At 42.0% G+C, this 263,750-nt stretch overlaps 1 protein-coding gene and 3 long non-coding RNA genes across 19 annotated transcripts; 1 reads left to right on the top strand and 3 right to left on the bottom strand.

Moving 5' to 3' along the window:
* The first annotated feature begins 30,448 nt into the window (after window positions 1-30,448).
* On the top strand, window positions 30,449-36,010 carry LOC111923742 (uncharacterized). Of its 2 annotated transcripts, XR_002861251.2 has the most exons (5): window positions 30,449-30,572; window positions 30,800-30,895; window positions 32,364-32,482; window positions 35,270-35,389; window positions 35,829-36,010. It is a non-coding gene; the product is annotated as an uncharacterized LOC111923742 (long non-coding RNA). The 2 variants fall into 2 exon arrangements; XR_002861250.2 differs by lacking the exon at window positions 30,449-30,572 and having other exon boundaries at window positions 30,590-30,895.
* A 29,670-nt stretch (window positions 36,011-65,680) lies between these two features.
* LOC111923744 (uncharacterized) lies at window positions 65,681-77,158 on the bottom strand. Its single transcript, XR_002861252.2, has 3 exons — window positions 76,874-77,158; window positions 72,539-72,607; window positions 65,681-67,811 (listed from the first exon to the last, which is right to left on the bottom strand). It is a non-coding gene; the product is annotated as an uncharacterized LOC111923744 (long non-coding RNA).
* A 128-nt stretch (window positions 77,159-77,286) lies between these two features.
* On the bottom strand, window positions 77,287-83,935 carry LOC147655738 (uncharacterized). 2 transcript variants are annotated; one of them, XM_086842148.1, is made up of 4 exons: window positions 83,763-83,935; window positions 80,695-80,780; window positions 77,592-77,656; window positions 77,287-77,462 (listed from the first exon to the last, which is right to left on the bottom strand). In XM_086842148.1, exons 1-4 carry the CDS (start codon window positions 83,817-83,819, stop codon window positions 77,368-77,370), a joined length of 303 nt encoding a protein of 100 aa, XP_086698274.1. In that variant the 5' UTR covers window positions 83,820-83,935; the 3' UTR covers window positions 77,287-77,367. The 2 variants fall into 2 exon arrangements, with proteins under 2 accessions (XP_086698274.1, XP_086698265.1); XM_086842139.1 differs by having other exon boundaries at window positions 77,287-77,656.
* A 42,389-nt stretch (window positions 83,936-126,324) lies between these two features.
* On the bottom strand, window positions 126,325-241,229 carry LOC111923745 (uncharacterized). 14 transcript variants are annotated; one of them, XR_015273872.1, is made up of 17 exons: window positions 241,094-241,229; window positions 240,393-240,490; window positions 236,194-236,319; window positions 227,003-227,090; window positions 224,578-224,778; window positions 223,107-223,232; window positions 217,657-220,422; window positions 193,729-193,800; window positions 190,048-190,154; window positions 185,238-185,477; window positions 173,541-173,627; window positions 159,996-160,127; window positions 134,053-134,127; window positions 133,021-133,081; window positions 131,107-131,311; window positions 126,996-127,050; window positions 126,325-126,735 (listed from the first exon to the last, which is right to left on the bottom strand). It is a non-coding gene; the product is annotated as an uncharacterized LOC111923745 (long non-coding RNA). The 14 variants fall into 14 exon arrangements; XR_002861253.2 differs by lacking the exons at window positions 217,657-220,422; window positions 223,107-223,232; window positions 224,578-224,778; window positions 236,194-236,319; XR_015273878.1 differs by lacking the exons at window positions 223,107-223,232; window positions 224,578-224,778; window positions 227,003-227,090; window positions 236,194-236,319.
* Between the last annotated feature and the right edge of the window lie 22,521 nt (window positions 241,230-263,750).

Below are 263,750 nucleotides of genomic sequence, written 5' to 3'. Positions count from 1 at the left end.
GCAGAATGGAAATTTAATGGAGAAACAAGTCCCACCCCCAGATATATGAAGCAGCCAAACTCTTTTGTTATCATTCTCGTTGGTTTAGGATGTTCCTGTCCTGGGCAGAGAAGCATGTGTGTGTGTGTGTGTGTGTGTGTGTGTGTGTACTACAGGAAGCACATTCATGCCTTGCTCTGTTAATTCCATGGACACATTTAATGCTCAGCCTTAATCTGCAGCCCTTAAAAGACCCCTTCCCCTATTTCCTTTTTTTTTTTTTTTAATTTTCTTTTTCTGTTTTAAGTTAGTTCACATTGGTTAATCGTTTTAGAAATGTTTAGAGCTGGGATTGTGAAACCTTTGCTGGCAAGAGTTTTTCCCCTGGAGTCAAGGAGACTACTCATTAGCATGACTACTTGCCAGCATGAAGGAGGGATTCACAATCTGGAGGTTTGTAGTTTTTAAAATATGTCTCTATTTAGCTGATTTGAGCAGCTGAACAGGGCTAGTTATGGAAATCAGGCTGTCATACTCTGGTGTTTTGCTTCAGAATGCATCTTTGGAGAAGAAATGTGTTTTTGCATAACACACACACACGCATTTAAACAGTATTTTAGTTATCTGATTGGTGCCTTCCCTCTCACATACAGGTATTGTGTGATGCCCAGCATAAACTAAGTCTTGCAGGACACCTGTTTTTGAGCCCAGTGGGTGGAGAGGGTAGAGGGTGAGGAGTTGGGTATGGTTGAATCTGCAGGACGTGAAGGTGGCTGTACCTCTTGTAGGTACTTTGCTCGCAAGAAGCAAAAGGAAGGAGAGAAGGAAGAGGAAGGAAGTCTGGCTCTGTGACAGAAAACCCTGCACTTTATATTACACCGGTTCCCTACTGTGAGTCAGTCACTCCCCCTTTTTTTTTTTCTGAGGAGAGTGAAACAATTCTGCCTCTGCTCTGCATGGCTAACAGCAGCAGTGACCTTCAGGCTTGCCACTTAAAGCTGGTGTGGGATTATCCCAGGGAAATTTCAAAACAACAGTATCTTTCCCTGCTGCTCCTCCACCCCACTCTGCTACGTGCCTCCTCTGCAGCCATCAAATCTGGCTGCTGGAGCACAAGAGTTCCCTCTTCTGTCTGCCTCTCCCTCCGCCTTCCACAAAGCTGACAGGGGGATTTTTCACCTCCTCACTTTCCTTTTTCCTCTTTGATTAACTTTGGACCAGATGGCCAGTCCCCAATCTCTCAGCATGCATTTGACTGACAGGAGCCTTTGATAAACCTCATAAGAATGAAGTCATCTTCAGGTCACCTCCTCTGCCTGGCCTTTAGCATCCCACACATACCACCATTATCTGCTGAATAGGAGACAAAGGAAATTAGCTCCAATTCCCTATCATCCCCATTATTTTCACACTGATTTAAACAATGAGGCAATGAGATGCCCTTCACTTTCCTTCGAAAGGTACAAATGTCAGCTGTTAAGAAATGCAAACAAGAGGGTTCCCATGTTAATGGATGGGCTTCTTTGTAAAGCCATGAAGTGGTAAAGTGGATTTATTCACCGCCTGCCTGGAAAATGCTTAACACACTCCTAAAAAAATTCTTTAATGACTTTTATTTTATACACAGTGTGGAGTGCTTGAGAAGTCTCATTGTTTTGGTCTGGATATATACAGTGAGGTGATATACTACTTTGTTGTTTTTCCATATGCAGTTATCAACCAAAATCTTGGAATGTGAATTCCCTGATATACAGAAAGGTTTAGCTGTGTATGAATCTGAGTACTGTGATGTAGGAAACTACCTCTAATTTCAAGTGAGGAAAGAAATTAGTATACTCCAGACAGAGGACCAAAGTGCATGAAACAAAACATCAACTCTCCAGAGTCTCTCATATCCACTTGGCTATAAACATTTTATATAAGAAAAATAACGGTACATCTCAGGAATTATTGCCTATGGGCCATTTCAGGGCAGACATTCTAGAAAATATCTGCAAAAATATTAATTTTTATGCAAGTTCTTTCCCAAGATTGTGGTCTTCCACTTGAATTGATTTGACTCTCAGTTAATTCTGGTTTTTTGGCGACTGAAAGTGGATGATTGGGCACTTGCATGAAAACATTCTCCAGATCACTGGCACACTCAAATACATTGCAGGAGATTAAATCATCAATAGTCTCAAAATTAACACTTGGAAAACTGGAAACTTGGACAACATTAAGTGGTCCAACAATTAATGTGCTTTACATTAAAATGTAACTTGTTTGTTCTTCTTTGCTTACTCTCTCTAGTAAAGCAGTCAGCACCTTGTCTCCAAAATGGGGGTTCCTGCAAAGTCATCTCCTGATGTACAGTTCAAAAGCACCACACAAGAATATATTTATACATTCCATACAGCAGCAATGATGCTGGGAGCTGGAAACTGGGAGCTGTATTCCTGTTGACCAGTATGAAACAGGAGCAAGGACAGTGTGTCAGGTTGAGAGACTGGTGAACAATTCTGCACACCTTGGCAAATTGCTAGATCTTGGCTTCCTGTGCAGTCAGTGGAAAGAAAAGTCATCTTGGTACCAAAGTCAGGCATGCAGAGTAGTCAGTCCTGCCTGCTTTGATGCATCGTGGCTCCTGCTCACTAGAAGTCTGAATCACTCTTTGCTCATTGAGCTTAGATGCCCCTGCAGTGGGGCTTTCTACATTAGACTCTTACATTGAGCAGCCTGAATGTGGGGGCACTGAGAGTAATGGTCTGTGAAGGCCCTTCTGTTGTTTTAAAGTCCTGGATGGTGTTTGCCATGTACCTTTGGCCACTGATGAAGTCTGGTCTTTTTCTTCACAGTGTGATCACAAGCACCTTACCTCACCAGTGGCAAAGGGAATTCAGATGATGAATTGTCTAAGCTGATTTATGCTTCTGGGCACCCCTGGCTACCCTTCACCATGAACTCTGTGTCTAGAGAATGGTTTCAGAACTGGAGCATGAGAGGACATCTAGCTTTTAAATAAAGAAATTTTTTGATGTGAATTCAAACATACTCTTGCTGCTGAAGGAGGATGTTAATATGGAAGTCAGGCAGAACCTATATTTTCTTTGCTTTGTGAGAATCTTTTTTCTATGACTTCTGTTACTGGTGTAAGAAGATTCATTCTGTGGTACTGCACTAAATGATTCCCATTCAAAGCTGGGCATATGAACCCAACAGAATTCACTGGTTGAGAAAAGTCTTGAGAAAAATGAGTTAAGCCTAATTAAAGTATAATTCTTCAATCATTCCTGCAAAAAAATCAACAGAAATGTTTGCTTCTTTCTTCCTTCCAGCTAAAAAGCTTCCAGTGTGGCCTGTACCATCAAAGTATTTCAACTGCTTAGCAATTATGCCTTGCTCCTCTTTCCTCTATATTCCACCTTATGGGGTGAACCTTAAATCACCATAATATTATGGGTGCTGACAATAAAAAGGACAGTCTTCTGCCAGCTCTCAAGAACCTGTCATTCATCTTACTTTTTGAAGCATTTGAATAGCTAAAACAGAAGGCCAGATGCTTGCTTCCATTTATCAAGTGTCACCTTCTTCATGTTGTGGTGTTTTCACCTTGATCAGGGATGACTTTTCACCAAATTGCCTTTTTTCTGACCCTTTGGCAGTCAATCCCCAGCCAGCCAACTGGATGGAGATGGGCACTAGGCTTTGCTAGCTAGAACACGGTGCAGGAACAGATGGCTTCTGCCCCAGCAGCCCTGGTAGTATTTTAGCACTTCTGAAGGCACCTTTGCACTGGTAAGGGTGGGAAGCTCGACACATTTCCATGCATCCTGCTGCACGCTTTCTGATTGGAATCTGGAGGAGGAATCAAACTTCTGGCAGCAGTTATGAACTTGGCAGACAATCAGTTTCTTTAAAGGACCCTGCTGTGTCAGGGTGCAGATCAAGGTGCAAAATTAACCCTCTGAAAAGCTTATTTTCCTTAGATAGGGAAGAAGGAGTTGCATGCAGCTAACCTGTGGCAGGGATTGAAAATTGTCTGCAGTACTAAATATGTTTATTTAAGCACCATTCTCTCCCCCAATTTGCTTTTCTCATACAGCCTGTCACAACTTGGTGTATTTGTCTGTCCACCTCTGCACATGAATGGACACTCCAAGAAGATGGACTGATATACTAACACCAACAGAGTGACTTAGGTTGCATTTCAGTAGAAACTCAAATCAATCTGAAGAAGCAAGGACATGGCAAAGCTTCTAATCTCAAGGTTTTGACTTTTGGGGATTTTTTAAGCAGAAGTATTAGCTATCTGCAATTCAAAGTGAGGGGTTGAGGGTGGGGGGCTTATGCTTCCCATTTTGTTTTTAAGAAGGTCACAGTGAAAGCTTGTGATTGAATATTTTGCATGGAACTGCCTATGACAAAGAGAAAGATGAGGGGTTTGTCAGAGTACTATGAAAAGAGAGAAAGATCTGTGTTAGATTTTTAAGGTATATTTGAAAGAATGAAATAAAAAAAATGCTTTCAAATCCTCAGGGACTTTCCAATTTATCAAGAAAGACACATTCTTCCTAATGAAAGGTTACTGACCTTCATGAATGTGACAGTTCAATTACAGCCCATTCATATGCAGAGCAGTCGTTGATAAAGGATTTAGGAAATGTGACTAGCATAGCAAAAAAAAGGGGGGGGGAAATGTCTGGAAAATTATTTTTTATTGTGGAGCAAGAAATATAAATAAGATTCAGTCAGGTAGTAGAACCTTTTCTTCTCTGGCCCAGCAACCCATTAGATTTGCTTCAGTGAATACATTGACTTTTCCCTCTTCTTTTTCTACTAATATTTCTGTCTTTTTAATCCTCTGAACTACTAAACCTAACAAATCATAAAGCCCTTGGGGTGCTGAGATGCGGGGTTTCAAACATTTTTTCCCTCTGACTGGCAGAGAAAGCTGGAATGTGTCCTAATGTTTTTTTAAGTGCTTGACTAGTATTTAAACTCTTAAATGGATGGAAAGTTAAAGCAACAGCAAATGCACATGCACATACATGTAACCCCCCCTTCCTTTTCCTTCCACCTTTTCCTCCCCCTGCTTCCCCACACACAGGGAGCTTGGCCTCTCCAAGGCTGTTAATAGCCAAAGCAGATATTGGCTAGACTCTCTGGAGCCAGCCTTCAGCCAACGGAGGGTGACACCTGTGAGCTGATGTTTGTTGAACTCCTCCAGGTGTAGGAAAGATGCTTAAATTGACTTAAGGCAGGAGCTGTGAAAACAGGCAAGTGTGTCACTCATATATACACACAGCTCCCTGGAAGATCCCAAGGCCAAGCTGTTGCAAAATGACAGGGAAGGGAAGGGAAGGGAAGGGAAGGGAAGGGAAGGGAAGGGAAGGGAAGGGAAGGGAAGGGAAGGGAAGGGAAGGGAAGGGAAGGGAAGGGAAGGGAAGGGAAGGGAAGGGAAGGGAAGGGAAGGGAAGGGAAGGGAAGGGAAGGGAAGGGAAGGGAAGGGAAGGGAAGGGAAGGGAAGGGAAGGGAAGGGAGATTAGTTTCCCCTGTTTTGAAACAATTCCAGATTATCTGTTTATCTACCTGCATGCACACACACTCATGGATCTGGGCTGATGCACACATGAAGTGTGCACAGAAACAACATGAGGTACCCACGTACAAATCCATCTTGTGTCTTAAAGTGAAAGCAGGCTGAGCACTCGTGGAGTTAGATGAAGACAACCCTTTGAGTAAACTCTCCTCACAGGTGGTCCTGGATGGAGCAGCTGTGGTGCAGATTGAATGCTTGGTACCTTATATCTACACTGGGTCAGGGTTATATATGGAAGGCATTGTCTTCCAGAGAGCAACAATAGATTCCCTACTTCGACCAAGTGCTTGAATTCAAGAACAGTCAGGTGGGTGTGAAGAAGTGGCTAACCTGCCTTTGGAAGTAAGAGCCAAAAGATGTTTCCTCAGCCCTTTACTCAGGTATCTGTGAAATGGCACTGCCCAGGCACAAGGCTGACATTTTCTGCATTGCCCAGGCAGGGAAGAGCTGCAGGGATGGAGACTGTGAGATCTCTGTTATTCTCAGAGGAGCAACTGCAGGGAGAAGAAGTCAATGCAGGATACCTTCTACTTCTGTTATGACCGATGATGTTTTTTTGGGAAACCAAAACCACTCTGAGTCCTTCACAGGACTTCACAGACTGGCTGCTACAGTCTGTCTCCTCTGCCTAGTTACCTTCTCTGGGTAAAATTCAAGCCCTATCCCTAGAGAATATTTTTAGCATTTTGCAGACTGGGTGCTGAAATTTGTATATGTTCTCAAGAAAGTTCCAAGGGGTCTGTTTGGTGGTCCTGTGGTTTTCCATCAGCAAATACCCATTGGTACTGACTGCTTTATGGTCCCTCAGCCTCTGTTGGCTCATTTGGGTTTAGGTGATCATTGTAGAGGAAAGAACACTTCCTTGTCCTTACTCTAATTTTAGATCAAGGGCTGGCATGGAACTGGCTTTGGCAGCATTGAATGATAATGTCTCATAGCAATGTATACAAATAAACTAATCAATCTGTCTTTATTGGTACTTTCAGATGACTTTGAAATGCATAATTGTAAGGTATTGAATTATGGAAATCATGGTAGAAATTACAAGCATCCCCTTTGGAATGGTCATATTCTTACCTCTCTTTTAAGATGATGTTTATCTGATCTTTTTTGAAGGGCTTTTTAAAGCAGAATTCTTTGTTCTCCCTTTTGTTTAGCACCTACCTGAGGCCCTCATGAGGGTGTTAGGGGGCCCCAAGAGAAATGAATCCAATATATTCCCACAAGGTCTGTTTGCAAGAAATCCATTGATGCAGTGCAGCAGGCAACCAAGCATTTGTCTGGGACATTCTGAATTTTTTTTTATATCCTTCTTGCTTTTCCTGATTCCCAGACTGCACTAGAAGCTCTGAGCAAGTTCTGACAATCAGATGACCATCTCCCCTGCCATAGCTTTTAGCTGTCTCATAAGGTAGCAAGATTAAAATCAACACCCTTCGAGCACTGGAGAGGGGTTTTCTGGTTGTCTGAACACCACTTGCTTCTAATGTTGGAAAGAAAAAGAAGATAAAGGGATTGAAAATGTTGTCATTTTTAAGTTAAGACCTCTTTGGAGTCTGTCTGTGCTGTTAGATTCATTGTAGGCAGGGTCACAATCCAGCAGAACAGTTAAACATTGAAATTGGAACATTATTGTATCTGAACTGAGGACTGAAACAATTATATTTAAATTAAGAAAGTACAATAACTAATCTAAGTATATTCTATTAAATTCTGTATGTCATTCCTCAAATATGTTTTCTGCAAGCTGCTCTAGTCCATTTGGACTTTGAAATGATATAAAAGGTTTACTGGAATTCATCTGTGCTAACCTTTCTGCAATGTTTTGTCTTTGCCTGTTGTAGATAACGCATGCCATCTAAGTTTTTTGTTGGTTTTTTTTTCCGGTAAGATCCCCAAAACAAGGCTGTAAAACATTTGTCACTGAAGGGCACACTTTTCACCAGTAGTAAAATGTATTCAGTCTATTTACCAATGACAATCTGATCAACTTTCATTTTTAGATATTTTTCATTTTCATGACAGAATTTATTATTCAAATTGAGTTAAAAGCCATCGTTACTGAATGCAAAATAATAATTATCAGTAGCAGCAGCATGAGAACATTTCTGACCACACTGGCTTTGCTGAAAAATAAAGACTTTGTTTTCTGCTTACATTTAATTGGCAGGGTTCCTTCAAAGTTTACTCTTGGCCCTGAGACTTGAGAGTGCAGTCAGGCATGTGGCTGAGAGCAGTCCTAATAGGCAAGGCTGCATAACCTCACCAGCTAAAGCTCAGGGGCTGAGAGGGGGTTGCTCACCAGGGGAAAAACACAGTGCGCTGCCGCTCAAGCTAGCATGAACTTTACATACTGCATGCCTTGCTGATTGATTAAAAATGTAGTCATCCTTAAAGGCAAACCTCCTAAGGACTTACAGTAAGTCACAAATACAAAGATGGTTTTATGTTGTGCACTTTTATATAACAGACTCTTTTGGGACGAGGACTTTGTTTGCAGTCAGTGTGAGTTGGTTGGTGGCTCCTATTAGCTCGCTGGTTGAGGCAGGTTCTCCTCAGTCAGTCCACCTGGAAACCAAACTGCACCTGAGCAAACATTGGAAGGTGGAGAAAGAATTGCTTTCAGTTCACAGCCACAAAAGTTGGAGTGACTTATACATGTTCCAGTAGGGGAAACTTTCTCTCATGGGCGATTTTTTGATAAGATATGGCAGGAATTAATTTTACTGGGGCTAGTAATCATGAATTATTGTACGGCTGCCCCCCTTCTAGCTGGATTTCAAGGTGTATCTGGAGGAAAATTATTGATCAGAATTTGTCTTTCAGTTGCTCTGGTGCCCTCAGTCAACTGGTATGAGATAACACACAGGGAAGCATTTGCATACATACTCTCTAGGTAGCACAAAAGAGGGGTGCATGTAATAGGCCATGAGCATCTTAGGGTAGGGTTAATGTCTTGCAGCCACAGTTTCAACTCAGCCTGGAAAGCACTGGGAACCAAACAGCAGGTCAATGTGCAAAAGCACATTGTGGTCAGGGTAGGAAAATGGCCTCTGAGGGAATACTCATACCATTGATAGTCATTGGATCAAACTATGGATAGATTTCCTTGTGTGAAGTAAGGCTGAGGGGAAGAAAAGGTTCCTTTTCCAAGCAGATGTGATGTGCCACCACTGTGTCCTAGAACTCCAGTTTCAAAATGGGCATAAATTCTTTCAGGTGCTGTTCATTAAAACAGCTGTGGTGAAGAAGGTAAAGGCACAGGAAGTTGAGTGTTTTACTGTTATTTGTCTGGCCTAGTGCATACTCTGCATGTTAGGGTAGACACCGCTCTGTCTAGTGTCTTACAACACATTGATAGGAAGGACTGGATCCAGAGAAGGCAATGTTGGCTCACATTCACAGAATTATATGTTATAACTACATGTGTATATATGTCAGATTTGAAGTATTTAAACAGACCCAAATTCTGGTGTATCAAAGTGTCTAGAAAACACATTTCTTCAAAAGAACCTTTTCTACTTTGGAAGAAGCAAGAAAAACAGGCAAGATATATTACAAAATCTGGGCCTCAGTCCAGGAAAATCACAAGTTTCCAAGATCCTCACATTTCTACATTTTGGCCTATATTGAGGTCAAACCTTTTTAAGGTACATATTTTTCTTCTGGGTACTTCAAGAGGAAACAATGTGGGTTCATTTCCGTTTGGGTTTTTTTTTCCTTATGGTGAGTAATGGGTCCTGGGATCTTCATTTTTTAAAACATTGTGACTTTTTTATTTCTGGGTTCTATTCTTGTCTTCTGGTTTACAATGAGTCTTGTGACAGTGCTCTTAAGGGTTAAGAATTGTGGATTCCCCTTGAAGAGGAAGGATACTGAAACTTTAACAGATTTTCTCCAACATGCTTTTTTAGCAATCAAAGAAAACCTATGAAAGTTGGAAACTTCTGAGTGTTTGCTCATGTAAACCACGTTTTTCATTCGTTGTAGCCCACAATCCTACCAGTTTTCCGACAGTCTCAATATGCCAATGAAATAATTAAAGCATGAATTGCTATTTTCAGGCAAGATGACACTGGAAAAATATCTCTAAAATAATTTTAATGAAAATAAAAAAGTTGATAAAAATACCCTATCATTTTGTCTATGACAGGGATGGCCCTTAAAGATTTTTGTAGGATAAAGAAAAACCTCCTCAGCGACTTCAGCAGTTCATCTCTGCTGATCACTGGAAGGGAGTGTGTAGCTGAAAGATTGCTCTGCTCTACCATCCCCTTAAAAGAGAAAACTGGCACCAGCATAGGGTGGTACACAAAGTTACTTTCCAGTATGTCTCCTGATCTGATCTCCTTGAGGGCAGAGCTGGAGTGACTCCAGATCAGGCCTGTGTTCAGTCTGCCAGGGCAGTCAGTCCTGCCCCACTGGTTTTTTACCAGGTAAGAGCAAGTGTATAATCTACCCTTGTCTGCCCTTGACCTTGCAGTGCAGATAGCACAAAAATCCTTTCCACTCATCCCCCTGTCTGCCACAGTTAATCCTCTGCATTCACTTCTTTTAACACTGCATGTGGATTCATGTAAATGTCATTACTGAGGTGCCTTATTGCCCCTGGGCGTAAAGGAGCCCAAGGAACTTCATACAGGGGCATGTAGTGACCATTCAGTGGTGCTATTAAAAAAGGAGAGATAAGATATAAGGGAGGTGGGTGTCTTTTCAGCCAGCCACATACACAGTCTAACACTGGTGATACTTTCATGTCTTGTATGAATTGCTGACTAGGAGTTTCATGTGGCTGCTCTACTAGACATTAGTAACATATACATTCCATGCAAAAGCAGCCTTTGTCTCTGCCCAGATATTGTTTGAACATTTACAGCTCTTGCCAGCCTGTGGGACAGCCAGCAATCCTTATTTTCAGCCAGATATCTGGACAGATGAAAGAGAACATGTTTGGTGAAACTGGCCCCTAGAGCAGCCTCAGTAATCTCACCTCAGGTCAGTTCTTGGCCTCCTGTCTCCCATTTTAAGGACAAGAGGTCAAGACTCCACTGTGTCCTGGTGTCTTCTCGGATGCAGTTTTGGCGTGCCCCAGAACCGGTCTGCCTTTGTTCCAAGCATCTCCTCTCCTGCAAGGAAGGCTGACAGAAGGAAAAATGTTAACAGGAAATTGGTTGTCTCGATCCTCAGTGACTGGAGGAGCCCTGAAACCTTGCTAGGGACACTGATTTATAGTGAAAGTTGAAGTGGTGCGGAAGATTCAGTCTTCAGGTTTTCATCATGGGCTCTTTCCAGAGTGAGCCTTGTGCATTTCCACAGAGATCTTGTAGTTCCCATCATTTTTTTTCTGGCCTTTTCTAGAATTGACAGCAACTACTCTCAGTGTCTCATACTGAATAAACTGGGAAGTCCACACCTTTTATTTCTGCTTCATATCAAAGTCTGTTACCCATAGAATGAGAGATAAGGGGGCTTGGTTTGGTTTGTTGTTTTTGTTTTTGTTCTTTTTTTTTTTCCTGCCAGAGAATGTGTGGGTAGGAAAACATCTAATCTGTCAAACTCTTCATGACTAATAAATATTAACTGCTTCAAGTATTCCAATTATCTCAATTTTTAAAAATCTGTGGCCAACTATTTAAATATTTAACCATCTGCCAAAAAGCACTCTTGGAGGTTTATTCTACAACATAAAGGCACTGTTGTTGAAAAAGGAAACTTTTAATATAGTGTTTAGATTAATATGATGATGATTTTTTTTTTCTGATGAAGATAGTGTTTTAAATTTTTTTAGGATCTCCATATAATGACACTCCCCGTCTCCTCTAAACATTCCTCCATTTGAACGTGCCTGAAGATCAAATTGGCAGAGGAAGGTTTAAAAACTCCCTCTCTTGGGACATTGGACAGTGGGTTAACCCATGTTGAAGGCAATGGAGCTGGCCACAGGATATGCCCATTGCCTCTTCTGTGTGTTGCAATAACCAAACACAGTAGGATGCTGCAGAACAATAATTATACTCATTTTCAATTCAAGCTTAGCAAAGCAGATGTATGCCAGCTGGGCTTCCACCTCCTGGTCTTCTCACTTTCAGTTTCTTCTGCATTCTTTGCTTCTCTTGATCTGAAAATGTCTGTAAGACATTGGGGGAAAAAAGGGGGGAGAGAGAGAGAGAGAGAGAGAGAGAGAGAGAGAGAGAGAGAGAGAGAGAGAAAGAGAGAGAGAGAGAGAGAGAGAGAGAGAGAGACTTTGAAACCCTAGGCAGCAAGTAGGAACAATCCAGACAGCAGGTGATATTTCAAAGCTTCAGGTCAAGAAGAGTCATCAAGCCCCGAGGCCTTATATCACTTCAGATCCCCAGAAATCTTCTGAATTCCAGAAGCTTCCTGACCTCTTCAAAGGTAATAATGAATAATCAATATTATATTTGATCCCTTGCATAAAGGCACTACAACAAATGGCACTAGGTCTTTTGAAAGAAAGAATAACATTTTGATCTTACATTGTAAAATTGCCATGCTCAAGACTACCTCCTGGCTCACAGGCTTAATTATGTAATGACATCCAGCTGGACTACAAAGGGCTCTTGCAGAAAGCCAGGCTCCTCTGGGAATAAAGTGTCTGAAAGGAAATATTTAGGCTCAGAGATCCTCTGGCACAAAATGATGTTTCTGAGGAGGATTCTATGTGGTATCACTTTTATGGTGCTCTACTTAGGATAGGTCAATCAATGCAAGTCTATTTTCAGTGCGAGAGACACTGATTTTTGGGGAGACATTTGCACCAACACATGGATAAAGCACTGTTTTGTTCAGATTCTCTGAAGTGTTACAGAAGTGATGAATGTAAACTTACTTCCCTTCTTTCCCACCGGTTATATGTTGCCTCCATTGTTATATTAGAATTGTCTAATGATGGATAAAGATTAATTACACCACCTTGAACTGTCCCTTCACTAGTCAGGGAAAGTCTTTTGGCTGTGGCATAAATGGCGTTGTGTTACAGATGTCTGAGCACACATGGACTTATGAATGTGCATTTGTTATCCAACCAAGGCAAGGAACCTTGCCTAACTGATGAAAAAAACTCTGGAGAGGCGACTCCCTCCTTTCAAGATGTTGAGATAGAACTTATTTTCCTTTTGTTGTTTTTTGTTTCCTGGTGAAAGCTCTGAAAATGTTCATTTTATGAGTTAGGACACTGGGACACCTGCCACATTGGGTGGTTTTTAAATCTGAGTTGCACATGGGACTTGCATGTCTTCCTTGTTTTCTGGGTTGAGATATGTACATCTTTACTGGTTTATATAACAGTTCTCTCTTGCACATCAAGTACAAGACACAGGTGCTAAGTGTGAACAGCCTCGGGTCTGGAGCTTGAGATTATAGTATTCCCACTAACAGTGCACCTCCAGTGTCCTACAGCCCTGTATTTGATGCAGACATGGACTTCACGCCATTCCTGCCAGTAGCAAAGTCCATTTGGTGCAGTGCTGACTCTGGCTGTGTGTTGTGTTAATGGCTGAAAGCTCTGAATTCAGTGAAGAGGTAGAGCACAGCATCATTTCTGGCTGAGGATAAGGACTAAATGAAATTTCACAAGCAGTGATTTCACAGGTCATCTTCATTCTCAGATGAAGAGTCCTGCTTTTATCACCTTTAATAAGACTCACAATTCTTAATAAGACTCACAATTCTGTGCTCTGCTTGTCAGGTACAAGTTGGAACTCCCTGGGTGAAAATTAGACTGTATTGTTACAACTCTTACAGATATTTCTAAATTCTAAAAAAGACAGAGCAGTTTTCTAAGATGCTCAGAAACCTAATTTTTCTAAGTCTTAAGGCCAGAAGAGCTGACACCAAGTCTGGTAGAGTCCTGCTAAACCTCATTTCAAGCATTCTCTGCTCTCCTAGTCCTATGTCTCTGTTGAGTGAAGACCACACCCATATTGCTACTAGAAACAAATATTTATGGAGGCAAGTATTGCATGGGAAGGAAGTACAGCACAGGAACAAGTCCTAATGTTGGACCAAAGCTCTTTGTAGTTGGTGGGGACATGTACAATGACTTCTCTGAGCTGCCAGTCTGGCACTGCTAACTTGAATCTATTTGTGCTTTCCAGCTCCTGCTCAAAGACAAAGGTCCATGGTTGTTACTGACTGTCCACTGACTGTGCTGTATTCTTAGCATGTTCTTTTCACTCTCTTGACTCCAGTTTTGTCCTTTCCCTCTAAGCAAACTAGTCATATCGTTCTCTGTTCAATGGGATCTTCTAGAGGGGTTATCTTCCTGAAAGATAGGTATGCAAGAATAAAATGTCATAATCATAGAAACAAAATAATGACAGAAGAACAAAACGTAAAATATGCCTAATATCTAAGCTGTACTATTTGTAATTCAGTGTTAATTTTCTCGTGTTTCTTGCCTTTCAATAAATCCTGCTATTCATTGTCAGGTTTTATGTTTATGTATGTGCATGTTTGTGTGGGGGTCATATATATACATGGATTGGGGGAATATATAGAGAAAGATATCCCACAATCTGCTTTAAGGTAAATTTATTGTGTTGCTGATAGCTGAAGCAATAAATGGAGGGAAATTAATATATAAAGAAATTGAGTTATTAATGGTTCCATGACACCAAAATAAAGGAGCTTGTACTGTCTTTCTGTTTCAAAGAAAATTCCATGACTGTGCATTTAATGAACTCTTGAAAGTCGAGACACCAATGTGGTGGAATGCATTGACAAGGAATGTAACTCTCTTTCAACTGGTGACAGATTTTCTGTAGATGGTATCAGTAGGCACAGCAGAAATGAGATGCAATGTATTTTTTCCCTGTAAGAGATTTGCAGCTTTTGACTTCTATGACTGAAATTTTTCACTCGTTTTCTCTTGCTTTGCTTGTCTGGTTATGCTACCAACTTCATGAGAGCTTTTTACTTAGGGTTGATTTACCCCCTCTCTCCATTTTCCCTCCATCCCCCAAGACCCCAGTATTTCCTTTCATACTTTGGCTGATTGTAACTTTCTGACTGTCAAGCATAGCCAAAACAAAACTTCATCTAAATGTTAAACAGAAATCCAAGAGGGCTCAGTCATGCCCTCTAAGTACAGATTCAAGGGTTTGATCTGGATTGTTCTACCTGTCTTGAAGGAATCTTTCCCAAGAAATAGCCTTTCCCTTCTCATAGTGATCAACTATGAAAAAACATACCAGGCTTTTCTCTCACACTGCCTAGTCATCTCTCTAAAATCTATAGACTAAAAAAAATTGCAAACAATGTACTGAAGACAAGCATTTTCAGTAAATAGAAAATGTATCTTATAAGAATAGGGATAAAAGAGTTAAAAAAAGTAAAACATCATCCATTCCAAGCCTTTGCATTTTGAAAACATTGATGAAATTAGTTTTTCACAGTTTTACCAGCACTACTTTTAAGCTTGCTTCCCACGCTGTTGTGCAAGTTACTTGCTGACTGCTCAGGGATACAAATCCTCACCAAGCCTGACTCCTAGTGCCTCTGACAAATGCTCATGCTGTGAAAGAAGAGGCATTCAGCTGCCCTGGATTGAACAGGCTGTCAGACATCCTTGGAGAAGTTACCATGAAAAGAAACTCCAAAACTTTGTTTAAAGTGAGGGCTGTTAATCAAGGCTTTGGTGCTCTCATTAGAGAGGGGAGGAACCATTTAAAGTCAGGAAGCTGCAGTATATGAAAGTCATGAAATCGAAATGAACGCATCTTTTGCCAGCTGGTTTCACACCCCCAGTTGGCAATACACAAAGGTTTAGAGGGGGAATTAAACCCATTTTTCAACAGATATAGCTATTTTTGTGATTATCATATAGATTCCATGAGCTGCACTTTGGTCCTATCAAGACAGGAAGGCAGCTGCATGAGAGGTGGAGAGAGAGAAAATGATTGTGATGAAATCAGCACCAACAGCTATCATGGGCAGGGAAAGCAGCGTTGGATCCCAGCCACAATACCTTTGCAACCTGGTTTGAATGGGCCTGATGGGATGCCATAATGTAGCCTACGCTGAACAAGGTACGTGGAAAGCTGTCTGACATGGGGTTCTATTTCAAAGAAAAAATACAGATTCCTTCCAGGCTCTAATTGTTTTTATTTAGCTTGTTTTGCTCTTGGGGCTAACATTGCCTTCAATAAAACGAGATTAAAAAAGTAGAGTGAAATAACACTCTGAGCCAGATTCAAGTGAGAAGAACTTGAAGGAGAAAGAGATTTCCTCAGCATCAGTCTTTAAATCAGCTGAAAGGCCAGAAATAAATGGTGACTGAAGTTTCTCATCAGTCTATGAGGTACAGTTCTGTTCTAATTTGTTGTTTTGTTATTTCTTGGTTTGTTTAGTTGGTTTTTTTCCCCCCAAAATCACTGGCCACCTTAGTCCATGAAGTATTAGAATTGGAGGCAATTTTGGTCAGGAGACTGCTGCCTCATTCTGAACTGAGGACTCAGCTCCCACCTTTATCAGCTCTGGGCACAATCTTACCCTCCAAGCGCAACCGAGTTTCCAACTGAAGAACAAATTTGTTTCATCTATCAAAAGTCAGGACCAAGTCCTCAGCTGTGAACTGCAGGAGTATAAATACTTTCTGGCAATTGGACTTTTGTTGTCTGGTATGTCTTCCTAGCCAAAAGTTGTGACTCCTGCTGTTTGTGACAGCAATTTCCACAACCCCTTTTGCATTACCAGAAATTCATCCCTGTGCAAAGAGCACATGTATCTCTTGTAGTCCCAATTAAAGTCCTGTTGTGATTATTTAAAAAGTGTCTGGGAGCCTTGTAGGGACACAGGCATGGGATGAGCTAAAGTAGTTTCTATTTACTGCAAAGGACTAGAAAGTGTCATAGTAAAACACCCATGTCAGGAAAGCAGGGAACAACCAACTGCAGCACTACAGCTGCCTCCCCGTTCGTCTGACCTGAGTACTCACAATGGCTCTGGCTGCACAAACAGGTGGAAGATCAGTGTTTTTTCATGTTAAAACAGGGAGAAGGGAGGTTGAGAAGGAAAGAATAAAATAAATTACCTATTCAAGCTCTCCTAAAAAGTGTACTGATTTAGTCAACAAAAAGTGAAGAGTCAGTCATAAACTCCAGGCATTGGAGTTACTAAATATTAAGGTTACTAAAGGTTACTAAATATTAATGAGAAAAAAAAGTCTTTCTGCCTCATAAATGGCATGTCAGATCTTGAAACTTACTGGGCTCCCTTGTACTATGCAATTTTTCAAAAGATCCAACATGTATTTGTTCTATTGAAAAACAAATAAAAATAGCAGGTTGTGGTTTTAGAGATGGCTTTTAGAGACTTCTTTTTAATTCTAGCTAGTCTCTAGAAAAGTCCTTGTTAGGCTAGTCAGACTCTAGAAGACTCCATTGATTTATCCAGCAAAAGTGAAGACAAATATCCACAGTCTCTTGTTGCTGGCTTGCCAGTTATTGAATACTATACAAAAACTGCAGATCAGTAGTACACAACCTCTTCAGAACCCATGTGTCATTCTGACAACTTTCCAGGACCAAGGGGGGCAGACCTAATCTGCATACACATTAACATAAATTTACATAGGAATTGAATCGGAGATGAATGTGCACAGTTGTTATTATTGTGTATTTACAATAAACTTCACTGTAAGTGTTGACAGCACTTCACAAAACAGAGAGGAAGACAAAACATTCTTTGAGAGTCAAAGAGTAAATGAAGCACCATTTTCCTGATAATGGTTCTTCGTGGCTTCCCAAAAAATTTCATATGGCCACAGGCATTGAGGAATGAAGCTTTGAGGCTCTCAGATGGCAACTGCACTTGCATGAATGGCAAAATAAATCTGATTTTCCACAGATAGGAACTTGCTGTGGTCTGTGGCTGGAGAGACTGATTTTTTCAGGGACAGAGATAAGGATTATGGAATTTCTGCATATTCCTCCAACACTGTATTTAACACCTACTTTTTTTCTTGTCTACATGAGTTCCACCTCCCTCTGCACTGCAAGAGGAAAGGTTTCACTTATCTCATGTTTTTGTCCACTTACTGTTTATACACTGGAACTGGCATTTATGAGTCAGAGGTGTATTCTGAGCCTGTGCTGGAAGAGGGGTTGCAACTGCAGATTCCAAGACAAGACAGGGAAAATTGTCTATCTCCCAATATGGAAGAGTCAGTGCTGCACAGTAGGATTCCAAGTACGACCCTTTCATTCCAAAAGAAAGGACCTTCTCTGAAAAGACTTTTAAATTGATGAGTTTTTGATGTGAAGCAGAAGAAAAACATCCTAAGGTTGATTCTTCCCTCAAAAATTAATCTGCAATGGGCATTGACATTTAATAAGGTGGCCTGTAGCATCCGTGGCCATAGAAGATCCTGGGAAAAACTCCAAACTGCCAACACAATGGCTGGATAAGCCAGCCTAACAGACCCAGAGGGCACTGCCAGAAGAAATATCCCCTTTAACTTTCAGCCACGGTGATGCTGTGCATTCATTACCAAGGAGGTGGAAGGACAGCATGATGTGCTTGAATAAATTGTTCAGTGTACTTGTTTTAGATCATGGAGTTAGCTGTTGTTTAAGGTTATTACACTCAGTGCCTTTTCTCTTTAGAAAGTGCAGAATAACAAGGAAAAGGATGTCCATGTCCAGCACAGGTCTCTCTATATTATGTTTTTTTGGGGTTAAGTTGTTCAGGATAGGGAGAGAAATTAATTAAACCTCAAAAGCAAAAACCTCATCTGTCAGTGCAGATAAATTTGATTTAGACCCAGAGTTGAATGTGGCACCTCAGGAAACATTTTTATTAGAACTAAGTGGATCCCAGCAAAGGTTTGAGGGTCAGATGTGACAGAGGTATAAAACAGAGTAAGGCCTTGCAACCTTTATGGGAAATGTACCACTATGGGTACCTGGTGTTGTTCAGAACATCTTTTGGCATGACCTTTTTTTTTTTTTTTTTTTAGTGCCTTGGGAATGAGAAAAAAAGTGTCTGTGAGTTGAGGCTCACAGTCCCAAGCATTTGCCATGGAAGATAAAAGAGTTTACCCTGCATCAGCTGCTGTGCATGTGAGCTCTTAGCCTGTGGTGAGTCTAAAGTACTGCAATTTATCCTCAACTTTTTTGACTCCAGGTTATCTCTGTGAGCCGAGGTCTGAAGACAGGAACAACGGCCTTTTTAAATATTTCTCCAGAAAGTGAAACTTTCAGCTGTAACTGGACCTAGAGAAAAAGGACACTGATATGGTGTCCTGTTTTTTCAAGTTTTTTGGGCTGTTTGATTTGTTTGACTGGCACATGTCTCTTTGACAAGTTTTTCTGAGCTGATTCAAAAGCTCATCTTTTATACTGTATGATTCACTGTTCTATCTGTACTCTAAAAAAGGGGAATGAAAACCATCCTCTTGCAAATCTTGCTACAATTATTTGCCATCCTAAAACATGTTCAGGCCTGAACAAGAAATCATAAATAATATCCCTGTGAATAAGTGTCCCAACTCAGGACTTTTGCTTACAAATCTTCTCATAAATTATTCAGCCAGTTCCAATTTTGGTGACTTGCTGAAGAGAATCTAGGTCATAAATTGATATATCCTAAATTGGGTCAGTGACAGGGGAGATTATAAAAGGACTTTTACTGCAGATCCCCAGGTCCTACACCCTGCTGCAATAAATACTTAATTTTTTGGGGGGAGTGTGAGAGAAATCCAAGAGTCTGGGAAAGCTTTGGTTTGAAATACAGTATAGACTAGTGGTAGAATTTCCTGGGAGAGACAGGCACAATTCTCTGGTTCTAAGCCAGACAGGAGAAGGAGCTGAAACTAATCTCCAGGCTCCCCAGGGACAGATCCAACCACAAACAGACAGGAAGGTGGTGAGATTTCCTCCAGGTGCTTTCTGTGAGGCACCCACCTAGGAGACGATTTCTGGGAACATGAATGTGGGGCAGAGGAGTGCTTAGTTTGAAAGTGCAGATACAAGCATCAAGCTCCTTAGAGCCAGTGTATCACATGTCTCCAGCAACTGAAACGTAAGGTAATTCCATCGCATAATGTTAAGCATCTGTAAGCTTAGTTGACCAAATGGGAGGGGTCTGGAAGACCTAAATTTTAATTCAAATTCCTGACATGGCAGCCTGTTACTTTAGACTATTTGGGAGTTAAATATCATGTGCTTTTATGCTTACTATCATCTTTTCAGCTCTTTCCCCAGATTGCTATTTTGAGCCAACCTCAGTACCCACAGAGGGCTCCATGACCCATCCACCGACTGCTGAGTTTGCTATGAGACTAACTGCAACTCTGAGCCTGGTTTTCCCTCCCATCTGGCAGCAGAAATGAACTGCTGCTGACTGAATGACCACTGATTCTCTTGGAAGCAGAGCTGTACAAACAGCAACAGCCAACTCTGTCACCATTTGTGAGGATTTGTAGCTTGGGCCCTGAGACATCTGGCTGAGATATTTACGCAGTCCCGTATTGCACTCACTGAGGCTCTGCGTTCACATCTGGAGTCTAGACTGAGTGACTCTATGGGCTGGCCTTCGAGCCTCTGAACAGCTCATGTCCCCCTTGTTCTCCAGCTTGGTCTTTTTAGTGCTTTATTCATTTATTTATTTGCTGTAGGTGCTTCTATCTCATCTCCTTAGACACTCCTGTCACAGCCACTCGAGAGCTTTAGGGAGGAATGGCAGTGACTGACAGAGAGCAGGTAAAAACAGGCAGGATGGGAAGGGGGAAAAGGCTGTGTTGTGGCAAGGCACCACTTCTCATGGGTGCAGTGATGGGGGATGACTGGAGCTTGATTACGCTGTTTCTTCAGAGCTCTACAGCTGTGCTGTGGGAAATGACAGTGCTCAGCTACACAGTTTGCATTCAGCACATGCAGAAGGGAGCAGGGGTCCCTGTAAGCTTTTAGAAGTGGCAAAGTGGCTGAGCCAGGCCCACTACCCTGGGTTAGATCATCAGGAAACTGCAGTTACCACCTGGGCCATGAGAGCTGTTCTATCTCAGTTTGGTTGACGCTGTTCCCCATTCATTTTCTCAAGCCTAAAAATGACATGGTGGTTAGCATTCAGTAGGTTAAATGTAATGATCTATCTGAGACATTGGCACAGGGACAGCAGATGCATCACTGGTCCCCTGGGAGAGGCTTAGGAATTGAAAAGAGACATCTAGGTTTAGAAAATTAATCCCTTCAGTTAGTCATATGTTCTGTCTCTGCCCTTAGTTTTGTATTGTTTTGAACACGGCATGCTAATAGCTTTACCTGTGCTGGTGCTGAACAGGTGAATTCCTGGCTGATCTGACTGACACTGTCACTGGCAGAATTAGTGGTTGCTGTTGATGCCTGCCCTGGGAGCAAATCCTCTGAAATTTTGCTGCCCTTATCCCAGCCTCAACCTAATTTCTTTCCCTTGGGCCTTTATTCTGTTAGTTCCACTTGCTCCTCTGTCTGTCCCATATTCCCCTTGTAAGAGTTTTTCTTTGTTTTGGATTTCCTGGTTGCCTAAGAGCCCTGTCTGCCACTACTGAAGAAATACTGCTAGGGTGTCAAGGGCTAAGTAATGCTGACAACAGTGGGGTTATGACCTGGAAATGCAGTGGAGAAAAGGAATTGGCTAATAGTGAAAATATTTGTAGCGCTTGTAAAGATGGGTACTACGGATGTACCTGTTTGTGTATCTTATATAGATAAGCCAGAATCTACATTAAGAGAAAGTCACAAACTGTAGAATTATAGGCACTGAAATACAGTTCAGTCAGTTCTTTAAAAGAGGGTGAAAAGGGATTTCAGATATTCTCAGTGCGCCCAAAGCAGTCAGCAACAGCATGATGGCAGTTCTAAGTAAAGGGCCTTAATCAGAGTATATAAAAAGACTGGAATGATGTTTGAACAACATGTCCAGCTCCCAAGCATTGTCTCTTTCCTGCTATCAATGACACCCATTGTGCAATAACAACATTTGCACGGAGATATGTCCCCTTTTGTGCAGGGAGAATATATTGAAGCAGCCATAGGGCTGCACTAGCCGCAGCTAGAAAAGTCCCCAAGGGCCTGTCTGCCAGCTGCTGACTGATGTAGAGCTGCTGCTGCTGATAATAGGGTACATGTGCTGGCGTGGAGCTGAACTAGGCAATCTGGGGCACAGTCAGATGTGCTCAACAAGGATCAAGTTCAAACCTGTTTAAGAAGTTAGTTCCCGTCAGTGGTGATTTAAGCTAAGTAGCTTTGTTGTGTATTGGAAAGGACAAGGAATGCTCACATAGTCAGCTACTTCATCTTGGCTGTCACTGTGGTGATTTCAACACAGCCAGGGGAGTCAGAAAGACAGCAAACAGCTGAGATCTGTGACATCCTAAATCACGCAGACACAAGGGGCTAAAGGTGTATTTCCATCAGATGTTTGCCTGCTTGTATGTAGCAGAATTATGCTACATACTTCACTTTCCCTTTCTGAGCAGTAGAAATCAAGAGGTGTGAAAACTTCTTTTAAGATGTAGATCACTGTTTCACACTGGAAATGGCTGTTGTTAGTGGAATGTTGCTGATCCATTCAGGAGCAGGCAAAATGTCAGTGGAGGTGAGACTAGAAAAAGCAAATTTTTTTGCCTTAGCGATTAATGTTCCATCATTGGAGAGCAAACATAAATTCCCCCACTCTACTAAATGCTCTCACCGGAGAGCAAATTAAAAAATGATCACTGCAGTGTTCAAGAAACATAAATACACTATTAATTAGGCAAATGAGCACTGTAAATGACATTTGTGTTAATGTCATGTAAATATATCATCAGCCATGTTCCTCCTAGAGATATCTCACATGTGCTAAGCAGGATATATCATTGTGTGAATAGTTCACACCATCTAGTATCACACATTTGCTATATTGTTTTCCAGGCTTAGAAACCAGAGTTGGCCTTGTATCAGAACAGTCATATTGTGAAGTTGCTGAACATAGCTCCTCTGTGTTTCCCAAAATTATTCAGTTCCTTCATCCGAAAAGCATGTTGCACAGCAGGAAACACAACTAAAGACCTTCCTAGTGATTACTGCCTCCTGGAAGAACTAATGTCATACTCATTCTGATGGAGAAACTGTGTTCCAGAGCAGCAGTTTAGCTGCTATTCAGCCTTTTTTCTGAGAGATGCCCAGTGAGGGCACTTCAAGCAGACCTACAAAAGTCTTTAAACTCTAGGTAGACCCTTAAATTACAAGTAAAATCCAATTTCAAGATTACAGCTGGTTGTGGCAACGGGAGTTTGGATATTGATAATAATAGTAATAGTAATATTTATTTTTAAAAGGCAGAGTAACTAAGTACCTTTCTGGCCAGGACAAGCTATGATTGAAGCACAGATGACTTCTTCCTGAAGTAATTTGTTTTGTCTGCTAAACAATCACTTTATTATTATTTACTTTACCATTGCTACATTACCACTGAAGTGGCAGTTGAATCAACACAAGGAAAATGGTTTCAATCTCATTACCCTGGCAAGGATCCCACTGACCACAATAGTACTTTACCTTTGCATGGGTTAAGAGAACAGCAGGATCTGAACAGCTGGCCACTTAGTTGGGTTGTTGGTATTTCTAAACCTATAATAAGGCAGTGCTGAACTCAAGTATCTTGTAATCTGAATACAGAGATCCTATAGCATCACTCAAGGCCTCTTCAGGGCAAAGCATAAAACATATGAAAGGAAGCTGTAATCTATAATGCCACAAATCTTTTATGAGGATTATCTCTCTTATCTCATCTGGCATCAGAGAATTACATGTAATATAGACTCATAAATGGCTTAGTCACAGAAAGATCCTTTAGAAAAAAGTAGCAGAGAGGAAGTTTTGTTTGTTTCTAAGCCAGAGAGAAGAGGCAAAGCTCTGCAGATGACAAGCGTATCAGAGCTAAAACTGTGTTTGGATTCAATTGGGAGAATTTGCCGAGAGAACTGAGTCCTCACAGCCTTGCTTTGCACATAGTCATTTACAGCCATGCAAAGGGAGGTTGCGCCTCTATTTCCCCAAAGTCAGCCAGTCTGCCTGAATGTCAGGGGCTATGGGAGGTATAAGACAGTGATTAAACCCTGTAGCTCCACCTTGGCCAAACAAGAGCCATAGATTTGAATAATTTGAACTCCAGATAGGATTGCTTGATTTATCAGGCTCAGTTGCCTACCTAAACAGATTTACTCATTGCAGAGCCAGCCCAGATTAATCTTTGGTAGTTCTCTCCTACTAACCTCACTTATTTTTCTTTATAGGACCCTGGTGGTTTCTCCAAAGTCAGAACTTAGTGTGATGCAGTTTCCCTGCTTGTAACTTTTTTCCTTGCAACTCCTACCAATCTTGTCTCTTTTTCCATGTGTGAAATTTTAACCTAGCCTTGTTCACTTCCTCTAGTTACCTTATTCCTCTCTTCTTCACACCTGCCTATAATTGTTTTTTCTTCTTAACATCTTACTCTGGCTTTTTTTTTTTTTAATAAACAATAAAGAAGATTTGGGCTTTCCCTTCTAAGAAATACTTAATCAACATCCTTTCTCTCTACACTTACCAGCTGATTACCAGCCCTTTCCATCCTTCCATGTCTAATTTCATCTCTAACAGTACTGGATCTGTTGTTTATTGTCTATAAGCCAATGTCAGGGGCTGTCTTAGACCCTCTCCAGTCCAATCTCTACACTTCTCATTTATCCTGAACCACTCTCGCCAGGCTCTCTAATGATGGTAGAAAAAAAGAGAAAGGATATGTTGGCATACCTTGATGTGACAAACACCTATGTTTATATTCTCCTGTTTTGGGAACTGATTAAAATCACACTAAAATTAATGAAGACTTTCCATTGATGTAATGATCCTTTGATAAGGACCAGCAAAATCTTACACTATGTGAGTCAGAGTTCAAGAAGGAATTCCAGTATTTTCATTCATAGATGGCTCATTTCCTGTAGCTTTCACACTGTCCTTTCCACTTGACTGACCTCTGTCTGATCGTATACAATCTCCTTTATATTCCCTCTTACAGGATAAGTAGTTGGATATGCATAGAAGAATGTTGTTCCATTTTCTGAAAGAATTTCTTGGATTCCCTGAAGAGATTAGTTCAAAATTTTAATTAGGGGCATTGGCAGAGTTCCCAAATGCTGGTATATTAGGCTGTGGTTTTAATTTTCATCACCCATTTTGGTTCCTATACAATGCTGAGGATTTCTGATGAGTAGTTTACTTGAAATGATGCACGTTTTGTCCCTCCAGTTTTTGTTCATCCCGTTAATACAGATGAGTCATGATTGGCAGCAATGTCTTGTTTTTTTTCCCCTTCCAAAGACTGGGGAGGTTGCCCAATATTCTGAGGACAATTGTCCAAAAGATGTCAAAGTTTGAAGTGACCAGTAAAAGTTCCACTAAAACTCTGGAAGGCATACAGGATGCAAGTGTCATTAATTAAGCTCTAAAAACCTACAGTGCTGTGGGAACCTGGCATAAAATACACAAGCTGAACTTTGTTTGCAACTTCCTTCTATTTAGGAATTCATTAAAGAGCTGAAGCATTTGCAGAGATTTCAGGACCCAGTGGTAGAATGGCTAATTGCTGGCTCAGTCTTTTGTATACAGTGCAGCACATAAAAGGACTGTGATCAAAGAATGCAGGTGCTGCTGAGGGCAATGAGAATGCAAGTACAGTGATTGCTTGCCGGATACAATATATAACGTTTAATTTAGCTGTGCTTTGCTTTGGTCCATGATAGGATTTTGTAGGGATTGCTGAATGATTTTGACTGGAGTGATTTAGCAAACGTGTTGCTTAAGCACAGCTAAAAATTTATACTTCTTTTTTAATCTTCCTCCTGTTTTTTCCTCTGCTAGCACCTGAGGGAAACATAACCACTACTGCAGATCTTACTTAGATAAAGGCTTTAGTAAATTTCAGTTGGTTTCATATTCTTCAGTATTTTAGACATGGTTATCACGGTTTATTTTTGCTGGATCCATGATCTTGTAGTGGGGGAGAGTGAAGTTGCACAGTACATCTTAACTTACATATCTTCACAGTGAGAGCAGAAGAACTCACAAATAATTGTATGGCTATATTTACCATACCTAGATTTTGTTCAGTTCCCACTCTGTTCTTATCCTGCCAATCTTTTCATTTATTGTTCTCACCAAATAGCAAAGAGAAGTCTATTGTGAAGCTTTCTCCTTTTTTAACAACCATCCTATTTGATCACCCCCCAAAAATAGCACAAGCCATATGAAACAAGTGGAGCTGTGGACCCTGTCTTGGAGAGCATGCATGAGTAATTAAATAACATGTCCTTCTGTCACCATTTTTGCAGGGAAGGGGATTAAAATCTGTGTTCACAGGCTGAGAGCAGGTGTCTGTGATGAGACCCCATGCTGTGACATGGATGCAGCACATTCTTACATGAAAAGCCCTGGCTGATGAAATGACCACAGGAAGACAACATGGAACCCTCCCAGCACAATCAGAAGAAGCTTAATTAAGCTCTGTGGTTAATTTTAAAGTGAGTGTGTGCCTGTTTTAGAAGAGCATTAAGAAAACTGAAAACATGGCATTTAAAAAAATTATATTCTGGTCTTCCTGACATTCTTCAAGCAAACTGTCTTGTTTCTTTCATGGTCAAATGATACGGTGACTCAGAAATGAACACACACGTGTTTACGTAGATGGGATTTAGTAACTTGTCCAATGTGGTTTTGGAGGTTTTTTTTCCTTACTTGTGGACTTTTTTTTTTCCTTTGGCAGAAGGCAGCACTGAACCCACAGTTTCTGCAGTTATTCTCAACACACTTGTTTTAGTTGTAATTATATGACTGAAAGCGTACAGAGACTACAAATTCCCTATTATATTGTTAGAACTTTCATTAGAGAAGGTAAAAAAATAATTGGCAAACTCGGAGAAAAGATTAATGCTTGCTTTAGAATTATTAAAAAAAAAGACAGTACTACTGATGGCAACAGTACTTTGCCTTATATTACAAGTACTTTTCCACTAGGGAACTTAAAAGGCTTTCCTGATTTCTGTGAAACAACTCGAGAAATTCTTTGCATGTACACGTGAATGATTATGGCTGTTTTAACTGTGGTAAAGCAGAGGTTTGAAACAAGAACCAATTGCTCTGACAATGTAGGGAGTCAGTGTTGAAACTGGAAAGTCAAGACTAAAGTACTCATACTCACCTTAATGCAGAATATGGGGTGAAAAACTGTGACCTAGCTATATATGGATTGATGGAGTGACAAAGAACAGTTTAAATCTTCATAGACACCTTTGCTTTTCTCAGTAGAAGAATTTGCTCTTTCTTTCTGGTCCTTTTTTTTTTTGCCCTCAGTGTGGTTTGGCTTTTTTTTTTCTTTAGCCTCAATACAGGCAAGGTCCTTCTCAAACATGAAAGAAGGCTCTGTCTGAGAAATTCATTAGCCAAATTAGAGATAAAATAATGAGGGGGTGAGAAGGAGGCAGCAAGGGACGGGGGTGGGAGGGATAATATGGGCAAGGAGAGCTAGAGACAGTTCCCTGCTAGGGTAGCTGATTAAAACAATGGTACAGTACCTTGACTAATGTAGAGCTAATTAAAACTGTATAGGACAAAGCACTTCTAAATATACTATAGGGATCAATCTTGCTATGGTAAATCCATCCCCAGTGAAATTTCATTGACTTCAATGGGTTTTCTTCTGGGATGAATTTGGACTGATAACCTAATAATTCTTTTCTGTCTTTAATTTCTAAGGACTTTTTGTCAGAAGCATGGCAAGGAACTTCAGTCTGGCTTTCAAAAGTGCTGAACACCCAAAACTCCTACCAAGGCCTCCTGGAATTACAGGTACTTGATACCACTGCTAATTTAAGCTGAATTAACTGCTTCATGTTTGCTGTGAGTTTACTTTGTGTACCATGCCAACACATCTGCAAAACCACCCTAAGCTAATCTCCTAAATCTTCTGAGGAAGAAACTTCCTGTGCATAGGTGCAACTCCTCACACAATGCAATACAGAGCTTAGCAAAGGCTTCTAGGAAATAATATAGTAAAATTAGTAAAAATCAGTAAAAACAACAGTAAATTATAAATTCACAACATCTGTATTTGCAGGGCAATGGAGAATATGTACTTGGGCTGCTTATGGCATACTTTTGTTACTCAGTTTCTAACTAACTGCCCGTGGTCTGACTTGCCAGCTAAATTGTGTTCAATGTGTTCATAGTTTCTGTGAACTTAAAAAATGTGTCTTTTTATCCCCCTTGCAAAAAACATATTGAGGAACAGGACAAAGTAAATGAAGGCATCTTACAGTGGAAGTTACAGCTGTCATGTCTGAGGTGTCCTGGACCATTATGTAAAACCACATCAGACTTTTTTTGAAACTTCAAGTGAAAGAGAGAACATACTTTTTGGAACATTTTTCCTTTTACTGCACTGCATTTGTAAAGCCCCCTCTGCTTTGGCTTCCACTCCATGGAAGATGTACATCATATAGATAATGATAGTGTTTCAATGGCACACTTCCTTCTCTAATTTAACTTTTGGTTGTAACTGAGAAAAAAACCCCATCAACAGAAACCCTCACCATTCAGTGAATCGTTCGGGTTTTATTCTGAAGGCTGGCTCTGAGAGGAGGATTACTAGTTTATCTCTGTTACTTCAAAAAACAGATCTGTTTGATTACCCAAATGTTTGGTTTTTAAAGGGGCAGCTCCTGGGGATCTTAAAGAAATCCACAGTGCAACAGGGAAGGAATATAATAGACTGTTTTGGAAAAAAATACAATGAGGGGAAAACATAACATACAATACATTTGGTGTGAACTTTTCCCAGAAGATTGCTTGAGCCTCATAGTTCACTTACAACCAAAGTACAGCGATGCTGGGCAGCCTGCCAGCTCTTGTTATTGTAGTACTGTGTGAGCCAGTTCCCTGGTGAAGAAAAGGAGAGAGAGAGACAGACTTTTCTTTGCCTTTCATAAGTGTCCCATACTTTCCTCTCTGCTCTCTCTGAACACCCAAATGCTCTTTACATCAAGGTGCTCTGGTGCATGCTACACTGTGCAGATGTCATGCTCCTGGTGTCACATGTGGTACTGTCACAGTTCAAGAGGGCTGGCACAGGGCTGCATCACCTCACTGCACTGGGGCTTTCAGATGACAGCTCTGCCTGACAGTCTAACAGTAAGGCACCCTGTGATATGCGTAGTGAGGATGAGTAACACCTTGTCCTCACAACAGAAGTATCTGGGAAGAGAAGCATTCCTAGGAGTGGGTGCCAGGCTAAGTTGCATGTCTACACTGAATTTTGCAGTCAGATGTGAGCCAGGATAGCTTGGGCTTAATAACATGCTACAGATGCCAGTGAGGCATCTCTGAGTTGCTCAGAGCACTGGCAGACCTCCTTCATGTCAGCCTAAAAAGCAGCACGCAGACACAGATGAGTTAAAGGCTCACAGTCTGGCCCTGAATGTATAGAAAAACTGAGTATGGATGAAAGAGGCCTCCCACGTTCTTGCATCTATATTCTACCTGGAAATTCATCCAAGAACATTTCAAAATCAGCAAACATGGCATGGGGTTGTTTTTATTCCACCCCTCCACATCCACACACCTCCTCTTCATGCTGATATGCTGCCTTGAACCCTGAAACTGCAGCACTCTCTGGGAAGCACTTACACAGCCTCTATCAGAAGCATGCTGGGCTCCCAAATGTGATAAGAAGCTGATAAAAATTATCTGGGCGTTAAAACAGCCTTGGTGGAAGAATGTTTAGCTAAATAGATACCATCTGTCCCTTACAGAGAGCACGTCCTTGTTCTGCCCTGGCCTGACCACTGTGAGCCATTGCTTTTGTGGTGCAGTCCATGTGTGAACGGGCTGCTGTTCCCAGGACCTGGGGCAACTGTTTATGCAATGTGGACTTTATGAGAAACAGTTACAGTTGCAGGGATTATTTTTTCAAATTTTTTTTTAAGAGTTAAAGACTGGTAATGAAAACAACATTTTTGCCTAATACAGAGAAGTACTGGACCGGATCAGCTCAGCTGAATGCTCATATTGGCCCATACAGCACATTTCTCTGGGGCAGCCAAAGAGGGAAGGAATCCTGAAGAACTATAAGCAGCACTCCAGTTACCAAGAGAACTTTCATGTCAGTAACAAACAGCACAAATATTTTCCAAGGGACACTAGCAGCTGGCACACAGCACTGACTACAGCTTTTTAATGTGTTTTCTTTACCTCCTCATGACACAGTAGAACAGAGCATGGATAGACTGGCACTACAGATGGCTCATTGAGCCACTATGCAAATACATAGGAAAAAGGTTAAAGACAAGAACCAGAGGGTAATTTGCTCTGAGAATGACTGAGGAAAACTTTGGAATTTGTGGAACTAAAGAGAGCATGCAGTATACCTAGAGGAAAATCCAGCAGAGCATGAGTCACAAGTACAGAACTGTTATCATACTTCCCCAGGGAGAGACAGGTAGTAAGATCTACAGTGGGACAGTTACACCACCCAGCTAATCTAAGCAAATTCCAACTAAATTGTAAAAGTGAATCTGCCATGGGTGATCTTGAGAGGTCAGGCTGGTTGCACTACCTCACTGGGTTACCTAAAAGCAGACAGACCAATGCCCTGTGATGGATGCCAGAGACCTGAGGTCACTAATGGCCCTTAATGCTCATGACTAGCCTAACTTGTGGCATCCATTCACCCTTTTCCCATGGACCCAAGAGGTCCATCTCAGCTCAGGCCTGGGCCCCCCTCTTTGTTTGAGCTGTGTTGTTGGTAGAGCGGAATGGAAGAGTAGCGTTGGAAGGGACATACAACGATCACTGATTCCAACTGCCTGACCACTGCAGGGCTGACCAAGAGTCAAAACATTCTATTAGGGGCATTGTCCAAATGCCTCTTAAACATTGACAGGCTCAGGGCATCAACCTCTCTAGGAAGGCTGTTCCAGGGTTTGACCATCCTCTTGGTAAATAACCTCTTCATAATGTCAAGTCCAAACTTGTCCTGATGCAGCTTTACAACATTCCCACATGTCCTGTCCCTAGATCCCAGGGAGGAGAGCTCAGAACCTCAGTCTACACTTCCTCTCCTTAGGAAGCTGTAGGGAGCAGTGAGGTTGCCCCTCAAACTCCTTCTCTCAAATTTAGACAAGCACAGAGTCCTCAGCCACTCCTCACAGGATATGCCTCTCAGTCCCCTCTCCAGCTTTGGTGCCCTCCATTGTACACATTCAAGGACCTTCACGTCTGTCTTAAATCGTGGTGCTCAGAACTGCACACAGTGCTCAAGGTGAGGCCACACCAGTACTAAATACAGTAAGAAACAAACAGGTGTGCCTGTGTCTAATGCTGACCCTGGGGCTTTCTCCTTAGTGGACCTCAGGCCTATGCTGCAGGTGGTTTATTTTCTGGGGGGCTCCCTCATACCATGAAAGATGATTTGGGGTTTTTTTGTACTCCTGTCTTTGGTCCTGTCTACTTTGAACTTGTCAGGGCATTACAGCCAAAGTGCTGGACATGGCATTCTCCTTCTTGAACCTCATAAAATTGGCCTTGGCCTGTTGATCCAGCTTGGCCAGATCCCTGCTTAGCGTTGAAATCTCACACAGCACCTCACCATCACACCTGCTGTGAGGGTCACTGGTGGTATTTCTCAGAGCAGAAGTTTTGCTAAAAGGGCAGGCAGGCTCCAGGGAACTGGTTGTTCCAGGTCATCAGCAATGGGTTTTGAGCTTTAATTGCCTGAAGACGCTGAGAAGCAGGGTGGCTGCTATAAGAAATTGAGATCTCAGGAGAAGGGACAAATTCATTCCATGCCTTAACATCTGCAGAGGAAAGAAGATTCCATAGAGTCTCGAGAAGAAGATTTGGCATTGGCTCTGGAGAGGATTAGGAAGGCTTTTGATGATTTACTTGAAGAGCCTTATTGCTGGTGTTGTTTGATAGTGAGGCCACTCTGCAGGCCTGTGCTCCTTTTTCTCTTAATTACTTTTGATTCTAAAGTGAATCTATCACCCCGGAGGTGTGTGGCCTCGAGTAGGTTCCTCAGGCATGAGCTGTCTCAGCAGTGCTTTTAAGGCCTGGAGCAGGAGAATTGCAGAGGCATCTCTTCAAGGGAAAAGCAGTCAGAAAGAGGATCTTCACACACAAGCCATTCTGTGACCCTGGATTTAGAAACACTTCAAAAGTCAGACACAGTTCCAGCAGCTTTGGGAATGTGTGAGATTCCTATTCAGACCAATTACACTGACAAAAAAGACCAAAGAGTATATGCAAAAAATTACAGAGTTTCTAAATGTGTAGAACTCACATATTTTGGAAGAATGTTACAAGGTGGGAAGGATATTCTATAGCTCTGAATCAGGTATTTTTGATGGAAGGGATGCAAGAAGAAAATTCAGAATTCCACTTCTTGGAATATTGTGTTTGAATATTTTGTTTGAGTATTTTTCATTTTGATTTTTCCTTTCCAACTTCACAACAGAAGATGACCTGTGCAAATTGCCTCCAAAGTGCCCAGTGATTGGCCTGCAAAGGGGCGCAATGGTTAGAAAAGTGGATCCTTGAAAGCTGCATCATTTCTGTGCCTACTTAAGTAAAAAGTCCAGAAGGGCTCTGCTGAGGACAGATGCTTGTCGAAGTGACATTGCCTTTTGGGACTGCAGCACAACACTAACAGCTTGTGCTTTACAAAGAGCATGTATAGCCATGATATTATTGAGAGCAGTACTTTGATCAAAGTGCTCTTCTGCTTAAAGCTCAGAAATCCAGGTATTGGGATGAAGTTCAGAAGCTGAAGCCTACTAGCCAGTTGACTGTTCATACAAGATACTCTTCGAATGTTCATAGCTATAGTCAGAGGACAGCCAGATAAGAGGTAAAATTCAGTTCTGTTATTTGACATTTTCAGTATCAGACACTAGTGAGCACATTTCTTTCTGTTATGGAGGGTAAAATGGAACCTCTCTTTGATGGGTGTCTCAGCTCACCCTTTATGAGCTGGTTAGAAAGGCTGATCGTAGGACCTGATCTATTTCCATTGCATGTGTTACGCAGATTTCCTTAAAAAGGAATCTTCTGCCTTAGCTAGGAAGATAAATAATGAGAAAACATCTGCTCTTTAAGCTCTGGACTGACCTATAAATCTTAATGATGTATGCAATCCCAGAAGCAGAAATCATCTACAGATTGCAAAATTCTTTCACTCTCTCATTTTGGTTATTTTATTCTGGGTTTTTATTTTGGGGGTTTTTTTAGGTTTTTTTTTTCGTTGTTGTTGTTGTTGTTGTTGTTGTTGGGGGAGGGGGTTGGTTGTTTTTAAAAAAAAAAATTAAAGCAAATTTATTGTTGTTACTCTAATTCCTGGTAATTTGGAAGCCTGACTGTGGGTTTTTTCCCCTCACTGTGTCATTATAACTGATAGGAGCTGGTGAGAGGAGGGCATGGCAACCACAATAACACAAGAGGGGTGGAACAGGCAGCCCTTACAAGGAGCTGACAGGCAGAGAATAATGACAGAGTAGAGCATGGATAATAGTTTGGATGATTTACTCTTGAGAAACTCCGGAGGGTGGGATGCTTCTTTGCCTGTTTATTTCAACCTCACATACTGAAGAAATGAGTTTGCTTAGCTACTTTAATATTTTGCTGTGTATTCTCCTGCCAGGGAATGGGAATTTGCTTTTTTCTTCAGTACTTCCCTGTGGCCTGCCTCACAAAGGCAACATTGCTGTTAATAATGACAAGAGGCTCCCATCTCCTTTTGCCTCTAGAGCTGCGACAGCAGCAAACATTTAAAACAATGGTATCAGTGATGACCATAAAATTAAAGAGGCTAGAATTCAAACTGCTGTGGAGAATGTTATGTTCAGTATTCAGAGAAGGACATTAATGTTGGGTATAGCTCACTGGAAACATGAGCTAAGATAAGGAAACTCCCAACTCAATGATCCTTGTGGGTCTCTTCCAACTCAGAAAATTCCATGATCCTGATCTTGAATTTCCCTGAGACACTCCAAAGAAGTGAACAGCCTCTCATGTAGCAAGTCATTCTGATACCTCCTTGCTTACTGCAAGGTCAAGCTAATTTTATTCTCCATTTCATGTTGCTTTAATCTAAACATTGGAAGAGGTGATGTTAGGGTAAAAGTCTCAGGAGACTGTGAGCAGCATATGGACCATTTCTCTTGATAAATCATAGAACCATCTGCATGCAAGTGGGCAGGGATGGAGTAATTCTTCTCCTGAAGCTGTTAATATATCCTTACTTCTCATGAGTCACTATCCTTGGTCTGTAATTTCACAGATAGGTTTGAGGGTAAGATGCCTACGGAAATCATTCACTTACTTGTCCCAGACTGGGACAGGTGGGACAAGTAAGGTGGGCTGGAAACTCAACCATCTTCTGGGAGTGGTGCTCCCAGGGCAGAAATCACCCTATTCTGAATTACACTAGAGAGGCACAACTTCAATTCTGGAATGGCAAGGCACACAAGCACACTAAAAGTAAGATAGTGTTTTATAGCTCAAACGACAATTCAGGGAGCAAGAGCTAAAATTAAACACATGGCGATGCTCTGTTTTGTTGTTTCCTGTGCCCTGAATACCATCTGCTTGAAAATCAGGTGAATCAAAGTGTTATTCTGAAGGGCTGCTCTTATTAGATTGATATTTTCTTTAGGTAAAGCAAAGAATCTTGCCTAAAAAAGGATATATTTAGGAGCCTAATCAGTAAATGCAGAAGAGACTGCAAACTGATCAGTGATCAGAGGAGAGTGAATGGTTTTGACTGACATCTGGAGTAAAGCAGTGCTGTGCTCTTTCAATTACAGGTTTAAGACTGCCACAATTGACAGATTAAAGGTGTTCACCCTAATCCAAAATTATACTTTTTTCAGTCAAATTGACCATTGTGTCAGCTTCAATTTGTTCAGATACGTCACCCACAGTGAGTGATTGGACTGATTCACTTGCACACTCTTTGACAAGGTCCCTGTTTTGTGTTCACTCCTTACTCTTGCTATTTCCCTTGTCAGACAGATACTCCAGAGGCATTTCCATTATCTCCCATGTAGCTGTACCTCAGAAATGTACTGGACTGGAAAGAAAAATCCTCAGGCCAATTATTCTGACATAAACTCTACTTATCAGAAAGCACTAGAATATGAAGCATAAGTTAAAATAGCTCAAAAATAGGACACATCCATACACACATATACACCCCAGGCAGACACCTAAGTAATGCTGTGCTCAGTCCCTGCCATGACTGAGTACGGATGAGCACTTTTAAATAAGAAACAACAAAAACGTTGCCTAAACATCCAGATCGAAACAATCTCTCTGAGAATGGAAGTGCTTTAATTAAAAAAAAAAAAAAAAAGAAAAAAAAAAAAGAACTGTTTACAGAAAGCTGCTCTGGAAAAAAAGAAGCAGAAGTGGCCTAATGCTTGGAGAACAGTTACCCTGTAATCTTCCTGACTCTTTGAAACAGGAAGGAAAACAATGTGTACAAATTTCTGAGAATCTTGCTGATGCTGATTCTCCTTGGATGAGGAGACAGGTAAGAAAAGATGAGTTGCATTTCTGTCACACAAGCTGGAGGAAAAAGAGGTACTCAGCTCATAAGCCCAGAGATGTGAAGATACTCAATTTGTGAGTTCTACAGGTGGGCTCTCCCTTCTGAGCCAGACTGAAAGCTTCCACATCTTCCTGCAGAAGTTTCACATGGGGAGGTTTTGGAGAGCTCTTAGTGGTGCAACTCACTGCAGTGCCATTTTGAGGTGAGGTAGGTGCTCATATAAATAATGCCATTTTCATCTCATATTCTTTTGCATCTCTGCTAGTGTTTTGCTTTTGTTGGTTGGGGTCAGGGTCTTGTGGGTTTGAGGAGTTTTTTGGGGGGGTTGTTTGGGCGGGGGGAGTTGGGGAGGAGGCTGCTGTTATTTTACTTCTCAAAGAATACATGGATATAAAAATGAAATATTTTTGATCAGGTTACAAGTACATAAAAATGTCCAGTGTAATCAATCTCTATAATCCATCTGTCACAGTTTCTCTCTCTCTCACACACACACACACAGCCATTAAGTAGAGTTTCCAGGCACAGCAATATGTAACCTTTAAAAGGGATACTACAGCCAGAATAAATATTACTTGCCTATCCACCAAGGAAGTCTTTGCACTAAAGCTGAAGGAAGTTTTTTTCCCCCCTCTCCTTGCCACAGCAATGCTGAGAGGGATGCATGCACAAGTTTTGTGTAGCTCACGGGACAGTGGCACACCACAGAGTCTTGTGAAGCAGGATAATAGGGACTAACTACAGTACCACTTGTTACCACTGCTAGAGAATCCTCTGCTTTCCATTCTGGAGATTCCCATAATTAAAATACTTTAATTTTACAAGGCATTTGCAGAATGTTCATAATTCTGTTGACATTTTGTCCAAATTATTACATATTCCTTGAAGGACCCAGGATGAAGTTGCTGAATTTTGTTTTGTAATTAAGGTTTAAATTTAGAAAATGGGGCAGGGGACAAAACTGCACACTTTCTGTTATGTTTCTTAGGCAGTTTTAACACCTTAGAGAATTGATGTAGCTCTTTGAACTTTGGCACATACATTATCCCCAACCACAGCCATGGCTTTGGGTTTTCAGCGTAGTTAGTTATCAAGAGAGATATTAAATGTGAAATATAAGAGCACAGCAGTACCCAGTACTATTTATCCAATAGTTTCATCTATCTCTGAAATCCTAATCACATACCCTCATATATAACCCTCAGTATTTGTGCAAAAGCAGAATTTCTTTAAAATTACTGATTTTCCAGCTTACCATAGCCATGGCTCACACTGCATGGGGGGTAAGGAAGGTGGGAATCATTCCTTCTGTCTCTTTGGATGTGCTTTCAGCCCTCATGCATAAGCAGGCTGAGCAGATACTTTTCATAAAGAGATACGTCTGCATGGGATTCAAACCATGAGGGGAAGCCTTGGAGGAGATATGGGCCCTTGAACGTTTGTTGACCATGAAAACAAACGGTACCACTGGAACCATTTATGTGACTCAGGGTTCAGTTTTACCAGAGATGAGCTGTTGCTGTCACTCTCATTTTAAGATGGAGGTGAGAGATTTTAATAGGCAAGAAGGCAGAAACAAAGAGGGACCACAGAGGTGAGCTTGTTAGGTCAGTAGAGGTACTGGTTGGAAGCAGAGTAAAAAAATCATCAGATTCAGCAGGGGAAAAAAAAGCAAAGAAAACCATCACTGACTTGTCAAGATCTAAAAACCTTATGAGATAAGGCAGAGAAGAGGCAGGCAGTGCATCAACAGGACTGAGCATCTGCATGTTCTAAGGAGAAACAAAGGTTGACACTTCTCTGCTTGATTGACAGCACTTTGGCCAGCAGAGACTCGCAAGGTGGCTGCCCCATGGATACTGAGCATATGAATGCTTAGCCTAATGATGTTAGTCCTGGCCCATTGCTGTGTGTGTTAGCAATAAATAAGACTATTTTTATATATGGACAGTCCTTCTTTTGGGCCTCTATTCCAATAAAAGATGCTCAAAACATCAAGGGTTACATTTAATGTGATCAGCTTTATTGTGCAGACTGCAGAACTGGCCTCAATTAATTCCTCCTTGAATTAGAGCATATCTGTTTGGAAAACAAAAATCCAGCCTCATTCTCTTTTGATTGAAAAGTTTTCCAGTGATGTATACTCCATTGTAGCCCTTGGGAAATAATTCCAGTTTCATTATCCTGAATGTTAAAAATATGCATGTCAGTTTTATTCTGATTTTGACTGGTTTCAACTTCCAGCCACAGAACATTGTTACATATCTGCTAAATTGAAAAGACCACATATTATCAGATTTCTGCACCCTGTTTGAATGGTGAATAAGTCTTTCCCCTTCTCCTTGACATGCTAACCACAATGTGCCCTTCAGGCTGTACCCTAATGCCATGCACCCCAAGCCCATCTTTACCCTGAATGGATAATTTCTGGATGCTCATCAGTGCTTCAACACCCAGAAACACAGTATTGCAGAGATCACACCACTACAAAACACAGGGAAGATGCATGAGTGGCAGGAGAAACAGTGTTCCTGTCCTAGAGTCATAGAATCATTAAGGTTGGAAAAGACCTGTAAGGTCATCAAGTATAACTGTTAACCCAGCATCAACACCATGTTCACTATTAAACCGTGTCCTCAAATGTCCTATATGTTTGCTTTTTTAAACTTTCAGGCATGGTGACTACAACCACTTCCCTGGGTAGCCTGTTCCAATGCTTGACAACTTTTTACACCAAAAAAAGAAATCCTAATGTCTAAACTGAACCTCTCTCGGCACAGCTTAAAGCCATTTCACCCTGTAACTTTTGACCTCTGAGAAGAGACTGACCCCCATCTGGCTACACCCTCCTTTCAGGCAGTTGTAGAGAGGGATAAGGTCCCCCCTGAGCCTCCTTTTCTCCAGGATAAACACCCCCAGCTCCCTCAGCTGCTCCTCATCAGACTTGTGCCCCAGACCCTTCCTCACCTCCACTGCCCTGCTCTGGACCCGCTCCAGCCCCTCAAAGTCTTCCTTGTGGTGAGGGGCCCAGAACTGAACACAGCACTCGAGGTGTGGCCTCACCAGTGCTGAGTACAGAGGACAATCACAGCCCTGCTCCTGCTGCCCACACTGCTCCTGATACAGGCCAGGATGCCTTTGGCCTTTAGGCCACTGGGGCACTGCTGGCTCATGTTCAGCCACTGTTGACCAGCACCTCCAGGTCCTTTTTCCAGACACTCTGCCCCCAGGTCTGTATCATTTGATCATCATAAAGTCCTCTTCCAAGTGTAATGACTCTGTGATTCTGAAAGCCTGTAATGCAGGTATGACTTCATTCATGTTGTTGACAAAAGTGTTTGATAGCAAAGTGACAAAAAGTAATTTTTAGGGTAGCTCAACCCAAGTCTCACCTCCTTGACAGGTGTCACTCTGCTTTAACTTTTCTGAACTGACTCTCATAGCAGGCAGAGCTCTGCTTACCTTGACACCAGTTGAAGCAAACCTGGAGCCGTGACACACAGGCAGTGCAATCACTGCACTGCAAGCCAGGTGATGTCCTGCCCACCCCTCAGACCAGCCCAGCCCATATGGATCTGGTTCCTCTTACCTTTTTGATGTTGCTGAACATCAGACTGAAATAGGGCCAAGAACTGATCCTTGGTGACTGGCACTCAAAGCTAAGAGACTCCTGCTGCTCTCATGCTTGCTGGTGCCAACAGGCTCACTTGAAGGTTGTTAGCTTATGTTCATGGGCAAATGGTGACTTTAATGTTTCCTGACTTTCTACTGCTTGTTCTTGCAACCTCTGTGTTGTTCTGGCAGCTGTCATAAAATCCAAATGATAGATAAATATGAAAATGTAAATAAAAGTCCTGCAAAGCAGCAAGCAGTGTAGAAGACAATGAAGTACAGGGGATTACATGCAGCTCATATGGGGAATATGTTGCATTAACTAAATACAAACATACATTTTCCTCTGATTTGTCTTTTGGAATGAGAACGAGGAGGACAAAACAACAGAACAGGGATACCCTGGTGAAACTTCACTGAAGTCAGTACAGTTGCACACCAGGGATGCATTTGGCTGATTCTTTTGCTAAAGGCTGTATGAAAACCTTAATATAGAGTTTCTGCATGTGTGAAGTGTATGCCAAGACAAACTCAATGTGCTAAATGGAACCTCTTGATTTATTTAAATAAAAAATATGTTACCAAAAAACAGTGGATAATTGTAGTGGAATGGATCCAGACTGGAATCATCTGTCTCGTGTCTCCAGAGTGTCTGAGGGAGGGGCTGTAAGGAATATCTTGCTTGTATACCTAAGCAATGTAGGATATGCAGATAGCAGGTAATTTCTTGAAACTGCTAAGATCCACCAAGGGACTCTGAGCTCTCTAGAAAACAAAGGTTATAATCAGATGTAAACCAGCTCTTTTGGCTGCAGCTGATATAAACGAAGAGATTATCAAACACAGACCATTTTCATCAGTTATCTTCTTTATAGGCACTTATCTCCTTCACCCCTTGAGTTCAGATCTGTTGCCAGTATGATCATCACTCCCCGCCTGGCCAGAATGATCAAATTATAAAAAAAACCCCAAAACTTACTATCAAAAGTGTTAAGGATGAACAAGTACAGTTTGCCTTAACTGGGTCAGACTACAATCCTGGAGATGTGCTGTGGGCATGGTAGCCAACATTGAAGCCTCAGGCTGGGCTAGAAGAGGCAGTGTCTTTGTGTGGATCAGCAGCAGCCAAAACAACATCCCCGAGTAGAGTCTTACTTCAGTGTTGGAACACCATGGACCTTCTCCTTACAATACCTGATTGCCTTCTGACTGTGGAGGTAGCTACAGCCCTGCACTGGCCTCCCTTCTGCTTGTGCTGACCTACAAAACCCTTTAAACCAGGGAGCTGTTGAACTGTTCATCAGAAACCCACCTCACATCAGAGGTTTGAGTGGGTTTCTCAAGCTCTGTGTTTCCCCTATGTTTAATACCTGGTATTAAAGCCCAGCCAACCAGGGGCTCCCAGAGAACACCTAAATTCCACTTGAGGGCTAGTGCTGGGAAGAGGGAAGGGGAGAAGAGACTGTGAACCCAATATCTTCAGATATGAGAGACCTGGTTTTGAAGGAATGCCAGAAGCTAGTGCTCCCACGTGCACCGTTGGAAGTGGTGCAACGAAGCCTCCTCGAGACATGAAGCTGCTCTACTTAGCATGAAATAATTATGCAAATGTCTCTAGGAAGAGGTCAGGGTAATCATAAAAGCTAATGCCCGTATTAACAGCGCATCAGGTACACGGAGTGAGTGCAGCTCCCATGAAGGAGCACAACAGAACAGAAACCCTCAGCAAAGCTCCCAGCCAAGATGGGTCACTGTTAGGGATAATAAGGCAACTTCATGTCTACATATGCACTCACAGCTGGTGGCAGACTATTTTAGCTTTAAGGGACTGTCTGTGATAGGAGGCAACCAGCAAGAGGAGAGTGGGAAACTAGATAGGAGCTAAAGCACTCCAGGAAATTCCATCGAATCCCTGGATAGACGTTGTCTCACATGTTGAGAAGTGTGATGCTGCAGTACTGAAGAAGTTATCTTGGTTGCATGAGTATTTCAGTATTGCTGTCTTTGGTGGAAATACCTGTTAGAAGAGCAAGATGGAGTGACAGTGCTTGCATAAATGTATTGGGATGGAAAAATACTAAAATATGGTTCGGAGAAAGAATTAAAGGTGAGATTTTCAAAACTAGTTTTAGAAAGTTGGCACTCAAATCTCTCTCATTTCTAGTGGGAAAAGGGTATCCTAATTGGACACCTTTGAAAATGCCTCCTTTTTTTTTTTCAAAGGGACATAAATTCATTTTAATTAGTTTGTATTCTTCAGCTGTTTAAGCACCTCAGAAAATGTCACCATGAGTCAACAAAGATGTGCTAATCAATTACATCAGTGAGGTTAACATTAGCATCCCAGAATTAAATTATTCTTCAAGATTTATTATATGATTTCTAAAAGAAGTTGTCTCCTATAAGACTGGATTATATGAAGAATAGTGCTACCAAATCCAATGCCTAGGCCAGTATAAATATCCTAACATTGACATCCTGAAGTTTGAATACTGACACGTGAAATCACAATGTTCTTTCACAGCCTCATCCAGGGTCCACTGAAGTCAGACAGAAAATTTCTGATGACTCATGCAGGTTTTGTCTCGGGCTTTTAATACAGATTTTTCCACCCTATTTAATGCCTGACCTCATACAGCTTTGTTCCTGTAACAAAAATCCTAGGGAATCTCATTCTGTCTGGTATCTGATTTTTGCCTGATTTCTTAGAAATGTCAAGGCAGTTTTCCAGCATGGTTGAACTCAGAACAAAGCCTAAAGGATGGTGAATACTGAGATTCTTTTAAAAAATACACTTTTAAATTATAAAGTTTTGCAGATTATGCTATAAATTAGGTTTTGGTTAATACTTAGCAACTCTGGTGATAGAGTACAAGCTTTCTGTTACATTTAATGTTTGTAAGATATAAGAGTCGTGCACATCTTAAAACACTAAGTAAGCGTGGTGGAGAATGGGGCCTGTAATAACTTCTGACGTTGGGAGCCCATCCTGCAACAGGAGGGGAAACCACTGCAGTTCAGCAGTCAAAGTGCTGGACTGGGCCCTTGGAGCTGCATACTTCACTCCTGGCCTACAAACCACATTGTATGAATTACTACAACTCTGCCAGCCTGAATTTCCCTCTGTTTAAAGGCAGTGAATGCTAATTTTTTTCCCAAAGCTCTACGGTAGGTGATTGTTTTGTTTGATTAGGACCAACTCAGACAGCAAGAAAAATGCAAAGAAGAAAGAATTTTTTAGACAGTGCCATTAATTTTGTTTATGGCATGTTTTGCATTGGTAGTGTAACAAACTGAAAAATATATCTCTCTTTGAACCTCACTTTCTTCCTTCACACAGAGTTTTTCAATTTCACAGCGCACAACTGATTCTGGAGGAGGGGGGGCAGAGGGGAGAAGAGAAGTGATGATTTTGGCAGCGACACCGTTATGATTTGCTAAAATAGCAGCTTGGCAAATCTGGTTTCTCAAATAGCTCATGTTTTGTTAATTACTGACAGCTTTGTTTTTAACTGAACGTGAAACAATGTAGAGAAATGGGCAAGCATGGCCCCTGACTCACCACTGCCCGGCTAAACTCGGCAGGTGGGAGCAAGCTGTCTCCAAGAAGGGGCCCGAGCAGTAATTGCTGCCCCAGTTCATGAGGTTCAGCTGATAGACACAAGGGGAGAATTCCTGGAACCCAGCTATGAGGTGCCCAAAAAGAATTCTTCCCACCCCAAGCTCACTGGGCCAGTAAGAGATTAGAAATCTTGCCAAAAAGGAATGTGAAGCAGGCTGGAGAGGTACCCCTTTCCCCAGACACGCTTTGATCCAGGTAACAATGAGGCATGGGATGACTTGGGGGAACTGTTGGCCTCGGTTCTGTCCCATGTGGAGAACTGGGAGGGATCTAGCTGCTCCAGACCACCCTGGGCTGGAAGCATCCCTGTGGGAGACAGGGGTTTACCTGCATCTTCAGGGGTAGGTGGAGCCCGCTCACTTTACCCATGTTTGCTTCAGACCAGGGACCACGTCCCATGAAAAGCAGCAAAGTGTGAGACTTCAGGATGTCTGAACTAAGTATGGGCAAAATGGGCCAGAGTAGACACTCCTCTTGCAGTTCATCTCTCAGCATGTCCTGGCCACCTGGACGTTCCCATGGAGCATGTCTCCACATACATTCATCTCCACAAAATCTGAATGATACTCAGTCTTCCTGGGTCAACCAACACAGGGCATGCACAGAGCATGGACTCACTGGGCAAGCTTGAGAGATGCACTTTGCACTGGGATCTCTAGGGAAGAAATATGGGAGCTTTGTATGAGCAGGAGCTTGTCCTGCAGGTCCTGCCCTCCCTGCTTCTATCCCAGTGAACATGATGTACTCTGGTGCCAGAAGATGGGGAAATTCAAAGATGTAGAAAACTGAAAATTCAAATCTAATGAAAGATTATTTCTTCTGCCTGCATGCATGTAATTAATCTCTTCTCTGCTCCAGGAAATCTCAGGGGCCAAGAACATTACAGATTTTTTTTTCAAGGACCTGAAACCTAATGATATAATAAAAATATCCAGCCAGGTTAATAAATTTTACAAAAGCAGATTTACAAATTCAAGGTTTATACCCATTTCTGATGAGTAGAGACCAGAACTAAAATATTACAGGGAACGAGGATTCCTAAAGATGCTTGTGTGGTGACAAGATGCTGGAGCAGCAAGACTGCTGGCCATGTAAAGCTATTCATGCATAACTGTGCTCCTAATGATCCTGTGGCAATTTATTTTTTGACCTATGTTTATTGTATTGGGTAAATGTCACATCCACTTTTTGTTTCTTTATTAGCACAGCTCATCAGGCGCTCTGTGAGTGTGTGTGTGTGTTTGTATATGCACAACACATAGACATAATTACACATAAGTCCTTCGGTGTCACTTTTCCCAGAGCAGAGTAACACTTTGCATATGAAATGAATTTTTATGGAAATAATGCTACAGAGATAATTTTTTCCGACCATTTTTTCCTCTTTACTAATACATAAGAGAAATGGAAATAGTGAGTCAGAATATATCTGTAGTCACATGGCATGAAGAGAAATTCAATTTCCAAAGTACTGAGCTTTGTGTCTCGGTGCAGAAGGGAGTCTGTAAACTTGGGCTGTACAATGCACATCACAGATCTGGCATTCGTGACTGATAAACTGTTTTGAGAGGCAGCAGCATCTCAGCAGTGTGTAGACAAAGACATTGTGCAACTGTCCTCTCGCTGAATTTAACTGGAGCTCAGGAAGTGGTCTGGGAAATTGAATTTATACAGTGAAAGCAGAGTGCTGGGAATACAGACTGAAAACTTTGGCTCTTTCACAAACTTGTTGCTTGACCTTCAGCACAACAGAAGAAGGATGGGAGTCCAAGATTGACCTTGGGCTGCGTTCCCGTCATTGGGCTGCCCTTCTTTCACTAGCACTTGTTTTTCTTGCTATGGATCAGGATTTCCTCATCCAAAAATAAAAAGGCAGGGGGGAAAAACTGACCTATAAAAGGATCCTGAATTATGAAGCCCCAGACCCAGAAGACCTCACTGACAGGTTTCTCCCTTTTTATACAGTGCAGAGGAGGAAATATTACTCAGTGAACTAAGATTTCACTGCTTGAAGCACGGATTATGTTTCAGTCCAGCTTCTCATCCTGCACAATCCTTCATGCCCCACTGATGTTGTCTAGAGAAGAAAGGCAACCTACAAATAGGTCCCACCACCCAGTGCTCCTCCAGGATGCTGCCACGGCTGTCCCCAGCTCCTCCACAGCATCACAGGCAGAGGCGCCTGCCACGCTTCCCTCTGGCAGGTCATTGCCTTGACCTCTAAACAATGGAACTTTATGCAAAGAATGGAGAGACAAAAAAAGAAAAGAAAAAAAAAAAAGAAGATGAAAAATAAAAGAAAAAACTACATGATGGCTTGGATTGAAGCAAAGAAAAAAAAATGCAGGAGTGCAAAGTACAAAGGGGTTAAAAAAAGGAAAGAGAAAAAGAGATGGGAGACTTGAATAGCATTGAATATTTGAATTTCTTTTGTTTGAGAGAGGGTTTTTTTAAGGTTGCTTGGAAATGTAAAGGGCTTTCTTTTTTTTCATTACAGGTGTTCTCTATACATTTTTCCAATTAGAAGAATCTCCTTTATATATTTAGCACTATTTAGAGGGGACTGGGAAGATAAGGCTGCTGAGGAATGCTGCAGGCTAAAGCTAGGCTCTCCAAACTGGCTTTTGTTGCGCCAATGTGAATCACTTAATAATTCATATTTCAGAATACATTAATGCAAATGATAATTTTAGCTTGCTATTGAATTTTTAAATATGCACTACAAGCAATTTATATTTCTGTTCATTTTGCCAGGTAAAACTGTTTAGACGTTTTTAACATATGCTTGGTTTCATTCATCATATATCATTCCATTGTTTTAATTCGGGGTAATTAAAAATTAGGAACATCACAAATAATACATGGAGCCCTGTGTTCACAGAAAAATAACATGGAAATTATGCTCAATCTTGCAATTTGAATGAAAGACATTTTTCAGTGATGCTGCAGTAACAAAATAGCAGTGTCCTGTGTTTCTGAAGATAATCTATATCTAAATAATAATTACTGTGACTAATTGGTATCTCTTTTTCTTTAAATAATTAGTGGGATTTTTCTGGATTTTTTTTGTTGTTGTTTAGATTTACAAGGAATACTTGGTGTAGGAAGGACAAACATGTTGTTCCTCTCCTACTGAGTTGGATAGATAATTAGAAGATTCAAAATCAGAGGTTATTGAAGATTCACTTTCTCTTTTTTGTTTCTGGAAACTAATTGTCAGCTTTGACCCCACATTTCAGAGGCACAGTGGGAGATCAAGTGGCACACAAGCTGTGAGACCCAGAGTGCCCAAGCAGGGCTTTGCCCAGGGAAAGAAAGGTAAACAGTTCTGGGACTTGCATTTGTCCCATGTCCCTCCAAGGTCCCTAGGGAAGCCAGTCCTGCTGGCCCAAGTGACCATGGCCTAGCAACATGCCACTTGGCAGGGATATATTTAAAGCAGCAGCTGGGGACAGGGGATGCAGAATTCTGCAGCATCTTGCTTTGCCTCTGTGACTTGTAGCAGAGAAATAAAATATCTATAGAGAGGGCCAAGGAGCGAGGAGGACATCCTGAGGCCCAGCTGTGCCTTCTCTCTTCCTCACATTTCTGATTGTGGCTCTCCAGCTCCAGCATGCCTGGGAGGGTGTTAACTTTGCTCTCGCCACGTTCAAGGGGTTGTGTAACTTCTCTCCCATTCAAACATGCCTGTAACAAAGAACAAGAAAGAGACTTCTGCACCCCCTTCTACACCTCTGGGGAAGATGCACCACCACCTCACCTTCCCACTCCATCCTGCTGGGCAAAGGAAATAAAAAATTGCTGCCCTCCATCCCTTTTCAGGACAGCAAAGCCATCTTTTACCACCAATTGTGCCAGACTGCATTCCACAAACACCTACTCATCCCCGGCTTTCCTCTGGCCACCACAAGTGCTCAGCTATGATAAGGTGGTAGCATTTCCTAGAAAAGAGATCTACAGACAGATATGACCCACCTAACTGTGGGACATATCCCAGAGCTCCCATATGCAAATCTCATCCTGTACTTAATCAAATATCATCCATCCAGGGAGGCGAGGAATAGAAAAAAAATGGAAGTGCTATTAGAAAAGAAATGGTAATGAGAAGAAAAGAGATATCAAGGAACGAAAACAATTTGTTATAAATTAATATTACAACCTGGGGATATAAATATGTCTGGTTATTGGAACACACATTCTCCCCCTTAAACCATTGCTTGAAGCATAAAACTTCCCACGACATGCTGTATTGGTCAATGTATCTCTGTAAGAAGGTGCTTTGTATCTCAGAGGTAGCATAAGAGCCATTAGATGTGGGTGTTGCTATGGTAACTGCTCTTTTTTTTAATTGAATAGCATAGTAAGTAGTCTTGTAAAACCCACCAACCCGTAACTTGCTGGTGCCCTGAGGCAGCATTAATGCAAGCACCTTTTCTTTGTCTTATTTCCTTCCTAGAGAGTCACAGGTACCTCGGCATAAGCTGCATCCTTACAAGGGTAGTAACTGCACCAGGAGAATATGTTCCGATGCCTTTTATTAAGGGGATGGTAAACAGAAGGTCGGGTAAGATATACCACTTTTATTCCAGGTTGCTTTCTACATGATGGGGTATGGTAGATGGAAGACTCTCCCCTTATTTTCCAGCAGAGATGGAAAAGCCAAAATCTTTTGCTAATGCGTCATCATTCACTTCTTTCACACACCCCCGCTCCCACCCCAAGCCAAGGTGCTGTATTGAAGCCAGTCAGTGAAGCATCCAGATGAAGCCTTCCAGTGCACCAGCCATTTGGATAAGAGGAATTTTGTTTGGTGTAAGGTTTACTGGTTTTCTCTTTCTGTTGACACATGTCAAGTGGTTATGTGTCAGGCATGACTCTTTCGAAATCTCTGAGACCTTCTTCTTTTATCGTAGTTTTCAGAAGACCAGTGATCTATTTGTCTCTTTAGCTGGGTCACCTGCCTGGATTTTGGATCTTCCTGTTCTTGCCTCTGTTCATGTTTTCAGTAAGTAGCAGAGTATTTCTCTATGCACCAATCCTTTTCCAAGCAGGAGAGCTGTCTCTCTGGTTGAATACCTGTTTAAAAATTTGGTCAAACAGACCAGTTTTTTTCAGCTTCAGCTCCAGAAATCCCTTTGCCACTGCTGACAAGCATGCCTTGTCACAGTTTTGCTGTGGGATTCTCTGCATGGGGCTGTATCTCCAGTTTCAATGTCTGTCATGTGAAGTGTGCTCATATACCCTCACCCTTTCCCTCCCAGCCCAGCCCCTCGGCCTCAGTACAGTTGTGACATTGTAGATGGTCTGCAAGCAGGTTCTGCCCCTGTCTGACCAGAAGAGCTCTCACAAGAACCTGGGATTGCTGCCATTTCTTTCTTCTCTGTGTTTTCATGTTTATAATTCCCCATGACCAATCATCCCAATGCTATTCCATGCAAGCCCACTGAAAGGAGCACTTCATCAGGATGGAAAGGAGATCACTGTCTTTAATGCCAAAAGAATAACTAACCTTAAGGCTTCTTTTGTTTGGGATTTTCATTTATATGTTGTCTGAGGCAAAGTCCACAGCTGAGATTTTGGTAATCCCCATTCAGGTGCTGCCAAACAAGGGTGGCACTGACGCAGATACTTGAGATAAGCATTTTTTTTTATCCTAAAGGTTTCCCAGTCATCTAAATGTCCTGCTTTGATTGTTGCACGGTTTCAGCTTTGGCAGGGCTCAAGCTGATCAGATCCAGAACTATGGGTTATTGTACTTAAGTCTTCTGAGAAGCTCTTAAAACACCTGACACATGTCCTCATAATCTGCTTTCTTTAAAGTGTTGTTGAAGGAGTGGGCACTCTCCCACATCCAGGCTGTATCCCAGGTGGGGCACAGCAACCCCCTAGCTCTCCAAACACCGTTGTTCCACAGTGGGAAAAACAATATGGGATTTACTGGGTTAGAGTTTTCTCCAAGGCTATGTAGTTTTTCAATGACATTTTGATGTCAAATAAAAAAAAAGATAGCCAGAAAAGCTGCCAAATACAAATCTCAGCTTCAGACAGCTGTAAACCTTGGGTACATTAGAGATTGGAGCTGAGCAGTATTGTCAGAGCCCGTGATGTATTTATTAACCAGAAGTGAGAAAATTTATCCCGCTTCAGAGAACTGAAGTGAACTTTGGGTGTCACATAAGCCTGATGTTGCTCTGCCATTTGGGAAGTTAATTTCCCCCTAGAAGGAAGTTACGGCCTTTAATCAAAGGCTTGTGAAAAGTGACTCATTTTGCTAGGTCGGCAAAGGTTTCTAATTTGTTTTGATATTTTTGGTCCTATCCAGAGAATGTCTCTTATTGGAAAAGACAGATTAAAGAAATAGATAAAAAAGGAGGAGGAAATACTTGATGTGCACTTGAGGTGCCTGGATTTGTTGAAATACGAGCTTGGAAAGTCTGAGTGATCTTCACATTCAGATCACAACTTCACTGTAAAAGAAAGGTCACTTTTGCTTGTATTCTGGGGCAGCTTTTTCTCTTTTGTCCCCTTGGTAAGATCTCTCCTTTTGTATTATTATGGATGTACCTTGGTTTTGAACTTTTCTTTTTTTCTCCTTTTTTCCTTATTTTTTTTTTTCTTTTTTCTTCTTTTTGGGCAGAGGACTGATATTTCATCTTTTAAAAGATTTACAAGAAAAGGAAATAATATATGCACCACTGTGGAAAAGCATGTCTCTGTTCATACCTTTGCATTTTACAGGAAAATATGTCATTCCTTTCAGATCCATGAATTAAGATGCACTATTTTTTGCTGAAGGCTATTTTAAATTAGGCTAATAAATTGCTGCTCTCTGCCTTGCGTGATAATGCATTACATTATCTACTGATGTACACGTATTGTTTGACTCTAATGGTGTGGAAATTAAATGTTAGACATGGGCCAGATGTTCCTATAGATGAATATGAAGTATGACTCTGTCATAGCTGAGTCTCTATGGGACAGAAGGTAGACGGTGAGGTTTTTTGAACAGCAACAAAAAATCTTAAGTGGGTCACTTGCATCCACACCCAAGATCCAGCCCTAACCCTGAGCTGTTGAGCAGCATTATCAACCTGAGCTCCACTATTATTCCTCAGCCAGAGTCAGTGCCTTTCTTACTTCTAACGCCTCGATGCTTGCAAAGCCACAAAGAATGGCTCATAGAGATGGCAAAGGTTTGCTGTCCTTGTCAGACTGACAGACACAGCTCAGGGTGCATCCCTGCCTCCTGACTTAGCTACAAACATTTCGAAGCTCTCCCTCTGCTCTTCCCCCTCTCCTTGTGTATTTTCTTGCAGTGGCTGAGGGGGCTAACAGATGTATGTTACAGTGAATATTAATGAAGGTCCCCCACTGGCATCTCCTCTTGGAAAAGGCAGGGGGAGAACAGTTTACAATCTCACTCGCAGGGCTAAATTACCCAGTGACTCATAATCTAAGTACCAGCAGAATGCTGCTGAACATGGGTATTTAGGATATTTGATAATGATGGACAGAGGCATTTTCAAAATTGGTAATAAAGCAGCTTTGCTTTGGGAATGCTCTGACTCACTACAGGTCACTAGCACCTACAAAAACAATAATCCTAACCATGAAATTAACCAAATGTTTGTGTGTAAGGTGGGAAGAAAAGACAATTTTTGGCCTTATCAGTAGAGGTCTGTAAGCAAACCAGAAGGATTTTTGGGAGCACTGAATTGGTAATGAATGGATTCCTTATCACTAAAAAGGAGAGATTAACTTTTTTTTTTTTTTTTTTTTTGCCAGCCCTGCTTGCAGGACTGGCCCCGCTTGACCACTGAGCTCAGTGCAACACCGTACTGAGGATTTCTTAACACTGCCCCAGCGTACAGATGGCCCCACACTGGCATAGCTGGGAGGGTGGTGAACCGTAGGATGACCATGGAAATGAACAGTGGCACGTAGGAGCAGGAAACAGCTTTGCAGACAGGGAAAAGTCCCGTACAACTGCTTCTGGAAAAAGATGCCACGGGGTAGATAGACTGAAGTGAGATGATGGAGAGCTGGCCATGGCCACAGCACCACATTGCTGCTGAATGGGCAGTGATCCTCAGCTCATCCCATGAGGGGATGCAGTGGTCAGGCATTTCCAAGGCAGAGGGTACAATTCTGAGCTGCTGCTGTGTCATACCCTAGTTTTCTGTCAGGCTAATATTTCTTCAAAATTTTGGGTATAAGCTTATTTTTTGGTGCCTGAGCTCACCAGAGGCCAGGAATTGTAAAGAGTTTTGTTATTTTCCCTGCTGAATGTGTCAGTCACCCCCAAGAGCATCAAGCCCAGACAGCAAGCTCCTTGCACATTCATGTCCACCACAGTTCTGTGAGCAATGCGGCATGGTGAAGATGAGTACACAGTGTACCCCACTTGTGTCCACAAGCATCAGTACGTGTGTCCTGTCTGTCAGAACATGAACAAGCCCAAATCCTCACCAGGGATGATGCCACAGCACTGGCCCCAGGTGAAAGGCAGTGTCAGGTCTTCGGTGTGTCGTTTGTAGAAAGCTAGGATCATTCCCTATCGAGCTGGAGTATTTCTTGGGCCTTTTCAGTGGCAGGCACTGTCAGATATACTGGAGAATGTTTTCATCACAGCTAACAGAGGGCTATCCAGATTGCTCGTAACTGTTTTTAGCACAGTAAACATGCAAACCAAGTGCCTGGGGAAAGAAAAAAAAAAATAAATAAAAAAAAGAAAGAAAAAGCCCGTCCTTGCAGTAGCTGATCATTTTTAATTAAATCTCAATCTATCAATCTAGTTACTGTGTGAGAGGGAGAGAATCAGCCTCGAATGGTTTTGGATGTGGGTGATCTGAGATGCTCGGTGACCCTGTGCAGAAGCCAAGATGGCCAAAGCACTCCTCCTGCCAGCATGAGGACAAGGCACATGGCCAGAATGGTCCCGCTAGCCTGGCCTCTGCCTTGCAGCTCACAGGTGAGAGAATCTGTCAGAGCCTGGAGTAGGTTTTTCAGGAGGTGATGTGGTTCCTTGCCTTACTGAGCTTCCATGGAAAACAGGGTTTGTGGCATTTGGGTGTCCCAGATGGCACTGTGAGAAGCATGAGCACTTCTGCCCAAGCTGCTGCAATTACAGCTTCCTCCCCAGTCGAAAGGAGCTGAGCATGGCCCAGGAGAGCTGGCTACCATGGCAGGTGGGCACCATTTGGGATGGGACAGAGCTTGGGGGGCTCCTTCTGGGCACACTGCACTCTTAGCACCTGCAGTACCTCTCTTCAGTGGATTGGGATAGAGTGACTGGGGAATGAGTTACCTTTTGGTCTCTGGGCTCAAGGATTAACCCCTTCTAATGAAACTGGTCCAGAATACTTTAAAATGCAAAGGTAGAGAGGGTTTATCTGATGAAATGTAATATTTACTGCCTTCACATCTTTTCTCTCTCACTGTTAGCTGTGTTGTTCATGAATGAAGAACAAAAAAAAGATGTAAAACAGTTGCCAGTTTTGATACCAGTTTTGGGTCTAAGAGGAGGCGGGAGGGGGAGGGAATGGCATGTGTTCATCTGCATTTCAAGAACAATGAGCCTTAAACCTGAAATTATTTCCTATTTGAAAACAGTGATTAGCTAGAGCAAATTTAGCTTACTGTATAGCATCAGCATTTGAGCATCTGAGCTGTGGCCCTCTTCGAGCAAGGTGTTCTCCAAAGGTCCTTGCCAATCTCCATCTTTCAGTGATTCTGCGATCTCAGAGATGTTATAAAAGGTGAATAAACGAAGCCTCTGATGCCCTGTTGCAAGAGGGAATTAAGTCACAGAGTAATGTACCTGCGTATACAGTGGTCTGGTTGGGTGGTGAAAAGCACTAACACCACAACTTAACATGCAGCCTGTTCCCTCAAACATGCAGCCACAGCTGGCCTTTGTTTGGCACTTGTGGCTCAAAATAAGAGTAGAGGCAGCCCTATCTGATCTATGAGAGTGCCTGCAGCGGCTTTGATTTCCTATTGAGACACCACAGTCCAACAGAATAAGTTTCTTATCCATCTCCTAACACCTTCCTTGTTTTTCACATGGAATGTGCCTTATGTGTTAATGCATTTTCTTGTAACTTACATTTCAAAAGTCTGTAGCTCCTTGATACACCTTAAGGAACCATCAGGTTTTCCATACTCACAAAGTAGCAGGTATTTTGGAAACAGCACCTTCCATTTACTGCAGTGGAAAAAACATCATCAATCCTTAATTCAGTGGAAACTACTAAATTAAAAATCCTTAAATTACCAAGGAAATTCAGGGCTTGATTCTGGATGGGAATATTCATCTGTGGAACCAAGACTACCCCCTAATTAAAGGAGCTTTATGCTAAACACAAATAGTGTTTACTGATGGGGGCAGGAGGAGGGAGGAACCAGCCACCTAAATATTACCTTTTTCTTATAAAGGTGAGCTATTATTATTCTGGAAATCTTATTTTGCTATAGGTCTCTATGTGTAACTTTCCCTGAGGGAGGTGGGTGGGGTTTTTCTACAGATTTGCCTCATAATTCTATATCCTTACTGGTTGCATAAATTAAAATGATATGATCACTGTGCTCTGTTATCATGATTTCTTACAGCTCAAAAGAACTCCCATGGCAGTCAGGCAGAAATTAAAGTCAGGCATTTTCTATCTCTTCACCAGAAGGTTCCCAATGATCTTGGACAGGAAGTTCTCTCCTAACTGTGACGGGTTTGTAAAGGGCTTGCCTTCTTCTGAATGGCACATTGTCCACTTTGAATGATTTTCTCTTTCATGTCTGTACTTTCATGGTCTCTGCAGAAACTTCCATCTTCCATGGAAATTCTTAAATGAGAGCTTGTCCTTCCTTCCTTCCTTCCTTTCTATGATAAGGATCTGTGGCCAAGGAAAACTGAGCCAAGATCTCCCAACTCAGACACCACAGCAAGTTACATCCAATCAGAACTGCTACTGTACAAGGCTGAGCACATTTCAGCTGATGGCCTGACTGACTGACCACTGCTCACTGCTCACCAGCCAGCCCTCTCATTGCTAAACAGCTTCTGGTGGAACCACTACTTAATTTAAAATGCCTTGACCAGTCCATCAATGTGGGAACCCAACAACACAAAGACTTTATAAGAAAAGTCACTGTGACTCCAAATGAAAAACCTTCTCTTGCTTTTCCCTTTGCTCTCTAATTTCCATTGCAGATTCACGTTCTGGTGAGCCATGACACATTTGTATATTAAATAACTAGCCTTTTCTGCTCTTCCCCCTGCTACAGCTGCTTCCTCACCACCACAACTCATTCTTGTTCCTGGACCTTGTTCACCAAAAACTTTCTAATAGAAAAAGAAAGATAAAAAGTAAAGAATTTTCCAGTGGCATTAGGCTGTTATAATAGTTCAAGGGTTTTGCGTGGATTTGACTTTCAGCTTCAGCCCAGGACTGTGAGCACAAGTTGTGACTGATGTGCGAGCAATCTCTCTGCCACAGTAAGCTAATCACAGCAAGCCAGCTTGAAGTGTCAGTGTATGATGGACAAATGCTAAAAGGCAAAACAGATGGGAAATAAGTCTTTATTTTTTGTTGTGAACCTACCAAGTACAGTTTGCTGGTGACGAAACCTGCAACTGCATCCCCACAGATAGGCTGAATATGAGCTCAGTTCAGAGCTGCTAAGTGAAATACTGAACAATGGAATCCTCTTTGCAAACACATTTTTGATTGGACTCTTGGCCCTAGGTGTTGAAATTTTGTCCCACTGAAAATGACTTTGGCAAAATGCTTCCAATCACCCTCCTCCTGCTCCACAGGGAGGACAGCATGCCGACACAAATAAATAATGGTTGCATCTGAAGGAGAAAGTTCAGTGAGCTGGCATAAGTGATGCTACCAGAGAGAGCTTTGCTTGTTCTATAAAGCATGAACTTTTGGCCAAGGAAATAAACAGAATTTGTCTGCAAATTTATCCTCCTACAGTGCTAAAATATTTCCATCTTGTACTTGTGAGTCTCTATATTTTTTACTAAACTCCCTGCTTCTGCTGCCTGCTGTTCTCTTCTCCCTTCTCCAACAGTTCTGTTTTCTTCCAACTTCTCATCTTTACTATTGCCTCTTCTCATGTCTTTTCCTTTTGTGCAGTATCCCATCACATACCATCAATGTTTTATCCTCCCTCTCCTTTATAGACACAGTTAGTACTTGTCAGTCCCCTGGTAGCTGTCCTGCAGCAGTGTTTCCATACCAGCCCTTCCTTCACCCTTTGTCCCAAGCCAACAATGGACACTTGTTTGCATAAGGTACAGGCACATACTCTTTTAAAGATCTTATCCTACAGCTATGTCAAGTTCCTAACACCACTTCATCATCTAAAATGCTCCGTTCTTCACAGCTGAAGCGAGAGCCTGCTGCCTACTTACAGTGACTGATGAAATGGTAACCACAAGAAGTCTAAAATATAAAATTAATCTGTGTGGGCTGGATCATGACCCTGAAAAAAACATCCATCCATGCAATAATCCTTGTCTTTGGTCTACTACTGATCTAGCCATAATGAAATTGACAGATTTTTGTTACCTAACAGCACCCTTTTCCGGGAGATATATAAGGAAACTTAAATAACAGGTCTCTCTGGGAAGCATATGGTACAGCAGCAGAAAATTGTGACTCTAGCAGTGGGACTCTGCCATGGTAACCTCACTCAACATGGGGAATACTGTGTCTTCTCCTAGCTGGTCTGTGTTTTCAGCTTCTTTTAAAGAGACAATAAATTGTTTCAGTGGACAAATCCTCACTGGAAAACAAAGTTGCTTTCCCATGGCAGGACTGAATTGCATTATACCTACTGAGGTTCAGCTTAGGCTTCACTTCTCCAGGAGTGTGGATGGTTCTCTAGTTCATCTCAGAAAAAAACATGTGCTCACTTTTATTTATTTATTTTTCCTGGTTTTGGTCTGATCCTGTTGCTGAAACACAAACTTGGACAGTTGGCTGGTTTTGCTCATACAGCAGCAGCCAGCAGCTTCTCCTGCACCCTCTGACATCTTGAATGGAAGTATTGGCACTTCCATTCTTACAACGAGGGGAACTGGCAGCAGGAAGCTCAAGGCAGGCAGAGACGAGAAGAAAGAGGAATTCCTGCCAAACACTGCAGCAATGTTGAATTGTCTCTTTGGGTCTACGTCTGCTCACTGTACACATGTCAATCTATGGAGAAGAGCTTACAAACCAACTCAGGTGCTTTGAGCCAGCTCTTAAATTTCAGGAAAAGCCACACTTGGATAAGCAACGTAAGATGATGCACCAAGCCACACACATGGGAGTGCCAGGCAAACTGTTCAGTATGGAATGCTGTGAGTGACAGGAGACAGATGCACATTGTGGACAAATGTTTATTTCCCTCTGTGCTTTAGAGAACACACAGGTCCCCTTTTGTCCCCTGAACATCTTCCCATTGCAATACTCCGCTCCTACATTCTCAGAATTTTGCCAGGTTAAATTGTTTAAACATTTAATTGTTAAATCATTGAACTGAATATTTTTCTTTCCCTGTTGACCATCCAAAGCTAATGATTTGGGAGAAACTCAATCAAAATATTTCAATTTTTTGGGTTTTCTATGAAGCTGAGATTGAAATCAAGGAAAGTTATTTGTCTGGAAAAACAAAAAGCATAAAGCCTTCATTCAGATGCCCTAACACTGTGCTGCTTGAAACTGAGTATGTGCTTTCAGGATGCCACTGTGCATATGCTTGTTTGCCATTTTAGTGGACATTTTTCTCAAATGTGGCAAATTGTATACATAAATATACATATATAAAATGAAAATCACCATATGTTTGTGTCTGGAGAAGACTTTTTGAGGCTTGGCAACTGAAGTATCTGAAGAATCCCACTTTCAGAACCTTCCAATGAGGATGTTTCATCCTCTCATGCCTAGAGACCAAATTACATGGTCTTGCTATGAGGTGACTTGGCATGCTCCAGACAGCGATACAACCTAGTCCTTCCTTACAGTGGATGAAGGATAGTGTGCTACTTTAATGGAGCACAAAACTAGGGAATTTTCTTTTTCAGTTACAATTTCTAGAACTGTTCATGCCCAGAAAAAAAAGGCATGAATGGGACGAAGTAGAGTTTTGGGCAAAGGTTGAGCAAGGGGGATAATATTAACCTTAATTTCAATATTTTCTTGGTTTTAACCTGTTTTGTTCTGGCATCTTTGTATCCTTTTCTTATGATGCAATTATGTGCATTTAAAATATCATTATTATTTACAGGCAACCATAATAGTAAAATATATACATTGTTTTCTTTGCAGTGTAGGTTTAAAACCTGCATAAAAGGTTTATGAAATTTTCTGTGACAGTTTCTTGACAGGAAACACCAGAGATATTACTATAGTAACATTCAAAGGTGATTGCAACAAAAATAAATTAATTCAAACCAAGGCAATATTTGCTCACATAACGTGAGTCATTTGGATTGTGAATTCCTGACAATGGTGAAGAAGGAAAAAATCATCAAGGAAGAATGACAATGTGTCCTCACTCCATACTGCAGAATCCAAAGGCTCTCACTGTCAGCCAAGGAGAAAACAATAACACAAAAGTGGAACATATATTCCTGTTTAGCAGATTTAAGTTATGCTCTAAAAGTGGGTTGAGTTCACTTTCACATATGCTTTGGGTTGTCTCTTGATTTCCGTGCAAGCGCCTGTTTATAGCAGGAATGTATCTGTGCAGAGAGGGACCCAGCACCCCTTGGATCAGGCTGTGAATATGAAAGACACTACAGAGATCTTTATCACAGATCAGAAATATACAGAAAGAATTTGAAAGCAGATTTTGCCCTGCACAAGAGCCTGGCATCAAATGTGGGCATTCCTGTTCTGCTCCCAGAAAAGTATACATAATAATAAAAATAAATGTAAAGCCTCTGTTCTCCTGCAGACCTCTGAGTTCTTAAATAGATAAAACCAAGTGCCAAATTCTGCTCTTCCTGTGCAGCTCCATTGATGTGCCAGGGATACAGAGTCTGACATTAGGAGATTAGCACAGTGCAGGTGGGATGCAGAACACCACAAAAGGACAAGGTTTTGATTTTTCCATACAGAGAGACTGAGGAGGAGTTCCTGCTCTGAGTGATTTCACTTCAGATGACAGGTAAAGAAAAAAGTTAATAGAAGACTGTGCATTTCTCTCTAACATGCTGTAGCACTTTGGCTTGATACAATGGCAGCTGTGAGTTTTGGGAGATGCTCCTTGAAACTGTGAAGGCACAGAGAAAATGCACCCATATCAGACACAGATTTCCCTGCCTCTCTGTCCCTAATATATGCTACATTTACACAAGAATGGGAAAAACACACTTCAGATGCCATTAACACACCAAAATAAATTGTACCTTAGAATAAGTGCCTTGTAAATCAAGGAATGGCACTCATATAGAGTGATTTTCCCAACTGGCCATTCTCAGCCTACCTGAGAGTCTGAATCCAGGAGAGGCAATTCCACAGGCAGTTAGCTGCCTTGGTAGCGGGGAATGCCATGCATCCAAGGGCATGGGGTGGGGAGGTGGAGGAGAAGGACAGGACAGAGGCAAGGGAAAGAATTTAGGTTTACCCTCGAAAATCCAACCCTCTCCATTAAGAAAAAATGTTTTTTAATCACCTTGACCGCCAGTGTAGCCAGCTCTGAAGTAGAAAAGTTCAAAGAAATTGTGCTTCTATTGCCTAAATTTTAATTAGTCTGGGGGTAAACGGGAGCTTTGAAGTTGTCTACACAGCAATTTCCATGTACCCTGTTGACTTGAAGAGACCAAAGACTCCAGCAATATTCTAAGCTGCCCTCTGCAGATGTGTAAGCAATTCCACAAAGTGCAAATGTAGGAATTTAGGTCTTAGCCTGAAATATCTTTTTAAGGATGTGCATACTAATTCCAAAAGGAGACCTTCCACACAGACCTATAGGTCTCCAAAGAATAGCTGCAAAGTCAGGTTCCCAAAAGTGCCGAGACCTGCAGACCCAGCGCAGACCACTGTGTTGTAGCTTAGGCCAAAAATCTCTGAGCAGTAAATTTGTGTAAGTGACAAAATCCTCCATATTGTAAAAAAATCAAATGGTGTTCATTTCCATAATAATTTGTGCTTTGGTTGAGCTACTTTTGACTTAACAGTGAGAGATGAATTTGACCTGCTCTCTCTTTCTCATCTGCTGGGCTGCAGCTGTGCCCTCTAGCACTGTATATGTATTCCAAGCTCATCTAGATGTTGAAACAAAAGAGCAAATTAGATGACAATCTTCCATTCTTTCTGTGTGCTGCCAATACCTGTTTGTCACCATAATGGCATTAATCATCTTTTATTTATAGCAGAGCATTGGAAGCTTCCATTTTTCCCTTTTGATTTATTTGTAGGACAACAGGTGCACAACTTAAGCAGGTGTATGGATGTGTGCATATGTTGTGAGTTTGCTGATAGCCACAAAACATCTTTAGTAAATTATTACTTGTATCAAAGCTGCCATTCTTTTTATTTCACGCCTCAACTTAATTCCACAGCTGTTAGCTCCCACACTCCATTAGCTGTTTTGTGTCACAACTGCAGCAATGCAGCTCAGGGGTGCAAGACCTCTTCTCTCACCCTCCAAAAACCCACACAAACAAAACATCTCTAAACCATACACTGCTTCCAGTTTCTTCTAAAACTTGGGAGAGGCACTGAAAATGTATCAACAGTTTCCATTGGCAACTGCTGCAGAATAGCATGTTACTGGTTCAACAGCTGACATGAAATGCCTTTCCATATGTAAAGCTCTGCCTTAAACACACAAGGGACACGAAGAAAAAAAACTTTGTACTTTCTTTTTCTTTTGTCTAACAGTAAATGGGTAGTGTTGAAGTGCTGGATGCTTAAAAAAATGCAGTTATAATTTTGGATCCAAGCTGTGAGAACACTCATTGGAGACAACTGTTCTCCCATGGGCTAGCCTTGAATAAACAATCACAGCTCTGTGTGATATTAGTTCTTAACCAGATTCTAGCATTGAGCTGTTGCCTCGCCATGGTTACTTGCCTTTTAAACCAATGTTTCTTTTCCTTCTTTTTTGCCAAGATTCTTGCTTGCTTGGCAGTGGCTCGTTCTCATTTGAACTTTTGCCCTATTTTAATCTCCACCAATTTTTTACTCTAAAAGAACCTTTTCACTGATATCTCTTTGTTGCCCTGAATTTCTTTTCTGTGTGTGAGAACTTACTCGGGGACATGGCTTACGGGAAAGAGCCCAAGTGACTGTCTTCTTCTGAGTATCCAGCAGCTGGCAGACATATGTGGGATTAGAAAACAAAGCCACAAGAGCACAAGACAGTAGCCACTCCCAAAACAAAATTAAATAGGAAATAAGGAGACACACAAACTACCAGGTCATTCATTTGGAGATTAATTTGTGCTTGTCAGCTCATGAGCTTGCCTCACTCCTATTCATCTGAGGATAACGTTGTTAAAACCCATGTAAGAGCATCATTCTGACACACGGGGTTCCAACCCAGAATCCCTCAGTTGTCCTGCACTGCTGGAGCTGGCAGAGCACTGGGATCCCAAGGATCATATTAAAGCCCTAAGGAAGAGGAGCATACCTCTGGTTGCTTTGAGGAAATTCTCCAGGCAACTCAGAAGAAACAAACCAACAGCTTCTATTAAAAAAAGCTAAAATTCCTCCTTTACAAGAAAAACATGTTATCTCGAAATATCTTGACTATTTTTTTTGTTGTCTTTTGTGGAGATTCTTAAATGAGAAAACCAATCGGAACTTGTTGAAGGTCCTCTCCAAAATTTTCTAGCCACATGGTTGATTAACATTATTTTCACTGCTGAAAAACACTGCTTTGTCTTAGTTGCTCATTCAGCTTCTTATTCCTCCAAAATGTTACTGTGCAGTTGCCTAGAGGAAAGGCAAGTACATGTGTATAATACACTTGCACTTATGCAGATGCATACATACAGATGTACAAAACCACAACAAAAGTATTTCTTACTAATAGTTGATTTCAGTAAAATCCATTTTCTTACCAGAAGCATAACTTCCAATTTTCCAGGGTTAATAAAAGCACTGTTATTACAGTTTATTAATCTCTCAGCCTTGGTTGTATCATTTGGGCTGAATTTTTGGCATAAAGTAAAACAGTTTAAGCCTCTAGGACAACATACCCCTTTGGTGTGCTGCATGTAAAATGAACCAGAGTAACATCCTGCTGGTATGTGCATTCTGACAGACAAACCAGAGGCCAAGGATTCAGTCACTCACAGATTAATAAGGAGTAGTGTTCACAGACTTACCTAAGACCAACTTTTCACCATTTGAAATTTTCTAACTGACATTTAAATGTAGGAATACCAGCAAGCTACATATTTCCTTTAAAATATAATGTTACCAACACTGTACGTGATAGAAGATTTTAAATTAAAGCAATTAAAAGTATATTCTTGTTTGCTTTTATTAACTTTTAAAGAGAAATTTTTTTCACAGTAGCAAAATCAATACTCTGAGATAAAATTTCTAACAAGAATTTCCTTTCTCATAAAATTTTACTGGCAATTTAATTTTCCATCTCTATTGAAACATTAAAATGTAAAAAACAATGCTCCTTTCTTTTTTTCTTGCAAAAGGTCTTTATTTACTTTAGAACCCAAGCAGGAGGTACATGTTCAGCTGAGTTCAATCAATTTCTGCATCTTTGATATCTCTTCATTTGCACAGAATCCTGGCTGACAGAAAAATCACTAACTAATTGACTAGAGTATGCTTTATATGTGAGCGTTGGTTACAGTCCTCTTCACAGCCCCATTGTATCTGAGCTGGAAATGGGCAAAAGGGGGGCCCTCCAAACACAGTACTCTGCTGCACAGAATCCAGCTGTCACCTTGGGCAATCCACCCCTTAATGCCTAATACACAAATTCCTAGCTGGATCCAGGTGAATTATTGTGCTTTCGTGTTGCATATGTACAGCAGCAAATCACTGCACTACTTTGGGCACTGAGGGGAAATTAAAGGGCTCACTGTGTCACTCAGTCTGAGACAGGAACACAGACATGAGAAAAACAAGGGTCCTTTCCAGTCCTTTGCCATAACAAGGGACAGAGAAGGAGGGCTGTTCAAAGCCTTGCATAGGTAGTAATGCCTTGCTTCATTCTAGGCTCTCCCATCTGATGATTCCAAAACTATTTGTATAGCTTGAGTCACTGGAAGATGCCAAGACAGACACAAATATTATGCAAACGTCATGGCAGGGAATTGGGGATGCAGCCAAACTAGGTAACTTCAGTCCAAGACTCATACTGAGATCTACACCTAATACAGCTTCTGCTGTTTCTTATGCTAGAACGGGTCTTTCTAGTGAATGGAAGCCTCCTTTTATAGGACCAACACCAGAACAAAACTGTGCCTTGCAGAAACGTGGATGGAGCACATACACAGCCACACTCTGTCACCAGCTGTGTGGCTCCCACCAGGTAGCAATTAGCACAGAATATGTGCACCACAATATGTAGGCACAATAATCCTTTACTGCTGGCAAGCCCCCTCATCCAGCATCTCCTGCTTTTCTGGTTTTCAGTCAGACTCGTACAGCCAGCACTGCCCAGCCTTTGGGAAGGAGGCTTCTCGTACAATGATGATTTTTGTCCCAGTGCAATGTCACTTTCCCACACAGAGCAGTCCCTTGATCTGGGAGTAGTGCCCATGACTTCTTCAGGAACCACTTGCAAAGGACATTGCAGCTCAGCAGGCCCTTTGTAAATGTGGGGCCGTGACACATTCATCAGTAACAATAACCTCTGTAATCATTTACAATGTCTTTGGGCCTCTGTGTGTAAAAAAATGCTGCTACGCCAAGCCAATGGGAGAAAAAATTGTGCCGTGGTTGTGGCTTTAAAACAGGGACTGTGAAGCATTATTTGTATCAAGGGATGAAATAACAAGTTGGAAGGGTGAGAAAACTTGAAAGGAAATAGGCTTAGGGAAACAGAAGCTGGAAGTAATCAATAAATCATAGAATAAAGTAAAGAGAAAGAACCTTTAAAGTGCCCAGCTTAAATGTCAAGAGTATTAGAACAAAAGAGCTCAAAGCAGGAGAATGTGTGACAGGAAAATATGCTGAAAGTCTGACAGAAAGTATATTCACTCCTGAGCATGGAAAAAAGTACAGACAACGAAGGGCAGCAGAGAAAAACAAAGAAATTTGGCAACTGTGTAAATTCCTTTTCCTCATATAGTCTGAACACACAGGGTCAGTGTTATTGTTTCTAGAAGACTCTGGGAAGTAAAACTGGGTAAAAAAACCCCAAACATCCCAGTAGTGGAAAAGATCAATTTTAAATTTTATAGTATGCTGGAAATGTGTTATCACCTATGCGTGAAGGTATGCCATCAATATTGCAGAGTGGTAGGATCTTGCTTACATTATACTACACCAGAAAAGAATCAGAGCCAGGGTGGAGTTGGTCTTATATTTATCTCTGGGCAAATTAATTCAGCTAAAATTTAGGGTTTTTTTCTAATGACACTCTTTCAGTGATGCATTTAACCTTATATAGCTCCAGAGTCACTCAGGTCTAGGCATATGTATTTGTCCTACTGAAATCAATGTATATATCCACATACTTAAAGTTAAGCGGGTACTCAAATATTTTTCCAAGCTGGAGCCTAAGTGCTGATGGATTACCTAGCTAGCTATAAATTGCATGTTTGCTTCTGTTTTTGGCTCCTTGCTCGAAAACGGATACTTATTCTGTCTGAAGCAAGCTTACAACAACTGTTATTCATGTAATATAATAGATTATTCTGGTACCACACACGTTGGACTTTGTGAAACAAAACTTTCTGCTCAAATGGGGTTTCCAGACAACTGAGCAAAGGCTGCTTATGCACTACTTAGCTGAAACCTGTATGGAAAGAAATGACCCCTTCTGCTATACCTTGAAGAACAGTATTTGGGAAGCTGTCATAGAGGCTGCTGGGACATGTGTCCCAGTGAAAGGCAGACAGACCAACTTCTGGCCCTGAGGTTTGGGTGATAGGCTTCCTCAAGCATGGAAGATTTTAGGGATTGTGCAGCTATTGTGCCACAGATCTGGGCCACAGCTATTCTTAAGTGCCCTGGTGGCCCCAGCCGCTGCACAGGGCTTTTGTTGGGGCCAAGGGCCAAATGGAAACCCTTTGCAATATGTGTGCAGCCAAGACACGGTTACAGTAAAAAGACATTAAAACCACACACATTTCTCATAGTGTGACTAAAGCATCACCTTAAAACCATGTGGACCATTCAGACAATGGCAGGGGAGAAAAAGTACATTGAATTGGTTGTGAAATACTGTCAGTTTAAATCAGGTAGTGGTATTTGATAGGGAAACAGAGAAGCTTAGTGCATTTTAGAGTCTTCATTAAACTATCCTGCCCTCCTGCTGCATGCACATAAATGACAGTACTGATGTGCAACAGTAATGTCAGCAGGTAAATTGAGTGTTAATGCTTGTGTTAATGTTTCTGAGCATGCCCCCTATAAAAAGGAGATGTGTCCAAAAACCTGATGGGTCTGACATAAGCAGACTGCTGAGTCAGGGAAAAAAACCAACTTACTGCAAGTGCTCATTTGACAGCAAAGGATTTTGTGGTATGCCTCAATGAGACATTTAAAATTTCACTCATAATTTTATGAAATGTCTCTCATTTAAATTGTCAAAGCCTGACAGGCTTGTTAACAGCATCAAGGGGTGAATGGTCCTTCATCTTCTGCTCTTGCTCAACTGAATGATCGATGAACAAACTAAAGCTGACAGCTGCTGCAAAGATATCAAGAATCAAAGGAGATGCAAAAGATGTTCCTACTCCTCCTTGCCTAATTCAGCCTAAAGAATTTGATAGTCTGTTCAAGAAAAGGTTGGAAAATCAAGAACAGCAATAGTTTAAAATCTGTCCTTAAGCCCAGCTTTTCTGCCCACTCCAGCAAGGCCCACTACACTGGCACAAGGTAAGGCAGCTCATGAGACTGGAATCCACTAGTAATTTTCTGTTTCCAGGGGTCTTCTTCCACCAGGAACTCAGGAGCTGAGAACCCAGTAAAGGAATAAACACAACAGGCTATCAGAGTGTCCCCAGGATTTAAACGCTATCTTGACAAATTTGACTAAGAACAGTAAAACAAGTATTTTTCTTAAGTAACTGTCGTCCATTAAAATGCCAGTATTTTTTTGGGTGACACCAGCTCTCACTTTATGTCGTCAGTCCATGTCTAAGTTTCCCCAGATTTTCCTGTAAAAAAAGCAGTGACGCACATGAAATACAATGATTTTTCACAGCATATCAATACTTGCTGAAAGCCAAATTCGACTTTCAAGATGTACTTGAAATCTCATTCTAAGAATTAATGAGGGAACCAAAGCATGTTACATGAATAAATGGCCTATCAGATTGGCTAGGTTTTGAACATTAGGTCAAGATTATAATAAACTAGGTGAATGACATGCAGACCAGGAGTGACTACAATCTCAGGATGTGTAACACACTGAGGGGACACACAAAGGAACATGGGGAAACTCTGCATAGCCTGCTCAGGGACATTTTGTGATCAGGAAGTCAGACATCATTAAATAAATGATTCCTTAGATGTTATTCAGCTCTCTGCTATCAAGCCAGCATGGTCTACACTGCAGTTACTGCATGCTTGGCCAAACTGATAAACTTCAATGATGAGGTGACAGGCCTGGCATATTAGGGGAGAACAATGGATGTGATTTCTCTCAACTTTGGCAGGACCTTCAACATTGTCTCCTGTAACACCACTTGCATAACCTTCAGCAAACTGATGAACTACATAGTAAGTAAATAGACAGTGGACTGTCAATTTGCAGGTGGACTGTAAACTGGCAGAACTACTGGGCTCAAAGGCTTGTGATGGGGACAAGATGTCCAGCTGGAGGTCAGTCACATTTTTACTCTGAAGGTAATTGAACAGTTAAATAATCTGCCCAGAGAGAATGTGAAGTTTCCCTCCTTGGAGACATTGCAAGCCTCAGTGGACACAGCCCAGAGGCCTGAGTTCTAGTTTACACCACTTTGAGAAGGGGAGTTGGACTAGATGATCTCCACAGGTCCTTTCCCACTTCAGCCATTCTATGATTCTCTGACAGCCCCATCATTTTTTATACCTTGAGGGTATTGGCATAATGAATATTTGTTGCTTTTATTCTAGGAATGGCACTATCAGTCAGTGTTTTTTACAGAAAGCGTATCAGTTTATTGTAATTTCCTTGACATACAAGCTGAATTTACCACTCTATTCCCATCCTTATTTTTCCCATTTCTTACTTCAACTTTGCAGAGTGCTCTCTAATGAATAAAGTCTATAGAGTATCTCACACAATGAGAAAAAGGAAGAACTGATTACCCTTTATTGAGAAAAAGTCATTTTTAAAGCTGCATTTGTTACCTAGTTCTGTTGAGTCAGCACAAAGTCTTTCTTTGTTGCAGAGTAGTTTGTCTGCAGTGTGTGTACCATAGTGTCCTTTGTAAGCATGCCATATATAAGGTCTGGTATTCCTATCCCAGGGTTTGCAACTCTGCATGGTGCCACAGTCCCAAGAAAAACTCAGACAAGGAAAGCCAGTTTCAGGAGCTCCATTTTCATCCCATTTCTAATGCAGTGGTCCTCCACTGAGGTGGCAGTGAGCTCAAAAATAATTTTAGGCCAATATTTAGGCAGAGCTGTGTGTTAAAACGAACACAGTGTGTGTTTGTATATGAGGCTCATCCTGCCCTGCACTGCTGCCCAGCTGCTAAGAGAATCCCCAGCGGTAACCCCAGAGTGAAGCAGGATGTTGGGGAACATGGAGACAGGGTGTTCTTCAGCACCCCATGAGATGCATCTAACAACAAGCAAGCTGTGCTGTTTGCCAGTGCCTGATGCTGATTATAAGCATCTATGTTGGGAAAGATGTGGCTACATAGGAAAAGTTGGAGCTAAGCCCCTCTGAGCAGGGATGCCCCATCTGTTCCTGAGAAGATCCAGAAGAACCCTGCTCCATCCAAGGCTTCAGAGCGACACAGGGCTGAAACACTCCTGGGAATATCAGTGGTGGGCAGGGAATCAAACAGGTCACAGAGTCCTCTTCAACCCACCCAGTGCATGTGCTGAAGTTAGTCACTACCAGTAGCTGCTATATTTATAGAGGGATGTCGTAAGTTTGACGTAAGACACGATTTGTTTTTTCTGTACAGCAGGGCAAAGGTGCCTTTCTCCTCCCCTTCTTCAGTTTTTGGATAAACCCTTACTTGTTTTCACAGGAACATTAGCTCAAATCTGCTGCTACTGTGCACAGCCGATAAAACTATTGCTTGGAAAGACCATATGTCACATGGAACTACTCAAGAGGCATAAAGCCCCGCTTTTTGCCAATCCTTTAAAGATACGATTTTATGCTCAGTTAAAATGGAAAAGAGCATTATGTTTAAAGATAAACCCATTTACTGTGCAGCCGCTTTGCTAAATTCTGTCACCAAATTACTTGTTAGTAAGACATTTGGGCTGCCTTTAAAAAAAAAAAAAGTTTGTTGCACATCGCTTTCTCCTTGTTTATCAGTTGCTATGACAATGCTAATGACAATATCACCAAGACAAGGACTAAAACCTTTTACTAGAGACAAGAAAAAGAAAAATCAATTCTAAGGAGAAAGTTCCCCTTATTAAAATACTTCTTGTTACCCTTTTTGACCCAGCTAGTTGACCAATATTCAGGGTCCCTACAAGTTACTTGTGTTTGGAGAACAAACGGCTGAGGGAGTGAATTGAGCTTTTTAACGTGTTTGTTTAGAAAGAATGTACACAATGTCCTGTTACTCTGGGCACAGCAGGAGTCAAAACAATAGTCAGTGTTTTCTCTTTTCACACTTTCAAGCTTCTTTTGAGCCACAACTCAAGTTACCTCTCTTAGGTTTCTCTCAAGGTTAGGCTACAAGGGTTTTCCTTGCTGGCTCTGGCGTGTCCTTGCTACTTGCTATGTCTGCTTCTCTGATGTTTCTGCTGTCACTTTCTGAGTTGCTCCATTTCATCATATGCCACCTTGTCCCCAGCCTTTGCAGTTGGATCCTGGAGAAGTGCCTCAGCCCCCTCAGTTCAGCACTGTAGGCATGTGTGCCGTGGTACGTAGGGTGTGGAATGTTATGGTGCAGCTCCTGGAGTCTCAATGAGGATGTCCCAAAAAGAAGGCAGTTCTTTTCCTAGGGAAAGGAAGCTTTCTCACCCACCATCTTCCACGAGGTTTCATGGCTGACTTTCAGCATAACACCGAATTTATTTCCAACAGTGTATTTTTGCTCCCTGTCAGATCAGTTTCTCTACAGTAGTGCTATAAGGTGGGGGAGCAGAAAATATGTTACTATTTCCTAACAAAACAGCCTCTGATGCAACTATAATAAAGTTGTGAAAAAGTCCTACAGGAGTTAAACAGATTTGACAGCATTTAATTTCCATAAATTTAGGGCCTGATCCTGCTTTTCTTTTGCTAATGAGTACTAGAGGGAGATAAAGTATGATTTTTTTCAGACAAACTAAAGACAGAAATAATGCCCCAACTCAGCAACAAAAGACAGGGATTAAGCTGCTGGGACATTTTTATGGCCAACAGAGGTAATTTCAGCATTCCTGCTCTGGGTTAGACCCATCTTTGATGTGACCAACAGGTCTCCTGTCTAGCCCTGACTGTGATACACAGACACTGCCTCTGGCAGTAGTTCTGCTGCTGGCCCTTGGGGCTCTCTGATTGGAACAAAGGTTGCATATAGTATAATCTCCACTCAGACAGGGAAAGGTCTTTGATTATGAATAGCATAAACTCATTATAGTTGCATTTTCTTTTGCTTTTAAGGAAACAGACACCAGCAGTTCTAATTTACCTCGTGTTTATACCAGGGCTATTAACATGGCCCATTCAACACATTAAGGAGACTGCTTCTAGTTGTTTTCAAGCATGACACATCTCTAGTTTTCATATACTTCCTTTTTATCATTTCTTCCATAAACCCATGTCCTACAATTTCCCACCTTCATACTTAGGTAGGTGATGGTCTGTGGTGGGTTTCAGTGTAGACTCTAAATGAGAAAGATGCTCATAGATGAAAATGACCTCATAGACCTATAACTTTGGAAACAACTCCTTCACTACCGCTGATGAACCAGGTATAATTTTCTGAAGGTCCCAGCAACACAAATTATGTCTTTGGCCACATCCACAACAGCAATGTAATACTTTGGCACTAATGAGACAGTCAAAAGTTTTCTTTCTAGACTGTGTTTCCACCCATTAAACTGGGGTGGGCATAGTCCTGTCAGCACTGGTGAACTTCCTGCCATGAAAAACCTCTGAATTCAATAGTACCTCATTTAAATGGAATTTCATATACCAGAACAGAGGGAGCTTGCACCTTTAATTAAAAATCTCAGGCTATCCACTCATGCAGCCAGTTCTTAATCCCTAGGAAATGCCCTTTGCTGAGACCATTATTTCTTAATTAATAGACAGTGAACAGTATATATTTGGTTTAGCCTTTGAAACATATATTTGGTTTAGCCTTTGAGAAAGGGGATGACTTTTCTCCAAGCATTGTAGAGGGATAAACATCTCTCTGCATGAAGCATCCTGTTATGGGTATATTGTAAGTAAACTAAAGTGAATGATTCTGCTGAGCTCTCTGCAGAAGATGGAGTTTGGAATAGTCATGTCTTCTGAACATGGGTATTCTGTACAGTGGGAAAATGGATTGGAGGGCAGCGGGGAGGGGGAGTAATTAATTCTCACTTTAAAAGTTTGAAGGAAACAGTACGAAAAGCTCTAGCAAAATTATCACGGTAAGATTGCCAAAAGTGACATTAGGTATTTTCATGTTTACAGATTATTAATTTCTTACATTTTCAATAAATTGATAGTTGCTAGGTCAGAGTCTTAGGAAAATATCTCCCCTCTCAAGCAAGTATCTTTAACAGTCCACTCAACAAAAATTATTCTCTTCCGTCATACTATCAGAACAAGGATTTGAGAACTCATCACTCAGACCTGAACTGTGGATCAATCCTACATTTGCAGAAATTGGTACATGTCCCAGTTCGATCCGGGCCAGAGAGGAGCACTCAAGCTTATTTCTCTTGAACTGCCATGTGACTGGGCTTTATGCTGCCTGTATCCTTACACTGACCTTTTGCTGGCTACAAGACAACAGTCAGCTTCAGTCAGCATAAAGCTGGGTGTTGAAGATAACCCAGCAACATTTTTGGAACCAGTGTGAACCCAGTGTCAGCACTTGCAGTACAAGTCTAGCTGAAATATATTTTATGGCATAGAGAGAGCACTGGAACTGGACTTGAAGCACTGAGCCACAGCCTTAGAAGCATGCTCTAATGTAAGATTACCTTATGAGGATATTTTGCCTCAATCTCTCCTTCTGGATGTGTTCCACTTTGCTCACAATGCTTTCACATTTACTGAGTCAGAGAGCCTTAGACTAACTCTTCAGTGAAGGGTTCAGGGCACTTGCTGGAGAGGGCAAATGCATGGGCTTCAGCACAGACTGAGGCACCTCAATAAAGTAGAACAGTGTCAACAGGAGCAACAAGCCACCTCCAGCCCCACAGCATTCACTGGCCTGCTTAGACACACATTTTTGGAGGAGGACAGAGCATTTGAGGTAACTGATATCCCCACTCCCTTGCTCTACCTGAGACCACTGGCCATGAGGGAGGAGATTCAGTCCCATTCTGTCCTTTCATACCCAGCCACTATGCCAGTGCAAGCTGTAAGAGCTCTACGGCTCTGGGCTAGTGCAGCAACCGTACAGAGAGGTTTCAAACATCTCAGTTCACCCCGCTGCCTGTCTCCTGTATCCTGCCTGCATCCTTACTCTGTAATTGTTTTGTTCTGCTTATGGCACTTGGCTTAAGGCTGCCAGGTACCTTGGCAGGCAATTTCCCCCTATCCTAACCTGACTGGTAGCACTTGACCGACAAAATTCATGTTATCAGGTCAGGATCTCCTCTGTGCCACCAGCAAACAAGCTGCCAGGATTAGTTTAAAGCTCCACCATGTTCAAAGAGACCAGATAGGTGGTTTATTTCTTCCTTCATCCTTACACCTTCCTCCCTTTCTATCAGGAACACCATTTGCTGCTAAACTAATGTTTGCAGCAGTTATTATCAGCACACTGACCTGGGACTTGCCATCATTCCACAAAAGCAATCCTACCCTCAGCTTTGTTAGGAGTGATCTAGCTCCAGGTTTTTATTCAGTGCCATATTCTCAGCTTTGCTCTTGCTGATCATAAGCAGTTTTTTGGTGAAAATCAGTACTCCTGACACTTAGTTAAAGCCACCTCTTGTTTAACTCCTCAGGCCAAAAGTCTCCTCAAAAGCCGTGACCCCTGAATATTAGGTTAGACTGAATAGATTGCCTGTGGTCGCTAGCTATAGCAATGTCTATCTTTGGGAGTAAAAGATTAACATACCCCTGTGGGAAAAGAAAATTCTGACTTGATGATAGCATTTCACACTTCCTAAACAAAAAGAGAGGTAGAACAAAATCAGGGCCTTGTCCTTTTGCTTTAGCTATTATTCCTGACTAAAAGTGTTTGCTCAAAAAGTCACTGTGAGGTCTTTTTCCAGTCCCACATGCTTAAAATTATTATTGTTTTGAAAAACTGGTATCAACTGCTTGTGCCCTGCTTTGCTACAATCATCCAAAGGCCATTAAGCAAAAGTCCTGGAAAACCCCAGTCTTGTGGCACAGGTTTTCTTTCCTCTTTCAGAGCAGTTCCATTATGCCACTTTTGAAGGGTTTGATATTTTGTTCCCAATACTGATTTAGAAGCAGCTGCTAATAAATTGACAGGTTGTGACACCTTCCCATAATTTCAGAGCTTTTTCACCTTAGCTCCTCAGTGCTGCTTTTATGGTTTCAGAAGGCTTTTTGTTCACACAGCTTCCATCTTGAGTAGCTCGTTGAATGGGGTTGTCAAGACAGCTATGCTTCGTGTACATTTTTCCTGGAACCAAATTCAGTGCTGCCTATAAAATTACAGCTCCTCTGTCTGCAGCAGGTTTCATTCTGCAATGGCTAGCTTTTCATTTCTGTGATTTCTCATCTTGCTAGAATCAAATCTATTTAAAATACTTTCATAAGGAGATTGTTTTTATTGGTTACACTTGAAATTCATTCTCTTCAGCGTGTTACCCTCTTTCATTACACACCTAACAAATATAGGCTCATCATTTGCTCTGTGTTGTGCCCAGTGTGTTCACTGGGAATATAATGTCTGAATATCTGTATCCAGCAAATGGGAAACCAGTTGTTATTAGAGCCATGTTACTACTCTTCAACATTTGCATCGTGGCACTACTCGGAGGCCCTGGCAAATGAAGCTCTGTTTAGCTTGGATCTGTGCGTATCTATATGAAAAGTGAGCATGTACTCTAAATAATCATTGGCAGATGAAATAAGTCTTTGCTAAATGTAGCTTGCCAGCAATATAGTTTTTCTTCATCTAAGACGTGAACCCCTGCGTATCTTCTGTCTCCAGTAATGTGTCATTACAGAGAGGCTTTTTTTTCCACTTTTGCTTGGCAGATTCCTGCTCTATGGCTTACTTCTGAGGAAGGTCAATGAAAAGTAACCAGACAAGCCTAATGTCAGCCTGTGGGTGTAAACTGGCCACACAAAGATATGCTTTGCTTCAGTCACAATTAAAAAATAAAGATTTGCTTCAATCACAACGAAAATTAAAAAATAAATTTAAAAAAAGATTTAAAAAAAATTAAAAGGGTGTAATTTAAAGACTGAACATAGTTGTCTTTGTGGAAATTGTTTTAAACTTTGAAATATTTTTTGTTTTCCCTGTCAAATAACCACAGACAGAAAGTGTTTGAGAGCACTGAACAAGGATCCAGAGCAAAAACATCGAGAAAAATGGTAGGCAATGGTAGGGTCTGATTTTCTGGTTCTGCATGACAGTGTTTGAACTTGGACATACAGAAGAGGCAATCAATTAAGAGCAATCCATTGATTCTTTCCTAGGGCTCACTGAGACCTACCTGATGTCCAGAAGTCTGAAATCTGTGCTAGGCATATGTCTTTTCCTCAGCCTTCCTCCTTAGGTGCACCTACAAGTATGGAAATGGAAGCCTGTTGCTGGGACAACAGATGAGACACAGCACCTGTTCAGCCACTTTTCACCTGGGGGCTGTTTATAGGGGAAGTTGGAAAAGTCAGGCAGAACACCCAATCCTTTTGAAAACCAGGCATGACAAGAAATGGGATCTCTTTTTATCAAAGATTGCTGGCAGTATAGCTCAGGACAGGGAGGGGAGAAATAGTTAAATTTTCACAAAATTTCCTATTTCTATTTGCAAATACTAGAAACATTTTAAAAATCTGAATGTTATTTTGAAGGCTAGTTTAAAATGTTATATTAATGGCTAAGTTTTACACAGATCTTTTCACACTATGGCTTCACATATTCATAACTAGTTGGTGCTGTGTGCAGTATTATTACTTATGTGATAATAGGGCAGCTGAAAAATAGTTTAATTTTACTGGCATATCACTAAGCACTCCTGCTATCTGGTACCACAACAACTGCAATACTCATAAATCTCCTGTATGTTTTGTAATGAAATAATATTGACAGCCTGAGCATTACAGCACAAAGAGGAAGTACTAAGAAAGAAGACAGTTATACTAAATAGATATCATTATCTGCCACTAATTTATCTGTTACTAATTACGCTTAACCATTTTTTAAAAGAACACTTTTTAAAAAAGTAAATAAAAAAGTGAAATTAGAAAAAAATCCTTCTCATCTCTGAATTAGACTTTCAAAATGGCTATAATTTCTGCTTTTCCCTAAATTGAAAAAAAAAACCAAATTAAAAAAACTAAAAAGCAAAGACCACCTTAACTATTTCCAGTGAAATACAAAATCTGAACTTCCCCCAGCTACAAAGAAAACAAAGAACTTCAGTAGCATGTTGCTGATCTTGTTACCAAACAATTTTGTGTTTGGAGGTTTTATTGGTAGTACCACAAATAGCTTACATTCTAAATACTTCCTTTTTGAATTACATGCCAGGTCAAATTCTTCTTTTCTTATGCATTAAGCACTTATGCTAGCTCACAGGTATTTTGGGAATACTATCCATCATAAAACTGGGACAGATTTTGCAGTCTCCTATCTATTTTGTTCTACCCTCCCTTTTCTTAATGACTTACATTGAAAGTATCACCTTAGAAACACCGCAATATGGTGAACTCTCACTTGTTTTTTTTACTTTTTTCACAGCTAAATTACAGGACAAAGAGTTTAACAATAGAATTCCTTTCCAAAGCACCAATATGGATCCATTCTATCATACTCCATGCCAGACAATTTGGGTAAGTTTTAGAAGAAGCTGAGAAGCTGTTTCTTGTTTTGGTTTCTATTACACTTCTATATAGTATATAAGTTACTAATGTTATATATCCTGTTGCTTTATTAAATCATTGCACCTTCATGGCTTTTCTTGGTCATTTGACCTTGTATGATACCACTCAAGAGTGGTGTGAGAAGGGATATTTGTATCTTACTCTGTATTTAGAAGGGGGAATTCTGTTTTGGCTCTGTTGTGACTGTTAGCAAACCCTGACAAGGGCAGTCCTGGCCAGTTAACCTTTTGGAAAGTTATGCCAAACAAATTGCAGAAGACAGATATAAAGCACTCATCTTCAGCTTCCCACTTGCCAAGTAGTTTGTTTCCCCATGGTATTTTCCTAAGCAAGCACACCAGTCAGGTACAAGACAACTCACTTGTGTATCTTGATATTTTGCACAACTTTTCTGCTAATATTTCCTTCTCTCACCACCTACAGCTGTTTCCCCAATGCCAACACATTTTTTGTCAGATCTGTGGTTGATGGCTGAAAACCCCCCCAACCTCCAATTGCTATTTGTGATGTGATTAGACAGGTCAAGTTTAATTTCAGCACCGTGCATGAATCTGTTATCCAATCATCCTAATGATACACTACTCAAACCAGCAGTGGGGCTGAGGACAGAAAGAAAACCTTGATTGTAAGTTGTCTGCCAATGATTGGAGTTTGTTATGAAAGAACACTAACGCAATCATCCTTGGCTCCCTTTGCCAAAGGTAGGGAATGTTCATATTTCTTCATTGTCACTGTACCTGGAGCTGTGTGACAGAGATGAGTAAAGGTATGCCAGAAAGAATACAGCATTGTGGGAGGGGCTGCATTTCCTCAGGGTTAAGGCAAGGGTATACGCTTAATCAAATCAGCACCTTTAAGAAAATACTATCTTTCAGCCTCTCCTCGGCTGAATATTGCTCTCCAGGTTACATAATCCAGCCTGCTGAATCAAGAAACCACCAGTGGCAGTCCCAGATAACTTGTTTTGGTTTGCCATTTCATTAGTAGCTGCACAGGTTTGAGGCACTCTCATCTTCAGTGAAAGATGCTTCCTTGCAGGGGCACAGCTTCCTGGATGACATACACGCCTTGCTGCACACCCTGCTAGGGCCTGAGCATCTCCCAGAAAACAGCCCTCCAGCTAGCGAGTTGTACTCCTTGATAAGGGAGGAATCACTGCCAGATCAAGAAAGCAACGGTGAGATGCAGGAACAGGCTGAATCAGCACAGGCAGATCAAAACGTCAACATAGCCATCACATCTGCATGCTAATGTTTCTTGCAGAGAAGTGAAATAGCTAGAGGAGGGAACTCTTTGCCTCTAGTTTTCATAATGCCACTCCAGAGCCACTCTGTATGCACGCTTTGCCTCTTTGAGATGCTTTGGGATGTCTATCATCCATGGGAAAAAACCCTTTCTGAAAACAGACTATGAGCAGAGGCACCAGAGTCAAGCAGGAGCATCAAACTCTCACTTGAGCACTCACTTGTGCTACAGTGAACTAGAGCCTTTATTTGTATCTGTCCTGTGACTGTACCTCCCATCCCCATTTCCAAAATACCTCCCTGTCCTTGAATGTGCCAAATACAAGATTTGGCACTAGGAGCTGACTTCTGTGAAAACATAAATTGACAGATTACCTTCTTTTTTAAGAAGCCCCACTTATTCCATTCTCCCCAGAGCCAAGAACTGGTGTGCAGTCATGTATAAGAATAAAATACCCTCTCTTTTAAATCACTTTTCATTTCTGTGCTGGGGTTGTCCTGGCTATATGACCTCTGAGCTACTGGCAGCATGGTTTTTGCCCATCCAGGCTCTACCCACAACAAGCCACACAGGCAATACATTTAGGAGAAAAGCTCAACCCTCAAACACAGAGGAAAGGGATTAGACAACTGCTGGCTCTAGGCAAGGGCTTGCCAGGGCTCCCTCCATGACCTTGAGCAAATCTGAGAATTACAGAATTGTAAAGGTTGGAAAAGACCACTAAGATCACTGAACTCATCTGTTATCATGCCAGCTTCCTCACTGGTAAACCAGGCCCCAATACCCTATATCAGACACCTGAGCCTAATCATCTCATAATACTTATTCTGTAGTTTTATTTCTTATTTCATAGAATCATAGAAGTTTGGTTTGGAAGGGACATTAAAGATCATCTCGTTCCAACCCCTCTGCCATGGGCACCTTGCACTAGACCAGATTGCTCAGAGCCCCATCCAACCTAGCCTTGAACACTTCCAGGGATGGGGCATCCACAGCTTCTCTGGACAACATGGTCGAGTGCCCCACCACCCACACATTATACATTTTCTTCGTAATAGCCAATCTAAACCCACCGTCCCTCAGTTTAAAGCCATTCCCATTCCCCCTTGTTCTATCTCTACATGCTGCTGTCAAAAGTTCCTATCCAACTTTCTTGCAGGCCCCCTTTAGGTACTAAAGATACTATAAAGGTATTATAAAGCAAGTTGCTGCTAAGTCTCCTTGAAGCTTTCTCTTTCCCAGGCTGAACAACCCCAATTCTCTCAGCCTTTCCTCACAGGATAAGTGCTCCAGCCCTCTGATCATCTTGCTGCCCCTCCTTTGAACAGGTCCATGGCCTTCCTCAGCACATTCTCAGCACTCCCAGCTACTAATACTTAACAAATTATTCTCCCTAAAATATTAACCCATAATGATGTGGCAAAAACTGACTGGAAAAATTAAAAATAAAAATAAAAATAAATAAAAAAAACCACACACACAAACACAACCAAAAATAAGCTATCAAATGTCTGAGCCTGTCACCTCTTTTTGGTGATGGTGTGCGGGGAAGGATAACCCACACCACCACCTCAGAGGGATGGAGAAATGTCCCACCCATTCTCCAGCCTCACCCTTTCTCCTCCTGACAACAAACACCTCCTCAACACGCCAAGATTCCCGCAAAAACCACCCCGAGTGAGAACTGCTCTGGCGCGTACTTGAAATCGCTGGCAACGAAGGCGTGTTGGGTGCAAGAGGGACGTTCGGGGCAATGAGGGGTCCCTGGGGCGAGGATGGATGCTTGGGGCAAGGAAGCTGAAGCGGAGCTTTCTCCTCCGGCCTTAAGGAAAGGAAAGAGCGTTTGTTTGTTGTTTGTTTTTTTTAACAGGGAAGGAGGTATTTTTTTAAAAAGGCAAGGGAGGGATACTGCCCGCCCGCCTCGGCGCGGCCCCCGCCGCCCCCAGGCCCCTCAGGCGGCGGAGGCGCGGCCGCCGGGCTCCCCCTGGAGGCGGCGGGGGGCGGCAGCGCCGGGAGAGCGCCGGGGCTGGGGCGGCCGGGCTGCGGCCTTCCCTGTTCCGGCAGCTGCGTAGTAGTGATAATAATAAAAATTGAAACAAAAAAGCCTTTACTGCTGTTGTTGTTGTTGTTTTTATTATTAGTATTATTTTAGGAGTTTGCCAGTAATCGTTGCATGGACATCCCCGTTTAAAAGTCAGAAGGCTCTGGTACAGCGGTAGCTGCCAGCCAGACGGGGCCCGCTGTCTCCCAGCACGACTTTCCTCCGGAAAGCTGATCTACACCGTCCTCCTGCAGGAAAAATGGGGTCTGCGTGAGCTTTGCGCGCCTGCCAAGTGCAGGGCTGCAGGATCTGGGCTCTGCGGCCTCGCTGGTGTCCAAGATCACGGACGGGAAAGGCCAGAATTCTGGTGTGCGTACCCTGGTGACTCGTCCAGCACTGGAAGCGTTGCCGCTGCCCCTCCAGGCTCACCTCAGCCAGCACCCTGCAAAGGACACAGGTGCAGCCACGGAAAAAAACATCTGCAGTCCCTTGTTTGTGAGTTAAATGGCATCATGGAGTGGCTGACCACTGGAGTAGGTCACAGCTAGACACATTGGTGGGGGGTTAAAAAGTTAAAAAAAGAAGCCTAGGCTCCATCTTAGAATGTATCTACATTATAAATAAATAAGGAGTAAAACTTCAGTTGTCTGGCACAGGCTGATGGTGAGGGTTTAGCCTGTCATAAGCCTCTGCAGTTTGCTCCAGTCCCACAGAAGTGGGACCTCCAAATGTATCTCATATTCATTGATGAATTTCTGGTTATTAGTGAAGCCTTGGCTACTCAAGCTTTGAAGAGTGGGCTCTAGGTCTGGAATTAACATGTGGAGGGAGTCTGAGAGCAGTGAAACCTGTACCCCCTGCTTTTTCTCATGCTTTGGAGATGTGCTACCAAATCCTGCGCAGAGCGTCTGTGTTGTCTGAGTCTTCAAATCCCATTACAGGTGATTAAAATAATCTAGAGTTAACAAATTCCCAAATCACCCTACCCAAGTCCTTGTATGAAAGAAAGGGCATCATTTCCGACAGACTGGATGTGGAAAAATTAATTTCCTGGCATCCAAACATGGGAACAGCCATGCTGGTTGAGACAAGTCCATCCAGCCCAATAGCCTGTCTCAAACATAAACAACAGCTGATGCCTGGGGAACGGCATAAGAGAGGGGTAAGCACACAATGATAGTTCCCTGGCATGCTGTCCCAAACTCCAGCAAGCTGTGGCTCAGGGACTTCCCTGAGACAGATGTGGTATCTTTAAATTTAATAGCCCTTGATGGATTTTTGCTTCCATGAATTTGTGTAATTGCTTTTTGAACCCATATCAATTTTTGACATTGCAGCATCCTGTGACAATTAGTGGCACACTCCAACAAAGCAGGGTTTAAAGAAGAGCCCTTATTTTGTTTGTTTTGAACAGGCCACCTAATAATTTCATCTGATGCTCCTAGTTCTTGTGGTATAAGAGTCAATTACAATCATTCCCTATTTGCCTTCTCGGTGCCATTCATGATTTTACAGATTTCTCTCATGTTCTCCCTCACATTTTGATTTTTTCAGATATATGCTCTTAATCTATTTTGAAATCCCAGGACAGAAGCCATGTCACAGCCTGGACCTTCCTCTGGCCCTAGTGTTACCATTTTGGAGCTAGCAGGCTTGAACAACACCATTTTCAGGGTGTAGGCACATCAGATATATTTATATCAGGATGCAGCAGTGTTTTTAGCTTTGTTTCTTCCATACTAAATTCTAAAATTTGATTTACTTTTTTGAACACTGCTGAGAATGGATCTGGCATTTTCATAAATATGTCTTGATTTCACAGCTCTTCAAGGATTTCTTCTTTGAGAGCTAACAGTGACTCCAGCACCCTCAGCTCTGTATGTAAAGTCTGCTTTGCCCACCGGCATTACAATACACATGTTGCTTTTCCTGTTTTATCACCCGATTACTCAGTATCATGAGATGATGTTTTTGTCATGTGCCATGTTTTTGCTACCATAAATAACATTGTGTCACCCACAAGTTTGCCACCTTGCTGTTCAACCCCTTTCTAGTGTATGAGTTTGGCAGATGGGTTTTGATACGTACTTAAGATCCTGGTGAAATTAGATGGGTGTTGGAGGAAGAAGTAGTGGGCAACTATTTCTCCTCTTTCCATCAGCACAGCTTTCATCTCACCTAGATTTGGACTGAGCCAGCTGCTCCTCAGGGAGATGCTGGCAGGCTCTTTTTGACCCTGCAGCACATTTGGAGGGATGCTGGTGCAGGCTGTCCATCGTGCGCAAGGCCAGCTGTTCAGCTGACACAACTGATTTGCGCTATCCGAGGATCTGGCTGGAGATGGGGAGCCAGCCATCACGGGCATGGGGACAGCTGACATGGAGGTGGATGGCCTCAGCTGGACACGGCACTGGGGACAGCTGGGGTGGCCTGAGCAGGGTCCACTGAGCAGTGCTGGGTTGAGGATGAAGCTGTGGGGGCAGCGCCCATTCTTTGCCCACCTTGTGGTGGTCTCATCCTAGTTCCCTCCACACAACCTGACAGGTATGTTTGTTGCTAATAACAAGAGTTTTGGAGGCAGGCCCCTGCTTCCTCGCTGCTTGTCAGTGCTGAGCACGGCCGGTCAGAGCCTGCTGTGAGTGCTGCTCGCACAGCCAGAGCTGTCCCCGGTGCGTCCCCATTCTAGCGTGTCAGCCAAGCGTTTAAGACACCTGCTTCTTTTCGCTCCTGCGCTGGCCACAGACTAATAGGGACAAACGGGAAGAGGACCTAGCAGAATGCAGAAAATAATCGTCCTGTGCCAAAAGGGAATGTATGATCAAAACTACAATGGGCAGGCAAGCAGTGAGGCAGTGACCCGCGGCAGCGCAATGTGTCAGGAAGAGAGAGCAGCAGCCCAGGGACAGCAACAGCCCAGAGCCTCAATTTGTAATGACTGTGTGGACCACATGCCAAAAAGTCTCTCCCCACCTCCTTGCTCCAGAGAGCTCTCCTAATGTTCTTAGCTACTTGGACATCACAAGGAAAAGAGCCTGCACGTTTCCAGCACACAACCAAAGGCATTTGCTTAAGCAAAGCACTGCCGTGCTTCGGCACTGCCGAACCTGCTTCTGACTCGGAGTGCTCCAAACACCTGTGAGTCAGACGATGGGAAATTCTCCCTGTCTTCACAAGCACAGATGAGTTTGAACCTTCTGGGCATTTTAGCAGTTTACCATCTGCACATATAACCTTTTTTCTGAGCACACTGAAGTCTTGTAGGAGGATGTTAAATCCAGGAACCAAAATAAGGAAACATGTTTACACCTGCTACATCTGTTCAAGAATTTCCAGCCTCTATTACACTTTTGACTTTCACATTCCCCCTCCTCCTCCCTCCTGTTTGGTCAAATGCCACCACATTAAAAACAATCCTCTATTTCCCCCCCGCCCCCCCCCCCAAGTCTCACAGACATTTTATCGAATCTTGTGAAAACTTACGGCATATGAAAGAAACTGTGAAATGGTCTAGCGACAGAAGCAAGTGCTGGCTGCAGTCTCTCTTCCTTATCCAGGATTTTCAGATACTGGGATTCATTGTGAAGAAAAATTACATTAACTACATGAAATATGATGATTTTAGCTTTTTAAGCTAGAATGAAAAGTGAAGAGTCAAACTGTTTCTGATACAGATTAAATCTTCCAGAAAACCAGGTACAAAAGAAAAAAAAAAAATTAAAAGAATAGATTATGAAAAGTATTATAGCACAACAAAAAGGCAGCACAGAGAAGATCTCTGTTAGCAGATGCCCCTGTCAGTTTTAACTGGTTTGCTGTAGGGGACAAAACATAGTAGTATCTTCTGTCAGAGGTGATCTGTTTCACTGAAAGATTTACCTGTATGATTGTGCCTATTGCCAAGTCAGATCCATAGATATAAAATATTTATGAAAAAGAAAAAGATTTCTCACTTGTTGGGGGATGATAGGAAAATAGTTCTACTGATCAGAATTCAAAGAATATTTCTTTTCATAATTTTCACCAAATTTTATGTTAAGGCTTTTTTACTGGAAATATTACAAAATATTTTTCAGTGAAGCAAGTACTTTGAATAAAACTAATTCAAGAGTGTCCAGTAGCATTTTTATAACAATTCAAATTAAGGTATTAATAAAGAGGTTGAAAAATAGAGCGAAAGATACAAAAATTTGATAAATTCAGACATTTTTCTCTGAGTAATCTGTTTTTTCTAATTACTTTTCTCTTGGAAGATATACATTGGATTTGTGAATATGTGAGCGAGCTGGATTATTAATAATATGGGCAAGGTGGTGGTACTGGGAAAAATCCTCTTCTCCCTGTCATTTCCTAATAAAGCCCAGTTAATGGAAGAGAAATGTTTTCACGGGTCAACAGGTAACTAAGCAGAGTGCCATTTAGTGATTGTGGCATTTGGTGTTATGATAGGGGCCTCTGTTTCTTTGAATTGCTGCTGGATGCTTGTGTGAAGCATGCTTCCTACAACAGTAAGAGAAATTAACAATATTGAGGTCAATATGGGACGTATTTGTGAAGGTTTGAGGCAAGTCCTGTGGTCCTAACTCAGGCAAATTCTCACTGACAGGTCTTGGCCAATACAATCTGCAGGTGTCCACTTTCTTTCAGCATTTAGCCCAGTATTCAACCAGAAGAAAGCAGTTCAGTAATTCATTAGGATATGATCATGCCGGGCTGGTTACTAATTGTTCAAAATACCATTGGAGGCACTCCAGGATGCTGCACAGCACTCCACAGCTGGCAGCCATGGTACACAGGCGGGTATGCCACCCAAATAGAGCTGAATTGCATGAGAGCCACAGGAGGAAAGCAAAAACCCCTTGCTTCCAAGCCCATGGGAACCTTCCTGTGTTGTGAGGAGGGAGCTGCAGGTGCAGGGAGCTGCAGGCAGGATGAGTGCAATGCGCAACCCCACTGCCTCATGCCAAAGAGAAATGTTAGCGGCAAAATAATTTTACTCCTGGCTGTCAAATGGGAGCTGCGGGGTTCCTCTCCTAACAATGAAAGGCAGACTACTGTGCATTAACAGCCCTGCCGGTGCACAAAGTGGCCTAGCCTGTTATTAAACTGTACAGCTAAAGCTGTTGTTCTCCACTTAGCTGAAAGTGAGTTACCATATTGCAGGTCCCCCAAGACGTTCCCTACCCTTGACATATCCTCTCCCTCGCATGAGTGGTAATGACTGGGATCAGATCCCTTAGGCTCCTGCGTGCACTGTTTTACCTTGCTTTAGAGCAGCTTTTTTGAATAACAAAGATTTGGTCTGTCCCCTCTCCTCTTCTCTTCCCCCTCAACTCCCCTATTTTCCCCAGTCTTTATTCCTGAGACTCTTCAGTGGCCATAAGGATCTTTCTCTAAAACAAATACAGCCAAGATAACTCAGCTGTCCTCTAAGAAGGTTGCAGGTGGGATTTCCCTGCACAGCATAGATTGGATTTTAAATGTATGCAAATAAGCATTTGTGTGCTCGACCCATGAAACAGAAGCGTCAGGATTTACTAACTGACAGTTTTTTGTTGCAGTTTTGAGTTCACATTTGCAAATTTGGCTCTGAAATTAGCAGAACTGCAGTAATAATGTAATTCTGACTTTCTGGGGATTTCACAGCCATACTAAATAAGGACTTGAGCCTAAAAAGCTGTACAAAGGATACATAGATTTACTTTGTTATACACACATATGTTTTTAAAGGAAAATATTTGCTTAGTATTAATCTTATTTCCTCAGGATAGACTGGATGGCCTTCACATACACCGCCATAACAGATAAAATCAGTCCTTTCCCTAGCAGCCTTTTTGTGTCACCGCCTGGCTTTGCTTGTTGTGCATACGCAGTCTTGATCTGTCGCTTTCTTCAAGGCCAGCAAAGTAAACTCATGCTCCTGACTCATAGTTCCAGATGGATTCAAGCTCAAGCACACCGTCCCCGTGGAATTTGGCATATGTAGGTTTATATGCCCTAATCAATCAGGCTGATTTCAGTTAATCCTAATCGTCCTATTAGGGTTCCCAGATAGCAACAACAGCAGCTAGAAATCCCCAAGCAGCCTAATTGACTTCATCTAATTACATTCCTTCTTGAGATTTCCATTAAACTACCCCCTGAATTCATTACAGTGGTTTGCTGTAGGTTTTTAGGGCTTCTTAAAAAACATATTCAGCTATTGGGATAGCTCAGTTCTAAGGAGCTGAAGTAGTTACTATATATAAGGGCTTGCCACCTCCACACAGCTATCTGTCAGTTGTCCTGCTCTAGCATATATCAAATGTGCCATCTAATCACTGTGGGGGATACCAGTTTTGACTCCTGGCACTCAGGCACATTTCTGTCGACGTGCCGACCATGGTTCTTCCCTTGTAGCACTGAATGAACCGCACGAGTCAAGAGACTGCCAGCTCCTATTAACCTCTCACATAAAGGATTTATAGATATGTCTCATTACAAAGTAAGGAGCTGACATTCATCTCAAAAGCAGTTAGCTTTGAAAAGAATGCTCTTTTGTCAGTATTCACCTTCCTCTGCGCTCCTTCTGTGGTAGTAAATTGTAAACTGCTCAGTCGAGATGGCATCTGTCATAGTTAGGTTTCTTCGGCTAATTTGATCACTTCTTCCATTAAAGTAATGCTTTGGCTTCCCAAATGTAGCTAAGCTCTGAATTCCTGCCTTTTGCAAAATACTACAATGCACTTCTGGGGGGAAAAAAATTAATTAATTAATAAATTTAAAAAAAAAAAAGACCGCTTCTGCCCTCACCATTTAAAAAGTGGAAATTTCTGGGGTAAGGATGAAGTTGTTTGATCCCAGCCTGGTTTCCTCTGTACATGCAACTGAGATCAGCTTCCATGAAACCCAGGGAGGCTGGAGGCAAAGTATTCTTTTCATAGGCAGTTTTGTATACAGTATGCATGCATATCAGTGCTTTGACTGGAGTTCACTTAAAAATGAAAACAAAGCTCACACTAGACACTGGGAGATAGGCACTTTGACAAGTGTCATGTTGGAAAATGCCTTATAAGTGAGACAAGCCTTTGTCTTCAGTCTGTTTGGAAACTGATGCCACTGATCACTTTTATGGACAGTTCCTCTAGGTGGGAATGACACTGATATCATTCACACGGAAGCTGTCAGAGTGATGTCAGTAAGACAGCAGAGTGTTCAGGCTCATTGTCAGGAATACAATACTTTTGATAAAATAAAATCCTTGACTGGGCACAGAGGGAGCAGGTCTAGAAGGAATATACCCCTGCCGAATGTTTACTCTTGCATCTCTGCCTCATGGAGTGTGTGTTCTCTTTCGAGGCAGAGCCAAGGACAGCCAAGAAGTTCTGTGGGAATAACACCTGATTGTTGCAGGAAAATAAGTCTGTAATTATGCCATAAACAATGTTGTGATTTTAACTAAGCTTAGGCCTTTGCAAGTCACAGAATCTTTTTTTTTTTTTTTTTTGAGGGGAGATAATATTTTACAAAAATATTGATGTTTACACTAGATTAATGGCTGCTTAACTGAGACCACTGGTGAACAGAGTATCTGTCCAAGGTCAGAACTGCAGACACAATAAGTCACTAAGCAAGTTTTGTGCAGAAGGATTTGTCCTAAACAGATATTTCTAAGAGCTGGCTAAGGTTGCTAATTACTCCTCAGAATAACTTTGAACTGAAATTTTTTGAATAATTTTCATTCCAGAGGGATTAGTAAATCTTTTTAGTAGAAGGAACACACACCAAAACTCATAAAATGCTTTTACTAAAAAAAATCTGAAACAATTAAATGCCAGTTTGGAGCCATTTTTCTCCCTTTTCTTGTTCTGTTTTGGCACTAACATGCAAAAGGAAGTTTGGGAGGGGAAGTGTGGGAGTAAAACAAAAACAAAAGAGAATACAAACTAGAACTGAAGAGACTTTAAGGGCTTTCTTAGACTTGAAGACATTGGTGACTTTATAAGAGATGCAGAAACTCAGTACTTTGTAGGCACTGGGAGAAGCAAAGGCCTAATTCTTCCACACTTAGCAGAGGCACTGGCTGAAAATCCCTCTGTTGTTTCGGCAAACAGAGACAGTATTTCTACCAGTGCAGCACGTGCTCCAGTGCAATTTAAACTTATGTAAACAGCTTGACTCCTTGCATTAAATATTATGCTCTCTAGATTATTTATGTGACACACATAGAGGAAGATCTCAGTAATTCTCGGGGTGTAAGTTTTAGACTCTTTGTGAAAGCACACCTTTTTTGTGCAGCTCACTTTAAAATTGTAAACGTCTGTGCTTCAGTCCAGAAAAATCTGAGCTGACATGTTTCTCCCACTGATACACAGTGTTCCACATCCCAAACTTCTTCTTAGTCATCAAATGGTAGGATCTAACCAATTCTTTTATCCCTCCTGCTCAAATACAGAACTATACAGGGGCATGGAAAACTAGGCAAATTTTAAAAAAGGCTCTTGAAATTTTGAGGAGTAGAAATGCACTATGTTCAGCTAACACTTCTTTTGAATCAGGCAGACAATGATGCATTCATACAGTGATTATTTCCACCTCTCTTTGTGGGCATGGACAGGTGTGTGTACAGGCCAAGTATGCTTCTACAGTAAGATTGTCTTAAATAGTGGTGCTAGAGGCACAGGAAGAACCATAAACAGGAAAGTTTCTACTTGCCTTTTCTTCGGAAGACATTTCTGAAAAAGTAGGACTCAAAGTTTATCACTGTTTCTGGCAGTTTTTTAAGAGTATGTGTTATTTGGTGTCTGCTGGCATAGCTTTGGGGGCCCAAAGCCACATAAGGCAGAAGTGCCTAGATGCTTCAGAAAGCCTCCAGCTTACATGTCATCCATAGTACCTCCTGCTGGCACTAGGACAAGTTCTTCACCTGTTTCTGGTTCACTCGCAGCTGTGCCTACGCTCACAAACACCACATAGCTGCGTGTGGGAACAGCTGGCTCCCCAGGAAGCCCACAGAAGTCAAGGGGAGGACAACATTAGTGAATGACAGACTATGGGGAGGTCCCCAAAGTGCACTTTTGTTCGTCTAGTCAGTCATCAATTTCACCAGCTCAGCGTGTTGGCTGGCAGCTCCTTGAGGTTTGCAGAAAACAGGAGGGTACATTGATGTTTTCTGCAGCACCAAATGGAACAAGAACTGGAAAGCGGAATATTTCTGGTTTCATGGACACATTGGAGCCTTCCTTCCCTTCCAAACACAGGGGCTGCATTATTTGCTCAGAGTAACATCACAGTCTGAGGGGGCTAAGGGATAGGGGAGAGGCCAGTCCATTGTGGCAGAGGAGTGGTAAGCATGCATCTGACGGTGGATGCTCAGTGTGATCTTGACATCAAGTATGGTTCTGTTGAGGGGCCCACATCTGAGGGGACAGACATCCTCAGTGCTGTTAGATAATGATGCTTTGACCAGCTGACCAAACACCCTCAAGTAAAAATTAATCTTAGCATTTGTTTCCCTGCACTGGGACTGCCTGGTGCAGCAGATACCCTGTGTGGGTGATAAAGGTGGATCCTACACTATCACTTCCTTTGCCTGTCATATATTTTCTTTAGTGAGACAAGCAGGATGAGAGAAAAATCTGTTCCTGCAACGTGAGCTCAGGCAAAACTGATCTCACTGTGAGAAAGTATTAGCTTCTTAATTTGTGCTATTGAAACTGTTCTGCGGACTTCCATTTGGTTGGGAAAGGAACTCTAAAGTACAACAACTGCCGTGCAGGGGAGGCTGCAGATGGCTCAGTAGTAACACACATACTGTACACCTGCACATGTTTGGCACAGAAGGGTTTGACTGCAGATTTGTGAGCTAGCCAAGAGAAGACAGATTTATTTTTTTGAGGAGGCAGGAAGATCAGATCACCTCCAGGTGCTACCCTGATAAACACTGTGAATAACTCACCCGTCCGCTACAGTTCTTCCATGATCAACTTCATCCTTGAGATAGGAATTAGAGGAATAGATACATTATCTGGGAAGTTGTCCAGATTCATTTCTGAGGGAGTTAAATTCCCAGCACAGGCCTGCTACAAGGATGGTTATTTGGATATTGTTGGGATTTTTTCCACTTGATTTGTTTAGGGGGTGGGGGCTGTTGATTGTATCAGTGTTGTAGGCAATTGGGATATTAGACACAGTTCAAGCTCCCCCAGTTATTCCATGGCTGAAAGTTTTTGGGGACCTTTTGAGAAGAGAGGCAAGCCTCTCTTGCATTTTACTTTTTAGATTTGCTCTTCAAATTAAAATTCAAAGGCATTTTGTAAAATAACCATATACTGACTCCCCTCTATAGCATCCAGAAGAGAAAGAGACCTCCTCCAGAAATCCTTCTCAGTTAGGGAAGAGTCTCTGAGGGGATTTTCCACTTGCTCCAGAAGGCTTTGAGTTCAGCCTGTGCTACAGGGAATGGCAGCAAGCAACCTGCAGTTCCTATCCAGACCCCAGCAGTCAGTAGCAGAAAATAGGAAGAGAGGAAGAACGGGGTTAAATGCTCATTCACATTTCCTCATGCCATGTACCTCTGGGATGCCACACAGCCCACAGTCCTACCTAGCTGCGCCTTTTGAGTCAGGTATAACCTGGCTTCCTTAGGTTGGATATATCCCTGCAGGAGGCATCACATGTAATACAGTCCCTGAGCTACTTCGCTTGAAGCAAGTGCTTTCTACACAGGGCTGTGTTGTACCACCTGTATGTGCCCTTTTTAAAACATCCTGGGGTCTCTACCCTATAAAATAGAAATATCTTGAAACAAATGCACGCAGAAAGAGAAAGCTAAGGAGTGTTCATTGTTGGTCCTGTTGTTTCAGTTAAAGCTCACAGGGGTAAAGCAAAGTCCTTTCTTTACAGTGCAGTCACAGCACAAGTGACCACAATCAAGTTCATTTTAAAACCAGTGATTAAACTGATGTAAAGCACAATGTGTTCACTCTCAGTTCGGTTTAATATTGGCTGACATTGATGACATCTTGCATTGATTCTTGTCTGTCTAATCTAAATTGATATAAGCGTGATTTCAAATGAACTAAGCTGTGAGTGTTATCCACTCCTTAAGTTCATGAATTTGAAAGAAAAACCTTTGACCAGGAGGCTGCAGTCTTCTCACAACAGCAAAACTCACAACTCAATACTGATTTTGACTGTTCTCTCATTAACCTTCACTACAAACAGCTGAGGATAGCTATTTGGGGAGCAGAATGGTTAATACTTTGCCTAAGTAAATATAGAGTACAAACAACCTAGAAAGACATACTTATTTTGTGTGGCAGCAGTAAGAATGAGAAATAATGGACCAGACAATTCATCTAGATTACCTTCATCATTCTAAGTAAGCTTCTCTATAGAGAAAATTAACACCGGAGTAAACCTAATGCTACATGAAAAGGCAAAGATGTTACTTCTGTCCACATTTTTTCATGTTCTTAAATTCTTCAGTTCTGGCCCTCACCAGAAGCAAAGTGCTGAGCAGGATGGACTCTTGATCTCACCCAGCATTGCCACATGTCTGGGGCTGGGAGGACTTTACAGTGTTGAACTGCACAAGCAGAACTAGAGGAGAGAAGGAGAAATTAAGCAAAGAGGAAATAGAAACAGAGGATCAAGAGAGAGAGCTGCGGAGAAAGTCTTCTCAAGGGTTTGATTGGTGGCTGATGTGCTTTGCCTTGGGAGAAAAGAAGCTGGGGAATGACAAGGACCAAAAGCTGTGGTGTGGAGGTTCACGTTCTGTGCAGTGCCTGACACAGACCTCTCTGGACAGACGCTGTCATGTGTTCACTCCTCCCAAGTTTTGGGACTTGGCCCGAAGCAAGTATCTCTGGCCCAAAAGGAATGTATCCAATTCAGCTTGGGTCTAGTTCTCAACTTGCTGAGGTGACTGTGAAGTCCTGCAGGGGCAACACCCACTATGGGATGCAACATTTGCAATTGCAGGCACTGGCCTTCAGCAAAAAAAAAATAAAAGTCAACTGTTTCATTTTGTTCTGAAGAGCAGGACTGCTATGTGCGTGTGCCTGTGCAGATAGGAGAACCAGCCAATTCAAAGTCATGTGTGTATGTTTTTTAGAGGAAAATAACAAAGTTCCCTTCTCTTTACAATTGTTTTTAATATCTCCCTTTCCACATGCTCATCACATGTGTTGGCTCAAGATCACATAATGCAAAAATTGCAAATTCTTTGCAGTGCTCAGCCTTCCATGAACATTTATCAAGCACAGCCTGGTAAAATCCAACAACAAGCAAGAAAGAAATCTCAGAAAAAAGGTGTTTTCAGACCTTTAAATTCCACTGTGGAGAAGGAAAAAAACCCTGAAAAGTATAAACAGCAAACCATCACACTCACCACAGCTGCATTCCAGCAGGCTGATAGGTTCTACAGCTTCAAGAAGGGTATCTTAACCTGATAGAGAAAATGGCTACCATTTTCAGGTGCCAAATTACAACCGTCCTTGAGGTTTGAAAGCTAGAAGCACAGTGCTTAGTTAAAGCAGACAACTCTGTTCCAGTCTGGCAGAAGTGATAAAATACATAGTGAAACTTGAGAGCGTGAGATCCTCTCTTTCTCTCCTACTCCCCTTTTTTTCTATATTTTTCCTCTGGTGGGTTGAGGTACCCAGTTGGAGCTCCCAAAATAGAGGAAATCCAGGCAGAAGAGCCTATCCAAGTCTATCAGCAGCCTGCTGTGTTTCACTCCATCAGCCAAACTTTGCCACTGGGCTGACACGTAAAAGTTCTTGGGGTTCTCACTCCTTCCCCCTAGTCTTGGCCTGGTTTGTACTTTTCAGAATAAATATGGAATAAAGAGCCTGTCCCTTTAATGCAGATGAAGTGAGAAGGGCAAAACTGTTCCCAAGAAGTCAGTAAAAGTGGTAATGCCTATTAATGATTGCAGCAGAGTGCTTTTCAGTTGCCCTATTAAAGGAGCTCTTTGTCCTAATAAATACCAACGAAAAAGCTTTGTCTCAGAGCACCTTCCCTGTACTTTATTTATAATGAGTCTTCTAATGAGTACATAGTGTTTATGCTTCCTTGAGAGACTCATCACTCCCTCTCTCAGTCTGTTATTTAACATACAGTACTCCATGAAGGTGTCCCACTCATCCCAAATGCTTCCCCACCCCCTCCCACACAAACGTCCACATTCTGCTTGTTTCAAGGGCGTCGTGCATCTGTGAAGGAAAAGTGAGGACTGGAAGAGAAGCAGAAATCCCAAATCTTGTTCATGACATGTCAGGAAAAGGAGCTGGTGGCCCAAATTGTCAGTATGACAACATGGTCCCATCAAGGGCATCTCTAAAGCAGTTCCTATGCATGTGTTTCAGTCAGGGGTGTGCTTGCACCACGATTTAAACAGGTTATATAATGGTCTGTTATACCTGGTAAGATACTGAGTAAACCACAGTAGTTTGACAGTGTTGGCTGTGTGTCCCAGCCCTCAGTAGCTGCTACTGACTCACAAGGCCAAGAGGCACTCAGTCACTGAGATTTGTAGGTATCCTCCTGGTGGTAATACCAAAAGAATGCAAGTCTGTTCTTCTTCAATGGGTAGTTTTAAGGAAATTGTTGGGACAAAGAGCTCAGTTGTCAAGCAGCATTTTTGCCAAAGCTCCTCATGGCTGTAATTTGCCGCAGCACATTCTGTATCTGGCTGTTTCTGGGCATTACATGAGCTGAATTAATAACTCAGTGAGGCACTATGTGGTTTTCCATTGCCGTTCAGAGTTATGCCTTGAGATTGTGGTATCATACAGGACACATCCCTAATGTGATCTTGAGACAGAACAGAAGTAATTTATGTTACCAGGGTGCCTGAGAAAAAAAAAAAAAAAAAGCCTATTATAGGGTTGTTCCATTGCCTTAGGCCAGAAGATAGACTCTGAAGACTCTCTTTTATTCTCTGTGTTTTTCCTTTAAGCTTTGAAGCAAGGAGTAAAAGAGTTTCCCATCCTTAAGCATATCAATTCCTATCCTTTTTCTGAGCCTCTACAATGACTGTTTCCGAAAGAGACCAAAATTAAGCACAAGAAGCTTACATAAGGAGGCTTGGTATCAGTGTTCAGTCTTACATTTTCTGCCTGTCATCAACAGACCCCCATCAGCATAAAATCACAACAGCAGCAGTCTTTGCGGTATCTAGCACTTTGGCATTTAGAAAGTCAAAATTGTGTTTGGGGTTGAAGAATTCATGGGAATAAAAAGACTTTCTGATCTGCAGGCATAAAAGAAATCTGCTCCTCAAAGCTGTTTTTCCAGTGCTTCATGCAGCCAGGCAGATTCATGAGTCACTTGATCTCTCTGGAGGGTGTCCTGCTACTCGGCTGGGGCACAATGGCAAGGAGTGAAGGACTCCCAGGTCTCTCATTCCTCACCTTGGGCTTTGAAATCTGGTGATCAGGAGAAGGAGAGCTCCTAAAACAAAGTAGTGTGTCCTATGTATCAATGGCTTGAACCTTTTGTTCTTCTGGAAGCTCTCTGGGAATCAGTAAGGGAGAGATGAGAGCACAGGCTTGAACTCTTTAGCAAGTGCACAGCCAACTTCTATAACAGCCAAAATTTGCATGTTATGTTCACATTCAGCTTCAGACGTGACACAACTCAATAATCCATCCTGGAGCTGACAAAAACCATCTGATCCTTGTCTGGACCATGTTTCCAAGCAAGCTGAAGAGAAAATAAAGTACTTTGAAGAACAGATGATACCTTGCTGAGAAAAGAAAAAAAAAAAATAAGTCTGTGAAGCCTCTGCTCTTCCCTGTGTCTGTTCACCCACTCTCTTTCTTCACTTTTCTCTGGATGAGAAACAGGTTTCCAAAGGAAAATGAACAGCAGAGATCTCACCTGAAGAGAAGATAACCGGATTTATTCACTGCTTGTCACATAATTGGCCAGCATACCACCAAAAATGTGACATCATCTTTCAGGAAGGACCGATAGGGAACATCCACAAGGTTCAACAAAATGTGAGGGAGCAGTCACAACTATAAAGCTCAAAGCACAACCACCCAGAGAGCTCCTGTGGATTTTTCAAATTTGAAACTGTGCCTCATTCTCATAACTGACAATTACTGCTGACTGATTGATCATGAGGATGAAATTAGAAGTGAGATTCACCTTCAGTCTTCATGTGGTACCTGTCTTTTCCACTGGAGCATAATACATACACAGAATCTATGTTTTAATCATAAATCATACAAATTATTTATGAGACCAAAAAAAAAGGTGGGTTTTTTCCTCAAGAGCAAGAAAGGCACATTCATGGCTAAGGTTTGGTTTGGCCTTTATAGATGACATTTGGTGGTAGGCATATGCATACACACCTAAATGTTTTTGTGTGTGATGATGCATTCTGGATCACTGAAATCACATGGACATGTCTCCTACCTCCCAGTTTTTCCACACAGTTCCCTGAAACTTGCCAAGTCCTACGATACTTTCATATTAGTTATTCTTTCATTACAATACTCTGCTTATGGTTATTGAACCTGTATCTCACTCCCAGAATAGCAAGAAAAAGTAATTTTGGTGGGCTGCTTCAGTCTGACAACATTTACAGTGTGTACCCAGGAAGATCTAAAGCATTAGTAAAACTAAATGCCAGAAAGAAGGGAATTTGGATTATCTGCATAGAGCAGATCATGGATTCACAACAGCAGAAGGGGCTGCTTTCTTACAGCAGTTTCACCAAATGTCCAGTGAATTTTCTGCACAGTAAATAAAGTTTTTGCTTGTAAGGATGGTGCTGGGAGGAATTTATTTTCTGGCAATTGCATGTCAACTGTTCCAACTTATCAAGAGAAAAATCTGTCTTAAATTGCTCTATTAGCTTACTGAGGAGGAAAGCATCCATTTTAGCACAAAACTATATATGGCTGTTCTTTAGACCAAGAGACACCTTTGTTTATTTAACTAGTTCCAGAGGTTGTTTTATTCCCATCAATTTGTTTCTATTTCATCACCTAAGCAAAAACCACTCAGTAGTCTATTTTTTTTTTTTTTTTAAGATAGAGGCTTTGGCAGTGCTTTTCATCTTGTCTGCATTTTGTATGAAACAATACTTTCTGAAGTTCCTCTGGAAGGAGGAGAATGTAGTGGGGAACAGATGGAAAGGACACACCACCACCAATTTGACTTTTCTCCAGCACATGAAGCACTGGAATTTACTATTCCAGCCGTATCTTTCTGTTCATTACTTGATGCTAGAGAGGTTGAGTGATATGGTAGAATTCCTGTTTTTTCCCCTCCTACTCCTAATTGACTGAAAGGGTGATATTTAACTAATGGATCCCTTAGTCCTGTCTGGTCTGCAAGATGATGTTCAAGTGGTTGTTCTGTTATTGTAAAGTTGATAACACAATTTTTAAATGCAAAGCCTTCACAGCAGGCAGCTGAATGGCTGGCCAGATGGCTGGGTTGTTATTTGGGAGTCCCTGAACTAGCAGCTCCTCAGTCATCAAGGTTCTCCAGTTGTTGTCATCTCTCACTTACATGTGTCTCCATTGATTCATATCAGTACCACAAAAGGGCCTTTGTTTGACTTAGCCCTAAGAAACAGCAATGGCAAAAATGTATGGGAATAGCTATTCACAATAGCCAAAAGTGCCCTGTACCATTGCGACCAAGGTTTGTTCTTGCTTTTGTCATTGCAGGTTCAGCAGTTCACAGTAAATGGCATTCAGGATCACTAGGGACCAGAAAAAAAATCATCAGCAAGGCATTGGTACAGACTTCTGAAAGAAAGACTGACAGGGAACCACTTCTTAATCTCATTTGAATTCAAATGCAGCTTTACATGTGTTGGATGCATATGTTTTTTCACATTAAGATGTAAAGTTTATACAAATCCGAGGTGTGAATGGTTCCCCTGAGTGCTGATGACAAATATTCCAGTATCAACACTTAGCTGCTAAGCTTACCTTAAAACTTGCTGGGGTGATAAGCTGCTGGTAATTTCTCTGCCAGCATTAGACGGAAACAGTGGAGCTCCTGTGCACTTCTCACAGTGACTAACTGGAGCACAGGGTATGTATGAACTTTCCTACTCATGCTGTTCCAGCTGGCTGGTAATACATGATTAAAGATCTACAACATGAGAAGTCGCAGCCCAGAATCATTGAAGGAAGCTGAAAACGAGTATTTGAGAGTCCTGAGAGTAGATAGCCATGGTTTTATGCAAAGGAACCAGAAAAGTCAATTAATCCTTCTTGACTGTGCATATAGATACTGATTTTTTTTATTTTTTTTTTTTTTAATTATTCACATATACTCTCAGTAAGAAAAGTTCCAACACAATTTCTGTAAAGGAAATGGCAAAAGAAGTAAAAGGCAGAAAAAAATATTAACTTATCTCTACTTTTAAATGTCTCCTAGATATCTTGGTATTTCACTGATGGGTGTAGGAGAGATAAGAGAATGCCCAGTTTCCACAGATAACTTTATCTGGTATAGTCCCCACAGTGATCTCAGAGCAGACAAGGAGAATAAACAATTGAACTAACAGGGCCCTTTCCTCTGCAACTTCTTTAACTCCTGATGATCCATAACACTTTAGTGGGGATATAAGGCTTTTTTATTAATAAAATTCTAAGGCAGTTTTGTGAATCAAAACCTAGGGGGCTTCAGCCAGAATCCCAAGGACCCAAATAATTTCTGTATCAGATTTCATTACAGGAAAGCTTAGGGAATTTCCATATGAATACTGAAGGAATGAGTCTAAGTAACTGTGTAATATCAAAATGTCAGTAGAACATTCTTGTGGTGTTACCCAAATTTCTGAAGAAAGTCAAACATACAAAACTGCTCTTCATATCAGAGGCACAAAAAGGGACAGAAGTGATTCCACTATTGAAAAAATGGCTCTGCAGAGGAGCTGGTCCAGAAAACTACAGGGAAATTGTCTGAGTTCCACACCAATTGTGAATAAGAAAGTAATCAGTTTACATATAGAAAAATTCGTTATAATGGTATGGTCTACAAAAGTTTTCAGAAAGGAACTCACATCATCAAAATTTATGAAGGTTTTCAAAAGGTGAACAGACAGAAAAGTACAATGACATTGATAAAGCTTACTTGCATATCCAAAATGTTTTTTATGAAGCTTTACATAAAAAAAAAAAAGTTTCACATGAGGGGTGGTAACTTGGTAAAAGACAGAAAGCAGAGAAATATATGACCAGTTTTCACAGTGGAGCGAAGTCTAGTGGAATCACACAGTGAGGTGTACTGAAACTATATTCACAAAATAGGATGAAAGCCTCAGTAAATAATGAAGTATGTTGATGCTACTAAATAATTCAAGGCAGCAAAAATGCAATTTGTCTGCAAAGAGTTCCAATTTATCTCTTGATATTGAGTGGCTGGAAAATAACAGGGCAAAGTAAATTTGATTCTGACGGTTGTGACATTCCATGCACGAAGGAAACAGCATCTATGTGTGCACACATACGCACAGTGTGCTGTGGCTGAACTCAAGCCTCTCAGGATAGACATGTTGTGTCCTGTGGACAAGGCTCTGAACACATCCCTTCAGTGCCTATCATCTGCTAAAACAGCATATAAACTGTGGGTGGGAAAGAAATCAAGGGCAAAAATAGAGAAAGCATCAATACATGTATTGTATAAATATTTTGTGTTGCACCCACCACCAGGAAGAGGAGTTACTAGACTGAGACAAAGTGCAGAGCAGGCAAGTGGGATGACTGGGGTTTAGATAAAGCTTCCATACAGGAAGAATAAGGTCACATCTACGTTAGAAGGTAATTGGGTGCTGAAGGGTGGACTGACAGATCAAAGAGAGCTCTGCTCCTGAAGGGAAATTATTTCAGGCCAGATATAGTTCAATCACCTGGGCTGAATGTCCTTCCCACATGTGGGGGCCAAAGCTGACAGCAGAATCAGTGGTGGGTTGGACCCTTCTGTTTCTGGTAGGACTTGGAGCATGTTTACAGCAGCCCTGGAGCAGAGTTTCTAGTCTGGCACAGCCAGAGGCAACCAAGCAATGTACAGTACATGAAAGTAGTTGTTTCAAATCTCACTTTGAGTAAAAATGCTAACGCAGATGCAGAGTGGTTGGATACTTGTTTGTTTGGGGTTTTGGGCTTTTTTAATTGCATAGGATTTTCTTGTTCAAACCAGAAGAAAGGTGGTTGGAAAAGGCTTCAGAGGTCTATAAAATTAAAGATTACTTAGGAAAGGTAAACAAGAAACAACAATTCCCTCTTTCTTCTATTATAAGAAGTAAAGATATCTAATGAAATTATCAGGCAACAAGCTTAAAAGCAAAAGGAAGTACTTCTTTACACACTGGATAATGAAATTGTGGAACACATTACCCAGGATGCTTGCAAGGCCAAAACCATAAATGAGTTCAAAAAGAAATTATACAAATGAATGGAAGAAAGGTCCATGATGGGTTAAACCTGATAAAGTAGATGAAATTTTCAGGTCAGGAAGAGTCCCAAATTTTCTGAAGCTACAACCACTGTATACATTCCTTATTCTTGCTCTTCTATCCAGCACACTCAGAGACATGATGTGTGCTCTGGCCTAATTTTCTTCTCAGGAAACTATATTTTAAGGTTGCGTTAAGCTTGGACAGCCCAGTCTGCAAAGTTTAAGCACAAAAATGTCATCAGATTTAAGCCCTCACACATTTGTGGTCTTTTGATGACAGTTCAGCTCTCCATTTTGGCACCTTCTGGTTTTTAAGCTCTCTCTGATTATCACAGGTGCATTATGCAACAAGTCCTGTGTGTAAATTCACAGGGACTAGCTCAGGCTATTCATCTTGGCTGGAACACCTCTCAGATAGCTCAGTTCAATTGGTCTTCCTGAGCCTGAGGAGCAGTCTGGGAAGAGTGAAAACAGAGAAAAGGTGGTAACAGGCACTTCAGCTATTCAGTAGCAAGTGCTGAGAATTATGTATTCGTACTATATGTCTTTCTGTGGGGTTTAATTTAAACTATCTTCAGTTTGAACCCAAAGATATGAATACTTTTGACAGCTGGATCACACTAAGTGCATTGATGGAGCACATACTACAGTTGATTTTCATCCAAATGGAATCCAGTTTGCACACTCCAAGACCACTCCACAGTAAGAACTAAAGCATGATGTGGGGGCAGTCGGGAGATTTATTGCAGGAATGCATGCCTGATTCAAACTCAAATGGTAATCTGGTACCCCCACTGACAACTACAAGAAAGCTTTGTGAGGGGTTATTGTCAGTTTGCCATAGGGTAAGAGTTTAACCTACTGTGAACAATTAAAGTTCTCCAAATTATTTCCCTTCTTCTCTTTTCTCCTCCCTACAATTTACATTCTGTTGTGTCAACCCATTTATTTAGCAGTTAATTCACTGCTTGTAAGTCAAAAATATGGCTCATTGAGCTTATAGACAATGTCATTTATTTTCCTTTCATTTTTTAAGCAAGGGCTTAAACTTTTGTTTTTAAATAAAGCTTCCTAGACACCATCAAGAAGTCATATGTGATGGGGACACACTCATGTCATTACATGCTGCCATGACCACAACAAGAAGGTCTCAGCATCCTTTCTGCTAGACCCATAAAGTCCTGGAAGCAAAATGCTTGTATATCTTTGCATTCAAAATGCTGACACTGTCATGGAAGCTACTATATCTGTATATTACACAGGAATGTGTCTGCTTTTGAGAGCTGGGAAGGTGGGGTGAGACAGAGAATGAGCAGCCAGAGTGGGAATTCACCATATTCACTTTAGGGCCAGCATGTTTGTACCTGACAGAATCTGAACGGGGTTTCTGTGAGTGACACTCTCACTGGCAGCACTGATTACCAACAGCAAACCTCAACAGATGCTGACAAACCATGGTTTGGGAATCTGCATTTTCAGGAGAGGCAAGTCAATGGCATCAAGTTTTAGCCCCTCTACCAGCAGCATTTTCTTTCTTTGCATGCACAGGCCAATACAACAAACTCTATTCCAACCTAGTCTTTGAAAAAATACCCAAAGAAAAAAAAAACAAAACAAAACAAAACAAACAACCCTCCCACCCCCCCAACTCCAAATAGTAAAGCAAAATAGATGCCAGACTGACATAATATCTACATTTGATTATAAGGGCAATATAGACCAATTATCTATGTATTTATTTTTCACTGAAGAAGGGATAAGAAAAGCAGATGTCCTTGTAAAGAATCCATAATCTCTTGGTTTGCAATATTTAATGTTTCCTAGAAAGGGTAAGATATGACCAGCATGCGCATATGACATAAACAGTGGTGGAAATTACAGTTCTGTAATTCAGTTCAAATGAGCCTAGATCAGAGGCAACTGACAGGCTGATGAGCTGCAGTTTACAGGAGAGAAGTCAGAGCAACCAATGGGATTTAATAAAATAATTCCAAAAAAAGGTCCTTAACCTTGCTATGCCTCCTCTTCATCTGAATGAAAACGCATTCATTTACTGAATTAAACCAATGAGTGCATCTCATTGGAGGCGTGCGCCATCATTCCTAATAGTTCCTCAGCAGTGCACCAGGATATGGAAACTGAAGTACAGGAGAGGGAAGTTAATGTTAGTGTGCTAGAAGCATGGTAAGAGTGCATCTCTCCTCCCTCTGAATGCTGAATTTTCTTCTAAGCTGCCAGTAGGTGAATTAAGTGACATTGCAGCTACATTCTTGTGAAAAAAAATATAAATATATATATATATATATATATATATATATATATATATATATATATATATCTTAGCTTAAAAGTCATCACAGTTTTAGTAAAACTTTCAAAAAATATAAAATAGTTTTCTATGTTAGTAGTAATTCAAAGTTCTGACTAATCTAATTTGAATTTTTCCTCACAGCTGTGTGTCCAAGTGTCATATGTTCACGGTAGCTCATACGATCACATCAAACTACAAATCAGTAAAACTAAAGTGGTGGAGCTCAGGTGCAGCTAGTCTTTGCTATTTAAAACAAAAAAAAAAATCAAACTATCAATGATACCCATGGAAAAAACTGTTGTGGTTTAACAAAAGGGTTGTTTCTCAAACTGTTTCTCAGCAGGTGCATTGAGTTCCAGATTGACAATGTCTAGGATTGTAAGTAACGTTAAAACTGCCTCATCCAACAGGATTTCAGAGCAAGTAAGAGTATACCCATATCATTCAAGCACCAAGGGTAGGAGCTTTCTCCCAGGATAAAGTGTCCTGCTGTGACTTCACTTGCAGCTGAAAGCTGGATGTTTATTGATGTGCAAGGCAGCAGTTTAACAGTGCACAGTACTATGTAGTTTCTTTACAGTATGTACTGTATGTTTACAATACTACACTAATATCCAGGTCACACATATGACAGTTGTGAAGTTGAAAATGTGAATACTACTCTGATAATACAGTAAGATCCTTAGGATGTTGGGATGTTAAATTTACATCAAGAATGAAAGCTGCACTGAGATCAGGTTAGGGGTTATCTGCTTCCACAATTTGCTTTCTCCTTTTTCAGCTCCTCTCTACCCCAAACCTGTACCTTACCTGAAGGTCAGATATTGAATCTGCTCTGTGTTCAGTCTCCTTTTGGAAGTAAATTCTCTTCTTCTTCACATCTAAGTAGATGGCACCATTCAGCTCCATTAACATTATCTCCCTTCTCTTGTTACAGCCTGATCATAAATGTTCACAACAGTGCACTACAAAAAAGGTTGAGTTTTAATCACATTCTGAGGCTGTGATATATGATCACTGATCCCACACTATATGTCTTTCTACAAACAGCCTTGCAAATAGCCCCGGTGTTAAACATAAACCTTTATATCAGAGCTCCGTGTTCAGCAATTCCTCAAGGAAGAAAAGGCCACAAAAAAAGTCTTACAGAATTAATGAAACACTCAGGGTCTGATCTGGAGAAAACATCCATTTGCGAGATTTGCTTAATTCCACATTGCAAGTAATAGGAAGGGATGGTACATTCTCTTCTTTCCATTTCTACATACAAGTGCCCTCATGGAGACAAGTAAATAAAATGGAGACCTACTGAAAACCAAATTCTTCAAGGGAAGTCATCAATGCTATAGCATACTTGACTTCTTATGCAGCTAGATATTTATATGTTGCCAAAATACAACTTTTTTTTTTGCTGTAAATCCTATGGATCTTTTAAAAGATATTTACAAAGAGCAAAATGATAATTTAAATATATTATTTTTGTGCATCTGACTACTTAAGCTCTTATTATAAACTAAAATTTTAAATCTCTGAAGCAAAAGTAACATCTAAAAAAAGGAAACAGTTAGACCAAAAGACACCTCATCAGGATTCACATGCAAGCTGACATGGTAGGAAGCTGACAGAGACTGAATTTCTAAAACCTAAGTTGTATTCACAACTGTATTCAAAGCTGACTAGTTCTCTGCCTTCTCTAGATCAGTTCATGACAAATCCAAAGAGAAATGAACCTAGCAAGCTTGCTTCCTTTCTCATTTCATATTTTTCATAATTGACTTCTATTAGATTGGATTATAAAGTGTACTCAAATTACTGACTCACCAATCCCAAGAAGGCAAGTCTTTAAAGTAATGAGATTAACAACAGTTGATCAAAGAAAATTGCCATAGATGCAAGGCTCTGCTTTTGTTGGTGAAATGCATTGTTAGAGATCTGGCTAGACTGATGGATATTTCATGCTGGCCACCACGGACAGCTACACATGGGAAGGATTGCTCCTAAAATAACAGAAAGGCCTGAGCACAGGAGATTGCCCCTAGTGGAAGTTCAAAGGTTTCTTCATGTCTCTTTTCAGGGATACTAGAAAATGTAGTAAAACCAGGAAATGTCCATCATAAACAGACTCATCCCAGTGTCCTTTATTACTCCAGAAGCTCTGGTAAGCTTTGTGCCTGCTGGGAAGTTCTGTTAATATGGAGAAATTAAAGAAAATTGTCTTTGGAGTATGTCACCCTTCCCAGAGTTTCTGTCAAACATGCCACAGTGAATGTGTCGGAGCATCCTCAGGAAAGGCTGGTTCATAGAGTTTTCCAACACCAGTTTGGATGTTTCCAGAGGAGAAGAAACATGAAAATCTTCCCACAATTTTCAGCGCAAATGCCAACATTTCATTTAAGAAAAAGAAGAGGATCAAGGTGTAATGGGTGCTCTTGGGGACAGTGAGTTGAGGGGAAGTGAGCAATAAAAAAAGCAGCCAGGCAAGATTAATTTGAACCCCTTTAGCTGGATGGTGATTAGATTGAATGCATTCTATCCACTTGGGCAAGAAGGCAATTTGTTGCTCCACATGGCTATTAGCAGGATAGATTAGCTTCATGGAAATTGAAGCTCTAAGGTTGGGGATAAGCATTCCTGAAGGAGAAAAATGAATACAGATAAACTTCAATACAACTTTCTTTTTTCCATTCTCTTCCCATCGAAAGCTAGGCTGGCATACTGTGCAGACTGTGCTTCTAGAACAGAGAAAAGCAGGGATGTTTTCCTTCAGTCTTATTTATACTCATCCACTTTGAGATCCCTCTGTGAAAAAATAAAAAGTAATAGAGAAAAAACACAGTTTTAACAAAAACAAATAAAAAGGCCATCTCTGCTATATTGGTCATTGTTTTACACTCAGTCTGCTTTGAGCTTTGCTGATGGGACTTCTCAGCAACACATACATGGGAACAGACTTTTTAAAGTCCTGTAAGTGTTCACAGTGTGATGATGGTAAGGGGGTTGCAGGAACCTATTAGAAAGCACCCCATGAAGCAGAGCCTCAAGTGGCTGAATTGCCCTTGCCACGATCAAGTTTCCCTATAGCTCAAAGGTCAGTGTCTGTTCTGTTTTCAGTGTACATTAAAATTCTCTATTCTGAAGAGACAAAAAAAATGGTTTGGGGGCAGACTGTATCCAGAACCACTCTGCAAGTATATTTGATGAAGAAGGAAAGCAAGCTCATGGCACTGTCTTTCCCATCACATCTATGCAGGCCATATAAACCACAGGAGGAGCAGCAGACCTCAGTAAACAGTACACCACAGAGACACTTATCTCATCATGGCTCCCTCATGCCCTGTGGAGCTGAGAACGAAGAGCACTTGTCTCCAGATCCCAGACTGAAACTTAACTGAGTGCAAATCAAGCCACTAATGAAGTTCAAAAGTGGAGGATGGTTCTTGTTATCACTGAGTTCTCATTTTCCTCTTGATTTCCATCCAAAAATAAACATTTTTTTAAATTCAGAATACTTCCTGAAGTGACCAACATTGAGAATATTGGGAATATAGACAAGTGGCACCAAAACTTTTTTCTCAGAAACATGCTGTTCAAATTACTTGAATTTCTTTCAAATATGCATTTAAAAAGAAAAATTCACTCTCTGCTGACACCACCCAAATTAGATCCAAATTAGATCGTCCTTATAAGAAATAAGTGCAAATGATATTCACATGGCTTGTTCCTCCACTGATATCAGTGGTGTAGGCACAGAGTGTAGGCAGATCAAGAAGTAAGATCACTATCAAGAAGTAAGGGTGGTCTTGATGCTCTCTGAAACATGCTACATCTCAGCCTGGAACTGGCACTTCTTGGCTGGATAGGGCTTTCTATTAGGTTAATTCCCATTGTAGTGCAGCCTCCTGATCTTACATAGGGCACAGAGAGTGACCTGAACCCAAAAGCAGGGGTGCACCTAACTGGGTTGTTATGAGGCAGGCCCTGAGTGGCCCCTTTTCTATCCCGTTTTCCTCTGCAAATCACAGGCACTGAGAATCTTTCACAAAGAAAATCTGTTTTTCTGTCACATTCGGAGGCTATTTTCACATCATGAATCTTCCCTTGATCAAGCCACTCTTTGCTATTAAAAAGATTTTAAAAGGCTTCAGGCTGCACAATTTTATATGTTTTAGCACAGCATGTTCATGAAGGAAGCGGCTTGAGGCAGGTGTGATTTCAGGATATGTCAGTTGACCTTAAAAGTAACCATGAATTTTAGCACAGTAATTTCCACAGGCAAATAACCACATCTATCCACATTCATGTCAAGAGAAAGATTAGAACTAGAATCTCCAAATGTCAAGCTCATGAGAGTAGTAAAAAAGAAAGAAAGAGCACATCAAGAGCAATAGCAGAATCTCCCACTCCTGACCCCATCAGAAGAGGTGAACTCCAACAGGCAAAAGGAAATATAATGACAGTGCCAATGAAGCAGTTATGCGGCTTCAGTTGCAAGGTTATCACTAGGATATCACTAGGATACCTCATTAAGAACTCACATCTAACAGGACTTCTGGGCTGAAAGCTCAAAGGAAATTTTGTACTGTACTTATATTGAGATTTGCACATCTTCACACTTAGACCTGGGCTTGACTTCAGCACATACAACACCTCAGCAGAGAGATGAAGAAGAAAGCTACTCAAGCAGTAAAGCTTGGCTTGCCAGAGAGAAGGTACAGATTGAATTTGCACCCTTTGTATGATTCCTGCCCTCTGTCTTTTAACACAATAGAATGTCTTGGCCATAATAAGAAAAAATAAAAAATAAAAAAAATATCCAAGTATAAAAAAGTTTCATAGCAGATGTGGAAACAAAGGAATAATTTTTCTCCTAAGAACTGAAAATAAGACCTGTGTAGTTTTGAGGAAGAGAAACTAGATCAGGAATGCTGGCAGTGGGAGGAAAGGCATATGCAGAGATCTGCAGAAAGAGAGATGATTTGGAAACATAAATCACACTGCTGTGGTATCAAGCCAGCTGTAGCATCAGCACTATGGATGGGACTGATCATCAGGTAGGTCCAGTTAGCCTTGGTTTCCTGTTCCATAGTGAAGCTTTCTAAAAAAATTTTCTGAATACTCAGTAAAAGGCAGGAAAATTCACCTGAAAATGAACCATTTCTTGCCGGAGACTCAGTGTGTACTTTTTAAATCACGATCCCTCACTATAATCAATGTGTGTGCTCTCCAGGAGTCCAGCCCTAGCTTATGCCCAGGGCAAGGGGCAATTGATAGAAAGAAGCTAAGAAGAATTCTCCCAAGGAGAGCAGAATTGAAAAAATGACCCACCTCAACAGATTCTAGATGCATCTTTAATTTTACATTATTACCTGTCTCCATGAGGATTTGGCCAAGGAAATTTTTTAAAATGTCACTGAGTATCAGCTTGGTGGTCAGGATTAACAGTAGCAAGGGCACTGCCTCAGCAGTTCCAGCCCCCCTTTTTGGAAATCTGAACACTAAGTCCTAAATCAGCCTTTGGACTGAGCCTTACACTGAACTTCATGTGCCTGCTATTACCACTGCCTCTGAGTTCTCCTCCCAGAATACTACAGGGTCAAAGTACAAGAGAACTCAGCTCAAAAACTGTTGTGGAGTAATGTGTGGGAAGTGAAAGCCTCCTGAAGACTGCAATTTTCTTCAATGATTTTGGTGCTATTATATGCTCAGTTTCTGCCAGAAGTTTGTGTTCTGGCAAGCTCCTAGCTAGCAGCATGAGAAGGGGGAAGACATTTCTTTTAAGGATTTTTTTTTTTTCCCTGAATATGCACCACTGAAGAACCTGGTGACAAATTATTTTGCAGAGTGTGTTAAATAACATAAAAAGAGTGTTCCAACATATGATCACGGATAACTATGTTAAGAGAAGCTTTACAAACAATCCTTTCTCAATTCTCAATCTTGCTACTGCATTCCCCTGTGCGCATTTAACCTGCCTGTGGTGGAGAGGTAAAATGTACCAATTAGACCTTTGCTCTAACTTAGGGTGTCAAGGAAGCCCCGATTTTGTGAAGAGAACTGTCACTTTTACAGAGAGCTCACTCGAAAAACATTTGACATGGCATTTTTTGTGCCGGTATAATTTCTAATATGAAACAAAAGAAGGCAAAATGGAAAAAAACAAAACAGAAAACCCATCCCTGCCCTGGAATTTTTGGTGAACACTGGAGCAACCAAAAGGGGACAGATGTTGCTTTAACAGTGAACAGGGGATATGAAGGAAAAACTGGAGCTGCTGGGGCAGCTGAGGGGAAGAGGGAAGGACAAAGGAGTTTCCTCAGGAGAGGGCTGTAAGGACACAGCGCACAAATCCATGAAAACACAGGCTTCAGTGATTCCTACACTCATACAGCAACTTGTTTTTCGAGGGGGAAGCCATTTCACTATTAGGCCCCATTGTGCTACTTTGAACAAGAAACCTACTTTTCATTACCAGGAACCAGCATTAGCCCTCTTCATGTCTGTCAGACTCAATCTCAGATGTCTGGCAATTACTTGAAATTGAACTCAAAACAATACCGAGGTTTTATTGATAGCTTCTCATCAGTTGCTTGCTGTTTCTTGCCTTTCAACCAATAGCCTAGAGAGCATCCAATTCTCCTACACCATGCCCAACAGGGTCAATTTTCAGCGAGGTTATTGATTGGGACTTGACATTTAAGGAACACACAACCACTGTGGCATGAACAGCTTTTTACCAGCTCATAAATATTGCTAGGTTGAAACGTCCTTTTTCTCATGCTGAAAACTGAAACGTTATTTCCTTGTTTCTCTTTTGGCTCAGCATTTTAATACTGCAATTTGCAGTTTCCCTAGATTTCCAAACTGTGAAGGGATAAATGTTACTATGTGAGTTATTTCAGGTAGCCTATCCTGGAGCCTCTGCCAGCTGGACTAAACAAAATCAGTCAAATCTTGTCTAGCAAGGATTTCAAAGAGAAGAAGCAATAGATATGTCAATACTTCATGGATTTTTTTTAATGAAATCTCTTGGCAACAGAAGAACTATTGGGGTTTTTGTTGTTATTTTGATCATACTCTGGCCTTTTACTTGCTGGGAGGGATGAAGGATTCTGTCAAGAGAAGGTCAACATCTTGAAAATGTGACTTTTTTATAGTGAAATTGGCCTTTGCAAGGCTAAACCAGTGCAACTGTATGCCCCTGATTCCCACTTTTTAGGACCCCACTTTAAATCTAATGCTAACTGTAATGGTCTATTGACTGATGTGTTAAACTTTAAATTTCCCAGTGACTTGGAAATGATCTGCCTCCTTAAAAAGTAGAAACTAACTGAAAAGAGAAGAAAACACATGAGTTTCACACACTTGTTTTCACTCGCTAGAAATCTGAGATGAAGTCCAGGACAGCCCCAAAGGCATTGTCTCCAAAGAGGCAGAACTTCTGGAGACCTCTTGGCCCCAGCTTTAAGCAAAAGTTAACAGTGATTCTGAAAAAATCTAAATGGTTTTATAATTGTTTCTAGAGGATGTATTAATTACTGAAATATAAGGTAAAAATAAGGCTTTGTAACCTCCTTCACACACCCCTCATCAAATTAATTTCAGAGCAGAGACCCCCCCAGGACTCAACAGGCCCATTGGGTTAATATTTTTATAACATCTGTTTAAAGGATGAGGTTCAGCTATAGTGCATTGAAGAAACAATACATTTTGTCACCTGGTTTACCATGATATTACTCAGACACAACTTGCTTGTGAGTTTTATGTCCTTACTGCTGAAATTTTGTTTTCCTTATAGGAGTTCACTCTCTCTCCATTGAAGCTCATAAGTTGCAATCTTCGAAGATCCACTAAAAAGAATACTGGTTTGAAGGACTTCAGACATCCTCTTCCATCAGAGAATGTATTTTTAAAAAAAATCCACAAAAAATCCAATTACATCAATATTCTGTCATTTTTGTGTGTTTTATTCAATTATGATAGAACATATTATTCCAAGAATATAAAAATATTTCATTTGGAATTTTTTTTTCATCCTGTGTTACTGTATAGCATGTGTTATTTTCCTTATTCATTAAAAATATCTGTATATCAAGCATCTCTTCACTTCTGACATCCTGATATTAAAGGGTATAAATATTTTTACTTATAAAAATAATATATAATTTATATAATAAATACTTAAAAATAAGATTCAGCATATCAATCAAGTAGAAACAAAATATTTTGATGTTTTTTATTTGCTATTTTCACAGCACTGATTGATTCCATGAAGATTTCAAAATCTTTATTTGGAATTCAGATTCAGAGAACTGATCAGTTTGAAAAGGTTGTCATTCCCTGAAGAAAAGGGTTTGCTTGTATGTGCTGCACCCTCTGCACACAAAACACAAACATAAGAGATGTCACAGCCAGGTAAGAAAGCTGATGACAGGAAAGGCACTGCCCAGAATGTTGGAACTTTAGCTCGATTCCAACACTAGCAGTAAATGTGTGATACCCACAACTATTATAAATGAGACCTGTACCCTTTCATCAGTGATATGACTTCAAAAATGAGAAAAAATATATTAATCAACCATTCAAATAAGTAAATAAACACCAATCATGAAAAAAGCCTCAAGTTCACTGTAGTGCTAAATGATTTTGACTTTTTTTTTTTATTTTAGCAGCATAGTTATGTGTTAATTATACATATTGCAAAACATTTCACCGTGTGGTAGGGCAAGAACACAATTTCATTTTAGAAAAATATTAGTAGAAGCAGCAGTCTGACTCAGTTGAATTGAAGATGAGATTTGGAGGGACCCGAAGCCTTCTCACTTAAATCAGATGATTTATGTACCACCCAGGTGAGAACCAGCAAGGTCTATGTGTAGGCAGTCATTTCTGAGACATTTGGTTTCACATAAACTTTATAAGTATTATTTTGAGATGCTTTTCTCATTCATTCATAGGGGAGCAGAAGGTCCTTGTGGTAAACTAGAAGGACAAGGACTGCTCAAATGCCATTAAAGCAGTTCCACTTCCAGCTCTTCATTTTGGTCAGAAGAAGATGGGTATGAAGAAAGAAATGGAATGGATGTTCTCAGCTGTGCTGACGGGCTGGTGGAAGGGCATCTGCTGAAGGAGAAAGAAAAGGAAAACTGACCAATCCTCAAATTACCCTGAGCCTCAAGGCCAGCAAGCTGCTTCACAGGCGACTTCATAACCAAGCCATGAATGATCCAAAAAGCTTTTAAAGATAGTCTCCCACTTGTTTTGCTTGTTCATGAGAATATGTTGCTCCTGGGAAGTGATGTGGCCAGCATGTTGTGAGTCATGAATTGCACTGATTGCAAGCACAGCTGGGAATCCTCTTCAGCCATTCCCAATTGCTTCCTTTCTCTAGCCTATTTTATCATTTGATTTTTTACTGGCAGAATAAAAAAGTTACATTAAAAATAGGGCTTTGTTGCTTTTTCTGGCCCCAGCACTTCTTGGCAGCTGATTTCACTGTCTCTCTCTCCCTTTCTTTTAATTTTTTTAAATCTTCATTTATTTAGAGAGCACCAGACCCACCCTTCTCTATCCAGAAAGTCTCTGCTCCTCATTGGTCTGGTGACTTTCTGTGGCAATTCTTGTTTGCAGCAGGTTGACCTGGTATCACTCCTGTCCTGCTCTTGCACAACCATTTTGTGTATGGGCTTGACACTGGAAATATCTTTTGTTAAACCCTATTATTTGCTTTCCAGCAGAACTGGTAGCTGAAACCCTGGCACTGTAACTCAGTAAAACCTTTTTGTGTTCTTCTTTGCTCTTTTTTTTCATACAAGAGCCCAGAAATTTTCCCTGCAGGCTTATAATTGTGCTGCCATTATAGGATAGGTCTTTTAAGCCAATCATCTTAAATGCCCATCTTTCTGTGGCTGGCGATATTTTGTGTCAGAAAAAGCAAATCTCCCTCTCTCCTTGCTATGCAGACATCCCAATGCAGAAATTAGGTTGTGAAAATCTGTCTCTTAATAATCCAAAATAGGAAATAATCCTCACATCAAAGTCAGTGGAAAGTCCCCCACGGGCTTCAAATGGCTTTGAGTCAGGTACTGAAGGCTAAAGCTGAGGTCTCTGCACCATTCAGGTTCCTCTTTAAATAAATTGTTTGATGAGAATAGGTATTATTCATTATCAGAAGAGCAGTATCAGCTTTGGAAAACTTTTCCTTATTCTGGAAACTGCCTGGCAATGAGGGATTGGGACACAGACCTGCTCCCTTTCCCTCTCCCTCACACGGACCCAGCAGCTGCCTCTGGCAGGAGGAGCCCTGTGCTAAGCACTGCCTTTCAGCTCCACAGTTTTTTTGCCTGCAGCCCAAGCAATATTTGACACATATTGTATCCTGTTTCTGCTGCATCAGCAGTGTTTGTGTAAACATGTTAGCTCATCCAGGCATGAAACTCACAATTGTTTTCCCACTTGCAAAACAAACCACATCCAATAAATGCAGGGGACGGGGCAGTTACTCAGATTTCTGCTAAAGCTGCTCAACATGAGAGAAGTGGTTAATAAAGTTACTAGTCTCCTTGGCGATCCGTCAACTGCCTCTGATATATGAAGTGGTGCTGACATGGCAGGAATGATGACATTGGCTTTCAGCAGCCCCATCCCCATCTCTCTGAGGGGACTGAGCAGGTTGAGAAGACTGATAGGTTGTCTCTCCTGATGGTAACAGGGGTCTGGTTCCCTTTCTGTTCAGTGCACAGCAGAGGAAATAAAGCACAGCAGCACCGCCTACAAATCCTGCTTAGCTGGGATTGATGGCTGGATCCCAGGCTTGAATGCTGTAGAGATGATCTTGCTGGGAGGACACAGAGGCAAGGTTAGATGGATAGCTGGAAGCAACCTGGGAAAGAATGAACAAAGGTCTCTCAGCTCGGGGAATGTGCTCAAAACCAACCTGTTAGTTCAGGCAGGTCTGTTAGCTAGACAGTCACCCATGCATTTCTGAATATTGAGGGATAGGAAACAGCAGGAGCAGCCAGGAGATTCACCATTCTCTCTATTTATCTTAGATACACCACAGCAGACAGAGCGTCTCAAGATGCCTTTTAGCCCTGCAGGCAGTGAGAACATGGCAGCCTGAATTCATCCCATCTACCTGAGCATTGAACCCTTTCACCGATTTGGGAGAAACAGAGACAGACAGACAGACAGACCTCATGAGCTGTGCAAACACAGGGCATGAAGAGGTGCCTTCTGCCAGTACCTTCTGCTCCACAAACTGGCTGAAGTCAGCCAAGACATTCCTGAAAGAGTAGGCATACATTTTGCCTTCTGCACCAAGTTCCTTGCTCCTGGATTGTGTTGTAGTTGTCTTTGTCATTTACAGCGTGGGGTCTCGCACAGACTTTATTGAGGGCAGTAGCTGAGACCAGCCAAGGTGCTGATGGCAGCGTTTCCTTCTCTGCCCCACCCCTCACAATTTGTGGTGGGAGGCTGCTGCTGGTGCAGCTCACTTAATCTCCGACCTGTTGTTACTCACAGATGTGTCTGCACACCTTCAAATTGTTTTGTAAAACAAACAAAAACCCAAACCTTCCCAAATTATCTCTGTTAAAGAGACATGGTCTTTGTGCAGGTTCATCCGGGTTATATGTCCCCTGCTCTTCCAGCAAGTGGTGCCACTTGCTGTAAGTCTGGTGCTTCTGAAAGCCTCTGGAAAAGATTCTTATGCTCAGTAGAATTTAGGATGCATTAATTTGGGTCTGTATTTTGGAGAAATAGGGAAACCTTCAAAATTTTGAAAATTGCTCCTTTTGTTTTATTTCTTTTTTAATGTTAACGTATATTCTTTCTTATATCTGCCTCTTTTATGTATCCATAAATATCTTCACATACGAAACAAGAATATTGAATGATTACCTTTCACCAAATCAGTGTGAAATAATATCTTAATAACATCCCTTGGGCCTGTTCCATTTAAGCTCTGATACTATGAACTGGTGAGTTTTAAACAGCCTGTTTAAATACAATCATACATAATACATGATTCCTCAGGGGTGGAGACAGAGCCTAGACCTAGCTGTTCTTTACTATCAAAAAGCACAGCCCTTGGTTCCAGCTGAAAGGGGGAAGGAATAATACTGAACTGTGACAATGTTGAGTACAGGCAAGCCATGGCTTTCAGGAACACTTATTTTACCTTTATCTTCCTAAAGTAAACTATATTGTACACAGTCCACAGACTTTGTCCTTCAAAAATAAAAGGATTAAAAAAGTATGAAATAAGCTATGTCTTAGGAAACAGTTGTTTTAAATTAATTACTGATTTTATTAGGTGTTATGATTTATATGTCTGAATCCAAAGTATATAATTTCAACAGTGGCTGGGTTTGGTCCATGGCAGGAGGGCTGAAACTCTGATTAAAGTCATTGAAATTCAAATTGAAGTCTTCTAAATCAATCTGTGAAGCTTTATACATACAGCAGAACTAGAAGTTCTGGATAACAGAACTGTACCTGGACTGAATTTGACATATTACAAAATTTTTATTCAGCTGTCTAGGGCAGCAAAGTCCATCTGAACAAATCGGCATCTCCATCTTAGGATCATGAACTTGTGTAAAAAAATATGAGGGTTTGCATTGATTTTAATTAGATTCAGGGGTTATTCCACAGGGTTTTTTTGTTGACTGAAAGACACATGTTGTATTTAAATGACTTTACAATAATGAGTAATAGTTTTCCCAATGAATCTGTTAAAAATACACCAATGTGATTTTAAGAAAATAAATGCTAGTTTGCCCTGGCATGTGAAATAGGTTCCCTCTTCTAGAAAGTGGTCTGGAGTCTGAATGCCTGAACAGGATTAAAATGGACCTGAAATGGCTGTTTTAAAGTTCTTCATACAATCAGTGTAAGAATAGTACAGTGCTACTAAAAATCAGGTCCTCCCTCCATGTGATAATCAGATAATTGTTGAGTATTCTGTAATGCATTTTCCTTCTAACTCCTGCCTTGTTGACTGAATCCTCCTGGAAAGTCACAGTACAGAATTGTCCTGCTACATGAAACAAGTTTTACTTTGGGGTCTCAAGCTATGCTTCAGAAATGTCAGGGGGTTGAGCTTCATGGGTTCAGCCTTTTATAGCAAGCTGCTGGGGAAGAGAAACACATTGCAAACAAGTGCTAAATCCCAGCTAAAGGTGCACAATCTTCTGTGATTCTGGTCTTCTTTTAGCCTCAGGATCAACTTCTGCTTCTAGAAACACTAACAGTTAAATCCTATTGAGTCTCAGATGAACATTTACAAGAAGCAAGCATTTGTCCTCAAATACCAAAGGCTTTTGAAAAGCTCTGTCACTTCTCTCCAGTGATGGAAAACAGCATCTTTGGAAGAAATACTATTCTCTAATGACTGCCTGCTTTAATCCAGAGCACACCAGAGGCTAAATAAACTGAGTGGGTTAAGCCAAATGTGCATACAGTTCATATAGGCCTTGCTCAGGCTAATGGATCATTGTTATGCCAGGATATAATGGATAGATTGGCAAGTGTCTGTCCTTTGCTTTTTTGATGCAGTCTCTGGATGAGCATGTAAGGCCACATTTGCTTGCTTTCCACAGTATTCTTTCTTACAGTCAAAACTTAATTTGTATTCTCAGAATGGTATAAAAAGTTCCAGAAATAATTCAAAGTAATTAAAAATAAAAGGGCAGGAATTTGATGCCAGGGAGGGGAGCATTTTCTCTTTTAGCCTCTGTTTGTGGATCCCATTGTGCCAAGGCAGAAAACAGTGAGATGTTCAAATATTAATAAAGTGGTAGCACAGCCAAATTAAAATGCCCCAATTCTCATAAGTAATGTTTCCAGCAGAGCACAAAAGAATAATCAAGCCCCCAAACTAGTGAAGGAGAATTTATGACCCACCATCTGAGCTGCCAAGAACTCCCTACATGCCGGCACTGAGGACAGCATGGAAATGCTTTGCCTCTAAAACTTTACCCAACTCTGTGCTACAGAGCAATCCAATGCCATTGAAAGTCTTCTGCTCATTTTTTGAGGCAGTCAGTCCCTGCTTAGCCCATGTCTCCATACCAGCACAAAGACAAGCAGCATGGTCTTCTTTGAAGGGGCAACTCTCGCAATAATAGGAGTGGCTCAAGTTGCGCTCAATATGCAATCCCACATTACAATGCAGGGAAAACCATTGTCTCCTGGGGCCATCAAAAGTGAACTTGGACACTGAAATTAGTGCATCAGCAGGGGGAAATGGGATTTGGTAATTTTTATTTTATTTTATTTTATTTTATTTTATTTTATTTTATTTTATTTTATTTTATTTTATTTTATTTTATTTTATTTTATTTTATTTTATTTTATTTTATTTTATTTTATTTTATTTTATTTTATTTTATTTTATTTTATTTTATTTTTATTTTGTTAACAGCAGATTCAAGAGTCTAAATTTCTTGAAGGTGCTATTCAAGCAAACCAGCCAGATGGAAGAGCTTAAACACTGGCCTCTGCATGTCATATGAACTCATCCTGTGTGCTGTACACACTGCACTATGTGTGGACTGGCCTTTTCCTGTATGGTTCAGGCTAGACTTGAAACCTCTGTGCTGTGATATCATAAAGAATTTTGTGGGTTTTAGCATGAAGTGAGGAAGAAACTCCAAACTGTCTCTTATACAGATCTTCTCTACGCTACATTTATTTCCCTTCTAACCATTCGGACATTAAGACAAACTGAGATAACAGGCAGGCATCCTGGTTATATTATTCCACTTCCACATCTCTGATGAATTTGAAACATTACAGTTTTCTTTGCGTGCCCTTCCTCTGTCATGCATTCCGGCTCATCTCAACTTCTCAGAGTGGCATATCAAATTTTTATTTATGTGTCTTTATGCATTCAATAGTCAGACAAACCCATCTCTCTCTAGACTGTTTTTTCATTCCAAAACCTGTACTGCATACTTTTCAGTTGCAATTTTGGTCTAATCCTTGATGAGATATGAAATGTTTCCTGACATCAAGCATCCTAATGAAAATTTTGAAAAGCAGCACCTACCATTTTATCCTTAATCTACCCATGACAGACTTTTCTATCAAAGAGCTGGTCTCTCTAACTCAGGTAGTTTGCCTTTTACCAGATTTTTTTTCTACGGCTAAAGATACATATTGTCCTTCGCTTTTCATCTCTTATTGTTAATACATGTGTAAACTCTATGCTTCTCTGTCTCTTCATATAGAAAAGGGAAATGGTGTATAATCAAAGGAAGTGGATGAAAATCAGTTTCTAGAAATGTAGATTTAGAGTCTTCTACTTACCCTTACTGATCACTGGTAGAGACCACTCTCTACCAGTGAAGACTGGAGACAGATGTCTTTGAGAGTGCCCCTCTTTCAGGGTTTAAATGTACAGCTCTTGCATGCATCCCTGTCATGCAAAGTAGTAGGAAGCTGCTCCCCACAGTCCCAAGAGGACTCACTGATGACTAAGTTGTTTTTGCCTATGCCCTCTATGTCAGGTGTTTTTCTTCTGCTCATCGTGCTGGAGTCAACCAAAAGCTTCACTGTCTTCTCCTCTGGTCCTGTTGTGCTATATGCCAGTCTTATACAGATATGCGTCACTTGATGTGCACATTTTGTAACGTCTCAGTGCATGTGGTCTTAATCCATCTTGCTGTAATATGTTCCGTGAGTTAAATGTACATCACATGCAAAAGGAAACAGTTTCAAATCACCCTTCTGTCCCTAGCACACTCAACGAAATTCTACGGAAATAATACAGGAGGCTTGCTTGGTCCTCTTTCAGTTTACTAGAAATTTGGCTGATTAAAACTAGAAAAATAAACACTTTAAGAATTAGTTCAGGTTTGCATGTTCCAGTTCAGGCAGACAACTGTGGTACCTCCATGACAGCAAAATCAATGCTGACACAGCCATACATGGACAACATTTATAGAAATGTAAAAAGAAAGGTTTCTGGCCTAAGATTCCAGCCTAATTGAGCCAAACGCAATAAACATGATAATTATTTCTTCTCACAGTGAAGTGAACAATTCAATTTGGAAGGAAAGATGTGCCATTGCTATTCCCCAGTCCTGCTGTTATTTTATTTTATATGCACTGTTACTGCTCGTCACAGAGATTTTCTGCATTTAGTTAGGGAGTACCTTTGCCAGAGAGTTCAATTTATGGCCTAAACTGGGGTTAATGTGGCTTCTGAGGGCTTGTCTACATGGGGCCGTTAGAGTGCTGTAATGGAAGCTGTTAATTTCCATCACGAAACCTTTCTGGACCCTGTGGAATGGGTGCAGACCGTTCCACCGGAGCTTGAGCGCGCCCTGGCCTGACAGCTGCGTGGCTGTGCGGGTGCTGCGCTCTTCCCAGGCTCGGTGAGGGAGCTGGCTGTGTCAGCCCACACTTGGCACTCCCAGGCAAGAGACTGTCATCTTCAGGGAGAGCTGGCAGGCCAGCCCTGCCGCATGGACAGCGCTCTCTGCCACCCTCCACAGCCATTAGAGGCTGCCGACTCCAGCCTGGAGAGCGCACCTGCCTCGCTGCATCCCTGCTCCCCAGGCAGACCAGCCCAACACACATCAGCCTCAGTGCAGAGTCGCTGGGGAGGCCCCAGGACATCTGCCATCCCACACCCTTTGCAGATTCTGCTTTTGAGCGATTACAACTCTTGCAAAAGCAAACGGATCCAGTGTGTGCATCTCATGTGGGTGGTGTCAGCTCTGTCTGCCCAGCTGTCTGCGAAGGAAGCACCAACCTGGGGATTGTGTTGCTGCACTGTGTTCCTCAAAACTGCAATGCAGAAATGCTCCAATCTGATAAGATCATGGAGTAGTTAAGCTATTTCCTCTTCTCTGCTTAGCACCAAACTGTGTGACATCTGAATTTCTTGCAACATTACGTATCAGGTTAAAGGAAGCAGAAGGTGATAAAAGACTTTTTTTCCCACAGGAAATGTGGTGTTATCTGTTAAAATCTGTGCAAGATTTGCTTACTTTGATGTCATGGCCTTTGTTTCTCACTTCAGAGCAATGGCTATGCCGATAGGGGTCTGAAAAAGTGGTAACTTAGGTGGTTTCTATCAAGGGCAATGGTACCACTCAGCTGCTGTCCCCTGACCTCCCACGTACAGGGCAGCCTGGCATGCACTGCTGCAAGGGGAGCATGCTCAACAGGCTACATGCATTTGTGGGTGCTCTGAGGGAAAAAAACAGAATAAACAGTGGTGAAAGAAAGCAGATATACAAATGTTTACCCTATCACCTCAGCAGACAATGGGCCTGTTGCAAAAGCTCAGTCAGTGCTTTCTCAAGCTCAGAGATGGACTCATCTCATGCACATCTCCAGGTGGCAGAGAGCACAAGCAGGGCTTTAGCACAGACCAAAAACCTTGGTGCATCACAGACAAGCCAGAAATAGCTGAGAATACCACAGCTTCTTCTATGGGTGGGTAGATATCCTGAACTTCACTTCCCCCAATCACAGCACAAACCTTAGATGCATTAAGAACCATCATTGCAGGTGGAAAGGTGTTCTGCAGCTCATTTCACTATGCAGAAATACCTGCACACACGACCTTTTGTTGTTCTGTTGGGTTCTTAACTACACTAATGAAATATTAATTTTTATATCAAATAAAAGTTATCTTGTAGGTGAGAATGCTGCTCACATTTGTCCTATACCAAGGCTGAATGAAAGAATGTAGGGGAATAATTAGTGATTAATACTCAACCATCTCCTAGATTTTGAGGTAGACTGGTGACTATTGTGGAAGGAAATTACTAAATGAGCTGCTGGTGTAGCAAGGTAGTTAAATAAACCAGGCTAGGAAAATTGCAGTTCCTCTAAAGGAAGGTTAATAGCTGGCCTGGAAAACAGGCACTAAAGGAGAATAATTGTGTGCATACAGATGAAAAAGAGAAAAAATAGACTTGGAATTTTGTCTTAGAAACCTTCTTCTATCTCTGCACCAAAATATCTGTGCCCCCACTCTGATCCAACTGGCACAGAAAATTCCATAAAAAGCACAATAAATACCTCCCCAAAAGACCAATGATCATATCCATGAAACCCTTGTCTTTTGTATTTTAGAGGCAAGGCACAGGAGAAAGCTTCACTTTAAAGAGTTGAAGCCTGAGTAGAAGTAGAGAACTCATGTTAAAAACTGCATAGAGGCTATACATATGAAGATTGGTTAAAAGCCTGAAAATAAGAGGGTATATAACCCCTTGTCTAATTTTGCTGGGGACTTAGAGTGTGTATAAACACTTCACCCACAGGCCATCCCATCTGGGTCAGGGTGAAGCCTTTTGTTCCTCCTCCCAGAGTCCCTCTTGGCTGTGGCCCAGCACAGGGCTGTTGTTCAGCACACTTGCCCCCAGCTCCAAAAGTCTTCAGCAAAACTTAAGCCATCATTGCCATGGACCTCAGGTAAAAGAAAGAAGAAGGAAATAAGTTTTGTTAATATTCTTCCCCAAAACCAGAGGCCATGGAGTCTGAGTGCCTGCTGCACACATAAACAGTCCAGCTTCAGTGGTGCAGCTGCATCAGACTAATTCTCATTCCTGGATTCCCCCCTGCTGGAACCAGGACATACCTCCCTCCTCCAAGGTGGAAAAAACTTTGACTGTGCTAACTTGGTTTAGTTTACTCATTCCCTTTTATTTCACCCAAACTTTGGCAGAGGAGATTTGGGTGTGAGGCATGTATTTATAGTGTAGCTTTTATGTATTTCAAGTGTAGCTTTTATGAATTTCTTTGTATTTTTGCCATTGGGATACATTGAAAAGAAATGCAGCATTCAGCATCACAGATGTTTTCTGCTTTACCTTTTCTTTCTCCTTGCTCTGATGTCCAAGGAAGTCCACGGGCTTTGAGGGAAATGCATTTCATATGTCAGAAGGAAAGATAGGATGTGAACTCAATTTCATCGGCTCAGTTTTGTTGTGAGCTGATACTGCGCTTGCAGCAAGAAGTCTCTCTGTATGGGCTGAGTTTTCATCAAATCTTTTGAATGATTTTTTGTTGGTATTCTCATCCCAGACAAACCATACTGCAATCTATCACAATTCACTGAATGCTTCACGTACTTGCCAGGCTGCTTCACAGTTTTGCCGTGCTTAGAGGTGCTGATGAAAACATATTTTCTGTCTGTTTGCTATTACAGCAATTGCACTTATTAAGCTGCACCTTTTTCACAGTTAGTATGGAAGAAGGCAAAGAAAAAAATCCTCCCTTCAATCACTGGCACCTCAGCTGTTTTGACTGCAGCAGTTGAATCCAAGGGATTTTGCATTTGAAAATGTGAGTAAAAGTTGTGTTTGGCAGAAAGGGGCACAGCCATTTTGAGACATGTGAGATCCATTCCCTTTTAGCCACAATTTCACAATCTGTGGATGCTCCAATTTTCAAACATGCCTGTTACAGTTAGCTCAGATCCCAAGTTCTCTGGTGTATATAATTCCTGAGAAAGCAGTTCTTCTGGCAGATTAAGGGAACAGTTTGCTTTTGCCTGAGGCCATTAACATTTTAATAAAATGGTCGTCAAATGTGATAACAATTTATCTTTAGGGGACTTTATCTATTATTAACCTTATTAAGTAACAAGTTTATTTTTGCTGACATGTAGATTTTCCAGTCTTCACCAAGACTGATTCTGGTTTTTTCTTTTAATTTCATTTCCATTATGTTGTGTTCCATTGCTAAAAGTATGTTTTGTGAGTCTGTTTGGCTTGCTTTTGCACTGATTTTTCAATGCTTTCCACCTTCTCTCAGTTAGGAAAAATTTTTGATCTCATTAGAAAACTATCAGTCATTTCCATACAGGTAAAATTCCAGTTTTTCACATCCTGATTTCTCAGACACTGGATTATCTAAAAATTATTTCTGTCCCTTAAAATCAAATTCAGAGAACTAAAATTTGTCTAACAGAAGCTATAATTATCCAAGGTTTCAGATGTCTGCCAAGATTACCAGGGTTACCATTATTCAGTGTAATTAATGCTTTCACCAATTTAGAAGACTGTACAAACATCGTGGCTTCATGCTACTAGACAATGAGCACATTCTATGAGATGATAAATGTCTTTGCCTCCTGCAGATTCATCAGTATTTTGCAGGTTCCATGATGGTCACATATAGGAAAGGCTGAAACAGTTAAGAAAAGAACAGCTTTCAGCCCCAATTCTTCAATGTGCCCAATGAATAGAAACCACAGTCTTCTACTAGAAGTAAACACAGTAAGTATTTTTTAATGTTTTTTTATAAGTTTCCCAACAATTTAAATAAGAGTTCACTTCATCCCTTCTTTCTAGATATCCTCACATATTCATGCTATTACTGAGCTTGAAATGGAATGCTCTGGAAATTTTACAAGACAAGTACAAATATATGTTGTGGGCACAAAATGACTTGCTAAACTTCAAGGTGTTTACCTCCATACCCTTTACATTATTTCTATCTTAACTGACAACTACTCTTTCCAAACCCAGCCAACAGGGAAAAATGGAGTGCAATTGTGCAGGGCTTGTTGTCGGTGAGTGTACTCCCTTCCACCTGATTTACAGGTGAATGCACTGCAGTATCTTCTGCATGACAGATTTGGTTCTCCTGGGTAGAAGTCTGCACTCTACAGAGTAGGTCTCTCTGCTCAGTCACAAAGCCTACAGTGTAAACCAAGCAGACCCTCTGCTACAACTCAAAAAGAAGGTAAAAATCACCAGTTTGTGAACAAAATCCGCTCTCCTATTACATCTTAACTTTTTGTAACCTGTCTAATAATAGTCCATGAATCAACAACAGTGGAATGAACAAAAACATTGAACAGGTTCCTCCCTAGATTATAAATAGAGATGAGTTTGAAAAGATTTATGGAGGATTTTGGGCTTAAAAAATTCACAGTAATAATGATTTGTTATTAAAAAGTCATAAACTGTGACAAATACACAGGAAGCTCATTCAAACACATTCCTTTCAAATCACTCTGCATGAATCACTGACTTTGCAGAAGATGGCCTCTTGAGTCAGTAATAAAAGGCTGAAGACTGGGATGGCATGCCTAAATCTACCACAAAATATGTTTCTGGCATTAGTTAAAAATTGCTCTGTGGGCTTCCTCATCAACCAGTGTTGGGTGAACCAAGCCTCTGCCAACACTTTTATAAGAATATTAGTTCATTCGTGTCATTAAAGCCTGATCTAAAAAAAAAAGATCTCTGAATGAAAAGCATTTATAACAGTTCTAAAAATCCAAATTAAAAGCTCAAGTCTTTTCCTCTGAAAAGATTCCTGAAATTGTTTAGGTCTGAACATATGCCTGTACCCTCTCAGTCTCAGGAGACAAGTCATAGGTCAGATCCATATCATCCATGAACCATGAAGGAAGTCTATGAGCAAGCTCCATGGGCTATCGAAACTGCCTATTTCAGTTCTACCATAAAATTACCAAAAATGAAGAGTCTTCAGGGTCCTCTGTAAGAGGACAATTTACCAGACAGTCCTTCTCTTGGCAGCACTGTTCCTAGGAAAGTCCTCAAATGGAAGCTGTTGAGACTTGAGTGCTTGGCCTGCCTCAGGAGAGCAATGAACGGAAGACTTCCCTGCCAACACTCTTCCAGACAAAATTGCTAATTGGTATTATTTGCTCTTTAAAATTCAGTACTAGTGAAGCTGCCCTCACCACCGTGAGCAAGCAGAACAACCTACATCTACTTGATTTCCTGCTTTTTTTGCCCATTGAAAAAAAAAAAAGCAGTTTGCCCTGGTGCTGTACAACAAGTGGCTGCAAGACAGCAACCATCCATTTCCATGCAGTGTACAAGTTTGATTGTGTTTGGCTAATTATCTCATTAACCTGTACCTCGAGATCCGATTACTGTAGTGGTGGGTGACTGAATAAAAGGCAGCAGCAGTGGGCCTGGAGCGTGGGATCTTTGCATACCTTCTCTGGGGTGTTTATATCTGCCTGAACCAAGACATCTTTAAGAGAATCAGCAAAATTTAGATTTTTATTATGATCATCAACAAATAGCACCTCTCTGTCTTTCTCTCTCTCCCTTCCCCCTCAAGTTGTCCCCCCCACCCCTTTATTTTTTTAGTGACAATTTTGCTAAGGTTGAATCACTAAAATAACAAAGGCTTGAGTTCAAAACCAGTCACAACTTGTGTGCAAGCACGAACTGAATGGCTTTGTGGCAGAGTCCATTTGTCAATAAAATTTGTCAAAATAATGTTGATTCTACTTGTATAGTAGATGTTGATCTCATCACTCACACAGAGTTATAAGAGGTAAAATACTATTAAACTACCTGATCTTTATTTTCACCCTAAGCTCTAGAAGATTGTGAAACAGAATACAGGTGTAAAATGCATGTGCTTGAAGTCCCAGTGATATAAAAGATTCATAAACCTAACCAGTGCTCAAACCAAGCAGGTAACAAAAGGTTGACATGAGGCAAAGGGACTGTCTGTGAAATCAATGGTAAAGAACAATTTTTTTGAATAACACTAGAAATTATGTAGACATAAAAGAAGAAAAAAGAACTTACACTAATTGGAATCTTTAAACTGTTTTGAGACGGAAAGGTTCATGAACAATCAATATTACCTATAGGAACTTTTAAACCAGAAAAGAGAGGGGCTGGTGGAAAAGTACACTTGAGATGAGCTTGAAGAAAGGGTTTATGATCTTTAAGAAAATATTTTCAATGCCTGACTAAAGAATATTTTGAGATAAGGAATCCTGTTTCTCCAGATAACGTTCTCCATTGCAAAGAATATTTATGTGGTCTATTCGGTTAGAGACAGAGATTATCACTAACAAAAAACTTCACAAGTGATTCTGGTAATTATAGCCTGGTTATTCAAAATTTGGTGGAGTTTTTCTTATTTGGCAGTCAGCCTGTAGAGATCAAATCATCCACCTTGTCCTATTCTTAACAGCAGAGAATGAAACCCAGACAAAAAAGCAGGCTTCTCCATGAGATACAGTTTGTCTCTTTAAAATGGGAAATATCTTAATTTTTGCCTAAATAGGGATGAGCAAGGACTCGAAATCTACATGCCAGCAAGCAGCTCTTTTAATTAGACTTCTCTTCTGACTATCCTTCTGCATTAGTTTCCAGAAAACTTAGCAGACAGTGTTTTTCATTACTGGCACTCTCCCCATCTGTCCTTGTGTATAGGATATCTGTGCAGGAAAAGAATTTGCGAGGCTGAAGCCAGAGAGGAGACTGCTTGGAGATCATTATATCGCCGATTGTGGACAAAGGAGAGGTGTAAGTCCCTTCTATAGAGTGAGAGTTATCTGCTGGTTGCTCAGTGACAGTTTGATAGACTGATTTTATTTCTCTTTTGGTAATGTTTGGTGTAAGTTCTGGGCAGTGTTTCTAATATCACATAGTCACAGGTTAGTGATTTTTACCCTTGAGTTTCATTTCTTGTGCCTAGAGGCCACAATCTAGGCCTGTGTTAAATTAAAAAATGGCTGAGAAACAGGATTTGTAAATGAAACCTCCCCTCTTCTACTTTGTATCTGGATGCTTTTGTTGGGATGCACACAGTGTGGGTTTTTTTTTTTTGTTATCAGCTGCAGTGATACAGCAACTGCATAGACCACCATGCCTGTCTGCCAGGGGCTTTCTGTGAACACAGGTGTCATATTTCCCACTCTCACCCTCACTTTCTGTCCCTTGCTCATCACTGCTCAAGATGTCAGTGATAACCCTGAATTTTTCAGAGTCTGCCACCTTCCCCCTCCAGCCTTTGAGATAAGTGCAGCTGAGTAGCTCTTGCTGTCAGTCCCTGGAGCTATCAGGCTCAGAGACTGTGCTTCCTTAGGCAAGGGCTTTTGTCTGGAAGCCCTCCCTTTGATATGCCTATTGATGCACATCTTCCATGAGCTTCAGAGGGCGATTTAAGAGAAGTTTCTATGGTTTATATTTCCATAATTCTGCAGGGGCTTCAGTTGTTTGGTTTTTATTTTATCAAAATGTAAAGCAAACAAAATGGGGACAATTTTAACCATGGTCATTGCACGTGATGAGTTTTGCACTTTATTATTTTTATGTGAAATGTTCATATTCAACTAATTGCTCTGTCAACAGGCACTCCAAGTCTTTGAATAAGAATGCAACAGTATATCCAGGTTCAAGAGTTTTTATTTAGAAGTTAAAAGGTTGTTCCATTGCACAGCGTACCAGGGCATGTCACATCATACTGTATGACATCATTTGACCTAACCTCATAGAAGCTAAGTGGCATTATCCATGAGCCAGCACAAAAGAATTATATGAGACATTCTGGTCAATGTAGGACTCACTGGTCCCATAAGTATTAAAATAAGTATATGATAGACAATAGGCTAGAGATTTTGCCAATTGCTACACACTTATTGCTTTAAAACCAACTCTATAGAGTTTGCCATGTCATTCTTCCTTTATCACTGGTGAAAGAAAACCTGATATAATTTGTAACACACAAGCTATTCCTAGGCAGGAAAAAGGGAAAATCTTTTTGTTTATGAAATTATTTCTGACACTATCATGAAATTTTCTGATCTGGGTAATCCAGAATGGGGAATGGTCTTTGGAACATGTAATTGACATAGTTTTGCTGAATTTCAGTTTAAGCTTTATCATTTTGTACTTTCTACTGGAGCCAAAACAAATCTTTAATTTTTTTCCAATTTAATATTTCTTTCTGATGCTAGCCATGCAATAGCACTTCCATGAAACAGTTCATATGAAAGTTATAGAAACAATAAAAGAGCCCAGAAATATCACCTACAATGGGATGAGCCCTGCTTAACCTGGAAACATTGATCTCAGCTAAGTGAAGATCTCTGTTGTGAAGCACCAAATTTTTCCAGGGTGTCAGCATGCCACACAGCACCCAGGTGCTGACAACCTTTACCATGTGTGCTTCCATACCTAGGTTCCCTCTGCTCTTTGCTAGACTCATGGAAAGTGATGCAGAAACAAGCTGGGGGAATACAGGAAGACACACACCTTCCAAGGATAGAAACTCTTCCCCAGAAAATGTGTCAAAGCGTTTAGGAACCAACAACAGACATACTATTATTGCAGGATTTGATACTGAACTGCATAAGCAGACACCAGTACAGCAGCTTCAGACAATTTTCCAGTGAGCAGTGTAAGCAACAGATCTGCTGGGCATCTTCGTGTTTTCATCTATTTGGACCTGGGCCATTTGGTTCAGGTAGCCTTGTTAAGAAGGGATTTGCAGGTCTTTGTGGTGTTACAGCCCTGCCAAACTGGAAGCTATAGACAAGGTCAGTGTCTAGGACTCTCTTGTATTAAATGAGCAAGTAAGCTTATATGCATTGCAGATTCCCTGCCCGTGAGATCTCTTGTCTGAAGCAATCTGCTGAAAGGTGATAGGGTTGAAGTGTAGGCTAGACAACATGCATATGGCAGAGGGTTTGTAATATTCTAAGTAGCATCCACTGTGTTTTCCTGGGTCAACATACAAAGGGTGTTGGTAAATCAATAGTTTAATCCAAGTGTGACAAGACAATTTATCAAATCTCTTAAAAAATTGCTTCTCTGTGAGACAAAGCAGCGTTGCTGGCAGAAGCTGTTTCACACCACATGGCATAACACAGTTATAGCCAGTGAGAGGTGCCTACAACCTCGCCTTTCTGTGCTGAGAGGAGGACGAGCTGGGCCACCCTACTGTTTGTGCTTGGGAAACACTATTAGGCACACAGTGACATCTTGCATTATAACATTATAACACAGAAGGGGTGGAAACAATGGCTGTGTGTTCAGCCTTAATTACATGGGGGAATTTGTTTTGCTTTCGGTTGAAGAACAGGAGCAATTGCTCCCTGGGCATTATAGAGACACAACTCACAGATCTGAAAGACTTCATCTCTTTCAAAGGCATTGTAGGGATGCTGCTGCAAGAAAAGGCAAGGATATCACTGTGTTACTGTGACACCTACATCAGGGAATAAAAGAATGGGGCACTTGCATTTCGCCATTTGATAGCTTTGTGTGAACCAAGAGCAGGATTCACAAAGCCTGGGTTCCTCCAGTTCAGTCCCGAGCGCTGTATTCAGACATTAAATTCCCTCAGCTTCTGAAATCAAAGGGAACAATAGGTACATGCACAAATTAGCAAATGTATGTGATCACGAGCATACGGCCTGCAGGTTTGAAAGATCCAGGCTGAGACTTTGTAGGCATACATCTCCACATATCAAATAGAGGTGCCCTTCTAAATTCCCAGATTCAAAACTGTGCTCAGAGCCCCCATCAGGATACGTATATTAAACATAAAAATTCTTTGACCTGAGGTCTGAATAAAGGAAACTAAATTAAAGCCAAAGGAAAAGAACAGTAGGGGAAAAAAAGCCCCTATCTCTTTCAAAAATATGTATAGTCAGATAGAAGTCAAAGCTTTTATTCTGAAAAAAGCCTATGTGTTATTTTAAAAGAATTCTTAAAAACAGTTTTGTGTGTATCAAAAAGGGGTTATACCTTGTCCTCATATAGAATATTCTTATTATAAAATAGCTGTTATAAACATATAACACCGAGAAAAGTTTTTTGTAAGGCCATTAGGCTACTTTAAACCCATGTATAATTGCTCACAGGATAAGAGCTTCTATTCATATTACTCAAATACCTTGCCTCAGCTGGAGACAGTTGAAAAGAGTACAGTGTGCCACAAGACTGAGTGAATGAGCTCTAACCTTTCCTCACTAAAGCAAAGTAAAAGATACCAGGCTTGTTTTACTCTGTGGATAATGAACACAGTTCAATCTCTCATTCAGTTACCTTCCTCGTAGTCCAGGCTATGTGTCATTGTGCAAAAGCTGTTTTTTATTATTTTTAGTGGTTTTGTTTTTTTTTTACTTTTTCCCTCAGAGAGAATTATGGATGAGAAGGCAAGAATTCCATCTAGGAGAATGCCTTGTTCTTGGCTCCTCCTGGATCAGCGTTTTAGCAGCAAAAAACGATAGCAGTTTCAGCATCCTTTACTGTGATCAGCTGGTGCTAATGCACTTTCTCTGAACATACTCCACTTAAATTTATGTGTCTGTGCTGTGAAACAGGTATGGCCCACCACATGCCCCACATGTGGTCACCGACCTTTGGGAGGGTATCACAGCTCTTTTCCCGGTTATGCCCCGAATTTCCTTCCAAAGGAAAGCAGGGTGAGTGAATGGAGGCCAAGCAGCACAGTGTCCCAGAGCATCCCTGCAAACACTGCAGACAGAGCACATGCACCTGTAGCTCCTCTTTACCACAGTTACTATCTAAAGTTCTGTAGCTGGTTAAAACCTAACAACACAGTACATAAAAGTTCATAATGATGAGTCAATACAAAGCCATTAGGAAAAAAATCCAGGATGCAAGAAGAAAATGCCTTAATTTTTATTTTTAATTGCCTTAATTTTTTCACTGAAACTGAAATACCCAAGTAGCCATTTGTGATCAGCATGATTCTATACAGGTCAGGAAAATGACAGCAGAGTCTTAGTCTTAAAAAGGTTATTTAGGGCTTTAAAAATAGATGTTTCTTGATGCATGTTAAGTTTTTCCTAGACGTGCAAGAAGTAGCCTCCTATTCATTTTGCAATCAAATTCTAGTTGGAAATAAATTTCTTTTCCCCATTGTTTCCTAAACTGCACAATTCAGCTTGGAGCAGAGGTCAGCTGATGATCACTTTCATGCTTTTACATATTTCCTCCAGAAAAACAATTCAGTATTCATGAATATTCACACATCACTGTAGAACAGCATGCAGGAATTGTATTTTTCTGAAATCAAGAGGACAAATATAATCAGTACTTTATTTTGTACATGTTACATATCTACCACATTAAAAAAACAATCGTTCCCCAACAACCTTCCCTCAGAGATACTTCCATTAGGAAAACACTATATAGGCAATTTCTGATTTTTTTTTTTTAGTGAACTTAGATATCTGTGTTCGGTGATACTGCATTTAACATTCATTGTCCTTGGGGAAGTGAAGAAAGAACCCAAATTGAAAGCACCGAGAAATGAAAATACTTACTTTTTGTAATTCCTGTTGCATTCAAATATCATGGAGCAAGTGTTCAAATAGGCAGCTATCAGATTTTCATCCCAGTGGTGAAAATGGAAACCAAAAAAATAGACAGGAGGAAATCAGAAAAAATAAATGGAAAGATGGCGTGAGCAGAGAAAAGGTAGATGAGAGAAGGAAAAATTGTGACAACAGGGGAACATCCTGTGAAATGACATGTGGAATTTTACATGCTGACCTCAGAGAGGAGCAAGTCCCAGGATGCTTCCTGGGTTACAATTCTTCTCCACCTCCCTGCTACCACAGTAACCTGATAACATGGTAAGTGGAAGAGTTGATACCTGTCATTTTTATTGAGTAGCTTTCCAACTCAGTTTGTATGCAGCTGCTTCAAAGAACAAAGAACAAATCCTCTGTGAAAGACACCACTGCAGAAGGGTAGACAGGACTTTTTGAGGACCTAATTTTATTTACTTTAATTCTCCATTTTTTAGCAATATCTTTTACCACCTGAGTAAGGTTTCCTAGGAAGCCCAAAAGTTTTACACACAGCTGAAAATGCTACTGCACAGCTGATGGAAACAGCCCCAGCCACCTAAAGAGATCTTGCTCTTGACTAGGAGGTTGTTGGAGAGGAAACCACCAGGGTAAACCATTCTGTTATTTCACCCTGAGCAACCTGATCTAGTGGGGGGCATCCCATGCCAGGGAGATTGCATCTTTAAGGTCTTTTCCAACCCAAACCATAAAATTATGCTTCTATGATGTCTCCTAAGATAAAGGGCTGGACTTTCAGAGTGGTAGAACAAATGTTATGCTCTGCCAGTAATGACACTTTCAAGAGTGTGTGAAACAGCAGAGACAAGGATGGGAAACCAAACAAATACTAATCTGTTTCCCTCTAATAACTGTGGAGGGAAAAAAAAAGTAGCTCTTTTTTTAAGAAATAAAATCTGTAAGTATTTTTCCCTCATAAGGTTGCAGTAACCATAAGTAGAAATTCAGTGATTTTTTCACTAAGTTTGTTAAGCAGGACAGATTCCTTTCCTTTCCCTGCATCCTGAATAGGATGCATAGCTTCAGTTCCCATGTCTTCTCTAGAAGCAGTTACTCTATTTAATCATGGGATGTGCTAGAAGCCAAGGTCATCAGCAGTGAAAGCCTGTGTCTTTGCACTCCCCCACGTGTGTCCCTCCGGCTCCTGCAGCTTCCTTTCCTGGCAGCAGCTGCTCCTGCTCTTCATGCTGCTTTTAAAAGCAGTAAGGAATGGGAAAGTGAAGGTAACATGAGTGAACAGCAGCAGCACAATCTTGCAAATGAGCCACCACAACATGTCTGGCTATCATGTTCTGTGTAGCTCCATGTTTGATACACATCCAACAAATAAACTGGCAAAAATCTAAAATACCTACGAACTCCCACTGCTATGTCAAATTCATTTGAAATGAGCAAAAGTTATTGGAAGGGTGCACAGACAGGTAAACAAATGGAACATGATCCTATACCTTCTGTACAAACACACATAAACCCAGTGTTATTGTGGAGCTGTTGAAAGGTACTGTCTTGGTTTAACAAGTTTGGCTGGGTAGCCCCAAGTCCAGCTTTCCACACACTTCAGTGTGACAGCTTGACCCATGCCAACATTTCCTTTAGAGGCATCTCAGCATCCTGCACAATTCTTGTCCTTCCAGCTCACCCGAGGAAAGGGAGCACAAGATATGGCAGGTTTTTCTCCAGGAGGCTACAGCTTCTCCACCCTCCAAATTAACCTCATCCCAGACTCTCCAGATGGATTGAGGGCAATCTGAAGTGGTGTTGACCTGAAATTTGCAGTTTCTACAAGTAATGATTTGTCCCCCTCTGCTAGACATAGCTCATGCTTCACTTCTGAGGCTTGGAGGGGTTAGAGATCAGGCTCCTGAATAAGATAGCACCTAACTCTGGACTTTCCTCAGCACAAACAGTGTAGTCTGCTGGATTTCCAGGTTCTCTACACAAACTCCTCAAGGCTTGCATATAAGTGCTCCTCTAAAGATAGTTTTGCTTAGGCTGTGCAATACATAACACACACACACAAGAGTCAGTGGGGAGAAAAGGCTATCTCCATGAGAGCTAAATCTGCTCTGCCAAGTTCCTTAAAGTTATGGCTTAATATCCTGAAGAGTATCAAGACGGTGGCTTAATAACACTTAGGATAAAGCAGGACCTATACCTTTCATTGTGCAGCACTTCCAGCTTAAACCAAACTGCCTTTTAGTGGCACATTGCCTCCCAAAAACCTGTGCCTCCAGGGATGCCCTTCAGCGCTGTGGGAATTTTAGCTCAACCAGAAAACTAGTCCCTGGTAGGAAAAGTGGGAGCATGAAGCTCCCCATCTTCAGCTTCACCACACCGTGGTCAGAAAACATGTTTTTCTGTGGTTTGGTTCTGTTTCATTTATTGCTCAGTTTGTTTCAGTTTCTTGATGATCTAAAAAATGCCACAAAAGCATTTTTCCGAGAAAATTCTTTTGGACTTCTAATTCCAAAAAAACATGTAATTCCTCCCCACCCCCCCACCCCTTTTTTCTTTCCCCCTCAATTTTCAACAATCACTAATATCAGATTTTTTCTTTTGTGGGTAATAAATTCCTGCTTTTTTCCTGAAACTCTAACTACCTGTAACATTTTCTTTCAATCTTCCCATCTAATTGCCTTTCTGTAATTAAATACAACATTTTTCCCACATGAATTATCACTAGGACCTAATCCCAGATCCCCAAATCCCATAGTAAATATCTGTTCTGTACAAGCTGACACAACAGTAGTCAATTCATTGAGCACAGACTCATCTTTTCCACGAAGGCATTTAGCATCTTTGCTAAAACTGTCTCACTAGCAATTTCAGCTAATAAGAAAATGAAGTTAGTGCAATGCTCCTGAAAATAAATTCTGCAGAAGACATCCCTCTGCTTTAATAGAAATTGAATGCAGTCCATTTCTCTTTCCCCATGTCCCAAACAACACATCAAAACAACGTTTAGCCAGTGAGCTACATTTCACAACACCCTTGCATCAGAGGTGAACTTGGCAGCATAAATGCACGAGAAAAGTTGGTTGTTTGGGCTTTGGGTTTTTTTTCTTTTCTGTGCAGCCTGTTTTCTCCCATTACTTTAGAATTGCCCAAGATTACTCCATTTTCTCACTTGTGTCTCCAGTGGCTTTTAACCCTCTACATTGCCTAAGTGTCAACACCAGAAACCTTTTCCCCTGCCCCTTGAATTCAGGTTCCCCAGAAGTGCTGGGGAGCACTGCTGTTATTTCCTGGCATATCCTACCTAAGTTTGACTCAAATACCATGAAATCACAGGTGGGAGAGAGGGAGACAGGTGCTTTAAAAAACAGGCATTCCAAGTTCTCTCTAACCAAGCAAGGGGGAAAGAGCTGAGGACATCATCCAGAGAAGGTCATCTATATGGTTATTTCCCCCCATTTTTCAGTTTTCTTAATGGTTTCAAAGCTATTATTTTCTCAAGTGCAGTGGTGGTTAAATAGTATATGGAAAATGTTATTCAACTTGACATTTTCTCTCCAAGTAGTGTGGGCTCTATAACATGGGTCCTTCTAAGTTCCTCCTGTGTTCTTTGGTAGGAATAACTGCAGGCCAGTTTGCATGTTTGGTACAGCTCATGGAGATACATCTCAGAAAATTTGGCCCATAAAACTCTTTCCCAGATTTCTCAGCTTCTCTGCCCAAGAATATTAGAAATGTGACACTTGAAATCTGTTTTCCCAAAACATTTGGTCTGGTCAAGCGCCTTCACACAATGTATGTGGCAGGCAGATGCAATGGGGACACAAACATGGCTGAGACAAATGCTTACCCATTCAGCAGAGGACATGTGCATCTTTTCTTGTTTACTGCTGCTAGACAACTCCATACACTGCTGGTAATGACTGTATCTGGGGTTTTTGGGTTTTTTTGTGTGCTTATATCTTACCCAGTAGCTTTGTTCATGCAAATAAAATTATTAACAGTTTGGAAAACTTCCTTTGCTTTAACTTGGAAAGGCTGAATTCAGTTTCCAAGGACCTCAGTGGGAACTGGATTAAGCTGTGTGACAAAATCCATTACTTCTTACCATGCTGCCACTGCAGAAGGTGCTGAATTTCCTTTTACTGATTGATTAATTTATCCTTTTGTGATTGTACCAAAAAGTCTTACATTTCTTCCCATATGTCGGGTTTTAACGAGCTTCTGCAACCAAATCGAGCCAGACCTTCTGCTCCTTCTACGTTCTCTGGCCATTTCAGAGCCCCAAAGCTTCAGCCTCCACAGGAGTTGTCCTGCACCAAAGTCAAGGAAATTTGCCGTATTTCTCACTCAATTTTTCACATACTTCTTCTCTGGAGTATGTTTATTTTTCCTTATGACTGTCTTGCCTATCCAAATAGTAGCTCTGGGAAGGTAGAACTGCAGACGGGGACAGCCATGTCGTCTTACAGCCCAAGGGGGAAGAGGAGGGACAAGGACTTTACAGGTAAAGTTTTTGTATGAAATCTAAAAAATAAATGGTGTATTTACCTTAGCTAGCATCCATTTTCAGTTTGATAAATAGGTACAGTTATCCCCAGGACATCAGGTTAGTAGGTATAGCTTAAAAAGGACTAGAAATATGCTATTTCTTCCTTCATAAAGAGCTCTGCCAGTCTTTGTTTTCCTGTCTTTCTTTGCTTCTCTTCAAACCCATTAGTTTGATGTCTTTGAAGATCTTTTTAAAAACAGTCTTCTATTTCGAAAAACCATGTCAAATTGGGAAGGAGGCTCCCCAGAAATAGAGCACTGTTTCTACAGAAATAACTCTGATTGATGAATTCTACATAAATCACCAAATAAAAATTCTTTAAGATAATTAGAATGCCAAGGGATGGCAGCTCATCTGCTGAATTTAATAATTACATTTAAGGGCCCCCATGTTCATTGGAAAGATAATATTCACAAGCTACGTGGTGGTGTTCCATAAGACATCCAAGTCAAATGTGCTTTTGTTTGTTATTCTTTTCAGAACATGGTGGTTAATTTAATTCTTGTTTGATACGTGCTGAAGTACCTGAAGTGCCTTCAGGCACTCCAAAGATTTCTACCCTCTGATAATAAGACATGAGAAAAAGCATCATGATATTTATAAATTGTGAAACTAATCACACCCAGACTTTGCTACTGAATGAATTTTGATATAGTTACTCTGGATTTATGCCTCTATAGGTTAAAAAAGAAAACCATAACTTTCAGACAAGCTTGCCATCAAAAATAGCAATATTGCTTTGAGCAGAGCAGATAGAATCTGTATTTTGGATTTGCTCTGTTTTACAACACCTTTAAAGAATAGCATGTAACCACAGGCAGCTGTAGATCTAGTCTTACAAACTATGCCAAAATAATTAAAAGAAAAAAAAAAATAAAAAATGCACATGTTCCCAAGTTGTGTCATTTGCCCACCACTGGCGAAAGGATTTTTAAAACAAGCCCTCTATAATGTTTTGAATGTTCAAATGCAAGTCTGAAACAGAAACTGCCGGCACTCACCATGCCTCAAAATAAAGTGAAAATTTTCCATTCAAATCAGAAGAAAAAATAAACAAATAGGAAAGGCATTTTTCTTTTCTGTTTCTGTAAATTAATTTTAGAGACGGGCACAAACCATAAAACTCAGATTCAGATATAAACCTGGGATCATATGGCTCAACATGGAGCCAGACCACCACCATTGCTGTCAAAAAGTAATAACTGGTTAGTTAGCAAAGTTCCCTGTCTCACAGTATATCTCCTGATACACTACATCATCTTATATCCTGTGTTGATGCATCACAGATCTAACACCTTAGGACCCTGTGACAAGTATATTAATTTATTTTTTTTTTAAACAAGTACATAGCTGGGATAAAAAAAGTTTGAGCCTCAATTTTGGAATCTCATACAAATCCATTTCACTTAGTGAAAGACAAATTCTACTTAAAAATCCAGGAAGAAAAGATATTTAAATACAGTGACTCACCAAAAATATGATCCTAGTCTTTATGTTGACGAGTTCCTGACAATTCCAGTTTAGTTTGGGACTAAAAACAGAAGCAGAAAAATATTTAAATACATGAGCTTTTACAGAATGCATTCATACTGGACAAAAAGGACAACATGAAATGGATATAGTAATATTTTTCATTTTAGGAAAATGTTTATTAAAGACTATCATTCAGCTAATCTAATGTGTTACCAATATTTGCTATTTGATACCAAGGAAATAAAGAGATTCGATAAAGCAACTTGGATGATGACAAGTAATAGGGAGCTAGGTCCTAGACACCCACATTGCCTCCTTAATCATAACAGTTTCTACATTGTTAAAAATATAAATCATACAAAGTGGTCAAATACAGCTTTAATTCTCAGTCTAATGATTACATTGGTCGATTTCCAAGATCACAGCTAAAGGCCATGAGAACCTTTTAAATATTTTCTCAGCCATATACATATTGTCCTGAGAATAAAAAAAAAAAAAAAAAAGGCAGCAAGATACCAAGAAAGAAAAAAGCAGAAACCATATAGAAAACACAATTGTGAAATAAAACCTTCAACAGGGAGTTATTTTGCTGCAAGTGAGCTTTGACATTACAAGGAGACATGAACATTTTGATCCAGCAGCCCACTGAATTTTCATTATCATTTTGGAAGGTGGAAGGGACCACATATAATACCTTGGATGTCCTTACAATGGGTTTGAGGAGTTCCAGGTTTCTTTCTTTCTTTATTTTTTTCCCTCTTTTTCTTGTGAGAAACAGACTGTTCATAAAAAATTATTTCAAGAGCTTTCCCTTCACTGTCCTGTGCAGAGCTACAACAGAGTGCTATTAGCATCTGGTTCTGCATATGCCTAGAAGCTCATTCATTTCAAGCCACTTGCAGAATCAGGGCCTTGACATGTGATAATTTCCTAAAAAAATCTGATATGGATGGAGTTTTTTTTCTCAGACTGTACTTGAAATTTCAAAATACTCCCAACTGCCTGCTAGTCTCCTCTCAGGAGACTAACCTTCTGAGGAATCTTTTCTCATAGTGTTCCGATAAAGAAACAGCCTGACAAATGCGTAGTATGATGAAAAGAAACCTGAAAGACATCAAAATAAAAATATGAATACAAATTTACAAGCTGTATTAGTCATAATTAACCAGTCAGGAGAAAAAGCAGCGTATAAAGACCTGCTATGTAAAAAGTATTGAATATTTTAGCAATTCTTTAGGAAGGTACTGAACTTTCCTTGCAATTAATTATTCATCCATAAAACTTTCCTTATTTCCTCCTCAAATTACTGCAGAACTTTCTTCTCCTCAGTGAGATCAGGGGTGTAATGACATGCATGTATACAGTGCACAGACAAAAACACATACCCATAAAAAAAGCCGCATCAGATACCACCCCCAACTTTCCCCGGTTGTACATTTGATGCTTGCTGGTGCCATTAAGCAAACACAAAACAACAGCAAGCGCATTCTGTTGAAATGTTTAGCTAAATGGAACCAAAACAGTCACAGTTCACAATTTCATAAATACATTAATTAGAAGTGTCTCCAAATAGCATGTGATTTTGAATTATTAACATAAAACACTGCATTATAAATGACTGCAAATTGCATTCCTTAGTGCTCTCCATGCTTAATTTATTATGCTGTAGGAAAATTTGCAAATTACTTCACTGTTTTATATTTAATGGATAGTTTTATATGTATATTGTTTCATTAAGATAAAATTAAACCACTGTGTACGTATTATATGCCTTTCCAGTGACATAAATGTCACTAGAGACCCTCTGATTTTGTCAGAAGGGGAGCGTGCTTTCTGTCATCTCCTGGGTTTCATAAAGTGGTGAAGAGAAGTTTGGAGTTTCTGCCCTTTCCATGCCCATCCATAATCCCTTCTTCCAGACAGCCTATTTCCAAAGTTTGCAGATGGCACTGCTGAAAAGTTCCCTGCATTTTGGAAGTATGGACGGGGGTGGTGGAGAAGCCAGGGCTGCTCCATGGTCTGAAGGCAAAGGAGTTTTTCCAGCAGTGGCCTCTGCTGCCAGGGCAATGCAGGTGCTGTGCAGCCTGTGCTTTGGGGGTGAAAGCAAAGGTGGCGAGCCAGGTGTTCCTCCTGCCCTGAACCCCACAAGCACAGACACCTCTAGAAAACCACTTCAGTCTCCCAGGAAGAGGAAAAAAGTGGCTGGCATGGGCTGACTTGCTACATAACCAAGGTTTTTACTGTCATATCTTCCTGCAGGTGGGAAAGGATGGAAACAAAACATATTAGGAAATCCTGGTGATGCTAGGTGGGGATATGTGCCTGGAGAAATACTGGGGAGGGAAGGTGAAGGACACAGTGTATGAAAGGAAAATTCATTAACTATGTAAATACAAAGACATCCATCTTTGACAACTCCTTTGTATGCTGTCTGTTCTTAGCCATTTGTCTTCCCTATTTGTAAATTCCTCAGAAGAGGAACTGCCTCTAACCATGTGCTTGTTGAGTGCCTGTTACGATGGGGACTCGACTTCCCTGAAAACCTGAAATGCAAATAGACCGTAAATAATAGATATTATTTATGATACATAAATAAATAGCGTTGGGCCATGAAGATGCATCCTAGATGTGTTTAAAAAGGTTGTTTCATTCCATGTTTTCACATCTTTCACATCCACATCTTTGGTGCATATTGATATTTGATAGGTATTTCTTTGAGCTCACTTTCAGGCCTTTTTAAAAAACTGGTTACCTGAGTGCATGGGTTCTGTGTAGATTTCAGCGATGCTTTTGTTTAATAAAAATATAGCACAATAAAATACTGCAGTATGGTTAGGAGGTGGAGAGATGGCCTGTTAGGGAAAGCTATAAATTCTGCTGTAAGTTGAAATTGTATTAATGAAATTGAAGCTACAAGACGATGCATGCATGAGAGAGAGGGAGAGAGAGAGAGAGAGACAGCCCTCTGAGCTATTCTTTTCAAGTAATGAAGATGAGACTCTGTCAGAGATTGAGGTGTCAAAACTGGAAGTGCTGGAACAAATTCACAAATTAAAGAGCAACAAGTCACCATGACCAGATGGCATACATCTGAGAGCTCTGAAGGAACTTAAGAATTAAGTGGTTGAGCTGCTAACAGAAAAATATGCAGCCTTTCATTAAACTGCTACCATGCCAGAGGACAGGAGGTAACAAATACCTCGTCTCACAAAATCCGAAAGGTGTGTTCCTGCAAGCTTGATTAAAGCTGCAGATTGCTTTTCTCTTTTCATCATCCTGGCTTCAGAGTGAAGTTGGGCACATCCAACAAAAAGAGCTGCCCTCAGCCGATGGGAGCCCCTGGTGAAAGCCAGCAGAAGCATTTTGCTGACTCAGCATAGAGGGCTGACCATTAACCTGGCTATGGCTAGTGGTTCTTGCAAGGACTGACTTCAGTGGTAATTAAAAACCAACTGCCCTAATTATCCCCTGCATTCTTAAACAGCATTTGGATTCCACAAGTCCCCCTCCCTGGCAGTATTTTTAGGGTAGCTTAACTCTTTCCAGGACACATTTATGAGTATGATGAGAGGACAAAGCTATCATCTTACCTACCCAGGAACATCCTTCTGGTTTTATTTTCCACTTCCATTTCCTTATGATCCAGATAAAAAAGCTCCTTGGGGTGGCATTCAGAGGAGAAAGCACAGAGAGGAAAAATAATAGTTCAAGGTCTTCCTGTGCAGCATATACCATGCATTTACATCATCGTGTAGATTTTAAGGTGTGTGTGTTTGGTCACCTAGTGCTGTAGAGTACAGCTGCTGTGCTGCTCCTCATGTGCAAACCAGCACAGAGCCCAGCTGATGCACGGGAGGCTGTGCAGACCTGGCCCCACAGCCTCAGGTACCCCCCACGTGCACAGATCATCAGTGCAGGGCATCAGCAGAGCACCCCTGCCCTCTCCTGCCAGGTGTGCACGCAGACAGATCTCACCTCCCCAGAGGCAAGGCTGGGGGGTGCAGAGATCTCTGATCACATCTTCTGGGTGTTACAGAACAGACTTTTTGCATTATTATGCTCACATCAGATTGACTACAGTATATCTTCCTGCTAGGTGCTTAGGCTTTGACAGACAATTTCAAGATTTAGGAAAGTCATCTGTGCCAGTGAAGGTCTCTACTAGTCACTGGTACTATTAAAAATATGTCTCTCTTCCAGAGGGAATGTACTTTATACTTGACCTTCATGCCCAGACACTTTTTGTGTTCTTAGGTTAACGAACGCCCTCAGGAAACAAGTTATCTCTTGGAGGATTACAAATAGATTTCAAACTATAAAAACAAGAGCTGTGGGAGAACAGCTTAGCCATCCCAAAAAAAAAAAAATGTTGAGATTTAAAAAAAAAAAAAAAAAAAGCCAGAAAGAAAAGAAGATGGGGTTCTTCTTCTGCAGCAGGACCTGCACCTTGTAAAAGCTTTCATGTGTGACAACTAGAGACTCTCCTACCATTTCAAAATATTCAGAACTGGAGAACTGTTATCTAGGATACACAGAAAAGGAGGGGGAATATCTGCTTGAGAATAACCAGACATTTGGTGCTTCAGACACATATTTCCAACCTGTAAGAGTGAGACTTACATCACTAGTTCTAGTGAACACCCCAAGCTATTATTCAGGGCGAAAGAAGCTCTTTTTCTAGTTTGGATAAGAAGTTGAAAATGAAACAAACACACATGCAGGAGGTTTGGGTTCTTAAAAGTATTTTTTCCCCACAAATTAAATGCTATGCAAGAGAAAACTTCTGGCCATGAGAACTCTTGCTTGTTCAGGGGCTTCCTAGCATCCTGAAACCACTTCTCTTGCATCAGAGGACAGCTGTAGAGCAGATGTTAAGAACCCCTGATTCAGATGCATGGGCTGGAAGCCAGCTCTTACCTTGCCGGTATTGTTCAGCCTGGCAGTCAGACTGGAGGGTCCAGTGCTTGAGGACTCCTCACTGAATGAGGAGCTTGAAGTGTGTGGGATTTTTTCTCTGAAGTGGGGGGTCTAGAGAGAAAACCCTTTTCTCCCACAGATGCAACAGGGAAGTGTTGGTTACATCATCTGTACACTATAACAACTTTGGAATTATGATGCTTTTTTAACCTTGGATCATTCCTAGCTAGAGTTGATGCACCGGCACAAAGAAGGAGGAAGACTGCTGCTGTCTTTTGACAACAGCTGAAAAACCTGCTTTCTTCTTCCAGTGCATATATACTCATATTTTAAAGGAAAACACAGACATTTGTTCAGGCAAAAAATTAATAACAATGAGCAGTTTAAACTTTGATTTAATTTCTTGGTGTTCTTAAAGTACACATCTGTTAGTGAGCAGTAGTGGATGAGAAGAAGTCCAAATCTCTCTAGTAGCAGTTTGGGTGGGCTGGAGAAGACCATCATCTTTTTCCCTCTAGTGGACCTGCTGGAGAAGATGATCTATTTATCTCGATATCTCAAAAGTCCTTACTTTTCTTTCACTGTTAGCAAAGAGTCATTCCTCCCTCATCTTTACATCAGTTTCTATCTTCAGAAAGGCGAGTTTAAGCAGATGCATCAAAGTTCTCTGGGTGGTCAAAGCCACTCAATCTTCTCCTGGAATGGACAATCTCAGGTTTTAGGTCATGATGGAAAGTCCCATCATGAGTGACTTTTGTATTTTCAAAATCTTTTGGAGGAACCGCAAACAGATGTTCTTGCAGAAATGTGGAAAACAGGATATGTGTGGGAGTCCTTGCTGGGACAAATGGTGGCAGTCCTGTGGATTAAGTCATGGCCATAGGCCTTAAACTCAGTAGAAGCCATCGGCTTAAAAATATCTAACCCTCCCAACTTATTCCCTGTGCATTCCTTTCATGGCAGTCACTTCCTTATCCTAAATCAGGCAGTAAATATGGGCAAATTCACAACTTGCTCTAGTGACTTTTAACCTAAAAATGCAAGCTGCTTTTATGTTTTATCACAAGTGAATTCCATGCATGACTATGAAAACCCAAGTTTTCCCATGCCTGAATCAAATCAAGGCCTATGCCAACATTTTTGCAGTCCCTAGGCTGGAGCAGTGCAACTTATTCTTCATGAAGACATCACTGGAAAACTCCACTTGGTTCAGAAAATAGAGACCCTTTAAATACTCTGCAGTGGTCACTGGCTTCTTTCAAACAAACGTGTGGTGCTAACCAAGACTGATAGATCCCTCCATGTCAGGGACCCACTTCACAAAGAGCCAGACATTTTCTTTATGTCCCTTGCAGCCACTGAGCTCTCTGGGCTTCCTGCAGACCTTGATGCTCTCCCAGAAGACAGTCCCAGCTAGCTGCCATCTCTCTGGCTGCATCTGCTGGATGTTTCATTGTCACTTCCATCTCTATGCTCTTTTGGAATCTCCAGAAGCTCAATTTGATAAGCTTCGAGTTGGCCTGAAAAATGCAACTGTTTTTCAAATCTTGAATTGGCTTTTGGCAAAATTTACCTCAGGCTCTATTTTTTATGGTATCTTTACTGTTATCATTATTTTCTTCTGGTTGAAATGATAGGCAGGCAGGCACAATGTATAAAATGTATGAAACTCTTCAGAAAGCAGACAGATACTCAATGAAACTGAAATTATTTCTTTGTGAGCTAAAACAGGCTCAAATAACAGAATCGAGTTGACCTTGAGTGAAAACCAAGCATGTTTTCTTGGCTCACAAGCTTAAGCAGCTTCAGGACTTTCGTCTTTCCCTAACAGAGTTTGGACACAGAGACTGGTGAATGCAGAGTGTGGCCCCAAGCAGGCAGTATGAAAGCGGGTTTGGGAAAGCCAATGTAATCTGTGTGTTCTTACCACTGGGACAGCTCCTGCCTGCTGGAGTTAATGGAGGCAGCAGCTCTGGTATGGTGCCAGGCTTCTCCCCAACTCCCTATCCTTCTCAATCCAGCCAAAACTGTTCATCTGGAAATTTGGGGAATGATGAGATCAGCCTAAAGCACTTCTCCAGCCAGTGCAAGAGAATTCCACAGCGGATGGACCAGCTTGCTTCTGTTTGATGTAGCGCAGCACTTAGGGTAAGGTCATTAACTTTTCCAGGATGTAATTTCTTTCATTTTGTGGAAGTCTCAAGTCCCTGAGCTTTGCTCAAGACCTAGAATCTAATGTCTTTTTCTATTTTCTCCCTGACAAGTCTCAGAGATATTAAAAATCAAAAGAAGACTCTAAGGAGCAAATAAAGTCTCTTTAAAGTACTGTTCCACTTTTGTGTTAACTCACAGAAGCTTTTTGCTCTCTCTGCCTGGCCCCAGTCAGATCTTGTATAAAAGGGGAAAAATGCACTTAAAAGTACTGTTTTCTTTCCACTTCCCCCTCCACCTCAAATCATTAGTCTTTCTGCATTTCTCTTTTATTCCCAGACTGGCTTGTGCCGAATCAGATTATAATACATTAAACCTTGAAGAAACACAAAGCCTCTCCAAAGTGCTCTTTGGGGTCTCCATACATGTGTTCTCTTGCTCTTTCCTGCAATAATTGCTGCCATCCCAGGGTCAGCTCCTGTGTGCAGGTCCCACTCCGACACACAGCCTCACCTCCTTTCGCTAAAAATGATTTCAGAGTGGGGTTTGCCTGCACGTCGCCTCTGCTTTCATGCACAGAAGCAAGGGAAATGCCTTGTCTGCAAGGATGTCCTGCCCTACTTTTCCAGGCTTTTCCAGTACCTTTTTGCAGAAAGGGGTTTCTTCAGCTTCTTTGGAGAAATAGGGACGGTGGTGTTCCAACCCACTTCTCTGGAACATCTTCATTCCCTCTGCTAAAGGCAGAGCTGTCAAATCACAGTCCTGGCCTGATTGGCATCTATGCCAAGGCTCCCCTGATTTCAGTGAGACCACGGCCCTCACACCTGTGGAGTCAAGTGAAGACAGCCAGTGCTGGGAGAAGTTCAACCACATTTGTGCTTTCAGAAGGAAACACTGTCTTAGCTTGGCCTTGGAGCAGGAAGAAGGTTCTATAGGGATATCACTGCTGTAAAGAACAGCCTCATCCTAGGACAGCACAGTGCAAAGAGTTGAATATAAAGCTATTGCCAACCACATCGACATCAGTCAAAAAAGAAACAGAAATAAAACACAGTGATGAACACACCCTGAGTGTTATTAGACTCATTAGTCACAGTTATTGGAGGGCAGCAGCTCTCGTATTCCCAAGTAGTACTTCCCACTCCCCATAGGAAGAACATAAGAAGCTCCAGGAGGGGCTCAAAGGTACAAACAGCCCTCATCTGTGGTGGCCAGAGCTGCTTTATCATGTGGCTGCTAAAGCTCCTGAGACATCTGCTGCTGCAGAGGAAGTCAAGTGAAAGGAATGATCCACAGCCGTGGGTGAGCGCTGCACCTGGAAGCACCTGGGGACCACTTCTGCCCACTCAACACCATTATGGCTCAGAGCACAAAAGCAGTTAAGAACCTACAGTAAATGAGTCATTGCAAGTTCTGCAGAAAACGTATTACTGGGAGAAAAAAATATATCAACCTGAACACCTGACAGCCAAAGAAACATCAATGTGTTCTGAAGCCATGTAGCAGCTTTTTTTGGCTTCTGCAGGGGCAGAACACACCGAAATCCTTGGTTTCATCAAAATTGGCATTGTGTTTTTCTATGAGGCCTTACACACAGAATACATCTGTATGTAAATAAAATTTTTTTTCTTCAAGCCACCAACTCATTTTCTTTCTTTCTTCTGGAGCAGTTGAGTCTACATTTCTTCTGAGAGTGTAGGGAGAGAAGAGTGAACTAATAGGCACAGGCTTCCACCAGCTTTGTTAGAAATCTTGAATTCCCTCATGAAGTGCTACTCTTGTCCCCATCCTGATCTCTTCCTCTGAAAAAAGCCTGCATTCACATTTTTGTGGTGGTTTAATAAAGTGAGAAAATGGGTCTACGATGGAAAGAGGTAAGGTTAAAATTCATTTCTACTCTTGCCCTAAGCAGGAAATGAGAAGATACCTCCCAAACTGAAAGACTGGTTATCTAGCTTACTGCAGTGCTATGCCAATAAAGAAGCCTTTTTTCTATTTAAAGAAGTAATATAATAAAATGTTGGTTCATTTCATTATAATAGTTAGGAAGGATTTGCTACTTTCACAGCATAAATTTAGATTAATTTTTTAGATTTGACAACGTTATAAAAATTATATTGATTCTGAAATTATAATTTTAGATTGGTTCTGTCATTTTAGCCTATTAGCAGTCTTTAAATGAAGTGATCCAATGTTACAATCAATCTTATCTTCCATTATGCACTTCCTGGTGCTAAAAAGTGAGATCGATTCTAATTAACTACACTGGTTCAGTCATTTGGGTAGTTTGTTCACATAAAAAAAAAAAAGTTACTGCCCTAATATCACTAAACAATTTGTTATACATTTATGTACTGAATTTATATCCAAAACAAGTGTCACTCCTCTGGTAAAAACAGTATGGTTGCAGCTCTCTAAAATATAGGATGGCAACATTAGTGCTACTGGTTTAGCCAGTGTAACACATGAAATATGTTCAGGGTCCACATGAGGTTTAAGAAGGAAAGCAGGGTTAGCAAAAAAATACTTCCTCTGCAGCACAGGCTGTAAATCTATATGTACTTTCAAAGTGACTTGGAAAATGGCATTTCCAACAGGCAGCTGTGGCTAAGACAACAAACAGGCTCAAATGCTGCTTTAAGAGGCCGTGATGGTGAAAATAATGCTTTGAAGCAAGCTCATGTGATTTAAATATGAATCATCTCAAAGTCACTTATTTCTTCTAGCATTTCCTGGCTTCAGCTTGCATTGGGGAGACCTTGACACCCACCTTGCCCTGTGCCAGTCTCAGACCCCATAGACCACTAGCATTCAAATGAACTCTGTAGATGTTGGCATAGGTGCAGGGCTGTGGGGGACCGATGTGCTGTGATCCTACATCAAATTAACCTGAAAGTCTGATGAACTCTTGGAGAGAAAAGCAGAAGCCAGAAAGGTAGACTGATTGTAAAAGAGAAAGCAAATTCTAGATTCTAGAAGGAAAGCAGAGGCTGACCTCTGGTAAAACCCTAGGGAACATGTACGTCTCTTGCAATTTTATTTCTTAGTATGCTTAAATCACTCTCTTAAGTGAAACACTATTACCTCAAGTACAAATCTGTTCATTTTCTCATCTATAATGTTCATGCCTGGAGTCTCTTCTAACTGGTTCTTTGCTTTTCCATGCTGCAGCTTTAAAGAAATGCAGCATATACACCCTCACCACTAAATCAGCTTGTCTATCTGTCACATTCAGGGCAACTTGGAAAGGATCTACAGCTCAATGGATGCTAGGCTTGCTTTTCCAATCACTACCACTACATCCATTTGTGTGGATCAGTGTGCTGGGGAATGAGTAAAGAATAAGAAATGTGGGCCTGGCATCCTGCTGCAGAGTATTTCTTGACTTACTTCCATTTATAGGCCCCCACACATGCTTTGTTCCTATTCTCCTAATGGCATCATCTTACTAAGAAGCCAAAGTGCTGAAAAGAATTGTGAAAGGGAGCAGTGACTTTAAAATGTTTCACTTATACATAGCTTTCTTGTTGTTTTTCTTTAAGATTTCAACCTTGGTCATTCAATGGAAAAAGGTCAGAAAATTACTGTGAGCTGCTGTATCTGCCCACTTTGAGCTGAAAAAGTATCTTGGTCAGGGGAAGAGAAGTCCTGAAGAGGAAAAAAACCCATGTGGATGACAAGTGGACCAGCACTGTACTTCCCAGTAGGCCCTCAAGCATTGCTGCCAATTGTCATGAGGCTTGCCAATAATTCTTAGGAAGGGGAAATCTCAGAACCCCGTTTTCTTGTTCAGCTCCTTTTATCCTTTCCTTGAACATGTCTCAGTACTGAAAATGTGCTGGCTGAAAAGATTGACTTTGGATTCTGTGGAAAGCCAATGCAAAATTACCCTGGGTGATGCTGGAAGCTTTTGCATGGGAATATCCTTTTTATGCTGATGGTTTGTTACTCAAGTGACAGACAAATGCCTGGCAAGAAAAAGTCTTAATTTCACTGTTCCTGCTATTGCATTTGTATTGCACACTATCATTAATTATTTGCCATCTTGTAAGAAGCCCTTGGGAGCCTCATTCTCCACTGCCTCACACCTCATGTAATCATTTACATCAGTGCAAAGTGAGTGCAAAACACTCTCACACGTCTGCGCACAGCGGGGTCCAACTCCAGCGGCATTCCAGCAGGCAGGGCGATGGAGAGTGACTCTGGAAAGCATCAGAGGGTGCATATGCACACACTCTTGTTTGCACAAGACAAGCAGCATTGGTTCACCTTTAGCTTGATGCCACTGGAGAAGCAAGAAGATACAGACTCCTGACTACCTCACAGCAATGCCCTAAAGCTTCTTGAATCTCACCACCAGCTGCATGAAGTGCTGCAGACACTTTGCAATGTGAGTCTGTCACTGACAGTGGCATGTAGGACATGTAGCCTGCTCATGGTGCTTTGTGGGGTGACAGGGGTTCCTTTCTGCTGCAGCCCTAAGAAGCTGCTGGGATGTTCCAGATCCCCCTCCATGCCCAGGGTTCCTCCCCTCCTGAGCTGGGTTTCTAAATGCAAGGTGGGCATTGCTAGCTGGGCTGTGGATGGGAAAGGCAAGGTCCCGGGGCACCTGAAGGAGAAGATGGCTGGGGTGATGTGGAAGGAGACCATGATGCATGGCTATGACCATGATGCAATGTCACCCAGAAAAAAACAAAAAGGAGTGGTAGCAGGACAAGGTGAAAGATAATTGTGAAACAGAGGAGGTGACTTTTCTGCATAAAAACTGCTTTTGTTTCTTTCCCATTTCACAGGCAGCATGTCTATTAAATGTGGCTTTTGCTGCCAAAGGACTTGTCATATTACATTAGGTTTAGCAACTTCTGCTGTGGCAAAGTGTGCAGCGTCTCCCTTCACATAAAGAAAATATTTTCACAAGTCTGTTCAACCTGCTAACTGTGATTACAGACAGTTGGCCCCTGACATGACATTTATTGCTCCAGCGTCCAAGTAAGAGCCTCACAGCACTGCCCAGCCAGCTACCTGAAGAGCACATATGTGTGTGGAGATCTTAAACAAGTTTCTGCTAATGGCTTCATTTTGTACCCTTTTAGTAGGTCTTTAGCAGCTTGATAGAATACGTGGTACAGTAAAGTAGTAAAAATAAAAAGAGTACATGCAAGCCCCCTCTTTTTATGCTCGCCTTGAAATGTATGATATGATATAATATATTATATTATATCCATTTGCTGCTGCAAGTGCTCTTTGCATGCATATTTATACTCTGCTCAGCAAAATTCATCATAACTGAGAATCACCACAATTGTCTACCTCCACTTGAGAGAAAATCTCACACAGAGTGAAAATAAAGGACAGTGAGAAACAACCCCAAAACCAGAGACCTGCAACATGTGCTGACAACAAGCACAAACAACAGGTTGACTTAGTGGGGTGTCTACATCAAGGAGTCTAAGAGGTGGCCGGCTAGAGGAGAGTTTGCCATGAAATAAAAAAAAAAATAAAAATTAACCCCAAGATAAGTCAAAGCAGAGCAAATGTTTAAAGAAGATACTTCCCTGTTCCCCCACAGGATATGCTGATCGTGGTCACAGCATCTACTGGAAGCAGCTGCTGAGTGACCAGCTTCCCCATCGCTGCATCCATTAACTGTGCAGGCTTCTGCAAGACCCTATCTATATATTCTCCTGGCATTTGGGAAAAAAAGAAAGCATAATGAAGGCTTTGTCAGTACAAGAAAACATAATCTGGCAATCATTTGGTTATTAAAGATTTGGCTTTTGGAGGGGGTGAGTTGTTTTAAATTGGGTTGGTTATTTTAAATATTTTGCATGAGTTTAAATCATTTAAAAATGTGTTAAATGACCTGGCTTTTTGCCTTCACTTTCCTTTCCTGCACAAGACATTTGTAGGGCCTGGATTCCTACATGACTTGGCCTATTCTGTCTTACTTTTTGGCAGGTCACTTTGCTCTATTCTTCTCCAAAGAGAAATTAAGCTCTGGCCAAGGGAGAAGCAGAGCAGAATGCAGCCTGCTACAACAGCTTGTAGTGAGTTGGAAAGAACTCTGTGTTATAGATGAGAGCTGATCAAATACCCTTCTCTTTTTTGTTGTTAATTTCACTGTCTGATTTTTAAACTTGCCTGTGCATCTGCCAGCAGCACTGCATCTTGTTATAATATTCTTATTAAGCAGGTGGATGAATCATGAGCAGACAGGATTTAGTTCCATTTTGGTTTAGGGTATGCTCTTCAGTGATTAAGTCCCATGTACATCTTCTGCCGGATTGGGAATTCGAGTGATTCTATAGCCCCATTCTGAACAATCTCCCTCACAGTTTTGTTTTCTATCATGTCAGAAACACAAAAAGACGATGTAAGATTCAATGCTGGGCGCTCATAACTTCTTTTGCCAGAGTTGTACCCCCCTTGGCAATAAAATAACTCATGCTCAGAAAGGATAAGAGAACAGCTCTATTCTGCTTTCCTCATTTGCACCCATTTTTGTTGGTGGTGGTTTTGTTTTTTCCAATTTTCCCTTTTATTCTCTGTTTGTATTGACATCTGACATGGGCCTGGATAACTAACAAAAGGTGGGCATCAAAACTCGGTGATGGAGAGCTCACATGCCGAAACAAAAACATTTTTCTTTCTTCTTCTTTGCCCATGGTTCAGATAAAAGAAATCATCTGAGAGCAGCCTACTCTGATGTAGAGAACCTTTCCTGGACATTTCTAATGTACTGCAGTAAAAAACGTTTTTTTCCCAAGACCCTACATAAGTCCCCAGGGATTCTTCTTGATCCAGCCTTCGTTAAAATAGAAAGCATGTTTGGGGGGGAATGACTAATCCCCTGCCTGAATGCAATGTGCCATTTGGACACTTTGTGATCTGGTACACTAACTCTCTGATTTGTTTGGCCTTGTGAAAACCTTTCAAGCTAGGCTCTGGAAATTTACCCCTGAAGCCTCTTCTGGGGCTTGTATTTTTTATTTTTCTCCCATTTCCTCAAATCCTTCCCTTGTTTCTAAAAAGTGCCATCGTCCGTTCCTGAGCCCTCAAATCCAATTACCAAACAATGTACAAATATATGGCTGAGCGTGGTCTATGGGAACAGCTGCAAAATTGCTAATATTAGGTCTAATTTAGCTACAATAAATTAGCAAGTGTGTGGAAGCAAAATGATGACAGCATAATTATAACAAAAGTCGATGTGTTGAAGTATATGGATGACAATACATACTAATTTTAGCGAAAAAACGCAGCAAATGAAATGCATGCAATGAACAGACGGGACTAATAGCTCAGACACATATACTTAATGTGACCAGTCAGTGTAAAAACAAAAAGATAGATGAAGCTGTTCAGAATCTAGTGCTAACAAGCAGTGTAGTCTGAAACCATTAACTGTCAGGGGTAATAACACTCAAAGTACTGAAGTGCAGTAAAACAGCAGCACTTTTCTCGGGATGATGTGCTGATGTACAAGCACACACCTGTGAAGAGGGTACTAAATCTATCCTCGCGTTTATTACTATGGAGGGAGGAAAAACAACACTAATAATGTAAAGTATAAACGAAAATAGCAGACAGCAGAGAGTGACATTTGCATGGTCCCAGTCAGCTTGTTAGCTGAAGTGGGTTTTAATTAGCTATTTTCCAGCAAGCAAACGAGCAAATTAGTGGCAGCCATAAACAAGCAGAGACAATCAGGCCCAAAGAAAAAAAAAAAAAAAAAGATCGGACCTTTTTCTGTGTGTTTTCCTTTTGGAAATACAATGCCTTCATGCTTCAGCTAAATATTTCTATTAACCAAAAGAATGTGGTAAAGCAAAGACCTTGGCAACTGTGCAAGTTCCCGAAGTGGCTCAAAACACGATGTTAACAGTACAGCGGGGACACAAAGCCCTGCTCTGAAGAAACCCACATTGGAGGCTAAACCTTGGGCCTCCCGTGCAGAGCCTCAGGGCTCCTGTGCACCTCGTCTCTGGTGAGCTGCTCTCCCACAGAAGGCTGCCCACCCATCCTCAGCTTTTGGGACAACAGAGCCCCAGGACCATCCCTCGCTCCCACCCCGGACGGGCAGCAGCAGGTGCTTCAAAAAGTGTGATGCAGGGTGTAGGTGCCACCTTCTCCCTTGCACTGCAAGAGGAAAAAGATGGGTGTTGCCAAAGGGATGCCTGAAGCTACCAGCTGCTCCTGCTGCTGAGGGAGAGGGATACAGCTCTGCAGGGGCTGCAGGAGACAGGCCACCAGGGTGATTGTGAGAAGGGGAGAGAGGTGAGCAGCGAGGACAATCCCTGTTGCTAAGCTATCTTGCTAAGAGAAGATGCCTATCAGTGTAGGATGAAGCCCTTGGCAGACAACATGGATTCAGGCAGTAATGAACAAACCCACTTTTGATGCTTCATTTGTTACCACAGTATTACTGGCTGCATAATGAAACCTGCCCCGCTGTTACAACAACGTGAGCGTGGGATGAAGAGCCTTCAGAGCCTGGTCAAGCAAGGCCCAAGGTTAAGTAATTCACTGTAGTACTTTTGCTGCTAAACTGATTATATTAATAATCAGCCATAATGAAAAACATGGCAAGCTTATCCCTCGAGTCAGCCGTGTTTACCCTCCTGTTCCCTCTGATTTTAAGAAATGCTGATGTGGCAAAGATGGGAAACCCAATACAAAGGACAGATTGCATGCTTGTATCTTATGCTGAACATGCTCAAATCCTTCAGGTATAAAACCTGACAGCTGAAAAGTCACTTAGCAGTAAACAACTACTAGATGTAGTTGCTAGGCAGAAGAGTTCAGTGGTTTGAGTGCTAATCTAGACCTTGGGAAAGCTGAAGTTCATGTTTCACTCTATCAGAAACTTCTAAGGCCATGGGCGACCCAGCCGATCTGTCTGGGGATAAAAGTACTTCTGCCCCAGGAATTTTCTGCAAAATGCTCATTAAATATTGTGAAGGGCTCAGATATTACAGAGAAGGGGCTAATTAGTTGGAAGGAAGGGAAAACACCTAATAGAAATTAATCTTATTTATGCATCACTATTGGTACATGTGGCACTAGAGAAAGACATTGCAGCAGGCTTTCAGTTGGTATAAATTATCAGAGAGCTGCAGGAGAGACTCTCTTGCCTCCCTGTCCTTGTCTTGTGCCAAGGGTATTACAGTCTAATTAATACAGATAACATGAGTGCAGACGCCTACCTGTTGGGCACCGTTGGAATATTAACACAAGGGGAGGGCTGGGAGAAGGCTCTTAAAGAAGGCTTATTTTATTTAGTTCATTTGTTTAGTAATGTTTTGATGGTCAGAAAACCCTGGCAATGAGTAGAGCCCAAGAGGCAATTAGCAATGGGGCAGAAAATGTAATGAGCCAAAAAACGAATTAACTTGAGCAGACTAGGCACAGACACAAGGGGCCAATGCTTTTTGCTAGTTTATAACCCCTGCCCCTCTGCTGAATTCAAAAAAGTAGGAGGAGGTGTGATTTAACATAGAAACAGCCTGCAGGATGTTTCCTACCACACCCGGGGTGGCTCTTCTCCGCACAAAGCACCAGCTGATGTGGTGGCAGGCAAGCAGGCAGCCTGGATCAGCTCTTGCCTAAAGCCAGACTCTCTCTGTAAAGTTTCCTTCCATGTCACCACTGAGGAGGGCAGAGCACAGCACCCAGCAGGTTGCCACCATGCCCAGGAAGAGGGGGCAGCCAGGGGTACCCTGTCAGACAGCAGCTCCCAGCATTGCCCTGCCAAGGCAGCAAGGTTATTGGCAGTAAGAGTGGGGCTTGTGGAGTACAATGAGCCAAATTTTGCTCTCTTTGCCTCTTCAGAGTTTCTTTTTCTCCTTTGTTTATTGTTTTTCTTTGATGGCTTTCAGTTTATGCTATTAGCAAACATACATTCTCTGTACTAGAATTTGTTCGAAGTCACGGGCTGATATTGTTTTCAGCTTGTACAAAATCATAAACACTTTCACCACACTCAAACTGTTTGCACATTTTGCTTTCACAATGAACTTGTTTCCCTCCATCTGACAGCAGCTCATGAACATCACAGGGAAAAAAGCATAGGCGGTTGTTCTTGCAGGTGCACAGGGATGGTAACTATCCAGCTTCCACAGGGGGACACAAGAGGTGACTATCACCCAGACTGTCACTTTAGCCACCTTGCTGGCCATTAGAATCAAAGATAAGGATTTGTAGCTTAGAGAGCTGCTTGACTGAATCACAGAAAAACACAACTGCCCCCAAGTGTGTGCTAGGATGATTTTCAACGCATGCTGCAGTTCTGCAATGCTTGGTCTCACACAGCCCACAGGCTTTGTCCTCAGGGAGATTATTTGAGCAAAAACCAAAAGTTTTTATGTGGAGTTCAGGAAGGGAAACTTTGAGGAGGGGGAAAAAAAAAGTTCACATAATTTTAATTCCCTTCTTGCATGGATAGTTCAATGCCAAATGAAAGAACAAGAAAGCCACGAAGCACACACACTTCAACACCTCTCCTTTCTCCCTGGGTCATGCCCAGTGCTATTTCATCATGGCTAGGGGACTTTGGGGGAAGCAGGAACAGAAGGGAAAGAAGAAAGGTGATCTTTAAAAGAACAGAACTGTTGAAAATTCAGAGCAAACAAGTCAATTCATAGCTTTATCAGCATATAGCAAGTGGAATAGCAAGATATTCCTCTTCAAAGAGGAAAGTCCCCAAATGGATAAAGGTTAAGATAAGGGGGCAGAATTTCTGCCTTTCTCCATGAAGCTCACAGCTGCTCTGACACTGGCTGGATCTTTGGTCTTTTTTGGGTAAAATATCACTGAGCATAAGAAAGTCATGACCAGCTTCCTGAGCATCCCAATGGAAAAAAAAAAAAAAAAAAAAAAAGCAAGGGGTCTAATCCAAATCTTTGACACTTTATATCAACAACTGTAAATCTTTGCCTCAGCTCCTGCCAGCCTCAGAAGTTAAATGGACAGCACTGTTCATTTCTTATGCCTACACTGCTCCATTGCTTTTAGTGAAGCTGCAGGCTGTAATTGAGAGTCTGGTAAGGTTCCTTTCCACTGAGTGATGTTACAATCTTCTTTGCTGGAATTATTTTAGCCTTGTAATAGCTCTTTTTAAAGAACAGCCTGATCTACTTTCCAAAATCTCCTGCAGAAAATAAGTTGCATTCATAACACAGGAATGAGGTTGAAATCCAAGGCCTTCCCCAGCAATATCTCACTCGCCTCAGGACATGTCTTGATGATTCCCTCTGTGTGGTGGTGCTTCAGCAGCAGAAGGAGAAACAACTTTCAGCAAGGATCCTGACAGATCAGAGACAATATGCCTTCAGCAGCCCAGGGAGCTTGGGCAAGCAGGAGACAAAGAGCTCAAACTTCGGCCCCACACACGTCTGATCTGCCTGGAATATCTGGGTTACCCTTCACCTGGGCACTGAAGCAACACCAGCAAAATGTGTTTGCTTTGGCTTCTCTGCTTGAAACATCCCATACAGACGATAAAGACGACATGGGAAGCATTGTTCTGCTCACAGCCACTCCCACTAGAGAGTCTCTGCTCATCTCTGGGGTCTTGCCTACACACAGTGAGACTGGGGTTTTCTTTACTGCAATAGAGAGACTGCACCAATGCCCACAACAAAACTGAATTTCTTCTCTATTTTTCTATCCCAGTCTCTCTTACTCCTTCATTTGCAATCCTCTTCTGTCTAAAGTTAGCTCTGCCATCATTACTTGCATTGAGTGCATATTAGACTAGGCTCTCAGGAATTAATGAGAAGGCTTAGCAAAGGAAGATAACACAGGGATCAGGGTGGCAGAACTGGGTGCTAAATAGCAGCTCCTGTATGATTGGACATTGAAGGCACAAATCTACCTTCAGCTCTCAATGATTTCACTAAGAACTTCAGGAAATAAGCTTGTTTTCTTCTGGGCTGCTGTAAGAGAACCCCTGATGGACACAAAGAAATGAAAGTCTAAGCAGACACATGCTAAAACCCCCAGAGGTAAGGTCAGACCATCGTTAGCAAGGGGGTGCCTGGTTTTGCTAGGCCAGCGTGGTCCAAAAGGTTGAGCCATGGTGTTGGTTTTGTTAGAGGAAGCAGCCATGTGGTGTCTATCACAACGACAAAGAAATTGTCATTTTGGAATTTTTGAGCTATCTCTGTAATATTTTTACAGTGTTTTGTGACTAATTTCCCTTATAACAAGGCAGAAGATGCCTATTTCTGTAGGAACCGTAGCCAGTCTGACTGGTTAGAAAGGAAAGCACCTGTATTTCTGCATTAACAATAATCAAGAGGAGTTAATCCAGTCACACATTTTCAGAGGACATAGACAAAACTGAGCTCTTCCTTCCTGTCCTGGTAGCTCTCCTTCTGATAAATAGGGGAAGAGCCAAACTTCTAACTACAAATATTTCCCACCAGGTAATAGAAACTGAATATCTCATTCCATTTCTTCTCCTCCTCTTTGCCTGTTTTCCTTCTTGAATGGAATAAAGGGTACTCATTTCAAGCATCTTACAGTAAAGCATGGAAGATGCCTCAGGCTGCTATTTTGCAAATGAACGACAAAGCCCAGATATGAACTGAGGATCCAACTGTAGTCATAATAAAACTTCAGTCTGCAGATGTGATTACTGGTAGCAGTGGGAACATGAGAAATTCATAGGCTGAGACACAATGAGCTCCCTTACAGTCTGAGCATTCCTCTGTAATTTAGATAGATTAGGGGTGCAAATCCCCCAGGATTTAATCTTACAAGTACATTTGCCTGGCACTTCATACTTTGCCAAAAAGTGCTTCCCAGAGGCGTCTTTTCCCCTCCCACTCTTTCTATCCTTCTGCATTTAGTTCCAGCAGCAAACATGGGAAGAATGGGAGAAACCCAAAAACTGTCTTATTTTCAAACTCAGTGATCCTCTTTGTATCTGAAAGATTAGGTCAAGCTAATGTTGGAGAAAATGGCTGACATTCCTTTTAATTAACAAATCCAGTCAGTTCACTTTTAATGTTTACTTCTGTAAGCTTCTATCACAGAAAATGTGCCTGCAGTTTTCTTGACACCGAGGTGTAGCAGTGATCTTCTGGTAAAAGATATCTTACACCAAAGGGCAGATAGCTCCTTTTTTTTTTCCTAAATACTAATGCAGCTAAAAGAGTTCCTTGAAGAATAAGTGGGATATAGGCACAGAAGCACTTTTTTTGCATTACTAATACAGAAGATCAGATTTCAAACTGCTGAATATGATATAAATATAGCCTTTTACAGATGAAAATAAATGGCAATACATAGTCCTGTTGACTTCGTTTGGCTTTGGATCAGCCAAATGGATTGCTATACATATCTGAAGCAAAGAAGATTTTGACATAAGCAAAAAGGCTAGACACAAGAACCAGAAATCTAGAGTCAGGAAGACAAATAACCCACCCATATAAAAACATTCTATGACTTTTCATGCTGCAAATATTTGCAGTGATGACTTCTGCCAATATTTTCAGATGATCTATACATTCTCTAGGTCTCATCTGCTTTTCTGCCATGACCTTAATTTTATTCAAATGCAGCACACAGGAAAGAAACATTGCCCTTTTCCTTAGCTTGATTTTGCTGTTATACAACAGAACAAAACACATCAAAATGTGAAGTGCAGAAGAAAATCCAGACCACAAAAAAGCATTTGTGCAAGAATGATAAAAAAAATCAATTGCTAAAATTACTTTCTTGGAATTAGCTTTTAGGCAGCAGTGGACAAACAGAAAAAAAGAATGTCTCCTTCTAACTGTTATCTGAAGATAAGAATGCCTGAAGTATTCGGATTTGCAAAGCTATGTTGGCATCTTGTGAATTCAGGTTTGCACTGAGTCTGGCAAATCCATTCTCTTCTGACACCAACATTTCCCCTCTCTCTCGTGAAGTGTAAGTGATTACAGAAAAACAACCCACTTAGGGAAAACACCAGTGGTGTTTCCTGACCAAGTTCCCTGCTGCAGCCTGGTCCTCATCATGGCTCTGCTGTAAATTTCCCCTCTCATTGCTGAGCACTCGCTCACCAGGCCACCAGTGACAACGCTCCTGGACCTCTGCACACATCCAAACAGCACAAGCACCCATGAAGAGCATTGCAGGTTGTTTCATCAATCTCCTTTTATTTATTTTTTTTCCCTTACAAATTCCTTGGCCTTCCTATGACATAGCAATGTGATAGACAATGTGCATATCAGATAAAAAAATCGCAGAGTAAAGTGAGGCATAGAATTTTACAAAGGCTTTTTCCACTAAATTCATAATCTTCTGCTGTAGTAAACATTTCTGCTATGCTGTATTGATGATTAATAGAAGAGTTGACATAAAACAGACAAGATAAAAGAATGATACTCATTGTCCTTCTCATAGCATATTTTCTTCTAAGATTTCTCCAGATTAGAAAAGGAATTGTTTTTCAGGACTTAGGTATTTCCAGTTGTGGAATCAAAAATAATATGAATCTAATTATTGAGAAATAGTGATGATATCTCTGAAGATACAGGAATTTTCAAGCTGTGACTTAAAGGCAGGAGAATTTTTTTTCTAACAAGAGAGTGTGAAGACACAGCCGCTTCCTTTGAAGGACAGTGTGAAAATTCAGACAGGCTTCCATACTGCTCCAAATGAGTGCAAAATAAAGTAGGCACTCCAGATCTTCTTGGGAAGAGTATTGGAAGGGGCTGAAAAAAGAATCATACTTCTGGAGAAGGGATAACTGGCTTTCTGAAGGGATCTAAAGACAGATTGATTCACTTCCTAAGGCAGTGCACTGGGACAAACATAATTTCCTGGATGTTAACAGTTAATAATGCCATTAATAGCATGGTAGAGTCAGATCACGCCTGACCACACCACAGTAGCTGTGAGATAGAAGTGACAGGCTTTCAGAGTAAAACACTTCATTGATATTGTGTAAGCTGGCACTAAAAGATGGCTGTAAAACAAAAAGCCCTAACTGCTGATGAAAATGGGAGCACCATCCAAACTGCATCCTCCAAATACCTGACTTCAGTGAGAGAGCTGTTCCATTTTTGTCTCCCAAAAATTCTGGTTCCTTTTGCACAAATTGCCTTAGTGTTTGTGGGTCCTGTTCCTCCCTCCTCAAACTAGACAAACTGGCACCAGATCTCTCAGAACATGTCTCCTGACACCCTTTAGGAAAGCTGTCATATCAGAGGCCACTTTGCCTCTCAGTCCTGACTTCCAGCACATACACACACAGAGGAAGAACAAGGACAAAACACTTCAAATTTCAAATCACTGACACAAATGTCCTTAACATAAAGACTCCTGTGAGCCACAAATATTCTTAGATTCCTTTGCTTTAAATCAAATACTTTCATCCTTAGAAATTTCTAGTGGTGCCTTCATTCTGGAACATGCAAACTTCCATTCACAGAGTATCTAGGTTTGGGACCCAGGCAATCCTTCCCAACAATGATGACAAGAAACTATAACAGTTGTGTGATGATTTTTCCTGTACTTTTTTTTTTATTTCATTATTATTTTTCTTTTTTATTTGTAATGAAAGAGAGAACCTGGAAGACATCAGGAACCAAGGTTGGTCTAACAGTCAAACACAATATATTTGTCATAGTTTTCATGTTATATTTCCCATATGCATATTAGTGCTTTCTATTGGCAGAAAAGAGAAACTCTTGTCCCACCATGTTGTTATTGGTTTCAGCAGCATAAGCTGAGCTTTTCATTATAAGAAGAAATGATTCATGAATCCATCTCATTTGTCTTTGGTTTGGATGGGAGAATCTCTCTTTGCCCAGCAGAAGAAAAATGGTCACTACCTTTTATTTTCACCACGTCTATAATTTATTATCTCCTTGCTGAGGAAAAAAGGAGATAGAAACTCTTCTGCAAAACAAGAAATGACCTATTGCTGGAAGGATTTAACCCAGGCACAAAACCATAATTGCTAGAATTTTCTTTATCACTGTTTCTTTCCTTTATCACTACCTTTTCAGACAGAGGCATCCTGAGAGTACCCTCATAGCTGGCACCTGAGCATGAGACCTCTGGGTGCAAACATATGAGTCCTACCTGTTGCATTAATGTAGGATTCCTATCAGCTGTCACTTAGAGCAGCCCCAGTGTGCTCCTCCAGGACTCCCTGCTCTAGGTTAGAGATGGCTGCAGCCCTGAACAGCAGGAGTCCATTCTTGCATATTTTATTGATCTCAGTATGCACTTAGGCAACGCTTTTTTTTTTTTCATTTAACATTGAATTTACAATTGCTTTCACAACCTGGCACAAAGGTGGAGATTTGCTCTTGTGTCCCCAGAGGAGAGTGCAGCCTGACATGGTAGAGTGGATGTAGTGCTGAGGGCAGTGCAAACAGCCCCTCTGAATGTGTGTGTGTGTGGGATGGGGGGATTGGTGGCTGTTGCAGCACCAGGTACTGGGAAGACAGAGACCAGCAGCATCCCATACCCTTAACAGTCACCACAGAGGCAGCCAAAAAAAACTGTCAGACTGGGAAGGCTCAATAACAAAAATATTCTTCTGTTTAAAGAATGATCTCATTGGTGCCCTTGGGCTTGCCCGGGTAAAAATCTCCTGGTCTTCTACCTTTGGAGCAGGACTGCAACCATACAGACATTGCCCAGCATTTTATTTTCATACATCTTTAAAAAGAGAGCTGCTATATATCCTTTTTGAGTTACAGAGTATTTTGTTCCCCAGATAATACTTCAGTTTCCTATAATCACAGATAAATGAAGAAGTGTTCTGGTAATTATACTAGCAAAGAGCATTCACTTTCAGAGAAGGATATTTCAATAATATGCTGGGGAACTGCAGGTAAAAAAAAAAACTGCTTGGTTTGCTCTCCCCTCCCTGGCTCTGGTACCAGCAATAACCCCACAAGCCAGTCACAGTCTTGGCTGCATTCAAAGCAGCATGGCCATCAGGACAAGGGATGGGATTCTGCTCCTCTACACCTGCAGCACTTGCAGGGCTGCATCCAGCTCGAGGACCCCCAGCACAGGGAGGGTGTGGACTTGTTGGAGCAAGTCCAGAGGAGTCCACCAACATGACCAGAGGGATGGAACACCTTTCCTAGGAGGAAAGGCTCAGAGAATTGGGTTTATTCATCCTGGAAAAGAGAAGCCCTCAGGTTGAAGTAATTGTGATCTTCCTGAAGGAAACCTGCAAGAAAGAAGGTGAGTCTATTTACAAGCGTATGTAGAGATAGGAAAAGGGGGAATGGCTTCAAACTGAAAGATAGTAGGTTTAGATTAGATGTTAGGAAGGAATTTTTACTGTGAGGATGATGAGGCAGTGGCCCCGAAAAGCTGTGGATGCCCCATCCACATTCAAGGCCCAGCTGAATGGAGATTTGAGTGACTTGGTCTAGTAAAAGGTGGACCTGCCCTTGGCCTTTCTATGAATCTGTGATCTTCCTCAAGAAACGCAGCAGTTTGGGGACTGGCACCCTTAGTGGGGCCTGAGCAGGGCAAGAGAGCTGCCCATGAGTCATCAAGTGGGGCTACACTGAGATGAGGGAGCAGGAACCTCTTTGAAGGAGTCCCTTTGCAGGTGCTGCTGTGCATATCTGGGCTCACACTGACTTTCATCCTCCCTATCTCAGCCAAGAAAAATGCAGTCTGGTGCTGCCAACAAGTCAGCTGCCACAAAGATTTCCCCTCAGCTCTTCAGCAAGGAGCACTTTTCTGTCTTCTCTGCTGGGGAATATAGACTCTTCCCAGGTCTAGGCCCTGATTTACCCCGTTTTTACCCACAAGCAAGTGGCCAAATGCTATGGCAGCACATAGCACTTTTACACACACCTTGCACAAGTGGCGCTGGGAAAGGAAAGGAGATGCAAGCTCAGGCTTCGGCAACCTACTAACCAGGAGACTGCAGACCATCTGTCAGAAAACCAAAGTATTTGTTTTCATTAAAAATGCTCAAAAATGCTGGTGCTGTAGATTTGAAGGGGAAGATGGCAGGAGCATTTCTGTTAGTCTCCAGTGGCTTTGCTGAGACCATCTGTAATAGAATAAAAAAAGGAGGGCACATGAGATGCCGCCTGGGTGCAGCATGTTATAATGATGCATCTCCTGGAGACAACGTTGCCTTCAGATGAGACATCTCCCCAAGAACACTGTCACTCACGGCTTACTGCAGGTGTCAGGTGCCCCAGCTATTGTTATTATTATTATTAGATATTTGCCGAGTGCCAGCGGTGCACCTGGTGCTCGTCATCAGCTCAAACAAGCTGCTGATTTTTAACAGTGGACTGACTGCATTTCCACTTGTGAAAATTTGCCTGTTTGCTTCTTCAGGCACTATCTTCTCCAGGGGGAATTATGCAATATACTTTTGTTTCCTTCCTCCAGGACTTCTGGTACCTTTATTTTTTTTTAAACATACAACAGCCCAGCTCCTCACCACAGTAAGCCAGTCTTTTTTATCCGTCATCTCTTCAGGATCAGATCACTAATTCACGTACAGGATAAGACAACTGCCAAATTATTATACTACAAAGAGAAGATCTTCAGACACCTGTCATCTTGATGAAAGCAGCACCATCAACTGACCTTTGCCAGTTCAAGGTCGATAATGAGACAAGTCAGGCAGGAAGAGCAGCGTGTGCTGACTCCATTAACGCTGGCTGTGTGCACACTCAGTAGCACTGCGTCTCCTGTCAATTAGTGTGGGTAAACTAGGGACTGCTGATTGCCAGAGACATGGCATAGCGAGCTGCTGCTACCTTTACTTCTACACCCTGCTGCATTTTAATTAGCTCCGTTCCCCTGACTATTTCTTCAGAGCTTCATTACTGCCGTCTTCAAGAAACTCAAGGCAAGCCTTTTACATTGCACATCGCTAATGAGAAGAGATGTGAACATCCTCACCACGGAGCTGGATAATGCCGGACTGTCTGCACGCGCACACGAGGGGCCATGTGAAGATTTAAGGGGCTTCTCAGCACAATGCAGTGTAAACATCGCTCAGAGATGGCAAAAGAATAGAATGAGCCAGAGCCCACAAGGGAAGGTATTCCCAAAGTGACCGAAAACATAGGATGGAAAAATGGTGCACGTTCCATGAGGCGTGCAGGTGAATGTCTGTGTGAGTGCTTGCATAAGGTGTGGCTTTAGTAAGGATTTTTAAAGACCACCCACATGGACTACAGTTTAATAGCCTGAGGTTGTAAGTTTGGAAAGAGAGAGTTGCCCCAAGGGCCACCACCTTTGGCTTGCACAGTCCACATGGGACACAGATAGCAGCCTTGAAGAGTTGACAGACAAAGGACCTAGAGCATCACTCAGTCATTGCCAAGATTTCCCATGGAGTGCCACAGCTTTTCAGCAGAAAGCCAGGTGTTTTTTGCTGTATTTTTAACCTTTTTTGCACACAGTCAGTTTTCCAGTCAGATGATATCAGTGTGGCTGTTCTCATCTTTCTTGAGATTCAATTATATTTGAAGCAAATTGTGATAGACAATTACTGCCTTTACAGGCAAGTACTGGCCAAACCGACTTGCAAAGAGCTTCAGACTAAAATATTAGGGTCTACAGCTCTCCCTCCCTTCACAATACACAGATGTGCTTGGCACAGGTCAGCTTGGTGAGGGACCCGTGCCAGTATTTTGAGTCAAATTCTTGATCCTGTTCCGTTTTCCTGGCTTCAACAGCATATGGGTGGTTCTGCTGCTACTTGGCCCAGCCAGCTATATATCCCTGTTATAGCTCAATATGAATATTACCTGAGTCCTACTCCCAGCCTGTATGACCAGCAGCATTCATTCCATCCTCGCAACAATAGCTCTTTTAATTAACTTCTCTCATACGTCACTCATGTCCTTACAGACTTACAGCTAATGAGCCAGCAAATCTACTTTGGGATTGTTTACCTCAGTGAGTGCTGGCACAAATCTTGTAGATGCCACAAAAAGTTGTGATGAGAGCGCTCATGCTGGAGACATGTTGGAGAAATCGTGGGGTGGTCTGAAGAAATTCTGTTTTCTACATGGCTTCGGGAGCTTCTGGATAAAAGGCGGAAAATTAATTAGGCTGGGGTTTTTTTCTGACAGTCCTTTCATTCTCAGCAACTGTTCAGAAATTAAGGATGTGTTGCCTTCAGTTCAGTAGCTGCTTTTACTGCTTTAGAAGAAAAGGTTCCTCAAAATAATATGTGCCCAGGAAACCTCCCTTACAGTTAGTGACCCAGCGACTGGGTGTTTATTGCTGTCTCTGCATTGAGCAAACTTAGGCCTAGAGATGGATTGAAAGTGGCTTCAGTATCCTTTCAGCTGCTTTTGAATGTGCCCAGCAACAGCTGCTGTCCTCTGACTGCCCGTACAACAAGCCAGTCCACCTGGAGAGGATGGTCCCATGAGTAGATATGGAGAGAAGAAAGCAAACCCAGAGAAGCTGGCTGGACATAGGGGAAATCTCTCATTATCCTGTCAGGAAGTGGTGCAGGACTGCCTCTGGTGAGCCTGTGGCTCATCACAGAGTTCTTCTACAATGGCACATTCTGGCCTCAGCATATCCTGTCATAAAAAAAAAAAAAAGTAACCCACCTCAAAACTGAAACACTGCCTTCCCCCACATACACCTGGAGCTCTCTTTTTTTGATTATTATTATTTCCCTTGAAGGACTAAAAGAAACCTACTTTTCACACAGGCATGAAATATCATTTAAAAAAAAAAAAAATCAAATCACCAAAGCATGGTTTGTTTTTCTAAATTACCATCTAAACCTGATGGGGTTTTTGTTTCCTCTGAAACAAGAGGCTGCTGTCAGCCTCTGCACAGCCCTCTACATTCTCCCAAAGCTAACTGGAAAAAAAAAAAAGTCCTTTCTTTCTTAAAGAAAATAACCATTATCCAGAAAATCCTGGACACCCAGCATTGCTTCTCCTTTTATTCCTCACCCACGAGCAGTCAGATTGCTTCAACATTCATGCTGTGCCATCTAACAAATGCTTGCTAGCCACCTGTGTGGATATCTTTAAAAGAGTAACTTTAAAAAACACCCACCAGCATCCAAACATATGGATATGTGCCTGAGGGTTGGATACATTCTGTACATACAGTTATTCTCATGCTTGGTGCAATCTGATACTCCATCTATGCTGTTGCAGGGACACCTCCCTGCATCCTCCCACAGGCTCCTACACAGCAGTTCAGGATCAGCCAGCGGGTATCAGTGGTAGCCGCAATCTACATTCTCTTTATCATCTCAGTGTTCGCACTTTATCGTGCCACCCTGATTGATAAAGATAGAGCTGACATAAAGGGGTTGTATTTCAAAGGAAAGGCATGAAGTCATACAGATGATGGCAAGGACGGGTGCTTCTCTGTTGCCACGGGGGAGTCTGGTTTCATAAACCTCTCAGCAGAGCAGATGAAGCCACTTTTACCAACTCTGGCCATTCTATTAGAAATATCTTTTTATTTATTTTTCATAATGCTCCAGCTGTGCATGCCCACACAGCATGAGGCTGACTTGAGGAGCCTGAAAATATTAGCATTAAAGCTCAAAATAGAAGCAAACCACTCCAGATCCCAAATCTCTTCTCTACAGGTGACAGGATCGCTGCCTAGAAAAGTGCTTCTTTCCCACGCTTGATTATAATTTTTCCATTAAGATGAATTAGCTTCTTGACAGAAAATAGTATTACTAATAGAGCTAAGCCTACTTATTCCCCCACAAAATTGCTGTCTTTTCACTGGGAAAAAAATAAAAATTAAAAAAAATTATTTTGCCACATACTTCACTGAAAGCAAAATATTTCTGACATGCATTTCATTGAAAACCAAAATTTTTTGACTGAAAATATGGCTGCAGTCCCTCAGGAGACGTGCTAGTTCATTGACTCCCTTTTCCCCAAGGGAGTCTATGCGGAGAGAGTATAGAAAAGAAAATCCACTCAGACTCTGTATTTTTCCCTTTCCCCACACTTCCTCAGACCACATTTACTGCCAATCCAGACAGCAGGAGAAGGACAGCCCTTCTCATTCCCCAAGCAAAATGCAGCGATGCTCACTACACATCGCAAGGCGCCACAATGGCCATGACAGTTACACATGAGAGACCAAGAAGCCAAAGGAAATTTTCCCATAACTCTCTCCTAACTGGGCTGTGCCATTTCCAGCCTCCACAACAGCATCTCCTTCCCTGCAGCGCTGACAAGACAGGACCCGCGGCGCCTGGACCACAGCTCTGGGGAGAGCAGCTATTTTGCCCAAAGAAAACCATCTTGCAGATTTTCAAGTCCCACACATAGGTGAAAAACTGTGGATGCCCGTCACACCTCATGACTCACTTTGGGGCTCTGGCACATCCATGAAGTGCACTCAGAAATGCCTGTCACTCTGCATCTCCTCTGCTCAGCTGACAGCTTAGTGAGGGGCTGGACTCTAATAAACAGAAGATAGCACAGAGGCAGCAGCATCCAGCCAAGGCATCTATTGTGCCTTTAAAGACAGAAACATAGAGAAGGTTTCTGTCTCGTTCGTAATTAAAGACTGTTTTTAGTCAAAAAATAAGTGGCAACTGAGGCAAAAATTTGCTGTGGTATGCAGGTGTCTAAACAAGCAAAATAACAGGATTTTAAAAGCATGGTGGCACCTACCACCCCTCAGAAGTAAGCTGACAAGAAAAGCAGAAGAAAGACAAAGCAATGCTGATCAGAATAAAAGAAAAGAAGGATTTAGGGATTTATGTTTGCCCAGTAGTCAGCTACACAAATTGCTTGTGAATAAGGGTTTAAAATGTTTTAAAATGTGTTTAAGGCACATCTAGGCTTGCTTATTTGCCAAGGAATGATATTTATGCATTTCTATCTGTTCTGTTCTAAATCACCCAAAATAGACTGCAATGTTGCTAATAAAGCAATATGAATCCAAAAAGAGCAGAAGCAGAAAAAAAAAAAACAAACATCCCCAATTAAGGAAATAAGAAATAAAAGACATGGATGTGTTCTGAAGCTGAGAGTAATTCATGCAAACAAACAAATCACCAAAAGCATGCTAAAGAAGCAGGAAGGAGAAAACATGTGGTGTAGAAACTACCATGTGTCCATAAGAGATTTATCTCAAGAATCTCTCAAGTGTCAGTGTTATCTGTCTTCTAGGAGTGTAGGGATATTTAAGCAACATGAACCATTACCACAGTCTTTCCAAACAAAGAACAAAAGAGGAGAGAGATCAAATGGGAAACCATGTGATTTTCTGCTTCTCCCAAGATTTACCAAATTTGCCTAGGAACAGAGCCAGGAAACAAACAAACATGGCCCTTTCTCAACTAAAAAAATAGAAGCTGAAAGAGACCTGGACTAAACTTGAGAGATTCAGGGCCAGGTTGTGACCATCATTTCATAGCTTGGTACCCGTGCCAGCTGCCCTCCATCCTGCCAGCTTGCATGGTTTCACCTCCAGGTAAACCTTTAAAGGTTTGGTCACGTTGGAAGAAGCTTTACCTTAAAAATAAATGCTATTTCACTAGGTCATTAACTACAGCTCATGACTGGACTGTGAAAAGCCAAATTTCAACATGGGTTAAAAATATATATTTTTAATAATAAAAATTTTAATATAATATAAAAATATTATAAAAATAATATTGTGACACTCACTTTCCTACCTTGGCCACTAAAATGGAAGTAATTTAAGCTGGGCTTGTGCTACAAACATCAGGTCCTTGCTGTAAGGCTAAAAGCAGCTTCAAATGCTATGTTCAACTTTCAGCAATGCAAAAGTATGAGACAAAAAGCCAAGTACAGACCACATTCTGCTTTCCCCTAAATTCACATTAATTTACATGGAGCATCTCTGCTAGCTTCCATCCCCACCTGTGCCTGTGTGCTACAGAGAAGGATTTAGGTCTGCAGTTTTAAAGTTGCTTGTGAGAACCAACATTCTGAAGCAATCCTAGGAAATGTGTGTGAAAGAAATCTCCTTGGCTTCTTTCTCCCCTAGCAACAAGGTAGTAAATTCCATGGATAGTAGTCTCCTAGAAAATAAGATAAAGGATAAAAAAAAAACCCCTAAGAGCTATCAGAAAATGGATAAAACAGCATGATATGAGAAGAAAAAAAAAAGAAAAAACAAAGACCTCAAGACCCTAGCAGTGCTCACTAGGCAAAGTGAGAATGGAATAAGTCTCCATTCTTTTACTCCCCATTATAATGTGCTTGTTCCCCCCTAGTGACCATATTATTTAATTTATTTTTTTTCTGGATGATTTTCTGTGATAATAACTGAAAAAAACATAATATAAATCTACTTTTTCTCCTGGGCCTTGGCAGAATTATTTTAAATTCAGCAGAGCAGGGAAGAAGGAGAGAAGGTTTGCATTTTCTGTTTGAGTCCTGGATCTTCTATTATACAGCAACTCTCCATTATTTCAAACATGCTCATTAGGTGCTGAGCTAAAGGTAACTATAATTAAATTCAATTTTCTATCTAGCACCAAGGTGCATGGGTTTCTGGGCAGCCAGCTCCTTGTCACCTTTCCTGTGTACTTGTGGCTAAGTATGAATATTAATGAATTCTGAGTTCTCCTCACCCTCCCCTTTCCCAATTTATTCACAACTATTCTGTCTTTCTGCAAATGAAAGAAGAAAAAAAAAGGCAAAATATAATTAGCTTCTCTATGAGAAGCCCTCAGTCTGCTCTGGCATCAGTGACTGAGCCTCCCACCTTGCTAGTGGACAATGTACTTATGAAGAAAAGAACCTTTAAGACAGGGATTTGATTATATTTTATTATATATTTGATTATATTCAGAAGCCCTGACAACTTTCTGAGAGTCCTAGAATGAAAATAAGATTTCCTGCTTGTGTTCCTGGCCATGAAAAAATCTTGCTCAGCCTAACAATAAATGTTTTACCCAAACTTTGTTCACACATTTCTTGATTGAAAATCTTCAGACTCTCATGGAAAGTAAGGACAGAAGGTTTGGTCTAAAACTGCTGGTGCTAATAAGAATAATGACATCTCCCCTCTGCCAAGCCATCACTTCTCTAGAGCCTGCAAATTAGCTCTAATACTGGAGTGGGAATCCATAATTATCAAGCCACACTCTTGCTACAGACTGCCAACACCAGTCCTTCAGGCAAAGTCTCCTGTCAGCAATCCCAGGCACGGTGAGGGCACAGTGAGTCGGTGTGTTCCACCACAGGCTGACCCCAGCTAGGGGGACAGGCAGAGAGTGGATGTTTCCTTTTCTCCTTCCACATCTCAGAGAACCAACTCCAGGGCAGCACTTCTGCAACAAGGAGAGCAGGAGAACCTGCAATGGAAAACTGATCACAGGATAAAGTGCCCTACCATCAAACTGGAGAGAACTTCAACGGGAGGGAAGTACACCAAAGAGGCAGCTCAAAACATGAGTGGTTCACTTACTAGCCTATCCAGGAGCTGCCACCTCAGCAGCAAGAAGAACAAGTCTCTCTTTCTTCACCTTGCCTGTTCTTCCTGGGCTACATCACCACAGGATCATCTTGAGTCCCACCAGCTCTTCCCAACCCCACTGAGCCTCTACTGTGGCTCCGTGCAGCAAGAGCATCCACTTCCCACCTTCCCTTCACCCCACAAATAAGACTGGTCACGAGGACAGCTGTGAGGAACTTCTCAGTGCCATGATTCATCATTCATGCCCAAACAAGTTCAATGGGCTGGTTCATAGCACACACTGGTACCCTGTTCAACTCTCTAAATGGGGGCACATGTCACTGCATCTTGTGCTCCAAAAGCACACTCCTCTGTTCAGACCCCAAAAAAGGTGGACTTGCACAGAGTGTGTCTGCATTTGGACTGATGAGTGTGCTCCAAAATAGAAGACAAAAACCTGATTCCAGCCTTCTCCAAATTATTTTATATTATTAACAATTTGCATTAAAAAATAATTCCCTTTGACTGTATTCACACCTCAGTGGTGTTTACTGACTGAAGGCATGCTGGTAAATGTGTTTGCTGAAGAAACATTCCCTGCACTGGCAAATTTTAGGCAAATATTTGTGGTAGGCCATTTTCAAAACTGCAAACCCAAATATTTATCCCACAAAAAGGATTCTAGAAATCCACTTGCAGGACAGAAACGTACCACACAACCTCTGTCTCCACCAGCTTGATGGGCACCCAGCAGCTCTGCAGACAACAAATCCTTCAGAGGGGTGCTAGGGACAGCTGATAAAATCCCAGCTTAGATTAGAAGCAGACCAAAACCCGAAGGTGAGAAGGACAAAATTTATGAAGCAATCAATTCATAGCAATTATTTGCTCAGGGTGCTTATCACATATGGTGAAATGAGGAAGTGCACTCAAGGCCTGGCACAGCTCCACTAAGGTTAAGGTGGAATGGGGTTTATTCCCTTTTGTTTCTGTGGCAAAGAATAGCAGCACTGCCCCCTCAGATTGTGTTTTTGCAGGCTATATGCCCTCAGAAGGAGGGTCAGCTGGATGGTGGCCACTAGACCTCAATTAGATAGGAAAATACTATGTCAATGGGAAGTCGTACATAGCTGCAGAAATGCCCTTACGCATGCACAAATCAGAGAAGAAGAAAGCAGCTTAGAAAGCAAATTTTCTACTAGATCCAAGCCAAGCATCTATAATATATGTTTTGTTTGGTATTTACACAGAATCTATCTGAAAACGAAGGTGCCTTTAGTTGCCAAGGGTAGCAGATGTGTTTTCAGCAATCTACTGCCAAAAAGTAAGTTAAGAAAGGAGAAGAGAGAAGTTCAGCTCCTTCAGCATGGAGAGCATGGTGTCCAAATACTTCAAGTCAACCACTTGCAATAAAATTTAAAATATTTAACTCAGACAGCTGAGACTGCAGTTGATTATTTTTAATCTGTGCAATAGTGCAACGCCCAAACAGCAGCAGCAGAGGAGGCATCATGCTTCCCTGGAGTGTACTTTAGCCTGTCACCCATAAGGGATATGTGGGAACAGCCAGGAGACCTGCCCTGGGCCAAGCCTGAGAAACTGCAGAGGCAGGACTTGTTTGAGGATTTTTCTGCTGCCTCATCCAAACAAACTGGGTGGTTCAGGCTACTGAACAGCTTGACCCTGCAGCCCAGTCCTGCCTGACCAGTCCTCCCCACTGCTCCTTAACGTAGGCTCAGCACAGAGGGCTCGGCCCACCTTTGGCACAATGTCCCCTGAACACACATTTCCTTCCAGTTCAGTACCTCGATGGGAGGGCAGAAGAAAATCTACATTGCTATCAGCCTGGTGCAAGAGACATGTTGCACTCTTGAAAAACAAAGGCTTTTAATTTTTTGAGTTCTCAGCCTTTCTATCTTTCATGACCTAAAATTTCATTCTCAAAGGACTTCCTTGAAGGCATTTTAAACAGAACTACACATAAAAAGCCCAAATGGCCGACAGAAGATCAATAGTGTTTTTCCCAATGCAACCTGTGAAAAATTGCATTTTTAACGTGCACTTTTAACCTCTCTTTAGACTCCCCATCTCAGTGACAACCACACAGCATATGGTTCAAGTCATCAGAAGAATTAAACAAGTATCTACAAAGATAATAAAGCAGTAAAAACCCACAATAGAGATTAAACCCTCTGGAAACCTGGAAGTGGAAAAGGCTTAGAATAATGCTTCATTGCAAATTGGAAAATCAGAAGATAATTTTGTTTTAAAGCAGACTAGAATATGTGAAATTGTAGAAGAATTTTTAATGTACGTAAGGCAAAGGAGTTGATCATCAAATATTGGGAGTGCTAACCTATGCTTGCCAAGGGAGCAGAGGGTGATCAGTACCAGCAGCAAAATACCTGATCAGAGCCTGCTGGAGGAACAAACTCTTGGTGCCACAACAATAATTTGACAGGCAAAGGTTGCCCACTCTGGACCAGTGTGCACAATCCTCCAGCAGTGTAAGCACTGCAAAAATTCCAGTGCACCTAATGGGGGGCAGAAATACAGAGTTCAGAGCTGAGATGGGGGTGCAGCATGCTAGGCAGTTCTCACCATTTCAAGGACACAACACCACAAGTAGCCAGATGCTACTATACTTACTATTTCTACAAACAGAAAGGTTTGTATCCACAGCATGGTTTCTAGTGGCAGGCACAAGTTGCCAGACGTGGTAACTTTGCAGAGGCCATGTCTGTGCAAAATTCTTGTGGGAGGGAGGCAGATACTGGCCCTGACTCTGGTGCAATCTCAGATATGAGAGAGTAACCTGAACTCCAACATGACTTTAAGTGGCACGCTGGCAGACAGGATGCTGCACCATCTGCAGGGACACCTTCTGAACCATTGCATGGCAGAGAGCCTCTGAGTATCCATGGATGGTGCATGGCTGAGAATCCCCTTTTCCTGCTGGCCCTGGGAGGGGGAGAAGTGCACAAGCATGACTTTCTGAAGATTTCGCGTGCATCAGTTGTGCTGCATGAAAAATCTCATGTCAGAGCACTGGAAAGGTTGCTAATTGCTAATTTTACTAAGGCTGAGAAGGAAAAGCCATAGCACCTGAGTGATTCAAGAGCCACAAAAACTGCCCTACTGCAATATCACAAAAACTGTATTTTAGCCTCTGACAAAGGCTCCCAATTTTGTAAAGCCTTACATACATTAATAAGCCTAAGTATTTGTGAGTCTCTGTAGCCTAATTATTAACATTTACAATTAATGCAAATGTCATTCACTATGGTTGCACCTACATTACCTGCTTAGCTATCTGCCACAAAGTGTGGGGATCCTAAGGGATCTCTCCTAAGAGATCCCCGCTCTCACTGGGCCTGGGTTTTCCTTGCAGAGACTAACGTGCACTAGTTTCATATAGCATTCTAATTTTTTCAGGGAAAACCTGTCCCTAGGCTTGGGAACCCAGAAATGTTGCTACATTCTATGATATGCTATATGTAAGGACAGAAAACCCCACCAAATGCTCCACAAGCCCACGCAGAAAGACGGACTCTCAAAAGCACTTTCCATTGGAGGCCAGCAAAGAGAACAAAAACATTTTTTCTTTATTGTTTCACAAGGGACAAATACTATTGACAAAGGAATAGCCAATAACAGTAGTAGCAGCAGACAATACTTTCTGGGATTAAAGTGTAAAGAAATATTTGCAGGAAACTGCACATTGATTCTGACTCTGCAAGCCTCAAAGATTTTTCCTGGTTGTGAGTCCAAGCTTCCACATCCACCCCACCAAAGCTGATGGAAATGGACAGTGCTGGCTATTCAAAAAGTCTTGTTTTCAGAGGAAAAAGATGAGGAGAAACGTTTATATCAACACAATCACTCCTTTGGCTCTTTCACCCTCGTTCTCCCAGTCCTGGCTATTAAATAGATTGCTCTAGCTAGAAAGTTCTTCATACAAATTCCTTACCTATACACTACTGCTGGCTGTTTGATGATGCTGTCGCCTTCCCAATGCCACAATGTTTTTTCAAAAAAAATGCAGGTATTTTTTTTCTGATGACATTCTATTTAACAAAAAAACATCAAACCTCCAACTTCAGATACAGCAAAAAACCATCATCCTGTGACCAAAAACCGCAGAATGCCTGAGGTAGGAAAATACTATTTATTCTTGTAATGGATTTTATGAACAAATCAAATGAGGTGAGATGTTTCTGAAAATTTGATCATTCATCACCAAAGCCTTTTCCCATCTTGTACTCATCATTTCTACTACCTGCCACCGCTGGAAATATGTCCTGCTCATAGAAATAGATATAACACGCACACACTCACTTACTCATGTGTACACACTCCAAGCAAGTGCCTGGCCTTCCTTGGAGAGCAACAGATTTATATAGATGCAAGGAACATTTAATCAGTCATTTTTATTTGCTTTTCTTTTAACAAAAAACTACTGCAGCTATGGAATGTGAACTTTTGCCTACTTCTTAAACATCAAACTTAACCATTCTCCCGTCTTTTTTCCTCCATCTCAGAAATAGTCTTAATAAAGCTGCAGAGGACATGCATCATGTTTCTCATGTTTGATTTTTGTCTGTCAGAATGGCAACAATTTTAGTGTTACAGAGATATAAAAAATCCCAAACACTTGAGTCAGCTTATAATTTAGCTATCTCCATGCATTTTTTTGTTTTCTGAGGCTTTAGGAAAGAAGATTCTGTGATCACAAAAAAAAAAAAAAAAAGTAATTTTAATTCTGTTAGTTTTGCACATGTGTATACATGTTTTTATATGTGTGCTTTAATGTCAGAAAATACCATTAAAAAGTCTTGGGTATTGTGGGAATAAATTTTCAGCATTCTTGCTCATTTAAGGGCAGCCAAAAAAAGTGTATTCACAGAAGCTTGGCAGCAATCCCTCACAGAGACAAATAAGTACATTATAAGACAGTGCTGTTCCCATTCCACTGTGCAGCAATGTAGAATTTCACACTCTGTTCACATTGTAGAAGACTGAATAAAATTTATCAATGCTCAAAAGGTTCATTAAAAAAAAAAGAGCAAAACCCAATCCTTGCAGCGTGAGCACTCGAGGTTATCAGCTGCTGGTGTGGGGAGGTGCTGTGGTGGACTCAAAGAATGGAGCACAGCTCTGCTGGGCTGTGCCATTACAGGCTCCTCATCCAGCAATGTGGTCATTCCTGGAGTCACTCCATGGCTTGCTCTTGGGAACTTTCCCTCCATTTCTAGGACTAAAGGCATATACTTCTCTGCCACTTGTGGCTCTTGGGAATAAAAAAAAAAATAAAAAATAAAAAGGTGTAGAATTTCTCTCATTTACTTTTCACTACCCGGGTGGCCAGTGATCAAACATGACTGTTGATAGAAATGGTTTTTGGCTATCTACCATCCCTGATTTTTAAGCTGAATAGAAGCAATATTGCAACAAGAAACAATTTCGAAACAACTTACTTAAAATATCACAAATCTCCAGCTCCAAGATTACTGCCACAAAATAAAACCACTGAGGTTATTTTTTCTCTTGTCTTACCCCAACATCCTCTTTTTCTCCTTGCTCTGGAAAATGCTTTTCCTGCATCTTTCATTCTTCCTTCCCTCTTAGGAGCTGTTTTATCTCCCTGGTGCACACAAATTTCCTTCTTAATATCATCAAACAGATTTTATCTGTCTGCCTCACAACAGTCTTAAAAGATACTCTCTCAGACATCAGTCTCCCTGGCTAGATCCTCTTCAGCTATCCTGCACCTCCAGAGACTCTCTGGACTTTGTGGCTCTTATAAGATGTATTGAAACCAACTGCATCTTCCTGGCTCCCTCAGAGAAGACCTGCAGCTTGTGGGGTAGTGAAGAAGCTGAGCTGCAAAATTTGGGAGGCAGAGGATCCCAAAGGAATACCAAGGAACATCTATTCAACAGCATTCTTCATATCATACTTCATACTTAATAACATCAGCTTTGCTGGAAGTCACCCTAAGTCTTCACCATATTTCCAACTTTAATTTTTATGTTGTTGAGACACATGAACATCTAAACAGAGAAAGCATTCAGGTTGGATTCTAAAAATGGTCAAATATTTGTAGTCATGTGGCACTACAAGATAGCACAAGTGTGAAATTTTTTTCAATAAATGGAGTGTATTAAAACAAATTTAAAAAAGAAAAAAAAGTTAGAGGAAGCCCTTAGGGTGACCATTACAAATTCACTTTAAAATCTAAAAGGTGTTGATGTTAATGGCTAGCTTGTTCCTAATGCATTGGGAAATAACAAAAATAATATATATAGAATTTATGAATTATGATAGTTTTAAGAAAATGGGCCATTTTTCCATTTCCATTTTAGTAAGTGATTTGTTAGGGAAAATACTTCTCTCACTGCCCTCATATGGTAACAATATCAGAAGGGCTGATCTGTTCAGGCACTATTGAAGGAGTAGTTTCTGAAGTAGTTTCACAAACACACTCAAATACTACCAGAGACGAAATTTCTAAAATGAATGTGTTTTTTTTCTTCTAGTGTTAGTACAAGATGGAGAGACAGGCTTGAAAAGCCAGTTTGAATCCCCTGTGTGCCATGTTGAGATGAAGACCAGACACACTGCATTCAGAGCTTAGACCAAAGGGGCTTCCTCTTCTTTTGTCTTCTAGTTTTTGTTTCATCTGGGTCAGATAGTCTGTGAACAGCCATACAGGTTGGGAAGTTGTTGTCAATCTACTGAAGTTGGTGTAGCTTGGGTAATGTATTAGTATCACCGTTTATTGTTCTGGAAACCAGAGAGAATCTCTTCAGGACTACCTTTCTTTAAGTGAAGTCATGATGGTTGTTGGATTGAGCTTGGAGAATCACTGCTCTCATGGCAAATTTCTCTTCAGTAGCAGCTGCTGCTTTAAAGGAATTTGCTGACAAGAGAGGTCCCATTCAGACTAGTAAAAGGATGACCAGGACCCTCCTGGGGGAGTAAGATCAACAGGTAGAGAACAGCCTGCATCCATGAAATTTAATTCCCTACCTTTTCAAATTGCATCCAAGATGCTTTTTTATGTAGGAGTGCCATTAGCAATGCTTTTTTCCCAGTACAAACCTCATTGTCTAAAGCACTTCTTCCTATTAGCACCACAACCAAAAGACCAGTGACAGGCAGCCTCGATGATGTGCAGAAAAAATATTCTTACCTACTCAGAAGGACTGAGGGGAAAAGCAGCACTACAACAAAAGCTCCTCAGAAGAATGCAAGACTAGTGTGTGTGCAAGAAAGCTCTGGGAATGGCCAGCAGGCTCAAGGGCATCCTTGTGATGGCATAATTATTTTTTTCCTAGTCATCACAAAACACAACACTAAAGTGCAGTTCCACAGTTCTAAGGTAAGTACTGGTGTGTTGTTCTTGCTGGTTTTCAGTGGGAAACTCTCATGAGCATCAACATAGACATGGTGTTGCATAAAAAGTTTATCCTCTGACTGTCCCATGTTCTCTGCAAATATGGCATCATTCCTGCAGCTTTCACCATTGTGGAATCACAGGAGACAGAGCTGGAAAACACCTTGAGATGTCCCACGGTAGGACAAGCTGTATCTCAATGCCATTTCTAATGGCTCCTTGTCTCCCCTGCTCTCAAAAACACCTCACCAAAGAGAACAGCTCCCCAGCTCCACAGATATTCTTTTGTCCAGTTCCTCACTATTCTCATATTTTCTCTTGCTTTCTCTCCCAGGTCCTTCTCTCTGCAGCTTATGACCACTGGTTCTTGCTTTGCCTGCTACAGATGTAGAGAAAAGATCATTCCCCTCTCTTTCCACTCGAAAACTATTATCCTGTCCCATTTCCTCCATCAGTCTGCTCTCCCTTAGAGTAAATAACCCAAATCTCTGCCTTTTTTCTTCTTAGGCTATGTATTTAGATCACGTTTTCGAATAACTTAATCTTCTCTTCATCCTCTCCAAGTGATCAATGGCTTTCGTGAAGCACAGTGCCAGATGCTGGACATTAAATAGCTTTAGCAGTGGAAGCATAATTTCAGGACTTTGCTGCTTACATGTCACAGGGTGGGCTTTCTCCTCCTCACAGCAGGCTGACATTGTTCACATCTGCTTGGCTTGGCAACATTGCTCTGAGATCTTTCCTGGAAGAAATCAACAGTTTCTTACCCCTTATTTAATTAATGATTTTTTATTGTCCCCTACCTTGCACCAGGCACTGTGGAATTTCATCTTATATTTTGGAAAAAGCTTCAGTTTTTCAGAATTGTTTATAATTCTAACTCTTTCTCTATTGTGCTTGCAGACTTTCTCAGATTTGTTTTAGCTTCAGGCTTGCTAAGCCTCCCAAGATCCAGGTCATTAAAGAGAGCATTGGATGAAAGTGGATGGAGAACAGGCACTTGTGCACTATTCACAAGGCAAGATTTCTAAAAAGATGGCACTTTATCACAGTTCCATAATACATATTTTGACATTCCTTTCCCCCTTTTGCTATCAACCACCACTCTTCTGGGCTGTGACTTTCAAATTTCCTCCTACACAAAGGCTTTAATAAGATCCTAGAAAACATTTTCTAATTGGTAACTCTGAACTTCAGCCAGGAATATAAATCCGAGATCTTTAAATTATCTTAATTGATATCTGTGGAGACTCACACTTACTACTGGACATTTTATATCTCTTGCAACCAAAAAAAAAGGTTTGAAAATCCTATGGCCTTCTTTCTGATATTCTGCATCCCCTCACTGAAAGTAAATTTTGTACACATTTTGGCTTAACAGTGTATTGTTTATCTTTTATTTTTTTGACTGGCACAAACTTGCTTTTTGTGTGTCTGTGCTGCATTTCTAACAGCCTGAGTCTATTTGATGTGGCAGATCTGTGTGTTAAAGGTCTGTGACACACAGGTAGCACATTCCTTGTTTTGAGCACCGCTGTGAGTCAGAAACTCTTTAGTTTCAACCCTGATTTTGCTATAAAGGCAGCTGCACACATCTAGGAAGATATTTTACCTCCCTACCTTGTTTTAGTACCAGCCAGTGCTAAAACAACCCAGCAGACAACACTGTCTTCCTTGCTTTCAGTGAAAGTCCAGAATTAATACCCGCAGTGAATTGCACCCAGCTAAATGCACTTAGCGACAATTATTCTTTCAGGTTTTCTTTCAGTGCATATTTACAAACAACATCTTGGAAACAGGCTACCAGATCTTCAGCTGGTGTAACCATGCAGCTCCACAGATGGCCAGGAGAACTGTTCACGAAGGCATTATGTTATCGAACTCTATTATGTTATCGGGTTCTGTAAATCCTATTTGACAAGATCTGCTATAAAACCAGTTTCTGCACCCCTGAGCTTTATTGCAAAACACCTGCATTTATACTTCTTTCTTGTGCTGAGGGCAAAATATTTTAGAAGCTGAATCTTTTAATGGAATTGATGTATCAAGAAGAGCAGGTGGATTTCTTGAAAAAAAAAATAAAAAGCAAACAAAGGGAAAGAAAAGCAAAGGAAGGAAAATATAGCTTCACTAAAATAGCTTTTCTGTAACAGAAGACTAAAGAAATACTATTAGAAATCAAACACAGGAAGATTAGGAGTTACAGAAACTGGAGGCAAAGAGAATTAGAAGTAAAAGAAGCAGAGCAGGAATACAATCACAAAGGTCAATTGATAAAATATGTAGCAAGTGCTGAACCAACACCGATCAATACCGCTCAGTATGAACTGAATCACAGCCTAATAACCACATCACATCCACTTCATGGCACTATCTATCACAGCACAGCAGGAGGCACTGTCCAGTCCACTTTCTTCACACTCACATGGACTGGCCCTGCCAAGGGGTCCAGAAGAGCGAGATGGAATGTATTTCACCCTTGGTGCTTTGCCTCCAGTACTGAAAGGTGCCTAAAAAATGCAACACCACAGACCTCCCCAAAGCAAGATGGAGCTAGGAAGAGCACTGCTGAATTCAATGCCTGCCATATCTTCCAGCCAGGAGGCAGTCCACAGAAGGGAGCATCATGGTGAAGTTTCCTCCTGTGTGCACACAGGTGTGCACCCTGCTCATCATCCCAGGAAGAGAAAAGCAGGCATAGCCTCACCTGCTTTGCCCTCTGAGTCAATCCCAGGGTTCCTTTGCAGGCTCCATCTCCTGAACAACAAGCAGGTGAGCAGGGAAATCCCTATACCCAGCAAGATTTGGTCACAGTGATTCCATCTCCAGGTCAGCTCTGGAGTAAAACCTCTGCCTTCTCCATATAGGAGGATGAACTCACATAGAAAATAAGTAGAGATTGAATTGAGAAGAGGCTTAATATCAAATGGTGAGGTCAAAGTCAAGTCTTTTTACACCATATTATGGAAAAATTTTGGCCCTTTTCAAATCAGTAAAAGTCTCCAAAGTGTTTCAAAAGACCCGAAAATTCATCATGAACCTTGATCTAATGCTTAAGATGTTTGACCTGCATCTTTGCCAAAATGCAGGTGGATCTCATGCAAGATTTTTACAAGGAGAGATAATCAGCAGTATATGCTTCATGAAGATGCTGCACTATTGCTTGAATATGACAGCATGTTTGGGATAGGTTGCAGTTACTACTGTGTGCCCAAAAGGGAGTGCTGAAAGAAAAAGATTAAAAAAACCCATCTTTTTCTCCAGTTACCCTTATTCCAGAGAAGTACTGGATATTTAATGGTTTCTTATCTATACAAAGCCACAGAAAAGCACCTCTCCGTCCTATACCCTGCCCTGAGCCTGGAGGCTCCTTAGGCTAGCGCCATCCCAACATGCTGGTGCCTGTTGCTGGCGGGAGGGCTGGGACTGGCACTGCAGCTGCTGCCACTCTCTGCCCTGCCCGAACAGAGCCTGGGGCAGCACAGCCAGGCAAGGCACGGGGCCCCTGGCACGGATCCGGAGCGAGCTTCGCGCTCCAACACCTGTGGATCCGCTGGAGATGACTGCAGCCCCTCGGGCAGCTCGCCTGCCAATGCAGCACACACAGATGCTATCAAAGCAGTAGCCCTGTGAAAGACTGGGAGTTGATTTCCTTGGTTTTCTCCACAGCTCTTTCCTGTCTTTCATCTGGTCCCGTGCCTGGGACAACACCTTTTCTTAAAGCTTGTGTTCTCCTCCTGCTTGTTTTGATTTTACATTTTGAAGAGGTTAATCACCACTGTCTGACAGATATACCAAATTCAAGGTTCTAAAAAGTCTTCAGGTTAATTCCTTTCTAAGAAAACTAAATGTATATAACAAATCCACATTGGGATGAACAAGCCTCATGTTTCAAAACATTTCATGTCACCAAAAACATCTTTCACAATCTTAACTGGTTGAAGCATGACCAAGCAGCAAAGTAGGCTTACAGCTCTCCCAGACTATTATAGTCCTTCTTCATAGCATAACTAAACTTTCAAAAAAAATACTCTACCATCATTTTTCTTTTTTATTCTCAGTAGTAATGTGTTATATAAGTTAGAGGATACATTTTAAGATTACATTGCATTGCTTATATAAATATAGATATATATTAATATTATATACACTCATATAACATATATACCAGGATCTCACAAATATTAAGAAATAAATCTTACCACATATGTTTACAGAGCTGTTTGCAAGATTGAGCTGTTTGCAAGATTTTGGAGTCTAATTAACTGAATGTTCTCCCCAAATGAGAAAATTAAAAATCACAGGGAGATTGAGAAGTGGCACAGGAGTGGAATTGTCTCAGGAAATTAATCAAAATGTGCATAACCAATTATTTGACAGATATTATTTCTAATTATAGCCAGATATCACAGCTGACAGAGAAGGTAAGGTAGCTTTTTACATAACAGCAGAGAACAGGACATCTGTCACCAAAATCTATTCTACAGCTAATTCTCTTAGTATCTCACTTAAGGCTGTCTCTGATCAAAATCATAGATAAATAACTCTGTACATTTCCTATTCTGTGGCTTTGTAAGCAAATTAAGTCTTCAAGCTGCTAAGTCTGGAAAATACTGTCCTGTGTGCTCACCTATCTGCCCACTATGGGAGAAATTCATGGAGAAATCCAGCTGAGACTGGTATCTTGACCCATGCCCAGCTTGTGTTTGCAATATGCTTTTGTCCCTACATTATCCCATGCCATTTGAAAACACAAAAAAAACCCCTTTGCTGAGTTTCTAACATTCATTATTTCATCATTTTATGTGCTGCTAATCTTCAGGGCTGAGGATGACTTTGTTTTGTTTCATAGTCATAAAACAAACTCAGTCCACTGGGGTTAATTCATCACCAGCAATGCTGGCAAGAGTTTTATGCAGCTCCAAATACTGCCAATGTACAGTTCAAACACACATATATCTGTGTTCACACATGCCCACACACACGTAAAGGTGTGTGTATATAAAATTATGGGTACATATACACACGGAAACAAATGCAGTTTCGTCATGTTTTCCTTTAAAAATAATTTTAGCCAGTGGCATTGCAAAATCTGCCTGGCCTATAACCAGGAGCCTGCACCTGCACAGATCCCAGTTGCAGAACCCATCCTGTAATTGTTAAGCAATTTGCCTGTTAAGCACTGCTGGCAAGAGTCTGGCAGATCTTACGCTCAAAAGAACCAGTATTTGTTTGGCTCATATGTTACTAAGACACTGCACTATTCCTCAGACCATCTAGAAAGCTGCTGTTGTCATACTGGTAAGAGGTTTTGCTTTTCCCTTTAAATTAATGAAACATTCCTTTACTAGCAAGGAGCACAGCTCAGAAGTACCAAATCTTTCTTAAAATGATGTTTCTATCCTAGACATTATTCCTATATTTGGAGACGTAGGAAGGAGCAGGGCTCATCATTCCCTGCACCCACTCCTACTCTTTAAAAGAGGAGCTGGCTCTGGAAAAGGAGGTTCAGGCTCTTTCCCTTGGAGAAAACAATTACTTTCTCTTCCTCCTTCACTTCACTCTCTCCCCAGACTTTTTAGTTGATCTTTCACTAATGTTAGCATATCCCTCCTGGCCAATGCAGCTGGCATGGGCAAGAGCAGAGAAAATGCACTGCAGCTCAGGCTTCAATGTATGACAGCAGCCAAACTAAAGATGACCCACAGATTTTGGGTTCCCATAGCTCTCTGAAAACCATGTTGCTCTGTCTTCACTGTTACTGCCCTGTTAGCACATGCTACTTATTGGTGGGGTGCATAAAAACATATCCAAAACCACCAGCAAAAACAAGATTTGCATAAGCACTGTAACAGGACTGTAAATAAAGGCTCTCAAGGAGGTCAGGGAAATGCTGGCAGAAGAGGTATAGAGGTGAGGGCTGAAAAACATTTCCCATTAATTTGATTCCCCAGGTTCCAAGAAAGCTGAATTACTTATTTAGAAAAACACAAATGTTGCATCAAAACTGCTTGATTGGATACCTGGTTATTGCACATAATGTCCAAGGCACTACATTTTGGCTGCCTGCTCAGCTCAAAAACAGTCAACACAAATTAGTCATGTTCTCCATTTCCTTGAGCTTCCCTTTCTGGATTCCTCCCCTAACATTTTGGGTAGAACAGAGAAAGATCAAAAATAAGCAAGTGTGCAGACCTCTGTTGAAAATTTTTCAGCGTTTTCTGGAGACAAGTGCAAAATCACTTCTCATAAAATTGCAGCCTAACTCCCTGTCTAGAAGCACATCTGCTAACCTGAAACATTTGTCTTCTACAGTCAGTACAGGGCAACAGGTTAACAGATTAACCTTCGAGAGGTGCCAGCCTCAGATACATGCCCTGGACAAGATAAAACAAACTTTGGAGATGCCTCTCTCTCCCAAAGCTAACTGTAGGAGGATCCTGGAAAACTTCAGTTCTTGTACATTTATAAAGCGAGTAGTACATGAACGACTGGCAGTGAAGGAGTTGAAGTCAGGTGAGAGGGGTCCTGCCTTAAATATCTTGTGGCAAGCATAAAGCACGCACAGAAAGGCATGGCAAGTCTGAAGTGCTGATTGCTATAGAAACCATAGTACAATTTCCGTGTCTTTTTTCTGTGTCTTAATTTTTATTTCTCCTGTAATAGAATTTTTACTTGGCATAAGTAAAAATCTGGACTACCAGTCCTTCCTTTGTGGCTTTTTTTGGAGTGGTATTTTTTTTAACAGAACAAATTTTAAGGCCATTCTTTACTTTCTTTACAATTTCTCCCCGCATACCCACCAGATGAAAAGCTTTCTAGCCATGCCATTAATCTGCAGGTGCTTTAGTGAGAAGTTGATGTGCAGGTTTAACAAACTACTGGAGATCAGTGCTTGAAAAATGAGGACCATTATTATTCCATGCCTTGCAGATTATGAACTGATAGCTGTAGCCTCCATCCTTTGCTTGTGCTTCATAGCATGGAAATCTCTGTACATTCAGAGAAGCATTCAGTTAAAACGGAAATGGATTTCTCTGTCTAATTAGACTAAGTGCTCTCTCCTAGCCTTTGTCCTTGTCTTTCTGGGATCTCATTTACTGTGCTATTTAAAAGGAGCCACATCTGTTACAATGAGCTGTCTGTCAACTAAACATCCCATATCAGACACAATTTTCTCTCACCTTTTACTTACACTTTTCAATAACAAGATGATAGATGCAGATTTTAGTCAGCAGCTTTTTTAAAACTGCTGAAAGGAAAGTTTGCCCTCCTCCCTATTCTCTTCCAGCTTGCAATATGGTCCTGATTTAGGGACACCATGAACACTGAATTAAAAACCTGGATTAGTTTGGCCTCTAAGTGTGCTTCTATGTAGACCACTAAAATAAAAATCATCTTGGTCTTTGCATGTTTTAATTGGAAATACTGCTAATCGCTCAGTAGCAATAGACATGTGCCTCACTGTAAATTTTACATTCACCCCTAGCAGCTGCAGCTGGTGTTGATTTAGTGTTACCCTGATAACCCTGCTGGGTGGTTTTTCACTTGATTTACATTCCCTGTGAAGGGTGGAGGTAACATTTCTGAAAGTGTAAAAACAAAGTGACCTTACAGCTAAACTCTCCTTCCTACAAGCAGGAGAGCAGTGCTTTTTACCATCTGACCTTTAAAAGTAAAATTCCAAGGGTCATCCTGAGCAACTCTGCTGCAATGAGCTTTGTTTTAATCTACCAACCACAAACATTCAGGGTCAGCTCTGAATGTCTGTTCATTACTTTGATTTTTCCTCCACTGGTGTTTTTTGCACACGCACAGGGGCAGGCAGACACAGCCCAGGGGAAGGAGGAACCCCCTGCCCAGCTGGCTGCAGGTGTGGACGTGCTACGGGTGCACAAACACACACACACCACCATGCTAAAGGCTGCTGTGCCACCTCCAAACCTCCCAGCCTTGTTTTGCAGCCCAGTGCTGGGCAGAGAACTCTACCTGGGTCCTGCAGCCTCATCAAGGCTTAGCTCAGAGCAGCAATCACGCTGCTCAGGCAGGGGCAGCCACAAGGACTCAGCTGCAGTTTTCAGGCTGGGTGTTCTCACTGTGCTGCTTTTATAAGGCAGCTCTTTCTCATGGCTCTCCTGTGAATTTAAGCTATGAATTCTTAGTATTTGTTGGGCCTGGTTCATCAGTGATCTGGTTTCACTAGGCCTTTTGAGGCTCAGTCATGACACAAATAATGATTAATTGTAACAATAAAATCCTTTGTCTGAAATACCTGTGCATCATTTGTAACAGATAGCTGATCAATACTTTGAAAGTTTAACATCCTGAAAGGGAAAGAACAACTTGGTGGTTTTTTTTGTTGTTTTTTTTTTAATCCATTTCCTATGAGTGTGTCATCAGTTTCTTGCTGCTCTCTCCTGTACAGATTCTTGTGGATCTGAATCTTAGTCTAACATTTCAGTCTCAGATGAAAAGCAGACATTGCCCTTTGTCCCTAAGTTGCATATTGAAAGCCAGCCTTAAAATTCCATGTGGAAACTGTGCGAAGAGCGAGCAGAAACACAGCTGAGCCTTTACAAAGACCAAGGTGTGCCTCTGCCTGAGTGAAACAGCTGTGACAATAGGTGGGACCAACACACAGGGTTGCTAACTGCTTCTTTATGTCATTTTCCACCATTTCCCTTTTAGGCAACAAAACTCCATTGGCACCAACTGCTGCTAAACATCTAATGTTTTGAAAGATTTGGCCTTTCTGACTGCAGCAGGATTTAAATTAAATTTTGACACATCATCTTAGCATACCCCTTAATACCTCTAGCTCTGGTATACACCACGAGGAAGGTATGATAGATGCAGCCCTTATCTGATCTGATCCAGCCACAAAGCAGGCAGTCTTTGAGGCATTTTATCTTACAATACAGATACCTTCTCTTGGATTGTATTTTGTCTCTGCCAAGTTCAGTGTGAAGCACAGCATACAGCCAGAGGGAACAAAATCTATGTTTTTAAACCGTGTTCCTTAATGAGTCTGCCCCAAATTAAAACAGCCTCTGTTATAACTTCAAAAACCTTCCCACTTCTCAGAGATACACTCACTGCATATATCTCAGAAGCAAAGTTCATGCCAAAGGGCTTTTTTATACTCTTTTTTTCTAGCTTAGCTGCCAAATGCTGCATTAACTCAGTAGCTGAAACGCTGACTCATCAGACCCTACTCGTTAGAAATGCCTGTGTGCTCTCAAATAGAGATTGCTTTCTTGTCTGAGTTTAGCTGCCTCTTCTGTGACAAGTTTCAAGCTTTGTGCCCTCAAAAGATATTTTACTCATATTTGATTCTGAATTGCCACCATAGATTTAGACCTATTGGCTACCCTTTCAAACCCTCTCAAGTCTGGAGTGACATGATATTATTATTACTACTATTACTATTACTGTTGTTGTTGATGTTTAATATTTTTATTGTTGAATTATTTGTTCTTATTATTTACATTAAAAAATGTAAAAATTTTTTACAAAATTTCTTCATCTGAAAGCTGGATCACAGGTGTTGCTATCTTTCCATCTTACAAGGGATATTTGTTTCAAGGGACCCCAGTTCAGCAGGCACACATTCTTTAATTGAAACCAATTTACAGTGCCATCAGTTCCCTATATTTTCAGATTTCACTGAAATCACAGGATTTCACCGGGAAGCTGAAAGTAAAGACAAAATTAACACAAGAGCAGAAATGATGAGAGAATGTGATGCTGAAATTGCAGGAAACAATATTGTTTGGGTAGTTCAAGGCAAACTTAATTGCAGGGCAGAAACAGATGATGTGGCACAAAGTGTGTCTAGTGGGGGGCAAAATCACCTTGTTCAATAAATATAAGAGGCGTGACAGTGTTATATATTTCTCACACACATTTGGTAAATGCAGCTTAGAAAAAAATGACCACTTTTTAACCTCAAAAATGCTATAAAATTTACAACCTGACTTAAGAATCTTAAGGGTCTGGCAGAATATTTTCAGGTTACTTCTCTGATCAATGAATCCGGAACAAACAGTTCGGATTAAATTCACTGCTAGGCAGACAGTATACAGGACACAGAATATGATAAATTCCATAATGAAAAAAAATAAATCATACCCCACATCTTATTCACATAAATCTAGTGATGAAGAGATTCCAGCAAAATTTCATTTTTACATTCAAAGATACTCAGGTTTGGCCTGAATCTGTTCAAATACAGCTCCTGTTGCTATTTATAATGTTATCAAGTGATAGTGGTTTTTAAAACATTGTAATTCCCCTTACACTGGTATTTTATGGGCTGAAGTCCCATGATCCCTCATGCAGCTGTCAAAACCTCCAACTTTCCCAGGACAACTGTTTCAGTTTATTTAAGTGCTGTCAGTGCCAAAATCTGGGGCATTCTGGAAATCTGATGGTAGCATAAAATAAACTGAAGCTGAGTGTCAGAAAAAATGGAACAGGGAATATATTACTCACTGACTGAGTTAATAAGAAAATGAATTATATAATTAAAAACCTTCTTTGAAAATAACAATCCACCAGCAGAATTTTTCATTTTACTGAAAAACTCAGTACTGAAAGGCTGCAAAAGGTAGGCACTTCACCCCAGAACTGAGGGCTGGCTTCGCACCACTGTGCAAACACAGCTTTAGCCACAGAACAGGCATGTTCTTTTATGGCTTAATAAACATGGCAGTCATCCAGTCACGTCCCATGCATGCCAAACCTTTACTTTCCATACTCAGCCCTCACTGTCAAAGACTTTTTTTTTTCTCTGGTGTGACCCCACCTGCAGTGCTGCATCCAGCTCTGGAGTCCCCAGCACAGGAAGGACATGGACCTGTTGGAGCCAGTCCAGGTGACTGACACAGAAATGGTGAGAGGGGTAAAGCACCTCTTGTATGAGGAACGCCTGAGAGAATTCAGATTTTTCAGCCTGGAGAAGAGATGGCTTCAGGATGAACTAATTGTGGCTTTCCAGTACCTGGGGAGCCTACATGAAAGATGGAGAGAGACTTTTTATGAGGGCAAGTAGTGACATGACAAGGGAGAATGGATTCCAACTGAGAGTAGCTTTAGATGAGTTATTAGGAAGAAATTCTTTACCATTAGGGTTGTGAGGCACAAGTTGTGGATGTCCTATCCCTGAAAGTATTTAAAGCCAGCTGTTTAAAGCCAGGATGTGGCTCTGAACAATTCTGGTCTAGAGGAAGCTGTCCCTGCCCCTGGAGGAGCCATTGGAACTGGATGATCTTTAAGGTCTTTTCCAACCCAGGACATTCCACAACTCTTTGATTTACAGTGACTTTTACTGGGCCATCTGCAAGGGTGGAAGAGATACCAAGATCTGACCCTAAAGGACCCAGACAACACAAGCAAAAAATGAACAGGCCTGGGAAAGATAAGAGCAGGACAAAGGTCATAACAAAAGTTTAAGGAAGCCTTTTCTCCTTGTATGTTTGCTTGCAACTTGGTTGAGAAAAACCTGGTCCACTCCAGTGGCAGACAGGCATTTTGGAGGTCAGGGCTGGTGGCATCAGCCAAGAGGCCACATATCACAAGGTTTTTCCACTGCATGTTTTAGATTTGCTGGCCTGCTGGGCTGCACAGCTTTTCTGATACAAAATGTAGCATCCAAAGAAAGCACGCTGATCAGTCTTAAGGTAAATGCAGGGTTACAGACTTAGTTTTCAAAGTTTCCTTTCAATTTATTGTTAAAAAAAATTAAATTGGTGCCACCAAATTTAATGACGAGGCTACCCTGCTGAGTTTGGAGCCCAGAAAGCTATTGTCTCCCTGGTCTATGTATCCTAGACTGTGCTAATGTTTCTTATAATGTGGCTAATAACCAACCATCAGCAATAAATGCCTTGTCATCTCATTGTTGCACACAGCAATAGCTGGAGCAGTGATACTGACAAATGAACCTGTGTAATCACTTTAGATTTCTTTGTTACATTTCACAGTGTGAAGACTGCTTCTGCTCAGCACGTCACAAAAAAACAAACAAGAGCTATAGCTGTCTCTTCCATCAATCTCAGCTTATTTTTGTCAGTCCTCTGCCTGTACAACCACAACCCCACCACCACTTGACAGTGAATTGGAGAGCCGAGGGTTTGAGGAAGGGAAGATGGATGGTGGTCAGAGCGAGACAGATGGACCTCTGCACTCTCCCTTCTCCTTTGTAAACATTTTTTGCCTTGAGAGAGCAAACAAGCGGGGAAAACAGAACTTTTTTTCTACTTTCCAAGGCTTCTTCGTATGGAAAAAGAGAAAAGTGGGAAGGGGGGGACTCTCATTAAAATCCAGTCGAGTCTGCCATTTTCTCTTTTACCTTTTCAATCTTTTTATAGTTTCAAATCATTAACTATCAGCGTGAAGCTCAAAGGTAGCAGTAGCCGTCTATGAAACAGTGACACATTTGACAATAATGCTTTTGAAGAGCTTGTCACATCCTCTTTCCAAATCAGTCTCATTAATGCTCAGACTGTCTTCTCTTTTCTCCCTGCTTCTTTTCTCCTGATTTCTCTCTAATTAGCTTGTTTTTTCATGCTCTCTCGTTCCACAGTTTGAGCTTAAAAAAAAAAAAATAAAGAAAAAAGAAAAAAAAAAGAAAGGAGGTGAATGTCATTTCCATGAACCCCAAGGCCAAGTTAATCAGCAGAATTAATGACTCTATTATCCATTAGACTTGGGGCTATGGTGCTTGTATGGCAGCACCCAGTGTTCTTCAATCCCACGCTTCTTCACTTTGCTCTCACAAATGTAAACTTTTGCTGCCTCCTGCAAGCACACCCGCTGATCCAGCCAGACCACCACGCTCCCCTTTGTTACAGCAGCTGCCATGACCCCAGAGGCAGCCTGGGCATGCCCCTGCTGCCCTCCTTTACCTCTGAAACAGGGAAGAGAGCAAAACCTAACAGCTGGAACAAAGGAGATGGGAAAAAGTGAGGTGGTGTTACTTTTTCTTTCTCCCTTTGTCACATTTATCTCCCCAGCACTGTGCCCAAGGTGTGTCAGTCCCACTCCATGCAGATGCTTTGGGCTCCTCACTTGGAGAAGTGGCTGGCAGATTTCAGTGCTTCAAAACCAGGGTGAGGCAGAAGGCTCTGCAAAACAGGATGCCCGCAGGACTTACCTCCTCCAAAGTGCTTTACATCTTCACAACTCACCCATCCAATGGGCAAAACATTACTTACCTTTTTGTGGAACAGAAACAGGAGCAGAAAGACAGACTTCAGTGCCATGAACAACCAAAGGATTAGAACTATCAAACCGAGATGTGAGCTAATTTTGTCTGTGCCGCTGGAGGATGACCACGAGGATGGATGGCAGGGAAGAGCTTGTACAGGCCAGGAGTCCCCCTGTAAAGGCAGTGTGTTCCCCAAAAGCCTTTTTCAGGGTTTATTTTGAGAATCTTGTCACAGTACAGAGGGCCTGAGCTGTTCTTGTCAGCTACCCTGATGAAGTGTGCCAGTCCTGGCTCCTCCATCACTGGGAGCAGCAGAGCAGAAGCACCTGAGACCCCTCAGCCTGGACAGCAGTGCTGCATTTGAACCTGCTTTTTCAGTGTGGCACCACTGTGCAGATGAGGGCAGGATTCACACTGGGTCACCAGGACAGTTTTCTCTGTCTGCTGTTCCTCGTTTTTCACCTGGTAGAAAGTTATGATATTGATTGCATCACTGGAGAGAGGACATGCAAAGGCCCCGAGCTGATAGAGAGTTGCTCTTTTTGTGTCACTGAGTTTTGCATGGAAGCCTAGGGTAATTTTTTCTTCTATTGATCCAATTTCCTGATCCACAGTTTTAAGAGCATTGCATTGCTACATAGTCAAAATGCAGACAGCCCTGCTCCCCCATACTCACCCACTTCTGTTCAGGAAACAGTGATCAAGAAAAGGATATGATAAGAAGGGGCTTTGCTCAGCTTGAAGAATGAGAAGGGCTTAAATTGTCTTTCTGAAAGGATAACCTTATTTTCACTCTTGCAACCAAAATAAAGTATGATCCCTAGGAATGATTTGCACAGCTGCTCTAGTCTATAGCCATGCAGCCTTAAAAATCAGTGGCAGCTCTTCTTTGATCTTGCTAGGAGTGGGCTGATTTCTGGCAGGCATCTTGTGCCGAAGCAGCGCAGCAGGGCATCATCATCCACTGGATTCAAACCTCCCAGAAGGCACAGCAGCCATCACAGAAATGTCTGCAGACTTCTGGAAACGCCTCAACCCCTTCAGCCTGGGTGATCCCTATACTTTAAAAGAAAATTGAGTTTCCCCTCACACCATTTGTGCATTGAAGCCATTTTGCCGATAAAAATGCAGCCTCAGTGCCGAGGTCAAGAGCCTCTCCCCACAGGAAAGTGCAGGATAACAAACCCAAGCCATATGAGGTACAAGCTGCTTGCATGGCAACTAGTGAGATATTTTCAACTACCAGAAATAGAAATAAAAGGCAAAAGGCAAGTATTACATGTCAACGCATCTGAGAGCATCTAGAAAAGACAGATACCTCTTCATATATGTACCCCACTAACTCACTACGCAGATTGTAAGACACACACACGCAGACAAATCTTGATGTAGCACAGATGCAAACCAGGGGCTGACAAGACTGAACCCTCCCTTCTCCTTCTCTGCAGAACACAACATCTAAATGAAGGAGACAAAAACAGGACGAAGCATCAAAGTGGCCATGTGTGGTTGCCTGCTCCTCCAGGGAGAGAAAAAGCTGGGAACACAACCTCTTCCAACTCTGCTGCCTGGCCTGGACAAGCTCAGCCTCTTACCAGAGTTTTTATAACTTCAGAGTGATAACTTCATTATGGACACCCTGGTGACATAATGATCACTCCTGCTTTCCAGCTCTGTCCCTGGCCATTTCTCTCTCCAAGTACTCAGCAGTACTGATTTGCCACGGCTCACCCCTGCTCCACATCTTCTTCCCCTCAGGTGTGAAGGTTTACACTGCAGCAGCTACACAAGCTGCTTACACAAGTGCTGAGCAAAGGCCACGCTGAGCCCCAGCATTCCAGCTTCTTTCTGTGGGTCATAGCCAGGTGGAGGGTGGTCTCATCTCCCAAGTGCCAGCAATAGGACAAGAGGAAATGGCCTCAAGTTTTTCCAGGAGAGATTTAGGAGAATCTTAGGGGCAAAGAGTTCTCAGAAAGAGCTGTCAAGCACTGTGACAGGCTGCCCAGATAAATAATTGAGTCACCATCCCTTGAGGTCTTTAAAAGCCATGTATTTGCGGCCTTGAGGGATGTGGTGTAGTGAGGGACTTGGCAGTGTTAGGTTAATGGTTGGACTTGATGGTCTTAGAAGTCTTTTTCAACCTAAGCAACCCTATGAAAAATTTTCTCATATGAACTCCACATTGCAGCAGAAAAAGTTGGCCTCAAATTTCCCTGTGAAACAGGGCAAAAAGTTACCTTGGTGTTCACTGAGGCAGAAAAATAATCAGTTAAAAAATTAGGATAAAATCCATGAGTGAAAACTGAGAAATAGCCTAGCCAGTGATTAGCATTAGCATGTATCCCACACGGAGCCATTATTTTGCCACCATATCTTTTCACGCACTGTTGTTTCAAATTCACTGGACCAATGTGACTGAGCAACTGCTCCCCACACCCAAAACTAAACTGACCTGAGAGAACATCTTTGATTTTACTCAGCCTTAAATGCCTGCTCAAAATTCTGTGCTTTTTTTTTTTACATATAGCTTTAATATGCAATTTTCCAAAGTGCTTTCAACAGTAAATATAGTAGGCCAGGGATAAATTTGGCCCAATGTGTTCAACCACATACAATAGAGCTAAGGCACAGGAGACATCCTTGAGTTTCAACTCATCTTCCCCCAAAAATCCATAATAATAATATTTTTATTTTAGCACTCATACCTGAAGGCCTCTAGGTACTTTAAAAAAATGTATAGAGTAGTAAAAGCAATTTAGTCCCCAATACTTGTGTATTTTAATTCATGGTATATTATTATTCCTCTGCACACATATTGCTTTAGTCATCTACATTTTTATGCCCTTTCTTTTAAGTGTACAACTGAATTCCTAACTATATTTATGGACTGCTGTATTTTCCCTGTACACCTATGCACCTTCTTATTTATTCATAATCTCCCATTTCCTTTTAAGCTATTGTTTGCAATATATATATATTTATTTTTTTTAATCAATAGTAAAGCTTAAACTCCAGGTTTTGACTTTTTTAAACTAGAGACTGCATGGGGCTATGCAATGCTTTGTTGACACAAAAGAGTGAAGACATGATTTGGCCCAAGAATACACCACTCCAGGTAGGAGGGAAACCATTAAGATTCACACTGCATCTTGCATCTCTGGCACACAAACAATGGGCAGACAGGTATCAGCCACCTCCACACCCATTGTCAGGAGTATTCACTTTGCTAGCGCAGACATCCCATTTATGATCAAAATTCCTTGCAGCAGCAGGTTACCCAAGGCCTTGCCAGCGTGCTTCAGCATTTCTCAAAGCACTTTGATGGAAGCAAGGATGGTCTTAGCAAGTCCTTCCCAAGACCACTGTCCCCTCCAAGAGCACCCACATGGGTAGGTCCGCCTGCAGCCATTCAATACTACAGGAGTGCTGTGGCACCAGTTGTCTGCTGTGTAATCTACAGCATAGAATGTTATAGAACATTGTGCTGCTCAGACTGGTGTTTTTCCACATCTTGTTCCCTTGAAGGGCTTTGCCAGAGAGGAAAACCGAGTACAGTTAATCTGAATTAACTGCTAAAATGGATTAGTTAAAAATGTATTAAATCTCTGTGTACGTATTCTCCTTCAGAATTAACTTGGCCTTTACGAGACTTATCTTACTTTACCTTAATTCTGAACAAGGACATCTACACAGGGATTTAATGGAATTTAATCAGTTCACTTTAAATTCAGATTGTTAAGCTAGCTCGGGCTTCTTTTCTTCCACGTGCCTCTGCAGACTAACTTGTAACTCAACATATCTGAGGAACGGCTGACAGAGGATAAGAATTTGTACAGCATTGCAGCCATTTTCCTGAGACATGGTGTCTGCTTCCTATTTTCACTTACATGTATGCACTCAAAAAAGTCTGACAAAGCATCGGCACTCCCTTGTAGTTTTCAAAGAAACTTACTTCTGAAAACAGCCAGGATCCTCTCCATCCTAACCACACGAAGACACTCAGCAGTGGCACTCAGGGAGTCAAGGTGGTTCTGCTACGGCTGACACAAGGCCCTCCTCCTGGTAAAATGGGGAGGTCATGATGCTAGGGGACAACCTCTACCACTTTTTGTTAATTGCCTCCTAAGCACCAAGTCATGAGGAGACACAAACACTATTTTTTACAGCAACTTCTATTCACCAAGCTGTTATTTCCAAGAGGACATGACACAGAGGGCTTTTTTATCTAGCAGCTATGCCAGCAAACCAAAAACAAATGTCCCCCTGGAGTTACAGGAGACCAGTTCATCCCACTTGATTGTTTTTGGCAATGCTTAAATGCAGATCATTTAAGCTGGTCAAGAGGAACTACCATGTTCCTCTGACTTTTCTGCTCCAAAAGGGTGGAGAAATGAGCTGTGAATGCAGTACCTTGCTGTCTGCCTTACAGCTTTCTCTCTTTCCCCATATATCCATACCCATATATTTAAACCACCTTCTTCTTCATTTAGTATATTTCTCTTCAGAAGTCACATATTCCACTGTTCATCTCCTAAGGACAGCCAGAATATAGCATGGAAGGAAGTTGTCATTTCTCTGCTATTCCTTTGGGTTTCATATCATAAGTCAGAAAGGCCCAGACAAGCCTGTAACCTGCAGGATTTTGCACGATCTTCTTGCATGCTGTCTTTTCTAAAGACATTTTGAATCAAATTCTAAATATCAGCAGCCTTGATACAGATGAGAAAAAATATTTTTTGTTGCTGGGTTTGCAATGGAGGGAGAGACACCAGAACAAGGAAGAGGCTGCATTAGGTTGGAAACAAGTAAGGTGTAGGCTGTGTCACTGCCCTCTCACAACTTACCCACTTAGACTGCATGAGAAAAGATGGAATTTTTACATTGTACATGTCCAGCCACTACTATCTTAAAAAAATTGGTTTGTCATTAACACCTGGACACATCTCACCAGAGTTCTCTGTCAAAGATAGATAAGATTCATAAGCAGATGGGTTTGTTCTGGGTTTCTGGACTTGTTGCTTGGTTGTAAGGAAGTGGATCAATGTTTTTCCCTCCTCTGTCTCTCCACATAGTCAGGCAACAATTCCTCCAAGTATTTAAATAACTGCTCTGTCCCTCTGCCTGCATCCATCCTTGTCTCTTTGGCCCTACTATCATCTTGTCATCAAGTTCTGTACACTAGAGGGGAACTGCCATGGATTATCCTTTCTCTGACTTATGTGCAGAGCAGCTCAAAAACCCTCCATTCCTCCATTTTCAGGTCTTCCTTTTTTCTGTTCAAATAATCAAAGCATTTGTTATTGCCCCTTTTGTGGCCTACAGACTCATCTCCGCAAAGGATCTTGATCCTTTGCAGTGGCATCACCTCCTCTTCCTTCTAAGCAAGTTGTGATGTTGATCTCCAGATTCATGCACATCACACCTTTCAGATGCACTCCAGCCTCTTGCTTCATTTCCCACCAAATCTCTCCTCCATGCTGCCACTGACGCCAGCTTTGCTGCCTGCTCTTCAGTTTCTTGTGACGTTTCAATGTGCTGACTAATATAGGTCTTTACACAAACACCCTCTCTACACCTGTCCGCCAGGTGTATCCACCAGTCATCCTCATTCTGCTCCTCTCTGCAGGGCAGTCCCACAAAACCAGCCCCTCAGCAATGGCTGGGGCAGCCAGCAGCCAGATAAGGCAATCTGCAGTATTTTTATGGCAATTGCTTTCAAAGCTTAGAATTACTTTGCTTTTCTTTGCCCTTTCTGCCTTCTCTTAGGCTACACAAACTTGTAGCCCAAGAGGAAGGAAGGCTTTACATGCTTACATAGCATCAAGAAAGCACTGTTACTCCCAAGTCCCAGTTGCTCTTACTGGACAGTAAACATTGAAAGATAGTGTCTTTGGCCACTGGAAACTCCCTGAATGTTAAGATGGGCATTGCCTTGTCTAACACACACACACACAGACATACATTAGGTGTTCACGTAGCAAATAAGTGAGAGGCACTATTGAAGATACAGTTAGCAAATTGCCCTTTTTTCTTATATCTTGTTGCAGTAGGAATATCTGTCACTCTCTTAGTGGTTTGCTGCTTGGAGGGTGATTTTAATTAAAATGTAAAATGTCAAACATTAGTAAGAAGGAGGATAACCCTGTGGGGAGTGAGGATGAATCAAATTTATTAGTCACTGAGCAGCAGGCTGGTAGCCCTTCACTTGGAGAAATCTTAGAGGCAGTTAATGTGAAATGAAGAATTATTCTAATCTCCCCCTATTCAAACTAACCTTCTGAAAAACACTATCACAAGTTTCCACTAATTCCAGAAATTAAAGACAAATCTGCTATAGAGATCAAAAAAGCCTCATTTTGTGTGTGTAGAAAACACAAAAAGTTAAGTCCCATTTATGAACTGTAAAGGAAAATGTCTCTCTTAGGAGCATTTCTCTCTGTTATAAAGAAATGGCTGTGTTAGCACTGTACACATTGTGCAATAGGATTGTTAGAGCCACTGGCATTTGGTAGCAAACATGAAAACCAGCCCTTGGGACTATTCTTTCGGGAACTGTTTCAAAGAGCAGAATTTGCCAGACCACAGTGCTCAGGAACAAGGATGATTATAAAACCTTCAGGAGCAGAGAAGGTCAGGACTGCGGCACATGCAGGTTCCACCTGTCCTCATACTGGCCTGATAGTTTCTGTAGTTCTTCTCTACACTGTTGCTGCATCCACTGGATGTTTCTATCATCCTTATCATCCACAGAAAAATAGTATCTCTGTTATTTTGCAATGTTCCCTTTAAAAAAACCATTTCCACTGTACTTTTTCTTTGCTAATATAAAGCTAACAAACATTCTTCTTTTATTTTTTCAAATTTCAAATTTAATAGACTCAAAGGAAGAGTAGAACAACATCCTATCTATCCCGTAAATAGATTACCTTGTGGCTTATTCCACATAAAGGTAGCTGAGAAGTTTATGGGGACTTTCAGAGCCCTTGGCCTAACAGAGCAAAGCACACAGTGACAAAGTTAATGCTGTCTTGCAAAAGAGGGACTGTGGATGGGGTTCTCCATGCAGATTTTCAGCTCTACAAATGGATGGTGGCATTTTCTCTGGGCACCTCTTTGCATGGCAGAAGTCACAGATTTTGGTTGGCAATCATGTCCTTGTGCTTATTTCCAGCCCCTGCACACTGTTCAGTCATAGGGCAGGCCACAAGCAGTGCTCTCTGGTCATTCATGCTCCACATTTGGGCTGTGCTAGGGCTAAGCTGCCTTTTGCAAAGGGGGAAATTCCCTTCCTTGAGAAGGTATCAGCTGCTACAGAAGAAATCAAGGCAGCTGTCTCAACAGATACATTAAATACAGGATAATTTTCATACCATTGTTTCATAATGCAATGCTTTTATTTATTTTTTAAAAATTCTTTTTAAACTCATGATGGGGTGTAAACTCTTGTGAACATTTTGAACAGCTTTTAGCTAAGAGTCTTCAAATTAAACTGATTCAGCTTGAAATCTAATTCTACATGGCAGAAAAGACAGGCAGCATTTGGGAGGTGGGGGGAGAAAAAAAAAAGAATAGAGCAACAATATAGAGCTTACAAATTACAACCAAGTGGAGCTGTCAATAAGATCTTGCTCACCATATTGTCACAGAATTTTCCTTCTGTGTCACATTGGTCATTACTGTAACACTACATGAGAAATCACTCCATCTGTTAAAAAAGAAAAGAAAAGCAGCTGCTATCCTCCTGCAAAGACAGAATTAACAAACACACAGTAACTGTATTCCTTTAAACTTTTGCAGTCACAATTTTAGTCCCATTTTATTTGTTCCACACAAACCGCCAAGCAATTCCACTGCCACAGTAAAATGGCCCTCAAAAAGTTCAGTAACCAACATGAAAGGTGCTACCTACAGAAAATGTATGACTGTAACAGCTTTAGTTCTTGCTCTGATGGTTTGGAGGGTTTTGGATTTTCTCTGGTGGCAGCTAAGGGGAGTTTAACATTTTGGGGAGGGGAGCATTAATCCATTGCTTGCAGGAGACTAGGAGAAATCTTCACAGAGATTCAAGGTTATTTTGCTGACTTAGCTTGGCAGTTGAAACGGGTGAGTCCCATTACATCCAACTACATAAAATAAAAGTATTTGAAAGCATGTAGCGGAAGAGCCTGGATCAAGAGCAGCAGGCTACCAGCAGAGGTACTCAGGCTCAGGAGGAAGCCTGGGTTAAGATTTTATGGCTTGCCATTAACACTAAACAACACATGGAGCCCCCGGGAGCAAGCTCCTTCAAGATCACAGCTAGGCTGTATATGCCAATAAAAGGGCTGGGAGCGATTGCACCTATGCACCATAGTTTTCTGTTCCTACAGTATGCTAGAGGGTAGCCTATAACCTCTGCAATTTGGGGAACACTGATCCAAAATCAGGGAAACCCCAAATCAAATACCTAAAAGAAAAAAAACCCCAACAGTCACATTCCTCCCATGGAGGATGAGATTGCTAAATATGACTTAACAGCAAAACCAGACATGACAGCCAGTGCATATGAATAGCTATTGAAGGACAAAGGCTGGTTTGGGTGTGATCAGGTAGGACTGTACTGGAGACAGCACATTCCAGGTAGATGGAGCTGCTTGTTAAATAATGTCTCAGGCAAGCTGCAGCCTGCCTGGGGGACATCCCTTCTTCAGGTCTGTGTGTGCCTCCTTGCCCTCCCCTCAGGGCTGGCTCTGGCTTTACACATCCCACCAATGTCTGCCTTCACACTGGCAGGTCCCTGCTCCAGCTTGAGCTGTGACCAGACATGGTCAAGAGCCATGGAGCAACCAGAGGGTGTTTGGATGGGTCACCATGCTCATGTCACCCTTCTTACACTCTTCACCAAGCACCTGCTGTTGGCCAGGAGCAGGGACAGAAGCCTTCTTAGAGGCACAAAGTTTCAGTGAGTAAAGATGCCACCATGCAAGGGTGACTTGTTTTTTGGCCTGGCAGGTTGTTTCACCAAGCCTGTAGGCACATCTATGCCAAAAGAGGAAAAAGAGGCAAGTGCAGCTCCAGCTGTTTGAACAGAAGCCCCCTGTACTCAAAGAGAGTTCACTCCAGGGGCATTCCTGATCCGTTTGCTATCCTGTAGGACTCTTCAGTTCACTAGGGAGTGATTTGCAGCTCTTTTGTGGCAGAAGGAATATGGCATTAGGCAGCATCATTCCAACAATCTGCAAGATGGTACTCTAATTTTCTGGAAAGAGTAAATTTCATTTTAAGTGCGTAAGTTGTATCTGTGCATCTGGTCTGTTAATTCATCCAAAGGCTTCACCATTCTAATAGGCTCAATGGCTACTGTAGCTGGTAAGGTACCGCAAAATAATTATTAAGGATACACAGTTAAATAGAGTATTATTTACTTTGTAACAATGCAAAGATCTAAGTGAGATCAGAGTTCCATTTCCTAGCATGAGTGATAAAAATCTAGTTCCAAAAATTTTTTATGGAGAAGGAAACTAATGGGAGAAAGGAAATTAAGACGCAGAGATTTGAAGTACTACTTCAGCAGGGTAGTAAAGCAAGAAATATAATTACTTGTTTTAACTGACACATTAATAAACAGGACTTTCATGTTAGTATCAAGGTAAGGTATTCAAATAAACTGCACTTCTAGTAAAAGCCTCTTAAAAAAATTTATGAAACAGTGTCCACTAAAGATGATCAGGAATGTTTCAGAGCTTGAATCAAGTGTCATCAGAAAAGGAAGTATGATTTTTTTTTTTTTTCATGAAAACCCATTAGTTTCCAGAAGGAAAAAGCAAAACAAAGCAAAGCAAGCAAGAAAACCTGTCCAGCAAAAGTTTCCTCAAACTCTGGGTGAAATTTCTGGCCTTGAGTAGAGAGAGCCCTAAGTGACCAGAGCCCACTCTAAGATGATTCAAACCACAGTCTGGCCCAAGGTTTCCATCATTCTGCAGCACCCTGTCATGGCAGGCTGAGTCCTCCTCATTTCCCCTGCACACTTTTGCAAGTGAATACAGCTGGGCTGATGCAGAAGATCAGGTTTTCTGATCCTATTCAGAACAGGACTAGAAGAAACTTTAAACAGGGACTTACAACCACAGGATTCACATGAATGGTTCTGGAGCCTCCAAACCAGCAAAGTAGTCAGATCTCCTCCTGCCTACTTCTGCTACATACATGCATATGACAGAGCAACTGTCTTAGCATACACTGTGGATTTGAAACACAACAAAATATTCTGTGAGGAGTTTTCAGCCCTATTGTTTTTACCAGGGATAGGCCAAAGGGTTTGGATGCATGAAGGGATTTTAAATACCACAAAGTTTGTTGGTACTATTTATGAGGTTTTGGTTCAAGCCAACCCCTATTCTGACAAAAAAAAAAAAAGAAACTCTGTTTTTTTGAGGCAACACAACATGAAGGCATTCAATGCATCTGCCAGCCTGCCATCATGCAGTTTTTTCAGTGTAAAGGGTCAGAAAAACCACTGCACCATACATGAACTCTTCATAGCCATATTTACTGTGCAAATGAAAAACTGTTTTACACAGCATGCCCAACCAAGAGCTTGGCACCACAGCAAGAACTAGTCTCTATAGCAAACTGGATTTTATCACAGGCTGAAAGACTCTAAAAGTCCTTGAACACAAAGAGCTCCATTTAGAAAGAAATTGCAGTATGTAAATATAATCCACAATCAAGGCTCTCAGAGTCACAAAATAGCATGACTATATCTCTGATTACTAATTTAATCAGTCACCACAAGCTCTTAAGTGAAGAACCCCAACCAGACAAAGGGAGCTCCTTACAGCTGTTTTTAGCAGGCGGTATTTTGCAATAGGCACGTGAGCGCAGATCACAGTTTGTAAGAGATCCCAGGTCTGAGGGGCAACATTTACCAAAACAAAATGAGATTGCAGTGACGTGAATCACAAGAATCTGCAGACCCAATCCTGCAATGCTAAGCTGCATATTCACCATGGTGTGAGCGAATATGAGTCTTGGCACTATCCACAGACTCCCTGTTAGTCAAGATGCATAAGAAGCAAGAGCTAGCTCAAAAGGCTGAAAAAAAGCACTCACATTGAGAAGATCCATCTTTTTTTTTTTTTTTTCTGAAATAAATAAATGAATAAAGTCAAACCAGAACCAAATAGGTATCTGTTACTGATGTGAGTGTCATTCCAGACTAGGCAAAAGTCTTAAGTAACCTACACTCAGTAGAACATCTGAGGGAGAGCAAGACTTTTTTGTGCTGAGACTTCCCTACAAGTTCCAGAGGCATGAGGGTTACCACAGTCCAGCCCAGGGCAGCAGCACTTTCCACACAGCAGCTGCAAAGTCCTTTTGACTTCCTTCCCTTCAGGACCTTGAGCAGTGTCTGGGGAAAAGTGGGATCTTATGTCTCTATTATTTTTAAATTGCCAAAGAGCACACAGGTCTCTCCAGCTACATATTAGGTGTCTTAAATACATCTGTGGATCTCTGTACCAGAGAATAAAACAATGTATGAGTCTGTCCAGACCCCTTCCTGTGTGAAGTGGTTGAGCTTATCAGTGGTACTAGGGGGCATTACAGAAGAGGCTTGTCTGTGGTAGGAACAGGTGAATGATCTCCTTTTGTTGGTGGCTGAGCTTAGGGAGGAAGTAGACTAAGGAGTATTAGGGAAAGTGAAAGAGATTGGTGGAGTTCTGCCCTTTCACCCTTGAGGGAAGCCCCTGGGAGTCAGAGGACTCCCATGCCTCCCACTGTCAGGCAATAGTAGGCCACAACCACTCCCTTAAGCGCTACAGGCTGGGGCCGGTGTGGCTGGACAGGGCCCAGGCAGAAAGGGACCTGGGGGTGCTGGTGACAGCCAGCTGGACATGAGCCAGCAGTGTGCCCTGGTGGCCAAGAAGGCCAATGGCTCCTGGCCTGTATCAGGAATGTTGTGGCCAGCAGGAGCAGGGAGGTCATTCTTCCCCTGCACTTGGCACTGGTGAGGCTGCACCTGGAGTGCTGTGTCCAGTTCTGGGCCCCTCAGGTTAGGGGATGTTGAGATGCTTGAGCGTGTCCAGAGGAGGCAACGAGGCTGGTGAGGGGCTTGGAACACGAGCCCTGTGAGGAATGGCTGAGGGAACTGGGGTTGTTCAGCTTGGAGAAAAGGAGACTCAGAGGTGACCTTATCACTCTCTACAACTCCCTGAAAGGTGGCTGTAGGTAGTGGGGGTTGGTCTCTTTCTCCAGGCAGCAACTGACAGAACAAGAGGACACAGTCTCAAGCTGTGCCAAGGTAAATATAGGTTGGCCATTAGGAAAAAGAAACTGAATGTGAAAAGTGAATTGCTGAAAGAGTGATAAATACTGGAATGGTCTGCCCAGGGAGGTGGCAGAGTCACCATCCCTGGATGTGTTTAAAAAATGATTGGATGTGGCACTTGGTGCCATGGTTTAGTTGAGGTGTTAGGGCATGTGTTGGACTCATTGATCTTGAACATCTCTTCCAACCCAGTGATTCTGTGATGCAGGCAGCCTTTGGATTTTAGCCCATTTCCGTGTCTCCCCCATCCACCTTGTTCTGTCCACTTTCACTGAAACCCTTTGGAGTGACCCATCTACCACAAAGGCACCTTCTTTGCACTGTTGTGCCAGGCCACCAATCTTATATGGATACTCCCGACACAACAGGGCAGTCAAAAATGGTACAACCTTTACATATCTATTGTTAAGTCAAATGATCATCCCACTGCTGCCTACAGGCATGAATTATGCCCATTATCTTAATTTTCTGATAATATCTCAAAGTGATATTAAAATATCTATACGACACATTCCTTCTCCTCTCCCACCTTCCTCCCCACTCAGCCCTAAGTAATCAATGGGTAAAAAAAAAAAAATCACAATGCCACATAACAGGAAATCTCTGCTTAGTTGGGTGTATTAATAGCTCAACTAATTTTCTGATGTAATTGCTTTAATTGTTCCTGTCCCAACTGGTTTTCCAGAAGAAAAAGGAAGGTTCATTTAAATATTAAACACAGAAAATGTTGGGGTTTTTGTTACGGCTTTGCACGCAGATGTGAAGCATAGTGCTAAATATCAGCACTCTGCCTAGTTGAAGACTGTTGTGTTAGCAGGAATCCTCACCTATTCGTACAAACTAGCGTGTACCAGATGGCTCCATGGGAGTCAGGAGGCTTGAAATGGAGCAATCATTCAGTCTGCAGATGGAATATACAGTACGTTCCCAGTTAAGTAAGGGGCTCATTTATTCAGATAGATTCTGCATATATGGAGCGTGTCTCAGAGGATAAGCTAGTTTCTATCTCCAGATTTGTAGCAAATTTCTGAGCTAGGTCCATCCTCCATACACTTCTGCTACTAAAGTCCAAAAAAACCAAAGCCCCTTTACTTAAAACATGAGATTTTGCTCAAGCTGCGCTGAAGTATAACACTGAACACAAAATCAACAATTTTTTTTTTAAATCTTCTCAATCTGTAAGATAAAAGGTGCTCCAATATTTTTTTCAGCACCCATTGTGCAAACATTTGGACAGAACCTCTGAATTTAGTGTAGAAGAACTACATATTTATACACTAGCTATGATTATTTTTCACCAAAAAATAAACAAGTGACTTAATGGCAATTAAGACCTGCAGAAGCAGCCACTGTTGCCATACAGAGTTCAAGCAGTCAGCCACGCCTGCCTTTGACTTCTGCAGAAGCACAGAGGCAAGATATATGCCTAAGGCAAAGGGGCAAGAAGGACTCTGCCTCTTGAACAGACACCCTTAGAAGTCCAAACTAAAAGTTTCTGACATGGGACTGTTGTTATTTGTACAATAATATAAAACAGAAGATGTCCTGAACAGGATTAGGGTGGGACTCAAACTATTCAAAGACATTGCAAAGCAATCTTGGTCTTAAAGACAAAGATGAAGCAAGAATTCTAGCCTCAGATTTTCAGTAGTCTACTGAAATTTTTCTAGGCAAATAACTGAAGAAAATTATGAAAAGCTTTTTCACTTGTCAGAGTGAAAAAATATTCTTTGTTTTATAGTGTAAGGATTTGTAGAACCCATTCTGCAGGGAAAGGAGTATGAAAATATATTGGGTTTTGGTTTGTATTAGCCAAAATCCATGAAAACACAAGTGCTCATGTTCAACACAGAAGGAAAACACCTCATCCTGTGTTTTGCCATCGCAAGCCAAGTGATTAAAAACATTAAAAGCTTTTCCCTCCATAAAATGTCTAAAAGTAGTTCCTGAGAGCCTGGTCAAGCTATGACCTAGATGCACACCCAGCAATGCTGCTTTCCACAGTGGTCCTTCTGGGACACCAAGTTGCTTCAACACACACAGCTGTGATAGTTTAACACCAGCAGGAAATTAAACTCCAAATAAGTCACTCCCCTTCCCCCCACCTCTTCTGGTAAAGGAGGGAAAAAAGCAGAGGCTGGGTTGAGATAACATTTTATTGAAAGCAAAAAGCAATGGAATAAGACATGCCTGATAATAACAACAATATTAATACCAAAAGTATACTAAGGGAGAAGGTGTTCTACCCACAAAAAGGTATCCACCATGGGGAACAAAAACACTGGAGAGGGGCAGGCAGACATGGAACACTTCCGTTGGGATGCTCAGTTTTTCCTCCCAGAGCCAAGGCCCCTAGTGACGATGTGGATAGTGTAGAACAAGCTTGCCACACCCACACCTTTGCTCTGCCCCCTCTCTGCAACCAGGGCAACCATTCCCTTTTCTGCCTCCTGGAAGCACCAGCATCTCCTGGCATGAGCATTTCCAATGATTTTTGGCAGCCTTCACAGTGGCAAAGGGATGTCTTCCAGGCTTTGCTGGTTCTGCCCTCTGCATACCCCACGCTGCAGCTACCTAAAGGGGGACCTCTCAATTGATCCTTTATTTGGCTCCCGGTACCTGACACAGGCAATGTAGCACATGATAATGGTATAGTTTACAAATGTGAACATCACAGGGTAAGTATTGATTTATAATGACAAGTTGGAGGAGCAGGAAGAGGGAATTGTTAAGGGACTGTCTCCTATCACTTTCCAAGGATGGGAGGAACTCAATTATACCCAGCAGCCTCACCTAACGTAATTGTATTCACTGGCTGCTTGCCTTTGAAGTGCCTCTCCTGCAGTATGTCTTGGCAGTGTATTCTGCCACATCAAAAAGGAAAAAGTTTTACTACCTGTGCTTTTGGAGGGCTCATTAAAAAACACACCAAGTAGAGAGATGGAGCAGAAAATTGTTATCAAGTCCTCTGGGGTTTTTTGTTTTGTGTGTTTTTCTTCTCAGATCACACAGAAGCCCATGCACTTGGTGGACTCTGTTACAGAAACGTTGATCACACGGAATGTTGTTAATTCATCACAGCTTTGCTAGGCTACTTGTCTTCATTTACCATGAACACAAACAAATTCTACAGACACACCATATCAAATCTGTTCTCCTGAAAAGGAACATTCACTGGTGAAACAAAGAGAAACGTAATGGCAATTAATAAACTAACATTTACTGCACTAATTAGCATCTCCTAGAGGGCTTGATTATGTGTTTACACCAGTTAGATACAGCTCAGTATGAGAAAATACCCACATTTCATACATCAAAAGACATTTCTTTCATATTTCCTCTTCCATTCTTATAGTAGTGAAGTGTGAAGACAAGAGCACGAAGGAAGGTAGAATAATTCATTACCTTGTCTGCTACTGATTTGTACATTCAACAATTTTTTGGAATAAACACAAAGTCATAAATTAGCTTGTAGCAAAACAGAATTAATTGAATGTCTTAGTAGGATCATCAAACCAAGGTTTAAAGTCAATTTATCTGCCTGGGATATTGCTAATTTAGCTTCAGCTCATTAGGGTGAGAGCTGATGCTGTGGATGGGACACAGACTCATGAAAACACACATCAACCCATGTCTTCCCTATGTAGGGACAAAAATAGCTCATATATGTCACACACAAACACATGCATATGCATGTACATGTATTGCCATTCACAGAGAAAAAAAAATGGGAGCAAAAAAATAAGTACTCTCAAGAAAGGGATTTTATATTAAGGATTTCAAATGGCTCCTGAAGACATCTAGTCATATTTATAAACCTAGATTGTCCCAGCTTCCACTGGATCCTTGTTATTTCCTTAGCTCATGAACAGCATGGATGCCACAATGGATACCAAGAGACAGCGTGGTTACATCAGCCCCTCCACCTAAGAGGCAATATTCCAAGGCTGGAAACAGACGTGGGACAAATAGGACACAGAAGTCAGTACTATGGGTTTGAGAAACATTTTGGGAACAAATACTGTGATAATCTCTGTGGATACTCCACTATAGCCAGAATGTTTCCTGTCAGGAGGGCTTTGGACAATAAATGCTCCAGCTAAGCAAGGCAGATGGAGCGCTGCAGGAGCAGCCTGACACGGAGTGTGATACCGGCTCCATCATGCCGCTCTTACAGGCAGCAAGTTGGAAGGGTTTCCTGAGCTGGTGTCACAGAGAAGCAGGATTTAACAAGTACCTCAAATGCAGATCAGGTCTTGAAGCTTATCCTAATGCTCTGTGCTCCCAGATGTGTTCTCCAGCAAGAGCAAAAGATTTTAATGGGACTGGTGAAATAAAACCCCAAACCATCAGGGCTCAAAAGCAGCTCCCAATTGTACCAAGCTAAAGGAAAACCCGAAGCAGACAAAAGACAAAATGCAGCCACTGGGTGTGATTAAGTGGAAGGATCACACACATTGCAATTCAAACAAATCCTGGGGAAGGAAAAGGCAACACAGCACAGCACTTCAGCACAGCTTCACATGAAGTTCGTGATGGTTGCACAGGCTGATGCCAAAGGCCAAACGCAACACCTGGCACATGAACAAAGTCAGTGCACTGAGACAAGCAGTCAGGATATAAATGGCATTTCAAATCTACAAACCAGTGACACACAACTTGCCAGCTGTGAGCTTCTCACTTCTGTCACTACATCCCCACCTCATGCTCTTATTCCTCTTTACTGTTTGCATCTTGGGAGGACTTACAGTCTCAGCCAGCTGTGCTGAGAGCCACAAAAGTGTGTGATGGCAGAGTCTGTACCTCACAATGTAGTAAAAGGAGGAAAGCAGCTGCAGCAATGACAAATTAAATGATGAGACCTCTCATACAGGGTCTTAAGTGATAGGCTGCTCAAGTTACATCTTTAACACTCTCTTAAGCACAGCAACACATTACTGCTTACACACCTAAAGATTCAGACAGCAGAATGATACAGGCAGCAATCTCTAAAAGCACCAATGTTCAGATCCTCCTGAACTGGGCACTCAGAAGTTTTTGATAATGCCAGTAGGTGCCTATGAATGGTTTGCTGAGCAAACTTAATATAACAACTTCAGGGTGTAGGAGACACTTCAACCAAACCTTTAGTCCTTTAGTTTAAGCACACCCTTAATGACAGTTTGAGTCACAGCCTGTAGATAGAACACTTCTTCATTTACCAGCAGCCTTACCTTTCCTCAGGGGCAAAGCAGTTGCCCTAGAAATCTTCCAGCTTGCCACCACTTTAGTTCAACAAGCTGGCCCTGATACAGACTGTAAGTCTGGTGAGCCTGCCACATCATAAATATGGGGTCAACCACCTCACCTGCACACCCAAGCCATGAGATCAAATTCTGTGAGTGGGTATGAGCAAGCTGTCCTAGGCTCAGTCTACTACAGGAGAATGCCTGTAGGTGATTTAAAACATGCAACAAAGGCTGCTAGTGCTCAGGTGACTCCACTGGACATTCAGGCCTGAGTTTTTCCAGGCTGCCAGTTTTCAACAAAACTGGATCAGTTGATGTTTTTAGATACCAGGGGATTGTCATGATAGGAATATCCTTTTTGCATCTCAGTCTGTCCAGAAACTGTGATCTCTTCTGCTGCAGTGGAGATTTTTGCCACTTTAAAATCACTGAACCTTCTGTCCTAAGTTTCAAAGATTTCCAAGCACAGCAAGCTAGCTCTCTGAACATATGTATGCATAAAATGGATGCAAAACCATTTATGCTCTTTCTTCTTTTTGACCACCTCTCTGTTCTCCTACTATCCTATGTCTTCCCTTCCACATTTACTGATCTGTTTGCTAGAGGCAACACAGAAGCATCTTAAATGGGATATATCCTGCTGGGACAGGGAATATAGCTGGCAGCACCACTGCCTTCTGCTAATGGCCCCAGCTTTCAGTTTTCTTCTCCCTCGCCAGACGTCTGTCCTTCTGTAAGCATGGCTGGCTGCAGTCCATCTGATATGAAGACGATGTCTGGCAGCTCATGCTCAAAATAGACTCTTTGATGTAGCCCCTCATCCTTGCCAAACACCCCAGCACCAAGCTAAGGAAAAGGCAGGGCTAAATTGTGTGTACAACTGTATAATACAGGACTAATACAAATATTTGTCCAAATATTCAACCAGCATCAAACCCGGCACCACTAGTTGTAATGGACCAATGCCATTTCACATCAGTCCTCCTAAAAAGGAACAAGCTGCTCATAGCACATTTAGCTGTAGATACAACAGAACTTTAAAAAATTCTTTATGAAAGACCTATTTCCCTAATACCTTAATTGTCCCTCTTTTGGGCAAAATTCTACTTTCATTTTATGGAGGTGATTTAGGACTAAGAAGTCTTAGAAAGAGTCAGCAATAAAGTAGAATCAGGACTGCTCTGAAACCCAGCCCACAAACTGTATTGTTCAGTCTCCAGACTCTCCCATATTATATAGATTTCTGACATGCTACTGAGTGTCTTTTGAATACTATTTGCATTTGTAGTTTCCCATTCTGTGCACACAAGTTACTGCCTTCCTCTCCCAGAGAGCAGGCAATTGCCTTTGTGCTATGTCTTCCTCCTCTACGGAGGAGAAGGTTCTTCTGGCCCATGAGGTATGACAGTGCCCGGGTTCTGCACACTTCTTTGGCAGCTAATTTTTCAGCTACTTGGAAAGGAAAGAAGAATTTCAAAATATGCCTGCTTGAAGAAAAACCACCTGATAGTTCTCTTGCATTAGAAATGGCCCTGCTTTAGTTAATAAAAACATTGTTTATTTTTGGAGAATTTACATTTGTTGGCAGCTTGAATGTCACTCCAGCTCCACTGCTTCCCTGTCCCTCCCTTTCATGTGATCTGAAAGCAACTTTGGTTTGTTTCTCACTCACAGCAAAGCAGAGCTGCAATAACAGCAAATGGTCCTTGGAAATCACAGTCACATTAGGCTTCTGTTCAAATAGCTTTTAGGGCTGCGATAATAGGAGGCATTCCTAATAACTGGTGACTCAGTGAGACCCTGCACAGAAGGCCTCCAAATGACAGTACACAATTTAGAATTTAATCTAGAAACAGTGGCGGTGATGAGATTCCAGCTGGGGACCTTCTGGTCTGGAGGCCAGTGCTGTAGCAAACAGTGTACAGCAACTACTTTATCCGACCAGAAAGGGGATGAGCCTCTTCTCTTCCCCTGAACTTCACTACGACTTTCAGGGTGGTGTTTGACCCATGAAGCAGAGAGAGCCTTCACTGCTGCCTTGGCTCTGGAGACTCACAACCCTGAATCATGGCACGTTAAACTGCTAATATGTGGACAGCATCCAGTCATGCAGCATTAATACTAAAGTCAGTTCCTGAACACTGAATTTCAGCACACTTCGCTTCACAGGCCACCTGTATTGTGCTTTTGGAGTGCCATTGGTCTGCTATAAATCTCAACTGGATGCTCGCCCAGAGAGAGCAAAGACAGAGCTGTCCCCATGCTCTCATTTCCACCCAGCACACTACTTATGTCAAAATCAGTGTTGGCATGACCTGTGATTAGCTACCGAGCAAATGTAAAGAAAAGGCTTGTCTTTTTTTGAGAGGAGAAAGCCATGACTCTGGTGGCAGAAGAATTATATTTTGTTTCTTAAAATAGAGCCTTTGAACACTTAGTCTTTGCGTTTGTGATGTGCAGAGAGGGGAATGTGGCACAGATGTGCCTTCCCAAGAAGAGCCTTGAGTGGCCACTGGAAAACAGACAAACACAGTGCTTGGGAAGAGAGAGGATGGATGAGGGCCTTTTGGGTACACACACACACCTCCTGCCCTCCTACTTGAAGTTCCTCTGATGCGCCCTGGAAACATCCAGTAAGAACAACAGGAAATCTGTCACATACACCAGAGAAAGGAAAACTCCACTTCAGGAAAAAAGGTTGAAAGGAGAAATTACTGCACTCAGAGAGTTGGGTCCCACTTAGTGAAAAAAAGCACTGTGGACAATAAACTTCAAATAGCCAGGACAGCATTTACTGACTAGTGGGCAGACAAAACAAATACCGGGACTTTGGAATTATTTTTTTCTTTTTATTATCAGGGGTCTTCCAATGGGGTGCAATATTTACTAACATAGAGTAATTTGAGTTACCCACAGATAGCTCAAAAATACAAAGAGTTCATTGCCTGGATATCTCTATTTAAAATAGCTTTGCTTTTGTTCATCAGTGTAAGGCACATGGCTGAGAAGTGGCAAGGTGCCAAAATGAAACTGCTCCTAATTTTCAGAGGAGGCCACTGGCTAATTACACAGACTGCAGGTGTGAAGAGAGAAGCTCAAAGTAATCAATAGTAGTAATTAATCTGCTAGACTGGAGCTAAAGAGCTAACAGCTGGACATCAGAAATGGACACATGCAACAAGATCAGCAATAATTACCTCTTTAAATATTGAATTTCCATAGCAACAATTAAGCATATAAATAAAGGCTTAAAATCAAGGCTCCAAGGCATGATGCTGAATTGCAAACACAACATTCTCCAAATCAACCCTTTTAATAAAACAGTAACAATATGCTTGGGCTGGGTCGACTGGTCTCTGGTGCTAGCAGAAACTCAGTTTCTGCTGCCTCCAGATTTTTTGGCTCTTCCTCCTTGGCTACTTCCAAACCCTCAGGTTCTGCTGTAACTTCTTGTCATCCAACTAGCATCTAAAGAGACCTAGTGCAACACATGCCTGTTACTCACTCCCTCTTTTCTAAGGCTGTCCATGCAACAGCTTTGTTTTTCCCACTCTCTGAAGATGGCTTCCCTTCAGGATTCTCTGCTGAGGCACCATTTACATCAGGCTTGCAGTGCCATCTTGCCTGGGCAGCATCAAATCTGGTGGTAGGTGACCTTATTGCAGCTTCTGCTGGGCTGTCACAGATGGATCAAGGACCACAGGAGCTGCTCTGCTGTTCATTATGTTCTCAGCCATCTGAGATGGCTTCCATGGATCCTGTTCTCTGCAGACTGCACCTCACCAGGCAGTAACCACAGACCATGTCACTGCAGTTCAGATGAGTTTTAGCATTTAAAGCAGAGGAGGCCAATCTGCCTCCAGCTCCATCCTGCTCATACCTTTACTGCAGGGATGAGTTTCCTTCTCCTTCACAAGAGTTAAATAGTTAAATTTCCAACATATTTGACAGGCCACATAATAATTCACACCCCAGTAATAAGAAAGAAAAAAAACCTAAATCCACTTGGCAACTATGAACAGAGGCTATATTGAAACACTGTCAGGGAAATTCTCCTCTGTACAGCTGCTTCAGTACAAGAAAATATAAATCACACCTATAGAAATCCAGTAGAAAAAAGAAATTCTAAATTACATACTTCATTTTGATCCCTACATTCCCAGAATCAAACTTGGAACTACATGAAAATTTGAGGATCTGTTTTTACAATTTTTAAATTTTCTGCATTTTAAATATTCCTTTCTCCTATCATTTATCACTTTATTAATCCTGCTTTCCAGGATTTTTTTTTTTCCCTAAAAGAGCTAGAAGAAAGGGACACATTTCTATAGGCTAATACTGGCTCCAGTTAGATAACTCAACTGAGGAACAGAAATGCCTTGAACTTTTCACTGCTTTCAGCAAAACGTTATAAAGGTCCACAATAAGTACTCTTAGGGTAGGATAGGGACCAATATTTTTTGCCTCAGAAGGCAGTGGCATTTCATAATTACCCTCATGTATTGATTCCCCCAACCATGTCAGCAATATTTCTGAATCTCCATGGCCTGTAAATACTTCTACACACTGTATTTCAAACTCTTCTGTGGTACAGATTTGTGATGTGCCTGTCATGCTAGGATGTTTTACCAGTGGAGTGCTCTTACAGCTTTAGTACTGACTGTGTTTTCTGTCTTTCTAACAAGTGAGCAGCAGTTCAGTTCTCTGTGAACAAACATTCAGGTTGCCAGATGTTAACAACACATCTAAGTTGAGTTTGCTTTAAAAATTATGTGCTTGGCCCGGTGACACTTTTGACTTTGTACCAGGTGCATACAAACTATTACCTCAACCCAGCCACTAACCCAAAATCAGCTGGATGAGGATCATCTGCTTCTCTCCCAGGTTTTCATCCATGGAAGAAGCAACTCAGTTGTCCATAGGTGATGCATTCCTGACACTGAGAAGTGTTTGGGAGAGGCAGAAACATGAAGGAAGCTTCAAGCTCCACTCTGAGAAGCAATCCCATCTGCTCTGGCATCTCAGTGGTTGGTGGCTAAAGATCAACATCCAGGAACCACAGAGGTACCTGGCCCTGGTGAAACACCAGGAAAGGCCAGAGGAGATAGGCAGCAAAGTCAGCTCCCCAGCAAAAAACAGCTAGAAAAAACCCCATCAGATCCAGCTCTCCAGTGCCTCATATCTTCCATCTTGTGAAAAATGATGCGTTTACATGGTATGAAATGCTGCCATTCTGGTTCGGGGACTGAAAACAGAGAGCCCACAGGAAGGTCAGTTCCATGGGGCTGAAGATCAGTGTTTGTTCTTAATTCTACTACAGCTCTCCTGTGACACTTCAGCTAAATTGCTCACACCTACCTTGTTGTACCCATTCATAAATATGTTGGACAGACATGTTAAGAATTGTAATTTTCTTTCCTGAGTCACCTATTTGGTTTTGACTGTCAAGGATCTCTTTCCTAGGAAAGTTTGTCTAGATTAGGAAGAGAATTCAAAATCAGCCTCCCTTCCCCTAAAATGTGCAGAGTATACACAGTGGGAGCCAAGGTCTGTATTAAGGTCTTTCTCCATCACTGTACAACATTGGAGCTCACTAAATCAGGCACTCGTGTTTCCCAGTTGTTAGAGGATTCCAGAAACACTACTTGACCTCAGACCATCCTCAGTCTTTTTGCCAGTGACTGTTCTTGTACCATATCAGTAGCTCCTTCACATATGAAAACAAAATTGGAAAAAGCCTGTGAAACACTATTTCTCCCTCCATCATTCGGGATATATCAGGAGTCCCTGTCTGTGACCTGAGGAAACGGGGAAGCAGAGGAAGAGGGATCCTCTCATCTCAAGACAGAAACGTAATAACCAACAGCTATTCACTTTGCCCAGCTCTAGGCGGTAAATTTAGGTGCCAACACTGAAGGAGATAAGTCATCCTAAGCTGCCCATATATTGAGAGAGGAAGTTACCCCTCTGAATTTGTGCTCAGAGAAGGATATTAAACTCCTGTTTGCCCTCTTCTCCCTTGTGCACTAAGCCTCCTAAAATGCATGTTATACCTGATTCAGAGGTTGATATGTTCTAAGTCAATGTTGGCATATGCTTAAAGGTGGAGTTCAACTGTGTTTTGATAGAGCAGCAATTATTAAAATGCAGTGTAGAAAACTGATAGCCTTTAATATAAGTACCACTGGAAAACAAACTAGGGATGGGAAAGGGATTCTTCAGTTTCTTTTCCATGTAGCGGTCTTTGGGGGAAGAAACCACAATAAGCTGTCAGGTCAGTGTCAGTTCATCAGAAAAAATGCCAAGGCTGCCTTCCCAGGATATTTTGAGAGCATTCACACTGGAAATACACAAGAATAAGAAGTCTCATGACATTTCTGCCAATTCATGTCTGGATTGCATTATCATTTGAGAAGAGACTGAGTCCCTCCCAGAACAGGGAGTCATTTCCATGAAGAGCTGTGAAATGGAGCCAAGGTTTAGGGTGTATCAAGGGGGAAGCCAGTGCAGCCTCAGGCCCCCAGATTGCCCTGCAGCAAGCAGGGCAGCCTCTCCAGGTCCTGCTGCTGGCAGCTGGGGGCAAAGCCAGGAGCCCTCCTTTCTGACTAAAAGCCATGAGTCTGTTTTCAACACTGAGGTAGGAGCTTAACTTTAAAGACACTTTTCTCAAAACCAGAAAAAATTGGCCTCTCCTAGTTCACATCTCCCTGTCATGGGCATTTATTCAGTTCTTACCAAAAAGACCATCTCTGTCAAGAGAAAAGCCCTCCCACAGGGAAATTACCAGAAGAAAAAATTCTAACTTTGCTGCTTTAGCACATAGGATGAGTTTCTGCCTTCCTCTTGATCAGGCAAGGAGCCTGGAGGCACTAACCTGGCAGGGCAAATACCTCTCCAGCACTATGAGTTTACAAATTTCCCATCAAGGACAAGCTTGCTCACTAGTTTGCAGAATCAAATTGACTTGAGTGAGATATGTATAGATCATGTACAGGTGTACATATACATATATATATGTATGCATATATACACACACATATATGTATATACACGTGTGTAAAATAAACAACCTCATAATTACTGTTTCAGTATACAATAGACTTTCAGAGAAGCTTCTCATTGTTAAAAGGTTAAGCTTAAGTAGCCCTGCTCTCTCTGTTTCCTCCTGGTCAGATTAGGGTTTCCCACTGCATAGCTGGCTCATTAGTTCATCCTGTGCTTTCCATACACTCCTCAGCTTTCTCCTCCCACACAGCACTTGGGGCACTCACAAAGAAGCAAGCTTTGTGTGAATGGTTGCTGGTTGGTGCTGGTGGATCCTGACAAGTGCATCCTCTAGCAGGGTCCACGTGTTCCCTGGGCTGGCAGCCAGACAGTAAATTCCAGCCTGACCACCTGCATGTGGCATTCTCAGACATAAAGAGGACAAGGAAGCACAGCATCGTGTGCCTACAAGCAAGGACCATGCTTGATGGCAGGAGAGACAGAAGTTGGCTGCATAAAAAGCTCATAACTCTTTTCCAAGAAAATGCCACCCGTACAGAATAGTATTAACCAGACAAAAGTTTACTTGGTGCATTTGAAGTCATCTCCAACCCAAAGAAGCCACCAAAATGACCCTACAAATTCCTAAGTATTCTTTAGGTCTATTTAATTGACCATATGGTCAGTCATCTCGAGAAGAAATGTCTGCAGCAGGACAGGGGTGGAATAAGCACTGAAGTTCCTATTCCTGCATGCTATCATAAGCCACTTGTTTAATAACTTTTTGTGAGGATATCCATTTTATCAGACCAGCTAGGCAAAAAGACTTAACACTTCACAGGCATCCATTTCCTTGGATATCTATGAATTAGAAAAACATCGTCACATTGGGGAGCTGCTGTTGAGTGTTAAGGTAGAAATGTGTATCAGCGTGACACATCACAGCCTGTAGATATGAAGGAGACATTTCACTAAGGTCATGTGTCTAGTGCCAGCAGACAGGCAGCTCCTTGGAGCCCTTGGAAATGACCCAGGGCTTAATACAGAAAACCATTTCAGGGAGACTGACATGATATGATTATTCTCTGTATTGCAGCACAGCTCCACAGCTAAACACACTACTCAGCTCACAAGGACTGAGAATTGAACTAAGTTCTGTTTCCATATATCATCAGCTGAAGTTATTGCATGGCAGGGGGGGAGGTTGTCAAAGAAAAAAAAAACAGGTAGCCAAGTTTTTCCAGACTGGGTAACTTGTAAAATACTTGGAGTACCATACTTGGAGATTAAAAACACACACAAGAAGCATAGGAGCATCTACCGTGACTGTGTGAATATCTGGCCTATATAAACCCAAGTCCTCATTTCTGGTTTTGTTGTCTTCCTTCCAAGTATTATTACATCTTCTCAGACTTGAACTGCAAAATACTTTGAGTGGAACATTTCCTACTTTGGTCTTACACAGGATCTAGTGCAATGAGGCTCAAGCCACGATGCTACCATAAGACATCTTGGAAACTGCTGTTGGGTACACAATTTATTGCTGCTGTTCTCATACATGCTGACACAGAGGACACCCAGTTTAAAACAAGATGATAGCTCTAAAGACCTCGGGGCCTTGATTCTCAGATCTTTGTTCTGACCCCTCCTGCCCCACCCTGCCTTACACATCCCCATTCCAAGTTAGTGGGATGCAGAGTAGGGTTGAACCTCTGTATCCCACCAGATGCCACTCAAGTACCTGTTCGTGAACACTTTCTCTTCCCACAGTTTAACATCTTCAGTGTTTAGCAAAACTACATGTGTACAATGCTTGCCATGCTGTTCACACAGGAAATCAAAACTGTTTATTTTTGCAACAGGCAAATTGCGGGCTAATTTATACAGATGTATTTATTCAGTGACTCATTAACAGTAAGTATCACGAACCTAATTTACTGCAACATCAGCCCACAGATTGTGGCAAATTATGTTACAGAGAGAAACAGGACCCAGGTCTGTCAGAACTGACTTTTAGAATTGAGGTTTATTTTTAGCATCCATTTCACAGCCAGCTTTACATCAGCAGGATGGATTTTGTCAGTACGCTCTGCCTATGCTTACTCACCTATCTTCAAGTCTTTTTTATTAATTTCTGTTCTAGTGACAATTTTTTTGTGTGTGGCAAGACATAAGTGTTCCCGTGGATTAAATACAAAAGCAGGGTAGAGTTTGAGTGCTTTAAAAAGCACTTCAGTAAAATGACATCAGTAATTCATTCCTCGTAGCTTTATCAAACCAAGGAAATATTTCTGGGGCAGTATAAGGAAGGGAAATATTTAACTGTTCTAGATCAGCTTTTAAAATTGAGATTTATTTTGCTTAGGAAACAAGTGCAAGCCAAACCTTTTCTTCAGATCCAGTTTGAAAAAAGTTTGTATTTAAGGCACTTGCAAGTGCAAGAAGATCAGAAGTGAGGATGAGCACACACACATGCTGCAAAAGGAGACCAGACTCTTTCCTGTAATTGTCTAGTGGTCAGAGTATTCACCCTAGAGGCTAAAAAGCATTTTTCTTCCCTCCACCTGTTTCAAAGAAATTAAGCCATGCTCCCTAACCATCAGGAGAAAGTTATAACCATCAGGTGGGCTGCAGGGTGTTCAGTATTTCCTTGATTCTCTCCTATTGGAGCTGTTCTGCTTCCCAATGAATATGTATGAATTCATTAAGAGACAGAAAAAGAGAGACTAATTAGTACACTTAGCTGGGAAGGCTGGTTACCCTGTCCCCATCCCTGCTCTAGTGAATATCTCATTAACTATACAAAGAGGAACCAGGGGCAAAAAACAAGTTATAAACATCCCACTTTCCAAGCCAGAGCATCCTATAGCTTAGCAGGCAGAGGTCACACGTGCACATGATTGAGTGACCTGAGAAGCAGACTTGACACTAAAAGATGATCCACAGTGACCAATCTAATCTCAAAAACCCTTCCCCTCCCCATCTCTAAGCATTTAAGAGGCAGAAAGAAAGGGGAAAGGCAAATGTCCCATTCTGATTTCCAGACACACATTCAGAAATTCAAGTCCCCAAAACCATCAGTGCCTCCCAAAAGCCTCAGACCACAAGTCCCCTTCCTTACTTCTCCAGATCAACACTTGTTAGCTTGATTAGATGCTCCCAGAGTTTTTTAAAATGTAAACAATGCACATATTCTGACTGCTGGGTTTTTCTCTCACCTTGCTTTTCCCAGATTGACATATGCAAGCTTTAGTATAAGCATTCATTTACTGCTTGCATTTAAATTTATACACAACCCATAAAAGATTAATACATATCTATGAGGAAGACTTTTATATCAGTCAGATCAAAATTAATGAAACCAGTCGAGTTAGTAGGTGGTTGGTTTACATGTTTTAATTCTAACATTATCCTATCACGTTATACTATCCTGAAAGCGGTTTAATGTATTTTGTACATGTTGTGAAATGCTTTTGTGGTCTCTTGCCACTGCACCCTGGTGAAAAACGCCCCCTGGTTAGAAGTGTTTGAATAAATTACTAAATCAAGCACAAAGGAAGAAAGCCAGTACAGAAATTGGGGAGTAGGATAAATCAGTGTGAGGAGAGAATATATTCTTAGACACAAAATCCCTTACATAATACTTTGCTCAATAGATCATATTTTTCTTTAGCACTGAGGGAAGAGGCTTTTTGCAGATTAGAACATTTTGAGCATTTGACTGAAGGCAGAGAAAGTTTTATTTATAAACAGAACTGCAAAGGAACAATAGGCACTAACATCTGTAGTCATTTGTGAGTTATGTTTCTGAGTGTCAGGCTGAGAATATGAATTATTTCTTTGCAGACCATCCATTTCATCACCCAGTCCAGGTCAATGAAAATAAGAACCCCTACACTACCTTTATTATTCTTCAAGACTAAACATGTACAAGACAAGGATTTTTTTTTTTTTTTTTTTTTTTTTGAGAACAGACATTTTATTACTGAAGAGCTTTTAAATCATGGGGGAAGAAACAATTTCCTCTAACCCTTCTTTTTCTCTCCATTGAAGGTATAAAAACTGTCCTCCACCTGTTAACACTCACAGACCAATAACTTAAATTTTTGGCACTTATTTATGGACTCAATAGACCCATCCACACCTGCTTTTCCCTTAATTAGTTGACTATCCAAAGGCTGCAGACTGGCTGTTGCCAGCTTCCTGTGGTAATAGGGAGATTATTTAGGGCTGATGTAAAAGCACAAAATAAATGAATAAATAGATCTCATGCAGAAACACTAACAAGGGAAATATTAACACAAGAGGGAAAATAAATAACAAAAAGTGAAAGGGACATGTATTTCTGGGGAAGGTTGGTTGCTTGGAATTTTTATAGCCAAATCTGAGAAACATTTAAACCTCTAAAACATCTTTAGGGTGACACACAAGCAGTGCAGAGCCCAAGTTCAGTACTCTTGCACTACTTCCGAGGAGTTTGGGATGACCACAGAGGAGGTGAAACCTTTAGCCTCCTCCCTCTACACATTTCAAAGAGAGAGCTATTGTAGTGGTAGGAGTCAAACTATTATTAGATTAGCTATTACTCAGAGGGAGGAAAATGCTTGAGAGAGATTTACTTTTAACTGTGCTATCAGCTGAGAAGTTAGAGTAGTAGGCGTTTGAAGACTAAAATGACAGGAACATTGTAAGCACCTAAGCAGGCAGGGATTTTGGGGGGTTTTTTAAGAAAACACTTGAGTCCTATTTTTCCAGGCTAGTAACACAGAGGCACCACTTACTACATTTAGCCAGTGAACATCCTAGTGAAAAAGTTAGCATCTCATTCCCAGATAGGGACAGTGTTGAGGCAATATCCTATTTGAACTTGCACCTAAGCCATTTCAAAGGATGGAATTAACTCTGAACAAGGGCTGCAAGTTGCACAGAATACAGTGGCTTTCCTGAGAGCTCCACTGCTTTTAAGTTCCTGCCTTAACACAAAAGGTGCAGCACCCAGCACAAGGACACTCTCATCCATCTTATACCCTCCAGACAAAGCCGTAATTACAAAATCTGGTCCTACCACTGCTCAGATTGTTCAAAGTTTTATTTTTAGGAGAGCAGTTCCAATAAAGCACTCAAGTCGTACTGTTTCTAAGGCTCAAAGGAAAAAAATTGCCTGGTGGTGCATGTTAGGACAGGAGAAAAGGAAAACTGTGTAATTAAATACCTAAGGATGAAATAGAACAAGTAGGATAGTAAGAAATAATTACTCATCTGAAGGTTTGCTTTGACCCGCTATTCTGCAGTCACACCTATTTTACTATTATGTTACAATAACCCATTTTGTTCTGCTTCTAGGCTCAGACCTATGATACCACATTAGATGAATTTCCTATGTTGTCCTTTTCTGTTTGGGAAGTAGTATAATTATAGCGACCAATTCTGGAGAGCAACAGTTTGGAAATGTTGCCTGAGGCATACCACAGTCCCATGACTTGTTAATAAATCCCTTCTCTCCCAGGAGCTTTTTTTAGCTCCTTCTTGAAATAATGTTATCACTTCATTGCAACGTTTTCCTCCTATTGCGGGTTTGCCAAAAAGCAGGGATAAGAGAAGATGTTCAGGTGCATCTGACATATCAGAGGGCCAGCTTGGCTCACACACAGGCCAGGAAATCTTTCCTGTTAAAAGGTTCAGTCTTCAAAGAGGTCTGAAATCTCTGCCGACTCAGAGTACACCTTGCCTGAAGTGCAGGGAGGCAGGATGGAGATGTATCAGCCTCCTGTTGCAGCCCCCACAGGAAAAAGTACTGAGGACTTGGAGAGACAGACCTCAATTTTGAATTCCTTTCCTCATCTGCTAGCCCACAGACATTTCAAAACACTACTATAATTTCCATTACACAGTAAAACAATTGATTTTGTTACATTAAAAAGAAAAAAAAAATGCAACCACTTGAACATAAGACACCCTATTTCCTTTTTAGTGATATATATATCAAGTAAAAACCTATATGTTAATTTCAACTGCTTAAGTCACCATTATTTTCAACAACAATCAAAAAAAAACCAAAAAAAAAAAATATTAAAAATACCCATTTCTATTACTATTGAATAAACCTAGGAAATTCACTGACAAATATTTTTGCTATCAGAAAGCCTGGGCTGCCCAGCAGCATGTATCAGTCTGGATAAGCAATCTTTTGAAAATAACAAAATTCAGTTGCACAACAGTTTCTTGACCTCAGTTCCCCAAGAACACACTTTGTAGATGCAAGGAAAGGAGGACAGCCACCGATGACCACAGTGAGACAACATCCAACCCCTTCCTTGTGCCAGTGCTAACTGCACTGCAGGTGTGCTGTGCCAGAGGGAAGCTACACACATCTAACCCACACCCAGACACACAGCCTACAGCAGCACCTCACACCACCACTAAACCTAATAAGTCAATTTTATCTTATGCCCTTTTACCATAAAAACCTCATTTCTAGGCACAGCTCCCTACTGCATCTCAGTGTTGAAGTGAAATTCTGAAGTTCCCCCACATGCATACACACACACAGGTACATGCATTCAGCTTCCCTTCTCACCCACCCTGAATTTTTTTTCCTTTTATTCTCCAAGCTCTGCCAAACTGCAGCTAATCCTCCCACCGTTCAATACTGCTCCAGCTAATACAGTGACTGCAGCAGGAGTGGTTGCAGATAATTCCCAGTGAGCAGCACCAGCTCCAGGGGGCCAGAGTCAATGTTTTATTGGCATGTATGTTGATTCTGTGCCTCCTGGATTTTCCATTTGGAAAGGTCTCAACTAAAACTGGGTGATCTTAACTCTGCATTAATAGATTTTGTTTGGGTTTTTTCCTTATAACTCTCAGAGCTTCTTTGTGGTAAGGTAGCTGTAATTATCTTCAAAGACTTTCTTTCAGAGTTTTTAGCATCTCACGTTGCATATCACCTCTAGAATCAAACTGAGATTTGTAAAGCAAATTACATCCCAAATACCGAATGCAGAAAGCTGTAAATGTAATTTGACCAATGAAGACAGCTACTTACAAAAAGAGCACATCTCTGCAGCATTTCAGAGTGAGAAATCCCAGTGCTAGGTGTAGGGCGCGAGGCTCTGCATGTGCTGGAACACCAGGATGGAGCCAGAATCTCAATGTAGTTTTCAGGCAAACATTTAATTCCTAGGAAGCATACTCCAATCACTTAAATCAAGGATGATAACTCTGAAGCAGGTTAGAAAGTTGTGGCGGGCTTTCAACCATCACCACTCTTAGGGATGTGGGATAAGTATCCCCCTCCTTTTCTGTCCTTGTGAACAGCCCCACTGACACAGCCCAGTGGGAGGAATTGGTGATTTCCCCACCACCTTGAGCTAAGCAGCTTCTTTCACCAGACCTCCTGGACCAGGTAGGCATCCCCAAAATCATGCTCCTCCCTGGGTCCTAACAAGTGGCCAGCCAGCAAGAGCAGCCACAAAGGAAGCCAAATGGGCTCACCAGGAGCAGCTCAGCACTGTACAAGCCCTACCAGGACAGCAGTGCCAGCATTTCACCATCTCAATCTAGGGAAAAGCCAGGCTGGGATACGTCACCGTCTATAATAAACATCTAGAAGGCCTGGTTGACCACCTGCTTCAATCCTACTTCCTACTTGCACACAGTGTGCCCTGGGGGAGTCTTCTTCAACACTATGCCAAGATGCAGCATTATGACTTTATTCTGGTGGTTTGGCACATTTTCAAGATTCTCCAAGCCTTGTATAAATGTAAACTTCCCACTGAGACTGAGAAGAGGGTGAACAAGGTTCTGCAGCTTCTCCTTTTCATCATTGCTCAGTTGTAAACCATTGTAGAGCAGACAAAGAGAGCACACAACCCCATGGGGGCCACAGAGATAAGTGGGCAGTGCCAGCTGACTCTGTATATTTGTTCTCATAAAGGGAAGGCCCCTGTTAACCCCAAGCTTGCAGCATGCCATCAACATCACTGTTCCAGCAGGGCAGAAGGCGGCAAATTCCCCTCCTCCTCCTACTCCAGCCTCCATCACCACCCTTTTCCTTGCCTTTCTCCAAACTGACCACCTCTCCAGCCACAAAGCAAAGGTTTCCTCACACATACCCTGTGAGTGTGTTCTCCCACCAAGTGCTGAGAGGAGTCAGCAACTTGACCCAGCCCAAAGAATTTCATCCCAACTTGTGACAGTGTCCCCATTGTTACTGCACAATGGTGGCACACCTGTCCACAGATGAACAGTCACTTACAGGTGATTCTCTGGGATGGCTTAAAAGTAATCCTAGGTTCAAGCCAGCTATATTATGTATTAAAGCCTGGACTTGGAGTTTTCCTTAATTGTCACTAAAGAACGTGACAGCCTTCACTAGACCAGGCTAAATGATGTGGACAGAGTAGTTTATACTGATCTTGATCAGAAGTTGGTCATTCAGCAGCACAGGAGATGTCAAAATTTGGCCAAGCAGACATTTCTCCAGAATGACCCAGTTGTTTTTACACTGACAACCATGGGGTAATATGCTGCTTTTTCCTCTTCTCCCTGCCCCTCTGGCTGCAATGTCACTGGAAAAAAAGTTCCCTTATCTAGTAAATAAAACAACCTTTAGTTTTGACTCACTCTTATGAATAAACAGGATAGAGAAAAGCTTATTTCTTGAGAAAATTCTTCTGTGTCCTCTATGTCCTACCCTATCCTGCTGCAACACAACTTGGATTTTAATTCCTCAAATAAAGTGTTTGGCTTCTACATTCCATGCAGAAGTTTTTAAGTAGAGACCACTTTTTATCTATTCCTACAGCTGCTTTCTCACAATTACATTAGCTATCTATTTATTTTCCTGCTTGGGAAAAAAAAAAATTGTCAAACCAAACAACTCACCATTATGTCTTTTAAAGTACATATGCACTTTTCTATAAAGCTCTGGAAATTCTACAGCACTTCATGTCCTTCTTCTCCTAATAAGACTCATTTTAAAGGGCACCAATATTCCCAAAGAAATGGTGCAGCCTTCTCTTACTGCACCAGAAAACACATTTCAAACATAAACAAGCTAGCAGCAACCATATCTTTGTTTGGCAAACGGAGTAGTCTCATCACTTAGTCCTGCTCATAGCAACACACAAAGGAGTACTCTGTAGCCAGGGGTAATAGCTGATCCCATAATCTGGCAGTAACACTTAGAAAGATTAATTACCCTATTAAGATCTTAGACACTACTAAGAAAATCTTTGTATAAACCTTTTAACTCACAACAAATGCAGCATATTTGGTGCCATCAGTTTGTTGCACAATAAAGGTTCTCACCCTCCCACACTTGCTCAGTTTAGTCTCTGTCTCCCATGCTATATAAACACACACACGTGCTCACACACACAGCACTTCTTTCCTTTTTTTTTCTGCTTCTTTTTTTTTCCCCTGTTTTCCCAATACAAAGGAATAAAGTACAAGTGTGTTTGGAGCAGATAAAGTAAAGACTCCTTCTGTCCCCAAATTGGCTGCCTCAGAGATTAAGCAGCAAGAGCAGACGCTCGCTGATTCAAAGGCTGCTGCTGTGTCAGAAACCAGAGGCACCTAAGCAGATTCAGGTTGTAAACCCTACACAAATTATATATCCAAAAATATAAGGAGGGTTAAATTATGAAAGCACGTTATCAAAAGACACCTTCTAAAGTACATGGCTCCTGATTAGCACCATCAGATGCCAATGCAAAATAGCTCGTCACCTTGGCACGGCCTCCCACTTCCACACTATCTCGCTCTCTCACTCTGTCCTTCTCCGCCACATCGTCACCAGCAAGAAAAGCTGCAACAGTGTGAACAGACTTAGATAAAGCAAATGTGAGGCATCCAGCAATGTTTAAGATCACCATTACTGCCCCGGCTATCCATAAGGTGATTGCATGTGATTAAAGTCTGGCGCAAGGGAAAAATGTGTGCTTTGGGCACAGCCTGTGGGGAAGCAGGCGGGGGCTCTCCTCTGCTGGGAAGCAAGTGGGAGGATGCAGGGAATAACACTTTACCTGCACCCCGCTTCCCTTATTTCCATCTAGGGACTAAGCACCAGATTTTCCACTCAGGGAACACTTTGCCTGAAAGTCAAAGATGAGGTTTAACATTTCACAGTCCTTTTCTGAGGGAGCACTTCCAAAAAGAGCATTGTAAAATCTTTGATTCTTCTGTCTTGTAAACGAAGTGATGGGAGCAACTCCTACCCTAGATCCTAAATGCAACAGGCATGAGCAGAAATTTCCAGTTGCCAGCACACTGTCCATACTACAAAAATCACATCTGCTTTGATGCATTCCCCCTGAATGCTTGTTGTCTGAGCTTACTATTTTGATTTCAAAATATATCTGAAGAAGCTGACCTTGGAAATATACCAGGAAACAAAAAATAATAACATTCACATCCTAAAGCATAGTTTTCTTATTGCTCATCACTGCTCTTCTTGATAATTGCCAGGCCCAAGTTTTGTCAAGGATGATTTCATTTGTCAGCGGATGGTGCGGGTGGGTGAGGGCCAGCGTTCCTGGTACACAGGGAACATCTGACACGGCTACCAAGAGTTGTCTGAGCATCTTTTGTTATTCCCATCCAACACCAGCCACAGAAGTAACTGCTGCTTTGCAAGTCAGACCCAAGTGCCCAAGCAGACTCATTGCATTTCCAAAGCTTTCCCCACAAATTCTCTCTGTGAGGCATAACCCGCTGTGCAATCACACTGTTCATATTTAAGCAGTCAATGACATTATTTGCAATAGCCTATGCTGAGGATGACCCATTTCTTCCTCCCTGACATCTGGCAGGTTTTGTGCAACTCAATGGCCAGGACAGAGCGCAGTAACTCTGATAATCTTCCTCTGCCACATCCAGGTCCCTTTCAGTGCCTTATGGCCCGCGCTGCTCCTGCCGCAGCGATTATGGAGACAGCAGTTGTGCTGTAATTAGGATCCTCCAGGGCAAGCCAATCTGAGTTAGCAGCAGAGGCCAGCTGCTCCGCTGCCAGCCACATCTTTTTGGCACACCCTCCTCTTGGGCACTCATCCCCTCCTGGAACCCATCCTCTCCTCCCGAGCACCGGCAATGCTCGGACGGGCTTTGGATGAAGAAATTTGCCTCTTCTCCACCACTGCCAGCCCCATCCAGCACTGCAGCCAGACAAGGCTTTCCCCAAGGAAGGCTGAGCCCGGAGCACAGCCCAATACCCCCCTGTCCTGTCCTACAGGGATCTGCTGCTGTTTCAGCCCTTTCATGCTGTTTTCACTGCCAGAAGCCACATTTTGCACAACGCGGATGTGCGCATTTCTTTTTGCATCGAAAGATAAAAGGCGGGAGGAAGGAGGGGGTGCATGTTCAGAACAGTTCTACCCTGTCCTTTTCCCCTCCTGATAATGACCCAGACACTTACAAGTGTGACCACCTCTGAGTCACACATTAAGAATCTCATTATAGTTCCATCTTTTAATTTTCTCTGGAGTTAGAGTCCTGCACCATTTCTGCCTCCTTTCATTAGGAAAGGAAAAAAATGCTGACTATTTTTTGTTTGATTTCTACTCCTACCAAAAACACATAATAGCTTGCACTTAAACATATAAGTAAATTTCAAACGAAAAAAATAAGGGAAAACCCACACATGTGCCTTTTCTATTGACTTCTTAGTGTCTCTGATTTTTATCTGTTCAAGCTTGAGCAACAGACAGGCTACAGCCATATTCATTCTTGGTCAGTTTTGCTTCCTGTTTTTATTATTATGTTACTTACTGGTTTTATTACTATTACTTCCATCCTGCAATGAACTGACTTACCTTTTTTCTTTCATTTTAAACGTTATTAAAAAAAGTCTGCTGCCATCCCTCAAGAGCACCCCCTCACAAGCATATCTTCCAAGAGATGGCAACACCTTTGCCTGCAGCACTTTACAGCATGGTGCTATGACCGTGGCCATCATAAAAAAGTCTATAGCAGAGATGCACATTTTGCTCTCCTCTTACAGGGACAGTAGCTCATTCTGAGATGTCTAATTTAACCAAACCACATCTTTTAGAGAAAATGGATGGTCCCCTTAATCACAGATGGAGGTAAAAACAGCGTAGCTACTCAGTGCCATTCTGGAGACAAAGCTGACCTTAGGTAATTTTCATAATCACAAGTCTAGGGCATATTGGTAAAGAGCTACCAGGTTTCATTAAATAGGTTCTGGAAGCAAAGGGAAGTTGTTCTCCAGTACTTTCCATGGGATCAGGTTGTCTTTACAACCATGTTCCCATTCCTAGGTTGAAATTGCCATCATCTTTCTCTTAAACTAATTTCAATTTGCTGTTTTCAATAAAAAAGAAGAGGCTCCTGTGGTGCAGTGCTTCAAGAATACAAAATAAATAAATAAATAAATAAATGCTATCTGCTTTTGTTAAAGATTAGGTTTCATTTTTTCATTAAATTCTGTCGAAGGAAAACAGCCCATCTGCTACAATTCTACATGTTCCTCACCTATTAGGTCCTAAGAGCATCTGCTCTCCCGCCTGGAGTGGAGGGACGGAGCAGAGACCGGAGATCGCGGTAATTCCGTGTAGTTTTCCTCCCTCTAGCGATGGAAACAGAGATTGCGGGTCACCCCTGCTCCGAAGGAGGACAAGATGTAAGGAAATCACCCCCAGAAGGTGGTACCTCGCAGTACGCTAGAGGATCCCGGTGACCTTTCAGAGCACCTCCCAGACCCCAGCACACGAGCTGTGTGCCAGGAGACCCCCATGTGCCAGCTCAGGGGATCAGCAGCCCTGCTGTCCATTCTCCACTTGCAAATACACCCTCTCTGCCAAGAATTAGGGACAGAATTTTCAGCCTTGACCCAAGAGGCATCCAAGAGCATTTCCTTCCACAGACAAGAAAAAAACAGGGTGATAAGTGTGAACTGCTCCGGCTCTTCTGTTGCATTTTGCCTGGGTTTAACGACTGAGGGACTCATAAAAGAGCATGTGTCTTCACAGGGCTTCTCAAATATTTACAGAATGTATCTGGCATCCCCTGCTAATAATAGCCCAATAGGTCCCCAGATAGAGTGTGAGAGACTGAGGCACTCTTGTTCTGGTTGCTATTTCGCAGCCTTCCCTCACAATGCTGAAAGACTCCTCAGTTCTTGTAAAATGGAATGAGACAGGGAAACAGATTGCAGAGGTTCCCGAAGCTGTTATTTTAGGAAACACTGCTTCATCGGTGGAATTGCATGCTTTCTCCAACCAGAGTTCTGTGAGGTCCACACTTACTTTTCTTCAACTTACTTGTTGAAATTAAGAACAAAACCCCACAGAAGTGGACAAGTTTGCTAGACAGGCTTCTTGGGCTTACTCCTCTGAAGAGAAAATTACTTGTTTTGACCACAATACATTTCTGATACCAGATGCCAAAACACAGCAAACACCCTTTCAAACCTCCCTGTCCTTGGCAATGAGCCACCCTAACTTAAGCCCACCTATGCAATGTGCAAAGCCAGAGTCTCACCCTTTGCACTTAGAGTCAATCTTAAACCACCTGGAGCTACTCAAATGGGAGGAAAGCAGTTTATCTCTCATGGTCTGGGATGAGAACAGCCAAACAGGCCTTGTGGAAGTACTTCCCAGGCAGGGACATACTGGAGAAACCATATTTCCCACACCCTTCCTTTGATTTCTGACACACACACTGAGTCCCCAGGGGCCTGAAGTTCCCGCTGCATTAGGAAAAGGAAATCAACAGCACCAAGCCTCTATGAAATCTCTGTGGGAACAAGGACAAGGAAAAGAGCTTACTTTGTATTGCCCATTCCTGCAGCAACCCAAACACGGGTCCTGTGCAGGGCTCCCATCCCACTCTACATCCTCCCCCCTCAAAAGCCACAGCTCTGGTCTCTCTCTGGAGACCCTCCAGGATCATATCTGTGTGTCCAGAGATAACACCTCAGCTAAAACAGGCTCCAGAGACAGACCTGTGCAGCTGGATGGAGATAATCACTCCTGCCTGCACATCACTGATGTACTCAGGGTGCAGGGTGAACAAAATCCAAACTCCTGCCCTAACAGGGGTAGCCAGTCCCACTTGCAGTCCTTGTATCCAGCTGCTAACATTAGAGAGGGACCAGGTCTGCCTCAGCTGCAGGTCTTGCTTGATGCAACAGGGCAGTTACAACCTGTAAATGAGATCCAGGTATTGACTGTATATTCCCTCTATTTAAGCTTCACTCAAATCCCACTCAATCTCAGTTTGACTCCAGCATGCAATTAAATTCTGTCCTAAGTGAGGACACTCTTATGAACTGGGCTCAGAAACAGTTTGCCCAAAGTGTGTTTTAGGAGCAGCAAACTGAAGAGAATGGCTGCTGTCAGGCATGGTGCCAAAGGCATCACCACTGAAATCAGTCCCCCAGGCAGCAGGGTGGGAAGCAGGTTGATCCCAAACTGACCTGGGAAATTTTCTCCTTCCACACATATACTTTTCAGGTTTTTACATATATATATTGATTTTTTTTTTTACCTTCCCCCTTCATGGTCGAGGGGGAAGGAAGAAGCAGAAGTCACCACCTGTATTTTGGTGCCAGAAGCATTAACAGCACCGCTCAGTGGTAGCAAGGGTGCTCTGTGGGGCACATCAGAGGCTCCAGGAAATCTGGAGCAGGGCCAGCCCTAAAGGAGGCACATCTCTCTCCTGTTTTCAAGAGCACAAAGGCAGGCACACCAAGGACAGAACCATATTTTGTATGGAAGCCTTGCATAGAATGGCAAGGCAGCCCAAGCAAGATTTGATGCATAAGAACACACCTAAATGCCCTTCTCTCCTGGCTTAATGCACAGTCTTTATACCAGGCAGTAAACAAGTGCCCTACAGCCAAAATAATGCTTCATTACTTAGAGTGCCCCATACAGCACAGGCACTGCACAGAAACCATTTGCAATGCATTTGCTGTTCTCTGCACCATGGTGCTGCTCTGGGCTGATCCCAGGTTCTTACTGGGACAGAAATGTATTGACTCAAAAGCCTACAAAGAGAAATACTCAACAGCTGTGGGCCTGCACCCTTCCCCAGAGCACAGCAAGTGGCACACCGGGAAAAGGGAGGAGATTCTTCTAAACAAGTCTAAAAACTACCCTTAACAGCCAAAAGACGTGTTAACATTGGCACCAAAAAGAAGCAAGGACGAGTCCGCCAGTTAAGGAAAAAAGACATGTAACTGCAGTGGAATTTCTAGGAATAGCTTCATTTCTCGTCTCCCTCAAGAATTCATGTGAAGAGCTGGAAATACAGAGGATGAAGCTAGGCACTCACAGATGTCCCAGGGATGTACTGAGGGATGTGCCAGGGCAGTTTCTCCAGGCACAGTTCCCTGCAGATGGTTGTTGAGTACATCCATATTAGTCCAAGGGTGTTTCTGCACACCATCTGAAGTCAAGGAGATGGAGCAGGGTTGCACAAGCAGAGGCTGTACAGAGAGCCCCCAAGGCTTCCCCCTTCCCAGTCACACCCCTTCTTCCCACCTCAACCAGCACTGGCTGTCCCACACACATCATGTAAAGACATGCTCTGACCATCAGCACTGTAGAGTTTGCATTGACTGGGCTTTGCTGCATTTGATTCACAAGAACTTATCTACCTTAAGCACTTTTCCACCACATCCTAGAGTGAGAACCACTCACCTGGGGCTGCTGCTGCTTTATTCTCTTGGGCAGGTCCCTTTGCTTAACCATTTTCACCCTGTTGGTCACCATTAGCTTCCTCCTAAATCCCAAAAGCTCCTACCGTCAGTCTCCACCATCTGTGACCACTCATCTACTGGCATCCCATAGGACATCCTAAGACTACAATATTGGGAAGAACAGATCCAAAAACCTGTGCAAAATATGCACATCTGAATCCAAATTGCACCTGCTTCCAAAGTAGCCAAGCTGAGTCTCCAAGGACTGATATCACCACAAAGCAGCCTGTGTCATCACAGACTGGAAGACTTCCTGACTGTGGCTATTTAGGTACTGGACCCAATATGTCTTGTCCTTCCCATTCAAGCCAGTACACTCTGTAGCTTTTGGGTGGCTCTACCTTCTCCATTCCCAAATCTATAAGAAAACCTTGGAACAGACCAACGCTCCATATCAGCTCAGTTCTTCTGCAGGCAATCTATGTATGAGTGTGAAAGTGAACACATGAGGAGAATGGGAGTCACAGAACATACATGAATACACTTTTGGCTTCTGTGCATTTGATTCACGATGGTTAAAGCATCACCAAACACACCTCAGCAGCGTTTAACAAACCAAAGACCACTCCTGGTTACTAGATACAGTAATTTTCTACACAGATAGTGGGATTTGTCCTTCAGAAAACTTCATAGCCTTGTCATGAATCTCTATGATTTACAGTACCTGCTGCTAGCCGGAGCTCACAGATGGAGCGCCAGTACTCCAGACTGACAATACGCAGCCAGTAACGCTGAGCAGGGATGTGTCACCTCTATAAAGGTTGAAAATAGGACAAAAATATCAGAGAACAGAATAAACTTCTGATAGAAGCTATTTTAGTCCTCTAATCTGAATACTCAGGCTTAATTTGGTATTTTACATGGGGCCAATTAGGCATCCACACAATGCCACGAGGCTGGTTTGCCACTGATGAGTATTCTGGGTTTGTATTTCTTCTGTCAGCACACTTAGTCACTTGTTATTTCATGGTCAGCTTACGGGTATCGTTCCAGGGAGGTAGCAAGGAAGGGAACATATTATCTCAAAAAGATATTAATTTAATTTCATCAAGAGACCCTTCTTTCCCACTTACGTTTGCAAGTTTGCTTAACTAGGTTGCCTGCCATTTTCTAACACCAGAATTTCAATTTATCTACCAAATTAAACAGTCACCTCTGTACCCCAGGGGAAAGCTGCACAGAGGGAGGAAAAGAGGGAAAATGCGTACACACAGGCACACATGCACACACTTTTCTGGCTTTTAGAAATAAGGAATAACTTTTTTTCTTATGGCAGCATCAGATCACCCAGAAGAAAAAAAATAAAATAAGCTAATTGTAGGATTAACCAGCTCGATTTAGCTGTTCAAGCAAGGGTATAGGGTGCTCAGAAGGGAACATGCAACTGGCTATCAGTGGAAGTCTCTGCCACATCAGCACTGTGAGCCAGCGCTTCTCCGTTTGTGGCACCGCCTGAAAGGGACTGCATGCCTGTCTGTCATGAGCAGATCACTTAAGAAGTGATGAGAAACATTTCTAAAGGAATGATGAGAAGTGTCAAAACATTTTAAGTGTTAAAAGCAACAAAAGATTTGATTTAGAATTTTATTCCTCTATCCAGCCAGAACTATTGTCAGCAGGGATGCCTGACTCTTCTCAAAAAATTTTTGTCTTTTTTTCTTCTTTCTCCCTCTACTAAATTTAAAAAATATTCCTATAATTTCCAAAGCAACGACAGGAAATATTCCTATAATTTCCAAACCAATGACTTGAAATGAGGATCAAGGAATCACTCCTAGCAGTCAATGCAGACTTGCTGACACACATTAGAAGATGGAGAAACTACTGACTTTAAGAAGTGATAGAAAGCTCTCAGCAGCCTCTCACAGACTCAAGGAGGAGGACACAGAAGATGATCCATGCATCTCATGCACATGGTAACTTTACACATTGAAAAATCACAGAAGAGGCCAGAACAACTTCCAGTCCCCCCTCATCAGCATGACCCCAGCAACAGCTCAGTTTTAGCATTGGCAACCAGAACTCTGCAGGGTGGCATCCTCACCTAAGAGGGTTTAGGCCATGCAGGGGACACCACACCTGTTGGGCACAACTCTTGCCTGAGGGCCATGCTCTCTGGAAGGGGAACTGCAGGGTTTGCTCTCCATCACTGCATACTCATTGAGAGTGCATGGGCACAGCCATGGCAGCCACTCAGCAATTTCAGGTCAAGAGGGAGAATTGAAAACATAGAAAATGGTCAGAATAAACAGACCTTTATTTTATCTCTTTGAGAACATATCTAATAAACAAAACTACAATAACCACACCAATACCAGCCTTCACCACAGCTGGCCTCCAGCTTTCTTTCAAACATTATCTTTACAAAAGTCAGAGCTTTTCCCAGCTGAGAAAGTAAACAAGCCAAGTTTGCCCTATGACCAACCTGGTGCTGACTTGGGAACACATTTCTAAGCTCTCACTGAGGGAGAAAGTAGTGCTTGTGCACTAGATTTGGCTCCTGGGGCAGCGTGGTCCCACAGGAGTTTGGAGAGGCAGCAAACATCAGTTACAATTTTATGGGTAGAGGATAAGATTGAGGTAATGAAAAGGGGTCTCAGCTAGAGACAGGTCTTAGAAGAGCTCTGCATCCTCCAAAATAATTAAAGGAATTGTTTTTTCCTAGGAAGAAGGCAGATTTTTAGCGACCTATTTCCAAAAAAATAAGAACCAAAAGAAAGTTGCATTACAGTTTTCAGTTCTCCTTACATCTTTCCTTTCTCATTTCCTCTCACACAAGGGAATTCCCTTCTGATTAACTTTTTTTAAAATTTTAAAAAAATAAAAAATTTAAAACCAGCACACACAGAAATAAAGAAAAAGGCAGCCTCGGAGCTGGTATCACATGCTTCCAAGACAGGCAGAAGCTTTTTTCATGAGACTAACAGATCAGTCAAACATGGGACTACTCATTTTTATAACTCTCATCAGGAGCCTTCTTGCCCTGACAAGCCTTCATTGTGCTCTCTGCGGGCAGCAGCCAGTGCAGACCTCCAGCATCTGATGAACCCAAAAGGATCAGTGGCTGGAGGGGAAAGGGGACAAGAAGGGTGACCCTCCTAAATAACTTTTGCAAAGTGACTCATCCTTTCACTGACAGCATTAACATCTCTGCTCCTGCCAGCTGGGCAGCTGCTCCAGCCCTCGGAACAGTGAGGGAATGTTTTGTTCCAGAGATGGGAAAAGGGGGGCTCAGGGGGAACAACCCTTCTGTGTGCATGTGAGCGTGCATGTGTAATTGCCGTATGATTTCAGCTATTTTGACCTAATAAGAGTTATTGCATTAGTCACCAGCCCTGGTACAAACAGATGGGTTTGCAAGAATTTAAAACAGAAGCAGAAGGGAAAAAAAGATATGAGAGATGCCACAGCCTCCAGGGCAAAAGGGTGTCCTGGCCATGGGAGCTGAGGAGGTCCCACACAGTACAATCCCACTGAGAGCAGCTGGTCCACAGCACTTGGTGACTTCCCACCTCTCTGACACAGAGTGCCAGGAGACCCCATCCTTCATCCAAACAACTGGACTCTACACTCCACTTGTGCTGAAAAAGTTTCTCATGAAAAAGAAAAAGCACAGTTGACGTTAGACAATGGTTTCTTTAAAAACCTCCATATTTTTTTCACATTGTAGGATCAGCTTTCAGATCTTCACCATAAAGTTTCAGTACAAGTCAGTATAAGGCTTGCTTGGGACACAGATCGCCTGGTTTTTCTCAGGGAGCATACTTGGTGTCTGGCTAAAGAAAAAGGCATGGCAAGGCAAAAGTTAGCCTTCCTATATGCTGAAGCATCTAGATTAACCAAACATAAGCCTCAGGTCCACAGGGTTGAGCCCACCAACATTAGGAAAGCAGATTCAGTGCATTTGGAGCACTGTTCCCACAGCCAATATTTACTTTTCCAAACTAGAGCAGGAAGGCTTTGCCATCATTCGTGGAAACATGGGCAGTTCTCTACTAAAAATACTTTCTAGCCTTCCCCCTTTCCTCCTCCCTACAGCATTTCCAATTTTCTTTCCAAAAGCTCTGCATAGGCCTCTGCAGACTCTGCTGCCAAGAGGAACTGGACACACACACATCTTTTCTGCCTGGCTCCAGCAACATTCCCCTCACCCATGCAAAAATTCTTCTTCACCCAAGAGCTCCATCCAAGTCCACAGGAAACTCCTGTTGGCTTCTACCTTGGAGTATCAATTCTAAAAACTCTCCTCTGAAGCCTCTAACTTTCCCACCCTGTCCCTCTATATTTACTCTTTGCCTCAGCACTTTTCATCAAACCGGTGCAATCAACGCAACATTCCGGGTAGCTGCACCAGAGCATTCTCCAAAACACAGATACAGCCACTCCTGCACGGGGCTGAACAGGGGACAGGACAACAGGGAAGGGAGTTCACTTCTAAGCACAAGAAACCCATGGACCAGAACATCTATTCTGTGCGGGGCACCTCATCCCAAAAGGATGGGAACTGGGAACACTGACATCAGGTCTAAATGTCGACCCTGAGCCCCAGCGTGCAGGGAAAGGGAGGGGGAAGCTTCTTGCACTAAATTACAGATCTGAGCATCAGTGACAGTAACCCCAGTCAATGAAAACTTGTAAGAACCTGCCCAAGCACATACATTTTCATTTTAAAATAAAGAGAACAAATTTGGGAGCATAAGGGTTTTAAATTGTTGATTGGAAGATTTGCATGTAGACAGAGTATTGTTTTCCTCTCCTGGCTCACTGGGTAGCAAAACAGAAAAATTATGTGTAATTAAATGGAAACAGTACCAATTAGCTGTGATTCTCCAAGCTGTGGAATGAGTAAACCAATGAGGAAAGACTGTTCTTGTCCTCTGGCAGCCTCTTCATGTCAAGATTATTCTGAAGATATCTTAAATCCACTTAAGCATGAACTATGCAAACAAATTTCAAAAGAAATCAGTGCAGGTGGAGGGTTATTTACTAGCCAGCGTAATACTCAATCAAACATATCCTGAGGAATTAACTTGATTGCCAGTACTTGAGCTCATTTCATTAACATTACATCTTTGTCCTCCTTGAGTTATGCCCCTGAAGTTTAAAGATTAATCTAGATAGGAACAGGCTTATCTTTTACCACTATAGAAAGTGGCCTTTGGGTCAACACTTTTAGATACTCCTAGGGAAAGGACACACACAAGGACAGCAAAAGTCAACAAGTTACTGTATCCAGTACACACAAAATCCTGAGCTTTAAAACAGTCAGGCAGACTCCACTAAGATGTTGCCCATAAGTCCCATTGCACAATAACAAATTCTGATTGAAGTAGTGTTTCTTTATAGACTTATTTTCCCCTCTGAGATATTGTCAAGGCAGAAATTGCATCACCTGAACCTATTAAATAACTGTAAGAACAGTTTGCTTCTCATAATTTAAAAGTAGTATACTGACTGTGCAGAACAGCAATGATCAGTAATCCTGGTTTATATCAGTGCTTCACACAAGAAGAAAGTTGGACCTGAATTTGATGTGGACAGATTCCTCCGATAGTTCTCATTCATGAGAATAATTGCTGACACGCAAAGGAGATAATTTAACGCTTCGTGGTGCAAATCCAATATCTCAGCTCAGACTTCTACAAGACAGATATCCACCAAAACATCATCAGCATGTTGTTTTTCCATCTTTTTTCATGCATATTTTTAGGCTCAGCACAAAAGAGGCAGAAGTACATAAAGAACACTTTTGCCAAAAACAAAAAAAAGGAAAAAAAAAGAAGTCACAACCTGGCTGAGTCACCATTTGAAGCTATTTCATGGTACTGTCACCCCTCTGAAATAACACCAACTTCTTCCTGTCCCAGGGATAATTTGTTTCAGTTTGGTGGTCTTGAGAGCTTGATATTAACACACCCCAACTAAGGTTTTTTTCTTCTGAGCAAACAAGTGGCAGCTTGCATTCTCTAAAACCTCACAACTAGTCTGCTGCTGCCTACCTGGGGATTTTTGGGGGTATCAGGAGGGCACCTTGGAGCTAAAAGGAACAGAAACTGTGTGTGGCCAAGAGGAACCTCTTCGACACACCAAGGTTAGCCCAATACCATGTGTCCTGCCCACTCTCCACCAGGGTGTGACCCTGTTGGCCTTCCTCCAGGCGGGGAACATGCCACCTCCATAGCACCTGCCAGCACCCTTTCAAACTATTTGTCAAGTAACTATTTGTGAATAATTCTTTTAGTGCTGACACATTTTATAAGTTGGCTGAAGATAATTAACAAACAGGGAAAAAAAATACAATTGTGTAGTAGAATAATTTATTGCTAATTATTCTCTCAGGTCTAAGAGAGTTGCTGACCTTCTTGATACATTTCTTTTAGTTAAATGAGTACAAACAGATGCTGACCTTCATCAAAACAGCATTGATAGATTTCCTGAGGAAACACAAATGAGAGTGTAAAGACATGACCAAACATATCCCAGCCAGTCGCACATTAGTCATGAAGAGCATTTTCCAAAGTGCTTACTTGGTTCTAATGCCCTGTGTTTTGGAGGGGAGTAAAGGGCATGTCACACCTCCAGCAACTCAAGTACAATGGTCTTGGAGTTGAGCAATTGAAAACCCAAGGACATGAAACAAGTGGATATTTCAGATCATTCTATACATTGTTTTGTACTTTTTTTTTCTATTTTTTTCCTTCAAGACAGCTTCTGGACCATTGTTACTCATCATTTGCATCAAGTTTTAAGCTAGGGACAGCAAGAACTGTGAGTTTGAAATGTGACACCACACATCACAATTTAATGAGGCCTCTAGGGCTACGTGCAACACTGCCTCGTTCCCCCTGCACGTACAAATACACTCAGATGGTGAATCAGAACCAAGAGCATCTTGCAAAGCACCCCAGGGCTTTATTTAAAGGAAAAAACCCTGCGATTTGTCAAAGACACCACAGCTCTCTGGAAAGAATGAGATAGTCTTCCTGAGTATTTGTGCTCGTGGAAATGTAGAGATCTTTGTCAGGAGTGGAAAATGGAATCGTTATGGTTTTTAATCCTGAGCAGCAAGTCATTTTAACAGCAAAGTTTCTACAAAATCATTTTTCTTGACCTGAAAGGGTACACACATACAGCCTCCAACAGATGTGTAAAGCAGTTAAGTCAGTATAGACGCTCCATTCAAGGCCCTCCTGAACAGAGATGCCAGTGCTACATAAAGACAGGTATTCATAGCATCCTCCTAGAGCAATTCCAGCCATCCAGCTTTGACATTATTCACAGCAGCTAAACTCAGAAACAGAAGTTCTCTCTGCAGTCCCTGGAGCAAGGAGACTGACCAAGCACAGCTTGACTCCCCACGCTAGAAAGGGCTGAGTGAGGACCACCGCTCCCTGTCAAGAACTTTTTGAGATACAAGTCAGTGACCTGTCTGCAACAGACCTCACACAAGAAAACTAGTTGAATCCAGCTAACAAGCTCTAATCAGGAACTTCAGGCAGTTTTGAAATAAAATGACCAAAATGTATATCCTTTTCCCTGGCTGCTGGGGTGAAGAGTCAGAATTACAACAATAAAGTTTTGTTTTTAGTTTTTAATGATGAACTGACAAAAACGCTCAGTACAAATCCAGATCTATTTCCTTCTGAGGCTTCCCAAACATACATTTCACCTACTTGATTGCACACACTCAAAAAGCTGAAAACACTCACTTTGGTCTAGCATAGAAGTCATTAATTACAGAAAGGAGGCTAAGCTTCATCTTTCAATGTTCACCACCCCATCTCTCTGTAGGCTCTGCAGCTATGAAACATACATAACCTACAGGAGATCACTGTTTTTCCAAGTACAAGCAAACTGCCAGCAGTACGTGCTGCCCCTCATTGTGGAAGTTACTACCAAACTCTGTTACTTAAACACGGAATCATAGATCATTAAGGGTTGGAAGGGGACCTTAAGGATCATCTAGTCCCAGCTTTCCTGCCATGGGCAGGGACACCTCCCACTAGGCCAGGCTGTGCAAGGCTTTATCTAACATGGCATTGGACATTGCCAGGGATGGGGCATTCATACCCTTCCTGGGCAACCTGTTCCAATAACTAATCACTCTCATAGTAAAGAATTTCTTCCTATGGTCTATCCCTAATTTCCCCTCTTTGTGTTTGTGAATAATCTAACACATGGAAATTAAGGCCTTGATCATAGGATTCATATTTCCTATGTGACACTGTCGGATAAACAACTTTTTCCTACCTTTGGCATGGTGTTGCACATTGCCCACAAGCCCAGGTTTTAAACTTTTGAAAGGTTTACTCAAGAGCCTACTTGAGTAACCACTGCCTGCGTATCAGAAAGAGTTAGAAGAGCTGGTGACACTATTAGACCCCCACAGCTCTGTGATGGCTGGAAATTCAATTGTTGAGGCATCTGGAAAAGGCAATTTGTGCCCTATATTGCAAAGGAAATCAAACAAAGTCTTAAGGTTTTCATCATTTGACCTCACACGTGATTATGACTTCGGATTATGTAACCAGCCCCATCCACAGGGGTTTAGATCCCCTATCCAGAGCTCTGCTGACCATGATATTTCAGAGAAAAATAAGAGCTAAAAAAAACCAGGAGAACAAATTCCCCAAGCTCAGAAAACCCCTTACTAGCAAGCAAGAATAAAGTTCAACATCCATTCTGCAGGCTGTGGCACAACAGGAATCACAGCACTCTACCCCATGAAAAGAAACCCCTCTTTCCTGAGTATCCTGAAAGACAGGGATGAATGAAGAGATCCTCGTACCAAGAAGTAGTTGCTGAATTCACACAATCTTATTGCTAAAAAAATAGACCAAACAAAAAAAAAAAAATTTTTTTTTTTTTCCTTTTAAAGCCTCAAGTGAAGCTCTCCTCTGCTAAGCTGCTCCTCTAATTTGCACTACTCAAATACCTGCAACACTATCTCTCTTACCAAGATTAAATTCAGGGAACTGGCAGGGACTAGACAGCAGCTCTTTCACAGAAAAATAGTTCTGGAAAATGTGTCTATGTCTTCCAAATATAGGTACTTATATGAAATGATCACATTATCCCTCAGTCTGTTTCTGATTCACTGAAATGCATGAATCTCTTTAGATTCGCTTCATAAACAGATTTTTGAACACCCTCATCATTTTGCTGACCTTTCCTCCGATTTTCTTTGCACCTCAGCCCTGATTCTACTCAGAGTTCAGAGACAGACTATGGTCCTTTCAACACGAACTTGACAGTTATAGGTAGGAAAAAAAATAAAAAAAGGAATATCAAGAAGATAGGAAGTTAATTTCTCTGAAGGCATAATATTTATATTAATATTTGCCAGTTTTGACAAAAAGGTCCCTTTCACAGTGTAGGTACAAGTTATCATCCACCATTTGCAGAACATTAACAAGCAAATGTCTGGATTAGCACATCTAGCTGGAACAGAAGGAACTGCAGAATGAATTTCAAAATTAAAGAAGAGCCCAGAACACCTGAGCATCACAAGTGAGCACAGCGCACTGTGCTTTGAACACCAGCCAGTGAGACTACATTGAGCTGAAGCACAGAAGGAACCACAGTCTTTCTTGAAAGTACCAAAACAAAATCCAGCGGGACTTGGAACTCAGCAAGTAAAACACCTGCTCTTAGGTTGAGGATGGGACAGAAAAACATGCAGAAAACAGTGTCTCCTACTGAGAAAAAAAAAAAAACAACTAGAAATAGTTCTTCAGAAACGTGTATCTTCCTTTACTCATCACTTTAGCAAAAGTATGAAGGAGGAAAGCATTCTTTCAACATTTCACAAACTTAAGAGAAAAACCAGTAAATCCTTTAAAAACAAGCACTTACCTGTGACTTTTCCCGAAGTTGGTGTACTTCCCTCAGGCACTGCACAGAAAGCCACCCCACTTTCTGCAGCTAGTAGCAATGAACCATTACAAATACCTGTCTTGCTCTCTGCAGACTTTTGTGATACTAAAATAATTTTCAAGTGGAAACAGCTGCAGGACTGAGAGGGTGCTGGAACTAACATACCTTCACCCTCTTTTCTCCTTGGTTTCACCTTTGCATTAGAAGATGTATTTGCAATGCTTTGTCTTTTGAGACCATTCACTTTTCTTTTACTTTAAAATTATTCTTCCCTTTGTTACCTTTAATGTTGTTTCCATGTCCCTTACTGTTAGCAGAGCTATCTTAAGAGGCCTTGGAAGACAAGGCTATATCTCATTTTTGCCTCCACATAAATGATGTTATTCGTGGGGAAACCAAATGCAACTTTTCCAGTAAGAGCAGAGAGAACATACAAGGAAGGGATTTGGAGAAAGCTGGGTCTGACCAAACCTTGGTAATTAGTGAGTTTTGGGATGGAAGATAAGAAACAAGGTCTGTGTTGGGAGATGCAGGTGGGAAGCTGAAAGTAACTGAAGGTTTGGGGGCTGGAAAGAGACCCAGGGGCTACAAGGCTCAGGCTGACCATGGCCTTTCCAGAAAGGTCTTTTTCTGTCACCCCAGCTTTACATTTTTCTAGTCTCTGTGACTACTTTCCTTGATTCCATTCCTTTTCCTCCTATTCCCCTCCTCCAGTACAAGCAGAAGCTCAAGGGGTATTTTGAAGAACTGGATATCATCATTTGTACATCTTGCTGTCAACTCCTTCACATGCTTCCACCTCCTCGTGGCAATGGTCAAGCGCAAGGCAGGGATGGGGCTCCCATCTGGCAGGAGCAAGGCAGGCAGGCCCTTCTTGTGGACCACAAAGACCACACACACAGCTTGGGTACTGCACCTGTGAAAGCTGTGCTGAGCCAGAGAGAAAGGAGGGCAGATACAGCCAAATATGTCAGGGCTGCTGGGGAATCAGCCACGCCTCAGCGATACTGGTTTCTGCTCTCTATTAATAGGGCACCAGCTTCCTGCTCCTCCAAGAGTCAGAGATGCTTTGAAGTAAAATCAGCTTTTTCCGGGGACTGATCAAAATAGAAACCCAAGCTGCCTAAATCTGCAATGGAAATTTCAATCAACATTAAGTTTTTAAATAAAATTTGGACTCTATTCTGGTTCAAAATGAATTGAATAAAGAAATCAGATACACAAATAAGGTTTTTGGTCAGCTTTTGCTTTACATTCACTCTAATAAAACTTCCTGCAAAATGAGCATTAACTCTAGGAGATCCCAAGTCCTTACTTGTGTTGAGACACTGCCAAAGATGCCAGCAGTCAGCCCAAAGAAAACAAAGAATAACTAGAAATTTTGCACAGGTGGAGACCCCATCCTCCAGTTCTGACAACTCCCAGTCGGTGAAAGTCAGCCTCCCAAAGAGTTAATGTTCCATGGGCCAATAAAAGTGTGATTGATTCATCGATAACACACTGCTGCTTGGGGAGAGGGAAGAAGCCATCTCCAGAGACAAGTGAGGCAATTGTTTGCTGTCCCTGGTGCCCGCAGAGTGCCCCGCGGTAACCCCTGTGCTCTGGAATACTCACGTTGGTTATTTCGAAGCGGGGTGCAGAGCTGTGCTTTCCCATGGCTGCCACTAATGACTTGCAGCTGTTGCTAATCCGTGCCTCTGATTTCCTTTGATTGCTGTGTGTATGGATGCCTGTGGTAAACAGGCATCTGCCAGGTGCCAGCACAATCAGGGGGGAAAATATAAAAAGTTCCCTGTTTCAAATTCAATGTGACATTGTGCTTGTCGAGAGGCAGCCGTTTAACTATTTAAGGGGAACAGTTTCCTGGGCTCTTCACTGGCCTCCTGGCTATGTTGGAGATTCTCATGCATTTTGGTGACAGCAATCTCCCAGCCCCAGCTGTAGGAAATAGCCATGGGGAGAAGCTGGTGTCTAGAGGAGCTGTCCCAGCCACATAAGTCAGCCCATGACATGCGAGTTTGGCTCTGCTATCCCACAAAGCTGGGGCTCTCTGGCTCTACTCATTCCTCCCTCCTCAGGCACAGCATCCCAGAGCTTTAGAGGGACATTTGTTCCCATGTGAACTCTCAGGCTGACCTCAGCCTGCTGCCCCTTCCTCCTCGACATTTTCTGTTCCTGCTTCACATTACATGGAAAGGCAGTGAAACACCTCAGCTCGCAGTTCCAGGCTAAAAAGAATGGAGCAGCAGCTTCCCACAGCCCATTAGGGAAATACATGTCTTGATGGAAGCCAAGGCTAATATTAAATTTTCCAGAAGGAAGCATAAGGGTCTCACAATAAAAAATGTCCCTGAAAGTGTTTCCCCAGCAGGGTGCCATAGCCTGTTTCTAGCACTAATGTTCTGCCTCTGCCCCACAGCCCCTCCAAGCAATTTCTCTGGGCATTTCTGATTCCCCTCCTGTCACAGCAGCCAGCTGAAGATGCCACACAGCTGCTCCTCGCCTCCATCCATCATCCTTCCTCCTGGTAGCAGGTAATTATTCCCAGCTGTTCATTACCCAAGACCATCACACCTGACCCATATTGTTTGCCTTTCATTTGCACCTCAGGTACAGGAAAGAAATACATAAAGGAAAGCTTCAGAGAGGAACTTATTATATGCCAGTGCTAGAGAAAGGGACATCCTGCTCTCTCCAAAGCTCTTTTGTGGCTCATTTCCTTGGGTTGCTGCTCACTTGTGCACCAGGTCACATTTAAAGGGCAACAATGAGTCAAAGATGCAAGTCTCCTGGAGCATTCATAGGTGTCCTCAGCACTGGCTCGTTCTGGTTTCCCTGCCTGCTCATCCTGCTTCCCTGCATGCTGTCAGCAGTCCTCAGGCTCAGGAGAGTGGGAAGCTCTGTGGAGCACAGCAGAGGATGCAATCCCTATCCTCACAATAGTGCTGGAGAAAAGTCATGGATATTGAAATATACTCCAATCTCTTTAAGTCTTGTTCTACTCCCTATTAGAAAGAAGGGGGAGCTCAGCTTAGGAGAGGGCAGTGATGTTGCATCTGAAAAGCCAGAGGGTACACAACTGCAAGAGTTATGTTCTCTAAGAGTCATAGCTGTGTGCTGGCATTACAGACCTCCTTCCCACTCGAAAAAAGAAGGCTGAAAACAAACCATATATCCAAACATGCACACACAATGTCTGTAACCAGAGCTGTTCACCTTGTTCAACTAACAGCTAAGATAACAACTGAGAGGTGATTCATCACTATCATAGCTGATACAATCCTTTCAGTTTTGTGCAAAGTGCTAATTCTAGCTCCCTACAGACAGATGAGTGAAATGGAAAGCTGAGCATCCTACTCTCCTAAAACAAGGCAAATAAGGTGCCTTAGAAACCAAAGGTCTCTCAGTTAAAAATGATAGGGCTGGGCTTTGTTTCAGAGAGCCAGGATGACAGAGGGAGTTGGAGAGAAGCTGATCCAGGTGGAGAAGGAGAAAGGACCTTCATGAGTGTGCCACTGTGCACTGTTCATAGGAGAGTTAGAGGATGGGGTCTTTGAGCTAGGGGACAAGTGATGGGAAATGGGGGTTTTGAATAAAGAGGCAGACTTCTAGTGTTTGACTGCTAATGAGTTCAGGGTAACACAACCTTGCACATGGGAGGTACCATCTGACTTCAGACAACTGAGTTCTCTATCAGCCTTTTCTCCTCTGTGGAATAACTAACTTTCAGCTTTGGTCATTATGTCATATTTAGCTGATGTAGAAAAAGCACATCAGTTTTGGTCACTGAACAAGGGAAAGAAAAAAGTCCTCTAGCAAATATAATGCACATCCAAAAAGTTTTCTTTAGCTTAAAGACTGGGTGATTTTGGGCTTGGAGCTACACTGGCCCTCAGGACTTCTGCCAAGGAAGACTGCTCTGCCCCTCTTAATCAACACTGACACTCCAGTCTTCCTCTGGGCTGTAAAGCAAGGCTCTCCACACTCCCAGCTCAGGGGGGAAAAAGATGGGCATTGGCAAAGAGCAGCAGGGTGAAGGTCAAGGCAGCTCCCAATTAGCCTGTCAGCTCTGTTCAGAAGGTCACATATCCTTGTTCAGATGTGACTGGGGACTCAAAGGGACAGGAAGGTTTTACATTTCACCACTGAGACTAAGAGAGGTTTTGCCAAGTACTTACCAAGTTATTTAGAAGGAAAACAAGAACTCATCTGGGCTTCTCCTTTGTTTCAGTCCTGCTCTGGGTTCAGGCACCTGAGCTGGCAGCTGCATCTCTTTCTAATCACACGAGAGAGAAGGGGACATTCATGCTGTCATCCCTGCTGGCATATCCTGTTTCTGTAAGTTCACATCTTGTAACTAGCCTAAGCTAGTCAGGGCTGTGTTTTTCAAGGAAAAGAAAAACATCTGAACTTTGGCATCAAACCCCTCTGGAAACTGGCCATTGCCTAGGACGTAACCAAGCCCTTCAGCTCGGCTTTCATTACAGCAAGATTTCCCAGGAGAAAATTCCCCGAGGTCTAACAGCAGGGAGTTTTCTTAGGATTTACGGTGTCACAGACCTGGTTTCTGCAGCAGTAAAACACACAGACACACCACCAATCCCACTCAAAAGCCACTCACAGACCCACATGACCCCTGCTGGGAGCACAAGTCTGTTATCAGCCTCCCCCCCAGCAAGGTAGGAGGGTGCCCGAGGACCAGCTGGATGCCAGTGGTGCTCTCCCAGGCAGCCCTTTCAATGTGGCAGCAGGCAGCACAAACAACAGAGGGGCCCAGGGTCCCAGCCCAAGCATGGTGCCAATGATGCCAAAGAGAGATACCCTGCCCCAAGGGAAGCCTGTAGGGCCACTCCCCACTAGGGAAAATTGAGGATCAGACCTGATGCAGAGTCTGACTCTGCTTCCCTATGTGGATTTGCAAGGTTCATACACTCTGTCCCCTGAGCATTACTTAATCTGCAAGGTCAACTGGCCAGCACCAGGTTCCAATGATGGCAACAGCCTCTTGTTGCCATCAACAGCTCCAGCCTCCATAGAGTAGTAGAGTGGAGCAAGCGCCTCACAATGGACAGAGCCACTGCTCAGTTTGCCATTCTAATCTCTTCCCACCATACCTAGGAATGGTTATGAAGATAAAAGAGAGGCTGGAAACTGTTATTGTATCAAAGCAGATCTGCAGTATCCAGATTTTGTGTGGTTCTATAGTATTCTCCTCTGCTGGCTCTCTATTTTTAAAATCTGAGCGACAAAAAATAAATTACTCTCGACCTGAGTGTGAAAAAGAATTTTCTTTTATACTGGAATCTTAACTTTATCTGATAATGAGACACAAGTAATTTCCTTGAGTTTCAGCTGCAGCAAGTAATGAAACAGTGAAATCTTTCTTCGCTGATTAACAGTATTAGGCTTCCAGGGAACTGAAGCAATTCTCCAGTCTCAGGGAACATGAGAAATTTGCAGGTAATCCTAACCTCATCCGTGTCCCCTCTGACTCCTCAGCTTCTGTCTCACTCAATATGTTAGATTGGCAGCAATGCAGCAGAACATAACTTCCCAAATCATTAAACTGATTTAAACTTCTTGGGGAGAAAAAGTTTATGAGATTTGTGTTGTTGTTTTCCAGGGTTTCAAACCCTTAAGGGACACATTTCAATATTTTTTCACCACTGGGAAAGGAGGCCTACTTGCTCTCCCTTGGTATTTCCAGCTGTGTCACCTCAGCTAAAGGACATGGAAACTCAAGGACAGACTTTCTATTAACTTCAGTGGGCTCTCAAGCAGCGGGCTTATGTCAAACACCACACATTTTTTTAATCCAGGAAGAAGCATATCTCCCTATAAACCTATGTATGCATTCAGGCTGTGCTGTGAATCCGCATCTTAAATATATAAATTAGAATTTGATTATTATATAATTATAAATTATCCACATTTTAATTATATAAATTCCACATCTTCTCTTACAGGTTTTCTGATACATCAGCATGTATGCCAAGCCTCAGCTCTTGTACTTCACAGCGGTCATCAGCCAATCTCCAGTTTTCTTTTTGCAGCCAGGAGACCACAGGCTGTCACAAGCAAAAGCAGTCACGTTTTGGGAAGAAGCAAAAGTGTTATAACAGAGATCATTTATGACAATAACCCATAGCTCTATTACAGAAAAAAATAATCTAGAGTCTTTTTAGAGAAGCTTTTTGGAAAATAGCTAGCCATTTTGGTGCCAAATGGGATATAAGCATCTGGTTTCCAAAGGATACTGAATATCTGTTCACTGACAATAAGATACTTCTCTGCAAGTTTCACAGACTAGCCATAAAAAAAAAATAAAAATTATCAACCACTAGGTTGCAACTCATTCTTTTTCAGAGCTGAGAAAATTATGTGAGATGATGAAGCTGCAGACAAAACTTCCAGAAGGTTTTTCTTTATTTCCACATGCTGTTTCCTCCGTGCTGATGCTTTCAGACCTGCTGCTCCTGGTGCCTGCACAGCGTATGGTAACTGAGCATGACATTAATGCTCAACTCTGTGGCAACCACATGCCTGTGTACAACTGAAGTCAGTTGCACACACTCATGTATAAGCCTACTATTTGGGTATTAATTGAATAAGCTTTCAGAAATAGTTTAAGCAAATTAGTTCCTGACACATTGCACATCTTGAGCTTTCCATTCGTGGCCTTTCATTCATAAGCGATCATCCACGGAGTGAAAAGAAGCACACTTCACTCTAATTAGGGAGGAGCTAATTATCCTCCATCAATTAGATCCTACAACACTTCTCTGTAAACAGTTGCTGGAAAGGTACATAACAGATTAGTGACTGAAGACCTAATTAATAAGGAATAATGAGCTCCTTCCTGCAGGAGATAGAGGAAATGTGCTCTCACTCCTTGAAAATGCCTAGCGATAAGAGCCATAAAACAGACCATAAATGTGGAGTCATTTTGTACATAAGAGTTTTCTTGTTTTTACAGCCAACATGCAGCCTGTGCTTTCCCGACCTCGCTGTGCAGCCCTGCCACACCACTCTGCCTGCCATCAACAGGGTCGTGCCAATAGAGCGAAGGAAATGTTGGATTTCCCAGCTCTTATGTCTCATCTGCTATATGTACTTCTTTTAATCAAATTAAATGTGTATTTTTCCTCTGCCTATTTATAGAAAAGCAGCAGTTTAGATTTTTTTTTTCCTAATTGGCTTCACAGGTGATTTTTTCTGCTTACACCCCAGCAGTTTTATGCTGCTCTGTTGCAGTCACTGTCAGTTGTGAGTCCCCATTTCTACCTGTCACATAAGTCCCTTTGATTTCTAGCTCTTGGCTCCTGGTGCGGCTGGACGCTGCTCTCCTGCTCGGTTTCCTCTTTCTTTCACATCAGGATAGCTTACCATTCTGCTTTTGTTAACAGCAGTTTCAGTCACTGACAGTCCATTTATCTTCAGGATTATCTTCCCAGAAGACACACATTTACCTGTTTCCCAGGCTTGTTGACGTCTGCTTTTTGAATTTCACTACTCTCCTTCTCCTCCTTTCACTCCTTTCTTTCCCCAGAACAGTGATTCTGTTGTTTTACAGTTGTTTTCACTCAAATTTCTTTCTAACTCTGGTTTACCTCCATCCATTCATCCCTTGCAGAGTAAAATTTTAAAATAGACACTGCTCTAATATTTTCGATGTTATAAATTCTAAGCTTGGATCAACAGAGAAGATGAAAGTGATGCTCTGGTTGTTATGTACCAAGGTGTCTCACCAAGATGTTTCTCTTACAGCCCATCCAGTGGAAGAAACTGGTTACACTAAAAACAAATAAACCTAGATTCCTTTAAAAGTTCCTAACTCTACCAGTATTCAGTTAAAAAATACCAGGAAATACATATTCTACAGATAAATAAATTATATCAGTCAGTGAAAAATTCTGTGTGTCCTATGAAAACTATTCTAACCCACATCAAACAAAAGTTAACTTTGAAGCATTTGAAAAGATAGAGAAATAAATTATTCCTGAGGAATCACTGACTGAGGTTACATAGAAGTAAAATAAAGGGAAAGGGGAATTTTATTTTTTTTTAAAAAGAATTCACTCAAAAGATCTCAAAAAAGAACAGAAAATGTCCTCTTAGTAGCTGCTCTCTCCTGTTAGAGACTTTCCACTAGTGATTATAACAGTGCAGATGGACAAATATTTCTGAGATGGACCTGGTCCCAGACTGCTCCAGACTTCAGACCAAGAAGATTTTCTAAGGGATGAGGTGACAAAGCCCAGGTTTGATCTGTATGGGTGGGAAGCAGCAGCTACTTCAGCCTGTTCCTCCAGCATATACAGGCTTTACACACTTCAGCATTTTCCTGGAGTGTGTGTTAGCCTGCACACCCAGAAACAGACAGGACAGAGGGATGGACAGTGATTTAATGCACTCAAAAGCCAGATATACTGAAACTTCAGAGTTTTGAGCAATGAACACGTGACAGAGCACTGATAGTTTTCTGGAAAACAGAAACTGGTCTGAAAATATTAGAAAAGCTGCAGAGGAAATGGGAAGAAAATTTGCTGCTACTATACACAGCAATTTGTTTCTTCTGCTGAGGATGATGAGTGAGGCTTCAGCTGGAGTATAGTCTCCAGTTTTGAGCATCACACTGTGAGGAAGATAAGGACTAATAGTAAAATACTTAGAGAGCCACAGAAACAATCAGATCTCTAAGGGATTAGTTTATGAGAAAAATTAGTTTTAACAATGCCAATTTATTCAGAGGAGAGAGAACTGAGAGAGGTGGGATGGGTTTAAGAATAAAGTGTTTTATCCAAGGAAATCTGTTTCACATACTGAAGACAAGAAACACATGTCCTGCAGTACCACATTAGGGAGGGGAAAAATCAGGTAAAACAACAGGAATGGGATTAGTCTGACTAAACACAGGTGTCTCTGCTGTAGGCATCTTGAGCTGAAGAAATCAACATCAGTGAAGGCTGTGGTGAGACTCTTCTTGTCCTCAATAGATGACTACAGTCAAATTCAGCCTAAATGTCCATTGAGCATCACGGCAGCCAAGAGTGCTGGGTCAGAATACAGAGAACAAGGGAAGTCTGGTTTCATGGAGGAGATTTCATTCCAGCCAGAGACCAAAACTGTGACAATGCCCACTGCAACAGATACAGAGCAGCTGGAACTTCTCAGCACTCTCACTCAACTGGGCATCACTTAAAAGTAAAACTTATATTTGAAATACATTTAAACTAAAAAAGTGCCCAAGTGTGCCAAGATCTACTTGAAAGTAGCGTTTAACAAGCATCTTACTAACAAATTAATATAAGTAAACTTAATTCACTGAAAAATATATTTAATAATACACTCAATATTTTTCTATCATATGAAAAAGTAAAGGTTTCAATGGGATTATGTTTGAGAGGGCTGTTACTAACTCAGCAAAACAGGGAGTCCTGGAATACAGACTTGTTATCAGCCAACTGTCTGCTTGGATAGATCCTGCAGACATCAAATCAAACTCTAAGAAGGCCATTCTGAGTAGGGCACAGATAAACCTAAATAAACCAATCCAACAAGCTTCTGGTGAATTTGGGCCAAGTTCCTGTTGCAGATCAAACCCACAACACTCAGGGCTACCTCTGCATTTTCCAGGTCCCACAAAGGCACAGCTGAACAGCACCAAGGCTGAAAGAAGAATTTTTGCTCTAGACCCAGACCTGGCACTTCCACCCACCCAGCTGTTGTACCAAGCCACCACCACAGCTGCTGAAGAGCCAGGACCATGGTGATTGGCACTCTGGCCACTTACAGCAGCGTTCCAGCTGCTTCTGCAAGCATACACAGCTTGAAGGAGGCTCAAGAAGTGTGTGATCTCTGACTCTATGGGTTACTAAAGAAACGCTAAAAACCAAAACATTTTTAATCCACACGAGGTTAAAATCTAGGCTTGTCCAAAAACTTCCCTGTGCAAGGTCAGCTCCTTTCTCAATTACTGAGCTCAGACACTGTCTGACAGAGCCCAGAAGTGCAGCTCCCTAAGGACAGACAAGGACCTGAGATAACACTGATGAGATGAGTAGGACTGATTAGGATTACTGTGTCAGGAATTTGTCCCTCGTTACCTACCAGAAGAACTAGTGGACAAACATGACGGCAAACCACCATCACTTTCCACCTCAAGGGCACTGGAAGCAAAGGCCAAAATCATTCTCATTTGTATGAAAGCAAGCATGCCTTCAGATGCAGAAAGTCTCAGTGAAGAGATTTTCACTAAACATTTTTGTCCAGATAGAAGCACTGATTTTTTTAAAACATCTGCAAGGCATCATGACCCAGTGAAGAGATGAAACACAGTCTCTTGCTGCCAAATCAAACAGAAAAGGGAATCTATGTGGATGCAGTGATACTCTAGCTGCTCTTCTCACCCCAGGAATGCTCCAGCTGGGAATGAATAGATTGCAATGTTCAAAACCAAGGTGATCACATCTGTTTTATTTCTGCACGTATCCACCACTAGAGGCCCTTGCATATCTCCTCCTCTGGAGAAGGCTGCCCTCAGTTAAACCCCTGTGGCTGAGCACAACAAAAAATTACATACTTTTAAATCAAACTCTCTGCTTGAGGAGTTCCAGCCCAAATGACTGATAAGAGATGATGGCTGAAACTTTAAGCCTGTGATTTTCCTGCCTTAGCATCCAACACTCAGCCTGGGGGCTTTAGGTTTGATACATAAACTTCAGCAATCTCACTTAGGTTTCTTGTCCAACTTATATCTTCTGGCATCCTTTCAAGAAAAAAGCCAGGCCAATTTTTATTTTTTTTTTTTAATCCATCTATTTAATTCAAGCAATATCAGAGGATTATAGTTTACCTGTGTGCTTACACGTGTTTATCCAAACTCCAAAAGACACACACAGTTTTCTGCCTGCCATGCAAGTAAAGCAAAGCACTTTCTCAGATGTTTTTCATTAATTTTACAAAGCATTTTGAGGTCCCAATTTTGGTCCTCTGATGCAGCTGGCTGTGAAGTTGATCTGAATGTTTGCCATGTACATGGTTCCTAGAATGAGGAAATGCTGTGACTGGGACTTTGTATATAATATAATAATTCTCTTCTTCAGCTGCCTCAAATGTTACTTCACTGGAGTCAGCTCCTGCTTTGGTTCATTGAAGCCAGCTGGTCATTTCTGCATCCTCAGATATATCAGGGGAAAGAGAGGATAGAGGGCAAGAACTTGAGTGTGACCTCTGCTAGATTCTGCTCCCCTCTCCTTTTTCTAGCAAAAGGTAAAAAGTAACATGGAGCAGCTCTGGAAATGTAAGGCACCTGGATCCTTTGCAAGGAAGATATTGCAAACATTACGATTTTACATCACCAACATATGAGTCTTATAAACTATCATCTAATAAGTTTGGGATATATATTGCTGCTCTTGCTATGCCCTGAGCCAAATTACTCATGGCTTTGTTATGCCATGACTTTGGGATGGTCATCTTGATTTAGCACTTAAAATTGTGGAAATTTCACCATACAGCCCAGGAAAACCAGAGTGTTATTTCAAGAATAACACTCCTAGTTACAAATTTGGTCTGGTTTCTAGTCTGGACATGCACCATGTGTGTTGGATAATGCTCCATGAGAGCCTTTTCCACTCATAGCTTGCCATTATTAAACCTGTTGGGTACTAAATGCCCAGAGTTTGGTATTTGTGGGCTAAATTCCTCCAGATGGTCTCCATGGGACAAGACAAAATGCAAAATCCTTCCTGAGTAGTGACTTGGTTGTCAAGTGTGACCAATGACATCTCCACTGCTGCAGAGGACACATCTATCCTGTAGCACCCAAAGTTCTACCCTGCTCCAGAATTAAAGCCCAGATGTGGCATGGACAGATGTTTCACCAAGCTGGCCTCCTGTTGGGAGAAGCAAAGGAGGGATGCAGTGACCATCAGGAACTGGCTGTGCCCAGCAGCAACTCTGCTGCCCCCAGCCTCCTTAGCCACAAGCCCAAAAGCTTACAAGTACATCTCTCCTGCTTCTTACTGGGGACAAACTGGGGCAAAACAGGGGCTCATCAAACTCAGATGGACCTTATTAGTTACACAGTGCCACTGTACTTGCTTAGGAAGGGAAAATTTGGCCTGTGGGCATGTGGCAGGTGTGGAAGTGGCATGTGTCTCACCTTGTGAAAGTCACTGCTCTGCTTTTTGTGTGCCTTTCACCACCTTAGTCTCATCTGCACTCCTCCAGGAGTTTTTTGACTTTACCTGTCCAATTTTGTACTTCCCCAGTGATCAAAAAGTATAGCAAACCTATCATGGCAAAGGTAGATTCACCTTCAGAGTGGGGAAGTACTTCACCACCATCCCCTCATGAGGCTGCCTGACCCACCAGCAGCCCCAATTCACCTCTCACATCTGCACCTGAGTGCGCTGTCAGCTCCTCTGGGGTCACACACACATCACCTTCCTGTGTCCAAACAAACCTCCTGACTCCAATGAAGGAGACTGTCATCTCTAATTCCCTTGTAGCAGTCTTTAAAACGTTACAGATGGATAAACAGTCACCATGTTTTTTAAGGCCATTAGACATTTGTTCCCTTTTTAACAAGAGATCATTAACCTTGTTTTAAAAATACACAGGTTGGAGAGCAGTAGTTTGAGTGTTATATTCCTGTTTGGCTACATGCACTGCCCTTGGTGCCAGCAGTTTGCATCTTATCAAGGATTTAAGCTCTTCTGGGATGAGGGCAAGGTTTTTTTTCTGATGGTTGAAAGCAGGGGTCACTCCAAGTAATTACTACGGCTGCCCCCAAAGACACCAGCAGCCGCAATGATTTATCACTGTTGGCACCACGACGCCCTGAGATGCCAGGGAACAAAAAGGACTGAAGGAATGGTAATGAGACACCTGCAGTATTTCTAGGCATCCTGCCTTTAGCAGTTGAAGACTTCTTAGTGGGGCTCCCTGCAAAGCTTCAGGCTGGGAGAAAGGCACAGCAAAAGGGGATTTAAGGAAAAGTCATTGTGTTGTGTGCTGTTCCAATCACAGATCCTGCAAGATGCTGTTTGGAGGCAGAGGGAAGAAGCCTGCTAGGTGATAACAGGATGCAAAGGTGGTTCTTGTCAAGGGTATCTAGAAACACAGGAGAAAGGTTTGAGTACCCATATCATGTTATAACAGGTTGAAGAGGCCACAGCAGGAGCACACACAAAGAAGCTCCAGGAAGCTTTCTAAAAATTTCCAAGGTAAAAATATTATCATTATGTTTTTATTTTGAAGAAGTAAAAGGACTCACAAGTTTTATAGTGAAATCTTGGCCTAATCAGAATTTGTTGAAGCTTCTTTAATTTTTGTAGAAAATGCACAGATTTTCACCTGTAACCTCAAGAAAGCCCAGTTAGAAGTTAAGATTAATTGCAACCCTATTAATTTTATCAAATGGGAGGGTCAAGATTTATGTGGTCCAAATAAACCATTTAAACAATCTATTAATGCCCTATTTGTCTGCTTTTCTAGGTCTGCCTTACGCTTCTCCACGGGAAAAAATATTTTGGGTCATGGTCCATCATTATTAGAGGAGTCTGAAGCATTTGAAAGTACAAAAAGAAATAAAAAGAAATAATTTTTCCCCTTTTTTATTGTGATCACTCCAGATTCATCAGCAGAGTTTATCTCAGGGGTTCCTTGCCCTGTCAGGGGCATCACCAGGGCACTGTCACAAGGAATGGGCACAGCCAAGCAAAGCCAGCCTGTTCCAATGTGGAGTCACAGTGCCATGGAGAAAAAAACACAGCTTTAATCGTGTCTCAAATCTGGGAAAAAACCTTATTCCCTTACTCAACAACAAATATGTTTCATGACTAAAAACCCATCAAAACCTGTCTTGGCGTGCCAGAGTTTGCCACGGTTGTTTTGTAGGAGATACAGAATCCAGACACCACCAGGTGGTTCAGAATTGTTTCCCTGCCCTTTGTCTTTGCCAGTTCAGTCACTCCGCTCGCAGCACGGCACTAGAACCGAGCATTTTTTTACATTTTTAGGTACTCGTAAAGGTCACTAGATGGCAGCAAGAAACTGCACTTGGCAACCCGATGGGCATCTGCCCACCTGAGTGCCCCCAGCTTCTCCTCGCCTGCAGGCAGGGGCAACCTCTGGGTGCTGGGAACTCACTTTGCCCGGGAGTATTTATTATTATGTCCCTTTTACCCGGGACACCAGTCCCTCGGGATACAGCTTGCTGCCCATCACAGTCCAGCAGCTTTATAAACCCAACAGCATCCTTAAAACACAATAAGATCACATAGCTAGAGCCCAAAACCTCACAAGTTTCACAGTGCAGGTGAGTGTTACCTTTCCAAGAAGCTGGAGAGATGTTCCCATTTCCAAATTCTCTTTATGCCCTTTTTATCACGCCTGCATCATATCACTTCTTGCTTTCCCGACAGTGATTGTTATACATCCAGGTGGCAGAGAGGGATCTGCTGGAAAAGCCCTCAGCCAGCTGCATCTCCAGTCCATCTCTAAGCAGGGCCTCCAGCAGGAAATGCCTCCCCAAGAGCATCTTTCCTCCACTGGCCCCTGGTTTCTTTAGTAGATGATTTCTCAAGCTGTACTTACAACAGCAGGGGTCACATGCACTTGGTGTCAGCAGAGTGCTGTGCTTTCTGAAAACCTTCCTCAGTTACCAGCTACCCGACCTTGGCCTTCCATACCCACCCACTATCTCTGTCTCTATCCCTCTGATGGAGCTGTTTCCTCCCAGTGATAATTTGGAGCTGCTTTTTAGTGTGTTCCAACACACACACTCATTTCTCCTTCAGCTCTAAGGTCTCTGTTTACACTTTCACCAACCTCTCTGGTTTTTCTTCCTACTAGAGCCAACTTTTTATATAACTATACTGATCTGCATGACAGAATTGTCTCTGGCTGCCCCAGCTCATCCCTCTGTCCTGACATACCTACAGAGATGCCCTCCTCACCTGCCTGATGGGGTGGAAGGCCAGAGAAGAGAAAATAACTGGAATAACCCCATTGGATTTGCTTCATTCTCTCTTCAATAGTCACTTAGAGGCCATAGACAACTTTGGTCACTCACTTGACCATGCATTGTGCATTTCCCCACACCATATCCCATGACAGCTCCTCTCAGGGGGCAGAAGGATCACTCATATCCTGCCTTTGTCAACACATTGGTGCCCTCTGTCCAGGGGTAGAAAGAGCAGCACAGAATAAAGATCTTTAAAATGAATGACAACAGGCTCAAACTCTTCTGTGGCACAAGAACTGGGAGCAAGGAGGCTGCTCACAGCTTTGCTTTCTCCAGCTTTATTTCTCACACAGAGGCACCCAGCTGTGCAGATTCTCAAACTGTGCACTCCTCATAAGCCTCTGAAAGCAATGACAACCAGTGGCCACCTTGAGAGATTATTTTAAGGGCCTTCCAGTGCTGCTCAAGGGAATCTGAGGAGTTTGTACTGGGATACATCATCTGTCATGATCCATTTTTAAGCTCACTCTTTAGGCAAAGATGACAGGATGGGATTGGGGTGACTCCTTTGTCTACAGCAGCACAGTACGTATGTTCACGCCACACAATATAAAATACATATCCCCAGTATTTACTTTCTGCAAACTGCATGACTCTTCCTGGGGGGGCCCAAACCTGCCAGCAGCAGCCTTGAACCCCTCCTGAATCAACCACAGAAGGTAAAGACACAAATTCCCCAGTCTGGTATCCATAATAGCCACCTTTCAACCTCTTGCTGGCAGAAGGGGAGACCATGAGCACCTCTTTCCAGAGGAAGGATGAGATCTGACAGACAGCCAAAGCTCCAGTTACAATTCCCCTTTGACATCAGGTGCATTTAGCATCATGTGCACATAAGCCCCCTTTTCTGTTCTCTCCTCTCCCCAACACCCAACCCCTGACACTTATTCCAGAGCAGCCCACAACTCAAGGAACCCCATATCTCATCTCTCCTCTGCAGCCTGCTCTGCTACAGGTTCCTGGTGCAGGAGCCAGGACCCTGCCCTAGCAACCTTTTGCAGCCAGGACACACCTGGGCAGGGCTGGGGAGTGAATTGGGAGGTGCAGCATCCCCCAGCTATAGTCCCATGGCAGGGGTGAGTGTGTGAGAGCTGCCACATGCAGCAGACAGCAACCTGACAAGTCAGCACTCAGGCCTCTGCTTTGTACCTTAAAGCTGCACAAACTTGGCCGGATAAACTGACTTCCTCCTGTATTCTTTGCTAACGCTGCCCAGGTTCCTTCCTTCATTGCACTGGGTTTCTAATGACCTGGGTGAAAGCACTGCAAAGTGAAAATAGAGAGTTCTTTTGTACAGACTTTGTTTCTCTTGCCCTGTTAAGGCTGCTTTCCTCCTCTCTGTTAAAGCTGCTCCTTCAAAACGCTCTCTGACCTTTGATGTCTCACTCAGACCCAGTTAGTCTGCTGCTGTACCCCTCACTCTGGCAGTGATTCTGTTCAAAGAGCCCCATTTCACTCAGAGGCTGCAATTTCACCCTCTCTTTTTTTCCCAGCATTTAATCCAACCTGCTGCAGCACTACCCCACTGATATTTGCTAGCAGCAGCCAACCTTCAGCCTCACAAGCTTTCTATCCAACCCAACAGCAGTCCCAGGGAAACCTCCCAGGCAGCAGAAGGGAATTCTTGGCATTTCCAGACCCTTCAGAGCCCATGCCAAGAAGAAAATAAAGACTTTAGCAGGAAAAGTCTAACTGTTTTCTGGTGCCCACTCAGAGATAGAAGTTATTAATTTCTGAAAGGTAAAGTATTGGCTGTCACCATCAGCTATATTTCCCACCTGCTGGGAAGGTCACTCCCTGGACCTTGCCTCAGTGGCTGCTTTTGCAGCTCCAGAGCACTCATGCAGCTTTGGCTCCAAAATGGTACTCAACTGAAACCTGTAGATTAATCCTCCAATCTGTCCCGTGGGGAGGGAAGCTGCCTAGCAGAGGGGCAAGAACATCAGTGATTTCCCTTAGCCCTACCCCTTGCCTTGGCTCACACCTGCAGAAAGGGGAAGAGCAGCAAAGAAAAGTCCCTAGAAAGCCCTTCAGTACACAGAAGAAAGCCAGGTTGTTTCCAGACTTGTAAAGGCTTTGTTCCCGCAAGTAATAGTGAAATTTTCCGTACAGAGAAGTGTCTGAAGCATTTCAGAGACATCCTTTAACTTCTATGAAAAGCTATTCTGTTTTGCTCCCACAGAGCTTCACACATCACAGTTGAAGTGCATAGCAATCCATGGTAAAACCCTTATCCCAGTTAATGGGAAGTTGCATCACTCCAGCAACACAAGCCATGTTTGGATTTGTCAGATGTTATGGCATTTGGAGAACATAACCTACTTCCTCTGGCTGAATTTTCTCTTATTTCCAGAGACTCAACCACTGCAGCATAGCCAGACAGGGGAGCAGAGCTTGTATTCAGCTATGATGCAAATCAGTATTTCACCTTCCCACTACTGTAAAGGGGAAATTGCTGTGTGTGGATCCGTGTAGGGCCAGACGTCACAAATTTACTCCGTTTCTATTCCCAACCTTGCTAGAGGTCAGAGAAAAGAGATGGACACCATCCAGCAGCTTGCATGGCCCCATCCTTCCTGCCCCTCTCTTCCCAGATTTGGGGAGTTGGCTCAATCAGAAGCCATGAGGTGCCCCATTATCCAGCTAGCAGACCCACACACAGGCATGATTCAATTTCCTCTGCAACTTCTCCAAGACCCTCGTTGTCACTGTTGAGAGCCCCCAGACTCGGCCCAGCTGTGGCAGAGCGCCTGACCATGGGTGGATCCACACCTCTGAGAAAAAGGGTATCCTACTTTCTGGAGCAGGAATGTGGCTCTGCCCAATGTCTCAGTTTCATCCATCCTTGAGGCCACACGAGGAAAATCTTTGGGGGAAGTGGGGGACGAGAACAGGGAGGGACAAGGACATAAACAAGACCTCCCATTATTGCTCAAGGATGTTCAAGTCAGGTTCCTACAAGAGTTATGCAGCAGAGCCCCATCTGCAGGGTCAAGTGAAGGAAGATGTGCCCACCTGAAACCCCAATATAGGCTTGAAAAATTCCCCTGAAGATGCTGGAGAAGAAGATTAGGCGCTGGTGTTTAAGATGTCAGCTCAGGGCTCTGTCCCACCCCAGTGCTGGATCCACTAGGCAAAAGGTATGACCTCATATGACATCTCATGCCAGCAGGGCAGGAGGGTCCCCACACACCCTCCCTCTGTGGGTAGTTGTACCTCTTTTGTGCCCTGTGGAGCCAACACCAACAACAGCTCAGCAACACACACAGGTCTCCATGGAGCAGTTCATGCTGTGGTGTCCATCCATGTGCCAGTCCCTGAGCTACCACTTCGAGAAACCCAACTTCCAACCCACCTCCAACATCCAGAATCACTTCTGATTCCTCCAGGAATGTAAAGTCTGACAGTGTGCCCACATCAACTATTTCCCAGTAGAGACTGGGCAACATTAAAGGAAAAACAGCTAAATCACTTCATGAAATCAGCTGGCAAGGATCCCACATTGTTTTCTCGCCTTTGAGTCAGACAATTATTGTAACCTGCTTTTTGTTTCCTGGCCCCTGTTTTGCCTGTTCACCCATGTGATCCTTTACTTACAAGTTGTTTCCACACCACGACACAGGCAGGAGATTCAGAGCAAGGAGCACAGCCAGGAACTGATGCCTCTCCACAGCTTTTCTGGCAGCTCCGTTGCTTCCTGGGAACAGAGGTGACGCAGCACAACCTGCACTAACATTCCAATAGTGGTTGTGATGGACAAGGAAAATTTTAAAAGTGCAAGACAAATCTCTCTGACACTCATCACTGTTTCCCTCTTGCTCTCCTGCTTTCCCACACTCACTTTTTCCTCTGTACAAAGTCACTGGTGAGCAGCTGCTGTTCCTGTGCTGCTGCGGCTCCTCTCTCACACAGCACCTGCCCTGTGCTCCTCAGGGATGCAAAGAGAGTCATGAGCTGTGTTTTACCCCAGGGCATTTGACTCTCAATATTACCAGCTTAGTACAGAGATGCACCAAATGGAGCCCATGGATTTATTGTGGGTACCAGAACAGTAAGTGGCAGAAGCCTACATCCAAGGCAATATTTGGTTTTTCTTTTTCCTCTCTCTTTCCCACCTTGGACTTGCACATCTTTCCCCCACTGCTTTCCCAAAGATGTAAGTGAAACACAAACGATACGGCATGAAACAACCCAAATGGTTTCTAGTTAAACCCTATTTAAAAATAAATGTCATCTTTGCTTTTAGTACATTAGCATCCATTTTTTAAAACAAGTCTTGGGGAGGAAGATATTATACTTTGTTTGACGCAGTCCACAGAGTATAAAGCGGTCTCTTCTTCCTCTGTCCTGCCAAGCAATGGGAATGCTGCAGCCCAGCAGCAATCCCAGCAGGCCCACATCAGTGCCAGCTTTACAGGAAGCTTTGGATGTGCAAAATCCCGTAACAAGAGGCAGAGGGCACATCTTCAGCCAAAATCACTGTCATTTCAAAGAACAAGCCAGGGCTAGGGGGGACAAGAGTGATGGTGACACATGATTTGCAAAGAGCAAAATAACTTCATCTTCCCCCAGAAAATGCCTCCATCCTCCCCCAGCAAAGCAATGTCCTGCATAGCTCGAGTGCCCTATCACCCCTGGACTTCTCCAGGCCTCAGACTACCAGGTATTTTAGTCTCACGTGCACTGGAGCATAATCACATTTGGGAAGAAACTGGCCACTTCAGGTGTCCCAAGATCACTGTGTGCATATAAATATATAGTTAGATAATGGCAATTATATAAAATTACACAATAGTATAATGATAACATACGAGTAATGGGGCTTATAATAACACCTCCACTCCAGGAGGTCATGAGCAATCCTGGTTGTCACTGGTGCTCATCCTTCCAGTGTGACCTCAGCTTAATGACAGCTGCAGACATGGACTGACACCAAACCCTGGATCTGAGAGGGACTCACCTTCCCAGAGGAGTGGAAGCAGGATTACTGAGTACTTTACTGCTCCCATATAGGTCAGCCTGGGGGAAAATAGGCAAACTGTTGACATACCTCCCCACCAGGGTGTGTGTGGTGGGGGCACACACTTCCCTCTAGGCCACCATCACAGCCTGTGCCAGAGAAGCCCTTGTAGATACTTAGAGCTGCCCCCCCATCCCAGCCTGCACAGACTTCAGGGTTTGCTGGAATCACTCAGGAGTGATGGAGTTTACTGCTCACCAGTAAAAGCCACCAGCCTAGTTAAAATCAAATGTCCCCTTGATTTTAACTAGAAGGCTGTGTCTCACCATGCCTCAGTAACACCCAAAATACATGGATGCAGGATCAGGAGACACAAGGTGGTTAAGAAAGGAAGGGGGCACCACCCAGCATTCCCTTGGGTGATGTCAGCAACAGATGAGGCTGCTGGAGGGAGGCAGGCATGCAATCCCAACAGTCTCCGTGCCCACTGTCATTCAGGGCTCCTCTCCCACAGAGCTGTCATCCCACAAAAGTTTATACACAGGCACAAACTTGGCACAGACCATACTGGCAGCAGTGGGACACACATGCACATGTAACACTAAGCACAACCACAAACCCAGGCCTGGCACCATCAAAACCCAAACCACAGCTGGGAAGAGCGACCAAAATCCTTAGAGGGATTATGAAGCTTACCAGAAGCTTAGAATTAGGGGCTTGCTTTTAATTAACAAAGAAGTACATGCTCGATTTTTGCTGAGTTACCCCCCATTGTTTACATACATGCTCTTTTCTTTGAATTCTTTTTATTGATCCCATATGCCTCAACTCTGGCAGCTGAACCAAGTCATCTTATAAAAATTAACAAAAATAATGTAGTCTTACACATTACTCCCATGATTTGTTCTCCTACACAGATATTTTCCTTTCCCTACTTTGAAAGGGTTTTTCTCTCTCTGCAGTCAGGTTTGTTTTTTCTCTGCAATATTCATTTCCAGAGGGATTTGGAGGGGCTCAGAGGAAGGGTCTTGCCATACCAGGAGCTGCCAGGAAGCAAATGTGAGCAAAAGCCCTGAAAGGCAGGAAAGACACTGTGGCAGCACAGTCATGTTTCCTCCAGGGCCCCCAGACCTGCCTCCTCTTCCAGGCTCTTGTGAGGCATCTTTCATATGCCCTGTTCAGCTCCCAAGATGAGATATGGGACATTGGAAAAAAGCTTCTACAACCATGTCCATCCCCCTTGTGTTTCCTCTATAAATGGGTCTCACCTTAAGCACACAGATAGCTTTACTGGCTCATCTAAGATGGGATTAGGGCATTGCTGAAGGAAGTTGACTCTTACGTGGAGAAGAGAGGTGAAAGGACCAGATTCATGACAAAACTCTCCCTTCATCTCACCATGGTAGGACCCTGTCCAAGCTCCCTACAAGTGATGAACAGGTCCAAGCCAAGCTCTGTGCAGCAGCACAGCCCTGTGAAGGAGACACATTTACCACCTCTCACAGCACTCAAGCAGAGAGATCCTCTGGAGTGGTTGTACCGGGTGCCAATTCAAATAATCACAGAACAGCACAAACAGCTGCACCACTTGTCTGGAGGGAGCAGGCAGAAAGAAAACCCACAAGCATCACAGTCTGTATGAGGGATGGGGCATTATGGGAATTCTCTCATCTTCATAAATAGAATTAGTAAGAGGGTCATATTTACCTGCTGAACTTTAACCAGGACACCTTTGGCTAACTAGTGAGGTGTCTTTTCCTCCAAAATCTACCTGAAATACAGACTGAAGCCTTTGATTAAACACATATATCACCATACCAAATGTTATACATTTGGTGGAAGAGAGGAAAGTTTTCTCAAAGCCACCCCAAGCCTCCACTCTGTCTACCAGAGTTCTCCTGTGGCAAGAGCCCTAGGAGGCTATATAGCAAGATATATGGCAAGATATATGGCAAGTGCCCACATATCGGGGTGATGTGAAGACAACATAGCTCAGAGGTGGTAGAAATTAGTGTAAAATCCAGCCAATCCATCACTACCACAAGCATTCTTCTCCTTTCTGAGCCACCACAGATATATCAGGCCCTGCTGCACTTCCTCACCCAGCCAAGAGAGACTCAGGTCTGGCTACAGCCCAGAACATCCCTGTTACCACTTTGAAACCACTGCCCCTGAGGAGCCTCAAACTGCTCTCTACTGAACCTTGTGATGACACAGGCTGGAGGCCCCAGGGCGTGTCACATTTTAGTTGTTTATAGTCATAGCCTGAGCAAAGCTAGAAGTTTCCTTTCCACTCTGATAATGTTTTTAAAATGACACCACCTCACTTGGTGCCACTGGCGCTGCAACACTGCTCACATCAGCCAACTTTGGTAGCAGACATGCCACAAGGCTTCTCCAGTGGAAAGATCATCAGGAACACTGTCCCTTCCAGGCAACAGCTAAGCGGGTAAAGCATAGGTCAGCAAAACCAAACACGGTGTAGCAGAAAACAGATTAATTCCCCTTGCCTGGCAGTGCTGAGGGCAGAACAACAGAGCTTAGTCAAGCTTCAGTATCCCAGGGAATTAGATATCAATCCCTTGATCTTTCCCATCGCATGTCTCACTATCCGCTCTGACTGAGAATCCCAGGGAGACCAGGAGGAAAAACCTCCAAATGGGAGGTTCAGATATAGTTCAAAAAAAGACTCAAAGCTTTCTCAAGAGGCATTCAGCTGAGCAAGGCTCAAGACCCTGAACTAGCTTCTCTAGTATCCAGAGTGCTGCTTCTGAGCACTTTCATAGGGCACTCCCTAGAGTCCTCTTCCTAGGGCCTGACCACAGACCCCCATCCCACAAATGCATTAGTGTTGTAAGGGTGCTTAAAATCATTTAGTTCCAACCCCTTGCCACAGGCAGGGACAATTTCCAGTAAACCAGGTTGCAAGTCTTATCCAGCCCAGTCTTGAACACTTCCAGGGATAGAGCACCCACATCTTCCCAGGGCAACCCAACCAAGCAAGAGAATGTTCAGACACTCTCACATGGGTCAATCCAACAGCTCCAAGAGCAGCTTCCCCACTAGCTGTGGTGCCCAGGATGAGCAGGAACTGCTGGAAGCAGGAGTCTCCTTCCTCTCACAACTGGGAACCACACACTACCACAGGCACCTGCACCTACCTGGGCTACAAATTTTTTAGCCAAGACCCAGGAAAACACAATTATCTACTAATTGGCCAGTCCTCCTGGTTTCTCAAAGTCTGACCTCTTGACACTGGCATGGATCTCAAGAAAGTGAGATTGTGTAATTTCCAACTGTCCTTGATAATGGATTATGCTAAGAAAGGGTCAGCACCAAGAAGGATTTTTCTGCTACATTACTCTACTCAGGAAAAAGACATGGGGTGCTCTTGCTCAGAGGCTTCACTCTTCTGCAGACACTTTTTATAACCCCATTTTGACAAATCAGAGATCCTGCAATTTTCCCTTTTTGGATAAAACACGAGCACGTCTTCAGGCAGGTGTGGACACAAGACTTGCTCATAAGCTCTGACATGGTTATTCCAGCATCCCTGTTGAATTTTAAAGTGCACCTACTGCTAGGTGCACTGCTTGCTAGCACAGCTGGAGCTCAGATTGGACAAAGGAATGACAAGAAAGGATTAAGTTTGCTTGTTGTTTTTTTTATATATTAAGTATCACAGTACAGATTTGAAGCCTTGAGTTTGCCCACTGGACACCTGTGAGACACAGCATGGCAGTGGCTGCAGACATGGCTCACTAGAGACGTGTTAATGAGGTGTTCTCTGCGCTAAGAAGCTCAGCATGAGATGTCCCATGCAAGAAGTAACCCATGGCACCAAGTGGAAAGCATTTCCCCTGAGAAGTATGATTTTGTGGGTAGCACAGGGAGTTGGTTTGGTTTCATTTTTGTTGTGGGTTGATTTCAGGTTTGGATTTTTTTGGTGCTTTTTAATGATGCGATATCCATGGAAAGCTCTGTAGAAAGACAAGCCTTTTTGTTCTAATTTTTCTGGCTTCCAAAAACTAAGAAGTTTTCAGACCGGAGCAGTTGTAGAACTTGAAAGAGAAAGTAGCTGCCAAGCAGGCACCAGGATCAAAGGACACTGGGAAAGCTTCTTGCAAGGGAAATCCTTCTGAGAGGCAGGCCATCGCTGCTTGCAGAGGAGGAAGGATTCCCAGGAGGAGTCACGGGTCTTACAGGGAAATGTGACAGAATGATGATGGGGTGGGCAGCACCATCCACAGGATCAGCCCAGAGTAAAAATGGGAGACCAGGAAGGGTGTTTTAAGAGGGTGATGCGGGTTGTGTTCGTCAAACTGTAAGGATGGATCAGACTGTGGGTAGTGTAGGAGTGGGTGTGGGTGAGTGGATGGATGTGCACACAGAGAGGTTAAGAAGGTAAACGACATCTTACGTAATCTCAAAAAACATGGAGAGTTTAAAATTGAATGATTTGGTTACAAATAACTCTGAAGTAAAAGGCTTTTGAAGAAAACTAACCTTCATGATATGCACAGGAGCTGAGAGGGGAAATTGCACCTTAAAGCTGGGATCAAATCAAATTTGAACCATTGACTTTTTATTTTCCAAAACTGGCCAGCAGATGTTTGGGTTGCTTAGGCTAGTCTGAGTTGGAATTTTAAATACTGGAAATTCAAAAATGTTTATCTTTTTCTTGGAAAAGATTTGTTGGTGTTTTTCTTCAAAGTTGCCAGGTGAGGAGCTGGCAGTTCACTTGTCTGCCAGGTGGGAAGCTGGGCAGTTTGCCCACCACTGGCAGCTGGTAGGCTGGCAGGGTACCAGGCACACTGTCTGCCAGCAGCTGGTGTCCATCACAAGTCTGACAGAATGGACACATTCCCATCAGAAAGCTGGCTCCTCAGGAATCAGCAAGATCCTCTGAAGGAAAAGTGCTGTGCTGGAAACCTTCAGACTGCTGCAAGTCGTCACCTTTGTTAAGGTGTGGACTGGTAAGTTGCTCCTGCTTTGTTGCACAAGACCAGAGCATTGAACACACACATACACACACACATAAAAAAAAAAAAAAATTTAAAACCAATTTTTTCTGTGTTTAAGTGGAATAATATCAGTGCTGAATTTACTCAAAGCAAACTAGTGGAGAGAAAAAAAATGTACATTCATGATCAAAATTTGAGCTGTAAGTTAAAATTGCAGTATTCCCCTCAACCTTCATCCTGAAAACATATTCTCAGAGGCAAAACTGTCAAGACCTTTCAGATAATGTATTGAGGTGAACAGTCCCACAGAAACACGCAGGGTTTTCAAGGATGTGTCAGCCAGTTGGAAAATCCTACCTTCAGATGCTGAGTAATTGTAGCTAAGCTAGAAATATTTAACAGTAAACATCGCCTTCATGTGTGATGCTCAAAACCACAGCTGTGATTGTCTCTCATAAGCACTGCAGGATGTGGGTGTGTGAGGAAACTAAGGAGCATGGATGTCTGAAACTGCACAACAGGATGTAGCATTCTCTCAGGCCCTTCAGAAACTTGGAGCAGGAGGCCCTGTTCTGCTGCAAGGACAGGCAGGGCTGAGGGAGCAAGTGAAGAGAAAGGGGGCTCTGAGGGAGCAGACTTTGCTCTGTGCAGCCTGACACACATCCCACATCCACTGCCTGGGGTAGCTCCAGCTCCTCCAGGTGCTCCTGGTAGCTCCCAAGCCTCCCAGTCTCCACCAGACTTTGCAGGGGAGCAGATCTTTAGTAATCCTTCATCCCACCTACGGAGAGCAAACACCACCGCTGTCTGCACGCCACTGCAGCAGCTCCCAGGGCTAATCCAGAGCCTGACACACACTCTCTAAAAGAATTTCAATGTCAATTATTCTTGAGACAATAAATAAAGAGTCAAGACTCTTGATCCCAGCTCTTTTACCTTCTTTTATCCTCAAGATTTCCATTAAGCATATCTGATGAATTCAAATTTTCTCCACAAATTTTCTGTTATATTTTAAAAGGCAGTTGAAGATTACAACAAAATGAGACAATGTCTTTACACTAGTTTTTTAATGTTGCACATACTGCATTTTATAACATCAGAAGAAAAAAAAAACCCAAAGTAAACCTTAAAGACAGAAAATAAATATAATTTTTATGAATATATGCAGAGAGAGTGCAAAAAACTGCATCTGTAAAACATTTAAATGCTGAATCATACCACAAAAAAAAAATTTACAAAAGCACTTATTTCTTTATACATGTCAGCTTTCTTCTTATAAACACAAAAATATTTTAACAAATCTTACAAAGATCAAACCCTTTTGCCCTTCACCAGAAGAAAAGTGGTGAAGAAAGTGTATTACCTGGAGGAAAAGAAAAAAAAACCCAAAAAAATAGATAAACAGAATGTAAAATCTGCGAGGGGCAGGACAGGGGTCCGTGGCCTCTGCTGGCTCACACCACGTGCACAAACACACCCAGTGTCAGGCCTGGACACTTCCATCGACACACATGTAAAACACAGGCTTTTTACAGAAATAAGCAATGCTGAGGCAATTAAAAGAGCTCTCACATGGTGACCTTTGGTGCCTGTGATGCCAATACCAGTGTATGGAACAGTTCTGCTTCTCTTCATTCCCCAGCCTTGCTCATTAAGGAAAACTGATTGATCAGACCAGCTGAGCTCCAAATAGCTCACGTGAACTGAAGCTTTTGTGAAACTGGACCAGGCCAGCAGCAAAAGACTTGGAAAATTAACTGTTTTGCTCTGTGTTCTGGGGTGTTTAGGAAGTGGGTGGGTAGCTATGGAAAGGGCAAGCTTGAGATAGAGACCCTGATGAACATCTGGGATATGCTTGAACATGGTGGGATGGCCCAGCACAACACATGCCATAGAGCTGGTGGCACTTGAATCCTCACATGGACAAGTCCCTTGTGCACCACATCCACTGCATGGGCCTCAGGAAGCCATGCAGCTCAGGCACCTTCTTGAAATTTAAGCAACTCACTGCATACGTGCTGCAGCATCGCACATTCATTCCCACTGTTTGGGATCTCCCCGGCACATGGCCACCAGAAGCTGCAGCTTCTGTCTGGACATCCAGAAGGCACAAGCAAATTAACAACACCCTTAATTTTCATCCAAGAAAAGAGAAAGTTTCTTGGGAAGAAGAAAGAAGAATGAGGTCATTACCTCTAAAGAGCTGGTGGACCAGCTCATGATCGTCAACCACTATCATCTTTTATAGCTCAGATTGTGATGGTCAATAAAATTGGTTGCTAGGAAATTACCTTTCCTAACAACAGAGATTTGCTCGATTCAAACAACTAGCTTGAGGGATCATAAAAAAATCTCTGATGTAACTACAAAATAATAGGAAACATTTACTGTGGACAGCACCAGATCACAGAAATTTACTTTGCCAGGTGCACCATGACCTTTTCTATGGGAAGCAGAAGAGAAAAGCCTTCCAGGATGAATGCAATTAAAATAAATCTATCATATGATAAAGGCAATGATACTTCATCCTTAGTATTTTATAATTATCAATAATAAATTATATTGCATTGCATAAATT

Source organism: Cyanistes caeruleus, chromosome 1, assembly GCF_971803275.1.
Source record: "Cyanistes caeruleus chromosome 1, bCyaCae1.hap1.1, whole genome shotgun sequence".
Taxonomy (NCBI): domain Eukaryota; kingdom Metazoa; phylum Chordata; class Aves; order Passeriformes; family Paridae; genus Cyanistes; species Cyanistes caeruleus.
Note: the sequence above shows the minus strand (reverse complement) of the source record. Positions and strands in the feature narration are given on the sequence as shown.

Bases quoted from the DNA above. Each gene is read 5' to 3' on its own strand.
- LOC147655738 (XM_086842139.1), bottom strand. From the start codon at position 83,819: ATGCCATCTCGACTGAGCAGTTTACAATTTACTACCACAGAAGGAGCG. The intron at 80,781-83,762 runs GTGAATACTGAC...AATGAATCCCAG, and splicing joins CAGAAGGAGCGCAGAGGAAG to TATCTGAAAATCCTGGATAA. The intron at 77,657-80,694 runs GTAAGTTTTCAC...TGTCCTTTGCAG, and splicing joins CACAGTTTCTTTCATATGCC to GGTGCTGGCTGAGGTGAGCC.